The sequence below is a fragment of the Camelus dromedarius genome, chromosome 5, assembly GCF_036321535.1.
Source record: "Camelus dromedarius isolate mCamDro1 chromosome 5, mCamDro1.pat, whole genome shotgun sequence".
Taxonomy (NCBI): domain Eukaryota; kingdom Metazoa; phylum Chordata; class Mammalia; order Artiodactyla; family Camelidae; genus Camelus; species Camelus dromedarius.
The window spans coordinates 14,221,444-14,509,801 of NC_087440.1; the positions used below are offsets into that span (position 1 = coordinate 14,221,444).

Here is a 288,358-nt window from a genome sequence, read left to right on the forward strand (position 1 = left end):
GTGATAAAGTGTCAAGAACTATTATCCAAGATGTGGAAATGGGCAAAAGAAATGATTAGATGTCCTTTCAGTGGAGGGTTGAGCATTATCTGGAGGAACTTTAGGGATTATCTTATTCTATTTGATTGATCCACTATTGACTAAGTTATTTTAAAACTCTGTGAGAGTAGAAGTTAAATTATAGGATACTGATAGTAATGCAAATAATTTGTGTTCATAGCAATGAACTTTGTCAGGCAGAGAATACAAATCTCTGTAAGTCAAACTGAACTTGTTTGAACGTCTTACTGATTTCCTCTCTAATGAGTGAATTGTATAAAACCTTTGGTACTGTTAGCAGATGGAGGGACCCCTAAATTAGGAAGCCGACCAAAATGTGGGTCCTTGCCACTGGCTGTGAAAGAATTCACACAGCAGCGGCAGAGGGATGAAGTGAATAGATGCTTTATTGCTCAGAAGGGGAAATGAAAGGAAAGTGTTCGTGCGGAGAGCCATCAGCTAAGGTGACCGGTAGAGACAGCTCTCACCTGGGTTGGACCATGTGGATTTTTGTGGAAGGCTTCTACCATCAGGTCCTCCTTCCAGATGTAATGGAGGCAATCAGTTCTTGTATGAGCTTTTCAGTCCTTATATGGCCTTTTATGGTTGTTTAACTGTTGTGGAGCTGGTGGGTGTGTCATTTAGCATGCTAATCTCAAGATCCACTGGAAGTCACATCCTCCACCATCTTGTTTCTAACCAGTTTCTTCTCTGCAGCAGAGACTTAGATAAGAGTAATTGGTTTCTAGCCGAGGGAGGGACTGGGGTATGATCCTGGGGGCAATAGACTTGATAACAAAAAGGAAAGCTGCTTTTAACCAGAACGCCTGCAATCTGGTAGAACCAGCATCCACCCCCACACCCCCCACAAAGCCATCTCCAAAGATTTTGTTCAGCCATGAATATTTTAAAGGGAAATAGGGGAGTAATCTCAGTTAACCATTGAGATAGGTGATCAGAGTTGTTGCCATCCCCCAATGGCTTGGAGGCTTGCCCTAATCAGCTGCTTGAGCCTGCTCTTCTGTGATTTAAGGAGGCCTGGGAGACTTCAGCTTTTTTATAAACAAGAGGCAGGGGTTGGGGGGAGCATCCACAAGGTCATGCTCAGTGTCAGTACAATTTCATTTCATATCTGAATGAGAGTAGTGCTTTTAGCTCTTTGAAAAAGTATACTTTACTAGAAATAATATGATAAGTCCTATAATGGAGGCACAAAGATTAAGATTTTTGGGAACACAAGGTGGGATCAATTTATTTGCTGTCACTGGGGAGGGAAGATTTCACCGAGGAGGTGATTTTTAAGCTAGGGTTTGAAGAAAGAGTTGAATTGAGGTGAAATTGTAGCTGGGGTAGAAGAGAGAGGGAAGGAAAAACTACAGGCAAAACAATCTGTAGCTGTGGTGGGTCAGCTTAGGGATTGCTTTTGGTCCCCATTGCTTAAGAGGCATAAGCCTTAGAACTGATACAGGAAAAAAATGTGGGGCATGAGAGAAGGGCCATATCCCAGGTCCCAGGCGAGTCCCTGGGATGCGCCCCATCAAGTGAGGGTCGTTGGCTTCCCACAGGAAAGAATTCAAGAGCAAGCCACAGTTAAGTAAAAGCAGATTTATTCAAAGAGATGCACACTCCATAGACCGAGTGTAGGCCCTCTCAGAAGGCCAGAGAGGCCACAAGGCAGTGGGGGTGGGGGTTAAAGTAAAAGTAGATACATACTCCACAGACAGAGTGCAGGCTGTCACAGAAGGCAAGAGAAAGGCCGAGGAGATACACATTCCATAGGCAGAATGTGGGCCATCTTACTCAGAAGGTTGAGCAGAGGACTCAGAGCATGGGGTTGGCTTGGAAAAATGATATCAGCCATGAGGTGTGGGGTTGTTAGTTTTTATGGGCTTGGTAACTTCATATGCTAACTAGTGGGAGGATTATTCCAACTACTTTGGGGAAGGGGCTGGGAGTCCCAGGAAATAGGCCATCACCCACTTTTTACCTTTTATGGTCAGTCTTGAAACTGTCATGGCACCTGTCGGAGTACTATTTAGAAGCTATTATATTTCAATGAGTGTATATTAAAGCTCAAGGTCTACTGGGAGTTGAATCTTCCACCATCTTGGTGCTAATTGCTGTGGCCTTCTTTTAATGGCTGTGCCCTTCCCTCCTGTCTCAAGTTCATTTGATTCTCTAACTCAAGGATCAGATTAATTTATTCCCCCCTATTTAAAATTTTATTTTCTCAAGCACCATGCCAGTAAATCTAATTCATTTCTCCAGAGGCATAGAATGGTTTGTGTACTACTGAGCAGGCAACACCTAAGCTTTGGCAACTAATTTCAACTATTGTTCAGTCCTTCTCTCTTATCTCAGTGTCACTAGTCTCTATCCCCACAACCTCCATCTACCCCTCCCCACAGGATGGAGTATTTTGTTTTTGAGGCCTTGGGAAGATATGTGAGTTCTAAAATGTTTGTGATATTTTTACAAACTCAATTTACATAATGTACTCCCAATACAGTTAATAACTACTTGGCTTAATAAACATTTCTTGAGTTCCTACTGTGTTTCAGGCTTTAGGAATTAAAAAAAAAAAAAAGCTAAAAAGATAAGTTAGGATTAGACACAATTCTAACAGAGACAAAAAATAGTTGCTTAAACAAGACAGAAGTTTATTTCTCTCTCATGTAAAAACCCTAAGACTGGTAAGAGGGCTCCACAGTTGTCTGGGGCCCAGAGGAAAGCTTCCAACTCTCAACTCTGCCATCCCTGGGGTTGAGCCTCATCTTCATGTTCCAAGATGGAGCTCCAGCCATCACATCTATATTCCAGGGAAACAGAATAGAGGAAGGAAGGAGTAAGGCATAAAGTAAGGCATAAAGGAAAAAGCAAGGTCCTACTGTATAGCGTATGGAACTACATTCAATAGCTTATAACAGCCTATAATGAAAAAGAATATGAAAAATAATGTATATATATATATATATAACTGAACCACTATTCTGCACACCAGAAACTAGCACAACATTGCAAATCAACTATACTTCAATTAAAAAAAAAAGAATTAAAGGAGCTAAATAAAAGTTGAAGAGAATAAAGTCAGAAAATTTTTAATTGAAAAAAAAAAGGGTATGATATCTACCTTTTAAGGAAAATTTCCAGAAACTGCTGTACATCTCATCTTCAGCTAACATCTTATTTGTCAGAACTTAACCACGTGACCAAATAGCACGGTGGCTGGCTGGGAGATGTGGGCATTTATTTCCCAGCTAAAAACTGGAGATTCTAATGAGGAGAAAACAGATTATGGAGAAGGCACTCAGCAATTGCCATCAAGACACAGCCTCTGCCCTCTGGACAGATAAAGGAAGGGAACACCTGTAGGAGGAATGTATAACAAATGAGTAATTCACAATGGGCACAGCGCTACAGAGCTGGGAGCTTCTGAACTGAGTCTTTAAGGAAGAACAGAAATTAATCAGGCAGAGGGTGTGGTGGTGGTGGTGTGGTGATTGTGGTGAGGGAGTTTCTAGGTGGGGGAAGTAGCCAGCTTCCAGAGGCTTGAAAGATCAAAGGCATTACTAGGACTTCAGTGTGGTTGTAACATCTACGTAGAGGTCAGGAGTATCAAAAGATGAAATTGGAAAGATAAGCAGGGGTCAGTTCATATCATATCTGGTCTACTCTAAATAATTATTTAAATGACAAAATATTAAAAAAAATAGTTTCCACTTAAGCTCTCATTCAAGTGAGTTTATGAAACATTGATATTTAAGGAAACCAGTTATATTTGTAGAGCATCTTTTCACAGTACAATCATAAATATTGCCTGGGAAGAAATGAACCATTTGCTACAATTCCTCTAAGATAAGCAGTCTCAGATCCAAGCAATAAAAGAATCCAACAAGATCAAAACTTATCTTATTCACCTGCTTTTAATATTCATAAACATTCATTCCTGCCCTTCAAAAAAGTATTTAAAAATTGCCCTGTGTTTAATGCATCCATATTAGAGATAAAGAATTAAAGACATAAAGTATGAGTTAAATAGCTAAGATTCTGAGGCTTAGTCACTAAGAAGACAGTAATTTGATGCTGCCTGTAGCAGAGAAAGACATCAGAGCAAATGCATACATTTTCCTATCCTATAAGTGGTATTCTTAGTTCAAACAAAGCAAAAAACAACAAATCAGAGGCCATAGAGATGATCAGAGGTAGAGTTTGGGCCTGTGACAAAAACTGTTTGCAAAGATGGCTATGACATTTCCTCCTGTAACTCTTTGCAATGTGGCTGTTTTGTTCCATTGAAAGATGGAATTTATTTCGCTAGCTAGCCCTTGAATCTGTGCTGACCCTGTGACTTGTTTTGACCAAGGAAGATAGTAGAAGTAACTCTGTGTGTAACCTTCAAGACTAGAAGGTTACCCAATGGGTGCAGCTGCATGAGTGAGTCTAAGTGAAACCAGCGGAGGAACTCCCCACCCAATCCACAGAGCGTAAGAAATAATCATTGTTTTAAGCCACTCAGTTTCAGAGAGATTTGTTACACAACAATAGATAACTTAAATGGGATCATTTCCTTGCTACTTTTAGATTAAAATACATTACCACTATAGCTTGTGACTCAAAAGCAATGAAGACCTACTACATCAGTTTCAGGCTTAGTGTTAATTACTCTGCAAAATGGAATAAGGAGTCAGGACTTTCATTGCTATCAACAAAAGAAAATAGCAACTTAGAGTGTAAGACATCTGTAGGAAACCTGTGGCCTTCACAACCAGAGGAAACATTTAAAACCCCTCAAACAGATGAACTCACTTGGGAAATTCAGTATTTAAAATATATGGGGGGGGGAGGGTATAGCTCAGTGGTAGAGTGCATGCTTGGCATGTACAAGGTCCTGGGTTCAATCACCAGTACCTCCAGTACCTCCATTTAAAAAAAATAAATAAGTAAAAATAAGTAAATTAAATTAAATACCCCCCACCCCTCCAAAAAAGAAAAAAAAAATGTCTTCATGCCTCAAAATAAATAAATAAACAAAGCCTATGGATCGTTCTCCAATAAAGAACTGATAATAGATATATCTAAGAGCAGCATCATAACACTCTAGATTTGTGAGTAGAAATTTCAATTATCTCTGCAGGTAAGAATAAGAATGACACAAATGAAGCCCCTTAACATTGAAGATAACACTGAAGATAAAAATCCTTGAGTGCTATGATGTGGTAGTCAGGTTCCAAGAGGGCTCCCAGTGATTCTCATTTCCTAGTATTCACTCTCTTGGGAAATACTCTCCCACACTAAATCGTGGCTGGCCTGTGCATCTAATAAAATATGGTAGAAGTGATGGCGTGTGACTTCTGAGGCCAGGTTATAAAAGGCATTGCAGTTTCTACCTTGGTCTCTCTCTTGGAGCATTGGCTCTTGGGGAAGCCAGCTGCTATATTTTGCAGCACTAGGGAGAGGACCACGTAGTGAGAAACTGAGGCCTCCACCCAGCCACCTGGATCAATGTGTCAGCCACGAGAGGGTGCTGTCTTGGGAGCAGGTCCTTTAGTCTTAGGCCTTCAGATGACTGTGGCCATGGCTGACATTTTCCTTTTTAGATAGCTTAATTGAGGTTACAATTTACCATAAAATTCACTAATTCTAAATGTACAATTCAATGATTTCTAGTAACTTCACAGAGTTGCACAACCATGACCACAATTTAATTTTAGAATATTTTCATTATGCCAAAAGAAACCCCATGCCCATTAGCAGTTACTTCCCATTACACCACCTGCCTTGGGGCAACCACTAATCTATTTTCAATGTCTATAGATTTGCCTTTTCAGAAAACTTAATCTAAATGGAATCATGCAATATGTATTTGTGTGTGTGTGTGTGTGTAGCTTCTTTTTTCAGTATCTGGCTGACATTTTGAGACACTCAGAACCAGAACTTCCCAACTAAGCCATTATTGATTTCTTGATGTACACAAACTGTATATTTATTGTTGATCTTAGCTGCTAAGTTTTGGGGTAATTTGTATATGTACAATATTATGTATAGTAATAGGTAACTAGTACACAGGAGTACGTAATTACTTCTGGGAAACTAAGTACCTTAGACATCCAGTGTTCCATTAAACCCAACCACAAAGGTACAATATTTGTTACTAATAAAACATGTAGACTTCCAGTTATAAAATAAATAAGTCATGGATATGCAATATACTGCATAGTGACTACAGTTAACAATACTGTATTGCATATTTGAAGTTGCTAAGAGACTAGATCTTAAATTCTCATCACAAGAAAAAATTTTTTGTAACTATGTGAAGTCATAGATGTTAACTAGACTTATATGGTGTTGATTTTGTTACTGGGAAAAGGAAAATAAGAATTAGCTCAGTTCTTAGTCACCGAAAAAAAAGAATTTTTGATGAGAGACAAAAAGCATGATAGAGGCAAGATTTTTATTAGTGAAATAAAAAAATAGTGAAAGATAGTACACTCCTTAGAATGGGGAGTGAGCCAAACCAAGAGAGGAAAAATGGCGCCATTCCTTTGTTTTTCCTGTTTTTATATCCTGGTTTCCTGATTGATTGATTGATTGATTGATTGACAGATAGATAACTCAGATTCCCTGCGCTCTGGTTGATTGACAGCTCATGTTCCTTGTGTTCTAGATTGTCCCTTTCCCCGTCCTCTCCCCCTGCCCATTGCTTATTTCTATCTAAACTACCTAACAATTTTACAATATATATAAATATTGAATCATTATGTTGTACACCTGGAACTAATATGATGTTATATGTCAATTACACCTCAATCAAAAACAGAAACTTGTGGACATGAGAAGCTTTCCCTTACGGTTGCATTGGTATGCTTTGTTAATGATACAAAACTGATGCTTTTTCAATCTTTAAAAGAAAGGCATTTCCAGATCAGAAGAAAGAATCCCCATTTTATTTTTAGGTCCATGCAAAAAAAGTTGGATAAACAAGGAAGAAACGACTGTGGACAGTTAAAATGTGGTACAGCTGTCCGAGTGGGTGGGCTATAAAGGAAACTTGCTGTATTAGTCTGGAATGAGTTTTGGTTGATCAGACCAGACAATAAAAACCTTGGCTGTAATTCCAGAAGATGTAACTAGCCAGTTGCAACCTTGAGATGTCGCTTTATGGGTCATTTAAAGGATTCATGAGGGAAGAGAGGAACAGGTGGATGAAATCTTTACATTTCAAGTTGATACCAAAAGGAAGAAGGAAGAGGCCTCCAATTTGACACTTGTGTGAATGGGCCAAAACTTCATGGAATGTTGTAAAACGAGAGTCAGTTGTGAGATGGCTTAAATAATGCGGAATTAAAAATGCTCTTGACAATCTAAGTACAACTTTTTGTTTGATAATGGTTCTGACTCAGTTTCTAATGCAGTGAAAGTTGAAGATTAAGAGATTCACCTAAAATCCAGTAGTAGCAACGGTTTTTCAAGCTTTGAAACTTTAAATTTTGAGGGTGAAGATTAAGGTCTTTTTGACACTTAGAAACAGTGTTCATTTCTTGGTATACAGCTATTCACTAAAACACTAGCTCCTATAACACATACGCATTTTTTTCTGTTATTCAATGTGTATTAATCTTTAGTAAATATCTACCTTTACATGTGAACATGATGTTGGAATTTCTTGCAATCTATTAATTTGCTGTATGTTTTTTCCAGTTTTTACTGAAAGGTTTGTCTACATGTATTAAACCTTCTTGAAAAGGAATTTAAAAAATCTATTACATTTAACTGCTTGTTTTATACCAATATTTACTGATATATACTATATATAGGAATTATCTCAAATTTATTTGATACTGTGGCATTTTAATTGCTGGTACCAAGGTGCAGCACTGGTATTTGCCTTTATGGTACTTCATGCATATGGGGCTTCATTTTGTGTGTGTGTGAATTTTGTTGTCTGCTATCTTTTCACGATTTTTTTTAAAGCTATATGGTTTAGTAACTTTATTCACAGTTAGTACTATACAATTAAATATACAGAAACTGATTTCCCATAATCCAATATACTGTACATAGTATACTATATTAACATTAGCATGAATTATTTCCTTCCACAAAACCACTGAAAATCATTTAAACACTTTCACACACACACACAAATAAATACATGTATAGTGAAAGTTACTTTCGAATAATTTTTCTTAAAAAATTGGGTGCTCTTATTCACACTAAAATCTTGTATGTCAGTGCAAATAAAGTACTACGATTCGGGCACTGGGGACGCAGAGAAAATGAGATACCGATTCTGACTTGAAATAATCTAAGACTCTAGTAGAAGAAACAGACACAAACCAATTCTTAGATTGTTATGTGATAATGTGTGTTTCAGGAGGAAGAAGCTTCCCGGTGTTTGGGGATAGACAAGGAAGGTTTTACCAAGTAAGTGACTTTTAAACTAAATTGTGGCTGATGAGGTCAAAAAGGGGAAGGAGGGCACTCCAGACAGAGCAAAGAGCATGAACACGGAAGCTTAAAAGAACAAAGTATCCTCTGGAGACAGCAAATAGCTCCGTGGGGCAGGAACGTAGTGGGTGTGAGGGAACAGCCTGAGATAAAACAAGATAAGGCAGAAGCTGTAGGGAATGGAGATTTTAAGCAGAGGAATTTTTCCCTTAATAAGGTTTCTCAGTCTGCAGAGCTGTATGGATTGGAGAGCAAGGAGATGGAAGGCAGTCAAACCAGTTAGAAGAGTTTTAGGGTAATTATATGAGAAATGATGAGGTCTGAAACTAAGGGAAAGGGCAGCAGGAATAATGAAGGGCATGAATTAGGGACCTCAAAAAGAGACCTTTGGATGTGGAGAGATGGGGGGCAAAATTGGTTCTGCAGTTTCTAGTTTGGATGACTGAGGGGAACAGTCATGCCACCAAATGAAAATGAAAATGAAAATGCCCTAGGTCATTGGGAATTATCTTTTCCTCCTTCTTTTCACTGAACAGATTACCAAATGCTGTCAAGTCTTTGCCTCCAATCTTCCCCACCCTTCTAATTATCCTAAACTGGCCACAAAATCCTCTTCCTAAAGCAGCTCTGATTGTATACATACCTGCTCAGAAACATGTGAAGGATTCCCCACTGCAGCTAGAATGAAATCTAAGCTTTTTTAGTGGAATTTTCAAGACTCTACACGTACAGGCTAGCCACAGGCTACCTCTTGGATACTTTTCTCTCTTGTTAACTACCATTTCCCCATCATATATATTGCCAGCTTTTAAACATGAATCTAATCTGTGTTCCTTGAACACATCCTGTCATTTTACACTTCTAAGCCTTAGCTGAGGCTCTTCCTTCCTTCCTTTTTCTCTCTCTCTCCTTCCTTCCTTCCTTTGTCTCTTTTTTCCCCTGGTATAGGGTTTATTGATAAAGCAGAATTTCTTCAGGCTATTTTCCCTATTTGAATGCAGTGTTTCTTGTCCATCTCAGCCTGCCAAAATTCTACTCTGTTCATGTCAGCCTCTCCGTGACGCTTTACTCCTTCCCTTAGTCAAAAGTATTCTTCCTTTCCTGTCGTGCATAGACTTTTGTGTCTCAAACCTAACACTTTTGGCGTTCTGCCTGGTTTTGTTACTGGGAAAAGGAAAATAAAAATTACCTTGGTTCTTAGTCACCCGAAAAAAAGATTTTTGACGAGAGACAAAAAGCGTGATATAAGCAAGATTTTTATTAGTGAAATAAAAAAAGAAATAGTAAAAGATAGTACACTCCTGAGAATTGGGAGAGGGCCAGTCCAAGAGAGGAAAAATGGCACCGTTCCTTTGTTTTTCCTGTTTTTATATCCTGGTTTCCTGATTGATTGATTGATTGATTGATTGATTGACAACCCAGGTTCCCTGCGCTCTGGCTGATTGACAGCTCAGGTTCCTTGTGCTCTGGTTAATTGACCGCTCAGGTACCCTGTGTTCTGGAGTGTTCCTTTCCCCTTCATCTTCCCTTGCCCAGTGCTCATTTCTGTCTAAACTGCCTAACAGTTTTATAGATAGTCGTGTCTTGGTCCTTTCTACTTTCTTGCCCCAGTGACTCAGTCACACATAGTATAGGCTCAGAACCTCTTGATGAATTAACCTGAAGCAGGATTCTGATCCCTGTATCTAGCAGTCTGGAAAAATCAATCGATTATGTTAGAATCCATGCCATTACGCATTAAAAAAAAGTCTAGAGGAATCAACTCTTTCTAGGGGGCTCATTCGCTGTCTAGAACAACCATGACAAAAGGTGGGAACAAAATAATTTGCTGTCAGGGGAGTACTTCTCTGAACAGTTACAAGATGCCTTTCTTGTTTACGAAAAATAAAATTTTTGCGCTGTACTTTAAAAAAGCCCTAAAATTTTCCAAGGTGTAATCTCCCAGTGATGGGTGTCCTCCTGAGGTCAATGACATTGACCATCACGCAGTGTACTTGGGAATGGATTAGAAACTCAGCAAAACAGCCAGGCGGCGCGCCCCCACAGTGGGACAGCTGCATGGCCCCGAGCGGCCTCGCCCCGCCCCGCGGCCTCCCTCGCGCCGCCCCCAGCGGCCCCAGCCGGGAGGCTCCAAGGGAACTCCCGCACGTCTGCGCGCGCAATCGCGGGACGAGGGTCCGCGCGGCGCGCGCAATTGCCCTGGAAACCAGTGCGCGCGCACGCGCAAACGCCGGGAGGGGGAGAAGGACTGAGCTAAGGGCTTCACAGCGGGAGGAGGGGTTTACCCTTCTCTCCACAGACGCTCGCGTCTCCCTCGGGCGGAACGTCCCTTCCAGCACGCGCCCGGCTCGCGCGCTCCCCCGGCGCCCCTTCTCCCCCCGCCTCACACGCACCCTTGCCCTCCTCCCGCATTTCTGCGCCGGTGCAGCACGCTGTGGGATCATCCGGGCATTTCCTCAGCCGAGCGGCGGCGGCGGCGGTCGAGGAGCTCCCATGGCAGGGACGAGGCGGGGGGAAGGCGAGAGGGGGGCGAGGCCTTAAGCCGGAGCCGCTGCGGGGTGGGTCCCTAGGGAGGCGGAGCGGGAAGCGCTCAGGCGGCCGGAGAAGGGCCGGGCGCGCTGATTGTTGCGCCTCTCGCGCATTCCCCTGGCCAGCCCCGGCTCCGGAGATGCATCTGCATCAGGTCCTCACCGGGGCTGTCAACCCTGGAGACAACTGCTACTCCGTGGGCAGCGTCGGGGATGTCCCTTTCACGGTGAGCAGGTCCGGGAGCCCGAGAGGGAAAGACCGGGTCCCGACGCGGGGGCCGAGACCCCCTGTCCAGGGCCCACGCCTCTCCGGGAGGCTGCGAGCTGTTGGCGGGCCCCACCCGGGTCCCCTTTGCACCCCTATTTAGGGGGGCAGGCCGTGGGACTGTAAGTTCTCCGGCTCCTGGAGGAAATTACCCGTCAGGGGAAGGGATTAGGACTCCACCGCACTGTCCGCCCTCAGCAAACAGGCCCTGGAGGGTGACTGGATTGGAAGGTTCCTCTCCTAGAATGGCCCCGGGTCTGGTGGTGGAGGAAGATGGTTGCAGTCGCTGAAACCCCAGAGCGTCCGTTTCGCACCTGCTCTCGGCCTGGAGCGCAGAGACTAGGTCTTGTCTGGGAGCGTGGAGGCGATGCTGCGCCTGGCTCCCCCTGCCCGCTGTGTTAGCGAGGAGCCGCTGGAGCGTGTGGTGTTAAGCCTGACCCTCTATTTCCTGATATACAGAATCTTAATTCTAGCAAGAAAATAGAAAAATTCATTCTCTGCCCCCGAAAGATTTAGAATGGAGTGGTTAGAGTGACAGTGGCCTGGAGAGCTCTTATTTATCATGAGATCATAGTTTGGTAACCTCCCTAGATAATATTTTAATCCGTTTGCAAGGTAGACTGGTTCATTTGTTTTTAAGGTAAGACAGTGTGAAAATTTTATGACAGTGTTTTTCTGGCTTGTGCGACTAAAGTGTATGTAAACAGTAATGTGCTAGAACCTCTTTAAAATGTAGATAAAATAGCCATGTTTCTCAACGAGCTTGGATGGATGAGAATGGGGTATTGTTAGTATAGACAGTTCAAACCAAGCCCTAGAGCTTCTTTTACCCCTAGAAAGACTCGTGGATTAACATGAGTTCCATTTTTGTATAAATTTATACATGGTTCTCCTTAGAAGGAACTATAGACAATGAGACTTCGATTAAATGCACATTGCTATTGATAACTATTCTGCTTAATAAAATTGAAAATAGCATAATGATATGCTTTTTAGGCAAGGCAAACACTTTGATCTGATGTCTGCTTTCCAGCAGCGTGAATTTAAGGCTGCAGGAATAAGAAAAGCTCCTGCAAAACTGCAGAATCATTATGTAGCACAGTGCATTGTGGAACAGAATTTATCGTTGTGATACATTAGAAGTAACCCCGTATGGTTATTTTAATTGTAATTGTAATCAACTCGGCTTTGTACAATTCAGAATGAACTCTTTAAAAATATAATTTTCTTGACTTGTATTGTTAAACCTATCCCCTATCAGTGGTGTCATCTGTGTTTTGTGTACACGTGACCTAAAGATCCATATAGTGTTGACCTTGGACTTGAAGTGTGTAGACAATCTTAGGGTTATAGAGAGAAGAAATTTCCCTCTCCTGATTGTGTAGGTGGGGAGGAAGTTTCCCAGGGTTAGAAAAGCAAGCTTTCTCCATCAGGAAACAAATCTGTAATCTTGGTAATGGGGTATTCCCACTCTATCATGGTGGTAGTAGTTTTCTGTTTCCATCTAAACTGGGGTGGTGTCTCACTGTGGGCCTGGTATATAAAGCTTAACAGGTTCAGGTGCCCTCTGGAAAAAGCCAGTGCAAGAACTGTTATGCGGCACAGGTGTGGTTATGCTGTAGGCCACCCATTACCAGGTCGTTGGAATCATTTTCAAACCTTTCTCTACCTCCCTAGTTCAGCCTGTCAGCAAGTGTAACTGACTCTCTGCAGTGACTATTAGATTTACCCCTTTTCATGTCCTTAGTGACCACCTTATTGTAGAATCTTATTTGCATTACTTAATATTAAAAACTTCCAAACTGGTTTTCCTGACATCTCTGATCACTTCAGTTTATCCTCCACACAGCTGCTGGTATAATAATTTTCTTAAAATACCACTTCGCCATACCATTCTTGACTCAGGAATATATAGTTGTTCCTAATAGCTGTGTTACGAAATTTAAACTTGTCAGATATTCTTCTGCTATCTTTGATTTTATATTTGATTATATGTTCTCATTTTGGCCCCTCTGCTGTAGACATACTAATCTTATTCCAGCCTACATTGTTATGTTGCAACAAAAGAATCCTTGCTTTTTGTTTTCCCAAATATTGACTCAGAATTTACCTGGTTTAGGTCTGTCTGTGACACTGATTATTTAGGCTCTTGTCATTTACCAACCTGTGTTGTACACCATCTCATTTTAATTTCTTAGTTTTGAATGCACTGATCCAGTTATAATTTTGCCTTGAACTAGAAATGAACTTTTGGACTCTGTGAAGAACAGAGTTGCTTAAAAAAAAATGAGAGCAAGTTGTTTTCAAGTACTCAGGAATCAGCTAACAATTATTTGAATGCCTATGTTGGTATACTAAAAAAGAAGGAATTAGAAAAAAGTACAGCTTCTTTTTGTAGAGTGTGCTGTTCGATTTGTATAGCAATCAGATGAAAAACTTTAGTTCTGGGTCAGATGACTAAAACGGAGAACTGCCAGGACTGGAATGGAGGTCTTGTGACTTCTCCTCTGGTGGGCTTTTCTCTGTAGTGTTTCTTTCCTATCAGAGAGCCTGCTCTGAAGGATGTGTGTGGGAGGCCTTGAGGTGGCCACTGTAACTGTCTTGGAGCTAGCCAGTGATAACCTGAGGACCTTTCCAAAACAGGGCAGATCATTTATTTTAGAGTCTTTGAACATAGTTTTTGAAAAGGAATTGTTCTAAAAGAATTTTGAAGTGTTTATGACATTGTCATTGAAGCACAGTGTATTAAACATATTGCACTGTGTGGTGGGTGGTGGTGGTGTGATTGGCTGGGCTGTGAATGACTGTGCGTGATTATGTCACCAGGGCCTGATGTCTCCTGTGGTGATATGGTGGTGCAGTTTGGAGTGGACAATCTCAGTGATGCGTATACTTGTAGCGCTAGCATGTGGACTATGATGGTTTTCACTTGTATTTTGGCAGTTAGCAATTTTTAAAAATATTTGTGATTTTGTAAATAATAGCTGTACATACCACTTTTTGATGATTTTGTTCTTTTCAGTGTGAGAGCTAAGTTCTGGAAATACTGTTATTGTGCGATAAGTCAGGTCCCAGATAGTCCAAGGTTGATGATCTCCTACCTTGTAGGAGCTTTGTTGTACTTTATTTTGCCATTGAGACATTTCCAACTACCGTCTCATAGATAAGAGGACGTTTTAAGTCTTACTTCAACAGAGAGTATAAATTTCTCCTTTTTTATATTGTTTATTACTTTTTGAAAATAGTCCTTCATTTAAAATTTTTGCTTTTCTATAAGAATTAAAATATAAAATAATGATGGTACATGATTATTAATTAAAACTTTTTCACCTTTTGGCTTTAAGGGGTGCAGACTGTATTTTCAGGCATATAGGGGCCCTTGATGATATCCAACCTGATACAAATTCTACACATAGATAAAAGTTTACAGAAATTAGTAAGTCTTTTCCAGTCTCAGGGAACTTATACTGGCAGAGATTAAAAAATGATGTAGATAATTATAATGTAAGGCAAATGAAAGAGATGACACGTAGTTGGGGAGATAAAAAAAGATTTCATGGGAGATTGACACTTGGAAAAATAGAGGGGTATTAGGCATTTCTGAATGGTAAGAACAAAAAAAAACAAGGAATGGTGTGGTATAAAGGTTACATTATTGGGTGACTATCCCTTCACAAAAGTGATTAAAAAAAAAAACAGGACTTCTTTGTTAACTAGTGAATACCCTTAGAATGTTAAAATATAATCTGCAGACATTACCCACAGCTTTTTAGGAAAATAGATCAGTATTCTGACATTCTTGACTTTTGTTGTTGTTACTGTTTTTTCTAGTAATGAATAAAATGAATAAAAAAATTTATTTAAAAGTTAGAAGATAATGTTATATGATCTCTTTTTGTAGTATTTTGCTATATTTTAATTCCATAGTAGTAGAGTAACATGCCAGTCTTAGAATTATGGCAAAAGTGAACTTTGAAAATGATCAGCCTGTGTATATATTTAGCGAGTGTTTGTTGAACACATGGGTGTGTGAGGCTCCATGGAGATTTAAAAAAAAAACACCAACAAACCCAAAAAACCATAGTCCTGATTTCAGGAAGTTTAATTAAAGAATTGTAGGAACCTGGTGATCTCCTAGGAGAGTTAAGAGGTGTACTTAACCACAGCAGACCAGCTGTGTGGTACTATGAGCCACTTAAATTCTTGCGGGAATTCAAAAGAAGTGAGAGATCACTCTTGGCCCGGGGAACTGGGGAGTTGGACAGAAAAATGCTTCTGTGCTGGCTGGTTATCAGTAGGTGTAACAGCTTTACCTGTTGACAGCACGTGTTGAGAATAAAGGGAAAGACAGAAGCCAAGAACTTAGAATGGACGTGTATCCAGGAGAAACTAGCCCATTTATTCTTGGAGAGTAGCTTCTTGTTTGTTTAAATTGGTATCATTCAGAGTTTGTGGCCTTGTGTTTGGTGTCAGCTTATAGGTGAATATGAGGTTCTGTAAGTTTTTACTTAGGTCCCTGTGTAGATTGTTAATTAGCCTTCTTGCTTATGTGAAAAGACTCCTAGCAGCTACCCAGAAACTCTGGTACAGTCCCAAGTAAGGCCTTCCCAGAAATGGGAGGTCAGAGACTAACTACATATATGACTTTGGCTAAAACACTAAAACTTTTTTAGGTTTTTCATCTGTAAAGTGAAGTTCTTAAATTAGATTCTCTTTAAGTATTCAGACCTTGGGTGGCATTATATGGACTTCTCTAGAGATTTCCCAGGACCAAAAGAGAAAACGGACCAGAAACTTAAAGCGATTGTGGTGAAGTTGTAGGTCTGGAGTCTCTGTTTATACACCCCTCCACCTGTATGTACAAGACTGTTGGTCAGACTTTACAATCAGGGAGTCTGACCTCCTTTCTGGCTCAGGGATTAAGCCATGCAGAGCCTCTGTGAAGTAGTGGTTCTTCTCTGGGCTCACAGTTGAGGAGGAGGCTCTTACTTACGATGGTATTCTCAGCATCTGGTAGATGGTCCTGTCACAGTGCCGGTGGAGTGGGAGATGGGGTCAGAGCGGTGGTGGTCAGGGTTCTCCACCCCTAAGTAGATACACTCCTTTCTGTTCTTAGCGCTTTGGATATTTGAAAGATGGCTTGAGAAATAATAATCAGTATCTTTACTTGGATCGTGGCACATTTTTAGAACAAATCAGCGTTGCAGTATTTAATCATCAAGAAGAGCATAGGATGTTGGGCTACAACTGCAGTGGCGCAGTGGAAAAACAAGTCATGCCTGACCAATTTAATTTCCTTCTATGATGGAAAGCAAAGCCGTGTTTAAAGGGGGATAATAATAGAGAATATCTGTAATTCAGATTCAGTAAAGCTCTTCAGCCTGTGGGTTATTTTTTAAAACAAGTTTGGAAGCCAGATATTTTAATAGAAGTTTTAGGGTTCTTAATCTTTTTGAGTTTGGAGAACCCTTTTTCATTGTACTTTTGCTCTGGAACCCTGATTCCTGTTGTGGAAGGATAGGGCCTGTTTTTGAGGAAGCAGGTACAATCATACAGGTGGTACAATTGTGTTTTCTTTCTCCTGGAGATAGGTCATGTGAGCCTGGCACCTGATGTATGTAGGTGAAGCCAGTTGCGCTTGTTACACTCAGACCTTCTCATTCATGATCATGAAGGGCTCCTTTAGTGCAACCCCTTTCCTCCATCCTTGCCTAAAAATATGGTGAGCTCATAGCTCTTTGATAGAGAAGTCAGTCGGTAGAAAGGGGTCACTGAATAGAGCCGGACTCCACTGTACAGGATAATTTGGTGTGGTGATTTGAAAGGCATAGATAACATCCTCTTAGATTATCATTGGAGAGATGTTCCTTTAGGGCCATTCTAAAAACTGAGCCCTTTCAGGAATATAACATTTAATTTAATTCATACTAAGTCATGATGTTTTCCTCTTGTGACTTTGGAAGAAACCCAGGAAACCTGTGACTCTATGGGCATTACGCAAGGGGGCATAGATGGATCCCCTCTCCCCCTCAAAAAACATAAAAGTTTTGACTTAGACTCAGTTCAAAGACACACATACTTTATATGGTAGCTGTAGTTCAAGAACAAAATGCCAGCATTTTCCTGGTAGTAATGACTTTGGTTTTGTGATCTGCTAACAACTTCTTCATGTCTTCTCTGGCCTTGACTGTATCCACACTTGGGAGGATCTAATCAGAAGGAGATATTCAGATTATTGTCATGTACTCTAACCATAGAATCTTTTATGTGGATGAGTTGTCAGTGTTTCCAGCAAAGGCCAGTTCCTCCATTTATACCAGTGCTCTTAAACTGGGAGCGGTTTTGCTCCTTAGGGGACATTTGACAATGTCTGGAGACATTTGTGATTTTTACAAGGTTGTGGGGAAGGACTAGCCTCTAGTGGAGAGAGCCAGAGATCCTGATAAACGTCCTACAATGCTCAGGACTGCCCCCCACCATGAAGAAGAATTTTTCAGCCTAAAATGTCAGGACTGTTGCACTTATGAGAAACCCTAATTAATATCGTAGTTCCCATCCCCTCTTACCTACTTAAGGATGTTGCTCTAGCAGTTTCTTCTTTTCTCTCCTGTAAAAGTGCCTTTTCTTCCTTATTGAAATACTTTGTTCAGTTAGATCTCCTGGTCTTTGGTTTTCCTCTGTTTCCTTTAACCACTCTTCTTAAGCCTGATTCCAGATTCCTGATATCCAGCTGTTTCTTTGCAATCTCCCTTTTGAATGTTTATCTCGTAACATTTTCCTCCTCTAGCCTTCCCTAAAATCAGTAAGTGGCTACTTCACTTTTTTTTCCCCCTAGTTCTCTGCGAGTCTTCCACTCTTTTCCTTGTTAAATGTCCTGTATCTAATACTGGCAGTTTCTGCTCACTGTACGTACAGGATGCATCCAGAATCTGCCCACTTAGCACCTGTGCTGCTGCCACCCTGGTCCAGGGCACCATCATTTCTTTTCAGGATTGTGGTAGCTCTTAACAGGCCTCCCAGCTTTGTTTGCCTTTAGTCTCATCCTTCTTCAGTTTATTCTCAACATAGTAGGCAGAATGATCCTCTTAATATAAGTCAGATATTATTAGTCTTGTTCAGAACTTTCAAATGACTTCTTTTCACTTAGAAAAGACCCTTCAAGGCCCTTTACTGCTGTTTCTTTAGCACCTGGAACAAAAATTTGTTGGGTACAAAAAAGTACCCAAGAAATTAATAAATGGAAAAAGTGCTCAGTGTAATATACAACATTCTTATAATAAGTATAGTGACCACTTTATTTTATTATTATTATTTTTTTTAGTGACCACTTTATAACACCATTTTTTATAGTACCATTTGATATAGGTCAGTGGCATTAGGCCATATTTAGATAAATGAATTTTATAGAATGGGGGTAGGGAGAGCTGAGATAATATAATCCAGATAGAAAGTTTTGCTGGTCTGGTTTATCCAAGGGTATATATCAGTATATGGAGGGGAATTGATAGACTGTATGCCCATCAAGCAGTTCTCAGTTTTCCACAGTTGTGCTTCTGAAAGACTTTAATACATAAAAAATTAGAGACTAACCTAATATCTGGAGTGTTGTGATTCTGTATTTTAAGAGCTACATGTTTTAAAAACTAGCTGAGCTGGGCCTGGAATTGAAAATTGAGGAGCCTGATAAAGACATGATTGAGGTGGCTTCCCAACTTGGTGGTAAACTGAACTCAGCCAAAGGAGTATTCTTGGTTAGAAGCAAGATTTCCTTTAGAAAGTAACTTTAGGAATGTGCTAATATGTAGATAAATGGAACATTCAAACGTGGCTATCATTTTATGCTGGGAAAATTATAATCAAAAGCCAATTTGGCCATTAAAAACAGAAAGCAAATGGAAACTGTAAAGAACTCACTTTTTTGTTTTAAAAAATTATTAATATACTATCTGCATTGTGAAAAACTGTAATTCAGACAGTGTTGAAATACTGAAAGTAAAAAGGAGAGTAAAAAGGAAAGTTTCCGTTTCCCAGTAGAATTTTGGTTAGCCTAACTTGCTGGTTATCCTTGATTCAAAAAATATCTGTGCGCCTCGGCATTCTGCGTACTCTCTAAGGCAAACCAGCTATTCAGTCTGCACTGCTGTGCAAGAGGACTTGGTGTATGTTGTTATAAGCTATAAACTAGTTAAATTCCTATAAACTACCAAAGTGATAAGTTTGGTTGTAAAGTAATTGAACAGTAGCCCTACCTTCTGGCAGTATTTAGTAGTGTCAGTTGTATGGAGTTAATATAAAGAAACAAGACAATTTTTTTTGAAGATGTAGGATTAATATCTATCTTATATGTTAAACTGGTACGTGAAATGAGACGTTTTACAGTTTAGATCTGGTACAGGACTTTTAGATCTAGGAATTAAAGGATTTAATCAAAGCCACGTAGTGAAACCTGTGGCAGAATTAAGACTGGAACCAAAAAGCATATGGGATCTAATTAAACTTAAAAGCTTTTCACAAAAGAATTCATTGACAAAAATGAAATGACAGCCTATGGAATGGGAGAAAATATTTTCAAATGATATGACCTGTAAGGGAATAACTTGAAAAACAGCAAAAGAAAGATAAAATTATTTGTAATAGTACAATCTAGAGAACCCCTCTTACCATTTTGGGAAATTGATCAGAGATTTCATGTAGGAGGCTTATATTACTGATTTGAAAATGTGTCCATATTTTTTTCCTCCTTGAGTTTTGGGTAGTTATTTTTCTAAGAGTTTATTCTTCTATTGGGCAGGTGTTCAACTTTATTAGTATAAAATTGTTCACAGCAGTCTCTTACTGCCTTTTTAAGGTCTGCAGCATCTGTTGTAGTGTGTCTTTTATTACTGCCGTTGATTATTTGTGGCTTCTCTTTTTTTCCAATAAAGACTGATCAACCTAATTTTTTAAAATAACCTACTTCTAACTTTATTAGTTCTTTCTATTATATATTTATTTTCTATTTCGTTAACTCTTGTTCTTAATTTATTATTTTCTTCTTTGTTCATTATTTGGATTAACTTTGCTGTTTTCCTCCTAATTTGTTGAGATAAATGTTCAGCTCACTCTACTAACATACAATTAGAATGTAAGTTTTATGTTCTTAAGACTTTATCTGCATGCCACAAAGCTATTTTTTAAAATAACTGATAATTTAGAAATATGTTTCTAAATTTCCAAATATATGGAACTTTTCTAGTTATAATTCTGCTTACTAATTTCTAGCTTTGGTATATTGTGTCCAAACAACAGACAACATATACTTCTGATCTTTTTAAGTTTGTTTCTATTTCAATTGGTTAATTTATGTAAATGTTTCACGCATGTTTAAAAAAAGGATGTGCCTTGCATTTGTTACAGTGTTCTACATATGTCATTTAGGTCAAGTTTGTTAATCATCTTGTTTAAATCCTCTAAAATTCTCTGCTTTTCTGTATGCTTTTTCATTCTCTTACTGAGAGAGAAATATGTGTTAAAATCTGTGAGTATGGATTTATTCCTGTCTTTTTGTAGATTTGTCAATTATTGCTTTATTTGTGCTTAAAATTCTAAATGATTATATCCTCCTGGTGAATTGACCTGTTTATCATTGCAAAATAATCCTTTAAAAAACTTTATCTCTAGTAATGGTTTCTGTAGCCTACCTTACCTGATAAAATATAGTTTTATCAGCTTTCTTTTGGTTAGTAGTTTTGAAGTTTATTTTTTCCATCCTTTTATTTTCACTTTCTCTGGGTAGTTATGTTTCAGACCTGTGTCTTCTAAATATCCCATAGTTGGATTTTTAAAATTTAACCTGATAATTTTTGTGTAAACTAGAACTTTTAATTCATTTTTATTTAACGTAATTACTGGCATGCTTGTGTTTAAATTCACCATCTATTAGGTGCCTTTGTTCTTTGCTCTCTTTTTTTCGCCTTTCTTGCCTCTTTTGAAATGAATATTCTTTTTCATTCCATTTTCCCCTCTAGTAGTCCTAAAGTTATACACTCTGTTTCTGTCCTGGAAATTATAACATGCATTCTTAACTTACCATTTGATGTACCAACGTCTGATGAGGTTTTACATTCCTTCCAGACAGTGCAAGAACCGTGTGTGTTCGTTTTTACTCTCTTACTGCTTAAAATCTGTCGTCCTCTGTGATAAAGCTGTTTATATTTATAAACTCTTTAGGACATTATTATTATTTTACATCGTCATTGCTTATTTAGATTTACCTATGTATTTATTGTTACTCTGCCTGCCACTCCTTCTGGCATCCCTCACCTTCCAGTTGGATCATTTGCTTTCTTCCTGGAAAACCTCCTTTACAACTTCCTTTGGTGTGGATCTGTTGGTATTGTAATGTCATCTTTTGTTTGTCTGACATGTTTTTATTTGGTTTGATTCTTTAAAGACATTTTTGCTAGGTCGAGGATGGCAGTATTTTCTTTTGAGTATCTTGAGGCTATCAGCCCTCTGTCTTCTGGCCTCCTGTCTTTCTGTTGAGAAGTCAGCTGCCAGCGTGTTGCTTCTTTAGAAGTTGTATTTTCTTCTCTAGCTGCTTTTAAGATTTTTTTCTTTGTCTTTCTGGAGTTTTACTGAATTGTAACTATGTGTGCATATATTATATTATATTATAATATAATATAATATATAATATAATATAATATAATATAATATAATACAAAATATATATATATATATATATATATATATTTTCAATCCTGTTTGGGACTTTTGAGATTTTTTGAATCTGAATTGATGTATTTCATCAAATTTGGAGAATTTTCAGCTAATATCTCTTCAAATGATGTCTCTGCCCCATTGTCCTCATGAGACTAACATATTAAATATAAATGAGACACTTTATGTCTAAACACCTCTCTTCTGTATTTTTTTTTTTTTTTGTCCTTTTCAGCATTCAAGATGGTTTCTTCTAATCCATTTGCTAATCTTCAGTCATTTCTAATTTGCTTTATTGTACTTACTGCATTGGCTAGTACTAGATTTCTTTCTTGTTTTTTGTTTTGTATATGTCCATTATAAGCTTGAAGAAATGTCCTTCTATTCCTTTTTTGCTGAAATTTTTATCATGGAGACATCTTGAATATTGTCATTTTTTTTCCATTGATATGGTCACATGATTTTTATTTAGACTGTTAATATGATAGATTATATTGATTTTTGCAAAATGGATCAGCCTTGTATGGTTGATATAAACTCCACTTGGTTATGATGTGTATTATCTTTTTTACGTAGGGCCAGGTTTGATTTGCTAATGTTTTATTGAGCATATTTGCATCTATGTTCATTATTGACCTTATAGTTTTTTCACCTTGTATTGTTTTTGTTTGGTTTTGGTATCATTGTAATGCTGGTTTCATAAGATGAGTTTATAAGTATTCTTTCCTTTTCTGTTTTCTGTCAGGAACCATGTAGAATTGGTGTCATTTATTATGAGTTTTAGTAGGATTTGCCAGTTTCAGAAGGTATTTTTAATTGAAGTATAATTATTTAAAATATTGTATTAGTTTCAGACATACAGAATTTCAGAAAGTTTTTAACATCACATTCAATTTCTTTAATAGTAAAAGGACTGTTCAAATAATACATTTCATCTTGGATATGTTTTTGTAGTTTCTGGTTTTAGAGGAATTAGTCGTTTTCATCTATTTCATTGTTTTATTTATGTGTGTAAAATTATTTGTAGTATTTTATTATCCTTTTAATGTTTGCAAGATTAGTACTGACAGTCTCGCCTTTATTCTTCATATTGGTAGTTTTTGTCATCTTTTTTTTTTCTGTGTGCCTTTCTTGAGATTTATAAGTTTTATTGGTCTTTTACAGAGAACCAGATTTTTATTTCATTCCGATTATCTTTCTGTTTTCCTGTTGTCAGTTTCATTGATTTCTCCTTTTATCTTTATTATTTCCTGCCTCCTGCACACTTTGAATTTGTTTTGCTCTTTTTCTGATTGACTAAGATGGGCACTTAGATTACTGATCTGAGAGTGTTCACCCATGCTTCTCTGAACATTTTTGTACTAGCCTCTTTAACATCTTTGTGTATTAATTTCAGGATCTGTGACTATTGGCTGCCCTTCCCATGTGAGTTGAGATTTTCTTAGTTCTTTGTATGCTGAGTAGTCTTGCATTGTAACCTGGACTGTTTAAAATATTGTTATGAAACTGTAGTCTTGTGTAAATGCTATGGAGGATGTTGATAGTTTGTTTTAGCCGGCGGTTGACTTACTTGGGTTCAGGCCAGAAGTTCTCAGCAGCCTTCTATAGGTTGTAGTTTCAATGCCAGTTCTGTTTTCAAAGCCCTTGGCAGTGCTAGTTGGATATAACCTGTGTATGTGCCAGCCAGTGGCCAGAATAAGATGCTATAGACCTGGACAGTGGTCTCTCCTATAGCTCAGATCTGAGACCTGTTTATTCTGCTGCTTAAGGTATGATCCGTGCATGTGCTGCTCAGGAATGAGCCCAGGAGTTAATAAAAAAAAGTTTATTGTGTTGCTCTTATGAGTGCTTTCCTTTTTGTGATTTCTCTGTTACTTTCTAGTTTCCTAGGGCTCCCCTTGGTGGTTCTCTGAATGGAAAGTTGAGACTTTAGTTACCCTGCTCTGTACTTCCTGTGACTGTATCTGTGTTCAGTGCCACGTAGCAGCAGGACAGAGAAAGGAAAAAAAAAAAACCACAGGGGTTTTCCCTACTCTCTTGGGATCACAGCTTCTCATTTTGGAGCTGTGGGATTACTTGGGGGCTGGGATGTGAGGAAATGGAGAAAAGAAAAAAAAAAAGGATAAATGGGGAATTTTTTCTCTCTTCTTGAAAATTAGGAGTCTCTTTTCCTACTTCTTGAGTTTCTCCTGGAGCTTTCATTATTGCTTTTTGGTTTCGTTCTAACTTTAGTTAAATCCTCTGCTAGTACAGTGGATTTCAAATTCTATTCTTTCCTACCTCACCTGCTACCATTTACTTTTTGGAGTCCTTTGATAGCCATTCCATGCATTCTGTCCATGTTTTATGGCTGCATTCAGTGGGAGAGACGTAATATAATATCATTCTTACTCGGAACTGGAACTATGATACCGTTTTTCATACCATCAAAAAATACCAAGGACCAGCAATAAGTATAATAATGCATGTAGACGATTTCTGTGGGCAAAAGTGATAAAACTTTATGAAGAGACCTAAATAAAAGGAGATAAATACCATGTGTATGGACTGGAAGATTCACTACTGTGAAGATAGCAATTCTTTCCAAGCTCATTTATAGCTTTGATGTATTCCCAGCCAAAACTTTTAAGAGAATTTTGTGGAATTTGATGGAATGATGCTCGATTTTATGGAAATTGATAGGGCCAAGGATAAATAAGACAATCTTCAAGAGCAATAAGATGAGAGGACTATTTCTACCAGCTCAAGACTTAATAAGGTTGTAGTCATTAAGACAGTGTGGTGGTGACTGCCTAAGAGCAAATACGCCACTATAACAACACAGAGCACCAGAAACAGACTCACACATATACTGATGCTTGATTTACTTCTGACGATGTGGTAGCTTAGTATGGTTGATCTTTTCAATCAGTAGTGCTGGGACGTTTTCTTATTTATACAGGAAAGAAATGAAACTTGGCTTCTATCTCACACCATACACAAAAATGAGCTCTTGGTAGATTACAGATCCAGGTGTGAAAGATTGAACAATAAAGATTTTAGAAGGCAATGTAGAAAATATATTCATGATCTTTAGGTTGCAAAACATTTCTTAAACAAAACAACAAATATACCACAGGTATGGATTAATTTATATTGGATGATGTGAACCAGGTTTCTTATTATTGAAGAAAGGAGTTAAAAATACGGAAAGTAGGAAGGCTAGAATGCATTGTGTTGTGGATATAATCAGATTAGAGGCATCAGTGTGACCTCACATATATGTGTGTGTGAATCCATGTATGTACATATTATGTGTTTATATTATAATGTGTGTATCCATGTGTATATACATATTTAGAGAGTGAGAGAGCAATGGTATACAGGTACAGAGATGTATAGGCAAGATGTATGTCCTGGATGTCAGTGCTTCTAAGCCTTTCAGTAGAAAGTTGAAAGTGTATGTGGGTGTCTGCATATATACACATACCCACCTGCATGCGCGCACACACACACACACACACACAGGTATCTGTTTCTTGATCTGTCAGTGGAGAGGGCCTAGATGCAATTGTTACTCCAGTAGCAGAAACAGCTGGTGTCTAGATCTTGGTTTCTAAATACCATTCTCCACTGAAAGGAAACAGCATTCCATGGAAAAATAGCTGATTGTAGGCCTGGAATCTCTGGTGTTAGAAAGTAAGGAATTGTTCAAAGAATGATGAGAATGTCAAAAGAACACAGGAGCTAGGTCAAATGGTCCTACTGGCCAAATCTGGGACAATTTGAGTATGAAAATAAGTGATAGTAATGAATTATCATCCATTGAATGAGTTAAGAATCCATGATCTTAATAACATTAAAAGTATAAAGATAAATAAGGAAAATGCTTCCTTACAGAGAAAAGCAACTAATAAACAATGAAATGATGGAATTAGAAAATTACCATTTGGCAACCATCATAGTAACAACTGATTTAGGCAAGAATCATCCAATGGATGCTACAAGTAGTGGGTGAAAGTTTGATAACTAACAAGATGTTCATTTTGTTTCTTTGTTGATGGGTATTTGTTTTGGGTACACCTCTAAATTTTTTAAAAAATTGGCTTAGTGGAGTTTTGTGAGGGAGTGGATATAGGTGCATTTTGTTGTTTTTTTGTCTGTTATTTTTTAAAGGAGAATCTCAAGCCTTCTTTGCAAATTAAAAAAAAGAAAAAAGCTAAAACTTACCGTCCACCTCTTCCTTTCCCTCCTCTATCCTGGTGAAATGTAAACCCCACATGGCAGAGATCTTGTCTGTTTTCCATCACACTGTGCCCTGAGTGCCTGGTCCACGGTAACTGCTCAGTAGATGTTTGTTGACTTGAATCCCCAACAGTTATCGTGCTGTAAAGATTTGTTGAGAGTTAAATGAAACAGGTCAAGAAACAGATCACCTGAAGTAATGGGGAATTATAAGAATACAGAAGAGGTGTACAAGACACATCTTCCAAGAATCTTTTAAGTCACAGTACGACTGGGCCTCAGATAGCAGGAACCTGGACAGCTCTGGGGACCAGTTACTCTCTGTTGGGCTGTGTGGCTCTTATAGTCTCAGCCTCTCTCTGTGTTGGGTCCATTAAAACTGGCTTGTAAGGACCCCAGGGATTTCCCTGGCCTCTGTACATAAAATCCTTTTGGCTTCAGTGCCTATTACTACCTATTTTTTTTTTTTTTTTGGTAATTCTTAGTTGAATATCCAGAAAGTGGAATCTGACTCAGCTGACTTTAAAGCCAGGCCACATCATAGATTGCTGGCCAGCCTATAGCTTTTGGTATTAAAATTTCTTGGTCTTGGATGAAAAAATGCTCAGTATCACTAATTATCAGAGAAATGCAAATCAAAACTACAATGAGGTATCACCTCACCAGTCAGAATGTCATTCAAAAGTCTACAAATGACAAATGCTGGAGAGGCTGTGGAGAAAAGGGAACCCTCCTACACTGCTGGTGGAAATGCAGTTTGGTGCAGCCACTATGGAAAACAGTATGGAGATTCCTCCAAAGACTAGAAATAGACTTACCATATGACCCAGGAATCCAGCTCCTGGGCATATATCCAGAAGGAACCCAAGTTCAAAAAGACACCTGCACCCCAATGTTCATAGCAGCACTATTTACAATAGCCAAGACATGGAAACAGCCTAAATGTCCATCAACAGATGACTGGATAAAGAAGAGGTGGTATATTTATATAATGGAATACTATTCAGCCATAAAAACCGACAACATAACGCCATTTGCAGAAACATGGATGGCCCTGGAGAATGTAATTCTAAGTGAAGTAAGCCAGAAAGAGAAAGAAAAATACCATATGAGATCGCTCATATGTGGAATCTAAAAAACAAAACAAAACATAAATACAAAACAGAAACAGACTGACAGACATAGAATACAAACTTGTGGTTGCCAAGGGGGCGGGGTATGGGAAGGGACAGACTGGGATTTCAAAATGTAGAATAGATAAACAAGATTATACTGTATAGCACAGGAAAATATATACAAGATCTTATGGTAGCTCACAGCGAAAAAAAAGTAACAATGAATATATGTATGTTCGTGTATAACTGAAAAATTGTGCTCTACACTGGAATACACACAACATTGTAAAATGACTATAACTTCAATAAAAAATGTTAAAAAAATTGCTTGGTCTTGGGAATCAAGTGTCAAACCCTGGTCCAGTCAGATACATGCAGTGAGTATTGGTCATTTGGTCTGCCAAGGCTGCCCTTTCAGAAGTACTGTGGGTGGGACAGTTTTGCCTTGAAACGTCTGTGAGTCAGATGGACAACACTCTTGACATGAAAAAAGCATAATTTTTCTGTTACGGGATGTTTAGATTGTTTCCATTTTCAAAATTACTTTAATGCTGCAGTGAACATCTTGGTACTGGGTGTAATGTTTGCTTGTGTGTCTGAATGTTTTCTTAGGCTACAGTCCTAGAAATAGACATAATAAATCAAAAGACTTAAATCTTTTTAGAGTCTCTTAATTCATGCTACCACATTGTTTTCCAGGAAAGTCAGGTGGTTTTATGCTGCAATAGTGTATCAGAGTGACAGGTGTATCATGCTCTTGCTTATTGCTTTTTCCTATGGCTGTTTAAGGCTGAAAAAGTGCATTCGGCTATCCAGTGTGCCAAAGCCCTAGTCTCTCTAAGTGCGTATTCTGGGTCCCAAGGGATCATACTCTTTAGTTACTGTCTCTGTCATACATCCTTTTTTGCTGGCTTTCCATCCTAGCACCCTCATTGCTATTGCTGTAATATCATGGGCAACAGTTGCACCTGTTCCTTGAAGCTCTGCTTTGAATATCCTCAATCCTTGTACCAGTGTTAGTTTCAGCTGGGGCAAGGGACAGATGAACTGAAGTAAGAGCAAGGTTTGTTTCAGTATACACAAAGCACCATCAAGGAAGGGCGACTGGACTTGACAGTAGAACCGAAAAACTGGTAGAATCAAACTGCCTTCTCTTAGAGATTTTATATACTTGTTTTCTCATGAATTCTTTCTTATTTTTGGATGTCTGATCCAGTTGCTTCTCAAATTGGTGGTTTCAGTTTCAAGTTGCACGTGATTCTTACTGGCTGTCTTATTCCTGAACATGTATGACTTTCAGCTCAACTCTGCCCGCTAACTCTGGCTTTTTTGGCTTCAATTCCCCAGAGTAGACTTTGATTGGCGTAGCTCATCTTTTTCAGCTGGCTGTTAGCCGCTGGTCATTGTCTTGTACCATCCTTGCATCCTGTCAGCTGTGAGTAGGGGAATGTCAGAAGATACAGAACATTTAGCTAAGGTTCTGTGGAAAATAGCGCACACTGAATTATTCAATCTTTTTATCAGGACTTTGAGGCAAGTTTGTGTACACTTAACAGACTCACGGTTTAAAAGTTGAAAAGGGGTCTTAGAAGTGATCTAATCACAATGTTCATTTGACTGATGGAGGAAAGATCTGTATGTGGAGAGACTGATTTGCCCATTTGTTATAGTCAGTGTTAGCACCTCTGGATTCTCAGGAATATACTCTTTGCACCATATTGAAGGACTGGAAGTTTAATTACCATTTAATAGTTGAATAATATTATTTGGGAAAATTTTTTTTGAACACTATCAGGATCATTTCCTGCAAAGTATCAATGTTTAGGTTAAATAATTTCCTGGAAATGTCCAGTAGTTACAGTGAAAGTTGTCATAAACATTACATATTAATATTGCTACGTAACTTACTGTTAACTTTAAGGTTCTTTCAAATGGAAAATGTATTAAAAACAAATTAAGAAACAATTTGGGGTACTTATTTCTCTATTTCTAATAATTTAAGGTCCCCAAAATGTTCATTCTATTTCTTCAGAGATAGCCATTTTAAAAGAGAGTATTTTACTTCATTATTCTCTATGAGGCAAATTATTTTGTACTGTAAGTACTGGAGAGAACAAATTTGGGGCTGAAAGGTGACTCGGTTTTTATATGTGCAGGCCCCTCCATGGGGCTTATTTTTACCAGTGTTACTATTATGTCCTTTGTACATTTTTGATAACTAATACTTTAAATGGTTTATTCTTAGCACTGACATAAAATAGTTATTTATAAGAGAAGATGATTTTTGGTTTTCACTTCCATACCTACCTTTTAAGAATGCAGGCAAGCTGGAGATAGAGCTGGTTTTGTGGCGATTAATTAGAATAAGTTAATTAGTTATTGCATATTTTTCTTCTCAAGGTCTCATTTTCCTTTCAGTTGGTACTAGCATCAGTAAATTAAAAAAACGTGTTTATTCTTTATTCAGGGGTATAGAAATATGCTTAGTTTGGACTGCAGCTGTTTGTTTCTTTTAATCTTACTATTTAGAAGTTTTTGTAGCTCCATCTTGTTAGTAAATTATCAAAATTGGCAAGTTTTTTTGATTAATATTAAAAATAGCTATTGTATAAAGTTTCAATTTCAATTAAAGTTCTACTTCCAGATCATTTGCTTCTTTGGGGTTGTTAGGAAATTAAAACAAAACATCATTTTGTCTCTTACCACTTAATCCCACTTGCAGGATTTTCTTTAATTTTTTTCTTCTTCTCTGGCCATAGATTTTTGTTTTTACATATTATTAAGCTTTGTTTTACATCTCACTCAGCATACCACTCTCAGCTTTGCTTTTTTCTACTGTTACTTATAAGTAGTGTGTTAAGTTTGCATTTCCTGGTGTGAATTATTTCTAAGAAGTACAGTCCCTTTGGTTACCATTCAAGTAGTCATTAGTAGATTATTTCTGACATTGTTTCACCCATTATTGACATAGATTAGTTTTTTTATTCCAAGCTTTTTGCATAATATTTAGTTTCTTCCTTATTTATTTTGCTTGTTCAGCATTTTCGAATGAACTTTAGACTGTTAGAATGATTGAATCGTATCAGGAAAGTGTGTTCTTAGTCATGTGGAAAGAAGAGCTTCTTTTCAAATACTGCCCTCTCCCCCTTTTCTAACTGTTGTGTGGACCTGTATCTGAGTGACAGGAGGCTTATTCACTTTGGCTGGTGGTTGTGGTAGGCAGTAATTGATAATAGTAAGGGTCTGATTAGGTGGAAACTTGCAGACAGACAAATGAGGCTGATTGAATATGTTGCTGATAATAAGTGCTTTTATTTTGTAGACTTAAATTTCATTTTGAGAATTCTCATTAAGTCAAGAATGTGTATTTTTTATGCATAAATCTATAGTTTCCTGGTAATCCATAAATTAGGGTTTTAAAATAGTCCTTGGCCTATTATGATCTTCTTATAAAACTTTAAAAATTGGAATTATGTATTATATAAATATATTATCTCAAGTGAAAAATGTTATCCTTTCCTTAATATGTTTGTGCCTTTATATATCTTCAGTTCAGGCACTTTGTTTAAAAAAAAAAAAACTTGTTGGCTATGTATGACAAAGGGTGAGTTCTATAAAGAGCTCTTACAAATCGTTTAGAACATTAAGACTGAAGGCCCAGTTGAAAAATGGGCCAGTAACATGACTAGTCAGTTTGCAGAGGAAAAATATAAATAACTGATAAACATATGAAAAGATATTCCTAATAAAAATAAAAATTAAAACAAGGAGATGACAGGTGTTGTTGGATTAGAAAGATTAAAACATTTGGTAATGATCAGGATTAGTGATGAAATGGAGAAACAGGTACTTTTTATATACCTGGGGGTGTGATGTTTTTGAAGGGCAGTCTGAAGTAGTTATAAATTTTAGTCACTGACCCAGCAAATTATGTCTTAGAATTTGTCTTATGGGTATACTTGTATATAATATACATAATATTATATACACAAAGATCTTCATTGAAGCATTTTTTTTTTGTAGTAGTAAAAGACTGGAAACAACTGAAATTAACTGTGGCAGAGCCACAGAATGAAGTAATATGCAACTATTCAGACCAGTGAAATAATTCATTCTGTGGGGTTTGGAAAGTTTTCCAGATACATTGTTAATTAAGAGGAAAATAATTTGCAGAATTGTGTGTAACTTACTCCCTTTATGTACTAAAAGAAAGATTTATACGTAGATACACTTGTGTGTACACTAAACATTTCAGGAAGGGTTGGTAGGTAACTGTTAAGTGTTCCTTGGGAATGAGGGATGGTCAAGGCCAAGAAGGTGACTTAATTTTCCTATTTAGTTTTAAAATTTAGAAGTTATTTCCCTCTATAAAAAAAGAAAAATCTTGTCACTGAAAACATCAAAATTAAACATTTAAAATGATTTTATTTCACTTTAATGGATAAGTAGTATATGAGTTCTAGCTTAGTAAGGGACCCATTCAATAAGGAAACCTATTTGTCCATTTTAGAAGTTAATTTTTAATTCTGAGAGTGTCATAAGCATTTAGGATTTTAAGTGACTAAGATTCAAAGAGGGAAAGGGTGTTTTCTTGGGAAATTTTTGTTAATCTGTCCTTTGTTTTCTTGGTTTTAAGTTTTTTTCATAGGTTGACCTTGGCCTCTTAAGACTACTTCCTGAAGATAACTTGATCCAACAAAGTAACCATCAAAGCCCAGAGAACCCTGTATTCTCTTAACCTTTTTGTTTGTAGAACAGAGATCACAGCAGAAATGAAGAATTTAGATGAGTTTATGTAATTAATAAGAAAAACAAAAATTTAAGCAATAGAAAACAAAATGAGAGAAGATGGCCATTAGTGAAGTGTATGAAACGATTTGAATTTGCATCCCAGTGTTTATTTACCTTGTGATTTAGGATTGATTAAATCCTGTGAACTTCCATTTCCTTGTATTAAATGGGATGGATGAGTAACCAACTCTAGGATCATTGCAGTCTTGAAAAAAAGACCAGGGATATAGAATGCATAGTATATTAACTTGATACCCAGTAGGCGTTCAGTAAATGGCACCACTTTCTCATAATTATTTTTCTAACTCTTAGTGCACATGCCCTATATTTACATGAATCAAAACTCTCAGGGAGAGGTGGGAGTTTAACAGTAACACTACTGGTAGAGTATTCTTGTTAAATTAGACTACAACACCTTGTTATAAGATAAACCTCTCAACAGGCTTAGTACCTCTTAATTCATCAGTGCTTTACTTTTTTGAATTTAGACATATCTGTCAACAGTTGTCAATGATCTCAGACTCTTTCCCTGTAACTACGAGGATGTTAACATTTCCTGAGTACCTTCTGTTTTCTGCTCGTAACTTGTAGATGTCTCTGTCATGGCAGATGGTCATTTTAGTTGTGATTGGTTATTTACTTGGTTGTCTCCCCCATTAGACTCACTGGGGCTACATCTTGTGTTTTTGTATTCCCAGTTGCTAGCCCAGGCTTGGGGGCATCGTGCCCTGTTTTGTTTCTTTAATGAGTGATGTGTGCTAAACACTATGTAAATAGATTTTCTCTTTTGATTCTCACAATCATCCTAAGAGGTAAGTATTATTTCTTCCATTTTACCACAAGGAAATGCTCAGAGAGCTTAAATAACTTGCGTAAGATGACAGTATTGCAGAACCAACATGGAAAACCCTGCATGTGGTGATTCCCAACTAGATAAAGTTTATGCCCTTACCATCAGTCCACTTTGCTGAGATAATGCTGTAAAAGCACTTTGGAAATTGTGAAATGTTGTTCAAGGGTACAGTTTTTTTTTTGGTAGGGGGTAAGATTATTTTTGTTATTTCAATGAAAGATCAGTGTGATGACACAAACATTTCTTCAGTCAGTTCCCAATCAGTTTAGCCTTCTTGAATGCATAGCATAGTATGGCAAATCTGCCTTGTCTGTAAGAATATAAGTGGTTATTTCCTCCTGGATGTGATTTTTTTTCTCTATTTCCCTTGCTTAAAATTCTGTCTTTGTTTTTCTTTTGGTTGAAGATGGTTATGGTAGTTACGGCAGGATTCTGGTGACATTGGAAGTTTTAGTAACAAGTAAAAGTAGCGTCTGTCTTCCTCTCTGGTCTTTACTTTTAGTTCCCTCTTTCACTAGCAGCCATATGTGGACCTCACTGACTTGATGTCATCACATGTCAGCCCTGGCTATTGGATATCTGTTTTGTAGGACGTGACCATATTGCTTAAGGCTGTAGAAAAATAGTGGGGGGAAAACACCTCCTCATAAATTTTATATGTTGCTTTCTTTGGGAATTTTTCATTTGAGAATTACATTGTTAAGTTGTTTTGAGTATTTAATCATAAGTTGAGTTTGGCAGAAAAAGAAAAATGTCCCCATCCTCTGCCCATTAATGTTATCTTGAAATTCACAAAATTGCAAAACAGGAATAACATAAACCAAGAAGTGTGGTAATAGGAAGAAATATGTGGTTTTACTCAGTATAGTTATGTTGAACAAGGGAGTTTTCCAGGAACTTAATTTTGTGTTTCGTTTTCCATAAATGTCCAAGTATTTGCCACATTATATAAAATAAATTAGTTTATTGTTTATTTTATTTAACGTGTGTGCGTGTGTGAGAGAGAGAGAGGGAGGGGAGGGAGGGAGGGAGGGAGCGAGTGAGTACACGATCAAAAGCACTTGGGGTTGGTTTCCTCTCTTCCTCGTGCCTGGCAAGGTTGAGGGGAGAGGGCAGGCAGGCTTCATGATGGATTCACTTAGGCAGTTGAGTTACGTTTTAGTCTTTGCTTTAGTGCATGTAATTCTGCCTCGGGGGTTCATGTCCCAGCTCTTTAAGCCATGTGGAATTGTATTGGAAAATGCATCTGATTTCTCTCTTGATCTTCCTTAAGCTTGGTTTGAACCCTGGGAGCACCACTGCAGCCCTCAGTGCCTTATTACTTTCAGATGGAGGTTTTATTCTTTGGGGTTTAAGACGAGCTTCAGAGAGAAACTCTAAACAGATGGAGTCTGTAGTGTTGAAGACCTGGGAGGAAAAAAAACTCTTTTCCTGTTTCCAGTTGTTGAATGATAATGCTTGGGGTGCCGTCAGTCTTTTTTTTTTTTGATGTGATCTTTAATGTTTTATTTGGAAATTGGTATTTTTTAATATTTTTGCATTAACTTTTTGTAAAATGTGTCACAGTATGTTTTACAATGGCAGCAAAAACAAAGATAAACCAGTATTCGTTCACAAGGTACATATCTTACATATTGTAAAACTTTTCTTTTTAGGCATATGGATCAGGCTGTGATATTGTTATTCTGGCAAATGACTTTGAATGTGTGCAGATCATTCCTGGTGCTAAGCATGGAAACATCCAAGTCAGCTGTGTGGAGTGTTCTAACCAACATGGAAGAGTAAGAGATTTATTTACTTTATTAAATGTCATCTTTTAATGTGTTTAATAATCTCAGAATATTCTTATCCTTTTATACAAGGCTTACAATTTCTAATTAATATACCTTGCTTAGGTGGCTATTAATAGTAGGGGTAAAATAATATGTTTCTGTACAAATTGTAAAGAGCCATTAAGCTAATAATGTGATAACTAATTGTTCTGCATGTATATACTGTCTTGAAAGATCTGCCGGCTTCACAATCCGGTGCATACTGGTACTCTCTGACAGCTGATAACTTTAGCAGCTATTAAGCCAATAGCAGGGAAGAAAATTTATATCTTCCCTACCTAGCACATGTTATCTCTTCTAAATTATAATAACATCAAATTTTTATCAAGAAATGTAGCATGTTGTTAGTATCTAATATAATATTTGTCATATAACAGGTGCTTTGTAAGTTTCTGTTAATGAAACTGTTGTTTGAAGAATCTTAAAGTTCATTCATTCAGACTTTAAACAGAGGGTTTATTTTAAAATAATTCAAATTTCACACTATGTTTCTCATAATATACATTCAGATTTTGGTTATATGTAAATATGGCATATTTGCTGTGTATTCTAGCATTTCATTAAGGCTCATGTTGTGTAGCATATTGAATGTCTCCACGGGAATATAAAAGTGATGTTTTTCCTGTAATAATGTAAAGTCTTAGTGTTCTAGAAATTGTTCTTTACTAAATAATGCCATATTTTATCAAGACTATGTTAAATCAGAATATTCATGGTGATAAATAGTAATCTTGCAAATTTATGCCAAATAGTAAATTATGATTTTTTTTTTTACCATTTTTTTTTCATTTTTTTCTCACCGTTTCTACTGCTCTACCCTGCTGCCTGTATCAAGCTTGAATATTTGGGTGTGTCACTACATGACAGTCCAGTGATAAAACTGACATAGTATTGAAACATTGAATTTCCTGTTGTTTTCTGATACTATTTCTTGCTTTTCTGATTTTTTTCTCCCTAATTTTTTTCCCTAAGCATTGCTTACCCTTTAGAAAACACTGGGAGTGTCAAGTTCCTCTCATTAATTTTTCATTGCTCATCGCCCTCTGCCAAACAAGGTAGCTTTAAACCTGCCTAGAGTTGTCAGAGATGCATTTTAATAAATTATTTATGTACTGGTAATAATCACAATCAACAAATTTTCTGGGAGCAAAATTTTTTTTTTTTTAATATAGAAGACCTTGGTGTTTGTAACTATTTCTACATTTTCTTACCTGGTTGAAGGTAAAGAGGCCAAGATTGTGGAGGGGGGAAAAAAAGAAGCCAAGATTGTGAAAACTCTGATTCATTGTCTTTTACCACCGTCTTCATTTGTTTCCTTCATCAGCAGTCCTTTTGATGATTACTCTCACGTTTATGATTTTGTGTTAACCAGTTATAATTATTCATTCATTCATTGACATGTTGAATGTGATCAAACGTAACACTTTTTACCTAAGTGTGACCTCAGCCAGGCATTTAAAGTAGCTTCCCTCCTACCACTGTAGAGTAAAAGCTTTTTCTGGAAAAGAATATTAAATATTAAGTAACAAAGTCACTTTTTTTGCATCAGAGTGCCCTGCAATCACAACAGACCTTTCTGGCTGGCCTTAAAAGCACAGATACCTAATTTAGCTTAGTAAGTTAAACTGTAGGTCCAGAGGTGTCAGAAGGGATGGTTTTTGGTTTGTTCCTTATAGTTGATTCCCTCTTGCTAAGAGGAGGATAAACTGGGAACTGGCTTTCAAGGAGTTATTGGAAAGCAGGCTTGGTGGGTCCTAGGAGCTCCTACGGATTTATGCTTCTTCTCATTAAGTATGTGACGTGGAACAGAGTCCTTAGCTTAAGTCCACTGGAGATGCCTGCTTCAGCTCTTTTTTCCCCAATTGCAGTAGCTGTCTCTCTGGTTTCTCCTTAGTCTGTTTTCTCCATTCCTTCTTCTACATGGTTCTTGCAATTGTTATTTTTTGTTTGATGGTGTAGTTAATGTCATTTTATTTGATGTATTTTAAATACCTGTTACCCTTTGATGTCTTTCCGTACTTCTCATGGTTTTTTGTATTTTCACTGGATTATAAAGCTTCTGACAGATGTACCATTGAAATGCGTCTTTGTTAAGAAAGTGGTTTCTATATTAAAAAATGAAAATTTTATAGAAAAGGATGTTTTCTTTGAATAGATCGGCCTTGTATTTGATATGTAAAATAAAGCCTGCTGAATTTTTGATAACAGAGAAGAGATTTTCTTAAGTCCAGTACTTTTCCAGTTATATTTATGGAAGAGAATAAACCATGAGTACTGCATTGGGATTGTATTATATGTAATCAGTTTATACATTATTGTGAAAAAGAGGTTATCTTGATCTTCTCTTTTCCTAAATATTAATGCTTTGTTCACTCTTTTTTAGATTGCAGCTTCGTATGGTAATGCCGTTTGTATTTTTGAGCCCTTGGGCATAAATTCTCACAAGAGAAATTGTGTAAGTATTAAATGATTGTAGAATACTTTCAGGATTGACTTTAGAATCCAGTTGATGGCAATAAAGAGCTCCTTAGGAGCTGGTGCTGAAGGTGGTCTAAAGTATCGGTGTGAAGTTAGTCTGATGCTTTATGGTAAGATCTTGTACATTCACTAGGAATATACTCCTAGGCCTTTTAGAAACTCGGTTTTTTAGAATATTGCTAATTGAGATTCACCTTATTAATTGGGATCTACCTCAGTTGAACTATTATTTCTTATTTAGATTACTGGACTAGTCTCTTGTCTGATATCTGTCCCCCTTGCCTCTTTGTTCTCGACAGAGTAGATCATGAACCTCTGCTAAAAGCTCTGTAGTGGCTCCATATTCTCTCACATTTAAAGCCCCAAAGCCTTAGAATAGACTACAGCCTTTCTTCCCTCCAGCACCCATTTATTACTTCCCAGAGCTCATCTTCTATTTTTTAAAAAATTGAAGTGTAGTTGATTTATAGTGTTAGTTTCAGGTATACAGCAAAGCAATTCCATTATACATGTACATACATACATACATATTTTTCAGATTCCTTTCCATTATATGTTATTACAAGAAATTGAATACAGTTCCCTATGCTGTACAGCATGTCTTTCGTCTCCTACAATTTTTGTCCCCTCTGATGTTACTCCAGTCACACTGGCATTTTCACTGTCACTCTCCCACCTTAGGGCCTTTGCACTGGTTGTTCTTTTGTCTGGAATATTCTTTCTCTAGATAGCCTGAGGGCCAGCTCCTGCAGATCCTTAAAGTGCTTGCTCAGTAATACCTTGTCAATGGATCTATCTTGACTGCCCTTTTAAAAATTGCCATTTGTTGCAAATATTAACTATTGTATATAAAGTAAACAACAGGTTTCTTCTGTATAGCACGGGGAACTATATTCAGTATCTTATAGTAACCTATAGTGAAAAAGAATATGAAAATGAATATATGTATGTATATGTATGACTGAACTATTGTATTTGCTGAATGAAGTTCAGAGCTTAGGTAAATTCACTTACCAGCTAAGTAGTCTAATGTATCACACTGAGAACCATCCAGATTCATTCTAGGTGCTGAATTATATTTTATCTTACTTAATATTCAAAAAATCTTATACGGCTAGAATTATTAACCCCTTTAAAAATTACTACATGCATTAGAACTCCACATCACAAATAGTTAAAACTGCCAATTTCCCATCTTGACATATTTATCAGTAATTTAAAAAACTGTATTTAAATGCGTTAAACAAGTGGTTTTGATATTTTTTATTAAACATATTTGAATATTTCTTCTTACGTTACCCCCCAAAGTACAAATTATATCATAGTATTTCCCGTATTATGAAATGGATATCAAATTTTAGAGTACTTAAGCATCACCCAGAGTACATGTTAAAAATTCGGATTCCAGGCCTCCCCAAATTTCTGCTGTGTAATTAGCCCACAGATTACACTCTGAGAAACACTAAAAGAAAGAATATTAGGGATATTTCTAGTTTTAGGATTGATTCAATTATTACTTTAAAATAGGTCTGTTGAGCAATATTTAAAATATAATTGTGGCTTGTTTGGTCAGCAGTGGTAGTGTTTAAAACATAACATTTTCCCTGATTAAAAAATATAAAATTATTTTTGGATACTGAAATTCAGGTTTTGCCTGAATTTCTAAAATTTAAAATTCTACCCTCAGATAGTTATGGAATTTTGAATAAATTATTTAATTATTAGATATTTAAAAATACAATGAGAGAAGGAATTGCCATTTATTAAATTAACCAAGCAGTTAATGAATAACTTGCCTATAAAAAGCCTTCAGATGGCTTTATGTTGCATTATACTTTCACGAAAAAACATTTTATGTTTACTGCAAAGAAATAGCTAAACTTTTTTTTACATAGATACTGTATTTCATGGCAAATGCCTTTGACTTTTAAATTTTAAATCTTCTGTCTACCTTTTAGAATGAAAATAGTAAAAAAAAAAAAAAGGATGGAAATTATTCAAATGAAATATAGGTCAAGTTTGTGGATTTTATATATTATATAGTTCAAATTTGTTGACTTTTTAGAAGGTATATCTAGTTTTATTTTAGATATTGACTCCATAGGATTACGATAATTTGCACTTATTTCTGATGCGTGTTTATTCTGTTCTTACTAACATTTATCAAGTACCTGCGTACCACTCATTACAACACTGAAGACACAAAGCTCATTGTGGCATAATTCCTGCCTTGAAAAGTTGGAGTGTAATCGGAGAGTCAGCATACAAACAAATAATTCAATGTGACCAGTGTTTTACTGGTCAAATGTATGTAAAAAGTGCTCTAAGTATTGCCAGGATGTCAGAAAAGGCTGCACTGCAGAGGTGATGATTTAGTTCGATCTTGATATAACCATAGGAGTTTGCAGGCAGAGAAGAGAGGAAAGGATACCCTAAATGTAAGAACGTTTTTATATTTTGCAGAAGGAAGCCTGAGAGGCAAGCTTTGTTTGGGCATGGCACCTAGCTTGATATGGTAGAATAGTAAGTGGAACTGTTGGAAATGGTTTTAAAAACAGTATTTTGAAAATAATAGTGAAATACTTACCTTTTTGATTCGGATCATAAAGACTTAAGTTGAAGAAAATGACGACATGGTAGTTAGTGTTTGTATTTTTTTCTTTCTCCTTATATGTTTCAGCAACTCAAGTGTCAGTGGCTTAAAACTGGGCAGTTCTTTTTGAGTTCCGTGACATACAATTTGGCATGGGACCCTCAAGGTATTTAGTACTTATTTTTAGAAATTACAAAAAAAGTAAATATTTGCTTTAAGTGTATGATTACAATGTGATATAGTCTTCCACAATATGAAAATGATCAATAGTATTTTCTTTTGGCTAGTCAATGAGTGTACTTTCTTCCTTTTTTGTATACACTGCTTTGTACAGTGCCTAATTTACTATTAGTTCTGTTTTTTTCCCTCTTGCTTTTGAATGTTTTATTCCAAGAAACTGATGATTTGTTTCTTTAGTTAATGTGCTATGCTTTACTCTTAGTGTATTTATTAAGAAACAAAATCAGAGATAAAACAAGACCACAAAAACCCTGTCTTCTTTTGTTATTCATAAATTTCAGGAAATTATTCTTTGATATTGAAAGATCAGAAACCTCTAATGGTAATGGCTGTTGTCCCTTTTGACACTCACAATTAATGAGGGTAGTTTTAATATTCAAGTAGAACAACAGATTTCATTCATCTTTAGTTTTGTCTTCTATCCTGAGAATATTCTGTTGTTGTATATATCAGAGTTTTGGGGGTATGGTTTTGTTATTCTACTTTTACTGTAAATAATATTTTTTTAAAAAAGGTTTTCGTGATACACAGTAGCTCTTTGCTGGTGGGCTTTTCTTTTTTTGTTCTCAATTTTCCCTCAAGTTTTCTTGTCTAGTGGGTTCTTAGAGCTTTTAAATGGATAGACTGTTAAGTGTTTTTCATAGACAATATTGCTTATTTTTCACAGAATAGTTTATAGGCCTAAATAGAAGCCCACATATGCATTCATTTCTCTAGATAATCCTTGCTTATTCATCAGAACATTCTTTAATTTTCAGATAACAGATTGTTGACAGCAACTGATTCTATTCAGTTGTGGGCTCCTCCAGGAGGTGACATTCTGGAAGAAGAGGAAGAAATTGATAATAAAATTCTTCCTGTTTTAAATGATTGGAAGTGCATCTGGCAGTGCAAGTTAGTGTCTAACTCTGTTGTTATGTTCATTGACTTAAAAAGAAAAACTTCCTAAAATATGTTCCCTTTCATAATGATCTTTATTTTTTGATGGTACCATTGCGTTTAGAAGCCTAGAAAGTAGAGTTTTTCTAAGTGAAACCCATTATAATACCATCCTTTAATCAGTGCTCCAGTTGATTGTTTAACAAAAAGGGGACAAAAATATTTTCATAGTAATAACCTCAGGACTTAGGCTGATAAGGTTGCCACGTAGGAATTATTCATTAGTGCATGAGATATGGATGGCGATAGGGAGAGGGAGGATGTGGTGAAAGTTGCCAGCCACTCTAGCAAGTGGAAAGATGGCTGTACTATTAACAATATGGATTATGTGAAGGGGACCAGCTAGCCAGGGAAGATGATGAGCTCAGTTTTTGAAACGTTGCATTAGGATGTGGGTGGGGCATGTAGATGGGGATATCATTTATGCATGTTAATTGTATTCTTCTTGGGATCCCCAAAGTGAACTTTGGATTTGTTGTAATGAATTCATTTATATTTTCAGGGAGGTGAAATACTTATTTTTAGAGAGTTGAAAACACTCTTGTTTTGATGATATGAAAATCTTATTTTGACTGTTTATATAGACAGCATTCCAGACTTTAAAAATGCTAACAGTTTAACTCTGTCTTTATAGAACCTCAGTATCTGTACATCTGATGGAATGGTCCCCTGATGGTGAATATTTTGCTACCGCTGGAAAGGTAAACGACCAAACAAAACATAAACAGAAGAAGCAAAACAATTAAAAAGGTTTCTTGTTCATTCTCATTTTCAGTGTTCTCATCTGTCAGTTGGGAAAATCCTACATTACGAAGCTGGCCTGAGGAGTAGTGATAGTATTTGTAAAAGATCTGGTATCTTCTCCATGGATAGTTGGCACCTGGGAAATAATGGCTATTTTTGTTTTTATTTGACTTTTTCAAAAACTTATGATTTTTAAAAATTAACTTAAAAAAACCCCCAGCATATATACATACTATAAAAAGTAAAATAGTACTACTAGATTCACAGTGAAAAGAAGCTCTTACTTCTTCCCACTCTAATTCCTGTGTCCTGGAGGCAGTTGCTCATAAAATTGCATACTTTGGTGTTTCTTTCCCTATTGAATAATTTGTTTATGTTCCCATTGATTTTTTTTTCCCCTTTCAGTTTTATGTGTCATCTCTGGCCTTGGTGCCATGGTGGCTGAGACATCAGTTCTCTAGCTGATGTCCCCACCACACCTCCGCTTGGCACGTACACATAGTCACTTCCCTCCCTCCTGCCTTTCTGATATAGGTATCTCATAATGTTTGGGTAAGTCAGTATTTAATTGTTCACATTATTAAAAGTGTGAAAAATAATTCTTCGTGGAAGAATTACTTTGGTGTTAGTTTGTTTTGTTATTTGCTCAGTTTTCTCTGTACCTCATCCATCCCCTGTACCTCTGACAGTCTTTGAATCTTGTCACAGTATGAGCCCACGCAGGAGTTATCCTGGAAATGTGGGTTCTCTTTGCTCCAGTCTGGCTTTGTTGTTCTCCAAGTCTTAAATAGTAGAGCTGTCATTTTAGGATTTTCTTTTACCAACCTTGGGAGAGTCTCTTTGCCTCTCTCCTTTGCTAACTTTCCTTTTTCTTAGCATCATTTATCTTCTTTCCTTGTTTTGATGGAGATATCCTCTAGTAGTTTTCTGCAAAAAGAAGAATTGAAAAAAAAATTTTTTTGAGGTCCTTTAGGTCTGAACAATTCTTTCTTCTATCATGCTTGATTTGATTGGGCATCGAATGGGTTGAAAATAAGTTTCCTTGAGGATTTTTAAAGTCATGGTTCCATTGCCTTCTAGCTTCCACTGTTGCTGTTTCAGAGGTATAGTGCCAGTATGACCATGCTCCCCCAGCTCCAGCTTATGGAGGTTTAAAAAACTTCCCTTTATCACTGGTGTTTTGACATCTCAAGATGTCGTGATATGGGTCAGTTATCTATAATTATTTTAGTATATATCTCTAACGGATAATTTTTTTATGCAAGCAGTTTGGTGGGTTCAATCTGAAAACTCGTGTCCTTCAGTTCAGGGAGATTATTTTATATTATTTCTTTTGTGTTATTTCCTTCCCTTAGTGTTCTCTTTTCTCTCTTTCTGGATCCCCCTTTATTCAGATGTGGATCCTTCTGTACCGGTCCTCTAATTTACTTTTATCCCCCCATCTCATTTTCTATCTCTTCATTTTTCGCTTTAAATTCCAGGGGATTTTTCAGCTTTAACTTTGAAATAATTTTTCCATGCTATCACATTTTTCATTTTTGAGAGTTTTTTTTTCACTCTATGAATGTTCCTTTTCAAATTATAAAATATTTCTTAAGAATAAAAAAAGTAAAACTTACATATAAGATATAATAATTAAACAAGTGTACAAGTACCCAGTACCCAACTGAGACCAAGGGCATAAAACTAATAGGTTCCTTATCTTCCTCTTGCATCTCCTCATTCCCTTCCCACTCAGGCAGTTGGAATCTTGAATTTTATTTCATTCTGTTGCTTTAAAAAAAAAAAAATAGTTTCACATGTATAAATTCCCAAATAATATGTTTATTTTTGAATAGTTTTGAACTTATAACAATGATACCATATAGTTATTGAAATATAGCTTCAAGATATTAAAAAGTAAATTTGTGATAATATCATTTATGTACTTTTTTGGTAATACAGTAAGTAACAAAAATTACATTTAAAAATCACAAGTTAAAATTTAATTGTATTTAGTTGTTGGATGTGGAATTAAAACTTCCATGTTATCCTTTACGAGGCAAAGATAGGTTTTCCAAGAACATCAGAATTCACCCAGAGCTCTTTGAGTTAATCTTCAGTTGTAGAACACTCAACTGTTTTGTGGTTGAATGAGTACTTGGCACAGAGGTAGTTGCTCAACAGCTGATGACATTATAGACAGGAAGACTGCACAACATTATACGCAGAAAGACTGCAATCGTTTGCAGTTTAGTAGTAAACTAATAACCAACAATTTCAAAGTAGTGAGGAGTGCAAAAAATGTTTGGAGGTATCTGCAGCAGCTGTCTTGTAATATTAAAACATCTTTGATTTGTTAGAGACAAAGTTGTAAGTACTGCTAATATCACTTGGGTGTGTTGGTATGTGCAAGATATTCATAACTGAAATTCAGCATTTCCTTCAGTTAGCAGTTATGAAAATAGAGAAGTAATTGTTTTCCCCAACTCAAGTTCATGGTAACTCTGGGTCTTGGCTTTCTTGGTTTCTCAAGAGGCAGACCCCCAGACAAGGATTCACGTACACGTAATTAATATGGGGAGTGATCATAAAGAAATATCCTGGATTTGAGGCAGGTCAGTGAAGGTGCTTAAAAAAGGGTACATTATCATGCAGGTGGTGAACAAGCTTAAATCTTTGGGTAACTCTGGGAGCTAGCGCTCCTCACAACATGGTGTTCCTCATACGTGTTCTTTACACACATCACACGGACACACACCTTGGTTGAGGGCTGCTGAGGGAAGAGCATTAATTCTCTGTACTTATGAACAGTTCCTGGAAAGCTCAGGTGAAGATAGGTAAATGCTGTCTGTTGGAACTGGCTCACTAAACTGCTAAGGCATGAGAAGATACAGTTGATGTATCAAAAATACTTTTTCTATCTTGTATTCTATCCACAGGCACCTTGGGTCAGAATACTTCAGAACTTCTAGTTTAGAGTCTGGACATTTTATCTTTTGTCTTCTACATTTAGGGTCTAAAATTTTTGTGGAATAATTTTTAGGTATGGTTTGAGGAAGAGGTCAGGTTTCATTTTTTCTGTGTGGATATCCAGCTGTCCAGCATAGTTCGTTGGAAAGCCTTTTCTTTCTCCATTGCTCAGTATTGCCACTTTTGTCAAAATTGAATGTCTGTACTAGTGTGGATCTTTTTCTGGGTTCTTTTCTCTAGTCCATTGGTCTTTCCTTGTGCCAATGCCACCTTAGTTGTTAGAACTTTTAAATTATCTTGATATCTGGTAGAGCAAGTCCTGCCTTTTTGGTTTTCTTTTTTCAGATTATCGTGACTATTTTTGGCCCGTTGTATTTCCATATATATTTTAGAATGAGCGTGATAAATTTTACAAAACAAACAAAAAACCTCCTGTGATTTTGATTGGTATTTCGTTTATTCCATAGGTCTGTTTTGGGAGAATTGACGTCTTTACAATTGAGTCTTCCCATCTGTGAACATGACATAACCCTTCATTTATTTTAGATCTTTTTATTTCTCTCAGTAATGTTTTATAATTTTCTACATAGAGGTCCTAAATATGTTAGATTCATGCCTCGGTATTTGGTATATTTGATGTTGTTATAAATGCTATCATTATATAACTTTCATTTTATAATTGTTACTGGTATATAGAAAGGTAATTAATTTTTGTATTTTGGGTTTATACCTAGCAATCTTAATAAATTCATTAATTCTAACAAGTCCTCTGTAGACCCTGTCAGATTTTCTGTGTGCATAATTCAGTTATTTGTGAATAACGACAGTTTTATTTCATCTTTTCTAAGTCTTAAGTGTTTTATATCTTTTTCTTTTTTTTACTGAAGTATTTAGGGCCTCTATTATAGTACTGAATAAAGGTGGTGAGAGTAGGTATCCTTTTCTTGTTCCCAATCTCAAAAGGATACCCTTCATTGTGTCACCATTCAATATATTTACTGTAGATGTTTACTGTAGATACTGTTTTTCAGATAAAGGAAGTTTCCTTATTTGTAGATTGCTAGAATTTTATTTTTAATCACAAATGATGTTAGATCTTAGCAAATACTTTTTCTGCATCTAAGGATATTATCATTATTTTCTTATTTTTTCAAATTTATTTTATTGTTAGTGGAGGTGCTGGGGATTGAACCCAGGACCTCGGGCATGCTAAGCATGCACTCTACCACTAAGCTATACCCTCCCCCTGTTTTCTCTCTTAATAAAATGAAATAAATGGACGTATTTTCAGGTGTTAAATAAACTTTGTGTTTCTGGAATAATCCCAACTTCACTGTAATGTGATATCCCTGCTGGATTTGCTTTGCTAATATTTTGTTTCAGATTTATGTGATCTATGTGTTAGAGTGAGATTTGGAAATAATTTTTCCTTTTTTGTGTAGGCATACCTAGTTTTATTGTGCTTTGCAGGTCCCTTTTTTTTTTTTTCCTTCAAATTGAAGGTTTGTGACAACCCTGTATTGTCAGATGATGGTTAGCATTTTTTAGCAATAAAGTATTTTTAAGTTAAAGTATGTACATTTTTTGAAGATGTAATGCAATTACTGCACACTTAATAGACTACTTAATTATAGTGTAAATGTAACTTTTATATGTGCTGGGAAACCAAAAAATTCGTGCAACTCCCTTTATTGCAATAGTATTTGTTTTAGTGCAGTGTCTGGAACTGAACCCCAGTATCTCTGAGGTATGCCTGTAATGTCCTTGACAGATTCTGATATCAAAGTCATGCTGGCCTCATAAAATGGGGTTAGAAAGTTCTCTTTATCTACTCTGTAGAAGGAGTTTGTGCAAAATCAGTGCGGTTTTCTTCTTAAATATTTGCTAGTGAAGCTATCTGGACCAGGAGTTTTCTTTGTAGAATTCAATTTTTAAAATAGTTGGAGGGCTATTTAGATTTATTTCTTTTTTATGTCAGGTTTGATTAGTTATATTTATCTAGAATTTGCCAGTTTTATCTAAATTTTCAAATTTATTGATATAAAGTTGTGCGAAACATGTTATCTTTTTAATGTCTATAATTCACATGTGATGATTTTTTTTCATTTTTGATATTGATTGTGCTTCCTCTCTTTTTTTCTTGATTCATCGCACTAAGGGTCAATGAATTTTATAAATCTTTTCAGAAAACTGACTTTTGGTTTTGTATATCTGTTCTTTTATTAATTTCTGTTTGGTTGTTCTGGTTTTTTTTTTCTCCCCAAAACTTTTTGAGATGAATGTTCAGCCTTTTTTTAAGTATATATATGTTTAACACTAGATTTTCCTCTGAGCTTAGCTTTATCCCACAAGTTTCTTTCATTTCATGACTTTTGATATGTATTATTTTCATTATTATTCTAAATATAATTTTTTCTAATTTTTATTGTGATTCATTCTTTGATCCATGGATTGTCCAGAGAATGGATTAGAGTCACATTCAGTTATTGTGGGGTGGAGGTAGATGGTGCAGAAGTATTTTATTGGTGGTGACAACTTTTATTTTACATTACTAAGTAGAATTTACAAGTAATTTGTGGTTAGAAGAATAACTACTGGTACCGTAATGACAGTGACTACTAATTGGTGAGAGTTATGTACCAGAAAGTGTGCCTTCAAAAAGCCTATGGGGCAAGCGCTACTCTCTCCTTGTACAGAAGGGGAAACTGCAGCTTGAGAACTTCATGGAAACAGAGACAGGCAGAAGGCGGAGCTGGGATTTTAACATAGGTGTTTTGGATTTCAAAGCACCATAGTCAGCTGGCTTTGTATTTCATTGAGAAAGTATTTGTTGCAAGTGTGTCTCGGGAGTGCTTTGAGGCTTGGGTAAGTATGCATTCTTCCAGAAAAGGTTTATGTAACTTGTACCAGGCACTTGGAGGCACACCCTACTCTAAGTAAATTCTCAGCTTGGAAGTAGTCCACACAGTGTACACTTGGGTCTCATGAGGCCCATTTTGTGGTTACAAATACCCAGCAGAGACCTCTTTCTGTACTTAAAGTCCAGGTGCAGATGGAATCTTCCTTATCATATCCCTTTCCAGAGAGGACTTTTTCTTGATTTCACCCTTTCATTTAAGGATAGTCCATAGGTCTTTTCTTTTGGTAGTATGCAGGTACCTCTGGTTTGACTTACGTTGTGTGCGCACTGCGTTGTCTCTGTGTAGCTGCTGTATGTAAAACTGAAGCTCTGTGCCACTGGATGTTGGTGAATTCCCTTATGACAGTCTGCACTCCCATGCTAGCATTTGTTTACTGTGGATTCTTGCCTAAGAAAATAGGTACTCAGAAGAGAACTTTGATAAGCTGCCACCACCCACCTGTATCTATCCATCCCCCTCCGTTGGAGCCTGTATGTTCTGCCTTCCCTTGTGTTGCCATGGATGCACTGTCCACTCTTATGCGGGACCAATTCCTTCACTTGTGGACGTGATGGCACTTGTCCTTGCTTACCTGGCTCATTATTACAGTCATACCCTCTCTTACTTAGTTTCTCCTTCTCCCTTTGGGTATCCTACTAGCATATGTTGTGAATTGAATATTTGTGTCCCCCTCCCAAATTCATATGTTGAAGCCCTAACCCCCACCCCCCAAGTGATGATATTTGGAGATGGGGCCTTTTGGAGGTAATTAAGGTTAGATAAGTTCATGAGGGTGACCCTCACAATAGGAATAGTACCCTTAGAAGAAAGATTCCACCAGAGAGCTTGCTGTCTGTCCCCCACATGAAGACATGGAAAGAAGGTGGTTGTCTTCCAGGAAGAGAGCTGTCACCAGAACCCAACCATGCTGACACCCTAATCTGAGACTTCCAGCCTCCAGAACTGGGAGATAATACATTTCTTTATTAAGCAACCCAGTCCAGGATACTTTGTTACGGCAGCGTGAGCTGACTCATACAGCATAGCATACCAGACGTGTGGTAATCGGTCCCTCTCTTAAACAAACAACGATAACAAAAAGTATCTCTTGACCTTCCCTCTCAGCTTCTGTTAATTTCTTTGCCCTCCTTAGAGCATCTTGAAAGGGTTGCTTGTTAGTTGTTGTCTCCAAGTTTTCCTCCTTGTTTTCTATTGCACTGTTGTTCTCTTTACCTAGAAAACTCCTTCCCCCAGAGACCCGTGTGGCTTTTCCCCTTGAGGGTCACTGTCTCAGTGAGGCTCTCCCTAAGCACCCCTTTTAAAATTGCATCTCACCTCCCACTGTACTTTCTGTTCCCTTCACCTGCCTGAATTTCACTCCTAACACTATGTCTAGGAGTCTGTATTAGTTTTCTATTATTGCATAACAAGTTACCTCAAACTTAGGAGCTTAAAACCACACATTGATTACCTCAGCTTCCGTGGGCTAGGTGCCTGGAGATGGCTTAGCCGTGTACTGTGATGAGGGACTCTGAAGGCTGCAATAAAGGTGTCACCGGGGCAGAATTCTTACCTGGAGGCTTGGCTGGGGCAGAATCATCTTCCGAGCTCACTTGGGTTATTGGCAGAATTTATGTCTCTCTAGCTGTATGACAGGGCTTGTAGCTGACTTCTCTCATATATATATTCTTAATGTTTCTGATTGTCTCCCTTTACTTACCTAGTGTGTGATGCTTGCCTCTGCTGTGTGTCACAACTGGCTAAAACCTTGAGAGCATTTTAGGATATATGGTCTCTTGACAAGGTCACTTGGTGCTTTAAAAACTATTAATGGGCTATGTCAGATGATCATTACTCATTGTCTGAATATCTTCTTATCTGAACTCTCATCCCTGATGAATCTGAAAGATACATTTGTGCTTGAGACAAAAGTAAGTAGTAAGTCTAAAAGCACGTCCTCTAAAATGAGAGATTTTAAGCTCCTCAGAGGTGATTTGTATGCGTATTCCATAATGCCAGTATCTTCTTTCTCTGAATTTTTATTGTACACAGTCTTAACAATTGATTATTGAGTATTTTTAATATTTTATTAGTCACATTTTCTTAAGATTTCAATGTTCAATTTAACTAGGAGCCAAATGTTTCAGATACCACATCTAATTAAGAGCCTTTTGATAAAAAGAACAGAAACTATCTTTGTAATGTTGGCTCCCTCTTCCCTCCAATCTGTTCTGCTGCTGTTAATAAAGCCAAGTTTGACTTGATGAAACAGATGGTAACTGTGATCTGCCACTAGAAAGCATTTTCTACCGCCTCTGCTACACATGGCAGAATTTTGGTTCAGATGTTTTGGGTTTTGGGGACTCAAATCCAACTACCTTCAGGATTTTTAATATTATACTTCATTGAGCACTTTTGTGGTAAGATCTGTTTTTAGTAAGTGTGGTAAATTAAGAGTATTTTCACTTTTTATTTGAGCTTAAAGTAGGGTCTTACTTATTAAAGAGCCCTTTGTCCCCACAAGACATACTTGATTAAATCTTCAGCTCAAGAATTTTTTTTTCTGGTTTGCTTGCTAGATGTTTATCTCGTTTATTTTTATGAATTTTGTTTTACTAAACTTTGTTTTTACATTATTCTAATCACTATGAATAAATTTAGTTTATAAAGTTTGTATCTGAACACTGTAACAGTTGGTTATTTTGTAAAATTTGAAAGTTACTTAAAATAGTTTTGTTTTTTCCAAGAACATTTTTCTTTAATAGAAGATTACCTTTTTTGAGTAAAACATTGAGCTTTCTAAGGGCTAGGATGAGAAAAATTTGTGAGAGTGATTGTGGCAGGAAGGGAAGGAGCAGATTACAGACTGTTCTCAGAAACTTTTCATCCCCTTCTTGAGAGCGAGTCTGTTCCTAGATTCAGTGTTTCAGTTATTTAAGGATTGGCTTATTGACCTTTATTCCCCCTTTAATATGGAAATAACTTTTTAAACATGATATGTATTTATTGTTAAGAGAAACATGCAGAGAAAATGAAAATCCCCCGGCAGATAGCCCTCCCTCTTTCACCCCTGCAAAGTCACTGCTCTCATTTAATATATATTCTTTTAGACTTTTCTATGCCTTTGTAAACCACACAGAAGTGTGTGTGTGTGTACATACATATTGTTTAAGGTGATTTCTTCACTTACTGTATCATAGATAGATAGGTTAATATGCATACATCTATTCTTTTTAAAGGTGACATAATTTTCCATCATATGAATGGATATGTGCCATAATTTAACCAGACAACTATCAATGAACATTTAGTGGCTCTAATTTTTTTCTACTACTATTAAAAATGAATATCCTTGTACATAAATCTTGCCCTGTTATTTTTTTATAATTAACTTTATATGGTGTAATTATATGTAATTAACATAAAATAAAATTGTTTAAAAAATGTTCAGGTCAGTGAATTTTGACAAACTTAGAGACCTGTGTAATCATCACCACCATCAAGTTACAGGACAGTTCTGTCATCTCATAGGGTTTTGTTTTACCTCTTTCCAGTTAATCCTCACTCCCATCCCTAGTTCCAGGTAGTAAATAGCTGCTCTGCTGTTACCACTGTTGATTAGACTTGTCTTCGCTGGGGTTTCATGTAAATGAAATTGTATAGTACGTACTCTTTTGTGTCTGAATTCTTGCACTTGGCACGGTGTTTTGTGATTCATCCATTTTGTGTGCATCAATAATTTGTTCTTTTTATTTCCGAGTTGAATTCCATTTTATATTCCATATATATTCCATTCCATGATATAGTATATGAATGTATTATAATTTGTTTAGCCATTCACCTGTTGATGGATATTTAGGTTAGTTGGAGTTTTAAGCTAAAATGAACAAATATATCATGACCATTCATTTGCAAGTCTTTCTGTAAACATTTCTTTTTATTTCTTATGGGTAAAAAATACCTAGGAGTGGAATTAGTGGGTCACATGGTACTTTACAAAAAAGTACCAAACCCTTTCCAAAGTTGTACCATTTTGCATGCCCACTAGTAATTGAATAGTTTCAGTTGCTCCACTTTCCTGCCAACATTTGGTATTGTCAGCCTTTTTAATATTAGTCATTCTAATAGTTGTGTAATTGTGTCTTATTGTGGTTTTAATATGTATTTCCCTGATGTCTAACAATATTGAGCACATGCTTATTGTATACTTTTGTTGATAGAGTTTATTTGTCCTTTGCTCATTAAAAAAATTGGATTGGTTTTCTCGTTATTATAGAGTTGTAAGAGTTCTTTTCATATTCTAGCAAAATTGAGAGATAAATGTGTTGTAGATATTTTCTCCCAGCCTGTGACTTGCCTTTACATTTTTTTGGATGTCTTTTGATGTTCAGAAGTTTTTAATTTTGAAGAAGTCCAACTTAGCAATTATTTTTTTTTTATTGGTTTGTGCTTTTGGGTCCTAGATATAAGAAATCTTTGTCTACCCAGAAGTCACAAAGATACTTTACTGTGTTTTCTTTTAGAAGTTTTATAGTTTTGACGTTTACACTTTGAGATTTTTTTTTTAATTTGAAGTCAGTTTTTTCTCAAAGGGATATCAAGATATTACAGTGGCATTTCTTAAAAAGGCAGTCCATTCTCCATTGAATTTCTTAGACAGCTTTGTTGAAAATCAATTATCCGTACATTTGTGGATCTGTTCCTGGTCTCTATTTTGTTCTGTTAATAAATATGCTAATAATGTATCTTGGTTATTGTAGCCTTTTAGTTAATTTTGAAATCAGGTAGTGGGAATCACCTGACTTTGTCCTCTTCTTTTAAAATATTTTTGGTGGTGTCAGCCTTGATTTCCACACAGATATTGTCAGTTTCTACAAAAAACTTTCTGTGATTTTGATTGTGTTTACATTGTATCTCTAGAGGTCAGTTTGGGAAGAATTATACATCAGTTACTTTTGGTCTTCTGATCTATAAATGTTTTTATTTAGGTTTTCTTTCCCTTAGCAGTGTTTGTTATCTTCCTAATGTAAAAGATACTTAAGGAAATTATATTTCCAATTGTTGCTAACATATAGAAATAGAGTTGATTTTTGAATTTTGATCCTTAGTTTTATGACCTTGCTTGTCAGCTCTAGCAGCCTTTTTTGGTAGGTTTCTTAGGATTTTGTAAATAAAGACAGTTTTACTTCTTCCTTTCTAATCTGTATGCCTTTTGTTTTTTTCTCTTACCCAATATTTTGCAAGTACCAGGACTAGTACAGTGTTGAGTAGAGTCGATGAGAGCAGTGATTCTTGTATTGCTCCCAGTTTTATGGGAAAAGCATTGTCTTTCACCATTACACATGATGTGATTAGTAGGTTTATTGTAGATTGATTTGATCATGTTGAGTATGTCCCTTCTATTTGTCCTATTCCCTGTTCCCATGCTGAGAGTGTTTTTCTCCTTATGAATTAGTGTTTACTTTTGTCAAATGCTTTTTCGGTATATAAAGAGATAATTATGTAAGAATTCTTTTTCATTCTGTTAATATGATAAAATATGATGATTGATTTTTGCAGTGTCAAACCTGCTTTTCTTTGCTAGGATAAACTCCACTTGGTCATGATTTTTTTTTAATATACTGCTGGATTAGGTTTGCTACTAATTTATTAAAGATATTTGAATCTTTGTTCATGAAAGAGATTCATGCACAGTTTTCTTATGTCTTTGGTTGTAGTATCTGGGTAATAATACTGCCCTTTACAACGAGTCCTTTCCCTCAGTTTTCTGAAATAATTTGTGAAGGATTGGTGCTATTTCTTCCCTAGATGTTTGGTAAAATTCATCAGGAAAGCCATCTGGGCCTAGCATTTTAGTTGTTTTAGGGTTTTGTTTTTTGGTAAGAAGATTTCAGATTGTGAATTCAGCATCTTTAATAGATGTACAGCTATTGAGGTTTTATATTTCTTCCTTTGTCAATTTTTGGGAAATTTTTTTTCAAGGAATTTAACTGAAATTGTTGAATTTATTATGATAAAATTGTTCTTAATATTCCCTTGTTGTTGTTATAATATTTGCAGGATCTGTAGTCCCCTCTTTCATTCTTTTTTCAAAAATTTCATTTTATTGAGTTAGTCAATTTACAATGTTGTGTCAATTTCCTGTGTAGAGCACAATTTTTCCGTTATATATGAACATACATGTATTCATTGTCACATTCTTTTTCACCGTGAGCTACCACAAGATCTTGTATACATTTCCCTGTGCTATACAGTATAATCTTGTTTATCTATTCTATATATATCTGTCAGTATCTACAGATTTCGAACCCCCAGTCTGTCCCTTCCAACCCTCCTCCCCCCTGGCAACCACAAGTTTGTATTTTATGTCTATGAGTCTGTTTCTGTTTTGTATTTATGTTCACTTGTCTTTTTCTTTTCTTTTTTTAAGATTCCACATATGAGCGATCTCATATGGTATTTTTCTTTCTCTTTCTGGCTTACTTCACTTAGAATTACATTCTCCAGGGCCATCCATGTTTCTGCAAATGGCGTTATGTTGTCGGTTTTTATGGCTGAATAGTATTCCATTATATAAATATACCACCTCTTCTTTATCCAGTCATCTGTTGATGGACATTTAGGCTGTTTCCATGTCTTGGCTGTTGTAAATAGTGCTGCTATGAACATTGGGGTGCAGGTGTCTTTTTGAAGTAGGGTTCCTTCTGGATATATGCCCAGGAGCTGGATTCCTGGGTCATATGGTAAGTCTATTCCTGGTCTTTGGAGGAATCTCCATACTGTTTTCCACAGTGGCTGCACCAAACTGCATTTCCACCAGCAGTGTAGGAGGGTTCCCTTTTCTCCACAGCCTCTCCAGCATTTGTCATTTGTAGACTTTTGAATGATGGCCATTCTGACTGGTGTGAGGTGATACCTCTTTGTCCCTCTTTCATTCTTGATAATGGTAATTTGTGTTTTCTCTCCAAATACTTTTGATTACTCTATATAGATTATGAATTTTATTAATGTCTTCAAAAATAGCTTTTGGATTTATTGATTTCTTTATATTTTTTGTATTTTATTTCATTGGTTTTTATTCCTACATCTCTTTAATGTGGGGTCACTTTGCTCTTTTACTGATGCTTCAGGTAGAAGCTTAAACCATTGATTGAGACCTTTTCTGACGTGAGCATTTAAAGCTATACATTTCCTTCTAAGCACTAATGTAGCTGCAACTCCCAAATTTTGATGTTTTGCTTTCGTTTTCATTCAGTTCAAATCAAATTTGAAGTGTTTTGTTTAGTTTACAAATATTTGGGAATTTTCTTGCTGTCTTTCTTGTCTGTTTCCTGGTTTAATTTTGTGTGATTTTAGACAGTAACAGATGAAAGTGATGGGGCTGGTTCATTTGAGGTGGAGGCTTGTGGAAATGCGGGAAGGGGCTGGATTGCTCCCTGCGTGTGGAAGCTCTCTGACTTCCATTTATGACTTGCAGAGGCTCTGAGGTACCTCCAGGGTTTTTATAGTACATAGTCTGAAACTACTGCCATAGTTTGTGGAGTAAATTTGGTTAGGTGAAAATGATGCTCAGGTGAGCAAAGTACTTGGAGGAAAGGAACTAGTGCATTGTTTAGTGGTTGTCTCAGAATCGGAACTTAAAGAGATTTCCTGTGTAAGTCAGATGCCCAAGTGAGACCTTAATGGAAACATACATTATGCAGTATAGTTTGAACATGAGCACTAAGATGGAAAAAAACAAGTCTGTCTAGTCCAGGTGAAAATATTTGGACTTATACACATTTTTCAGGAATACGTAATTTCATTGTTTCTTAAGAGATTAAGATTTTTACATAAATGGTATCATTTTACTATTTTCCTTTGTGTACTTTTCACCTTTGAAGATGAAGCATTATAAAGGAGATAGTTTCTTTAAATAAGATAAAATTATTCAGACCTTTAACAAAATTCTTAGAACTAAATAAAGTGATAAAGTCAGTGCCTGTTGTTATATCTGTAAATATCTTAAGTGGTCATAGAGGTGGTTCCTGAAAACTGCCTAAATGCCTTCTCATCATGTTAGAAGTAGGGATCAGAAAACTTTGGCCCATGAGCCAAGGATGGTTTTTACTTTTTAAAGAGTTAAAAGAAAAAAAAAAAACCAAGAAGAATCTCTGTCACAGGCTTTGTGGTCCACAAAGCCTTACTTACTTGGCCCTTTACAGAAGTTTGCTGGTTCCTGACTTAGAGTAAGGAGCAATTCATATCGAAAAAGGATTTGTTTCATCCTTTCAGATCTCTTCAAAAAGGAGAAGATGATAATAATGACTGATAACATGGCTTCTTCCTGTCCTTTCTTATTTCATCCAAGCTGGCATCTGGTTTCAGAGCTACCCTTGTTTATTGAAGTGGGGGAATTTGGCATCGATCTCTATTTGAAAACCAACATGATGTAGAGAATATTGTTAATGGACACATTGTCCACTTATTTCTAAAGAATAGTATTATTTAGAGTAATAAGCATCATTTTAGATTTGGTTTTGTACCAAATCTAATATACCAAATCTATATATAGGTCACCTGTTAGTTTTTGTATATAGCTTTATTTTTAAAGCTTCTTCAGACTACTTAAATTTTGAATTGTGTGTGTACAAATTAATTTTATGTTGACCTATGTATTTTTGCAGGATGATTGTCTTTTGAAAGTATGGTATCCTATGACTGGTTGGAAGTCTTCAATTATACCTCAGGATCATCATGAAGTGAAAAGGAGACAGGCATCTACCCAGTTTTCCTTTGTTTATTTGGCACATCCCCGGGCTGTGACGGGTTTTTCATGGCGTAAAACTAGCAAGTATATGCCCAGGTTAGACAACTGTGTCATGTAACTTCAGTTGGTATAGTTATATGTTTATAAAAATAATGAAAACAAAGGTTCTTTTAATTGACATGGTGGCAGTTTAGAGCACAGGTTCTGGGTGTCAGTTGCCTGAATTCAAATCCTGCTGTTGTTCAGACGTAGAAAATAAACTATGGTTACCAATGGGGAAAAGACAGGGGAGGGATAAATTAGGAGTTTGAGATGAACAGATACAAACTACTATATATAAAATAGATAAAAAACAAGGACCTACTGTATAGCACAGGGAACTATATTTAATTTCTTATTTAATAATATATAATGGAAAAGAATCTGAAAAGAAAAAACATGTATAACTGAATTGCTTTGCTATACATCTGAAACTAACATAAATCAACTACACTTCAATAAAAAATAAAATTAAAAACAAAAAAACAAATTCTGCTGTTACAAGCTTTGTGAGCATTTTAAAAATTAAAAAAAAAATTTATTCATGTATTTAAGTATATTTTGAGCTCTTTTCATGTTTTGAGCACTGAGGATATGGCAGCAAACAAGATAAATAGATCTTTTGTTCTCATGCAGTTTTTAATGCTAGGGATAGATGCTAACAGATGTCTTTTTTTTTTTTTTTCGGTGTGTGAACTTTTGATTAAATTTCTTAAGCTCTCTATGCCTCTGTAGAATGAGGTAGTACCAGCATGTACCTCAGAGAGCCATATGAGACTGAAGTGTGTGGGTACGTGTGAATGCTTATACGGGCCTTTGCGTATCCCAGGCAGCGTTAGCTGGCGTTGTCAGTCGTAGCAGCAGCAGTGGATTCTAGGAAGGAAGCGTTTGTAAGGCACAGGAAAGCACACATTGAGGGAAAATAAACCATAGCAATAAACTGTCAGGAATACATATGGTGGGAAAGCGTATCAGATACAGTGAATAAATTAGCCAGATTTTTCTTATCGGGGCTATCAACAGAAACTTCTCAGAGAATTTATTACTGTAACTTTTTCCTCGTAGCGTCTCTGAAAAATGTTTAGAAGATTAAGCAAACTACAAAGAAGGCCATACAGATGGTTCCGGTATTACATATACAGTTCTAAAAATGCTTCTTGGAACTCTGTTCATTCTTGATGGAGGATTACTTCATCTGTTAAATATATCTGAGCACTGTTTACCCCTAATGGGAAATATAGCACATATTATAGAGGTGCTTGGTAAATAACTTGGGGAATTTATCCATTTTTGGAATCTAAAAGATTACTGTAACAATCTGCTTATTTGCGTCTATTGAAAACATTTGCAAAATACTACCTGTGAGTCAGACTCTATGTAAGTATTTTTTAATGGGAGATTTTCCCATAGTTAGCAGTTAAATCACTTCAGCGGCTTGATGCTGTGATATTTTTACTTAATGGAAATTGATTTACAGTTTGAAGTTATATTCTCCATACAGTTTTATTATGAATATGCTCACTTGTTTACCTATTTGTAACTATTTATAAGGAGGATCAAGCAAAATGCTGCAGCTCTTGCCATAAGCCACCTAGTTTAATTACATTTAATGATCTTTTATTATGGTCATTCTGCACTTTGCAATGACTAGGTTTTCTTTAGCTGTTTAGTTTGTTTTGCTTAAAAGGTACCAATCCTCCAGAGCCTTGTTCTCAAGCAGCACATGTGTAACCTGGCATTAATTTCTGTTTCCTTTGTCAGGACCGTTTCCTAGTTTTTGTGATGTCCCCAGCAGTACTGTGTGTGCTTTCAGGCTCTTTGATGGACCACTCTTTCTCCACAGCGTAATTTCTAAAGCAGTTGGAAGCATACTCTACTGTCATTTAGTTTAGCTGTTCAAGGCATAATTCTAATGAATTAAAGTGAGTGTTAAGGGACTGTTAAGTTGTTCTTATTTTATGGTAATTGATTGCACCCTGTATCCAGCCTGCTACCTTGCAGGTCTGAGCAGGTAATAAATGGGGGTTGGTGAGAGTGAAATAATCAGTGGAAATCCATTATCATTATTGGAAAATTAACTACACATAGATCATACTGTTAGTTTTGCACTAATTAATCTTTATGCATGAAGAACTAAGTATTAGTAGCCTTTAATTAATTGATAGCATTGAGCCTCATAGTAACTTTTGTTTGTTTCTCTTTGTTGTTAGAGGGTCTGTCTGTAATGTGTTATTGACTTCATGCCATGATGGTGTCTGCCGGCTCTGGGCAGAAACCTTATTACCGGAAGACTGTCTTCTGGGTGAGCAGATTTGTGAGACTACCACTTCCAGCGTTGCCAGCAATCTTGCTCATGCTGGAAGGCACAAAGACAGAATACAACACGCTCTTGAGGTACTGTTATTTAAAATCGTAGATGAATTTTGAAGATAATGTGAATCTGGTGGGAATTCGTAAGCTAAGATGCAGATAGTGCACATGGTACACATAATGATGAAATTAATAGCAAAGAATTCTTACTTATTTTATGCCACGTAGAAGCCATATACAGATAGTAATGATTTCAGATTTGTAGTTAGGTAAATAATATAAATTTAATTCTTTCGTTTTGCATGTCAAATGTGAAAATCTCTAGAAGTAAGCATCTTTGATTAGTAAAAACATGTAAAAGTTCTTGAAATTGGTTGTAATTAAAAATATTTTGTTTTTCAATTAAAAAAATTTGCTTTTGTTTCATAAGGATTAAATTTTATTTTTGTTTTACTTAAAATGACTATCAAATGATCCTTAGGGATAAAGATATTGTTAAGATAGTAAATGAACTTATTAAAATTAAAAATTTAACACAATTATATATTTTGAAAGTGAAATAATTTTTCCAACTTTTAAATACAAAATATATGAAATAAAAGTGCTTTCTAAGAAATCAGATTATTTATGATACAGTAGGAACTGTTGTGTCCATTATGATTAGGGAATAAAATGAGATAAACACATTATTGAAAATTATCAGAGATTTATTATAATAAACGTAGGTTACTAATTTTCTTGATTTTTCATGTGACTTTTTATTACACGAAGAATATGATTATTCTAAGTTAGTCTAGGAAAGAGAAAAAAATGTGAAATTTATAAACCAACTGTTCCAGTTTGTGTGTGTATATGTTCTTTGTCTTTATTTGAATGATTGAGATCATTTTATACAGTAATGTTTTATAACTGGTTTTTTATACTTGATGTGTTACAAACATCTGTCTACATTACTAATTATACTTTTACATTGTACATTTACATTGACACTTTAATGATTGTATAGCCAAAATGGCTTTGCAGTTTTAGCAAGCAGAAATATTTTTGGGTTTGTGATAGGCCAAGGGTGTGGTCCTTAAAGGTTTCATATAAAGTAGTTCTGCTCTGATACTGTCTGTGATTGGGCATTATTTATAAATTTTTTCAACATTTAAAGCATAAATGGAATTAAAACCAGAAGTCAGAACAGTTTTGTTTTGCTATTGATTGAAATTTAGTGGGATAAAGTATTTAATTTACTAGATGTTTCCAATCATTTGTATATACTTGTGTAACATATTTTACCTTTAAATTACATGAGTTTTTGGAGACTAAGGGCTTTTAGATGTCTTTTTATCCTCCATGTTACCTAATATATTGCTTTTCAAGTATTAAATTGAATTACTAACTGCTACATAAAATAAAAGCCAAAATGTAACTAAAGATGTAATCAGTGATTTGATACACTTTTGCTACTTTTAATAATGTTATTAATAATGTTAAAATTGTTTTTAATAGAAAAATCCTAATTATCTGACTTATGAACTATTTTTCTTTCTAATGTCCTTTCCTACAAAACTCCTAACTATAAGGTCTGTATAATTCTGTATGTGCTTAAGTTATACACTTTGTTCCTAGAGAAAATAACCAGCCAATATTATACCAGCCTTGCTAAACTAATTAAAAATAATGATTAATGTCAAAGATGGAGTGAGAATAATTTGAGACGTATAATCAGAGAAATAAGCAACTCCAGAGCAAGGAGACCAGAGGCAGAGGACACACCGTAGAGCTGATACTGTTTTCCACATGAAAAGGGATAAGGGCTGTGGAAATTGAAAGGAAGGACCAGATGTTTCACTTCAGTGCAGAAAGAACTGAGAGGATGCTACGTTTAACTTAACTGAATGTGAAGAACAAAGGAAAAGAATGAGATACTATTATAAAGCATGGTTTTGGGGGTGGGTTAGGTGACAGAGTAAGGAAATGTGGTGAAGGTGGGGTTACAGTGTGCAGAAAAGGTCGTGCTGAGAGTGACATGGCCTCATGTCCAGATAGTTCAGATGATTCAGTATGCCAGTGGAGAATTTTTATCACAGAGACGTGTCTCAATTTAAGCAAATCCCATAGGTCAACACTTACGTGAGGTCATTCCTGGCTGCTCTTATCTGAGTAGATACCCCTTGTCATTGTATATTTTTGTACTCTCTTTTTATCTTTATAATAGAGGTCATATGTTAGATTATTTTAGTTGACTGTTTAGCTCTAGGTGAAAAATTTGGGGAGAAATATTACTCTTCCTGGTAGGAAGATATGGATTCCTTTTTTTTTTTTAATTTTAAGTTTTATGACTAGTAAGTTTCATCTCAGTTCCGGGATATCCTGAAAAAACTAGACTTTGGACTGCTAATTTTAGTAGGGGTTTCTGTAGATAATATTAATAAGTATTTTTGAGCAACTGCTGCCTTGAACTATAATTTACAAGACCAATGGAGAATACATTCAAAATTGTTCTATTGTAGTTAAAATTTACTTTAAGATGGTCAGGTTTTACAGAGAGGAAACTTGTAGAATCCTTAGTAACTGAAAGTACTTTGATTGGCATTTATTAGACTTTCCAGACTTGGGAGTTAGTAATTATTTTTCTGTTTTAGACAATACACCATTTGAAAAATCTAAGAAAAGGGCAAAGGAGGTCTTCTGTTCTTGTAACTCACGCTGAATTAACGCCTGACCAGATGGCAACACATGAAGTTCAGAGACACATTTCCCACCACGCAAATGCTCTGTGTCATTTTCACATTGCAGCAAGCATCAATCCTGCCACAGGTAAAGGATAGTAGTTTTATTTCTTGTAAATATGCTGAAATAAGATAAGTAAATAGAAAAGTGGGACAACTTTTATACCCTGTTTTTAATTTTATGTCAGTACGCCATGTTTCCTTTTAAAATACTCCTTATTTGCAATAGGAATATAATATAAGGTACCTTTTCTTAAATCGAGAATATGATTCTCAGGGGATAACTGCAAATAAGTTTTTTCAGCAGCATTGTTTATCCAGCGTACAGCAAGGTTTCTAAGTAAATTAAAACTGAGAAACTCTAATTTACTGAGAATGAATGAAACTGAGAACGAACACAAGTGGTGGCAGCCTGGTTAATTTGGGTGATTTTCCTCCTTTTTATATTTTCACTATTATTCTTTCTTCTCAGCTCTTCTTCATGACTTTAAGTGTATTTTTGCATAGTTGCTCTCATATTTCAGCATATCTTATTCTCTACTCCCATAGACTTTCTTGTCCCACACCTAGGAAAAGACACTTTTTCTTACTAACCTTGATACTTTCTTTTTGCTCTTTTCTACCCATGTGGTTGAAAAGTATTTTGAGGCAGGTTCAGTGTTGGCAAAAGCATATTCAAAAGCTTTTATTTAAGGTCATTGTTTAAAAAAAAAAACATTGTTTTCTTTCTACATGAAAAACACTTGAGAAGACCTGTAAGTTTCATATCACATTGCTGGTAGAACTATATTTATATAAAGTTATACTCATTTTTATTTTGAAATGGAAGTCTTTTGCTTCAGGGTGCAGAGGATTTTATTTTATTTGTTTTTTATTTTTTTTTAATTGAAATATAGTCAGTTTACAATGTGTCAATTCCTGGTGTACAGCACAATTTTTCAGTCTTGCATGAATATACATACATTCATTTTCTTATTCTTTTTCACCATGAGCTACTACAAGGTACTGAATATCCTTCCCTGTGCTATGCAGTATAAACTTATTTATCTGTTTTACACATCCCAGACAGTACTGCAAATCTCGAACTCCCTGTTTATCCCTTCCCACCCCCTTCCCCGGATTTTATTTTTCAATGTTTATTTATATAAAGGTGATATTCAGTAAATACAGTTCCAAAAGAGTGACCTTTCGATGCTTTCCCCCATTGAGCAGTGGCCCTGTCAGATATGTGCTGTCCACTGTGGTAGCCACTAACCACATACAGCTCTTTGAGCACTTGAAATGTGGTTAGTCCAAACTGAGATATACTGTAAAATACACACTGGATTGCTAACACTTTGAAACAATAAAACAATGTAAGGTCTTTATGAATAATTTTCTTTAATATTGATTACATCTGGAAATGATATTTTGCATTTATTGGGTCAAATAAAATATGTTGTTATAATTAAGTTTACCTGTTTCTTTTTCCCTCTTATAGTGTGGCTAGTAGAATAAAAATTACGTATTTGTCTTGCATTTGTTTGCATTATATTTCTATTGAATAGCACTGTTCTAGCTGATTAAATGTTACTTTGATTGTATTAGTTTTCTGATCTAACATCTTAATTATATTCCAGGATTGTCTTTATAACATTACTTGTTTTCAAAATGGTGGTGATTTTAGATTTTTATAAACTTTTAACCTTTTTAAAGAACCTCATCTTGAGTTATTGACTGTGATGAAGACCTAACTTCAAACAAAATGTAGTTAGTAGTAGTATGCAGTAAATTCAATAAATGTTAGAAACCTTGGCTTTTTAACTGTATACACTATCCTGATCAAATGGAATAGGATCACAGGACTGTCCCCTGTGGATACGCATTCTGACTGATCATTTGAGTCTGAGTACTGGTTATATCCTGTAGCCATTGGGCCTTGTCTTCCAGCATCTTTAAAAACCTCACCATTTAACCACTTTTAACATCTTCACCCTAACTTACCTTCATATTATTTAAAAAATTATTTTGTACAAATATTTAATATCATGCATTTGTAGGTATGATATATAAATACGACATTTAGGTTGATCAAATTGATTGCAAATGCAAATAATTTTGCAGGACTCTTCTCCACTTTTTTTTCAGGAAAGCTTTTTGAATCCTGCAGTAAAGCCAAAGCTTTAGTACAGCGAATACCATATACCCTTTACCCAGATTCACCAGTTGTTAACCTCTTGTCATGTTTGCTCTTTTTCCTCTCTTCTGCCTCTATATATATGTCTTTACTCCTTCCTCCCCTATTTTTGGCTGAGCCGTTTGAAAGTAAAGTTCTGCCAGCATTTTCCTTTACCCTCTGAATATTCTATGACATTTCCAAAATATCTCAAAATGTGTCTTCTAATAAAAAGAGTATTTGCCTTTGTAACCTCAGTACTGTTACTGCATGCAGGGAATGTAGAAAAAATAATTTCATCTAATATATTATAGTTCATTTTAAAATATAGATTATTTTTATTTTTAAAATTTATTTTATTTTTTACTCTTCCATTAAGTTTATTTAAAATTTTTTTTTAAATTGAGATATAGTCAGTTTACAATGTTGTGTCAATTTCTGGTGTACAGCACAATTCTTCAGTCATGCATGAATATATATATATTCATTTTCTCATTCTTTTTCACCACGAGCTACCACAAGGTATTGAATGTATTTCCCTGTGCTATACAGTATAAACTTGTTTATCTATTTTATACATACCAGTCAGTATCTGCAAATCTCAAACTCCCAGTCTATCCCTTCTCACCCTCCTCCCCCCTGGCAACCACAGGTCTGTATTCTATGTCTGTGAGTCAGTTTCTGTTTTATATATAAGTTCATTTGTCTTTTTTTTTTTTTTTTTTAAGATTTCACATATGAGTGATGTCTAAGGTGTTTTTCTTTCTCTTTCTAGCTTACTTCACTAAGAATGACATTGTCCAGGGCCATCCATGTTGCTGCAAATGGCGTTATTTTATCATAAAATTTTTTTTAAATTGAAGTGTAGTCAGTAACATGTTGAGTGGGGTGTACAGCACCATGTTTCAGTCATACATATACATACGTATATTTGTTTTCATATAGATTCTTATTAAAATGCATTTGTTATTTCTTTAAACTGCATTAATTGAAAATAGTCTCTTTGTCCCTCAGTTGTTAAAAAAGGTCAGTCTCAAAAAGGCTATCTTGTGTTTATCTTGTAGGATGTCTTGCAGGCTGAGTATCTGTCCATGATAAGATTTTGGTTAAACATTTTTAACAAGAATATTTCATAGGTATGTAAGGGATGTGTCTTACAAGATTGTTAATTTACAGATCCTATTTTATATGATTTGTTTTTTCTATCAGAAAACCAGGACTGTCATCCAGGAACTGGAGAGAGAACAACTTGAAACTTTATTTAACATTGATACTTATTAGTAAAGCACTCCTAGAATATCCTATGCATTTCATCTTTAGATTTTCACTTCTTTTTGCAGAGGACTCATTTTCCCTTTCTATTGAATGTATTATTTATAATTTGATTTGGGATTAAGGAGGTATATTTTTGAATTACACTGTTTTACATGAACTGGTCTATAGCATGCATTTCAGTTACCCCAAATGGAGAAAAAACACTATAAATTTGCGTGCCTTCCTATGTTCTTCCTTGAGATGATTTTCTCCCAACTTTTTAGGAAAATTTAAAACATTCATAAAAGTTGGATGAATGGTACAGTTAACACTCATTTCATTCACTTTGAGGCAACAATTGCTAACATTTTGCCAGTTGCTATATTCTCTCTGTATAGACACATATGTATGTGTGTATGTGAGTGAAATTTTTCCTTAATCTTTTCAAAGTAAATTACACACATCATGGCACATCACCCTTACATAGTTAATGAGCATCTCCTGAGAATAAAGGAATTCTCTTATGTAATCACAATACATTATCATACCTAAGAAAATTAGAAATAATCTCATAATCTCTAATATTCAGTTCATATTTAAATTTCAGTTATCTCAAAAATTTCTTGTATAGTTGCATTTCTGTTTTATATTTCTCTTCCCTCATCGCCAAACCAGGATTCAATAAAGGTTTGTGCATTTGGTGTATTTGGTTTTTAAATTAGTAATTTAATTCCATATAGGTCTGTGTCATTAGTTTTTAATATTTACATTTACCATTAAATTCAGTTAAAAGTTTTACAAATTCTGCTAGAGTTACATTGACTTTTTGTTTAGCATGTTTCCTGTGTCATGGAATTAGTCTTTATAAGCACTTATAATATTTTAAGACATTAAAAATTGATACTGAATCCTTTTTTTTTTTTTATTCCACAGATATTCCAAATGTCTTGGTTGGCACTGTATTTAACATTGATGATGGAAATGGGGGCTTTGTAGTTCACTGGTTAAACAACAAAGAATTTCATTTTACATCATCTATTGAAATATTTATGCAGCAATTAAGGAAACTTTCTGAAAAGCAGATAGATCATGAAAGCGATGAAGGAGATAGAGAAGATGAGGAACATTCACAGGAGGAAAGAGAGAGGGGCTTACATATGAAACTGGACCATGGTTAGTGTCCTGTGTTCAGATTTTTCTTTTTTTCTGGTTGGCAACTTTTTGTGATACCACTTTTGGTTTGTAATCTTCCCTTCCTTCTCACTTTTCCATTGATTCCATAGGTGTTTACTGACCACTGCTATAGACCATCTGTGATTTAACTCTCTCTGCTTTGTTATATTGCTTTGAGTAATGTATTACTTTGGAAGCCATGGTTTTTTTTTTTTTTGAAGGGGGGGTGGGTGGCCAAGTTTTGCTAATAATGATAATAATAATGATAGTGTGAATGAAATTTTTATTCATCTAAAATGAAGAAATATAGTAATTTTCAGTTCAGACCAGAAAAGTTTCCTTCCTTTTTTTTTTCCTGGCCATAAGTAGGAAAAGGAATTTATGATCTCTAAAGTTATATGCTATTTATGGATAGTCTAGTATGTAAAATAATTTTATAGTATTACTAGTATGTACTGATAAGTTTATTTTCTGATTTAGAATTATCCCTGGATAGAGAATCTGAGGCAGGTACAGGATCATCGGAACATGAAGATGGAGAAAGAGAGGGAAGTCCTAGAACCTGTTCACGTCCTAGTGTGCCAATGCCTCTGCCTACAGTCCTGCTTGACCGGAAGATCGAAATGCTGCTAACAGAATGGAATAAGAACCCTGACATGCTTTTCACCATACACCCTGTGGATGGTACCTTCCTAGTGTGGCATGTAAAGTACTTGGATGAATATAATCCTGGAATATTTAGACAAGTCCAGGTATATTTTACTGAAGCAGTTTTCAACATTTCTTAAAAAAAAGAGAGATGCTATTCAGATTTAGTAGGTTTTCAGAAATACTCAATGATTTTGTTTTTGATAAGCAACTGTGAAGAGAACAACTTACTACCAATGAGGAGCAATGATCACAAATTTTACAAACTTGATTAATTAAAAGTAAAATGAATTTGACTTTGAAATGTGATACTGAATATTTGAATATATGTGTATTAGCTTTTTTTCTGGAAATTCATAATATTTTGAATAAATTTAAGAAACTACCCTAAAATGTGACTGAGAATGAGTCCCCTTCTCCCCAGTTTTATTAATTAAATCTAGCTATCTTTATGTGTTATCTTTCTGAAAGATATTTATTTAGATCTGTGGTTGTAGTCATTTAGATGTTATCAGCAAGGCACTTGAAACTTTATTTCTTCAGTCTTCTGGGCTAAGAATAGAGATATGATATTACATAAATAGAGGAAAGGGATTAGACCATAATGAGGTTGAAAATATTTTTGGCTTGAAAGCTGAAGTTTGACATTTTGAAAATAGAAGTATTTTTGGAAGACTCTTGAGAGGAGGCAGACTACTTACACTGAATCATATAACTGTGTTTTTCAGGTTTCTTTTTCTTCTCGGATTCCTGTTGCATTTCCATCTGGTGACGCAAGCTCTCTTAGTAAAAATATCATGATGTATGCCTGTATAAATGCTACGAAAGAATCTCACCACACCCTGTTACACCAAGATACGATGCCTGTGTGCAGTCCTCAGGGATCACAGCCACACTCTAGATCACACAGCACACATATGAACATTTTAGCTCCCACAGTGATGATGGTCTCGAAACACATAGATGGCTCTTTAAATCAGTGGGCAGTCACTTTTGCTGATAAGTCTGCCTTTACCACTGTTCTAACTGTTTCTCACAAATTTAGATACTGTGGTCATCGATTTCACCTTAATGACTTGGCATGTCATTCAGTTTTACCACTGTTATTGACATCATCTCATCATAATGCTCTGTTGACTCCTGAATCAGGTTGTCAGTGGGAACCAGACAGTAAATTAAATAGGTTAATGGATCCTGGAAGACACATGAAAGTTTCCTCGAAACAACCTCTTAGAAATGCAGCCACACGCACATTTCATGACCCGAATGCCATCTACAGTGAGCTCATCCTGTGGCGCGTGGACCCGATAGGACCTTTGTCATACACTGGAGGAGTATCAGAGTTGGCACGAATTAACTCTTTACATACTTCAGCCTTCTCTAATGTTGCTTGGCTTCCAACTCTTATTCCCAGTTACTGTCTAGGTAAGTGCTCGTTTTAATAGTGAAATTTAATAGAAGCTTCAAAACTGTTACGTATATACAAAATGCTGTCTGTTTGTCATTATCAGGAGGATTCTTAATAAGTATTCAGAATGTAGGCACCAGACTGATTGATGTCTAGAGTTTCTAGAAATTTTTTTTAATCTTCCTTCTCATAACCTATTTTCTATTGAAATTTTTCTTAATAATTTTGTATCTATTGTATCTGTTTAGTTATGATTCTGAACCATGGTTATGCCTAAAAGGAGAAGTGTGACTGTTTTTTCTCATACTTCAGGCAGTGCTAATAATGAACTATATATCATAATACAAAGGGTTTGCTTTCTCAGGCACATACTGCAATTCTGCAAGCGCTTGCTTTGTTGCTTCTGATGGCAAAAATCTGAGACTCTACCAAGCTGTGGTAGATGCAAGGAAATTATTGGATGAACTGTCAGATCCAGAATCTTCAGTAAGTATTTGCTTATCTTTATTAATATACCTTAAGCTAATAAGGAATTCTCTTTTGACTTTGTTTAGGACTTTTATTTGTTATTTGGTGTTTAGGGAATGAGCATCTGTCCTGGGCTCTGTATGACAAGTTTGTTCTTAATTTATGTTTCAAGGCCACGGATCAAAATTACAGTCTATACATCACACATGCACACATTTTACATTTAAAAAAGGATTAAGATTTTTTTTCTGAAATATGATTTTTTTCTTGGCTTTTTTTACTCTCTAATTTGGTTCTTTTTCTTTGTTCAAGAAAGGTTTTAAGGCAGCTTTACCAAACTTTGTGTTTAGGTTGTAGAATTTGAAGTTTTCTGAACTTGATTTACTATTTTAAAAAATCCTCTGGTCAGAATATGTTGTCAGTGGCTGGCATCATTCTCATTCTGGTAGTTCTATATTTGAACTGGAAGTCGTGTATATCAGTTGGTACTCAGATTTGAATAGTGAATTTTCCATTATCTGTAAAAACATGCCTTTTCATAAAATAACTGTTCTAATAAAAATGCTTCCAATATTGAAAATCAGAGACTCTTTTTGAATGTCACATGCCCCTAGATGTGTAGGGAATACAGTGTTTGCTGCTAAGGAGATTTTAATTTAGTTGAGGAGAGAAATTAATAATAAAAGTTTAAATAACACTTTGCCACAGAAGGGGTGTCTTAAGGTGGTGTGTAATTAATTGCCAAATATTATTTCATAATTCAGAGGAGAGAGAGAAAGATGAGATTAGGGTAGGCATAGATGTCTTTATTAAGGACAGTATTTGAGTTCATTTTTGATGGATGGATAAGATTTAGAAAGACACATTCTTAGCCTTTGAGGAATGAGAGAATGGCCTGAAAGTATGGATACAGGAAAGTACATGTATAAATAAAGTTTGTTCCAGAAACAGTGAGAAACCTAATTGGAGCGGAGCCACAGATGTGGCACAGTGAAAGTCTAGAAAAGTAGCGTCTTACAGCTATAGAGTTGGAAGATACTTTGACGGCCACTGAGTCTAACCAGCCGTCTGATGCTTTGTTTCTCTCTGCTGTGTTCCTGCCAGTTTGTCATCTGGCCTCCAAGGAGGGAAACTCAACTCTAGATGCGGCCCATTCTGTCTTTGAATTACCCTTACTATTACATTGACATTAAATTTGTAATCCTTAAATTCCTGCTTGCTAGCCCTAGTTGTATGTAGACTAAGTCTAGTATTTCTTACACGTGAGATCATCTCAGGTATCTGAAGATACCTATCTTGTAACCCCGAAACTTTTTTGCTCAGGCCAAACCTGCTGCTTCTCTGTGCATACATTTATCTGTTTTATATTTGACCCTGGATACCCTTCCAAGCAGTTTTCAGTTTGCTTACACACTGGGCATTGTAGGATCACTAGAATGTAGCGGTGCTATGGCCTCTCTCAGTAGATAGTATTGTGCTTTGGTAGTCACACCAAGTTCTTTTATGTAATTGATTCATATTGAGCTGACTTTCAGTTCAATATCACGTCTCTCTCTTTTTTTTTTTTTTCCAGTAAGCCATCGTGTATTTGTGGATTTGAGTTTGGGACCCAAATGTAGACTTATTTCTCTATTACGTTTCACCTTGCTAGGCTCCACTCACCAGTACATCCTTTCAGTATCTTTTTGAGTCCAGATTCTGTTATTTGTGTTATTGCTTTATGACTTATCTCACCAGCCTATTTGATGAATGTTGTTTCTACATCTTCGTCTAAGTCAATTATAAAAATGTTTAACTGGACTGGACTGAAAAAAGAGCGTAGCAGTATACATTTGAAATCCTTCTCCATTTTTATTGTCTGGAATATTTCTCCAGCTTATCCCAAGGATATGCATGAGGCAGCTTGTTGTGTACTTTGCTGAAATAAAAAACACCCTGTCTGCCAAATCGTCTGCAGTCAAAAAAGGAAACCAAATTTGTATGAGGCGATTGTTTTAATGTATAATAGGTTGAATGTATGTACCCTGACGTCTCTTGATGACTAAAATGTTGTACTAAACAGGCATCAGGCTCTTTATTTTGGCTTGCAGAAATATATTGTCTTCCTTTTTTGAAAATTGGAACATTTGCCTGCTTATAGTCTTTTGGCTGTGGCAGTCCCCATGATTTCTCAGAGCATCCTGTGTGGTTCATTGATCTCATTGGCAAATTTTTTCAATAACCTGGGCATTCGTTTTCCAGAAAATATAAATTCATTTAGAGCCGTTAAACACATCCTTGGAATTTAAAAATTTATCTTGGTCTTTTGTTCCCCCCTTACCAATTTTTTTTTCTTGAACTTTCCATTTTCATTTTTTTTCAAGTTAAAAAGTAATACTCATTGATGTGCCTCAGTTGTTGAGGTGCTTCTATGTTGGATGCATATATGTTTATATCTTCTTGAATTGTTCCCTCGATCATTATGTAGTATCCTTCTTTGTCTCTTGCAACAGTCTTTGTTTTAAAGTCTGTTTTGTCTGAAAGAAGTATTGCTACTCCAGTTTTCTTTTGATTTCCATTTCTATCCCCCCACTCTCAGTTTCTGTGTGTCTGTATATCTGAAGTAAGTCTCTGTAGGCAGCAAATATACGGGTCCTGTTTTTGTATCCATTCAGCCAGATTATCTTTTGGTTGGAGCATTAAATTATTGAAATGTATGTTCTTATTGCCATTTTGTTAATTGTTTTAGATTTGTTTTGTAGGTCTTTTTTTTTTTTTTTTAACTTTTTCTTCTTTTGTTCTCATGTGATTTGGTGACTTATCTTCAGTGCCATGTTTGGATTCCTTTTTCTCTTTTGTGTGTACATCTATTATATATTTTTGGTTTGCGGTTACTGTGAGGTTTTGGTATAGCAGTCTCTCTATATATATACATACATGATTGCTTTAAGTTGCTGATCTCTTAATTTCAAATGCATTTTTAAATACCCTGCATTTATACTCTCCTCCCTTCACAATTACTGTTTTTGATACTGTATTTTACATTTAATTATTTTGTATATCCTTAACTGCTCATCATGGATACAGATGATTTTATTCCTTTTGGTTTTAACCTCTCTGCTAGCTTTGTGTGTGGATGATTTCCTACCTTTACTGTGTGTTTGCCTTTACCAGTGAGCTTTTCCATTTCATAATTTTCTTGTTTCTAGTTGTGGCCTTTTCTTTTCCACCTAGAGAAGTTCCTTTAGCATTTGTTTGTAAAGCTGTTTGGGTGGTGCTGAATTCTTTTAGCTTTTGCTCATCTGTGAAGCTTTTGATTTCTCCATCTAATCTGAGTGAGAGCTTTGCTGGGTAGAGTATTCTTGGTTGTAAGTTTTTCTCTTGTATCACTTCAAGTATATCATGCCACTCCCTGCTAGCCTGCAGAGTTTTTGTTGAAAAAAATCAGCTGATAGCCTTACGGGAGTTCCCTTGTATGTTATTTTTTGCTCTTTGTTGCTTTCAATAATCTTCGTTTATCTTTATTTTTGTCATTTTCATTACAGTGTGTCTTGATGCTTTCCTTTTTGAGTTCATCTTGTATGGAACTCTTCGCACTTCCTGGAGTTGGGTGCGTGTTTTCTTTCCCACACTAGGGACGTTTTCAGCTATGACTTCTTCAAATATTTTCTTGGGCCCTTTCTCCCTCTCCTCTCCTGGGACCCCTATAATGCACATATCAGTACATTTGATGTTGTCTCGGAGATCTCTTAAACCGTCCTCATTTCTTTTCATTTTTTTTTCTTTTTTTGTTCAGCACCAGTGATTTCTTCTACTGTGTCTTCCAGCTCACTCATCTGTGCTTCTGCCTCATTTTGTCTGCTATTGATTCCTCCTAGTGTATTTTTCATTTCAGTTGTTGTATTCTTTGATTCTGCTTCGTTGTTCTTCATATTTTCTAATTCTTTGTTAAAACTTCTAACTTCTCACCCTGGGCATCCATTCTTCTCCTGAGTTCTTTGATCATCTTTATGCTCATTACTGTGAACTCTTTCTTGGGTAGATTGTCTGCATGGGCCTTAGTTCTTCTTCTGGGGTGTTATCTTGTTCTTTTGCCTGAAATATATTCCTCTCTTGCTTCATTTTGTACCTATGTGGTAGGTACATTTCTCAACCTCTGTTTGAGATGCCCTGTGCATTCCAGCAGTGCACTCCCCTCTCACCAACCAAGTGCCAGGGCCAGCTGGTTCCAGGGTAGTGTTTGCCTGGCCTGTGTTTGTGGACTCAGTCTGCAGGACTGTAGTTTTCCTGCTTCTGGTGTCTGTCCTCTGGTGGTTGAGGCTGGTCTAGAGGCTTGTGCAGGCTTCCTGGCTGGAGGGGCCAGTGCTTGTCCATTGGTGGGTCGAGCTGGGTCTCAGCCTTCTGGTGGCCAGGGCTGTGTCTAGGGGCATGTCTAGAGGCAGCTCTGGGTTCAGAAAATTTTTAGGCAGCCTGTCTGCTGATGAGTGTTGCTGTGTCCCTGCCCAGTTTGTTATTTGGCCTGAGACGTCCCAGCACTGTGCCTATAGGCTGTTGGGTCAGCCTCCCAGAGATCTTACACAGATGAATGCTCCGTGATATGTCCGCCCCCAGTGTCTATGTCACAGGGTGAGCCACAGCTGCCCCCTGCTGCCCCAGGAGGCCCTCTAAGACTAACAGGTAGGTCTGGTCCATCCTCCTGTCAAATGACTGCTTTTGCCCTTGGTCCTGGTGTATGTGAGATTTTATGTGTGCCTTTTAAGAGTGAAGTTTCTATTCAGCCACTTTAGTGTTCTGAAAGAAAATTAACCATTAAAAAATGCATAAAAACATGTCTGCATAGTTTTACTTTTGCCTCAGACTCCAGTATGGCTCATCAAGACACTGTTGGAGGCTTTATTTAAAATTTTGATACTTTGTTCATTTTTTTTGCATTAATTTTTATTTATCTCAGTTATTGAGTTTACTCCCTTAAAATCGGAGGTGAAGTTGAGTGGGATCCTGTAGGGTTGAAGAAGGCATTTGGTACATTTGTTAGTTACAGTGCTGGCAGAAGGGTCGGGGCAGGGGAGGCAAATCCTTAACTGAAATAGGTATTTCTGTGACGGGATCTCAACCTTGCTGTGTAGTGGAAGCTCCTAAGGAACTTGTAAACCGCCTGATGATCAGATTGTACCTCAGACCAGTGTCTGCAAGTGGGGCCTAGGTCTCAGTAACGGTCAGAGCTCCCTAGGTAGCTAGCTCAGTGTGCACCCGAGGCTGAGACCCGCTGACCTACAGCAGTGCTACTTAAACTTCAGCATGCGTATGAACCATCTGGAGATCTTGTTAAAATGCAGATGTGGTAGCTTTGGGGTCTGAAAGTCTGCATTTCTAAAAAGCTATTGGCTGCTGGTCCAGTGACCACACATTAAGTAGCAAAGATTCATGGTGTGTTAGAGAAATTCCAGTGTTTTAACCTCATCAACTGTAGACCACAGTTGAGTCCAGATATCACTGGACAAATGCAGCAGACTGTTGGCATCACTTCTGAGCTAACATTTTAAATCTGGATTCTTGGGTGAATGTACCCATACCAATAAATTGACCCCTACCCAAGCATATATTTTGTCCTCCTGTCTTATACCCTAGAATCTATTCCCATGCATGCTCCCTAGAAATGTGCTGTGTGAGTTAGGAAGGTCCTACAACTATGGTGTATATGCTGCTTTCCCATAGCCAGCTTTGTACGTACAGCCTAGGCTAAGCTGGGATCTTACTCCTGTTAGTGACCTGCAGGCAGTAAGAAGTAGTGGAGGTGGTGCTGAGGAGAACCGGCATCTCCTTGTGAGGTCACTGATTCAGGGCAAGTTACTGAAAGGTTTTTATGCAAGAGAAGGCTGCTTGAAAGGAGGCAGAAGGAAGACTGCCTTTTTCAGCAGGAAGGTTTGAGGGTTTTGAGATCCATAGTTAGGATTACATCCTCACCCCAAGACACAGAGTCCCACTTCTTCTCAGCCATTGCCTTTGCGTTTGATCTGGCAAGATTGTACTTTTAAATGGCATTGCAGATCTGCAAACCATACACATAGGTGTTGGGCCAGGCCCTCAGCCAGATGTATCATGGAGCATTAAGGTTGCTAAATGAAGACTTACTAAAAGAACTAGATGCTATGAAGTTATATACTTTACATAAACACTATAGTTTTTCTGCTTAGTTAATTTTAAAAATGAGAATCCAAATGAGTATAGGAAGTTGAAGTATTTGATTGTATGAATGGCCACAGTCAATAAATGAACATTTCGAAGGGTCTTTAATGTTCAAGATGCTGTGTCGTATTGACTGTAGATTCATATATTGTTGATAATTAACATTTTGGTTTTTTTTTATTTACAGAAACTTATTGGAGAAGTATTTAATATTGTGAGCCAACAGTCTACTGCTCGACCTGGCTGCATTATTGAACTTGATGCAATAACCAACCAAGTAAAAGCATGCTTGTGAATTGGTGATATTAGTGTACATTATCCCAGAGTGTTTTGTATGCATACGTTACACAGTTGAACCTTGAACAATGTGAGCGTTAGGGTAGCTGACCCTTCACCCTGTAGAAAATCCACATATAACTTGCTGTCGGCCCTCCATATCCTCAGTTCTGCATCTGCAGCAGATTTGACTAACTGCAGATTGTGTGGTACTGTAGTATTTACTATTGGAAAAAAATTCCCATGTAAGTTTAGGACATGTGCAGCTCAAACTTGTGTTTTTCAGGGGTCAACTGTATTTCATCCTGAGAATAATTCTCTTGTTTGATACTGAATAGCCGGCTTCTCTTGATTTCCTTCATGAAAATCTGCATTGATTTACGAATCCTTCTTCTCCAGTTGAATAGTGTCTGTAGCCTCCTTTCCTCTTAAAGGGTCATTTAATTCAGCCAGGGAAGCCATGAAGGAAAGTGTAGTTCAGCTTCAGAGAGGCTTGGTTTGTGGTTTCTCTTTTTATATTATTACTCATTTTTCCTCAGTAGATGGTGACTTCCGCTTTAGAGTGTTTGCCTTGTTAGACTGAGGATTAGATATTTTTATGATACCCATTAAGATGAAGATGGAGGTAGGCTCCGAGTAAGCATTTGCTTTCTAACCTCAAGGCTTTTTGTGTAGGCAGTGTTCTTCCCTCAGCTCCTACCCGGGAAAGGAGGGGAACCCTTTTCTCTATAGGGAGTTTGTAAATCACATTCTAGCCCTCAGAGTATCTGTTTCTTCAGGATCCTATTTACGGACTGAATGGGATAGAAGTAATATATTCTTTCCAAACATGAAAAAAGGTTACTTTGGTGAGGAAGTTACCGACTGTTTTCAAACAAGGAAACGAAGAAAGAGCTTACTATATTTAAAAAGAAGTATTGAGTTACATCATTATTTTTCCATGATGCCTTGCACATTCTGTTGGGGAAAATGTAATTTCCAGCAATGTAGAGAAATTGCCACAACAGCTTTTGGCAACAGAAATGTGGCTGCTAGACTGAAATTACTGTTGCCTCTTAGGAAATCCTTAACCTGTCATTTCCCTTTTCTACTCCACAGGGATGTGGAGAAGGGTGAAGTTGCTTCATTCCTATAAATGTCTTACTTTTTAACGGACTAGGTGTTAAGTTCATTTCCCCACAGTAGCCCCTTCAAGACTCTTTACCATGGGATCTTATTACAGACCACTCTCACCTAGCATTTTGCTTTTTACTTCATACTTACTGGAGATTTTTCCCCCTTCCTTTTATGTCTGTCTGTAGCACAAGGGCTGGCAATCTGCAGGCACTGATAGATGGCTTAGGCTCATACATTACAAAGTTTAAAACCTGATTTTAAGTTTGTTTCCAGTGTGCTGTATGATTTCTGTATCCATGAAGGCATCACCCTTCCCTTTTGTTTATTCTTTTCCCCTGGAGGGGAGGTGACCTTTTATGTATAAATGTGAAGTTTTTTTTAATGTTTCTATATAGAAAGACATAAAAATACCCTGTAACTTTCATAAAAAATTTGTGGGTCAGCCTAACTTTATAGTCCTTTTATTTCCTTCTACTATGTAAGGTTGGTGATTTGCTTTATTCTCTAAGATTATAGCCTATAGCCCATCCATTCAGAGCCAGGATAGTCATAGCTGCTTCCCTTCCCTGAAATCTGTGGGGCAGCCATCTAATTGTCTTGATACGCTTCCATAATACATATACGCACGTATATTCTTTTTCAGGTTCTTTTCTATTATAGGTATTCAAAATAAGCTTTTGTTTGGATTTTGCCTTTCCCTGAATTTCAGTTGACTTTTGTGATTCTGAGTAGCCATTTGTGATTATCCTTACTATTCTTCTCTGTGTGGTCCAAAAAAAACATGGTCATGTAGCATCAGCTGACTGATGTTTCATCCATTCTTTCAGACATCCTCATTACTAAATGTAAATACATTTCTCCAGAGATGTGTAATTCCCACCGGCTGTTTTGGGATCTTTCATAATTCCCACTAGGAGGACTTACTGAAGTACTTTAAGGACTTTTCTGGGTTTTTTTTTTTTTTTTTTTTTTGGTTCTCAGGTGGAATTAGAGAAACTAAAGGAGGCTATTGTGTGCTTTATGTTGTCAGCATGACTCTCTAGTCAATCATGAGACCTCTTATTTTTGAACTCAAAATGGTGGCATAGATGACTTAATTTGTTTTTTGTAGGTTTTTTTTTTTTTTGAGACGCAAACATGTTGATTTGTTTTTATTAGAGCTTCACAATTCTGTTACTGGCTGTAGCATCTCTGAAAGTAATTTTTCTAACGATATTTTTCTGTTGCCTTTTCTGCTCTAATTAGTCATTCTATAGAGAACAGAAATTGTTAGATTTATTTCTTCTACATTAGGGTTCTTGTGGAGGTAATGGGTGGAAGATACGGAATTTCAAAGATAAAACTTTACTTTTTTCATATTTGTAGTGTGGCTCAAATACACAGTTGCTTCACGTATTTCAAGAAGACTTCATCATAGGATATAAACCACATAAGGAAGAGGTGGAGAAAAAGGAAGCAGAAATATTTTTTCAGCCATCACAAGGTACTTTTAAAAAAAGAGCCTTGAGTTTGATACCTTAATCTAAAAAAAAAAACCCTCCAAACTTTCATTGAGTATCGATCTTTATATCAAAATTCATCATTCTTCATGGTTTTTTGGCAGATACACCTGTTAGTCTGTCAGAATTGCTTTTTTGTAGGTGAAGAACACGTTTGGGTAAAAGTTACCTGTTGAAAGGCAGTTTCACTTGTGACATATACCCTTTTGCCAAGAAATATTATCTGTGAATTAGTGTAACTGTTAAAAAAATTAACTTTGGTTGTTCAGCTCTACAGTTAAATTATTTTGATTTGATTCCCTGTGGTATCTTAAGTAAACCAATTAATTTTAGTGTAAGTTTTAAAAATTTCCCAGTAAGTTGATAAACACTGTTGATGAATAGAGGATGTAAGATGTTATATTGTGTGCTATACCAGGACCCTCAGGTTTGCTCGCTGTGTTTATCAACTTACTGGGAAATTATAATTAGAAATTATAACCTTGTAATTATGAAACTTTCATGTTCTATTTGAAATGAAATTTAAAAATAGAACAACACACTGAGTAGAATACACTCTATTTGAAGGCAGGAAAGACAGGTCCTACTTTAAGAATTCATTTTCTATGGTGATCCATTTTTAGTTTACGAAGGGTTTCCGTATACCCTGACTCATTTGGTTATTGATTGTAAGTATCTAGAAGGACATGATTAATGTTCCTGGTATAGCTTTAATCACAGAATTATATACACACATTTAAGGAAGGTATTTCTGCTGAATTTTATATAATTAGTTTCCTTTTGTTTAGTGGAAAAATGAGAGTGAGTGCCTTTCTTCTAAGCCTCATGGCTTAGCTCAAACATCTTTTGACCCCTCATACTAGTGATTTTTTTCCCTTTCATGTGTCTTTCTTCATTTATTAGAACTTTTCTTCTTTCTAAGTTATTCATTTGTCATGTTCAGTTTTATTTCACTGTCACTACAGCATAACTACTTTATAGATTTAAAATGTGCATTTTTTGTAGTATTTCACCTTTATTTGGGTTAAACTTTTTTATATGCTTTCCAACAAACCTAGCTACCAGTTATCATGCTATTTCTAACAGGAAATACATGCCAGCCTACCAGAAAACAATGCTTATATAAGGTTGGTATTTTAAAGTAATATTTTAAATTGAAAGACTTACATTAAAAATTTTTTTAATTTACCTCTTCTGATATTTCTTTATGTCACTGTGAAACCTGGACAAAAGATTTCCCAATGCCTTTCTTGGTTTTCTTTTAGTTTTTGTGCAGAGTTTCCTGATATTCTTGATTTTATAACTGTTTTTTAGATTTGATATGTATATTTCTCCTCTTCCCCCCCTGCTGTATTTTGTACTTTCTAAGTTTTCATTAAAAATGAATTATTCTTTTAATTAAGAAAAATGCCAACTATAGACAGAAGTACAGTGCATGGTCGAATGAACCTCCCTGTGCCCATAGCTTACATGATTTTAAGATTTTGTCACAGTTCCTTTACCTACCCTGTTTTCTTTTCTTTTCCTTTTCTCCTGAAATATTTTAAAGCAAACCCAGCCATCGTGTTTCACTGCTGTATACTTGTATATGCATTTCTAAACATGACTTTCTTACATGTGTTCTATTAACACGTGGCTAAAACAACAAAATTCCTCAGAATTGTGTAATAACTAGTCCATATTTACTTAATTCATTTGTCTCAAAAAATGTCAGGGTTATTTATTTGCCATCAATTTGTTTGGAATAAAATCCACACATTGTGTTTCATTTTTTAAGACTCTTTTAAGCTAAAGTAATCCCCATGTATACTCTTATCTTGCCATTGACTTGTTTTAGAGAAAGTTATTTTACAGGAGTTTGTCTGACCAGTTACTTGTGACATCATTTACAATTTTTCCTGAAAAGTGGAAGTTGGCTTTTAAGACTTGATTAGATCCAGGTTCAACTTCCTAGGTGATGCTGTGTCTGTCATAGAAGGACGTGAGAAAGAACATAATGTTAGGATGTCTCATTTTTAGTGATGCTAAGATTCAGAACATTCGGTTAGAAGAGGGGGAGGATATAGCTCAGTGGTAAGAGTGCATGCCTAGCATGCACAAGGTCCTGGGTCCAATCCCCAGTATCTCCATTTAAGTAAATAGATAAGTAGATAAACCTAAATTCCTCCCCTGAAAAAAAAACCCAAAAAGGCAATCAGAACATTCAGGTAGTGACTCCAATGTGAAATTTGCTAGCAATCTGTTATCTCATTTTCTTCCTTTCATATTGTTGCTGTTCATTCAGTTATTTCGTTAGTGATTGCAAAATTACAGTTTTCTAATTTTATCAGTTCTCATTTATTTATTGGCTAGAAAGCGTTTGTAAAGAAAAGCTTTCCCTTCTCAACTGGAGCTATTTGGCTGTTTTGAAATAGAATTATTTTTAGAAAAGTCAGGGTAAGTGCTTAGTTCTTTTTCTTCAATTGACAATTTCAGAGGAAGGAGTTTGTGTCCAAGTTACTGCCAGTGGTTACTGATGAATTTATAATTTTTGTTTGTCTTTCTTTTTATTTTGAGTTTTTAAAAAACTCTTTACTGAAGAGTAATATACATACAAAGACGTACTCATCGCTCATGGATTTTTATGTGCTTAGTGTATTTCAGTCAGTTTGCAGTCTTGATTTCAAGGCTCACATTGTCCTTCCAAGTTGATCCTGAGTCTTTGACACAACCTCATTGTTCTTGAAAGTTTACTTTCTTTCAGGCACAGCAGGATTTCCCAGACTTCTATTGTAGTCTTCGCAAGATTGGAGTCCGAACTATTCCTTTTCATGGAGCATGATATTTAGAGGCCACCATTTGAATTCTAGCAGTGCTCATTGCCAATGAGTTATCATTACGAGTTTTCAGTTTTTTTCTCTTTTCAAATATTTGTTTATTGAATGAAAGATTCTTTAAATTCTGTAATGCTTTATAATTTTCAAAAGTTTCACACACATGATTTCATATAATCTATGGGTTTTCATTTTTAAAGAAAGTTTTTATTGTCCTGTGTCAATCTCATTTTCATATATGAAAAATGCAGTTGTTGGCAGAGAAAATTATGTCCACGAATAATATCTTTTCATTAAAAAAAGTGTGAAATTTCTAAAAAGTCCTGTACCACTACAGATGGCCCTCCACCCATGACTTTCAATTTTTTTTTTTAAATGCTACTTTCATGTAAGAAGATCAGGATATATGTTTACTTCATTCCTTCCATTTAATTGCCAATTTTCCAAGGAGTCAGTGCCCTAGTTACTTTGAGGGGCACTTTCTTTCTCTTTTCTTTCTCTTCCTTTTTCTCCTTCTTTCTCTTCTTCTGTTCCTTCTTGTCCTTCCTTTCCTTTCTTTCTGATGTGCCCTCTCTCTTCTGGTATTTTTATGAACTCATGGTTTTCATGTAGTCATTATGTTTTAATAAATTGTATTCCTTTTTATTCTTTGATGTTCTGATGGTCCCATCTTTATCAAAAGATATCCCTTCAAGTTGGCTTTCATACTTTGGACATAGCCCCATTAGTTTTTGATAGTTTGGCAGAAAAATTATATAAAATTGCTTCTGAACACCTTCCCTCTTCCTCCCCCCTTTTATACTTATCAAGAGATTTTTTTTAAAAAAAGTCTTTCTTTTAACCCTATGGAAACACGTTAACTTAAATATCCTTTTCCTTTGACACTAGGATATCGCCCACCACCGTTTTCAGAAAAGTTCTTTCTAGTAGTAATTGAGAAGGACAGCAATAATTGCTCTATTCTCCATATGTGGCACCTTCATCTTAAATCCGTACAGGCATGTTTAGGTGAGTAATTGTATTGCAATTTTAGACAGAGATAATGTGAAATAAATTTATTTTACGGGATATGCTTTAGGTCGGTTAATTCTCTAGAATGAAGGTCCAGTAAACTGTAAGTTGAGTTGCTGAATTGAAGTATGTATATGCCAAACTTTTAATTACAGGGTCATAAATCATTAATGAAACAGGTTAATCTAAAAGCAAACCAGTGAATAGGCACATTAGACATATTGAAAAAAATTTGATTTATTTTAATTACTATTTAATATTAATGCCTATTATGACTCTGTTCTAGATACTGTGTCTCTATAAATCAGTTTTTCCCATAGAATTAATACTGTACTTTTTTGTTGGTTAATAACACACTGCCAACTTACACTGTGTACATTAGCTGTAGAATGACTAAAAGAAGCAGATTTGCTGTTTAGAAAAATGTGATTGAACATCTGAAGTTCATAAGCAGTACTATTTCTGTAAAATATTAGGAAATGCAACAGTGATAAAAAAAATCTTTTTCACCCTCGGCTTCTGCTGTACACATTCATACTATATACGTTCTTAGCAAATTAGAAAATCTGTAGTATGAAGTACAGAAATTGATTATGAATCTTTCTTTTTAAAACAATCTTTTACTTTCTTTCACTTTCCTATTTAAATGAAGAACTGTGTGGACTGCCATATCAAACAAAATCTGCTTTAAACTGGTTAACCCTAGATATTTGAAAGTTTTGAAAATATTTTATTATTTCTGATTATGTAATTTAAATGATTTTATACACATTAAGCATTTAATACAGAGAAATAATAATACATATGTTTTTTGTTCCCTTTGTAATTCACATTAGCACATAATTGTGTAAACAGCAGTTCTAACTGGGTCGTGAACTGGCATTAAAAAGGCCAAATGATTTGATAGAACCTTTACCTGTGCCTAGTTGAGCATAATTTTCTTGTGGTAGGGGAATCTAAAAACATTTTCAAAGCTTGTGGAGTTAATTCTTGACATTACATGTTGTTTCACAGAAATGCAAGAGTAGAGGGACCTAAAACCACCTTGTCAGGAAGATAAGTTTTTTTATTGCGATAACATTGGTTTATAACACTATGTACATTTCAGCGTGTACAGCTTTCTAATTTGACTTCTGAATGCACTGTAGTATGCTTACCACCGAAAGTCCAGTTTCCATCTGTCACCATAGAGTTGACCCCCTCTTACCTATTTTGTCCTCTCCTCATCACCTTTCCCCTCTGGTAACCACCAGTCTGTTTTCCGTATCTGTGTGTGTGTTTTGTTTTGTTTGTTTATTTAATACTTTTTAAAAATATTTCACATATGAGTGAAATCATACAGTATTTATCTTTGTCCATCTGACTAACTTCACTTGGCAAAATACACTCAAGAAAGAGAATTCTTAACGCATCAGAGAATATAGTATTTTCTGGAGTTGGGCGCAGAGCCTGGAATGGTTCTGGAGAGATTAGTAGAGGGTAGTAACAGATCCTTGTGTTAGGACAGGATTCATGTGATGCCTTCTGTCCCCCTGCTTATGAAGGAAGTAGCCCGCTGCTGTTCACCTCAGTCTGGGCCAGTGTAGAGTTGGTTGCTTGCTGTGTTTGTGGCAGCAGTAAAAGGTCACAAACAGTAAGGTTATAAGAGGCAGACAAATCATGTACTGTCTTTAGCTATGACAGAAAGCATCTGTCTTTTGGTTCTAACACGTGCAGCAGATTTAACATGGTGTGCATTGCCATTAAAGCTGATACTTGAATTTAGCAGTGTGTTGAAAATGCTGGCAAAGGGTGCAGTGATAGGTTTATGTTTAAATGGAGAAGCAACATCTGGAGTGCCTTCTAGGTACCAGGCACTGAGATCAGTACTTAATATATATGAGATAGTTATTATTCAATGTTTACTAATGGAATAATATTAAGTAACTTGACCAAATCCCACATCTAGTTTGTCTCAGACTAAGCTTCAAAAATCAGGTCTTCTGGCTCTGAAGCCTTTACTTATATTTTCTCTCCTGCTCTTTCTTTCTCTGCATGAGATTTATACGTTAGAAAATTGCCTGGTTACAGAAAGAGGAATGATATAGTTCATTTTGCAGATGAGGAAATAGCCAGAGGTGGTGAAGTGCCCTGCCTAAGGAAGCACATCTAGTTAGTTTTAGAGCCAGGAGTATTATTTCTGTCTTCTGACTGGTTACAGTGTAGTCTTTACTCCATTTTATGAAAAATGTTTTTATATTTCTTGCTGAGTGGTCTGCCACTATAAAACAGATCGACATACTTAGCATCCACTAGAAGCAAAAGGAGATTGGTTATCATCTCTCGGGATTCTGGTGCTTCTTGTGTTGTACAGAGCAATAAGTCATCGTCCTTGCCCTTCAGGAGTTCATAGTCTAATGTGGAGGGGTGGGGAGATGGACATACAAATACGTAAGTGTAATAAGAAGTATCCTTCACGTGTAGCAGAGGTGCAGATAACTAAATCTGCTTAGAGATTTACACTCCACCCTAATGTGAAAGCTGGAAGCTCTTTGGACAGAAGATCAAGGTCAATATGCCTTACAAAGCCATTCAACTAATACTATCTTAAATTTGCGTGGAACTTTAATTTTTTTGTATATGTTCTTAAAATCTTGTTTATTATCTTGTTTCAACACTTGATATTTAAGAGGCTGGTATTTTAGTATTGTCTTTGCCACTGGCTAATTATATGACCTTAGGAAAATCATTAAACTCTCCAAGTTTAAATTTCTTCATCTATTAAGTGAGGTAGTGTCTTGTATCTTGTTGTTAATCTTATTTCTCATCAGAGTTTGATTTATGACCCATCTCTTTCAGAAACACCTGGGCTGCTTATTAATGCAGATTTCTGGGATCTATCCCAAAACAGCTGAGTCAGTGTTTCTGTGATTAGGCCGGAGAATCTTCATGGTATTAACAAGTTCCTCAAGCTTTTAATGGTTTTTAAAGGTTGAGAACACTGGACGAGATAACTTGTTTTTTTTCCCTAGCTCTTTCATGCTGTGATTCTTCAGTGACAATATCCCTGTGATGGAATTGGGTATGCTCAGAAAGAGTAAAATAGTTAAAAAAAAAAAAGTCTATCAAGGTAACTGAGCAAAAGTTTGAAAAGTGACTTTGTCTCCAGAGTACTTTTAAGAGACCATGTTTCTTTTTTTTTAAAAATATATTTTTATTGAAGTATAGTCAGTTTACAATGTTGTGTGAGACCATTTTTTTTTTGAAGACCATGTTTCTTAAATGCTAACAAAATGTTATTCTAGCTCATGTACATGGTGATGATAGTAATGTATTTCATAATTTATTTTCAAAGCTAAAACTTCAGAAGGTGTTTCGTCAGAGAGCCTACTTTTAGTCCCTGGACAGAAGAATGTAGACTCTTCTCCAGAAACCTCTCCTAGTGTGAGCCCCATGCCACATTCTTCATCAATTGCCAACCTTCAGACTGCTAGTAAGCTGATTCTGAGCTCTAGACTGGTGTATAGCCGACCTCTTGATCTCCCAGTAGGAGTAGAAGTAATAAGAGCAACACCTTCAGCAGGTAAGGGAGCTCAGAACAGCCTCCAGTGGGCAAAATGGATGAACTCTGCTGAAATGTGCTCTAGGTTGACACTGAAATAAAGGTTTATTTTCTACTAATGATGCATCTCTTTAGAAACACGTGTTTATTAGAAATAATTTCCTGTAATAAATGTAATCAGCTGGACAGCAAATGGTGTAAGTGTTTTAACGTGAGGTTTCTTGCCTGCACTATGATTTCCTATAAATAGGACTCCTATAATAGTAAAATTGCAAGGAATGAATGTGTTCATTTGTGAATTATTGAAGCTTTTTTTTTGAATTAAGGCTTTTCATCCACATTTTGCTATTATTAAATATGTTTTAACAAGAGTTGATAGATACTTTGCGGGGCAAATGTAGGGTACAAGATGATAGTTTGGTTAGCCTAGAATGATACTGACTTTAACAAGGTGGGTAAAGTAGTTCGGAGTGCAGGACTGGCAGCTCTGTTTAAAATGATATGTCACTTATGGAATTGTAATCAGGGAATTCATAGAATAGTGTTTTTGAGGAAGTGAAATTGGAAGTTCAAGACTGTTCTAATTACTGGTGAATTTTGAGTATGAGGTTCTCTTCCCCATCCCTGAGACAGGTGTAGAGTCAGAGTTGGAAAGATCACTTCATGTGTTTACTCCGGACTTTTGTGGGAAGTGCAGAAGGAGGTCAGTTTTTGAGTCGTTCAAAGCATTTGGGAAGTTTAGGATATCCTCAGATAGATTTCTTGGAGTTAATAATGATAAATTACTTTTTGCAGGGACTTTATAAAATGCTTTCAAATGTCTTATTTGACAGTGACCCTCCAAGGAAAGTAGTAACGAGATCCTTACTATTGGGGTGGAACAGGCTCAGGTGTTAGGTGGCCTTACCACAGTTAGGAAGGTATGGATGGACTACAACTTGAACCCAGGCCTTCTGCTCCCAATCTTAATCACTATAACCCATCACGTTACAGTCGACAGTAGATGGACAGTGTTAATCTTTGGCCGTCAGGAATAAATGTGAAGTTTCTGGTTCAGTGTGAGGAGAGCATTAATTAAACTTGGTTTAAAAAAAAAAGGTGAGATCTTGTGTCTCTTTAGCTGACTGAAAGCTTTTGTGGAAAGGGTAGGTCTGGGGTTTGGATGATTTTGAGGGCTGGTTAGGGGCATTTGAAGGGCAAATTGTAATGACTGCTTAAGCATTTATTATGAAAATGATAAAAGATGTAGAATGAAAGTCCAGTGAGGCACGTGTGGTGAGGGCATTAAATAAATTACAGCAGATAACAGATTTATTGATTAAGGGTTGACTTTTCTCTGCTTTTGAGTTTTATTTTAATGAAATATTTGCCTCATTTAAACTTAATTATCTGTTTAAACAAGTACTTTTTAATTAAAAACAATTTTAAAATTAAATTTAGAGTGGAATGTTTAATTAAAAGAACAAACTGATTATTATTGCATGTTTTGATTTCACCAGTGGGCTTATTCATGACTTCTACCGATGCCTTGGCCAGTGGACATTTAGTTCACTAATGTAGGACACTAGTTAAGGGGTGCACTGCAGAGTTGTGAAGAAGCTCATAGTGACTTTGGGGTGATCACATTCTAGATTTTGGTTATTAGCCTGTTATTTTGTGGTTCTATTATTCTGACTATCTGCTTTTTCTTTTTTAAGGTCACCTAAGTTCCTCTTCAATTTATCCAGTGTGCCTTGCACCTTATTTAGTGGTTACAACTTGTTCTGACAATAAAGTACGCTTCTGGAAATGTAGTATGGAAACCAGCCTACAATGTAAAAGTGACGAGAAGGAAAGCTATCATTGGAGGAGATGGCCCTTGATGAATGATGAAGGGGAAGATAATAGCAGTACAGTGAACATTGTGGGAAGACCAGTTGCTGTTAGCTGTTCATACACGGGTCGCCTTGCAGTGGCTTACAAACAGCCTGTCCACCAAAATGGTTTTGTTTCTAAAGAATTTTCCATGCATGTTTGCATATTTGAATGTGAATCTACAGGAGGGTCAGAATGGGCTTTAGAACAAACAATTCATCTTGATGATTTGGTCAAAGTTGGGAGTGTGCTTGATTCGAGGGTTAGTGTCGACAGTAACCTCTTTGTGTACAGCAAATCAGATGCACTTTTGAGCAAAGACAGATACCTTATTCCAAATATCAAACATTTAGTACATTTGGACTGGGTGTCAAAAGAGGATGGCTCCCACATTCTCACAGTGGGGGTTGGTGCTAATATCTTCATGTACGGGCGGCTTTCAGGGATTGTGACTGATCAAGTCAATAGTAAGGATGGAGTAGCTGTCATTACTTTACCACTAGGTGGTAGTATCAAGCAGGGAGTTAGGTCAAGATGGGTTCTTCTGAGATCTATAGACTTAGTGTCTTCTGTTGATGGTACACCTTCCCTGCCTGTTTCTCTCTCCTGGGTAAGAGATGGGATATTAGTGGTAGGAATGGATTGTGAAATGCACGTATATGCACAGTGGAAGCATGCTGTCAAATTTGGAGACATTGAAGCTGATAGTCCTGAAGCAGAGGAGACAGCAATACAAGATCATTCTGCCTTTAAATCTAATATGTTGTCAAGGAAAAGTATTGTTGAAGGAACAGCTATTTCTGATGATGTTTTTTGTTCACCAACTGTAATTCAAGATGGTGGCTTATTCGAGGCTGCACATGTCCTCTCCCCTACTCTCCCACAGTATCATCCAACCCAGCTGTTAGAATTGATGGATTTAGGGAAAGTTCGCAGGGCTAAAGCTATTCTCTCTCATTTAGTAAAATGTATTGCAGGTGAAGTTGCAATAGTTAGAGATGCTGATGCTGGAGAAGGAACTAAGCGACATCTTTCTCGAACCATTAGTGTGAGCGGCAGTACAGCAAAGGATACAGTTACCATAGGGAAAGATGGCACTCGAGATTATACCGAGATAGATTCTATTCCTCCACTACCATTATATGCATTGCTTGCTGCCGATCAAGACACAACCTACAGAATTTCAGAAGAAAGTACAAAAATACCTCAGAGCTTTGAAGATCATACCGAAAGTCAACCGGAGGATCAGTATTCAGAGCTGTTCCAAATCCAGGACATAACAACGGATGATATCGATTTAGAGCCAGAAAAGAGAGAAAACAAATCGAAAGTAATAAATCTTTCTCAGTATGGACCAGCTTACTTTGGCCAAGAACACGCGAGGGTACTTTCGAGTCATCTTATGCACTCAAGTCTACCAGGCCTCACCCGTTTGGAGCAGATGTTCCTTGTAGCTTTAGCTGATACAGTGGCGACCACCAGTACTGAGCTTGATGAAAACAGAGATAAGACTTACTCAGGTAAATGACCTCAGTGAGAGCTTACAGAGTTATCGTTAATAGAACTGTTTGTAATGTCTATATAATGACCCACATATTAAACTGCAGTCTTTCCTTTAACCTTGTGGGGAAATGGCCTCTCTAGTAGCCAGTTACTATTACATGTTGTGACTGGTTGTGAAAGAAAAGGCGATGGGGGTAGGCTGTGACTTGTAGTGTGCCTTTGTGTGTTTGTGATGTGATGTGTCTGTGTGCCTCCTCACGTGACTTTGTACACTGAAACCTTCGTGTGATTTTGGATATATAGTCTTTTTTTTTTCCCCCCATATTGATTCCTGTGGTTTATTTTTATTTTACTTAAGATGGTGATGGCCCATTTGTTAATTTTACTATTGACCCATGAGGCTTTTAAGGACCCCGTGGACTCAACTTGTTCATCTTCCCATTTCTAGTTATAAATGACTTTTTATAATTGCCTAATTTTCTCCAAAAGTTCTCTTGAGAAAGAGGTTTTCATGCATTTTAATATAATGTGGGTCTTGCTTAATACATTCTGTAACCAGAAAAAATTTGGCTGCCTCCTGAAATTAGATTCCATTCTTTTTTATGCAGAGAGTTGAAGGTAATGGTGTCGATGCTAAATGATGGCATTAGCTAAGGAAACGAAAGGTGACTGAGCACTCATTCATTCAGTAAATATTGTGGAGCAGTGAACGGGTGCTCTGTGCCAAGTGCTTTATGTACTTTATCATATTTAATTATTATAACAACCCTCTAGTAGATAGCTATTATTACGCTTAATTTTATAGGTGAAGACACTGATCCTTAGGGAGATAAAGTGACATATAAGATCACACAGGTAGTAAGTGGCAGAACTGGGGTTCCTATGTGGATAAATCATTGCCTCCAAGCCTTTGTACTCTTTTAATTATTTCACAAGATTCCAAGCTACCTGGAATGTATTTCTTCACATAAGTTTATGTCCTTATAATATAGCTCCAAAATTTTCTCTTCCATAGGTCACAATAACTAGTGACCTTTAGAGGGTTTTGCCTTTAACTTATTTTTCAAGCATGTTAATTAAAAAAAAAATTAGAATCATTATGACATTGTGTGCTATAGAGCAAGATTCTCCCCCCAATAGCCTTAAGCCTTTATTGCAAACTTTATATATATTAGAGTTTTTACCCTTGGACATTAGGTATGCCACATTCTGTGAAAAATAGTTTAAATTTTCTGATACAAAGCTGTATCCTTGATGAGGCAGTAGAAAAATGGCTCATCCTGGTTACAGTGAACTTTCGTGAGGTAGATCGGGGGGAATGAATGTCTCCATCTCACAGGTGGGAAACTGAAGCTCAGAGATTAAATAGTTGCACACCTCAGTAAATGCATTCTCAGTAAATGGATTCTTCCATTTGTTCAGTTGAGACAGCTTAGAGATATTCCTGATTCTGCCTTCTCTCATGCCCCATCTCCAGTGCATTGACAGATGCTGTCGGTTCTACCATGTCGCAGATCCAATCATTTCTCATCACCTCCCCTGTTACCACTCTGGTCCAAGTCGCTGTCACACCCTGCCTAGTTATTGGCAAAGTCTCCTGAACTGTTTCATTCCTGTTACCTCAGTCTGTTCTTGACAGAGGAATCCGTGATTATTTTAAAACAAGATCACATTAAGTCTCTCCTCTGCTCAGCATACACTGGTGGCTTCCCATTTTACTTTAGAGCAAAAGCCAGATCCTTAAGTGATCCACAGGGCCCTGCGTGATCTGAGTTTACTTCTGCTCTATTGCATTGGCTTCGTTGCTGTCCCACAAACACACTGGGCGCATTCCTGTCGCAGTGTCTTTGCACGTACTGTTTCCTGTGCACAAAAGGCTCTTCTTCCAGAGCCTCATTCCCTTCCCTCCTCAAATTTCATCTTACTGAAAGTTCTTTCCTGGCCACACTATATAAAATGGAAGCCTCTTACTCCAGCACCCCCTTTCTCTCAATCCTGCTTTATTTCTCTCCATACGTAGCATTAATTTCCCCTAGACACTTTATTTCTTTGTTTCTTGTCTGTCTCTGTCTCCTGAGATGTAAGCGCCCCAAGAGTAAGGACTTTGCTCTATTCCCTGCCGAATCCCCAGTACCTGAATTACACCTGCGGTGTAGCAGGTGCTTAGCTTGTTGAATGAATAAATGAACGAGTGGACTGACAAATATGCTAATGGGAAATAGAGCTGGAACTTGAACTTTGACAGTTTAAAACATTTTATTTTCTTCCAGAAAATATTTGATTCAATACCCTGAGTATTTCCTAAGTGGCAGTTACTGGGCTAGGTGTTGTTAGTACTTTTCCGTTGCTTTTATCCAGCAGCGGCTATAATTTTGAGTAAACTTGCCACACTTTCATACCTCTGCTCAACGTTTGAATAAGAGTAAATTTGTGGAATCAAGGTTATAGTTGAACCTTAACTTGGTAACACTAGCCTGGGGAATCCCATTTCAAATCTTTGATAGTGCTGTATTTCAGTTGGGCTAACCAACCTAGAAAATATTACCTGTTTAATTATATAATACATAATTTTATTTTAGTTATGTAATTCCTGTCTTTAAATCTCATCTGAATTTGCATGGGAAATATTTTTTAAAATTACACCTAACTTACTATCGTTAATGTATTTTTTATTGCATTTCAGGATTTCTTCCCTATTCCTTTATTAAGAATAGCTCTAAGTACTATTGTTACCTGTACTAATAGGTAATTATATTTTTCCCAGTCATTTTTCATTTGGCAGTTTTAGTATTTACATGTGATTTTTGTAGAGGTATTTTTAAATAAAGATATTGAAGTGTTCACAACAGAAGACACTCAAAAATATCTTACATACTTTGTGTAAATTATTATTGCTGAGTTGAATGTTTATTTTCTAACTTTTTATCGCTTTGTGACGTGTTGCATTCCTCTTTCCTTAAGCACATTTTCTCTTTACTTTGCAGGAAGAGACACATTGGACGAGTGTGGTTTACGGTACTTACTAGCGATGCGCTTGCACACGTGCCTTTTGACATCGCTGCCTCCTTTGTACCGAGTACAGCTACTTCATCAAGGTATGGTGTGAGCCTTTGTGCAGCTTTTATTTCTTACTGAAGTGGTTGGTGTGTCTGTATTTGTGTGTCAGCGTTAGGTATGTTGTTCTATGCGTACCTGGTGGTAGCCTTAAGATCTCCCTGTCGCATAGTAGTACCCACTTACATTTTTCCTATATGTCATTCAGCTCTGTTTGTCTCAATTTCTCAGGCTTTACTCACTAAAGTCATAGTAGTTTAGGAGTAAACTCAGTACAGTTGAGGTTGTAACCCATAGTGGCCCTGAATTTCTGTGACGTCTTTTTTAAAACTTATGTAAATTTGGCCCTGTGCATTACTGTGTTTGTTTTTAACAGAAGCATTATGTTCCAAATTACTTACTCATAAGTAAAGCTGATGTTTCAGGACTGTCTGCCGTATGGTCCCCCAGTGGACTGGCATACCTCTAGCACACTGCCACGAACCCTGATTTGAGATATATAGCTTTACATCAGCCCCCTAACTTATAGGTTAAAAAATCAAAACTATATTATGATTTATTCTAGTTCTGTGAAATATGTCCTGGGTAATTTGATAGGGATTGCATTAAATCTGTAGATTGCCTTGGGCAGTGTGACCATTTTAACAATATTGATTCTTCCAATCCAAGAGCATGGAATATCTTTCCATTTTTTAAAGTCTTCTTTAATTTCCTTCATCAATGGTTTATAGTTTTCTGTGTATAATTCTTTCACCTCCTTGGTTAGATTTATTCCCAGATATTTTATTACTTTGGGTGCTATTTTAAAGGGGATTGTTTCTTTACTTTCTTTTTCGGTTGATTTATCGTTAGTGTAAAGAAATGCAACTGATTTTTGAACATTAATTTTGTAACCTGCTACCTTGCTGAATTCTTCAATCAGCTCTAGTAGCTTTTGTGTGGACCTTTTAGGGTTTTCTATATATAGTAACATGTCATCTCATCTTCGACAAAGGAGGCAAGAATATACAATGGAATAAAGACAGTCTCTTCAGCAAATGGTGTTGGGAAAACTGGACAGCAGCATGTAAAACAATGAAGCTAGAACACTCCCTTACACCATATACAAAAATCAACTCAAAATGGATTAAAGACTTAAACATAAGACAAGATACAATAAACCTCCTAGAGGAAAACATAGGCAAAACATTATCTGACATACATTTCAAAAATTTTCTCCTAGAAGAAATAAAAGCAAGAATAAACAAATGGGACCTAATGAAACTTACAAGCTTCTGCACAGCAAAGGAAACCATAAGTAAAACAAAACGACAACCTACGGAATGGGAGAAAATTTTTGCAAGTGAAACCGACAAAGGCTTGATCTCCAGAATATATAAGCAGCTCATACGACTCAATAAGAAAAAAATAAACAACCCAATCCAAAAATGGGCAGAAGACCTAAACAAGCAGTTCTCCAAGGAAGACATACAAATGATCAAAAAGCACATGAAAAAATGCTCAATATCACTAATTATCAGAGAAATGCAAATCAGAACTACAATGAGGTATCACCTCACACCAGTCAGAATGGCCGTCATTCAAAAATCCACAAGTGACAAATGCTGGAGAGGCTGTGGAGAAAGGGGAACCCTCCTACACTGCTGGTGGGAATGCAGTTTGGTGCAGCCACTATGGAAAATAGTGTGGAGATTCCTCAAAAGACTAGGAATAGACTTACTGTATGACCCAGGAATCCCACTCCTGGGCTTGTATCCAGAAGGAACCCTACTTCAAAAAGACACCTGCACCCCAATGTTCATAGCAGCACTATTTACAATAGCCAAAACATGGAAACAACCTAAATGTCCATCAACAGGTGACCGGATAAAGAAGATGTGGTATATTTATACAGTGGAATACTACTCAGCCATAAAAACCAACAACATAATGCCATTTGCAGCAACATGGATGCTCCTGGAGAATGTCATTCTAAGTGAAGTAAGCCAGAAAGAGAAAGAAAAATACCATCCTATGAGATCGCTCATATTTGGAATCTAAAAAACAAAAACAAAAACAAACAAACAAACAAACAAAAACAAAGCATAAATACAGGACAGAAATAGACTCAGACAGAGAATACAGACTTGTGGTTGCCAGGGGGGTGGAGGGTGGGAAGGGATAGACTGGGATTTCAAAATTGTAGAATAGATAAACAAGATTACACTGTATAGCACAGGGAAATATACACAAAATGTTATGATAACTCACAGACAAAAAAATGTGACAATGAGTGTGTATATGTCCATGAATGACTGAAAAATTGTGCTGAACACTGGAATTTGACACAACATTGTAAAATGATTATAAATCAATAAAAAATGTTAAAAAAAATCAAAACTATAGTGTTTAAAGTGACCTGTCTAGGAGGGGAGTGTACAGCTCAGTGGTAGAATATGTGCTTAGCATGCACGAGGTCCTGGGTTCAATCCTCAGTGCCTCCATTAAATAAATAAATAAACCTAATTACCCTCCCCCTTCCCTAAAAAAAGAACAAAAAATTTTTTTTTAAAAAGTGACCTACCCAAGATATATGGCTGTTTATTAATAGAGTTGGAATTAGAATCCCAGTCCAGTGCAGCTTTTACTGGGCTGTGTTCCTTTTGAAACCAGCATCCTGGACACAGCCCCACAAAATATGCTTTAGTGTTGTAGGGTATACAGTACTGGGCTTCATAGTTTATTATTCTTACGCATAGCACTTACCCTTTACCCTCAATAACTGCTCCACTATATATAGAAAACCCTAAAAAGTCCACACAAAAACTACTAGCACTAATCAAAGAATTCAGCAAGGTAGCAGGTTACAAGATTAACGTTCAAAAATCAGTTGCATTTCTTTACACTAATGAGGAATCAACAGAAAAAGAAAGTAAAGAAACAATCCCCTTTAAAATAGCACCCAAAGTAATAAAATGCCTAGGAATAAATCTAACCAAGGAGGTGAAAGACTTATACATGGAAAAATATAAACCATTGATGAAGGAAATTAAGAAGACTTTAAAAAAATGAAAAGATATTCTATGCTCCTGGATTGGAAGAATCAATATTGTTAAAATGGTCACACTGCCCACGGCAATCTACAGATTTATTTTAATCCCTATCAAATTACCCAGGACACATTTCACAGAACTAGAACAAACCATAATAAAATGTGTATGGAACCACAGAAGACCTAGAATTGCCAAAGCATTACTGAAGAAAAAGAAAGAGGCTGGAGGAATAATTCTCCCAGACTTCAGACAATACTATAGAGCTACAGTCATCAAGACAGCATGCTATTGGTACAAAAACAGACATATAGACCAATGGAACAGAATAGAGAGCCCAGAAATGAACCCACAAACTTTTGGTCAACTAATCTTTGACAAAGGAGGCAAGAATACACAATGGAATAAAGACAGTCTCTTCAGCAAATGCTGTTGGGAAAACTGGACAGCAGCATGTAAATCAATGAAGCTAGAACACTCCCGTACACCATACATAAAAGTAAACTCAAAATGGATCAAAGACTTAAACATAAGACAAGAGACAATAAACCTCCTAGAGGAGAACAGGCAAAACATTATCTCACATACATCTCAAAAATGTTCTAGGGCAATCTGCCCAAGCAATAGAAATAAAAGCAAGAATAAACAAATGGGACTTCATTAAACTTAGAAGGTTTTGCACAGCAAAGGAAACCATAAGTAAAACAAAACGACAACGTACGGAATGGGAGAAAATTTTTGCAAACGATGAAACCGACAAAGGCTTGTTCTTTGAAAATATGATTCTAAACTGCTGTCTACTATTCTGTCATGTTTTTAAACTATATTTCGTCTAACCAGTCCTTTATTTTTTCTAAAAATATAACTTTTGCTGAGATTTTTTTCCCATTTGAATTGTCATTGTTAATGAATGACTTTATAACCTTGCATATAAAAATGTTTATATATCTGATTATTTCCTCCTATTAATTTTCTAGTAGTGAAATTACTGAATCAAAGGGCTTGAGAATTCTTAACTCTTAAGAGAGTAAAATTTTTTTATTGAAGTATAGTTTACAGTGTTGTCAATTTCTGGTGTATAGCACAATGTTTCAGTCACATATTCATACATATATTCATTTTCATATTCTTTTTCATTATTGGTTACTATAAGATATTGAATACAGTTCCCTGTGCTATACAGAAACTTGTTTATGTATTTTATATATACTAGTAAGTATCGGTAAATCTTGAATCCTGAGTTTATCCCTTCCTACCTCCTTCCCCGCCTGGTAACTGTAAGTTTGTTTTCTATGTCTGTGAGTCTGTTTCTATTTTGTAAATAAGTTCACTTGTGTCTTTTTTTTTTTTTTTTTTTTTTTTTTTTTAGATTCCACATATAAGTAATATCATATGGTATTTTTCTTTCTCTTTCTGGCTTCACTTAGAATGACGATCTCCAGGTCCATCTATGTTGCAGCAAATGGCATTATTTTGTTCTTTTTATGGCTGAGTAGTATTCCATATCTTTTTTATCCAGTCATCTGTGGATGGACATTTAGGTTGTTTCCATGTCTTGGCTATTGCAAATAGTGCTGCTATGAACATTGGAGTACATGTATCTTGAAAATTCTTAACTCTTGATAAGTGTTGCTACCTTCAGAAAGACTGCTCATTTACATTCCCAAAACCAAAAAAGTTTGATGATGCCAAAACTCAACTCACTGTTTTAAATGATCTGTGCCTTTTGGAAAAGGTTAAAAATGGTATCTTAAAGTTCTTTCAAATTTTAGATTTAAATGATGGTCAGATGGTACTGAATCACTTAATGACAATTGTCTACATTGTCTAGGGAGGTCCAAAACACCTCAAATTTATAAACTTTGTCTAATTCCATTTTCCCTATGATATAGTTAAAACACTGGAGCTGAGGAAAGTGACTGGTCTTGTAGGTGATGGTCCTGGGAACATTTTTTAGGGAAAAACTTAAGTAGCTAGCATATAGATAGACAAGCTGAGAAGAGCAGAGATTGATTACAAACAATAGTCTGCCGTTGGAAGGCAAGTAAAAATAAATGCCTGTTGGTGCCCCTATTTTTTTTTCTTCTTCCTAATGCCTTTTCACCTCTAATAGTTAGGTTTACAAATATTCGCTGCTCTCTTAATCTTCTTTCTTAACTGCATTCCCCTGACAGGCCTGTCTGTTTTTTTGTTTCCTTTTAATCACGCCAAAAATTAATCAGTCAAATTTCATAACACAACATTGTAAGTCAACTATACTTCAATTAAAAAATTTCACTTGTATGGCTGAAACATTGTGCTGTACACCAGAAATTGACACAACATTGTAAACTAACTATACTTCAGTTTAAAAAAATTCATTTAAGGGTTTAGAATATAATATATTTTATATTGTTATTTTATAATAAAAATTTCATATCAGCAAAAGTGCATTTTGCATTGCCATGTAATAGCAATTTCTAAAGCAAAGCATCAGTTTTTTTGTAATTATTTCAAGTAGCAGTTTTTTCTTAAATCAGAGACTTAAATAGTGAGAAAATGAATCTACTTTTTAGATTCTGAAAAAATACAAATTGATGTTATTAAATTTTTTCCATTTTCCCCCTAAATTTATAGTGACAGTTAAGACATGTTGCATCGATTTTGTGATAAGATTTCAAACACATTGTATATAAATGTTAGCAATGGGGAATTTAAAAGATTTAAGATTATTATTCAAAATGGTTGTAATAGTTTTTTATACTTTCTAAAGGAACTGTTGGGAAGCAGTAATTGTTAGAAAAGTTTTAAACTATATGGGAAATCTATATAGTAGTTGTTAATGAAAAAAATCACATGTGGTAATATTGATGTTCTTATAGCACTGAGAGTCCTGTGTTGTAATGTGACTGTCAGAACATTGGCCTCAGACATTTCTTTGTTTCCAAAAGGTTCATTTAGATGGTTACTTCAGCTAGCCTGGCTTCTGTCCTGGGATGCGCTGGGTTCTTCCCAGCAGCATTCCCACTGTCTGACATCACTCCACGTGGTTCACTTCTCTTATGTTTCCTCTTCACCTGCTCCAAGTGGAGTAAAGTGTTGTCAGTGGTTCAACTATGGACAAACTTATGGAGAGTGTTGCTGAACCCCATTTTGTTGCCTCTAAATACAGTGTAGATCTCTGTCAGTCTTTTACCGTGACAAGAAAGAGTTTGCCATATACCAAAAAGAGTTTTAAAGTCTTTTTAACCAAGGCACTGAAGGTAGAGGGAACTCTCAAGTTTAGAGCTTGCTTTGAAGTGATATGAAGCTCTTTGGCCAGAGCAGTGTCCAGTACTGAAGCACATGGTCTGCAAGCAAGTGGCACTGTCAAACAGCACCCACGTACACAGGCCAAGATATTTGAACTGGACCGGAGCTTTCACTGTTGATAAGTTTGGTGTGTGTACATACATATGAGTGGCTCGATACTCAAATATCTTTCTTTCTAATGATTTAGTTTCAGTGTGTCTGTTTTTGTGGGGGGAAAAGGAAAATACATTTGGGAAAAAGATATTTTGGATTTGTGTATCCTTATAATGGTCTTGTATTTAGAATCTTATACTATGAAATCCTGAATGATGAAATTCTTTCATCATTTTTTTTTCTGCTTGAAAATTTTTTGCTGAATGAATAAATATGTGACTATGTGAAAAAATTTTTTTATTAGTTCTGAAGCTTATTATTTTGTATTTCTTATTTAGGTGTATCTACTTGTCATTTTGCCTGGGCTTTTCATTCTGAGGCCGAAGAAGAGCTGATTAATATGATTCCAGCAATTCAGAGAGGGGACCCTCAGTGGTCTGAGTTAAGAGCTATGGGGATAGGATGGTGGGTCAGGAATATTAACACTCTTAGAAGATGCATCGAAAAGGTAACTTTAAGTCATTGGATTTTGAAGTTTTTAAAAAAGTCTTTTCTTAAAGTATAGAAGATACTGTCTTCCAGGAAACCTGTAGTGGGGGGGTTAGTATGTACATCCTGAAGTCTTGAGAATTTCTTAAATACAAATTTTTGGAGATTTCAAAAACTTGACTTTTATCAGACATCCATGCAGTATATTAATTGTCTGTTGCCATATATGCTGAGTGTATAATGTTTCTAGAATAGCAATGTTTTCTGCTACTAGTTGAGGTGTGTCCTAGTTTACAAAAATATAAACATCTGAATTTAGAAAGTTGACATAAGTTCTTGTCATCTACATACACGACATAGAAAAAGCATTCTTTTTATATAAAAGATTCTCTGCATGGCTAGGTTAATAAATAGCAAACTTCCTTTGCATATTTAAAATACCATTCAATAAAAAAATTATGATTTGTGTGCACTTGAAGAAAACATCTATGACAGCAAGTGAAACATGCAATACATTTTAAGTTGGATTTTTGGAGTTAGTTTTCTGGCAGAGTCCCTTTAGAAAAAAAAAATTTTAGTAGACGCTGAATATTCTTTCAGTGTTTCAGAAACTAATTGTTACTGAACAGCTTTTGTATAGCAGGTTTGGTGCTAATTGCTTTTCATAAATTATTTCATATAATCTTTTCATAAGCCACATGTTACCATCTCTGTTTTAACCTGATGGAACTAAGACTCGGAGAGGTTAGGTAACCAGCCCAAACTCCCATCATTTAAAAGTGTTAGATTTAGTCTGTGCCCTTTCTACTCTGCATGGTTAGGAACGTGGAATTGTCATTCGTTGTTTACTTTTAGGAGTCCATTGAAATTCCCAGAAATACGATTAGTGAAACTACACTGACGGATACCATTGTAGAGTATGAATTCATTTCCCTCAGGATGAAGTTACTCCCCTGCAACAGCAGTTCTCAAATTTTAGGGTCAGAAGAATCACCTGGCAAATGTGTTAAAAACACATATCCCTCAGCCCACTCCCAGAGGTTTTCATTTCGTAGGTTGGGGATGTTAGGGCTGTGGCATCTTCATCTTCATTAGCATCCTGTGATTCTGGGGTTCATGGTCCTCAGATCACAGTTTGAAAGGTGAGTGTGGGAGTATCGTTTTCCTGCTACATGTAAGGCAGCCAGCATTTCCCTTCTCCAAAGAAGCACAGATATAAGAAGGGATTTGTCCTCACACCAATCAAAAATGTAGTTTCTAGGGTGTAGGGAAAGTTAATTGTTAATAGCAAATAAATAGCATAGTATCTACATTAAATTTTTTTTTATATCCCAAAGCAGTGGGAAAAGAGGACATATTTTATCAGAAATGTTTGGGTGTTGCCTACAAAGTCTCTAGTTTCTTGTCAACAATGTGTTTGTATCATTATAATTGAGTATTTCTGATATATACATATGATGTATTTCCACAAGTAATTTATCTCTTAAAATTGAATCAAAATGACATGTAAAAAAAATTCCCCTTGAGATATATATTATAAATGATTAACTAAAGATGAATAAAAATTCCTGTAAAAATTATTAAATGTTGAGATACTAAGTTAAATGATCAAAGGCAGAGAAAATACTAAAAAAGGGAAGAGAAATAAGGGAGCATTGAGAGTGAAACATTTTCGTGATTTAATTTTTAGCTACCTGTCCTCCTCTCTCCCATGCCTTGGAAGCTTCCTGCTCCACCATAAGCCAGGGAGCTAAAAAAATGTCGATTATTTTTTATTGTTATGCCTCTCAACTTAGTGATTTGTAGTGGTTATCTCAGTATCTTTGAGAAATATATGGTCTGTCTGGTACTGTGTTCAAAACAATATGGTTACGTACAGTAATGTTACGGGCTTAATAATTTTTCAGCTTACACTGAGTTGATTGATTCTGTATAAATTCAGCAACTTTGGTCATATGGCACAAAGGAAGTTATGAGTTACGATACATGGAGAACCCTGTACTCATTAAGACCTTTTCTCATGAAATTTCTAAGAACTAAAATTTGAAAGCCCTTCCAATAACAGCACTCCAGCCTTCTTTATTTTAATTATGTGCCAGAAAGAGTGTGTCAATCCTTCAGAATTGTCAGAACTTGATTGAAAAATGCCATAAAAGTATGTTTTAAACAAAATTATGTTTTTTAAAAAAAACTAGAACATTTGTTTTTTCTCTGTAGTTTTAAAAATGTGTGTGTGCACGCATGTGTATAATAGATATTTATTCACAGATGTCATATCAGTATTAGTTGAGGGAGCCTTAACTTGTGAAATCACATATACCTACCACAGAAGTCTCAGTTTAACCTTTACAGAACATTAAGAAATGTAATATGCTTAATTTTCGAGATAAAGTTCTCATTCATTAAATATTCTGTATTCTTTATTTAGTTTCCTATGTTAGGCAGTTTTATTACTACCTGGGTTCTACTCCCTTTTGCACCCCTTACTATGGGACCTTAGGCAATTCAGTTAACGTCTCTGTGCCTTAGTTGCCTCAAATGGGGATAAGGGTACCTCATGGATTGTGGTGATTCAATAAGATGAATAAAAGGTACTTAGACTGGTGCCTGTTCGTGGTAAGTAGTCAATAAATACTAGTTGCTGTTATTATTTTTATTATAATTACTGGTATGCAAAGGGTTGTCTCTGGAGCATGTATTATAAGCTACTGGAGACTGTGGAGTAGGGTCAACTCTCCCCATCTTCATAGTTTCCGTCAGCCATGGCAGTAGCAGGGACGTATTAATTGTGGTGATTCTTTTATCAAATAGTTAATTTAATATAATTTTTAATTTACCATGTAGGTCGCCAAAGCTGCTTTTCAAAGGAACAATGATGCCTTGGATGCTGCATTGTTCTACCTTTCAATGAAGAAGAAAGCCGTAGTGTGGGGTCTGTTCAGGTAAACTGTCTCAACACCTAATATGATTTAATGGAGTGAAGATTGTGCTGTGACTTAGAAACGTAATGCTTTTGAAAGTGTTTAGAAATATGAGCTTGATCAAATCAGTTTCCTTTTTTGTGCTTTGGTTTCTTTATCTGTCAAAAAATAGGCACCGTATCGTTTCAGCTTAACCTAAAGAGTGGGATATTGTTGAAAATAAGTTGATAAAAGCACTTTGGAAAGTAAAAAACGCTCTTGCTTCCTATCTTTGTATACATGAGATATTTTGTGTTTTCTCCTTATTAGAAGAAGTGAAGCTTGATAACCAATACCTATCACTAAAGTTATTATTGTTCTTTTAATGGGTGTTTGAGGTTTTTATTTTCTATTTTCCTGTATTCTGTAAAGGATTCAAAATATTTTAAATTTGGTTTAACCACTGATGTGTGTGCTCTGGTTCCCAGGTCCCAGCATGATGAGAAAATGACAACATTTTTCAGCCACAACTTTAATGAAGATCGATGGCGTAAAGCCGCTTTGAAAAATGCCTTCTCTTTACTTGGGAAACAACGCTTTGAACAGTCTGCTGCTTTTTTCTTGTTAGCTGGTTCCCTGAAAGATGCCATTGAGGTATAAATAAGAAAACATGCTATGAAGTGCTTATAAGAGCTTGAAATCCTGGAAAGGTTGAAGAGGAGATTATAATTTTTTGTCATATGTTTGTAAGGATTAAGACTAGAGAATAACTGCAGAGGTTACTGAATTTAAGTAGTTGCACTGTGATAAATTAAGTTATAAATAAATTCGAGTGAAAAATGTAAATGAAAAATTTTATATAGAGAATTTTGCATTTCAAGATAAGCATACACATTTCAAGTATAAATGTATGAAAAAATGGCAAAAATGGTTTATAAATATTTTCTTCCTGGTCAAGTTGTAATTCTGAACTATTTATATACGACCTCTATATCTGGTGTAGGCAGGCAAGTGTGATATCTTGTATCACAGATAATGAACTGAAATTGCATTTTGTGCTGTTTTGTAATGTAGTTGTCTTAGATGTTGGAAAACGAATGTGAAGAGGTAAAACTCTGCATTTTTTTGATATAATTCTGGTAGCTGATTAAGAGAGTAATTACAAATATTTCTGTTTATTTATGAGATCTTCTTTTTAGGATGCTTACAATAAGCAATCCAAATAGGTGGAGGGAAAATAGAATTGGAAATGATACATGATAGAAGAAATAGGAACCATCCAAACAAATGAAAGTACTTTATGTTTAGAATTAGTCATATTTTCAAAATTACATCAGGTGTGTGATTTTTTTAAAATAACAAATGTTTATAATCTTGAAATGGAAAGTTTAGCCTAGAAGATACTCAGGCAAAGAAGAGAAATGTTGCTTGACTGAGAGATGCTCATATTGCCTGAATGACCTCAAATTCTCAAGATGAGTTGTTACACGAGAATATAAACGCAGAGAGTAAAAATAGAGTATGTGGCTTTATGTCTTAAGTTATTTGTTATGTAAATAGAAGATTATTTTACAGTAGTAATAATTATGTTTATATGGAAATGTATCTGGCAATTAAGAGGAACTGATATATGAATTCAAATGTTCTAAGTGGTATTTACTTTAAAAAGTAAATGTTATTAATTTAAATTGATCTAAGTCTGAGATGGTGTTGATAGACTTTGTTTTATGCTTATTTTATAAATGATCTTTCTAGGCTGGAAGCTAAGAAGTTGTAGTTCCTTAATCTTCTTGCTATTCCTCATCTCCTGTCAAGCAGTCATTTAATTACCGTTCACTGCCTCAACCTCTGGACCTCTTCCCTCCACTGTGAGAATATAAATGGTAGATAGTTTAAGGATATCAGTGAGACATTTCATATTTCTAAATAAATAAATATTTCTTCATATTTAAACTTACAGGTATGTCTTGAAAAAATGGAAGATATACAGCTAGCTATGGTTATTGCCCGTTTATATGAATCTGATTTTGAGACTTCATCCACTTATATATCCATCCTCAATCAGAAGATTTTGGGTTGCCAAAAGGATGGCTCAGGGTTTGATTACAGGCGGTTACATCCTGATCCCTTCCTGCGTAGTCTTGCCTACTGGGTAATGAAAGATTATACCCGAGCGTTGGACACGTTGTTGGAACAAACACCAAAGGAGGATGATGAACATCAAGGTAGGACATTTTGTGGGTTTCTCTTTATCTTTTTAAAAAGAAGACAGTTTCTAAACTGATGTTCACTTAGATAACACACACACACACACACACACACACACACACACTCAGACACACACAAAACCAGTCACCACCAGATTCACTTTTCAACTTTGAGAAATCAGTATCAAAATTTCTTGTGTGGCCGAAGGTTTAGTCACTTCTTATTTGTAATTTAATCTAGCATTTTTGTTATCGGACTTTGAGTAGTACTAAAGACTTCACACACGTTTTTACTGTCACAGCTGTGTATCAAGATGTATAAAGTTACCATGCTATTTAATGTCATAGATGTTTAACTGAAGCATATAGGATGTTTCCACATTATTCAGCTCTTTCCATGTATCATATAGCCAGTTTTTTTAAAAAAAGTATTAATTTTGGCTGTTCCACATACTGGTTTAGCGTATGTTCCTGCAAAAACTTTATTCTTGTGTGGCAAACCTTCTCTACTCTTAGTTATACCAGATAATTTAGATTTTAAAAATAATTTGGAGGATATCTATCAGCATTGTTTGTAGTAATTTAAAATATGGTACATTCTAAGTATTCATCAATAAAATAGTTAAATAAATGATAATACATCCATACTATAGGAACAGTTTGCCATTGAAAAGTGAGGCAGGTTGATGTGTCAATATGTGGTGTATTATTACGTGGAAAAAGTAAGATACAGAACAGTAATGATTCCTTTTGCGTTTTGTGTATACGTGTGGCTCAGATCTACACGTGTGTGCACACATACTGTGTCTGGCCTCCTGCTCCCTCTGTTGCTTTCTGGAACAAATCACAGGAAGGTAAATACTGGCACTGGTTACGTTTTGGGAATAGGAGTGGGGAGATAAAAGCTTTCACTTTTCATTTTGTACTTTCTGTAGTTGTAATTTTCTAGCCTTACATTTTTATTATATCTTACTTTTAAATGCTAAAAGAGCTTACGTGAATAAAGGGGCTCAATTTTTATTTTCTTCTTTAAAAAGAAGAAATACAATATTTTAATACAGAAGTCCCCCCTTATCCACAGGGATTATGTTCCAAGACCCCCAGTGGATGACTGAAGCCGTGGATAGTACCAAACCCTATATATACTATGTTTTTTTATATACACATACACCAGTGATAAAGTTTAATTTGAGAATTAGGCACAGTAAAAGATTAGCAATGATGACTAATAATAAAATAAAATAGAACATTTATAACAATGTATTATAATAAAAGATATGTGACTGTGGTCTCTCTCACTCAGGAGCTTATGGTACCAATTTAATGCCTTTTCCATCTTAACTAAGCAGTTACCAAGCACTGTGTCCATAACTTTTGCAGTTTGAGGTGTGATAGCAAAACTAACATCAATTTCTTTTTCCTTCTTCATAATTTCGTGAATAGGAGATCCGTTCTGACCATAGGTCTTAGCTTACGAATTTTTTTCTTATTGAGAATTTTCACCTTTTCACTTAAAGGAAGTCCTTTATGGCTCCTCTTCGGCAGAGCTGAGTTGCCAGCATCACTACTCTTAGATGTGAGGACCATTATTAAGTAAAATAAGGCTGACTTGAACACAAGCACTGCAGTACTGTGACAGTGCGTGGGATGCCTCTGGACAAAGGATGATTCCCATCCCAGACAGGATGGAGCAGGACAGTGTAGGGTTTCATCATGCTATTCAGAACCACTCACTATTAATTTTTAGAATTCTTATTTATTTACATTTATTTATGTATTCATTCATTTATTCATTCATTCATTTTTATTTTTAAATTGGAATTTAAAACTTATGGATTGTTTATTTCTGAAATTCTCCATTTAATACTTTTGGACCTCAGTAGACCTCAGATAACTGAAACCACAGAAGGTGAAACTGCAGATAAGGAGGGACTGCTATAAATATTTTTATATTATTTTAAGGAAAAAAAATAAAACCTTTAGAAGAAAAACAGGTATCTGAGTTACCCAGGTAATTCTGATAAAATGTGCATGTTTTTGTAAGAAGGAAGATTAGCTTTATTTCTTTATGTTTTCCAGGGTAACTTAAAAGCTTGCTATTGGGGAAATTTCATAAAAGAGTGAATAGTATAATGAAAGTCTGTGGGTCTGTCATCCAGTTTCAATAGTTATCAACTCATAACCAACCTCGTGTCGTATATATTCCCATCCTTTCCACCCCCTCCCATTCTCAATCCTGTATGGATTTATTTTGAAGCAAACCCAGCACATCATTTCATCTGTAAATATTGCAACATGTATCTCTAAAAAATAAGGACTATTTTAAAAACATAATGCATACCATTGTTACAACACACAGCAAATTTTTTTTCAAAATTTTATTAATAATCAAATACTCAGTGTTCAGATTTCCCTGGTTGTCTCATAAAATCGTATACAGTTGAATTGTTTGAATCAAGATCCAAATGATACAATACAAATATATTGTAATATGTCTATTTTGATCCGTGTTTAGTTTACGTACCAACCCCACCACCCCAATTCATTTATTAAAGAAATCAGAATGTCCTGTAGTTTCTTGAATTTTGGATTTTGCTGGTTGTGTCCCTGTTGTTCCGTTACTCGGAATCCTAGTAGTATGTATAGTAAAGGGAATACACATGTTTGATTCTTCCTCTTTATTTACCAGTTTTCAAAATAATAGCTTGGTTTCCTAGCATCCTACAAAGGTGACCAACTAACTTTTATTTTTTTCAAGATTGTTTTGAATTCACAGATTCAGATGGATTTATGTTCTAATCCATTGCAGTTTATTATTATGGATGCTCAGATTATCTCCACTTTAACCAGTGGGAGCCTCTTCAAGTTCTTGAATGTTTTTGACATTATTCTTTGATAATTTCTTTAGAGACCACAGCCTGGGCACAGGGATCCTCGTTGCTACAGGTTTGGTCATCGTTTCTAGGCTGTTTCAGTGAATGGAGCTAGGACATTTTTTTTTCCCCCTGAGATACATGTTTTGACATTGAAATTTCTAATTCAAATACAGAGTGTAGGGCTCTTTCTCCTGAAATTTCAAATTTATGTTTTATAATGAAAAGCTTGGATTCCTATGACATCAACATAATTCTATGCTATTTTTTGTATATATAATTGTTTCAGAATAATGATGCAGATATTTTTCATAACATGGTTACTGAGAACAGTTTAACCTTTTTTTGACTGATACTCAGTCAAATTACTTATTTTAAAGTCACTTCATAGTTCCCCTGTGTGATTTTCCTACCAACTTGATACAAAGAATCATTTGTTTAATTTTGCTTTTGCTTTTCTGTGAATTTTTAAAAATTAACTTTCTTTTAAAATGATACAAAATGTTGACATCGTTTTGAAATATACATAAAATCAAGGTATTTTCAGAGAAATCTAGCCTCTTTTCTGATCTCTCTACCCTATTTTCCCCCCTTTTTAGGGAACCAATTAAAAAAAATTGTGTGTTCTCCTTCCATTTAAAAGATATGAGAGAGTGAGAGAATGTGTGTGTGTGTGTATATATTCCCTCTTCACTTTCTTAGATGAAAGGTAGTTTACTATATATACTTTTTTGCACCTTATCTTACTTTATATATTCTGGATATTACTCCATAGCATAATAGAGGGAAATTCTTTTTATTTCAGATGTATTACGTGGATGTACACAGTTTAACTAGTCCTGGGTTAATATTTAAGTATCCTTTATTTTGAGGAAACGCCAACGCACTTTATTCTTTTGTACAAATTAATTTATAAGTACAAATTAACAATACCTTGTGGTTGTATCTGTTTGATTTCTGTAGTTACCGTCAAATCTTGTAACCCAGTGGTTTTTAGTTTCTACAACTACCTTCGAACTCATCCTTTGCTTATTCGGAGAAACCTTGCTTCCCCGGAAGGAACTTTGGCAACTGTAGGTCTCAAAACGGAGAAGAACTTTGTGGATAAAATTAACCTCATAGAAAGAAAATTATTCTTTACCACAGCAAATGCTCATTTTAAAGTTGGATGCCCTGTTTTAGCCTTGGAAGTACTCTCCAAAATTCCCAAAGTTACCAAAGTATCTGCCTTACCTTCAAAAAATGATCAGCCTGACTTTGTTTCTAAGAAGACGGGTGACATACCTTCAGAATCAAAACCTCTGAGGGATGGCGATACGAGTTCTGGCATTGATTGGTCAGATGTAACCCCATCACAGTTTGACTGGAGTCAGCCGGTAGTAAAAGTTGATGAGGAACCTCTTCGTCTTGACTGGGGTGAAGAGCATGATAGTGCCTTAGAAGAAGAAGACGAAGATGCTGCCGGTTTAGTAATGAAAAGTGTGGATGCCAGGGAGAAAGGCAGACCAGAAAGTCTGAAAGCCTCAGACCCTGATGTGTTACCAACTCCTCAGGAGGAGGATTGTCTTGAAGGGGATGCTGAAGTTGATGTGATTGCTGAACAGCTAAAATTCAGAGCTTGTCTGAAGATCCTTATGACTGAGCTAAGAACACTGGCTACAGGTTATGAAGTAGATGGAGGGAAGCTCAGATTTCAACTCTATAACTGGCTTGAAAAGGAAATTGCTGCCTTGCATGAGATTTGTAATCATGAGTCAGTTATTAAAGAATATGCCAGTAAAGCGTATTCCAAAGTCGAAAGTGATCTCCTGGGTCAGCAAGAGATAGTGGACAAACCAGATATCGGTTCCTACGAACGGCACCAGATAGAAAGACGGAGACTGCAGGCTAAACGAGAGCATGCGGAAAGACGGAAGTTGTGGTTGCAGAAGAACCAAGATCTCTTGCGGGTGTTCCTTAGTTACTGCAGCCTTCATGGAGCCCAGGGCGGTGGCCTGGCCTCAGTAAGGATGGAACTCAAGTTTTTGCTACAAGAATCACAGCAGGTATGAACTTCACTTTTGTTTACAGTCTTGGTTATTTTATTACAGTAACTCTTTCATCATTTATAGCTATAAAGCTCTTTTTACTAGTTAGTCTTAATATGGTCAGCTCCTCTTTTCATAGGAGGCCATGTTTACACTCTGCTTGGGTCTTTTTTGATTGAAATTCTGGTAATTAGGAGGAGCCCAAAAGCCTGAGTGCATAGCTGTCAAACATCTTGACATCTGCAACCAGCATAGTACCTGGTACACAGAGAATGTTTGTAGGATGAACGAACAAGAACATCAACATACTGCTTTTATTCAGATATTTACTGCCAGTATTTTAATCATGTAGCTGTTCATTGCTTTTTTTGTCCTTCATTTTAAGTGCTTTGAAAAAAAACAATCTATCACTCACAGGAAACGACAGTGAAGCAGCTCCAGTCTCCGCTGCCCCTGCCTACCACCCTGCCTCTGCTTTCAGCAAGTATTGCTGCCACGAAAACGGTCATCGCTAATCCTGTGTTGTACTTAAATAACCACATCCATGATATACTTTATACCATTGTTCAGATGAAAACACCACCTCATCCCAGTACTGAAGATGTGAAGGTAACGTGCAGTGTGTGGTCATTTGGTATTGTAGACGCTGAGAAGGTAAATACGTTCTGCTTGTCTTCCCCGTTGAACTTAGAAGAAACATTTTAAAGTACTCTTATTTGCTACCTTCTCAGTCTGATCAGTTCAAGACTACTTGTCCAGTGACTGTAGTTTGAAAGTAATCATTCTTGAGATTCTGCCATTTACAACAATGTGGATGGACCTAGGGAGTATTATGCTTAGTGAAGTAAGTCAGACAGAAAGATAAATGCTTTATGTTATTACTTATATGTGGAATCTTAAAAATAAAACTAACATGTAACAGACTCACAGATGCGGAGAACAAACTAGTGGTTTACCAGTGGGAAGAAAGAGGAAAGGGAGGAGGGGCAAGATCAGGGTATGGAATTAAGAGATGCATACTTCCAAGTATAAAATAGATAAACAATAAGGATACATTTTATAGCACAGGGAAATATAGCCACTATTTTGTAATAACTTTCAAGGGAATATAATCTATAAAAATATTGAATCACTATGCTGTATATCTGAAACTAACATAATATAAATCAATAATACTTCAATTAAAAAAGAAAAATAAGCATTTTTCTTACTTCTGGAAAAGTTATTGTCTTCCTTTAAGGTAGGCAAATACTTTTTTTTTTAACATTTTTTATTGATTTATAATAATTTTACAATGTTGTGTCAAATTCCAGTGTAGAGCACAATTTTTCAGTTATACATGAATATACATATATTCATTGTTACTTTTTTTTCGCTGTGAGCTACCATAAGATCTTGTATATATTTCCCTGTGTTATACAGCATAATCTTGTTTATCTATTCTACGTTTTGAAATCCCAGTCTATCCCTTCCCATCCCCTGCCCCCTTGGCAACTGCAAGTTTGTATTCTATGTCTATCAGTCTGTTTCTGTTTTCTGTTTATGTTTTTTTTTGTTTTTTTTTTTAGATTCCACATATGAGTGATCTCATATGGTATTTTTCTTTCTCTTTCTGGCTTACTTCACTTAGAATGACATTCTCCAGGAACATCCATGTTGCTGCAAATGGCGTTATGTTGTCGGTTTTTATGGCTGAGTAGTATTCCATTATATAAATATACCACAGCTTCTTTATCCAGTTATCTGTTGATGGACATTTAAGCTGTTTCCATGTCAGCACTACTGGAAATAGTGCTGCTATGAACATTGGGGTGCAGGTGTCATTTTGAAGTAGGGTTCCTTCTGGATATATGCCCAGGAGCGGAATTCCTGGGTCATGTGGTAAGTCTATTCCTAGTCTTTTGAGGAGTCTCCATACTGTTTTCCACAGTGGCTGTATCAAACTGCATTCCCACCAGCAGTATAGGAGGGTTCCCTTTTCTTCACAGCCTCTCCAGCATTTGTCATTTGTGGATTTTTGAATGATGGCCATTCTGACTGGTGTGAGGTGATACCTCATTGTCGTTTTGATTTGCACTTTCTGATAATTAGTGATATTGAACATTTTTTCATGTGCCTATTGATCATTTGCATTTCTTCCTTGGAGAATTGCTTGTTTAGGTCTACTGCCCATTTTTGGATTGGGTTGTTTATTTTTTTCTTATTGAGTCGTATGAGCTGCTTATATATTCTGGAGATCAAGCCTTTGTCGGTTTCACTTGCAAAAATTTTCTCCCATTCCGTAGGTTGTCGTTTTGTTTTACTTAAGATTTCCTTTGCTGTGCAGAAGCTTGTAAGTTTCATTAGGTCCCATTTGTTTATTCTTGCTTTTATTTCTATTGCTTGAGTAGACTGTCCTAGGAGAACATTTTTGAGATGCATATCAGGTAATGTTTTGCCTATATTTTCTTCTAGGAGGTTTATTGTATCTTGTCTTATGTTTAAGTCTTTGATCCATTTTGAGTTTATTTTTGTGTATGGTGTAAGGGAGTGTTCTAGCTCCATTGATTTACATGCTGCTGTCCAGTTTTCCCAACACCATTTGCTGAAAAGAGCAAATACTGTTTTTGGTAATGAAATTAACTTTTTAGACAGTATTCTAAAGCCAAATATTCCTCTGGATTCTCCATTCCACTTAAATGAATCATTAAGTAGAAGTATTTATAACTATTTGTTTATATGGCAAGATACTGTGAAAATATGTTTGGGGCATATCTTTTAGAGAGCCGTGATTGATCAGAAATAGCTCCGGAGAAAGTACCCTCGTTACTGTTTCCCCGATGATTGTGTTTTGTTGCAGGCTGTGCAGTCGGTTTGGGGCCATTAGAGTTTTGGCAGAGTTACTGCCCCACATTAAAACTATATCCTGCTTCGGACATTGTGCTGTGCACCAGAAACTGACACATTGTAACTGACCGTACTTCAATTAAAACAATTTGGCCCCAGACAAAACAACAACAAAACTATATCCTATGCTGGAAACAGTGGGTAGATTCTAAGGATCGCGAGGGAGTGTGACGGGATCTGGAGAGTTGATCAGACTTCCCTACATGTATCTGTGCTATGCTTTTTCTAATTCCAGTGGCTGATGTCATTTCAGATCCCCAACAGTTTTATTTTTTTCTTTCTTTGGCTTGAAAGACACATTCGATTTCTGGTAGTACATTCTTCTGAAGGACCCAAGATTTACTGGTCACATCAGTCTATTAGAGCATAGCATGAATGAACCTGTGTCAGTATTTTAGCAGAGATTACTTAAATTATTTGATAGGTGGATATGGAAATGCAGAAAATGCACTAAATGCATGTAAGCTGTAAGTAATTTAAAAGTCATCCCAGCAATTTGGACAAGCTTTCAAAAAGTATGAAACTATTTCTAAGATCCCTTCACATTTTAAAAGTTTATGAGTCTCAAAATGTTGATTCAGTATGGCATTTTAGGATGATTTTTATATTATAGTGATAATTTTTAAACTTTCTGAATTTAAAATTCTAAGACCACGCTACTTCTAAGTACTAAGTAGATTATTTGCTTTCTGGAAAATTAACCATTTTACACAGTGATCGATACATTTTCTAAATATTTAATTCACTCGTATTGATAAGAGCAAGTCTTTATTTTCATCAAGAGGAATTTCATAAGAGTTTAATAAAAGCTCTGAAAATTCTATGCTTATTTTGGTTCTGTTTTTTTTTGAGTATTCATATTTAAGCTAGCCATTAGCGGGCCAGGACAGTCCCCGCACTGTGAACGTTGGCACTTTACTCAGGGCCTGCTGAACGGCAGGCTCACAGTAATAAATATTTGATAAAGATATGTGTGAATCAGTTAGCTTTTTTGTGGGCATGCATATTAAACTGAGTGAGTGTTATTTTAGAAGTTTTAAGGTAGCGTTAGTCTCACAGAGGATCTAGTCTTATTTATGGTATTACTAGTTTTTTGAGTATTTTCCAATTTTTAAGATATTACTGTTATGTAGGGATATTAGTACACAATGTAATTGTGGCTGTTTTGGTTTTAGGTGCACACACTTCATTCACTTGCAGCATCTCTTTCTGCGTCAATTTACCAAGCACTATGTGACAGTCACAGCTACAGGTAAAAAAAAAAAAAAAAAAAAAAAAGAAATCACCCCAAATAGTATTAATACAGCAAAAACATTAAACTGTTCCAGAGTTATTTTAAGGTTCTGTTTCCTAGGGACTGAAAAGTCCTGAAATACGACTGCCATGTATACTTTAATAGATGAGAATGAGAAATAAAATAATTCTTTGTTTAGTTAGGCTATCACCTAGTAATAACAGAGACATATAGAAATGACAAATCGTAAAGAAAAATGATCATCCCCATGTTTTTTGTTTTTAAGAAAAGAGGTGTTCACTATCCAAAATAATTTATAATAGTGAAGCTTTCTAATTTTTCTTCCCCCTTAGGAACTATTCCTTTTAGCATCAGATTCTGTTTGGTTTTCAGTTGAAAGAGGAAAAACTTTTGAAAAATGACAAAGTACATTCCTAATACTGAATTATTAAAATCAGGTTTACTTACCCACTTCTGTGTAATATAAAAGTCTCAAGAAGTGATACCAGTTGGAAGTAATGTTTTGAATTTTTATAAATGTCTAATCACCTTCATTAATGTATACTTTGCATTTTAATGACTGGGGCAGTTTAAGTAGTAAGAAATTGAATCAGAGACGTGACCTAGATTTAAATGAATTATATTAGTAAATGAAAAGTTTGTAACATAAATAGAATCACATTAAATTTATATTAAACATACGTCTAGATTTTCTTCTTGTAAATTCAGCAACCTCTTGTGGGAAGATTTATTACTGAATAAGGAATTACTCTCTCAAAGTGGCCTGTACTCTGACGTTAGCCTAGTAAGGTCATGCATGTAACTAACTCCAAAAACTTGGAAATGTAAATTAGAAAAAAAAAAAGAGCTTATTTAGTTGACTGTGGTCATCTTAATGATCAAAGACAACTTGTTTGATGTCAGTCACTGGTTAAAATGGTGCCAAATGAGAATCCAGATGAATTTTGTTGAAATGTTTATTTTCTGGGTCTTTGGCTGTGATGAACTCTTCAGGGAGTCAGCTCTACTTTCTGCTTTTGTATTTCCCTCACTCCATAAAGATAAGGAAAGTAAATATTTAGGCACATTTTGGCTTTAGGATTAGGTATTTCTAAAATCGGATTTTTCGGATTTTTAGTTCATATTTTAATCCCATGTTAAGCTTGCACAACTTTGCACAACTAAGAAATGCCACAAAATAATACCCTGAAATTTTCTGTCTGATACATCCTAGTACCAGCAGAAGTCTCCTTATGGCAGACTTTTTTTTTTTAAATAATAGTGAATATAGACAAGGTTTTCAAGTATTACAGCATCTGGAAAAGACTTTAGAGACTAAGTGTCATGCCCAAGTAGAAAATCTGGTATTTTGTTTTAAAAAACTATCAATAAATATTTATAACTAATTTATTAAAGAACTTTCTGAAATAACTTTTTATTAGGATAGTGAATTCAGTTTTAAGCATTTTGTTTTCACTACAGTCATCTAAAATAAATAAAATAAATGCGTAGAAAGTACGACTGCTTATTACCTCTGTCGGGATGATACGTAACTGAACCTTAATTGTTTTAGCAGTCAAACAGAAGGAAACCAGTTTACAGGAATGGCTTATCAAGGACTTCTTTTAAGTGATCGTCGAAGACTGAGGACAGAAAGCATTGAAGAACACGCAACACCAAATTCCTCTCCTGCTCAATGGCCTGGTGAGAATTTAAGGTTTTTTTTTTTTTTTTTTTAAACCTTCTGTTTGTCCACTCCTTTTTAAACAGCTACTGACTGATTTCTTGATTATTGTTGTTTGTGAATTTGGTGAATACGTTTTTATTTGTTTGTTTTTGATGATGTTTTCTGCTACAGATTAGGATTTCTTACGTACTATAATGTTGTCTAAAGATCCAGAAAGTTAAGGCTTCAAAAACCAGCTGTGTTGACCAGCATAAAAAAACAGGGTTTAAACATCCTTCACAAGGGTGAGCACGTTGTCTTCCTTAACCTTAGACTTTCTGAATTAGAGTCTTAGAGAGCCAGTCTCACAGGGATTCCTCTCCCAGGTGTGTCAGGACGCAGTTATTCTCAAGAGCGTCGGTGTATGTCAGGTAGGAGTGACCACGGCGTGGCCCTTCGGTCCTGGTGCCTGCCAGTTCTCCCCTTCCTCCGGGTAGCTCTTCCTCATTCTCCACATCATTACTTCAGACCTTCTTCACTCTCTTACTAGCCTTTCCTGGTCCGCTACGTCCTTTAATTCTTACTCCGAGGTTACATGTTAATGGTCATCGTGAAGAGGGGCAGTGGAGGAAGTGACAGGCTCAAATAAAATTCATTTGTGCATCAGCTTCTCAAAACATAATTGTTTCTGTTTTAACTTCCTATTGAAATAATTTCACTTACAGAAGTTTCAAAAATGGTACAAAGAAAAAAAAATCAACAACAACAACAACAAAATGGTACACAGAATTTGTGTGTAACCTTCCCCCAGACTCCCCAAACGTTGACATTTTATCATTCAGTTTTCATCTCTCTCTCGCTTAGCGTGTCTGTGTGTATATTGTATCCTTTTTTCTGAAGTAGTTGAGGGTAAGTTGCAGATAGGATGCAACTTTACATTTTAATATATCAGTTTGTCTTTTCCAAAACAGACATTCTCTTACATAACCATAGCAGTTACCAAATTCAGCATCTTAATATTGATACGATCCTGTTCTCTCATCTATAGATTTTTTGAAAATTTCACCTGTTGTCCCGCTATTGTCTTCCGTGTAACATTTACTTGTGTTGTGTCTTGTGTCTCCTCTAATACGTAGTCCTTCTTTCTGTGTCTCTCATGACTGTGACACTTGTCAAGAGCACTAGCCAGTTATTTTTCAGAATGTCCCTTCAGTTGGGTTTTTCTGATGTCCTCTTAGCGTTAGGTTCAGGTTTTGTACTCTTAGGGACACCACAGTAGAGGCTTCGCGCTCTCTCACTGTGAAGTGTCAGGAGGCACATGACGCCACTGGGTCCCATTACTGGTGCCGCTGGCTTTGATCACTTGGGACAGTAGTTTCTGCCAGATTTTTCCTTTGTAAAGTTGCTTTCTTTCCCTTTGCAATTAATGAGTATCTTTTGAAGAGAATGCTTGACACTGTGTGAAATACAATACTTTTACCCCCTAATTTTAGCATCCAGTGATGACGTGGCCTGAATCAGATGTGACTGTGGGGGTTACTAGACGGTGGTTTCCTATCATTCCTTCTACTTCCTAGCTGAAGTTGTCTCGGGAAGAGCATTCTCTTCTCCCCCTTTCATTTATTTACTCATTTCTTTATTATATCAGTACACCTCAGTGAATTCTTACTTTATTCTATGGGCTATAAAGCATTCTGTCATGTATTTTGTTGCTCAAATATATACACACACATATACATACGTATATATATACAAACACACATACATATATATATTTTTCGTATAATATATAGATACATAATTTTGCTTAAATTGCAAACTTGGGTTTTTTTCCTTCGGAGTGTTATGCTGACAGACTTCTTGTTCTATACCCTTACAGGTGTGAGTTCACTTATTAACCTCCTCAGTTCAGCCCAAGATGAAGACCAGCCAAAACTGAACATTTTGTTGTGTGAAGCTGTTGTTGCCGTGTACTTAAGTTTGCTAATACACGCTCTTGCCACCAATTCCTCCAATGAATTGTTTCGACTTGCAGCCCACCCATTAAACAATCGAATGTGGGCTGCTGTTTTTGGAGGAGGTGTGAAACTTGTAGTGAAACCTCAGAGACAATCAGAAAGTGTTTCGGGTAAGGTGAATTTGATAATAATGTATGTAAATGTAAATAGTTTCCAGTGTTAAAGTTTTTTTTAATGTTTTAAGAATTTTTATTTTGAAAATCAGTGATATTTAAAGTATAAACACTCTTGTTAGGATAGTAAGTAATTAAATTCATGTTACAATAAAAATACAGTTTAACATTTTTTGATAAACCAGGACAAATTTGAGGAGGATAAAAAAGAAAAAAGGAAAGGTGAAGGTAAGTGAGGAGACCGTGTTAAGGAGTGAGGTCCTGGAAAAGGATAGTTTTCAATTAGAGAAGGAAGGTTTAAATAGACCCTCACAATCATCACAGAGCATCCCAGCAGCTGGCTTCTGATTAAGTTTGTGGTCTTGGACAAGAAGGCTGTTCCAATCACGCACATGGTTTTTTTTATTCCTTTTTCTTTCCTTTTTTTTTCCTTATGGACTAGAGTATATTTTTTAGCCCACTTTTTAAGATGGTAGGATGATAAGATGAAGACTGATGGCATAGGGAAGTTTCCCACTGTGGTGCTGCAACACGGAAGTGATCTTCATTCATCTTTAGAAGTGGCCTGATTACAGATGAGGGGTCAGTGGCACAGAGGGTTTAATTGGCACAGGTTCTAACCTGTGTCCTCACTGCCCACGAGGGAATCAAATGAATAGGTTCCCACGTAAGTCAGAGTGAGGGAGGCGATCTCACCAACCCCCACTGCTTCCACTCCCATTCCATGTGGGTGGCTCTTAATCTTCATCTTCCTACCTGGTTGTAGTGCACTATAAATTTGAAAGTCATCCCCCACCCCTGGCCAATCACTTCTTTTCTCTTCCTGAGTTTTCTGTTATTTTTTCGCAGTAATTCATCTATCAAGTCATGATGCTTAAACCTCTGGGTACCCATTCAGGGTTGCATCCACTTACACCTACTGTATGCCAGGCAGTGTTCTGGGCTTTGAGGATATGGGAGTGAACACAACAGACAAATTAACAAATAATATTCCAGGTGTGATAAGAACTACGATAAAAATAAAACAGAGTGAATGGAAAGAGAATGATGAGGGAAAGGGGAAGGGAACAACTAGTTAGGGTGATCAGAAGACACATTTCTGATTAAGTAGCATTTGAGCAGAGTCCTAGGGAAGTCAGGATCAGATCGTGCACTGGGGCCAGAGCATTTCAGGCAGATGGAGCAGGGAGTGCAAAGGGCGTGAGGCAGGACTGAGTCTGACCCTTTCCAGGAACTACAGTGGAGGCCAGAATGGCCATTGTAAGCCAGGGTAGTGTGGGCAGAGAGGAGGCAAGGGAAGTAACTGGGGGCAAGGCCAGCTAGGGATTCATGGATCGTGTAAAAACTGTCACTGTTGCTCTAAAGAAAGATAGGAAACCACTAGAGGGTTTTAAGCAGAGGAATGATAGAATCTGATTTAGGTTTTCAAAAGCCCCACTGTAGCACTGTGTGGAGAACAGACCATGTGAAAGAGGAAAAGTAGGGTCCCCGTGTGGGAGGCTCTTGAAATAGCCCACTTAAAAGATCTTGTGGGTTACCATCAAGAATGAATGGGTAGACTGCCCTAGGAGAATGTTGCTAAGATTTATGACACATTGTAATTGACTGTACTTCAATTAAAAGAAAATGAACAAAATGTGGTATAAACATACAATGGAGTGTACTTCAGCTATAAAAAGGAATGAAGTGCTAACACATGCTATAACCAGCATGCACCTCAAAACTACGCAGAGTGAAAGAAGCCAGACCCATTTATGTGAAGTGTTGAGGGTAAGTCCACCCACAGGGACAGGCAGCATATTGGAGGTTGCCGCGGGTTAGAGGGAGGAAGGACCGGGGAGTGACTGCTTTGTGGGGTTGGGGTTTCCTTTGGGGCAGTGAGGATGCTGTGGAGCTGGATTGCAGGTGGTGGTCGCACAACAATGTGAATGTACCAAATGCCGCTGAGTTGTACAGTTTAAAAATGGTTAATGTTATGTAAATTTCACCTCAATTAAAAAAAGATACAAGTGTTTTAGCCTAGGGTGTTAGTGATGGACAGAGTAAAAAGTGGTCACACCCATCAAAGAGAAGTTGAGATAGAATTACTATTTTTTATGATGGGGAGTCTCAGGAGAGGACCAGGTTGACTTCTCTCTGGCTCTCCCATAGCCAGTGTTTGCAGAATCCTTTTGGTATTTCTTTTATGTATTTCTTGTATCTAACTCTTCCTCTCTGTCTTTACCACCCACCATACTAGTTGAGGCTCTTATGTCAGATCGTCCCACCTTCCTCTCTAATTGATCGTGCAAACGATACCTCATCATGTGACTAGTTCAAGACACTTGCATGGCAGTTGCTCTCAGGATAAGCTCCCAGCTTCCTATCCACAGGCTAGTCCCAGCCTGACTCCAGACTGTGGTTGTTACTCCCCTCCCTGAAGCCTGTCTAGCAAAAGCAGTTTACTCCTCATTTCACCAAACCTTTGGTCATTTATTTCTGACGTCCCTTCCTCGTTTCGCAGTGAGCTTCTGCTTTTCTTTTAAGGCATGCTTTATACCCCACATGTTTACTCAGTGAATCTTTCTTGAACAACATAGCCAGAAATAATCACTCAGGCACTCTCTTAATTACTTACTGAGTATACCATTTATTTAATACGTTGTATATAGAATTACTTTGATCTGTATTCTATCTAACATATAGGCTGCTTCATTGCATATTATTCTTTTATGCTCTATTTGCATCTCTGCCGTGATTGCTGGAAAACTGATGCAGTAACTGAAAAGTTTAGATGGACAGATGTAAGTAAGACTGAAGTCTAAACATGGCAAGAGTAGGGAGAAAAGAAAGCTTAACTTTTTGAATTAATAATGGAAAAATAAATGTGAGTTTTTTTCCTGCCTTCACTCAGCACCTCCTGTTCCTTCTGAAGACATCGATAAACACCGCAGGAGGTTTAACATGCGGATGCTGGTACCTGGAAGGCCTGTAAAGGATGCTACCCCACCACCAGTGCCTGCAGAAAGGCCATCTTACAAAGAAAAATTTATTCCTCCAGAACTTAGTATGTGGGATTATTTTGTTGCAAAGGTAAGGGGGGTGAGGAATGGAGGCTTTATGTGTGTTTTATCAACTCTTGTGTTCATATCACCTGGGTACGATGGGGCAGCTTCTGGGTCGGATCACCATAGTTTAGACATTTAATCTCTCGAGTTCAGAGACTGCATAGTCATTCAGGAATGACCAGATACTTGATATGGATGAGACAAATTAAAATCATATGGGGCTTAGGTATAAACCAGAAGTCAGTTTATTAACATGTAATCAGCATCATCCTTTTCTAGGCACCAGAATACTTGTATTTACCATCTAGGTTCCCATCTTCTGATTGTCAGTGGTTCCCTTGGCCAGCATGGAACCAGAGTGGAAGGAGATGGATGGACATTTGAGTTTCACCAGACCATGAACAGTTTTGTGAGGCCCCATGATGTATCTGTTTCTCCAAAGCAGAGAAGACTCTGCAGATCAGAGCACTCATGAAGACTCGATCGGTCACGGTCCTGCTTCACCCCGTGCTGGGTGTGTGCTTTACTGCGCTTTGTTCTTTTAAGCTCATCACCTCCTATCGATAGGTTTCCCTCTTTACATGTGTTCACACTGTTGTCACCTTGCTATGTGTAAGGGAATACATGTCCCGTCACGCCTCCTCCCATTTAAAATTTGTGTGAGAGCACATCTTAGAGTTCTTCTGGTGCTGGTCTCTCTCTGTTTTTGGTCAGCTAAGCTGATCTTTAAAAAGTCTTTCAAGGTGAGTTTTGAAGGTTGATTTTTGTTACCTAAAAAGTTTGGTCAGGCTCGTGGTTCTCAAAGTGTGGCCCCAGAACTACCAGTGCCAGCGTCACCTGGGAGCTTGTGAGAAATGCGAGTTCTGGAGTCGCACCTCAGACCCACCAATTCAGAGACCCTGGGAGGGGGAGCAACAGTCTGTGTTTTAGCAAGCCCCCCAGGTGACTCCGATATATGCTGAAGTTTGAGGGCCTCTGAGTTAGGCAAATATGAGTGCAGATTTCTGGGTTTACACTCTGTCAGGATTCTACTTTATACTTCCCGTGATGATTCTGGCTTACTCCGTGAGGCTACTGATTGGGTCATGTATAATTGTATTTAGCTAATCAACCAGGGAATTAATAAAGTACTCTTAAAAATATATCAGCAGTACCCTCTTCCACCTTTCTAATTTGAAAATTTTCTTTCTCATGAAATCTCATTGCATCATTAATGTGAATGATAACATTTGCGATGATAATGTACCAGCTTCATTTTTTTTTTAAAAAAATGTTTCTTCCTGATTAATACAAAGTTTTGTAAATTTGAAAGAGGCAAAAACGTATGAAGAAGGAAAATAGCACTCATCTACCCAAAGGTAACTGTTAGCACTTGGGCAAATGTGATTCTTTTATCCTCAGATTTTTAAAAAATACATAATTGGACTCGTATATTTGATTTTTTCAGTTGACATTACAAGATAAATTATTTATCACACCATTAACAATGTATCATAGCTGTCAAAAAAACCTTTATTATGGAAATTCAAACATACACAGAAGTGCAGATAATAGCACATGAATCCTCATCTAGCTTCAAAAATTATCAGCTCAGTGACAGTCTTATTTCATTTATAGTTTTTCCCACTCCACAGATTGTTCGGAAGCAAACCCAAATATTATGAAATTTCATTAATAAGTATTTCACTATTTTTTTTTAAAGAAGGATTTTGAACAGAAACACTTTCTCTCTCATGTACACACACACTACATATATACACACACACAATATTCCTTAATATCAAGTATCCAGAGCATTCACATTTTCCCCAATTATATGTTAAATATTTTTGAACAACTGGTTTGTTAAATTAGGATCCAAAATAAGATAGATAGATAGATATCCCCTAAGTTTCTTTTAATCTATGGGTTCCACCTTCATCTCACTTTGTTGAATTCACCCTCTATTTGCCCCTAAATTTGTCCTTTAAAATGGCTCGGTGGCTTTTGCTGATGGCATCCCCATGTTTTGTTCTGAACATGTTCCTCTGATTCCTGTTTTTCTGTAAAGTGAAAGTTCAGCTTAGAGGCTTTATTGAGTTCCGTTCTGACTGGACAGAAGGGGAGTGCAGGGCTGCCACACTGGTGGTTTTGTGTATTTCCACCAGGAGGCACTCTTCCTGTGATCTTGGTTGATGATCTTTGCCTAAATACCATTATTTTAACGGGAATTTAAAAATTGTGATAACAGTATCCTCACATTTATTCTTCATTTATTTGCTGGAATACTTTCCGTCATCAGCCTGTTTGGTTACCCTGAAGTACATTTCGAAAGGGAAAGACAAAATGAATAAATTCTTTGCTTTTTGTACCAGTTCTCAAAGTGATGAGTTGATTGTCTAACATCCTTCAGAGGAGGCCAGTGAGTTTTGTTTTGTTACTAGTTTTGTTATGATCTTATGGATTTAAACATATTTTATGTGTTTTAATCCACGGCAGTAATTCTTATGGATGCTCAGATGATCCCATGTTTGCCAATGAGAGCCTTTTTCAGTTGGCTCCTGAATCTTTTTAAGAGCTATTCCAGTAATCTTTGAGTTTCTTTTCTTTCTAGTTTGAGTTATTCTAGGCTAATCTTGCACACTTCCTGCCCGCACTGGGAACAACCATTCCTCCAAAGAACCTGGTTCCTTTTTGTGGGGAATGATAATTAGAAACCATAAGTGGGTATTTGGGTTTGTCACTGTTTCTAGGTACATATCATTTCTAATGACCAAATGACTATTCAGTTTGATGAATGTACTATGGTTTACATAACTGTTTGCCTATCAGGTATTTGCTGTATAAATTTTTTTATTTTTATCAATAATGCTGAGGTTAATATCTTTTTAGATAAGCCTGTTCACATTCTGATTATTTCATTAAGAAGTGTTGGGTCAAAGGCTTTTGATAACTATCTCCAGATTACTGTCCAGGTTACTGATCAATACTCTCTTGAGAATAGTGAGTGTACATCTGACTTTTACGCTAATTAAGTCTTTCTTTTTCATTTTTGTTAAGTTGATAGATTAAATAATTTTTATTTCCTATTAGTGACATAAAAAATGTTAATGAACTTACTGCCATTAGGTTTTCTGTTTTAAGAATTGACTTTCATGTTCTTAACTTAATTATTGGAATTTTAATATTTTTCCTTACTTTTAATGAACTCTGTGTTAAGGATATCAGCAGTTTGTCTTCTTTGTTTTTTGAATTTGAGATGAGCTCTTTAATCCTGTTTCAAGCATTCTCAGGTAACAAAGATGAAATCTGCATCCTTTAGAAGCAGTTTATCTTACTTGTGGTGCTTTTTCCAGTTTGTTATATGCCTTTTAATTTTATGATGTTTTTGACACACAGAAGTTCAGGAAAGTTTATTTAGTCATGCCTGTCCATACTTTTAAAAAATGATTTGTTACATTGTTTTTAAGCAGAGAAAGTCCTTTCCATTAATATTTACTTCTATTTCCTCCTCCTCCTTTGTTTACTCCTGCTGTTTCTCCTCCTTCTTTTAAACTTGTAACTCTAAGTTTTACCTCTCTTGTTTACGTAGAATACAGTGAGGGGCAGGCTTCGTTGCCCTCTTTATCGTCTGTCCCCACACATGTACTATCTGTCCTTTCCTCCCAACGATGGATGACGTTATTATCTTTGTCATATATTAATTTCTTATTTGTATACTGTTCTTGGCCTACGTTTTTCCACTGATTAATTGCTAGACTGCACTTCTTTTAATTATTTATTTTAATATCTACTAAGAAATGGTGTCTTTCACTTTTAAAAGATTTCTCAGCTAATCTTACCTGTTTTTTCCTTCCCTGTGAACTTTATACTCATTATCAAGTTTAAAAAAAAGATTTTTACTGTAATTACTTAAAACCCATAAATTAAAGATTCAGTTTTTACATGTTTCAGTCTCCTTATTTATGCTTTTGGAAGGATTTATAATTTCCTTCTCTATAGCTCTTACAGTTTTCATAAAGTTTTTCCTTTAACATATTTTTCAGTGCACCTTTTTTCTCTAGACTTTTTGAACTAATTATTGCCAATATATAAGGAATATAAGTCTTATAATATAAGGAATATGTAAGGAATATAAGTCATATAATATATAAGACTTGATTTTTAAAAAATACTTGTGTTGTATCTAGCTACTCAATTATTTTGTTGACTCAGAGTTTTAGTGTGTTTCCTTGACTTTTCTAGGTCTAGTATCATTTTTTGAAAGAAAATTTTTATGTAGGATGACACCATTTGAAATATTCAGTGTTAAGTTGGTACAGAAATTAACCCCATTATACATTTAAAAATAACTGTGTGTTTTACTGCAGCCATTTCTCCCCTTGTCTGAGAGCGGTGTTATATATGATTCGGATGAAAGCATTCATAGCGATGAGGAAGAAGATGATGCTTTTTTTTCAGATACTCAGATACAGGAGCACCAAGACCCAAACTCCTACAGGTAAATAAGGCTTTTCTCCTTTTCTTTTTGCCTTTTATTTTGTAGAAAATCCTGATACTACTAGTTTTAAGTAACATTATCATCATGAATTTACACAAGACCTGACTTAAGTTTTCAGGTTAGGAATTCTGTACCTTTGCGGTAAATTCTTAGATAGTAGAGTATTTCTTTCACATTCAGTTTCAAAGACTAGCTGGCACAAACATTTTTAGTGGGAAAAATACATAATTTATTGAGGTGCTATTAGGGTTCCATGTGACTTTGTGGTAAGCCTCTCTTCATTAGGTAATTTTCAGATATTGCAAGTGTAACATTGTTGCATGTCTTTTATTTTCAGAGACTACACAGGTACGATTTTCTAATGTAAGTTGCTGGAGGAAAACAGCTTTTCTTCTGGTTGGGAGATGGGGCTAGGCCGTTGACAGAGATCATCACTATGCTTCTCTCATGACTTTATTTTTCAATTAAGGAGAATTTTTTTTTTGTCCCTTTTTGAACAGCTGGGCTCTTCTACATTTGGCAGTGGTTAAGCTAGCACTGCACAATGTCAGGAATTTCTTTCCCATTGCTGGATTGGAATTCTCTGGTAAGTTTGGAATTTGAAAATTAATGTTATTAAATACATCAAATTATCTTCAAGTTTCTCATTATAAAATCCATACAAAGAAACATTGGGTACTAAAAAAGAAAATACCGCATTGGTGATGTTATGAAGTCTAGTTTATTTTAGGCTCTAGTCTGTGGTTTTCATTCATCTGGCAAGAATCACTGTCTACCTAGAAGGCTGGAAAAAAAAAAAAAGGCAGGGAACCAGCCTGGAGAAGCTAGACATTTTCTCAGCTCATTTTAGAGAGGTGGTCTTCTGTTTTGTTCAAAGCATTGGGAATCCAAATGGTGTTAGATTAACATTTTCAGATTTATTTATATTTTTGGAAATTCTGGCTCTAATCGTTTGGATTTTGTAAATAAATGGTGATGGTCATTTATAATCAAAATAAAATGTCGTGTTCTCTTCCATTGTAGAGTTGCCTGTAACATCACCATTAGGTATTGCTGTGATTAAAAACTTGGAGAATTGGGAACAGATTTTGCAAGAGAAAATGGATCAGTTTGAAGGTCCCCCTCCCAACTACATCAACACATATCCAGCTGACCTTTCAGTAGGGGCTGGACCAGCTATTCTTCGAAATAAAGCGATGCTAGAACCTGAAAATACTCCATTCAAGTACGAATGCTCCTTTAACGCTGATAGGACTGTAGCTTGGTTTAACTTTTCTGGAAGACAGTTTGGCAAAGTAATATGCCAACAGCATTCAAAACATAACTTTGAACTTGTAGTCCTGTTTTTAGCAGTATATGCTAAGGAAAACATCAGAAATCTGGATAGAAAATTATTTTTCCCGTATTACCTGTATTTTGATAGACATATTAATTTTATCATCAGGAAAAAAAACCTTTATTGTATTTCTATCATCAGTTTAAGAACTCTTGTAGAAATGTTTTGGGATAATAATCTACATATGCAAACACGGTGCTACTGACCTCTTGTCAGTAATTTAGTACTAAACACATTAGGGTTTTTATTGATGTTTTTAACCTTCTACCTGTCTGGCCATAATTAAGAGTATTGCTCATACCCTTGAAAGAGCAAGGCTTTTTATTTTTACCCTGTTAGACTGTTAAAAATGAACTGTGTGACTTTATATTCACTGGTGATATGTTGTAACCAACAGAGCCAACATAAAGTATAATTTAAAAAGAGAATAGGAGCTTCATTCGACTCTAAGCCCAACCTGTGCATTCAAAGAACTTGTAATTAGAGAATTAATTGCTAGATGAAGGAATGATTTTTTAGAACTAAAAATTGGAAGTGAAATAAACTATGAAATTTTGTTGAGCTTAAGGCTGCATCTTCTTTGCAGTAATGGAGGTTTTAAAAAAAATCTGCAAATAATGAGACATTTTCTATAGACTAAGATAGTATGATATGTTAATTTTTTTTTTTTTTTTAAACCAGATCCCGGGATTCCTCTGCACTTCCAGTCAAACGACTTTGGCATTTCCTTGTAAAACAAGAAGTCCTTCAAGAGACATTTATTAGATATATTTTCACTAAGAAAAGAAAGCAGAGTGAGGTATTTAAAAAAAATCTATCTTGTAATTTTTTTTAACTTTTTTTATTGAGTTATAGTCATTTTACAATTTTGTGTCAAATCCAGTATCTTGTAATCTTTGTTTAGTTTTCATGAACATTTCTAATGAAGCCAGTGCTTGATTTATTTGAAATTTACTTTTGGTTAGAACTTACTATCTTTCATACATCATAGGTAATAATTTACCAAACTACAAAGAACTTTTTGTTAATGGAGGTACTGGGTATTGAACCCAGGTCCTTGTGCATGCTAAGCATGTGTTCTACCGCTGAGCTATACCCTCCCCTTGATAATTTTTTTAAGATAAAAACTTATAGTTTTTATTTCATAACAGTGAAACAACATAGGTCCCTTGATAAATCCTGTATAATCAAGTAAAGTGGGTACCTCCTTTATCGTATTTGCCATTGGGCTTTTACATGTAATAAGATTGTGATGGATGGTTTGGGGAATTTAATGTATAAACGAGTATACTCTATGTTACGATTCTCTAAATATCGTTTAATTGAAAATACAGCATAAACCTTTGAAAACATTTTTATTTATTTAGCATTTAGAAACGGACAGGATAAACTGTAGGAGCACCAAATTCAGGATAATTTTGTGAGAGAGATTAAATTACAGAAATACCAAATACAAGGTGAAGGAAGTTTGCTTTTACACAGTAAGGAAGAGATTCTACATTGCGTGGTGGTTTTTAAGCTAAATATGTTAGCGATGTAATGCCACACAGGGTTCAAGAAGAATCAGAAATTTGGGAGAGAGTCACTTTAGAACTTAAAATGATCTCTTCGTTGTAAAATGAGGGGTGCACAGATCTAGACCGTTTTAGTCCATTTGGCTGTTTAATGAGGTAGCGGGCAGCTTGGAGAGTGATCAGGGTAGTGTCAGATGTGATTACAAATTTGGCAAGAAAATCTATGAGCAAACAAAAATGAATTCTATTTCACTTAGGAAAGTGAAAACTGAGAGGGACGGTCTACACGGCTGTTTCCCCAGGCAGAACACGGGACTGCTTCTCAAATTCCCCCCACGCCTAGGGCAGCAGAACCTCCTGGCTCGTTCTCTTCGCTAGTCACCCGCCTGCCTGGATGGGCATTGTGGTCAGTCCCTGCGAACAGCCATTTGTTTTTTCTGAGGATTTAAAAATTAGAAGAAATTAGAGGAATGAACTTTAGGGATTCTTTTGTGTCTTATAAGCTTTTTTGATAACAAGAGATCTTGATGGTATTGAAATGATTGATGTAGGGTTTCCTAGGGGAGTCATAGAGCCAAACTCATTTCCTCTTTCATCTAATCCATTCTTTGCTGCTTTTCCTATAGTGCTGCTGAGCCCAAATCCCATAAAATAAGACACAGAAATCTAAGAAATAGATTTAAAATAAAAGATACTTGCTCAGTGAGAGCTGTTAACTCAGAGAGAGCCAGTTCATTGAAGGATCAATTTTCTGAGTGTTAGGTCTTCAAATTATTAAACATAGTGATTTCTTGAAAATAGGCTTTAATTATTCATAAGGTTTATAGCAGTTTTGCTTCATTGGATCATCAGAGCCTCCGAGTGCTGGGGGAAGCCAGGTCTAGGTTGCATGGACCCTCAGGCTGTTGTCTTGCCCTCCAGGATCTGCTCTTTCCTTCCTGGCTTCCCTCTTCCTTTAAGCCTCTGCCCTGTTCTGCCCCTTCTCTCCCCTATTGATGCCCCTTCCTTGATCGCTGTGCTCTGGGATCAGCAGCACAAGCTGTGTGTTCTCTTTTTCTGCCAGCAGAGGCTCTCCATGCACAGGCAAGTGGGACAGATAAACTGAACATTTCTTAAAATGCTCTGTTAAGCATTGGTTGGCTCTAGGGAAGGGAAGCAGTGGCTGGGAGTTTGGATGGAAGGAAGAATTTTTACCATGTATTCTTTTGTAGCTTGAGAGTTTTAAATCGTTGAATGAGATTAGTATCTTGTTCAGGCCATCCCATAGAACTTTCTGTGATAATGGAAATAGTCACCAGCCACATGTGGTTATTGAGCACTTGCAATGTGGCTAGTGTGACTGAGGGACTGAATTTTTTATTTTGTTTAAATAGCCACACGTGGTTATCAGCTACTGTATTGAATAGAACAGATCTCCTGATAAAAGGTTTACATGTAGGAAAAAAAATTATGAAAAAAAATGTTAAAGCTGGTAAGACAAAATAAAAATTGGTCACTTAGTTCAAAAATACGCAAAATTTAAAAAAACTGCTCAGCCAATACGAGTGTTTTATCTTTTTAAATTATTAAATAAGATATTGATGATCAACAAATTTGGTAAATTCAGTGAATTGATCAATTAGTAAAATTGGCCAAATTCTAAGAATGCTAAAACGTTGGCTAATTTTTAAAAATTACTTAATAAAAATGAAATTCTGAGAAATGCTGAAATTTTAGATATGTTCATAAGAAGGTGCTTTCACTCATTGAATGTGTTAGAGAAGAACAGTCCACAAAACAGGTTTTTGCGAAGAGGACAAATGTGGCAGACTTCGCCACCGGTGGTTTAGGGCAAGTGGTTCTTTGGCAGCGTGGCTCCTGCCGAGCGGGGCCGTGCACAGCCCTTCACCGTCCGCCGCAGGCTGTCGCTGACCGCGTGGAGCACTGGGCCCTTTTGGCTGAAAGAGGAGCAGGCATTTCAGGAGGTGTTAGGAGGAATGTATTGCTCTGATCAAACCTTCAGAGGCTTCCACAGCAGAGCAAAAACACTACTTCTGATCGTAGCCATCCCCATTGGCCCTGCCATCAACCGGGAGCAAGTTATTTGTGAGCGTTCTTTGCTGTGCCGCATGTCGTCAAACACTGACTTACACGGAGAAAAATCGTACGATTATATGTAGTTAGTGGTTGACGTGACTCCTAACCCCTGAATCTCTCTGCACGGATATATTCCTTGTAAGTAAGAGTGAAAAATCATCAGTGCTTCCAATCTGTGTTCAGAAAAAAGTAAGTTTTTTTTAATTTAAAATAAACCCTCATTGGGGAAGAATCTATGTAGGATGCATCTGCTCGTACACGTAGGTTTTATTTTTTGAGATGACAGTTTAAGTTAGAGCTTTAAGTCGCATAACGGATATACAAATACTGAATTTTTATTTTGAAATTGCTTTTATGTATGTAACAGTCATGCTACTTTTGCTTGTTTTGCTTTGTGTTGTGTTTTATCCGATGACATCACATTTAACTTAGTTTAATTTCTTTCTTGATTTTGTGCTTTTAGATTCATTTTTAAGGCTTGCAAATTCATTTTTGCCGTCTTTAAGTGATGCAGCGACAGTTTCAGTTTGAAAATTTTCATTCTTTTTGTGATTTCGTTTCATGCATGTGTTTTGTGTTTGTGACGGTGTGGTGTTACTTAGTCTATAGAAGAACATGTGGAGCAGGTCAAACAAAACTGCGTAGCAGAAGATTGCCACGTCAAGGTAGTGTTCCGCGCTCCTCTGTCCAGCTCATTCTCTAAGGTTCAAGGAGCTAACCCCTCAGCTCTGATACTAACCAGCCCTGCCCTGCTGGCTCACCAGTCAGAGTGCTCGCTGCCCGCACACACCTCAGTGGCACAGGGTAGGAGATGCTCTGCCGTGTCCGGCTTGATCTTTCTTGCCGTTGGGCCTTCTCCTTGCTTCCTGTTCCATCCTCACTTCTGCCCCTTGCCCCCATCTGTTCTTAAACATGATCCTCATCTTTCCTTCCTGTCCCCTTTGACTCGAAGCGTTATTACTTCCTCTCATCAGTCTCCTCCATTCCTAACTGTTCTTCTGTCCAACTTCTTACTCCCATCTCATCACCCTTATTTAAAAATGTTCACTTTCTTATGTGACCCCTTTGTCTTTCTATGTTTTTTTCCTCTAGTCTGTGCCTCCTAATCTGTACACCTTCTTACTGCAGTATCTTTGCACTTTTGGAAGAGATAAAAGAGACACATGCCTGTTACAAATACTAGTGAAAATTATGCTAGCTATCTTTTGTGACAGCTACTCAGTCTCCTGTAATAAACATGGAAATATTTATAATTGGGGTGAATACAGGGCATCGGAGAATTTAAACTAATTCCAAAGCTAATTTTCAACACACTAAATTTACTGGGACTTTTTTTCTTGCTGCTGCTGCTGCTACATTTTCTTCTTGTCCTTCCTTTAAATTTTGTGGGATGCTCTTATCTCTATACAGAGCCGTGCTGCGGCATCTACAGCCTCTGACAAATGTCTTGCAGGTCGAAGCGGATCTGGGCTATCCGGGTGGAAAGGCGAAAATCATCCATAAGGAATCGGATATGATCATGGCGTTTTCTGTTAATAAGGTGAAATCTTTAGTCATTATAAAGAATGTGATACTTTGTTTTAGTGAAATTGCTTAAATTATTGACTCTGCCTTTGCTTTACAGGCAAACTGTAACGAAATTGTTTTGGCTTCAACACATGATGTACAAGAACTCGATGTAACTTCTCTCCTGGCCTGTCAGTCATATATATGGATTGGGGAGGAATATGACAGAGAATCCAAAAGGTTTGTTTGCCTTCTGTCATCAATTTTAAATGTAGTTTTCTTCAAAAAGGACCAATTAAATGGATATGCACGTGATTTGAATGACCTTGAAAAGTGTACGTATCTCTGTCTTCATTTGGTAAGGACACAGACATAACTGGTTGAGCTGCCAAGAAAAGGCGCTGCTTACATCAGTGAACAGGTTACTCGTACTTCTTCTGTTAGACCCTGAACTGTTCGGAGTGTTTGAGTCAGAACTCAACATCCAAGCCTAATGCTAACAACTGCCACTTTGACATTTAACCTCAAAGAAATGTCAGAGGTTACACAATATCCAGTAAGTTCGGCAGATCTGGATAATCAGACTGAAAGGCAGAACACACCAATATATAAATTACGCTGATTGACGAGTCCTGTTTACTGAGTAATTTTCAGTGTTTCTTCTTGATTAGCTCCTTATAAAGCATACCTTTTTTACAGATAAAAATGTAGACAACTTTACTTTTCAGTAAAACTGTGGACACCACACCAAGAATGCAGTAACACTTTTCTGTTTTGGGATTTCTCCTCCATGCCTGCCCCACCTCTTGCTTTTCTCCAGACTCTTAGACACTTTCTGTGCTGGGAATGGTGCCATGATAGGCTCTTTCATTGTTCTGTTGAGTTTTCTATCTTGTTAGTATATAATATAACTAGGCTCACTGTCATACTTCAGAGTACATGTAACCATGTAATATAAAATAAAAATTACTTTAACATTTTTGTGATAATTAGTACCTTACTTTAAGAAATCCTAAAACTCAAATTTCTTTAAAATGTATGAATTTCATTCATGGGATATCTGTACTTGAAGGGAACATAGAATCTTTTTCTATATAGGATAAGAAGGAAATCTGTTAAATACTTTAAAACAAACATTTGTTCCAACTTGTGCAGCAGTAAAGTTCCCCTGAACATTATTTTTGCCCAAAGGGGAAAAAGTTAACCAGTATGAAAATTCGCTGTGATTAGGACTTGTAACTAAGTTTTTCTCATGGATATTTATTCTTTTTTTTTTAATAAGGACTGTCCTTTGGGTACATAAAAAGCTCTGTAATTGAAATACGTGTTGAGAAAATGGAATTGTCACAGTAACACACGACTGTTTTCCACAGTTCAGATGATATCGATTACCGTGGTTCCACTACAACTCTTTATCAGCCCAGCGTGGCGTCGGCAAGCCAGGTGCATCCGCCTTCCTCTCTGCCGTGGCTGGGCAGTGGGCAGACCAGCACCGGAGCCAGTGTGGTATGTGATTTACTGTTAGGTTTGGTTTCTGGATGTGGACTTGCTCAAACGTAAGTTCAAATCACTGTGACCTAGAAATGGTGCTGATGATGAGGGGCAGCGTCATGGTGACAGCTGGCATGCGGGGAGTTTCTGGGTGTCGGGTGCGTGCTTTTCTCACACTCCGAGGTGGTAGGTGCTGTCGTCACCCCCATCATCATTTTATAGATGAGCAAAGTGAGAGGCACAAAGTGGTGAAGCAGAGATGGAGGGGAATTGGCGCCTGCTAGAAGAGTTTGAAGCGTGCGCCAGTAACGTCGTCAGTTACTGCAGTCAGGGGTCCCCTTCCTGTGTTCTGCGCTGAAGAATCTGGAGGTGTTCCTGTGTGTCCTCCGGGAGGGGCACTAGGGGGAGAGGTCCCTTTGTCACTAGATGAAGCGGCTGGGCCTCCTCACAGTCCACACAGGCCAGGGCCGCACCAGAAAGTGACCCTGCTCCCGCAGCCTGTTCAGACCGGTGTCATGTGTTAAGTGGGTCTGAAAATCCCCAAGAGGGTTTATTTCAGTAATAAACCAGTTGTAAGAGAAGAAATGTTCTGAGAATTAGAGTTGGCCTGAAGCATACCCTTCCTCGTCTCTTCTGTGGTGCACAGTATAAATTCATTTTTTGTCTTCTCTTAAAGCTTATGAAAAGGAATCTACATAATGTTAAGAGAATGACCTCACACCCCGTCCATCAGTACTGTAAGTATTTTATTTATGATCCAGGGATTGTAAGTGGCCTCTGTCACTCTGAAGTTGGCTTATAGAATGGGAAGTATTGGAATTCGTTCTTTATCTTTCTTATTTTCTGCTGTTCCTTTTGTCTCAGATCTTACAGGTGCTCAGGACGGCAGCGTACGCATGTTTGAATGGACACGACCTCAGCAACTTGTCTGTTTCCGCCAGGCCGGCAATGCAAGAGTTACCAGGTTATATTTTAATTCACAAGGCAACAAGGTTAGTTCCTGGGAGTTGCTGCTAAATTCCTCTGAACATAATGGTGGATATTTATGAGTAAAACTACATCTAAAAACAAATTCAGTCACTCCGGATTTAAGCAGAGCAGGCAGTTTGATAGTGTTTGTATAGCCCCTTGGCTCCCAATAAAAGTGTAAATCCACAGAATTTTCTGTGAATTAATCATCCACTTACAGATTCTCAATACACTGGGAGGGTAAAGAACCCTGTTTCTGTTGGGTGTGGTGACGGTGCCTGTGCACACAGTCAGGCACCTCAGAGAAACCCTCGGTTTCTTACTAAGTTCCTCTAGAGAAGTTTAGAGGAAAACAATGAGATAGGCGTAGAAAAGCATTTTAAAAGTGGCAGGATATTTATACTACATGGATTTTCTTGAGAATAGCAGTTATCGTCAGAATGTTAAGTGCGGACTGAGTGACTCCTTTTCAGAAATGATTTTTACCTTTGATGTGAAGATCAGAGGCTGTGTTTAATATTTACACCATTCTTACAGTGTGGTGTTGCAGATGGAGAGGGTTTTCTGAGTATCTGGCAAGTAAACCAAACTGCATCAAATCCTAAACCTTACATGGTAAGTATCACTCAGCATTCCCAGAGCACGCCCAGAGGCTGCCTTGTTTGTGAGTCCACTGGTGGGTCTGTTGGGGAAGGGCCCGTTCTGCCCAGCGGCCACAGCCCAGCGGCCACAGCCCAGCACCTGCCGTTGCCCTAGTTTTAGACTGAACTGACTGAAAAGTAAAAACCTTTGCCCTTTTACAGCTTGAAGGGTGACCATTATATTTGAAACATTTTAGGAGCTTTCCCTATGTGTGGTCCTACTTAGGATATGTTTTTGTTACACTTTTATCTGTTTTGGAAACTTTTTTTTTTTTTTTCCATTGAGGTATAGTCAGTTTACAGTGAGTGTCAATTTCTGGTGTACAGCACAATGTTTCTGTCATACGTGTACACAGGCATATTCCTTTTCACTATAGGTTACTGGAAGACTCTTAACTTCTTAATGATAGAGTTTAATAGTGGTTCATTTTACGTACTGTATTAAATACCAACAGATTCCATGTTGCCAGTTTGCTGCAGAATGTTGCCTACTAGACCACAAAACAACCAATCGCAGGAGTCCACTTCATTCATTCATGCAAATCATGTTAAAATACGTGGTGATGCGGACAAGCACATCTGTGCTTGGTAGGGTTGGGACACATGGAGGGGGCAGAAGGTGGTGCTGTTCTGTGCAGAACTTCCGATCTTAATTTTCTTTTCTAGACTGTGTACGTGTTCTTAATTATGCATATGACACCAGATATTTCTCTTAAATTAGTACACTATAGACTGGATCATAAAGTTTTTACAGAAATGGAAATAATCTTCAACGTGTCCTTTTGCCTTCAGCCATATCTATACCATGATAATTCCAAACAGAAAAATGTCTATTTTATTGTAAACTGCCTGACATCCTCCTTCTGGGTCCTCACCTCCAAATTTCTATTCATCCTGATCCCAGAGGGAAAGTCATGCCTGTCCCAGTAGGTGACTCCCCATAGTGCTGGAGCATCCTCAGGTGCTGTTCTGGGCAGCCTTAAACCTGTGGATTGTCTGCTGGACCGCTTTTGACCTTGTTTTTTTAATTGCTCTTCACCTGGGATGAGGGCAGGGCGCACAGAGGTGGTAAGGAAGCTGGTGGATACTTGTATTTTAGATGACAAAGTTAATTTGACTGGAGTCCTTCACGTCTAAGACTAGATGGGCAAGTATGAGCATTTCCTCTTCGGGTAGTGGTTGAATATTATGATTTAATATTATTTAAAGCTTATTAAATATATTTTAGATAATTAGCAGAAAAGTTGTCTGAGCCCTTAATAGAACTAAATTGCTTGGTTAAGTTCCTGTACTTGATATTTTATTCCTTTGTTACATAATCTAAAAAACATAACCTTTCATTCCATGTTTTTACCAAATCTTCTATTTTTAAAAAATTGTTGGGTATTAGCCAAATAATACACAGATGATAGCTAATACTCTTACCACTTATTCTTTATTCTAGATTTGTAAAAAAGTGCTCTTTGCTCATGCATGGAGTATATGAGTGGCAGAGCTGTGTGTGTACTCTACCACATTTTGCTGGACTTTGAGCTAACATGAGCTGTACTTTGTTTCCGTAGAGTTGGCAGTGCCACACTAAAGCCACGAGTGACTTTGCATTTGTTACCTCTTCAAGTCTAGTTGCCACATCTGGACAGTCCAATGACAACAGGTAGGTTGACAGAAGCAAAAAAGAAATAAGCATATTTTAGGCAGAAAGGTATTCTTGCTCAATGGAGTGGATTTCTGTTTGGTCGAGGTTTTCCACGGCAGGAATACAAAAACTTTGTTACGTAATTCTTCAAGAGTTTTCCTTACCAAAAAGACCAAAATTCCTCCTAATGTAATCTATTAATAAGCATGTGGAATTTTTATGTTAAAGGTATTTTTTATTGCTGTCAATACTGTCAGGTTTTGAGCATCATGCTCAACATTTTCTTTGCCTCACCTTGTTTCCTTGGCAACACGTGCCCATGAGCAACGCCCCTCATTTCCCTGCAGTGGTTGCCGCGGGGGTAGAGAAGCACCTCTTCTACTCAGGAAATCGTGTCTCGCTGGAGTGGTCATGGAAGAGGCACGGCTGGGGGATGAGGTGGGGCAGAGTCAGGTGGGCTCATGCGAGACACAAGCGTGTAGTTTGAAAAGGATAAACTTCTGGGAAGAGATACATCCCTGTCCCAGCATCTACCTTCATCCTAGTTGAGAATCACTGCTCTATAAATGTGAGTGAACAAACAGATGTGAGACTGAGTAAGTAAAGATACTGGAGGTGACAAGTGTACCCCTAGTGATGACTTAGCACAGTTGTTTATGATGTATTTCTGTTGCTATTTATTAGAAATGTATGCCTCTGGGACACGTTAATATCCCCTGGAAACAGCCTCATTCATGGTAAGTGAGTTAAATCTGCAATTTTCAGTGCACTGTGACAGAATGCTTTCCTGGAGTTACTTAAACCAGTAAATCCAGTGAATGCTTTTTCACGGGTTAAAAATGGAGAAATACTTAGAATGAATACAATTCTAAGAGTTAACTAGAATATCTGGCCACCTTGCTGAGGTGAGTATGTATGGTCATAGGAATCGGGCTAGCTGGAATGACCTTGGTGTTGTCTCCTATGCAGAAAACATCGTGTGGAGAGTGGGGCTACTAACAGGGCTGTGTAACGAATTAGGTGCAAAGTATTTTTTTTTTAGTTGAGTTACAGTTGGTTTACAATGTGTCAATTCCTGGTGTACAGCACAATTTTTCAGTCATATATGAATGTACATATATTCCTTTTCCCTGTGAGCTACTACAAGATCTTGTATATATTTCCCTGTGCTATACAGTATAATCTTGTTTATCTATTCTACATATACCTGTCAGTATCTACAAATCTCGAACTTCCAGTCTTTCCCTTCCCACCTACGTCATCCCTTGGCAACCACAAGTTTGTATTCTGTCTGTGAGTCTGTTTCTGTTTTATATTTAAGTTCATTTGTCATTTTTTTTTAAGATTCCACGTATGAGTGATATATGGTATTTTTCTTTCTCTTTCTGGCTTATTTCACTTAGAATGACATTCTCCAGGGACATCCATGTTGCTGTAAATGGCATTATGTTGTCATTTTTATGGCTGAATAGTATTCCATTATATAAATATACCACAACTTCTTTATCCAGTCATCTGTCGATGGACATTTAGGCTACTTCTGTGTCTTGGCTACTGTAAATAGTGCTGCTATGAACATTGGGGTGCAGGTGTCTTTATGATGTAGGGTTCCTTCTGGATCTATGCCCAGGAGTGGGATTGCTGGATCATATGGTAAGTCTATTTTTAATTAATAGGCTTTTTTAGAGCAGTTTCAGGTTCATAGCAGAATTGAGCAGAAAATACAGAGTTCCCACATAGCCCTCCCCACCCACACATACATACTCCCCTACCCTCAACATCCCTCCTCACTGTGGCATATTTGGTATAGTCAGTGAACCAACATGAGCACATTATTATCAACCAAAATCCATAGTTTACATTAGGGTTCACTCTTGATGATGTACATTCTGTGGGTTTTGACAAATGCGTAGTGACACATAGCCACCACTATAGTATCATAGAGAATAATTTCATTGCCTAAAAACCCCTTGTGCTCCATCTACTCATTCCTCCCTCCCTCCCTCTCCCCAAACCCCTGGAAACCATGATGTTTTTATTGTTTCTGTAGCTGTGCCTTTTCCAGAATGTCATTTGTTTGGAATTGTATGGTCTGTAGCCTTTTCAGACGGCTTCTTTCATTTAGTAATATGTCTTCCATGTCTCTCATGGCTTGATAGCTCATTTCTTTTCTTTTCCTTTTTTTTTTTTTTTACTGCACGTATATTTTAAAATTTACATATATGTACTGTTCATTGTTTCTAAGAAGGTTTAGAACTTTAGCTTTTTAAACTCACATAGTTATCAAAGGAATAAAGCCAACCACAAAATAAGAATTAATTCAGAAAGATTCATACACCCTGCTATTAACAGCAACATTATTTACAATTGCCAAGATATAGAAACATCCTAAGTGCACATCAGTAGTTGAAATAGATAAACAAGATGCAGTATACATATATGTAATGGAATACAACTCACCTATAAAAAAGAAGGATATTTTGCCATTTGCAGCCCCTCATTCACTTTTTTTTTCCACCTCAAAAACCAGAATTTTATAACTAGCAGAGACATTTCCATTTCATCAAAAACAACAAAATACCTAGAAATAAACTTAACCAAGGAGGTTACCTATCCTCCGAAAACCGACATGACACAAAGAAATGGAAAGATTTCTTGTACTCTTGGACCGGAAGAATCAACACTATCAATGTGGCAACACTCCCCAAAGCAATACACAGATCCAACACAAACCCCATCAAAATACTCACAATATTCCTCACAGAACTAGAACAAACAATTCCAAAATTTATAAGGGACCACAAAAGACCCAAAACAGCCAAAGCAATCTTTCATAGGTCTCTTTCCCCCCTCCCCCCCTTCTTCTTTTTTTTTCTCTTTTCTTATGGTTTGATGACTAGAGAAGGTCCCTTAACATTTGTTGCAAAGCTGGCTTGGTGGTGCTGAAATCTTTTAGCTTTTGTTTATCTGTGAAGCTTTTGATTTCTCCATTAAGTCTGAACGAGAGCCTTGCTGGATAGAGTATCCTTGGTTATAAGTTTCCCCCATCATCACTTTACATACATCGTGCCACTCCCTTCTGGCCTGTAGAGTTTGTGCTGAAAAATCAGCTGATAATCCTGTGGGAGTTCCCTTGTATATTATTTGTTGCTTTTCTCTTGGTAATTTTAATATTTTCTCCTTTTCCTTAATTTTTGTCAGTTTGATGACTATGTGCCTTGGTGTGTTCCTCTTTGGGTTGATTCTGTGTGGTACTCTCTGCACTTTCAGGACTTGGGTGACTGTTTCTTTCCCAAGTTGGGGAAGTTTTCAGTGATTATCTCTCCAAAATTTTTCTCAGATTCTTTCTCTCTTCTCTTTCTGGGATGCCTGTAATGTGAATATTAGTGCACTTCATGTTGTCCCAGAGTTCTCTTAAACTATCCTCATTCCTTTTTATTCTTTTTTCTTTTTTCTGTTCTGAAGTAGTGATTTCCACTAATCTATTTTCTAGCTCACTGATCTGTTTTTCTGCCTCATTTAGTCTATTCTTGGTTCCTTCTAGTGTGTTACTCATTTCAGTGATTTTATTCTTCAACTCTGGGTATTCTTTGTATTTTCTAACTCTTGGCTAAAAACTTCACTCTGTGCATCTGTACTCCTCTCGAGTTCTCTGAACATCTTGGCCATCATTTCTTTAAACTATTTCTCAGACAGGGAGTCTATCTGAGAAAGGCAATCTCCTCATCACTTACTTCTGGGATTTTATCTTGTGCCTTGGCCTGGGAGATATTCCTTTGCTGCCTTGTATTGTCTATCTCTTTTTATTTTTAGGTTAAGTTAGTTATGTTTCTTGACCCTGGAGAGGTGGCCTCTATGGGAGACATCCTATGCATCCCAGCAGTTGTCACCCAAGGGCGAGGGTCCAGCCTGTCCCAGTGGAGAGTCTGGCCAGTTATGTGGATTCCTTCCACAGGCTTTGGGGTTATTGTTTTCTTGTTTCTAGTATCTGCCCCTGCTGGATGAGGCTGGACTAGAGGCTTATGCAGGTTTCTTGGCAGGAGGAGCCAGTGCCTGCGCACCGCTGGGTGAGGCTTGGTCCTGGACCTCTGGTGGGTAGGGCTGTGTCTAGAGGGCTTTGTGGCTTAGGAAGTCTGCTGATGGGTGGGGCTGTGTTCCCACCCTGTATGTTGTTTGGCCTGAGGCTTCCCTCCAGGCTGTTGGGTGGGGCTAGGTCTTGGTGCTAATGGTCCATTTAAGATGTCAGCCTCCAGGAAAGCTCATGGAGATGAACACTCCTGAATGTCTGCCACTAGCTTTTAGGTCCCCAGGGTGAGCCGCAGCTGTCCCCCACGTCCCCAGGAAACCAGCAGGCAGGTCTGGCCCAGTTTCCTATGAAATCACTGCTGGTGCACATAAGTTTCTGTGTACGCTTCTCAAGCAAATGGAGTCTGTTTCCCCCAATCCCGTGGGGCTCCTCAGAGCCAAGCAGCCCTGGCCTTCAAAACCAGATGTCCTGGGGTCTCCTCCTTCCCACAGTGTTGGAACCTTGGGCTGGGGAGCCTGACGTGGGGCTCAGACCTTTCACTCCTATGGAAGGGCCCCTGCAACTAAACTATTCTTCAGCTTGTGGGTCGCCCACCCTAGGGGTATGGGGCCCAATTATTATCGTGAGCACGCCCGTCCTACCTTCTGGCTGTGGTTCCCTCTTTATGTTTCCAGTTGCAGAAGATCTTTTCTGCTAGGTCTAGTCTTTTTTTTTGATGGTTATCTCGCAGTCAGTTGTGGTTTTGTTGTATTTGCGAGGAGAGGTGAGCTCGTGGTCCTACCACTCTGCCATCTTGACTGGAAATCAGGTGCAAAGTATTTATTGAGCTCAATAGAAATAAGATCATTATTTTACCTAATTAAACCTAACCATAAAGTAAAAGTTAACCATATGAGTTAAAAATATGAACAATTCCATTTAAATACTATTCCTTTTAAGACAGTGTTTTCTAGATTGCTGTCCTAAAGACCACTCTTCCACATAATGCTTCCAAGAGTGCTCGAAGCACCAGTGAGGTTTGGTTAAACACAGCCAGGTGGACAGTTTTGGGGGAGAGGATGAGGGGTGGATTTCTCAGTCTTTTATTAGGCTGATGTACATTTTTAAAGATGTAGTTATTCACCAAAAAAATGGAATTTTGCAATTAAATTGGGAAATAATTATTAACATCTCTTGAAGATTTGATTTGCCACATACTAGTTTAAGGCTTTAATCATATTAGAATGAGTCCTGGGAAGGGTAACTCCTTAACTTGCAGCTGGTCATTTTCACGAGTGTAGCTGAGTTTGTTACCTAGTGGAGAAATTCTGATGAGGCTTTGTGTGTGGGCAGGACCTGAGAGAGGGCATCCATGAGGAGAGGGTGTCACTGAGCACCTTACGCTCCACTTTCACATCTATATACTTCTTAAGAGGCAGTAGGACTTAGTTTGGACTTAAACTTCCTATATGTTTTCATTTTGAGATTGTGGGTAAGAACTTTTTTCTGTCATCGTTTGCTATGTTTCAAAATACTTTGATCATATGGTTATAGAACTTAGAAGGGAAAATGTGACAGTAATTTCTGTATCATTTAAATGTGCATTTAAATGTTACCAGAATTGCCAAAACAGACAGTGGGAAAAGCTCTTGACTTTTTTTTTTTTTTTTTAACAGCGAGCTTTACTATTTTCTTCTTTTTTAAAGTTTATTTTTCTTAAGTTTAGTTTTATTTACTTACTTCATGGATGTGCTGAGCATGTGCTGTAGCACTGAGCTGTGCCCTCCTCACTCTTGATGCTTTTCTTCCTCAGGTTTCACCTGCCATGATCACGGTGCCACGGTACTTCAGTACGCGCCCAAACAGCAGCTCCTCATATCTGGAGGTAGGAAAGGATTTGTCTGCATTTTTGACATCAGGCAGAGACAGCTAATTCACACGTTCCAGGCCCACGACTCCGCTGTTAAGGCGCTGGCTCTGGACCCCTGTGAGGAATACTTCACCACGGGCTCCGCAGAAGGCAACATAAAGGTGAGTCAGCGCAAGAGGTGGGACTGTGCTAAGTGTTGTCTCCATCTGCTGTCGAGGCAGGTGGCAGAGGGGTGGGAAACCAAACCAAAACCTCCCCACACTCCTGGGAGTGAGGGCGTGAAATGAGGCCGGGTGGGGACATTGAATGCCTCACGACACTGTTCCTCCCTTACTTCCCTGTGGTTCTTTCTGAACTGTTAGGGGCTAGAAAACGTGATAGTCAAACTCAGCATACTCTCAGGTCATTAAAAAGTGTTAAGGAACACTGTTGTGAGTAAGTGCATAAGTTTAATTAATGCATAGATTTTTTGGGGTGACATTAGTTTGGCTCCACACAACCTCCCCCCCATCCCTCCAGTAGCTGACTGTATAGTTGAGGTGAGGTCCCCAGGGAAGTGAGGTGGCTCTGGTCTTTTAATTAAATACAAGCGAGGCCCTGGGGCAATATAAATGAGAGATGGGGTATATAGGGTTGATACGAAACAAGAGGATGTGAGGAGAGGAATTTGAGCGAAGGGACAGTAACGTCTAAGCAGTAAATGAATCATGTAAATGGTACTATTTCCAGTTGGGAAAGAGGCAGTGGGTGGGAAAGGTGGCTTTAATGAGATCAGTTGGTCCAGGGGAACAGACATGAAGGCCATGCTTTTACTTCTAATCTCTTTCCCTCTCTTTTTAATGGCTTACACTTTTTGTTTTCATTTTTTTCTTTAAACTAGGTTTGGAGATTGACAGGCCATGGCTTAATTCATTCATTTAAAAATGAACATGCTAAACAGTCCATATTCAGAAACCTTGGGGCTGGAGTCATGCAGATTGACATCACCCAGGGCAACCGGATCTTCTCCTGTGGGGCAGACGGGACGCTGAAAACGAGGGTCTTGCCCAGTGCTTTTAACATCCCTCATAGAATTCTTGACATTCTATAGACTTAAAGGTTGGGGCTTTATTTTTATAAACATTTCAATTAAAAAACACACTGTAGAATCTATTAGGCATTTCTGCTTTCCAAGCAGCTGTTAACAGATTGAAAACAATACAGAGAATCTCTGTGTAGAATCTGGACCTGATGCAAGCTGAGTGTTGCCTATACAGGTCGTTAGAATGACTGTGCATGTACCATTTATCATGCTGACGTAAATAAAACAAAGCCTAGTATCGTATGAAGGGAGTTATCCTTTACAGCATTTAGCAAACCTGATTCAGAAAACACTGCGGTTAGAAGTTAGCGTAATAGTAAGTTATAATAATGAGAAGGACCTTTATACCAAATTAAGGAAGAAAGTGTTGCTTGATTCAGGTTTTTCCTCCCATTCTTACCGCTGGCTGAAGCATGCCCGCCGTCTCCGTTGTTGAGGGAAGGATGGTGATCAGGAGCTGGAAGCTCTGGGCCACCAGAAACACACGCTAAGCTTTGGAGCAGCGCGCAGTGACTAGTTCTCTGCCCTGAGAAGTCGTGCCGTTCTTTCCTGCTGAACATTTTTCCCGTTAGTGTTTATACTGAGCTAGTACTGTAACTTGCAACTGAGTGCAGATTTAAATGCAACGTTTTCCTCACCGTTTGCACATTCACATTTTTTGGACTGCTCGTTTTTCTATTTAAATATTTGCCTTCATGTTAGGAATGTAATATGTGGACATGACATATTTGTAGTTAACCAAAACATACCCAGTTAGTACTTCTTTTCTTAGTCCAGTTTAGTACTTCTTTTGACGTATTCAAGGTTAAACACCAACATTTTAAGGCTATGTTGGAACTACACGAATAGAGCATTTCATATCCTAATTAAGATGAATGTTAGGCTTTTTGTGGCCAGTTCATAGTTGATTGAGATTGGTGATATTATTTATTACCACAGCCTATTGTACAAACTATGCAGTTAAATATTATTTGCTTGAAAAATATTAGCCAATGTTATCATATTTTGATGTATGTCCTTGGTTTTGACCAAAAATACGTTCTTGAAATATTGAAACCAATGTCTGTGTGTTTAAATGTTTACCAGCAAATTGTCTCATCATGTTAATGAGAATGTTTCCTGCCTGTGTGGTAAATAGTAAAATATAATGGCATAAAAGCACCTTTCTCTGAAGGCAGTGTAATGTTTTGGGCTGTGAAATACTTATGTAAAAGAAAAATAAATGTTATTTGTTAGAGTTTTACCTCAGTTTGGTCTGGCATTCTTTGTAACATTTTTAACAGCTGAGATAATTTTGATAAAATGCTTGACAATTAGAGAGTTTTTAAGCTATAAGATAGTTCATTCATTTCCAATATTGTCCAGGTACTGTCTGTATCAGAAGCCATTCTAGGAAATGGGATACAGCAGTGACCAGAGTACATGCAGTGTTGGGATTTAGTTGGGCAAGAACTAACCTTACTGTGCCTTTTTGTTTACTGAAACAAGTGTGGATTTTGGTACTAGCACTGGTGAAGAAGCTGGGAATGGTGCTTATGTGAAGTGGTGAGGGAAGGAGGAGGAGAGAGGATGCCTGAATACACAGCGGTACACCTCTGGCAAAAATTATCAACATGTACATACACTTATCACAGTTCTGTATACAGGAACCTGTGTATGTTGCATTGTCTGTATTAAACAGTACCTGCTGATTCAGTCAGACTCTGCAAGATAATAGACTTAAAAAAATTTTCAGTATAGTTGATTTACAGTATTGTGTTAGTTTCAGGTGTACAGCCAAGTTATTAATTTATATGTATATATTTTCTGTCTGGAAGATCTGTCCATTGATGTCAGTGGGGTGTTGCAGTCTCCTACTATTATTATATTCCCATCAGTTTCTTTATGTCTGTTACTATTTGTTTTATACATTTAGGTGCTCCTATACTGGGTGTATATATGTTAATGAGTATAACATCTTCATGTATTGATCCCTGTATCATTATATTGTTTCCTTTGTCTTTATGGCTTTCATTGTATTAACGTCTACTTTGTGTGATATGAGTATTGCTATCCTTGCTTGCTTTTTATTTCTATTTGCATGAAATATGTCATCCCCTCAGTTTCAATCTATGTGTGTCTTTAGCCCTAAAGTGGGTCCTTTGTAGGCAGCTTTTTGTAGGCTCTTGTTTTATTACCCATTCTGCCACTTTGTTTTTTGACTGGAACATTTAGTCCATTGACATTTAAAGTAATTATTAGTAAGTATGTATTTATTACCATTTTAAACCTCGTTTACCAGTTGATTTTGTAGTTCTTTGTTCCCTTCTTATTTTGGTTTTTTTCTTGTGTGGTTTGATGATTTCATATTGATTTATATGCTTCAGTTCCTTCTTTTTGCTTTTTGTGAACCTGTTTTATGTTTTTGATTTGTGGTTACCCTGGTTTTCAAGTGTATTAACCCATAACTATATCTAGTTGCTTTAGGCTTGAGTCACGTAAGTTCAAACATATTCTAAAAGATATAAAATTTTACTACAAAGCTACAGTAATCAAAAGTGTAGTATTGGCACAAAAACAGACATATGGATCAATGGAACAGAATAGAGAGCCCAGAAATAAACCCACAGACCTACAGTCAATTCATCTTTGACAAAGGAGGCAAGAATATACAATGGGGAAAAGAGAGTCTCTTCAAGTGGTGTTGGAAAAGCTGGACAGCAGCATGTAAATCAGTGAAGTTAGAACACTCCCTCACATCATATACAAAAATAAACTCAGAATGGCTTTAAAACTTAAATCTAAGACAAGACACTTTAAACCTCCTAGAAGAAAACATAGGCAAACATTCTCTGACATAAATCTTAGCAGTGTTCTCCTAGGGCAGTTTACCCAGGCAATGGAAATAAAAACAAAATTAACAAATGAGACTTAATCAAACTTAAAAGCTTTTGTACAGCAAAGGAAACCATAAGCAAAACAAAACAACAACCTATGATAGGAAAAAACATTTGCAAATGATGCGACTGACAAAGGTTTAATTTCCAGAATATATAAATAGCTCATACAACTTAAAAAAACAAACACAATCCAAAAATGGGCAGAAGACCTAAGCAAATAATTCTCCAATGAAGACATACAAATGATCATTAGGCACATGAAAAAGTGCTCAATATCACTAAGTATCAGAGAAATGCAAGTCAAAACTACAATGAGGCATCACCTCACACCAGTCAGTATGGCCATCATTATAAAGTCTACAAATGATAAATGCTGGAGAGGCTGTGGAGAAAAGGGAACCCTCCTACACTACTGGTGATAATTTAATTTGGTGCAGCCATTATGGAAAACAGTATGGAGAGTCCTCAAAAAACTAAAAATAAACTTAGCATATGACCCAGCAATCCCACTCCTGGGCATATATCCAGAGAAAAATAAAATTCAGAAGACACAAGCACCCCAGTGTTCAAAGCAGCACTATTTACAACAGCCAAAACATGGAAACAGCCTAAATGTCCATCGACAGATGGCTGGATAAAGGAGTTGTGGTATGTTTATACAATCAAATACTACTCAGCCACAAAAAAGAATAAAATGATGTCATTTGCTGCAACATGAATGGACCTAGAGATCATCATTCTATGTGAAATAAGCCAGAAAGAGAAAGAAAAATGCCATATGATATCACTTATATGTGGAATCTAAAAAAGGGGGCACAAATGAACTTACCTACAAAAAGAAATAGACTCAGACATAGAGAACAAACTTATGGTTACCAAGGGTAATAGGAGTGGGAAGGGGTAAATTGAAAACGTGAAATTTGCATCTCTTGGGGAGTGATGGGAATGTTAGCTATCTTGATTGTGGTAGTGGTTTCATGGGTATATACATCCATCAAAATTCATCAAATTGTATATCTGAAGTAGTGTAGTTTACTGTTCAGGAACCATATCACAATAAAGGTGTTTAAAATTAATAAATAAACCTAATTACCTCCCCCCTAAAAATATAAGTAAAAATAAAAAACAATTTTAATCCCTATTTTACAGGTTAAAAAAAGTTGAGACTTAGAGAAATTTAAAAATGTAACTCAGTAGTGTAAGTATTCAAATTTATTTTGACTTCAGTCTTCCCACCCACTTATCCCTACATTATGTTGTAAGCATTGACCTTCAGATATCTAAATCCTGTACACAGCTTCCCATGAAGTCCATCAGAAATATATCCTGGGCATATATTTATTCAGTAGATCTTTGGACGCCATGGTGGATTCTTTAACTTAAGCTATATATACACACATTTTGCTCTAAAGTAAGGGACGTCAGAATATGCACACTGACATGAAGAGCTAGAGGAAATAAGCTTGTGAGAGACTTTATTATCCCAATCCCTAGAGCAAAACTGTCCCAACTTACTCATCTAGGACAGGATACTTTAAGCCTAAATGATCCGAAAGAGTGCTTTCAAATGCGGGGTCGGGGGAGAAGACTTCCTCCATCAGCAAGTCTTCCTAAAGCAGCAAGTCTCTAGATTAACCCTCTTACTTAAAATAACTGGGGAAAAAAAAGCCAAAATATATAAACAGTGGTTCAGGACATTGGCTATCAGGCATTGAAGGACAGTGATCCCTGAGAGGGAAGCGTTATTATTATCCCAACTTACCACCTGAGCATCTGACTTCCACGCATTCTGAATCTAGGTGCTGGCTGAGATTCTCTCCTTTGGGACAATGATGGGTCTTTGCACACTCTCAACTAGTGGGAGCTGCTTAAAATAAAATAGGCTGCTTGGACGATCATAATGGTTTGCGTGACAACTAAGAGCTAGGCAAGACTGAAGCATAAGTTTCACCTCCTACCCAAGGCTACTACTTCAAGAACAGAAGAAGTGGCTGCTTTACCTAATGCATAGAAACCAACACAGAAAGTGAAGCAAAATGAAGAAACAGGAATATATTCCAAATGAAAGAACAAGATAAAAACTTAAGAAAAAGTCCCTAATGAAATGTAGATAAGTGGTTTATCTGATAAACAGTTCAAAGTAACAGTTATAAATATGCTCACTGAACTTGGGAGAAGAATGGATGAACACAGTGAGAACTTTGAAGACAACATTTTTTAAAGTACCAAATAGAAATCACAGAGCTGAAGAATACGATAATTGACTTTAAAAATGCACAAGAGGGGTTCAATAGCAGATTATATGAAGCAAAAGAAAGGATCAATGAACTCAATCACATAGCAATGGAACTCAGAGCAAAAAAGAAAAATGGAAAAAAAAAGTTAAAATGGCTTAAGGAACTTATGGGACAACATCAAGCAGACCAACATTTGCATTATGGAGGTTCCAAGAAAAGATAAAGGGGGAAGAAACCCTATTTGAAGAAATAATGGCTGAAAGCTTTCCAAACCTGAAGAAGGAAACATATCCAGGTCCAAGAAGCCTAGAAGGTTCTAAATTAGATGACTCCAAGGAGGGCCACAAGACATACTATAATTAAAATGTCAAAAGCTAAAGAAAAGGAGAGAATCTTAAAAACAGCAATAGAAGAAACTTTGTATAAAAGGGAACTCCCATAGTACTAGGAGCTGATTTTTCAGCAGAAATTCTGCAGGCCTTCAGGGAGTGGCAGAATATATTCAAAGTTCTGAAGGAAATAACTCTTCTGGGTAGAGTATTCTTGATTGCAAGTTATCATTCAGAATTAAAGGAGAAATAGAGTTGCAGATAAGCAAAAGCTAACGGAGCTCATCACCACAGACTCGCCTTACAAGAAATGTTGAAAGGACTTCTTTAAGGTAAAAGAAAATGGTGCTAATTAGTAACAGGAAACCCTATCAAAGTATAAGTCTTACTGATAAAGGTTAATACATAGTGAAATTTAGAATATAGTAATATCATAAAAGTAGTGAATTAATTTTATAAAGCTTGTATGAAGGTTAAAAGTAGTTAAAGTGACTAAAATAATTAGTTAAGGGATACAAAGGTAAAAAATATAAAATGTGACATCAAAAACATAAAATGATGGAGGAGAGTAAAAAATCTAGAGCTTTAGAATACACTCAAATTTAAGTTGCTATCAATGTAAAATAGACCATTATAAATGTAAGTTGTTATATGTAAGCCTCATTGTAACCACAAAGCAAAAACCCATAGTAAATACACAATAGAGAAAGGCACCTATACGTACCACTACAGAATTCATCAAGCACAAAGAAAAAGCACAAAAGAAATGTACACAGGAAATACAAAATGGCCAGAAAACAATGAACAAAATGACAGTAAGTACCTACCTATCAATAATTACTTTATATGTAAATGGCCTATAGTCTCCAATCAGAAGACACAGAGTGACTGAAGGAATATAAAACCCAAATCCATGTATATGTTGCCTTTCAGAGACTCATTTTAGATGTAAGGACACACACAGACAGAAACTGAAGGGATGGAAAAAGATACTCTATGCAAATGGAAACTAAAAGAAACCTAGGATAGCTCTACAAAACAGACTTTAAAATAACGCTGTAATAAGAGACAAAGAAGACCACTGCATAATGATAAAGAAGGCAGTTCAACAAGAGGATGTAACATTTGTACCTAGCTATAGTACTTAAATATAGAAAGCAAATATTAACAGACCAAAAGGAAGAAAAAGATAGCAATACTATAATAGTAGGGGACTTTAATATCCTACTTACATCAATGGATAGATCATCTAGGTAGAAAATCAAGAAGGAAACATTAACCTTAAAACAAGTTAAACCAGATGGACTTACACATATAAATGGAAAAATCCACCCAAAAGCAATAGAATGTACATTTTTCTCAAGTGCACATGGAATATTCTCCAGGAGAGACCATATGTTAGGCTACAAAACAAATCTTAACAAATTTAAGACGATTAAAAACATATGAAACATCTTTTGACCACAATGGTATAAACTAGAAACTAACTATAGAAGAAAACTGGAAAATTTACAAATACGCGGAGATAAAACAACATGCTACTTAAACAGGTCAACAACAACAAAATACCTTGAGACAAATAATGAAAATAAAACCTACCAAAACTTAAAGAGATTCAGCAAATGCAGTTCCAAGAGGGAATCTTATAGCAATAAATGCCTACATTAAGAAACAAAAAAAAGTCCAACAAACAACTTAACTTTTCCCTTTAAAGAAGTAGAAAAAGAGAAACAAATGTAAGTAGAAGAAAAATAAATTTAGTAGAAGAAATAATAGAGGGGGAAATAGATGAAATAGAGACTAAAAAGACAATAGAGAAGATCAATGAAACTAGAAGTTGGCTCTTTCAAAAGATAAAATTAAAAAACCTTTAGCTAGACTCACCAGAAAAAAAAAAAACCCTCAGAATCAGAACTAAAAAAGAAGTTACAATGGTACCACAGAAATACAAAGGATCAAACGAGACTACTATGAACAGTTATTATGTTGAAAATTGGACAGCCTAGAAGAAATGGAGAAATTCCTAGAAATATTCAATCTACAAAGACTGAATTATGATGTAACAGGGAATATGAACAGACCAATTACTAGTAAGGGAATTGAATCAGTTATCAAAAATCTCACAACAAACCAAAGTCCATGGCCAGATGGCTTCTCTGGTATTCTACCATACATTAAAAGAAGAATGAATACCAATCCTTCTCAAACTCTTCCAAAACACAGGAGGAAGGAACTCTCACAGACTAATTTTATGAGGCCAGCATTATTACCCTGATACCAAAATCAGATAAAGATGCATCAGAAAAAGAAATTTACAAGTCAATATGCCTAACGAACATCTTTGCAAAAATCCTCAACAAAATGTTAGCAAATTGAATTCTAAAGGATCAAGTGGGATCTGTTCCAGGAACACAAGGATTGTTCAACATCCGCAAATCAGTCAACGTGATGTACCACATTGACAAAATTAAGGATAAAAACCATATGATCATCAACAGATGCAGAAAAAGCATTTGACAAAATTCAACATTCATGTATGATAAAAACTCTCAACAAAGTGGGTGTGGAGGAGAGGTACCTCAACATAATAAGGGCCATATATGACAAGCCCACAGCTAACACCATACTGAAAGGTGAAAAGCTGAAAACTTTTCCTCTAAGATCAGAAACAGGACAAGGATGCCCACTCTCAGCACTTTTATTCAACACAGTAATAGAAATCCTAGCCAGAGAAATCAGGCAAGAAGAAATAAAAGGCATTCAAATTGGAAAGAAAGAAGTAAAACTCTCTGTACTTGCAGATAATATAAGTATGTACAGAAAACTCTTAACAACTCCACCAAAAAACTTAAAACTAATAAATGAATTCAGTAAAGTTGCAGGATATAAAATCAACACACAGAAATCTGTTGTGATTTTATATAATAACCAATTATCAGAAAAATTAAGAAAATCTCATTTTCAATTGCATAAAAAAATAAAATACCTATGAATAAATTTAATCAAGGGGGTGAAAAATCTGTATACTGAAAACTATTAAGACATTGATGAAAGAAACTGAAAATACAAATACATGGAAAGACAGTCCAAGTTCTTGGATTAGAAGAATCAATGCTGTTAAAATGTCCATCCTACACAAAGTAACCTATTGATTCAATGCAATTCCTATCAAAATTCCAACTGGCATTTCCCACAGAAATAGAACGAATAATTCTAAAATTTACCTGGAACCATAGAAAAGCCTTCATATCCAAAGCAATCCTGAGGGAGAAGAATGTAGCTGGAGGCATCACACTTCCTGATTTCAAAACTATTACAAAACTATAGTAACAAAAAACAGTAAGGTATTGGCATAATACAAACACATAGTGTAATGGAACAAAATGGAAAGCCCAGAGATAAACCCACCCACATATGGTCAAATAATTTACAGCAAAGGAGCCAAGTAAAGACAGTGGAGAAAAAACAGTCTCTTCATAAATGGTTTTTCAAAAACTGGACCGCTCTTACACCATACACAAAAATTGACTCAAAATGGATTAAAGACTTCAATGTAAGACCTGAAATCATGAAACGCCTAGAAGAAAACTTAGGTGGTAAGCTCCTTGACATCAGTCTTGGCAATGATTTTTTGGATTTGACAATAAAAGAAAGGCAATGAAAGGAAAAACAAACAAGTGGGATTACATCAAACTAAAAAGCTTCTGCACAGCAAAGGAAACTATCAACAAAACGAAAAGGCAACCTATTGAATGGGAGAAAATATTTCAAATAATATATCTGATAGTGGGTTAGTATCCTAAATATAAATATCTCAATAGCAAGTACACACATATATTTATCTCAATAGCAAAAAAAAAAAATCAATCTGATTAAAAATGGGCTGAGTAGACATTAAAAGTGGGCTGAGTAGTTCTGAGTAGACATTTTTCCAAAGAAGACAATAGAGATGGCCAATAGGTACAGGAAAAGATGCTGAACATCAGGGAAATGCAAAACTACAATGAGATATCACTTCATACTTCTCAGAATGGTTATTAAAAAAAAAAAAACAAAAAAACCAAGAGATAAGTGTCAGTGAGAATGTGGAACAAGAACAATTGTGCACTATAAATTGATGTGACCATTATCAAAAACAGTATAGAGGTTTCTCAAAAAATTAAAAATAGAACTACCTACAATATGACCCAGCAATTCTACTTCTGGGTATTTATCTTAAGAAATAAAAACACTAACTCAAGATTTCCAGTCAAGATGATGGAATGGTAGGACCACGAGCTTGCCTCTCCTCGTGACTACAAGGAACCACAACTGAATGCTAAGCAACCATTGAAAAAAGACTGGAACCTATCAAAAAAGATCTTCGCAACTGGAAACAAAGAGGGAACCACAACAGGATGGTAGGAGGGGCATGCTCACGATATAATTGGGGCCCATACCTCCTGGGGTGGACAACCCACAAGCTGAAGATTTGTTAAGTCGCAGAGGCCCTCCCACAGGAGTGAGAGCTCTAAGCTCCACATCAGGCTCCCCAGTTGAGGTTCTGGCATTAGGAAGAGGAGACCCTGGGATAACTGATTTTGAAGGCCAGTGGGGCTTGGCTCTGGGAGCCACACAGGACTGGGGGAAACGGAGACTCCATTCGCTTGGGCAGCATACGTGGAAACCCACGTGCACCAGGTCCAAGGGCAGAAGCAGTGATTTCATAGGAACCTGGGCCAGACCTGCCTGCTGGTTTTGGAGGGTCTCCTGGGGACATGGGGGACAGCTGCGGCTCACCCTGGGGACCTAAAAGCTAGTGGCGGACATTCAGGAGTGTTCATCTCCATGAGCTTTCCTGGAGGCTGACATCTTAAATGGACCATTAGCACCAAGACCTAGCCCCACCCAACAGCCTGGAGGGAAGCCTCAGGCCAAACAACATACAGGGTGGGAACACAGCCACACCCGTCATCAGACTTCCTAAGCCACAAAGGCCTCTAGACACAGCCCTACCCACCAGAGGTCCAGGACCAAGCCTCACCCAGCGGTGCGCAGGCACTGGCTCCTCCTGCCAAGAAACCTGCATAAGCCTCTAGTCCAGCCTCATCCAGCAGGGGCAGATACTAGAAACAAGAAAACAATAACCCCAAAGCCTGTGGAAGGAGTCCACAAACAACCTAGAAAGATAGATGATATGAGGTGGCAAAGGAATATCTCCCAGGCCAAGGCACAAGATAAAATCCCAGAAGAAGAAATAAGTGATGAGGAGACAGGGAATCTATCTGAGAAAGAGTTTAAAGTAATGATGGCAAAGATGTTTAGAGAACTCAAGAGGAGTATAGATGCACAGAGCAAAGTTTTTCGCAAGGAGTTGGAAAATATAAATACACAGAGTTGAAGCATAAAATCACTGAAATGAACAATACACTAGAAGGAACCACGAATAGACTAAATGAGGCAGAAAAACAGATCAGTGAGCTAGAAAATAGATTAGTGGAAATCACTACTTCAGAACAGAAAAAAGAAAAAAGAATAAAAAGGAATGAGGATAGTTTAAGAGAACTCTGGGACAACATGAAGTGCACTAATATTCACATTACAGGGGTCCCAGAAAGAGAAGAGAGAAAGAACCTGAGAAAAATTTTGGAGAGATAATCACTGAAAACTCCCCCAACGTGGGAAGGGAAACAGTCACCCAAGTCCAGGAAGCAGAGAGAGTACCACACAGAATCAGCCCAAAGAGGAACACACCGAGGCACATAGTCATCAAATTGACAAAAATTAAGGAAAAGGAGAAAATATTAAAATTACCAAGAGAAAAGCAACAAATAATATACAAGGGAACTCCCATAGGGTTATCAGCTGATTTTTCAGCACACTCTACAGGCCAGAAGAGAGTGGCACGATGTATTTAAAGTGATGAAAGGGGGAAACTTACAACCAAGAATACTCTATCCAGCAAGGCTCTTGTTCAAACTTGATAGAGAAATCAAAAACTTCACAGATAAACAAAAGCTAAAAGATTTCAGCACCACCAAACCAGCTTTGCAACAAATGTTGAGGACCTTCTCTAGTCCTCAAACCATAAGAAAAGAGAACAAAAAGAAGAAAAAGAAGGGAAAAAAAGAGAGAGAGCCCTACAAAAGATTGCTGTGACTGTTTGGGGTCTTTTGTGGTTCCTTATAATAAATTTTGGAATTGTTTGTTCTAGTTCTGTGAGGAATATTGTGAGTATTTTGATGGGGTTTGTGTTGGATCTGTGTATTGCTTTGGGGAGTGTTGCCACATTGATAGTGTTGATTCTTCCGGTCCAAGAGTACAAGAAATCTTTCCATTTCTTTGTGTCATTTCGGTTTTCGGAGGATAGGTAACCTCCTTGGTTAAGTTTGTTTCTAGGTATTTTGTTGTTTTTAATGTAATGGAAATCTCTGCCAGTTATAAAATTCTGGTTTTTGAAGTGAAAAAAGAAAAAGTGAATTAAGGGCTTCAAATGGCAAAATATCCTTTTTATGGGTGAGTTGTATTTCATTCCATTATATATATATATTATATATATACACACACACGCACATATATAATCACATACACACACATACATACATATACATATATATATATATATATACACACACACACACACATACACACACACACACACACATGCTGTATCTTCATTATCTACTCAAATATTGATGTGCACTTAGGATGCTTCCATATCTTGACAATTGTAAATGTTGCTGTTAATAGGGAATATGTATATTTCTGAATTAATTCTTATTTTGTGGTTGGCTTTATTCCTTTGATAACTATGTAAGTTTAGAAAGCTAAAGCTCTAAACCTTCTTTGAAACAATGAACAGTACACATATGTAACTTAAAAAAATATGTGCAGTAAGAAAATAATGATCTATCAAGCCATGAAAGACATAGAAGAAACTTAAAAGACATATTACCAAGTGAAAGAAGCCAGTCTGAAAAGGCTACGAACTGTACGATTCCAACTAAATGACATTCTGGAAAAGGCACAGCTACAGAAACAATAAAATGATCATGGTTTCCAGGGGTTTGGGGAGAGGGAGGGAGGGAGGAATGAATAGATGGAGCACAAGGGGTTTTTAGACAATGAAATTATTCTCTATGATACTATAGTGGTGGCTACATGTCACTACGCATTTGTCAAAACCCACAGAATGTACATCATCAAGAATGAACCCTAATGTAAACTATGGACTTCGGTTGATAATAATGTGCTCATGTTGGTTCATCGATTGTACCAAATATGCCACACTGAGGAGGGATGTTGAGAGGAGTATGTATGTGTGGGTGGGGAGGGCAATGTGTGAACTCTCTGTATTTTCTGCTCAATTCTGTTTTGAACCTGAAACCACTCTGAAAGAATAAAGTCTATTAAAAAAAAAAAAAGAACCTGCAAAAAGGGAAGGAAGGAAGGAAGGAAGGAAGGAAGGAAGAAAGGAAGAAAGGAAGAAAGAAAGAAACACTAACTCAAAAAGATTTATAAAGCTGTATATTCAATACAGCATTATTTACATTAGCCAAGATGTGGAAACCACCTACATATCCATTGATGGACGAATGGATAAGGAAAATGTGAGATACATACACACACAACAGAATATTGGTTAGCCATAAGAAGAATGAAATCCTATCATTTTTGACAACATGGGTGGACCTCAGGGGCATTAATGCTAAGTGAAATGAGTCACATATAAATGCAAGTATGCTCTCTGAAAGTGGAATCTAAAAGAGCCAAACTCATAGATACAGAGAACTGATTGGTAGCTTTCAGAGGCGAGGGTTGGAGGTGGAGGGAATAAAAGGAGGTGATGAAAGGGTACAAACTTCCAGTTACAAAATAAGTCCTGGGGATGTAATGAACAACATGCTGAGTATAGTTATCAATGTTGTATTGCATAGTGGTAAGCTTAAAACTTCTCATCACAGGAAAAAAAATTTTAGCTATGTGAGGTGATAGATGTTAGCTAAACTTATTGTGATAATTATTTTGCATGTGTATACTCATTATGTTGTACACCTAAAACTAATTTATTGTTACATATCAGTTATATATAAATAAAACTGGAGGGAAAAAACCACCAACAGATTGCCTGCTCTTCCCCTCAAAATATGAAATAAAGACTTAAATATGCAAAAGGCAAAAGAATTTGTTACCAGCAGATCCATAGTATAAGAAATGTGGATTTCTGGTCAAGATGGCAGAGTAGCAGGACCATGAGCTTGCCTCTCCTCACAACTACAACAAAAATACAACTGACTGCTACACAACCATTTAAAAAAAGAAAAAGAATGGAACCTAGCAAAAAAGATCCTCTTCACCTGGAAACATAATGAGGGAACCACAGCAGGATGCTAGGAGGGGCATGCTCACGATATAATCAGGCCCCATACCCCCAGGGTGGGAGACCCACAAGCTGAAGAATAATTAAGTTGCAGAGGCCCTCCCACAGGAGTGAGAGTTCTGAGTCCCATGTCAGGCTCCCTAGCCCGTGGCCCCAGCATTGGGAGGAGGAGACCCCAGGACATCTGGTTTTGAAGGCCAGCAGGGCTTACTTAGCTCCAGGAGCCCCATGGGACTAGGGGAAACAGAGACTTCATTCTCTTGGCAAGTGTACACAGAATCTTGAGTGCATCAGGTCCAAGGGCAAAGGCAGTGATTTCATAGGAACCTGGGCCAGACCTGCCTCCTGGTTTTGGAAGTTCTCCTGGGGAGGTAGGGGTTGGCTGTGGCTCATCCTGGGGACATAAAAACTGGTGGTGGAAATTCACAGAGTGTTCATGAGCTTTCCTGGAGGTTGACATCTTGCTTGGGTATTAGCAACAACACCTAGCTCCACTCAACAGCCCATAGGCGTAAGTGCTATGAAGCCTCAGGCCAAAAAAACATACTGGGTGAGAATGCAGCCCCACCCATCAGCAGACTTCCTAAGACACAAACACCCCTAGATGTGGCCCTACCCACCAGAGGGCCAGGACAAAACTCTACTTAGCAGTGGGCAGGCACCATCTCCTCCTGCCAAGAAACCTGCATAAGCCTCTAGTCTAGCCTCACCGACCAGGAATACCAGAAATAAGAAAACAACCGTCCCAAAGGTTGTGCAAGGAATCTGCAAACCTGGGCCAGATGCTACCCTGGGACTTGCTGGACCTTTGCCCTAGAGTGACAAGAGAGGAGTGTACTGCTGGGACACATCGCCCCTCAACCCCTCCAAGGTTGAGAAACATAGCTAACATACCTAAAAATACAAATTGAAAGTTAGACAATATGAGGTGGCAGAGGAATATCTTCCAGGCCAAGGCACAAGATAAAATCCCAGAAGAAGAAATAAGTGATGAGGAGACAAGGAATCTATCTGAGAAAGGCAATCTATCTGAGGAGTTTGCCATCATTATTGTAAAAATGTTCAGAGAACTCAAGAGGAGTATAGATACACACAGTTTTTGGCAAGGAGTTGGAAAATATAAAGAATACCTAAACAGAGTTGAAGAATACAATTACTGAAATGAGTAACGCAGTAGGAAATGGACAACACTTTAGAAGGAACCAAGAATAGACTAAATGGGGCAGAAGAATGGATCAGTGAGCTAGAAGAGAGATTGGTGGAAATCACTAGTGCACAACAGAGAAAAGAATTAAAAGAAGTGAGGAATATTATTCCATTGTATAAATACACCACATCGTCTTTATCCAGACATCTGTTGATGGACATTTAGGCTGTTTCCATGTCTTGGCTATTTACTGAAAATTGTGCTCTACACTGGAATTTGATACAACATTGTAAAATGATTATAATTCAATAAAAAAAAAGTTAAAAAAAAAAAAAGAAGTGAGGATAGTTTAAGATAATTCTGGGACAACATGAAATGCACTACTATTTTCATTATAGGGGTCCCAGAAAGAGAAGAAAGGACCTGAGAAAATGTTTGAAGAGATAATAGCTAAAAACTTTCCTAACTTGGGAAAGGAAACAGGAAGCGCAGAGAGTTCTACATAGGATCAACCCAAAGAGGAACACACCGAGGCACATAATAATCAAGTTGACAAAAAATTAATAAGGAGAAAATATTAAAGTCAATATAAGAAAATCAACAAATAACATACAAAGAAACTCTTGTAAGGTTATCAGCCTATTTTTCAGAAGAAATTCTACAGGCCAGAAGGGAGTGGCATGATATATTTAAAGTGATGAAAAGGGAAAACTTACAGCCAAGAATACTCTATCCAGCAAGGCTCATTCAGATCCCTGATGGAGAAATCAAAAGCTTCACAGATTGAATAATAATTAAAAAAAGCTAAAAGATTTCAGCACCACTAAAGCACTTTACAACAAAATATTAAAGGAATTTCTCTAGGTAAAAAAAAACAGTAGGCCACAACTAGAAACAAGAAAAGTAACCATGAGGGGAGGAGGGTACAAATGCAGAGTATCTAAAATGTATTTGAAGTTAAGATATCAGCAACTTAAAACAATCATGTGTATGTGTATATATACATATATATATATATAGACTTCTATACTAAAACCTCATGGTAACCACAAGCCGATGTAACTCTACAGTCATCAAACCACAAGAAAAAGAGAACATAAGGAAAAAAGAGAAAAGAGACCTATGTAACAGACCCCAAAGAATTAACAAAATGGCAATAAGAACATATTTATTGATAATTACCTTAAATTTAAATGGATTAAACGCTCCAACCAAAAGACATAGACTGACTGAACGGATACAAAAACAAGACCCACATATATGCTGTCTATAGGAGACCCACTTCAGAGCTAGAGACAATGCAGGCTGAAAGAGAGGGGATGGAAAAAACATTCCATGTAAATGGAAGCCAAAAGAAAGCTGGACCAGCAATACTTGTATCAGACAAAACAAATCTTACAATATAAAGACTGTTACAAGAGACAAAGAAGGACACTGCATAGTGCTCAAGAGATCAATCCAAGAAGAGGATATAACAACTGCAAATACATCTGCACCCAACCTAGGAGCACCTCAATAAGTAAGGCAATTGTTAACAGACATAAAAGGAGAAATGGACAATAATACAGTACTAGTGGGGGACCTGAACACCCCACTTACATCAGTGGAAAGATCACCAGACAGAAAATCAATAAGGAAATACAGGCCCTAAATGACACATTACACCAGATGGATTTGATATCTATAAAGCATTCCATCTGAAAGCAACAGAATACACACTCTTCTCAAGTGCAGATGGAACATTCTCTAGAATCAATCGCATGCTGGCCCACAAAGCATGTCATAGTAAATCTAAGAAAACTGGAATTGCACCAAGCATCTTTTCTGGCCACAACGCTATGAGGTTGGAGATTTGCAGATACTGATATATACAGAATCAATAAACAAGTTCATGCTGTACAGCATGGGGAACTATATCCAATATCTTATAGTAACTTATGGTGAAAAATATATGTATGTTCATGTATGATTGAAACATTATGCTGTAAACCAGAAGCTGACACAACATTGTAAACTGACTATACTTCAATATAAATATATACATACATACACACACATACACAACAGAAAAAGAAATCAACTACAAGAAAAAAGAACTGCAAACACGTGGAGGCTAAACAATATGATACTAAACAATCAATGGATCACTGAAGAAATCAAAGAGGAAATCAAAAAATACTTTGAGACAAATGAAAATGAAAACACAATGATCCAAAGCCTCTGGGACACAGAAAAAGCAGTTCTCAGAGTGGAGTTTATAGTGATACAAACCTACCTCCAGAAACAAGAAAAGTTGCAAACAAACAACCTAACCTTACACCTAAAGCAGCTGGAGAAAGAAGAAGAAACAAAACCCATTAGTAGAAGAAAAGAAATCATAAAGATCAGAGCAGAAATAAATGAAATACAGACTAGAAAAACAATAGAAAAGATCAGTGAAACTAATAGCTGGTTCTTTGAAAAGATAAACAAAATTGATACACTTTTAGTCAGACTCATCAAGGAAAAAAAGGGGAGAGGACCCAAATTAATAAAATCAGAAATGAAAAAGGAGAAGTTACAATACCACAAAAATACAAGGGATCATAAGAGGCTACTATGAACAACTATATTCCAACAAAAAGGACAACCTAGAAGAAATGAACAATTTCTTAGAAAGGTACAATTTGCCAAGACCGAACCAGGAAGAAACAGACAAGGTGAATAGACTGATTACCACTACTAAAATTGAATCAGTAATTTAAAAACTCCCAACAAAAAAAAGTCAAGGATCAGATGTCTTCACAGGAAAATTCTACCCTTTAGAGAAGAGTTAACAACATATCCTTCTGAAACTGTTCCAAACAACTGCAGAGGAAAGAACTCATTCTATGACGCCATCATCACCCTGATACCGAAATCAAAGATACCACAAAAAGACAAAACAAGCGGCCAATATCACTTATGAATATAAATGCAAAAATCCTCAACAGAATACTAGCAAATCAATTCCAACAATGCATTAAAATGATCATACACTATGATTAAGTGAGATTTATCCCAGGAATGCAAGGACTTTTCAATATCCACAAATCAATGTGATACATCACATTAACAAACTGAAGAATAAAATCAGATGATCATCTCAATAGATGCAGAAAAAGCTTTTGATAAAAAACATCCATTTATGATAAAACCTCTCCAGAAAGTGGGCATAGAGGGAACGTACCTCAACATAATAAAGGCCATATATGACAAGCCCACAGCTAACATCATACGCAACAGTGAAAAGCTGACAGCATTTCCTCCAAGATCAGGAAGAAGACAAAGATGCCCACTCTAGCCACTTTTATTCAACATAGTTTCTGGAAAGTTCTAGCCATAGTAGTCAGAGAATAAAAACAAATAAAGGGAATCCAAATCGGAAAAGAAGTAAAACTGTCACTGCTTGCAGATGACATGATGCTATACACAGAAAACTCTATAAAGAAGCAACGGAAAACTACTAGAGCTCATCAATGCATTTGGTAAAGTTGCAGGATACAAAATTAACATACAGAAATCTGTTGCATTTCTATACACCAACAACTAAATAGCAGAAAAAGAAATTAAGGCAACAATACCATTTACCATCGCACCAGAAAGAATAAAATACCTAGGAATAGGCGTTCCGGTCAAGATTGTAGGAGAGAATAACCTTCGTTTTGTTGGAGGGTTACAGGGACACCATGACGTAGCCCACGGGGATGGCTGCAAGAACAAAGAATGCCTGCAGCAGGAAGATTGCAACAATCTACCACACCCCCTCCCTTTTTTTTTTTTTTTCATGTGTGTAAAAGGCGCCTGTGTTCTGACTATAGCAGGATGGTTCTCCAAGACATTAGTCTGCCATCCTCTCAGTCTGCCGGCTTTCCAAATAAAGTCGCTATCCCCTGCCTCAATACCTCATCTCCCGATTTATTGGCCTGTCGTGCGGCGAGCAGAATGAGTTTGGACTCGGCAACAATTTTGGCAAAGCCAGCCAGGAGCCTTGCTGCTCATGGCCAGCCAGCCCTGTTTGGGGAGTTTCCGGGTCAGGCTCTAGCAGCTGCCAGGACTACTTGTCCTGAGGATCTTCCCCTCAAAATTCCCTGAAGCGGCACCAGCTACCCCAGCGCTTGGCAGTTGGAGCAAGGAATCGACATCTGGGGGCCGATGGGCTCCATCCAGTAGGGTAAGTTGCTCTGGTGTGTACAGCCAGGAATTTTTTCCCTCTGCATTTGGGCTTTTTCTCTGGAATAAGCACTTTGTTTCAGTGGGGCACCCTGGTGGTGAGAGGAAATAGTTGTTGGACTTTTACTCGATTTGGAACCAGTTCATTTGTTTCTTTGGATGCTAGCATTTGTGTGTTGTTTGTGTTTTGTTTGTCTTGTATTCTTGCCTTAAAAAAAAAAAAGATGGGGAACGTTTCAACTATCCCTAAAGAAGGTTCTTTGAGGCACATTTTGAATAAGTGGTCTGATTACATACAGCTATGAATCCATGCCTAAGGGAAAGATGGCTTCAGTTTTGTGTTTTGTCATGTTGTACTTTGTGATTTTGGTATTGGGGTTTGTTGGCGCCTTCTGTGTCTTATTGTTCTTAAACTTACAGATATGGGAAATACTCCATCTGTCCCTAAGGAAAGCCCTTTGGGGGCGTGTCTCAAAAAAATGGGAAAATATAGCTGTGAGCCTGTGACTAAGAAAAAGGTGGCATTTTTACTGTAATACTGCTTGAGTGGTGTACACTCTAGGCTCTGGGGAACACTGGCCTGGAAATTACTAAACCATTCTCCAGCTAGAACTGTTTTGCCAGAGAAAAGGTAAACAGGAAAAAAATACCATATATACAAGCCTTTACAAAATCCCATAATGAGGAAGGTAATGACTGACAGGGCCTGGGGCTCTTAGCCATTTTAAAGACCCCTATAACAACTGCCACCCAAGACTGACAGTATGGCCTCAACTAGTAGACTTTGTAACTTCTAAACTTCTGTCCCAGTGCCAATGACTCAACTGCTGTTATGACCTCTGGAATGCAAAGTTTGAAAAAGGGAGTAATTTGGAAACAAATAGAAATCTTAAATGTCTTCCGTAGAAGTTACTAAAAATGTTTAGCTATCTAGTCAGGCAACTTTGATTTATTCCATCTGCCAAAAACCCAATTTGAATCCAACCTCTTGTAACTGATGAGTCTCACATTGTGGTATCCAATTCATAGCTAAAAGTTTAAAATGGGAACTATGAGGTCTCTGTGTCTGTACATACCTATATGTGTGTTGTAGGTATGTGGCATTGCCAACATTTATTGGTAGAAGAGCTATATTTAATTGACTTAATGAAAAGTACATGCTTATTTAAACACTCAGAAATATAAAAGAAACTTGCCAGAATGAAAGTCGGGTTCAAGTGATTTAAAAAAATATTCAGTACTGAATCAATACCTGGTATTTGAATCTAGCTTAAGCCTATTGGTTTAATTAATATAGACGTGTATCAAGATTCATTAATGTTAAGCATAAAACTTCTACTGTACTTAGGTTTAATAGAAGTCCTATAAGACATTGTCATATCTGTTACAAATCTGTCAGCAAGAAAAACAACTTGGAATAACAGTCTTGTAAGTAACTTAAATGCAAATGATAAAGAGCTTTTGGGTAAACTTTTAAGGAATGATTATTTCAGGAATGTTCACTCAAATGATCTCCCTAGATATTTGGTAACTTAAAATTTTAGAGTTGTGCTAAATTAAGTGATAGAAGTTTATTAAATAGCTAGGTCATTTTCAGATAAAATAAGATATTGAAACATTATTTGTTGAATATTGACTTCCTCTTACAGAGAAAATAAAGATACTTAGAAATAAATACTAATAGATGTTTGGTACCATCCTGAAATATTCTCTACTGCTAAGGGAAACATCTCAGTGTGCTAGGAATGTAAGATGAATGTTTTCAGTGAAAGAAGGTATAAGAAATGGAATTATATCTTGTTAATAGAAAAAGAGTGACTTTTTCCTAAAGCTGGTTGCTTCTGAATGGAAAAGAAAATAAGGGACAAAATAATACAGATAGAGAAAATTGTGCAATGTTTGTGAAAGAGAAACCCTGAGAGAAGAGTTTTATACATGGTCTGGCTAAGTTTAAAATAAATTTAGTTGATTAAATCTTAAAAGGACGCTGGTACAAGATGACTAGATTTGGTTCTCTTTCTTTCTGTTGAGAGAACAAAGTTATCTTAAAATGTTAATCTGCTTTTGGTAACAGATTATAAAGTATCTTTTACCCATTAAGTGATCTATTCTGTATTTACCCTTGAAATATTTTTACTGTTAATGAATAAGTAAGTACTGTTTCATAGTGACCTATACTTTTATCTGACCAAGTGTTTTGAAACTTTTTAACAAGCTCCCCAAATATCAAATTTTAATCAGAATTCTTTTGACCTCCAGTTAAGTCTGGGATGCTTTATAGGGCCCCTGAAACATCCCAAAGAGAGATTTTAAACTAATAAATTTCATTTGGTGTGTTAAACAACATGGGAAGTACTGTCAAATGAATAATAAATCTTCCTAGGTTATATTATATGAGAAAATATTATTAATATAGATATTCTAGAAATTACATGGAATCCCTAAAAATCTGGTATGTCTGAAATGTTACCAGTCATGATTCTGGTTATTGTGATCAGGTCTCTTTATTGATTACCGTGTAACTAGGTGCTCAACCATGCTTTTAAGTCTTTTGTCATTTATAGACAGTTATTGTTTTATTCTGATGCTTTTGCAGAATGCTTTCTCTTCAAAGAGATTTACTGGTTTCTAATTTCAAACTATAGCACTGAGCTAAACTGGGTAAGAAATTTTAAAAGTCTGATGGAAACTCTGATTTCATAAAACTTAACCAAAAAAAAAAAAAAGGATTAGTTATATGGGACTGAGCAGACTGATGAATATGGTTATAATTTTTGGTTTTGTCTGAAATATTATTGGCTTTTAATCTGTGTTCACCAGATATAAAGATGTCCTCCTTCTCAAGCTAATTATGACTTATAGCAGTTTGGTAAATTATATCTTTGTAAGTACCTAATGAAAGTTCTTGGCTTAAGTTCTCACTTATGACCTTACTAATATTGCTAACTATATTATTTGTATTTTGCCTGTTTTACAAAATTGTTGTTTCTTGCATTACCAGTTGTGTGACTGAGCCTCTGATAAAATAATGACTAGGTAACTTAAAACAGTAGACCAGATACATACTTCTGTATGAGACCAATTATTGTAACAGTGCAACTCTAGATATGGGAAAAAAAGCAACAAGAGGGAATATTCTCCTGGACCGTAACAGACTAGTAAGACAGGTGGTTCAGAGACTTTTCACTACTGTTAACAAGGCCTAGTCCCATAATAGCACATTGAGTGGCCTATCAATAAAAATCCTTGCCTGACCTAGGAATAAGCATTCCTAGCACCTTGAGACAAATGGTCATGCCGAACCATGGTCAAATTTATGATCATGAGGGCACTCGCCACCTGCCTCTACAAGGATTGGATCACGTTGGCACTTGCCATCTACCTCTGCTTGGATTAAATCACGAGCCGCTGCAGTCGCTGACCTCCAAAACACCCTAAAGGAGTTCAGGGTGGAGATCAGGAATGAGGTGCTCTGTGCTCTGGGAAAATTGGCTGAAAAGGCCTTCAGACAGATGTTTTCAGGAAAAGATTTTATGAGTCCAAGTTCTTGCATCTCCTCATATCTAGAAAAGCACTAAAATCATTAATGATAACATCTGCTTTGGCCATTAAGGAGAAAAATGCATTTGAAAATCAAAATGGAATAACTGTAGTTCAGACATACAAGGTAAAACTAGGTAACCAATGTAGATGTGATTTCAGACAAGTTTCTGTATTGCTGAGAACTTGAGTTTTCTGAGTGGTGTCAAAATTAGAATGCACCAGCCATTCTCAAAGCAGTGTCTGCTGGCAACTTATAGCTACAACCTTATGGGTTTAAGTTCTCCTCTTGTAGTTACTGAGTTTCTAGATTCATACTGCCTGTTGTACTTTCACACAAGATAAGTCTGGGAACGTCATAGTTGCCCTGGAGGACATAAAACAACAAATACATAATGTAGGGGATTCAGATGCGTATGTGTGAAAAATTATAATCCAAGTTAACACCTGGTTTTCTGGTCTCTTTTCATGGATACCCCAAGGTCTCAAATCCATTCTTATGGGAATTCTACAGTTTCTGTTATCACTTCTGTTAACAGCAGTTGGTATATATCTAATATTTAGATTGTTTTCCATTGTCTAATGTGCAGGAAACGAGCAGCTAAGGCTCCTTCTAAATCCCCAGCCACATGGCAAGATCACGTTGGCTAATTCCATTTCAAGGGCCCCAAACAATGCCCCTTTCAGCAGGAACACAATGCGCATCTCCCTATTTCCATAGAAATGGAATGAGAGAAACTGACGGGTGGGGGGGGTTTGAAGGAGGATTAATAAAATGGCTGCACTTAGGCTAACAGATTGCTTATTCTTATGCTTGCCCTTAAAATGGTCGACTGATCAGTTGCTATTCACAGCTCCAAGCCCACTGTTAAAACTAAAGCTATTGATCTTATTGTTTCTACTTTATTCCAGTAACCAAATGCTATGATCATGCTTGGTCTATGAGTCAATCTCCAGGGAGAAGGTCACAGGATTTTAACCTTACAAAATAGCCTGAATTACCAAGAAGACCACACCTTGGGTGCTTGTAAGATAAAGAGATGGAAAGAGTGACAGCCACTAACCTCTACAGAACTGGTCGCCTGGAGGCATCATGATGCCATTTTAAGTCTTCTGATGAGCTAAATAACACAAGAATCTAGTGTAATTATGGTACAGTGGAAAAAAATTAACATTAATAGATATGTATGGGGAACTGGAACCAAAACTCCAAGTTCAACAAAGTACCAAGGAGTTTTATCAGGATCAAATAGTTGTAAATAAAGAGAGAGAGAGATTATACTACTGACTAAAGATGCCCAGGAATGTTTCCTGACCAAGGCTGATCAATTCCATTCTATAATCACCCCTCAAGCCCCTTTTCAGAGTGGTCATCGCCCCTTTTCCCACAAGATTGTGGAATGGACACTGACAGTGGGGAATTGTAGAAGAGATTAACCTTCATTTTGTTGGAGGCTTACAGGGACACCATGACCTAGCCCACGGGGATGGCTGCAAGAAGATTGCAACAATCTACCACACCCCCTCCCTTTTTTTTTTTTTTTTTTTTTTTGCATAAAAGGAGGCTGTATTTTGACTATAGCAGGATGGTTCTCCAAGACATTAGTCTGCCATCCTCTCAGTCTGCCAGCTTTCTGAATAAAGTCACTATTCCTTGCCCCAACACCTTGTCTCCCAATTTATTGGCCTGTCGTGTGGTGAGCAGCTTGCCTCTCCATAGGACTACAATGAAACCACAACTGAATGCTAAACAACCATTGAAAAAACCTAGCAAAAAAGATCTTCTGCAACTGGAAACATAAAGAGGGAACCACAGCAGGACGGTAGGAGGGCTGTGCTCGTGATATAATTGGGGTGGGCGACATACAAGCTGAAGAATAGTTAAGCTGCAAACGCCCTCCCACAGGAGTGAGAGCTCTGAGCCCCACGTCAGGCTCCCCAGCCTGGAGTTCCAACATTAAGAGGAGGAGACCCTAGGATATCTGGCTTTAAAGGCCAGGGGGGCTTGGCTCTGGGAGCCACATAGGGCTGGGGGAAATGGAGACTCCATTTGCTTGGGAAGCACACATGGAAACTCATGTGCACCAGGTCCAAGGGCTGAGGCAGTAATTTCATAGGAACCTGGGCCAGACTTGCCTGACAGATTTGGAGGGACTCTTGGGGACATAGGGGATGGCTGCGGCTCACTCAGGAGACATAAAAGCTGGTGGCAGACATTCTGGGCATATTAAATCTACATGAGCTTTCCTGAGGGCTGACATCTTGATTGGATCACTAGCACCAAGACCTAGCCCCACCCAGCCTGTAGGGAAGCCTCAGGCCAAACAACATACAGGGTGGGAACACAGCCCCACCCATCAGCAGACTTCCTAAGCCACAAAGGCCTCTAGACACAGCCCTACCCACTCGAGGTCCAGGACCAATCCTCACCCAGCAGTGGGCAGGCACTAGCTCCTCCTGCCAGGAAACCTGCAAAAGCCTCTAGTCCAGCCTCATCCAGCAGGGGCAGATAGTAGAAATAAGACAACAATAACCCCGGCTTTTTCACTCCCTCCTCTTTGGAGATGGCTTGAACTCTGTCTATGGAATGTGTACCTACTTTTACTTTAACCTGAGCACCCAATTCCCACACCTCTTTCCTTGCCTTTCACCTTATGCAGTATGTATCTCTCTAAATAAATCTACCTTTACGCAAAAAAAAAAAAAAAAAAAAAAAAAGAAAGAAAGAAAAAGAAAAGGAAACAATGATCCCAAAGCCTATGAAAGGAATCCACAAACACACAGATGATATGAGGTGGCAAAGAAACATCTCCCAGGCCAAGGCACAAGATAAAATCCCAGAAGAAGAAATAAGTGATGAGGAGATTGCCTTTCTCAGATAGATTCCCTGTCTGAGAAATAGTTTAAAGAAATGATGGCCAAGATGTTTAGAGAACTCAAGAGGAGTACAGATGCACAGAGTGAAGTTTTTAGCCAAGAGTTGGAAAATACAAAGAATACCCAGAGTTGAAGAATAAAATCACTGAAATGAGTAACACACTAGAAGGAACCAAGAATAGACTAAATGAGGCAGAAGAATGGATCAGATCAGAAGACAGATTAGTGGAAATCACTACTTCAGAATAGGAAAAAGAAAAAAAATTAAAAGGAATGATAGTTTAAGAGAACTCTAGGACAACATGAAGTGCTCTAATATTCGCATTATAGGGGTCTCAGAAAGAGAAGAGAGGGAGAAAGGACCTGAGAAAATTTTTGGAGAGATAATCACTGAAAACTTGCCCAACTTGGGAAAGGAAACAGTCACTGAAGTCCTGGAAGCACAGAGAGTACCACACAGAATCAACCCAAAGAGAAACACACCAAGGCATATAGTCATCAAATTGACAACAATTAAAGATAAGGAGATATGAAAATCAGCAAGAGAAAAGCAACAAATAATATACAAGGGAACTCCCACAGGATTATCAGCTGATTTTTCAGCACAAACTCTACAGACCAGAAGGGAGTGGCACGATGTATGTAAAGTGATGATGGGGGAAACTTACAACCAAGAATACTCTATCCAGCAAGGCTCTCGTTCAGACTTGATGGAGATATCAGAAGCCTCACATGTAAACAAAACTAAAAGATTTCAGCACCACCAAACCAGCTTTACAACAAATGTTAAGGGACCTTCTCTAGTCATCAAACCATAAGAAAAGAGAACAAAAAGAAGAAAGAGGGGGAAAAAAAAAAAGAGCCCTACAAAAGATTGCTTTGGCTGTTCAGGGTCTTTTGTAGTTCCTTATAAATTTTGGAATTGTCTGTTTTAGTTCTGTGAGGAATGTCGTGGGTATTTTGATGGGGTTTGTGTTGGATCTGTGGTTTGCTTTGGGGAGTGTGGCCATTTTGATAGTGTTGATTCTTCTAATCCCAAGAGCACAAGAAATCTTTCCATTTCTTTGTGTCATTTCAGCTTTCAGAGGATAGGTAACCTCCTTGGTTAAGTTTGTTTCTAGGTATTTTGTTGTTTTTGATGAAATGGAAATGCTCCGCCAGTTATAAAATAAATTTTGAAATAAATCACAGCAATTTGTTTTTTAAACCAGCTCCTAGAGTAATGGAAATAAAAATAAACAAATGGGTTCTAATTAAACTTAAAAGCTCTTGCACAGCTAAGTATACTATCAAGCTTGTAGATTACTGGAAAATCAACAACATACAGAATGGGAGAAAACATCTGCAAATGAAGCAAATGACAAGGGACTAATTTCCAAAATATATAAATAGTTCATACACCTTATTAAAAAAAAAAAAAAAAAAAAAAACCCAAGCAACCCAATCAAAAAGTGGGCGGAAGACCTAAATAGACATCTCTTCAAAGATATACAGATGGGCAACAAGCACATGAAAAGATGCTCAACTTCACTAATGGTTAGAGAAATGCAAATCAAACCTACAATGAGATCACCTCACACCAGTCAGAATGTCCATCATTAAAAAGTCCACAAATGATAAATGCTGGAGAGGGTGTGGAGAAAAAGGAACCCTCTTACACTGTTGGTGGGAATGTAAATTGATGTAGCCACTATGGAAAATAGTATGGAGATTCCTCAAAAAACTAAAAATAAACTTAGCATATGATCCAGCAATCCCACTCCTGGGCATATATCCAGAGAAAAATATAATTCAAAAAGACACAAGCACCCCAGTGTTCAAAGCAGCACTATTTACAACAGTAAAACATGGAAACAACCTAAATGTCCATCAACAGATGACTGGATAAAGGAGTTGTGGTATATTTATACAATGAAATACTACTCGGCCATAAAAAAAGAATAAAATGATGCCATTTGCAGCAACATGGATGGACCTGAAGAATGTCATTTTAAGTGAAGTAAGCCAGAAAGAGAAAGAAAAATGGCATATGATATTCACTTTTATGTGGAATCTAAAAAAAAAAAAAAAAAGGACACAAATGAACTTATCTACAAAACAGAAAGACTCACAGACGTATAGAACAAACTTATGATTAACAGGGGATAAAGGGGGAGGGAAGGGATAAATTGAGAATGTGAAATTTGCATCTCTTGGGGACTGATGAGACTGTTAGCTATTTTGTTTGTGGTGGTGGTTTCATGGGTGTATACATCCATCAAAATTCACCAAATTGTACATCTGAAATATGTGTAGTTTACTGTACAGGAATCATACCACAATAAAGGTATAAAAAAAAGAAATGTGAAAGGACTGTCGAGAAAGTCAGTCCTTCAAGCCAAAAGAAAACGATACCATCAGCTGGAGGTCTGGTTTGACACAAAGCAGTGACGAGCACGAGTAGCGGTAACTATAGAGGTAAATTATACAAAGACTTTTCCTTCGCTATTTAAATCTCTTTAAAAGACAATTGATTACTTGAAGCAAAAATAATCTAAACATTTCTAGTTTTACAGTTATGTGCTGGTAAAATATATGACAACAATACCAAAAAGGCCCAAAGAGGAGAATGGAAGTATATTGCCATAAAGTTCTTACACTATGTGTAAAATAGTGTGTTGTTTGAAGGTAGACTGTGATAGAGTTACACACTGTAAACTTTAAAGTAAAATAACACAACAAAAAGTTGTAACTAATAGGCCAAGGAAGGAAATAAGGTGAAATTACAAAAACATTTTCATCAGCCCAAAAGACAGAAAAAGAGAAAAAAGGGAACAGAGGACAAATGAGACAGCAACAAGATGGTAGGTTTTAACCAACCATGTAATTACATTAGATGTAAATATCTGAATCAAAGATCAACAAACCTTTTCTTAAAGGGCCAGAGAGGAAATACTTTACCTTTGCCAAGTTATACTCTCTGTTGCAACTCCTTAACTCTGCTGCAACAGCACAAGAGCAGCCACAGTCAACACACAAGCAAGCGGCCGTGGCTGTTCTCCAATAAAACATTATTTACAAAAACAGGCAGCCCAATCAGCCAGTGTACTAGTCCCTTGTTTAAATACCTCAATTCAAAGGCAGGAATGATCAGATTGGGGAAAAAAGCAAGACCTAAATACATGCTGCCTACAAAAAAATTTATTTTAATTAATTAGTTAATTAATTGGGGGGGTCATTTGGTCTATTTATTATTTTTTTAAATGGAGGTACTGGCGATTGAACCCAGCACCTCTTGCATGCTAAGCATGTGCTCTACCACTTGAGCTATACCCTCCCTCCAAAAATGTATTTTAAGATGATACCCATAGATTAAAAGTAAAAGAGTGGGAAAAAATATATCATGCTAATATGAACTAAAAGAAAGCAGGAGGGCATATGTTGCTATCAGCCAGAGTACATTCTAGAGCAAAAGGAGGGTAGGGTACGGAGAAAGAGAGTAAGCAAACACAAAGACGGCTGTGTCTTCTGCCAAATGGACCAGGTTGCCAAAACGTATCTCACTGCTAGACTCCTAGGAATGAGACCAACCAAATAAGACAAAACAGAAAAGGACTCGCTGAACCTCCTTCACGTGTGCGCCTTTAGCCCTTGCTGCTGCAGTAGAAAGGCCGAAGGAGCTAGAAAGAATGGCAGACTCCTAGGCTTCTTTCTGAGAGGCAGGAAAGACTAGTTACTAATGGTGCGGGCGCTGCTGTCAGATTTCCTGAATTTGAATCCTAGTTTCACCCTTTACAAGCTGAGTGATAGTTTGGGTGAGTTTCTGAATCTCTTTTAATCTGAAAGGTGGGGGTAAAAAGATTTGTACCTTATGGGCTTCCCATGAAGATTACATGTGAAGCACTTAGCACAGCACCTGGCACATAGTAAGCACTCAATAAATGTGAAATGTGATGATGCCACTGATGTGTCCACCACTGCAGTGTTCCTTCTCCAGGCTTTGGAGAAAATGAAGAAAAGCACTGAACCCTGTCTGTGCAACAATCTTAAGCTGACACAATGACCCCCATCCTCCAGAAGCAGCCAGTAAAATCTTCTTATACATGAGAAAAACTTGGGGTAGCATGACTTAACCCAGGTGAATAGCAAAACACTCAATTTTCCAACTTCATTTCTCTTTTACTTTCACTCTAGGACACACAACACTTCTGACACCAGATGTGTCAGACCAGTTTTCTCCCACTAAGCAATTCTTGGCTATTAGTCGGTGTCTTAAAATTCAACTCAACTCTGACACTATCCATCTGAAGACAGCATCAGATCCCACAGGCTAAGGGCTCAGTCCCACAAGACTGTCCCTGCTTCAAATGCCAATTGCAAGTCCAGGTTGTCACCCATGCTTCTGACCGACTGTAGATCAGAAGTTTCAACAATTTCCTTCTTGGTTTCAATTAATTTGCTATAGCATCACACAGAACTCAGAGAAACATTTTACTTTGCTAGGTCGCTGGTTAATTATAAAAGGATGTAAGCCAGGAACAACCAGGTGGAAGAGATGCACACGACAAGGTATGGGAAAAGGGCATGGAGCTTCTATGCCCTCTCGGAGGGCACCGCTCTCCCCACATTGCCACGTGTTTACCAACCCAGAAGCTCTCCAAACTCTGTCCTTTTGGGGTTTTATGGATACTTCATTATATAGGTACGATTGATTAAAAATCATTGGATGCAGGTGATTGATTCAGCCTCTAGCCCCTCTCCCCTCCCTGGCGGTTGGAGTGGGACTGAAAGTTCCAACCCTCTAACTGTGGCTGGCAACCAGCCCCCATGCTAACATTACCTATGGGCTTTCCAGAAGTCACTTCATGAACAGCCAAAGACACTTCTTTTGGCTCTCATCACAGGAATTCTAAGGGTTCTAGGAGGTCTGTGCCAGAAAAGGAGACAAAGACCTATATATTTCTTATCATAACTCACAAGATCACACCAGGGTGCAGCAAACCGGCCTGTAGGTAGAATCCAGCCCACACCTGTTTTTGTGCAGTCTGCAAACTAAGAATAGTTTTTACATTTTTAAGTAGTTAAAAAAAAACATTTTGTGACACATGAAAATGACAAAATTCAAACTTTAGCATCCCTAGATAAAGTTCTATTGACATTCAGCCCTGCTTACTCAACTGGTGATTATTTCAGCCACAAAAGCAGAGTTCAGTAGCTGAAACAAAAACCATGGGGCCCACAAAGCCTAAAATATTTATTATCAGGCCTTTCGCAGAAAAAAACTTGCCAACAAGCTTGATTTAACTCGTCTTTGAATATCCCCTTTATTTCTAGATGACCACAAGCTACACAAACCACAACTTGGAAACAGTCAACCCAGTTATCACCACCCCATAATCAAACCCCCATCCTTTCCCTGACCAGGTCCTCACCTTGGGATAGCGATCTTCTGCTGGGAGTTCAACCTTCTTTGGAACTTGCAAAACGCTTCTTTGGAGCTGGTCTTCAAGTCCGGGGTCCATCTCAGCTTTCTCCGTCCTTCTCCTGCTGGAGTTGAGAGCTGTATGCTGCTAAGGAGGCCCTGGGCGTTCCCAAATAGCTTTCAGTTGGCCATTAATTGCTCTCAGCTTTTTATTATCGTTTTCGAAAGAGTCAATCAAGCTTAGCCATAGCCACCTGATTTCCTTTTAGTCCCTGATTATCCTTCTCGCCCCTATTTCTCCTTAATTCTCCAACACCTAATGTGTAACATTAGCTGATGTGTTCCTTTCCACTGCCATCCCATCCCAGTTTACCCCCAGTGGAACACCAGGTTGGGTTCCACTGGAAGCAAACTCTGAGATGGTGTTTAGCCAGCAGGAGGCCGTTAAAGAGCACTCTTAGGATCAATACTTTTAAAAGGGAGGAGAAGGAAGCAGGAGCGCAGAAGGAAAAATCAGTTGTGATATGGGCCCAGTGACAGACGTGGCTGAGCCATGGGGGTGTCTGGCACTAGAATGGCCCTGCAGGGTAGCTCCAAGTTGGGCTGTATTGTCCAGGCTTTATACTCACCCTGATCCGTCCATTGATGAGGGAGTGCGTTCCTGGTAAAACAGATCTCGCTGGACGAGGCAGTTCCTGAAAGGGCTGACAGCTGATGGCGAAATGGACTAGCACCCCCAGCACCAGGGCAGAAAGTTCTGGAAAGGTTCTATCTGGTGTTGACCTTTTATAATCCTGGGATTGGGTATGTGGCCTCTTGGCAAATAAGTTTGGGACACTGACAATGACAGATTGCTAGACACAAGAATTTACCAATTTTAGAATTCATTTTTTGGATTTTAGGAACTAGTTTTAACTGCCACTTTTCAAGTAGCTCAGTTTTGGGGGCTGATCATGGCAGATGGTTTGGAGGGAAAAGTAGTGAGACAGGTTAATTTCTTATTTTAAATTTTACAGTGAATGTCTGTAAGGCTGGGTGTGTTAACGTCCCAGGCAAGGTCTGAACGGTTCAGTTAAAGGGGCAAGACTATTTTCTTCGTGGACTTCTACTTTTTTTTTTTTTTTTTTGCTTTATATTATTTTAATGACAAAAGTCATCAGCAATGCATGCCTGGGCCTCCCACGAACAGAGACACTTCTAGGGAAGGTTATAAAGACTCTATAGGTCAAGGCAGCAGGTCCTTGAACTGTTTTTTCATTATATTGAGGGGCAGTTTTATTGTAAATTTGTTGTATGACTAAGGGACCATTTTTTTTGGTGATGTGAAGTATTAACTACCTGCTCCAACAGACCAGTACATAGAAACTGCTGACGCTGCGCCCCACTCATTGCTGCAGGTTTTTTGTTTTGTTTTGTTTTTTGCAGCATTTGAATAAGGCCATAAGAATAACTGGGTCACTCTGGCTCCTTGTAGGGATGAATTATAAAAGTAGCAATTACAATTTATCAAGAATCATATAATTTTTAGAGCATTTCTTATTTCACATAGAAAAATTAAAGGAGGTAAGTAATACCACTGTTCACATTTTACAGATGAACCTGAGGCTGAGGGATTGAAACTTACCCAAATTCACACAAATCCAATTTTAAAAATCTGTTCATTATTTTTAGCCCAAAATGTCATGACCTTTTTAGTTGTCATTCCTATGCCAATAAATTAGCAAATTTTCATTGCATTACGTCTATAAGTATCTAGTTTTCGTTACTAGTTTTACATTTTTCATGTTTTCCTATAGAGAAAACATAGTCCATATCAATGACTTTTCCAGTATTCATCTGGAGCTAGCCAACTGAGAGTCTGAACAGAGGAGCAACAAATATTCTACCACAGTATTGGTTTGGGGCTGTTATTTTTCCTTTGAAATGTTACACATAAATTAACAACAGGTAAAAATAACAGTACACTTGTTTCAGCATGTGATTGTGTTCAGCAATGATTATCTTTATTGACTAATTAACATTAAATTACAACCCCAAAAGAGACATTCACCATGATTCATTTGTTCAGAATAGTTCAGAATCAGGGGAGGGTATAGCTCAGTGGTAGAGGACATGCTTAGCATGCATGAGGTCCTGGGTTCACTCCCTGGAAACTCCTCCGAAAAAAAAAAAAGTTCAGAGTCTGTGGTTACAAACTGGAAATTATGGCTTTTAATGGTGTGATATGCCAGCTCACAGCAGCTGGATGAAAACTAGAAAGCCCTATCATGACCTTCTCCTTCAGGTGTTTTGCTATCAGACAGTCACAGCCAAAATGTAGCATGTGCAGTTGGAAAATGATACCTGGTTCTTCAAGAATTTTGGTGTCTCGTTTGATTTTTCACCTTGCCATGTTGGAAGGTAGTAAGACCGCGGAGGTGCCTAAGATCAGAACTCCTCATTTTAAATCCTCCCTACCCCCAGACCTCTTTCTCTGTCATAACACCTGTGCTTAGTGATACGCTGAGACCGTAATCACCCACATGGCTTCAGCAGGACACATGATCAGTTTCAAAGAAAATGCTTTGAAATAGGGTCCACTCACCTCTGAGGCTGGAAGGGGTGGTTTTATTTACTTTCTGGTGGGAAGCTATCTACTTTAGAGAAGAGTTAGAGAATTATCTGGTTTGATTCTAACATCAAAAGTGCAGATATTTGGAAAGTGCCTCTAAGTAACTTTGGTTATAAGTGATAATGTAAACTGCTAAAATGATATCTTGACTTAAAAACATTAGGTGGTATATTCTAATTAGCAGTGAGCACAAATCTTTTTTTAATCAAGCACTGTTTGCAGGAAAGAATGAGTAAAATCTTAATTCTTTTCACTTAGTAAAGAAATTTTTTCAACCATATTTGGAAATTACTAATTTTTGTTTGTTGGTCAAACTCAGTTGTCCTTATATTACTCTGCCATAGCAAAACAAAACAAAGAAAAATTCCAGTATGAGTTTCTCTAATAGTAAGTGTAAGGTTCCTTAATAATTAAGGGAGCCAAGATAGCTCAAATATTAAGAACTGAGGTTTCTAAAGCTTTTTTTCTAAAAGCAATATGGGCTAATTCAATAACTAACTTCTTTTGGTTGCTACCATATATACAATTACTGTTGTATGTATTCCTATTACCACTATCACTATGAAATTATACTCATATTCAGGTCCCCTGGGTCCAGAAACAGCAATGCGTATTTTTAAATACTTTTAAAAGAAGACTAACTAGCATTCATTAGACACATTGATCTCAAACATGAAATTCTATTTTACTTTGTTACAAAGCATGAATCTGAAAAGACTATTTTTTAAAAGCTGTGATGACAATGACATAACCAATCTAATTAAAAAGTTGGGGGGCAAAGTTTCAAATACTCATGATTTTGAGAACACAACAATAAATTCCCTAATAGCTGCCTAGGTTTATTCAGGGGGTGGGGAGATTTAAATATTTAAATCTGTATATCCTTTACGTTTAAAATGCTTCTATTAATAAAGTATAAAACCAGGACTCACGGCCACTGAGAATCAACTTGGCCCCAGTGGGACAGCTTCAGAAGCTCTCCCCCACACATACAGTACTCAGTGAGGGTGGACAGCTGACAAATCCGCCAGTGGAGAGCAGTAGTCCCACACTGTAATACACAACCAAATGCCCGTGACTGTGTTGAATAAAACTTGATTTACAAAAACAGGCAATGGGCTGGCTTTGGCCCGAGGGCCACAGTTTGCTCCTCCATGTTCTGTACAGATGGTGCCTCTCTGAAAACGGCAAAGCACTTCTCAAAGTTCTCGCCAGAGTAATGCCCACTCACAGTCTACAGGGTACTCTTGACAGCAGGTCCGGAGCCATGGCGGAAGAAGCCCGCGAGACCTGAGGGGTTGCTCTTGACGACCCACAGCTGCCAATCAGCATGATCAGAAATTGAGAGGAGCCTGGAAGGGCCTGTTCTATTTTGCTGGGAAGCACAAGCATCTAGCTGTTGTCGGTTTTTGCTAATCTAGGAGTGATAATCAGGAGCTGAGGATAATGGCCATTCTGGCGCTGAGGTGGCCTGTGCAGATGCAGAGAAACAGAATAAATTAGGGATAATAAGGGACCTCAATAGCCTTAAAGGGCCAGCGCAGCTTCCAAGGCACTAAATGTTAAGTCAGCACTAAGGAATTCATTACTCAAGCAATCGGAATGATCAACTCAGCCTGTGGCTAAAAGCCAGGAAAAACCAAACAGATTAAAAGTTGGGAGAGCAGCAACAGCTAAGAATCACAGGATTCCCTCCAGGTAGCGGAGAACTTACCCAATCATCTTAGCCAGCCATTTCATATTAACAGTGGGGGAAACAAGACCCAGAGAGGGAGAGAGCACTTGCTCAGCTAGTTTATGAAAGAATCACCCAATCTCAGCCATTTTGATTTCCAATCTGTTATTTTCCCCTACAGATCTGAATTTAAAGGAGGGGGTGGTCACTAATCACATAAACACCCATGTCATGACATTATGACAAGTAAGTTACCTGGCTATTCTTAAAGGCAAGTTTCCTGTTGGGGTATAAATGGTGCCAGAGAACATCTGAAATTTACTGAAGGGAAGAGAATGTATCCCATCACTGGTTTAATGTAGCTGACAAAAACTGTACGGGATAAAGCATTAAATGGCCATCTTCCCACGAGTATAAATGCTGGTCTCTCATATTGTATGATAACATGGCAAGAACAGACTGGGAAGTTCTTAAATTGAAATTGGCATTGATCTGTTTCCCTCCTAACAAATCAAAAGCAAATGTTATCCTCATATCTTTGGTGTCCGTGACATAGAGGATCCCTTGGGCAATGAAGGCATTGCCGGCCTTGGATTTGGGGTACGTGGTGTTGACGTGCTGCACCACAGAGAAGGTCCTCTCGTCCAGCTGTGCTACAAGGATGCTCGAGCCATCCACGCTGGAAGCATAGATAATCCAAAGGCCCTTTTCATCTACAGCTAAATTGAAGTATGTCTTGGAATTTGCAAAGAGGTATTTTCGATCAAAATATAAGGCGTTTTCAAGCTTCAGAGTTTGGGATGTTTCTTTGCCAAATTCAAATCTGAAATGTGTAAAAAAGTAGGTGTGAGTCACCATTTTCGTGGATAAGGGTGGTTCTTCAGGCTCCTCCATTATATTGGGGTGGGGCCTGGGAGTCTGCATTTCTAGTGGGTTCCCAGGTCACGCCCATTCTCCTGGTCCTGCTCCAGTGCTATGGGCAGCAGGGGTGTAAAGGACGGTGACTACATCTAAGTGCGACCTCAGTAAAATTCCTTATCCTTCTGAATCCTCAGGTGTTTGCTGACCTCCTGAAATGCCCTCTCAAAGCTTCAAGGGGCCTTAAAAGGAGGAACTAGTCCACTGCTTTCATTTTATGAATGAGAAAAGACATGACTGGCCCAGGAATACAGAGAAGTGGCAGAGCCAGAGTTTAAACTCAGGCTTCTGACCTCCAAGTTTGGGGGTTCTTCCTTTACTCTAAGCTGGAGTTTTCAGACAAAAATTTCACAACAGTCTCCATGAAGGAAGCCAGGAGCTGAGAAGCAAAGTAGCTAAGTCATGGCTGTAAAGTCATTTGTCTTGTCTGGTAAGTGACTGGATCAATGAAGCGATGGCATGGGACCCCATGGCCCTCAGCCCCCCTGAGGCTATCTGATTTGGCAGACTCCAAATTTAGATGGATTACCAAAGTGGATTCTGAGTCCATTGCAGGAATGAAAATTCAGGGACTTGGGAGAAGAAAAGCACTAGAGGGCGCCATTGAGACACAGAAGAAACGCAAAGGGTGTGAAGCAGCAGGAATGCACCGGAGCGTAATGAACCCTTAAGAAACTCTGAAGCAAGCTGGAAAAGAACCTAAAGAAGAGTGAGGGCTAGAGACAGCCCCGCTCGCCCATCTCAGCTCTCGGGGTTCTCCTTACTCCGAATGCCCGGGATTCAGGACTCCCATTGAGTCCCTTTCCGGTCCTGGCACCTCCAGCTACATTCCTGGATAAGGCTTGTCTCTCCCAGCAAAACAGGGTCTAATTCTAGGCTGCCTCTCCTTCTCCTCCAGCCTTTGGCCTGGGCTGGAGTAGAGCCCCGGCCCGGGTCTCCTAACCAGTGCCTCATGCAAGCTTAGTGTCATTAGAGGCCACTCTTTCTTAGGGTGGCCAATCCTCCTCTGGGGCTCATTCAGCCCTGAACTCCCCTCCCAGCACCCCATGTAACAGCAGGCCTAGATAAAGATAAGCTGGGAGGCTTACTTCTCTCTGGCTCTGGCTACTCTTGGGTCCAGACCAGCCATAAATGCAGATATGGGGTCACTCGGCATGGCCTGTGGTCCAGCAAACCCTGACTGCCCTTGGGCTGTGTGCCAGGCCCTGGGGACAGAAAGTTGGTGGAACCACAGTCCCTTCCGCTAAGTAACCGAAGGGTAACTAAAACGCCACACAGCAGGTGCCGGCTGGGATGCATGGGAAGGTGCTGCGGGGCAGGGAGGAGGGCGGCTGGGACCCTGAGTGACTCACCTCACGATGGTGTTGGAGCCTCCTTTGTGGTAGTAGAGAGAGTTGTTGTGGACCGTGTGCCCGCAGCCGTGGAAATAATACGGGAGGTGGATGAGTGTGTAACTGCCGTTCAGCAGTGAGGGCTGGTCTTCGAATTCCTTCACCCTGATGCCTGCAGGAAGGAAGCCAGGGAGAGGCAATCAGAGCTTGGCAGTGAGTCAGGTGAGGAAGGTAAAAGGAGGGAAGTTGAGAGTGAGATGTCCTGTAAGGGTCCTTGCTTCAAGAGTCCCAAACTCCCAAACTCAAAGGTCAATTCTCTTCTATGTATTCCTGAACTGTCCTTTGAACATCGTAGCCACGGAGTTGGTTTTGCTCCTCCCAGGAAAACAGTATCACCCCCTCCCATAGAATTTTCTCTCAAACTGACCTAGGCAGAAATCAGGAAGAGCAAACACTGGGCATTTGTGCCGGCACCTCCTGCCCCCCATGGCAGCCATGCTGACTCACCAACTTCCTTTTTCCTTTTGAGCCACAGAATCCTCAGCTGGTCACCTGGGCAGTTACCACTCGCTGACAAGTGAGCCTTGATGAAGCCCCGTATACCAGTTACTGCTCTGACCAGTGGGTACGGCTTGGCCTCTCCTGGAATGGGGCCACTGCTCCCACTGTGGGCAATCCCTGACCACCTCCCTCTGGGGCAGCATGACTAGGCTTGTGCTCTGATGCAGCAGACCTGCCAGATGGCCCTTACCCCCTCCCCTGGGCTATCTCCCCACAGACATCTGAGACAGCTGCTTAAAGTACTCCCCTTAAAGGGAAAAGATAGCCCATGCAAAAAGAAGGGGCCTCTGACATTTCTTCCAGATCATGGTTTTGGGGTTTATGAAGCCATCAGTCGTAACGCTCTTTTGTTTCCTTCTGGATACTTTGCCAAAAATTGGATAAGCCACACAGAGGGGTGCCCTGGTCATGTCCCTGTCACCTGAACTGCAAGGCTTGTCACCAGTGTGCTCAACTGAGATAAGTATTCCGCCTACTCATTCGGGCTTTCTAAAATGAAGAGCAATTCTGTTACGTCCATTAGCAGGGATTTCAGACACACAAGGGGGATAAGCTTGAAGGGAGGTAACAGATGGAAGACACAATGACAACACAGATAGGGGTCATCTGCCAAGTGAAAGCACCTGAAAAATGTTCAGTCACCCAGATCCGTTCATCACTCTTGATAGCAGACTCTCTGATCCAAGTCCCAAAGGTCTCTTTAACTTTTAACACCTGTGTTGGATTTCCAATGGACTTGATCGTGGATTCTACTGGAAGAAGAGAACGTTCCTCACCCACCAATTATGACTTAAAGGAATGTGGTTTCTGAATTTCAAAACAGGACGCTTTGTCTCTGTACCTGCTTGTGGGTGTTCACTGACTTTCTCACCAGCTTTTCCAACCAAGGAATCATCGTTAGGTATCGCACACGTCTCACCTAAGAAACAACAGTCATCAGAGCAAATGCAGCTGGCACAGTGAGACTTGTCTAACTTCATAAACTGGTGCTTTCCCCCACCTCACTCCAGACTCCAGGCCCAGGAGCATCCCTTACAATAGGGATGTAAGTTGTTGCTTTTAAGCAACATCACACACTCTCAGTTTCTTCCCCCTGCTTGGTGAATTCCCAGAAAGAGTTCCATGACCACAGCTGCTAAGGTAGTACGACCTAAAGAGGATGTCAGTCAAAGGAAAAAGTTGCCGGGGTCAGCCATCCAAGTCCTCAGCAACCTGGGGGAAAGAGAGGCTTACGGGCACGTTCCTGGCCTCTCTGAGCAGATGGGATCACCAGCACAGTTTGTATTTTTTCTGGAGAGATTTTCACTTTCAGGGAAACTGACAGGGAGAAGTGAGGGAGCAGCCTCATGATGGGGTGGTCCACTGGAGCAGAATCTCAGAGAAGGAGCCTAGAGGCAGCCAGGCCCAGAGATGTTTGAGCCCCTCCCTGCCATTTCCCACCTGTCTCTCTGCTTGAAGGCCTGTGGGACCCAGGTCGTTGAGGGCTGCCTGATTCCCTGCTGGCTTGAGGCTAGACCTGAGTTAGAATTCACCCGCCTTGGCTTGTCACCATTCTCCTCAGTGTTTAGTTCAGACCTTTGGTGGAGAGGTGGCTTGGGGTGGCAGAAGCAGGACAGGAGACAGAAAGGAGGAACATGGCCAGTGAGAGGGGGTGGGCTGGCTCGGGGGGAAGGACCCCCCTCCTGGGGATCGGGCTTTCTGGGAAAGGTGAGGCCCACTTCCCTGGACAAATTCTGAGGGTTTCAAATCACCTTGCAGTTGCTAGATAAAAAGAAGCATCTCCACGGTCACTAGGGAAACTCCCAGAACAAACTAGAAGGGTTTCTTTATCAGTACGATAAGGGAGAAGGACCCTCCGGTGCCTCTAATCTTGTAGCTGGACGAGCCTGTGTCTCTGAAGTCCTCCATCGCCCGAAGAGGTCTGTTAGATCCCCCATGTGCAACACTGCTGCCCTGAGTTTCACCTGGAGTTTCCACTAGGGGCTTGGGGTTCACACAAGAAAGGAACAGAGAGACCCTCCTGTTCTGAGGAAAAGATCCTCATTAATTTGTGTTCTGCTTCTAAAGCTGTGGAGGCAGGAGGGGAGGTTGAAGAAATGGACTCTGAGCAGGAGAGAGGCCAAGTCCAGATGCAGGATGCCTGGCAACGAGGACTCATTTCTAGGAGGCAGCGTGGAAGACACTGGCCTCTCATTTAAAGCAGTTTTCACAACTCTGGGGCCCGACCTCTGCAGACCAGCCTCAGCGGACAGGCTAGGCGGAGGAGAGCACCTCTCCAGCCCCCCGCAGTCTCGTTCACTGGCGGAAAGAGCCTCTGGCAAACTAGAATTCTGCCAAAGTGGGATCAGACCTCCCCTTCTCTCAGGCCCAGGCCCCGCTCACAGTCTGGGGAGCTGAACCGAGGGCTGATGCAAATGGAGGGGGGCGCTGAACCCAGAGAAGGAGCAGCTCCCCTGTGATTTAATGTCCTGCTGGGCAGGATGATAGTCACGCTCTATTTACTGGGAGTGGGGTAGGGGGGCGATACCTTTGAAAGCTCAGATTTACCCATTCTGACAGCTGAGTGTGTGCCCCCAAAATGTCTTCCAGAAAGGACAGTGCAACAAACAGAACTAAAGATTGTTTAGGAAAGTGGCAGTGAAATCCACAGCAACTGAGAAAGAAACTCTAGTCAGGACCCTATTCTCTGATGCGGGAAGAAAGGCATCAAGCTGTGTCTTCTCACGGCCTAAGTTAGGTGAACAAGTCCCTGGCCACCACTGTGGGGAGAAGTTCCAGTTTCCCATTAATATGGCCCTTGATTTCCAGTTAGCTTTCAACACTGTGGCCACCTGCCCTCGGCTGGCTTATTCTCAAAGTGTGAATTTCCATCTCCGGAAAAAGAAGATGCCCTAAGCAGGGACTTTACAGGCAGGCAGACCTGGGTTTGAATCCTAGCTCTTGTCACTCATCCACTAAGTGACCCCATTGGGCAGGCTGTGTAGCTCCCTGGGGTTTCAGCTTTGATCCGGTAAATTGGTAACAATGTGACTCCTATGTTATAGGACTGTTGTAGAATTAAATGAACTAAGCACTTAGCGCTGCGCCTGAAACACTGTTAGCACTCAGATGTTAGTGGTGGGGATGGTGGTACTGGGGTGTGTGTGTGGGAGTTAGCCAATCCAGTGCCCCCGGTGCCTCTGTCTCCCTGGCATCCCTCCAGGGATGGTGGACCTGGCAAGGAAGAGTGACTGGTGGTAAGTAAGACAGATGGGGAAGGCTGGGAGGCCCCATTCTAAACCTGCCACCAGTCCTCATCCCCAGGCTGACTGCTTGGGCCTCCCAGGAGTGTGTGTCAAAGGGAACACTCGCTCCAGGCAAAATCTCCTTCTATTTAAAAAAATATCTGGTGGTGAAGCCAGAGAGTTTGGGATCATTAACTGAAGAGGTGGGTCCCCGGGGCAGGGGTGGGTGACCTGGGCACTGGCCGTTGAACATGTTTGGTTGCCGAAGGCCTTTGGATCTTCTGCTTCCAGGGGGCCCTGGGGGACCTGGAGGGCCTGGGGGCCCAGGTGGGCCTGGTGGGCCAGGTGGGCCTTGATCACCTTTGGCGCCTGGAGAAAGAGAGAGAGAAGAAGGGAAGGGGGAATTGATTAAAGAGCTACAAGCAGAGATGGGTTTCACACAAGGTGGGGGAGAGGCCAGCGATCACCCCCAGGGAATCGCTGAGTCCCCTTCCCAAGCTCGCTGTCCTCGCGCTCAGAGGGAGGGCCCATAGTGGGGCTCGAGTTCCAACCACGGGCCAGGATCTGTGGGAGGGACTTTCCACATCTCCTCCCCAGCATTCCTCCCGACCACTCTGTGAGATAGTGTGAGTAGCCCCTCAATGACCCGAGTCTCAGGGGGTCCAGTGCTTTGCCCCAAGTCACCGGTGGAGTGGAGCCTGTCCCATGTTGGTAGAGCTCAATGCTGACTGCTTACCAGAATCCTCCAAGGAGCTCAGATACAATTCTAATGCTTGGGTCCCACCCCACATCAGTTAGATCGAAATGTGGGGGGAAGCCAGTCATCTGTATTTTTTAAAGCCTCCTAAGATGCTTGCAGGTGTGAGAAGCACTGCTCTGCGGAGCAGAAGAAATCAGGGGCTCCCGTCCAGCTTTGTGACCTTGGGCAGGCAGCTTAACCCTCTGAGTCTGTTTCTTCATTTCCAGATGAAGGCTCATACTCCCTGTCCTGCCCTGTGAGACTCCGCTTGGCTCATCGGTGTGAGTGCTCTGACAGTTGAACTCCCTACACATCAGCAGGTGGAATCCCTTCACACCTCTAGCTTCAGGTGGCTGGTGTGGGGGCAGCCCTTTGCAGGGGCCACTGGTTCCGGAAACTTTCATAAAGATGCTGCTAGGCTGGGATGTTCGACCCTTTGGTTCTACCCTCCCTTCCTGGGATGACTGGTGATCTAAGATCTCTTTATCTGTCTCTTCTCAGCTGCACCAAACAAGCCTTTTAGTCACTTTAGAATGCGCAAGCAGGGCTCACAGAGGCTAGGGGTGGGTCGAAGCCCACGCCGGAAGGGGCAGAGATCTCTAGGCAGGGCAGACACAATCCAGCCCTCCTATTCCTTCTCTGCTTTCCAGCCAGGGGACACACTCAGCTCTGGCCTGGCCTCTGCAATGGGTGTTCACTCCGAGATGTCGCTTTCCTGAATGGTTTGTGGTCACCCTCACGTGTTTGGTGGTCTGGGGGAGTGTGGTGTTCTGGATGTGTAGAATTCTCCCATAACTAAGTATAACATGATCTTATATTTTCAGAGCATAGTCACATAAATGTGATCTTGTCAAAACACTTCTTAAATTGTATGTATTTTGCACAGCAGCGTTCCTGCTTGTGGAACAAAGGATGCTAAACCTAATTTGATCTTTCCTTGCTGCTTTGGTCTTAGCACAGTGCCTGGCAAATAGGAGGCACTCAATTTTGGATGGCTGGAGGGGCAACTGATTCAGGGTCATTATTCTGAGCATCCATCATCCTAGCTTTCTGAGGACAGATGTCATGTCTTACTCATTTCTATATTCCTATTTCCAGCTACTGGCAAAGCCCCTAATTCATAAATGGTGTCCTCTGATATTCAAAAACTGCTTATTGAATAAATTAATAGGATAGTAACATTTTTATGATATAAATGGTCTCCAAGGCACTATGCTTTTAGAATTCTTCTGCCTCTTCCTCCTCCATAGCTATCAGCCAGCATCTACTCTCTCCACCATGTAATTGTCTTTCTGAGGTATGCTGAGCCCCCACCTCCTCCCCCATAGACACCAACTATCTGCTTTTAACCTGGGCTGGAAACCAGAAAAAGAAGATCAGCAACCATATCTGCCTCAATTCCATGTCAAAAGTTTTAGGATAAGGGCCTGAGGGTGACCCTACCTCGACGGAAGAAAATGCCTGTGCTTTCTGTCTGCTGTCCTCGGAGGGATCTGAAATTGCTTGCTTACTTGTCCTTTTCTATATTGTGCTGGATTTAATAGCTCTTTGGAAAAAGGAAGCTTCCTTCATCCTAATTCCATCCAACCATGACACTTAGACCTTAGAACTATCTAAGCTACTTTTGCTTAGATATCAGATTTGGTCTCGCCAACATCGGGGTTACATGCAGTTTTCTCCTTGTTGCAAGCACAGAACTCTAAAACATGTGGCGAAACCGATGGGCACAGAAGGCAGACAAGCAGAGAAGACATGGAGGAGCCTTTGTACTAAAAACCGGAGCCATTTCTGGGCGAATTCACCCTGGGACAGAGCCCGAGCAGCAGCCCCTTACCTGTGGTGAGCACATCGTTGGATACGTCCCCTTTGTCCCCTTTGTCCCCCTTCTGCCCTGCTGGTCCCTCGTTTCCAGGCATGCCCAGCTCACCAGGGTCTCCCTTTTCCCCTGGAGTTCCTGTGGCTCCAGGTGGCCCTGAGGGAAAAAAGACTTATTAGCTTGTTGTGCAGGGAATTCTGGATCTCTACTTTCTCATATTGTACTTCGTAAAGGTGGAGCAAATTCAGAAACCAAATCCATCACACTTCATAACCGTTTTAGGCCAGCAGTGTGGTATAAATTCATGAAAGAATAGTCATTCTAGGTGGTTCTGTTGAATTTGTTTAGAGACATCTGGCTGGGCCAACAGGTTGAAAGAGGAGTCAACCATGAGAGGGCCAATCACGGCAAGAGCAGAGACAAGGTAAGGCCTTAGCAGAGTCTGCGCCCCGCCCCGCCCCCACCCTGCAGGGAGCGGGGGTCGTCCCGCACTGTGAGGCTGGGTGTGATCACCTGTGTCATTTGGTGTATTCCTCACAACATATTGGAGCAGTAGGCTGGTCAGTTACCCTTATTCTCATTTTACAGAAGTTGGAACTAAGGCCTAGAGGGGCTACAACCAGTGCTGCTAAGTGAGCAGCACACATCTTAATTCCATCTCCCAGACCCTTTTCTCTGACATTTCAAGGCAAAATACTTTTAATCAAAATAGCAAAACAGGTGAAGTTGCTTTAGGACAAGCATTACATTACGAGGGATGGTGCTGGTGTGAACCAAACGTAATGAATGAAATGTGTCTCTGCTCAGAGGAGGCACCCCTATGGGAGCTGCAGTCCTGCCACCAGACACAGTGAGGAAGAGGCCAGATCTACGCAGTGACTCATCTCAGCTTGGGCTAAGGGCAGAACAGCGTTCTGATCCCTGGGAGAAAGGAAGCAAACTATGTGCACAACGTGACTGCCGGGGCTCACTGCTGGCAGGCAGTTTCCAGACAGCAGCACAGGGTAGGGGAACACAAACAAAGCCCAGCAATTTCGCTGAGGTGAGGAGACAAAAACTAGAGTTTGGGGAGGCAGAGGTGGCTGGAGTTCGTGAGACAGGATACGGGAGAGGAGGTAGTTGTGTAGAAGGAGCGCTGGCGGACTTGAGAGAGGCTTCCTTGAGTCTTTGGCTGAGCAGTCGTCTCTGCAGGGAGAAATGCTACACGGCAGGGAAAAGGATGAACAGAGAGCCGTTTGTTGCTCAGCTCTCAGAGCTTGCACAGGGCGGGGATCTCATTCCCACCGGTCAAGGCAGAGTGCTCTCAGAATGTGGTGAGGTGTGGGAGAGAGTCCTTGGAAAGTCCTGTCTCAGGAGTGAGGCTGTATTAGCCCAAGAGTCCAGGCTGCTGTGGAGCCATTGCAACAAAGCTTAGAAGTAAGCTTCAGAAGGACTGAGATGAGCAGTAGCTAGTTTAACTGCCTACCAGAATAGTCCCAAATTTGAATCAGCTAGTCAATGTAATGCAGCCTATGAACAGTTTAAGAAAGAAAAAAACCCACATGATCATCTTGATGGATGCAGAAAAGACATTTGATAAATTTCAACACTTATTCTTAAGGAAAATTCTCATCAACCTAGGAACAGACGGAAACTGCCTCAATCTGAAAAGGGGCTTCTATGAAAATACCTACAGCTAACGTCATTCTTAATGACAGAAGGCTAAACGCTTTCCCCCTAAGATCAGGAATAAGACAAGGGTACATACTCTCGTCACTTTTTTTTGACTACACTGTACTGAAGGTCTTAGCCACTGCTATGAAGCGAAGGAAAAAGAAACAAAGGCAAACAGATAGGAAAGAATGAATTGAAATCGTCTTCATTTGCAGATGACATGGGCAGTTTATGAAGAACATCTATAAAAAAGCTACTAGAACTCGTGAGCACCTAGGGACACGGTGGCCCTGAGGCGGAAAGTGATTGCCTAATATTGTGCAAAGGTCTTGCCAGATATGGGTCAGTTAACAAGATACCCTATTGTGGGGGCCATTTGCTCATTTTGACAAGAGCCTCCTGGAGATATTGCTCAATAGAGAGATTGTTCAAAGTGGTAGAGATTTCAGGCAACAAGGAAGAGCCAGAGGCGTGTTTTAGGGCAAAACTTTACTTCCTCTCAACCTCCATAGACCAAGAGGGCTCAGGGTCCATTGATTTTTCTAATTATCCTGCCAGTCCCATGCCCCTTCTTTCAGGTTCGAGCTAAGGTACAGCTGAGAGACTGCCCATTCACCCCTCTCCCCTGCCCCATCAGCATGGCCCATCCCCATTTTCAAATTGTCATCCTTCTGGCACCGCAACTGTCCTCCCTTCAGCTTTAAAACAAAATTTGAACCCCAGCCCAAACTTCCTACCAGCCCCACAGGGTTCCAATGTAACTGTCCCAAGAGAATCACAGACGTCTTGGTTGGAAGGCACCTTAGAGGTCGTTTAGATTAACCTCCCATCCAGCACTGAAAGCCTCTCTCCACCACCCAATTGGCTCTTCTCAAGCTCCTTCAGCAACGGGAAGTTTATTATATCACAGCACACCACAGAGGCTGCCGGAACACTCTGCACGGTCATCAAAGGCAATTACTCCCTAAAACATACACCTGGAGCGCTTAGCACCTGTCCTCTACGCCAAGGGAGTGACACATATTCAGAATGGATTCTGCTCTTCCATATTCAAGGGACCCTACACAGACTATCCCAGGGAAGACAGCAGTGTAGGAAAGAATCTTAAAGTGCTGATCACTGTTAGAAAATGTAGGGAACAAAGAAACGTTTGCTAGGTTTTAGCCAACTGTTAAAAAAATAAAAAATTTCAGCAAAAACCATGCAGTTCAACTGCTGATGGAGGTCAGAGGCCCTGGGTTCCCTGCCTCTTCCAGGGGTGACCTTGGGCGTGTTGCGCTGATGGAGTAGCTGGGGACACGTGGACAAGGATGTGAGGAAGAACAGTGGAACCCCTCCACGGTGGGTGCTGGCTCTGCCGTGAATCCAGTCACACAGGGGCAGAGTGCCTCTCAGGTGGGGCAAGGCTCATGACAGCACTGCAGTCCTGTCGCCGTGGGTCCTCCCCGCCCACAGTCATCAGGACACCTTGCTGGAAAGTGGTTCACTCACTGAAGGAGAGCCCTTCATCAGGGACCTCTGCATGAGAGGACATTCTTTTGTCAGTGTTTTAAATAGGCAATCTGGTGCATTATCTGAAGGACACAAAAGACGAGGACGTTGCCATGGAGTCCAGCCAGCACAAGGCACCAAGTATAACTGAGCCCTTCTAAAGGTGTCGCATGACCCACATTCAGCAATGCTCAGGGAAACGGTACCTGCTAGTTACTTCAGGGTTTTCTTTTTCAGGCATTTACTCTAGTTACAAAGAGCCTTTCCACATCATCATTTGATTCCCCTTCTCTCCTTTTATCCCTTTCTCTTATGCCTTTTTTTCTCCCTTCAAAAAGGCCAGGTGTGAAATTGGAAAACGTTCATTCTGTAATGCAGCCGCTATACTGCAGCCCGCAAAGGGGCAGGATGCAGAGCTCAAGACACTGAGGACTTTTGCTGACGGATGTATTTTAACTCTCAGCTGTGTGTGCACGCTCATTTTCCAGCTTTTATTAAGAAAGGGTGGGGGACGTTTAGTCTCCCTGCAGTCTTTGCTATCTTCGACAAAGTTTTTCCTCATCTTGGTTGGCCAGGCACTGGCTGCTATGCATCAGAAGTACACCCCCACCTCATCAAAATCAGCATCAGAGGACCCGAGTGTGGCACCTTCCATGTCGTCCTGACTCGGCCGTGCACGGTGTGCCCGGTACCCTGGCATGATTCGTCCCATGATTCCTGGCCGGCCTGGAGTCAGCACATTCTGCCCGAGAAGAAAGGCCAGATTCTGCTCACCAGGCTCGTGCACTTGATGTGGCTCTCTTCTGTTTCCCTTCTCCAGTGGCGCCCACTCCAAACAGGCCATTTTCCCAGCTTTCAAGTTTGGGGTTGTGTGATTAGCTGGGGTCAACGCCGTCATCTTCACTGCAGGAGGTGAGGGAGGACATCGTATTTTTGGCAGGGCCATCTGTCACTGACTGAGGTGGAGGAAAGGGAGCCGGAGGGTGTTGCACAAAACCCAGGTCTGGGATGAATCAGGAGGAGGGTATTTATTTCTGTTTTTATGGGGACTCGATTTTTAGAGAAGACACTGAAGCATTAACTCTTCAGTGAGAAAGCGAGAGGCAGATGGAGAGAAAGAAACTGCTCCATTTTGGGGTGCAGAATGTCAAACTTCGTGAGCTGCTAGTTGCACAATTGACATTTCAAGTCTACTTTAGGTCCAGTTTTTCTCTCCAAATCTAAGTTGGTGTTTTCCAATAAATGTAGGCATTTCCACTCAGATTTCCTTCCCCATTCTTAGAACAACAAAACAGTAATATCTAACACTAATATAGCACTTGCTCTATTCTAAGTGCTTTATCTTTATACTAATTAATCTTCCTAAGGACACTATGCGGTCAATACTATTATTGCTCCCATTTTACAGATAAGGTAACTGTGGCACAGAGTGATTAAGTAACAGCTGGTAAGTGGAAGAGCCAGGAACAAAACCAAGCTTTCAGGCTCTTGCTCTGTGCTGCTCCACGCTTGCTCTTAGCATTCCTAAGGTCAGAAACTGAAGGCTGTCTTGATATTTCAGTCTCCTGTTGGTCTAGAGCACTACACTCTGATTTCATCAGGTTACTCTTCTCAAGAGCCCGTGGTGGCTCCTGCAGACTGAGAGCTGAAGGCCCTGGCCCCACCCCAGCCTTGCCTGGGTCCCCTGGGGTACCCAGGACCAGCCTCACTGGCAGTTCCTCTGGGCGTGGCCTTTCTGTCCTCCCCTTCTCTCTGCTTACTTCCAAGAGGCTGAATCCACGTCTCTCCCTTGTCCTCTACACCTGGCTCTATTGTACAACCCATTCTCTACACAGGGTCCTATATGTTCACTATCTGCACAGGAAAGTCCAGATTTTTCTTCTGGCAGCATCCCCTGCCATGTAGGATAAAGCATCTTCATATTGGAACAACCAGTTATTGACTCATGCTGTGTATAAACCACATCTTCTCTTTCAACTGGACTATAAACCCCTATAGATGGAAACTATATTCTATTTTTGTCATTCATTCATTCATTCTTCATTCACCCATTATTTACTGAGTCTCAGCTGGGGCTGGCTGGGAGCTGTGCCAAACAACTGGATATACAAGACCTAGTCTCTCCCTCACAGACAAACCCTACAGCAGGCTTGTTAAAAACTGGAAACTATGTTAGAGGGGTTGGAACCCCATCTCCTCAGCGGGCAGATGAGGAGACCAAGTCCAGTGATGGAGTGACCTGCCCAGGGCCTCAGAGCCAGTCCGGGCTTGAGGCAGGTACTCCCAGAAGTCCTTTTGCATCTCCCGTCTGCCTCGGGAGCAGGGACGGTTCTGTCTGCCTGGCAGGTCATCACTCATTGAACTGTGAGTTTTCACACGTGTCGTGTGGGCCTTCTGAAGGGCTGTCGCCCTCCCCCACTCCGGAAAGACTCAGCGTCGGGCTCAGCAGCATCCTTCGACAAGTAACAGCATCACTCTCCAGGCCCAGGTTTCCTGCCCTCTCCTGCTGTGTGGCACCTCCAGGAACATGGCTCTCACAGCTCAGGCCCAGACCCCTCAAGTCGGGGAGTTTAGTGTAGTCATGTTTAAGAGCAGGAGTCCAGGAGTCAGACCTGACCCAAGTCCCATTAGCTTTTGGATGTTGGACAAGTTGTTTCCATTAGTTTACAGTGTCTTGATTGCCCTCCTGTGCTGGGTGTTCCAGGCTCGGGAGGTCGGGACTAAGCAAGACAGACATGGCCAGGTTCTCACTGACCTCACGTTCTCCCTAGGGAGTCAGACCATCAATACATCAAGAAACAACCCACGGAGAAAATTTCAGGGAAGGATATATGTTTTGGAAGGGAACGGGGAATGTGACAGAGTCAATGAGGCCGGGTCACAGAGGTCAGGGATGATCTGGAAGAAGAGGTGATATATGAGCTGCGATCAGCACCATGGGAAGAACGAGTCACAGGAAGGGAAGAAGTACAGCAGTGCAAAGGCCCCGGGGCCAGGGTGGGCCTGTCCTATCTGGGAAGCAGAAAGATAAGGCTTCTTCATCTGGAAAAAATACGTTAACAAAAATATCCATCTCCTTAAGGTTGCTGTGAAGACTAAGTGAGGGTCAGTGCAGGAGAGGAATTGGCAGATGCCCAACAGTAAATGTCAGCTTTTACTGTTTTGTTCAGAGGCTCACTGCTAGAGGGCACAGTCCGGCCTAACCGAGTCCTGTCCCTTCTCTCCCTTTTTGGAAACAGCACTGGTTGTTCCCTCTTTCTGGAATGTGCTCCCACTCCTCCCCTCTCCCACCCCTGCCTGGAAAACCGCTAATGATCCCAGAACTCTCAGCTGAAACATCGGCCCATCCTTCTCCATGGCCACCACCCTGGCCCAGCAGGTCACATCCTGTGCGAGACCCTGCGGCTGACAGGGAGGCCCAAACCACTAACCTGAAGGCTCTGGAAGGGCCTGGCCCCGGCCTCCCGCCTCGCCTCGTCGCGCTCCGGCCCCCACTGCACTGGCCTGGCCTTTACAGGCGTGCTCTCTCCACCCGGGCCACCCTCTGCCTCACCCTCACCCTTCAGGTCTGACCCCAGACGTCACCTGCCAACCCTCCCTCTCTGCACAACACCTCAAACACCCTGTTCTCTCCTTTGAACCTGTGTCTCACTTTGTGATGACAGGTGTGTGACTGCTATTTATGTCAGCCTCCCCATCAAAGACGGGAAGTTCCAGGACAGGGGCTGCATCCATTTTGTTTCCCCGCTAGCACTTTGGAACCTGCCCAGTAAATGCTGCCGAACGTTCCCACACTCTCCTGGTGTTCCTCCGGCTGCTCAGTCTGTCCTTGGCCTCCTTTGCTGGCTCATCCCCTTCTACTTGGTCACCATATGCTGTCAATTCTCAGGGCTCGGCCCAGGCTCTCCTCTCCTGGTGGCTCGCTCCCCAGTGGACCACGCCCTGGCCCAAAAGCCCATTGCCTCGGGTGACGCCCTGTGTACACCTCCAGCCCTGGGGTCTCCTCCCACTACAGACCTGCATCTCCAAAGCCCCCTGACATCTCCTCCTGGACATCTAAAGGCATCTCAAGCTCAGCCCATCCCATGCTGAGACATGACTGTCTCCCTGGAACTAAGTCTGTCTGGGGCTCCCCACTTCAGGGACAAGCAGTCAGGCAGGACAAAGACCTTGGAGTCAGTCTTGGTGCTTCCCTCCCCCTCGTCCTTATATCTGCTTCCCACCAGGGACTGCTGATTCACCCCAAAATGGCACTCAGCTCCATCGGCCTTTCCACAACCCCGCCTGCCATCCCTTTCGCCTGCACATTTGGTAGCTTCTGAACTGTCTCCTGTCTCCACTTGTGTGCCGGCTCCAGTGTGTCCTCCATGCAGCAGCCGCAGAAACCCCTCTGTGGCTTCTTACTGCTCTCACTCATTTCCCCTCTGTGGCCCTGCCAGCTCTGGTCCATCCTCCCATTCCCGGCAATTACACTGATTGCTGGGTGGGATGGGAACCCATCCTGGGCTCAGGAAGGAGGCAGGGGAGGGAAAGCACAGCCCTGGGGCTTTGGCAGGGTGACAGAGACAGCACAGGCCTTGCTCTGGAGTCTCATGGTCCAGGCTAGAATCTGAGCTGGCCCACGGCTGAGCAGGGCTTCCAACAACCTATCCAGAGAGCCAGGCTTTTCAAATAACCTTTGCCTTTATACATCTAGGATGGTAGCTGGTCTTCCCCTTCCCCACTGGGGCCTGGCTGGGACACTTGGTGACTCAAGTTCTGTTCTCAACCTTAGTGGAGGCTTCTTGTTCTAATGTTGCTGATCCCAGGAGGCCCCTTCACTGGGAGATGGCTACAGGAGGGTCTGTGTCTTTGCCACAGCTCCTGTGGGATCTCCAGGAAGTGAAGGATTTGGCCAGCCTTTACCCATAAACAGAATCCGGCACCTTCCCATTCCTCCGCGGCTGTCTCCTGCTTCAGGCCTCCTCCCTTCCCTCCTGCAGCCTCCCTCAGCACAGCTGCCAGGGCCAACCTCAGTTCTTAAAATGCCCAGGGCCAACCTGGTTTGGCCTTGTTGCTGCTCTGGTCTCAGCTTGGCCACAATCACGTCTCAGCCTCTCTGTCCATCGTCCTGGCTTCACCGTTGCCCCTCAGCTTCCGCTGGCACACAGACTCCTCTGGAACCCTCTCGTTGGGCGCACCCCTGCTCCAGGTGTTTGGTCAAAGGTGCCTTCTTAGGCAGCCTCACCTGGCCTCCCAATCTCCAGGCGCTCCCCAGCCCCACACCCTTCTCAGCCCCTCCCCTCACTCTGGTTTTTCTCTTTAGCACTTAGCACCGTGTAACTAACGGTCAGTATATTCTGCTTACATACCTTGTTTATTGTCAATCTGCCCAGACTAGAATGTCAGCCTCACGAAGGCAGAGACTGTGTTAGCTCTTTCATTTCTGGATCTCTACCATCTAGCATGGTACCTGCCACATGAATATGTCTTACAGAAATAAATGAGCTTTTCTTTTTTGTATTCCCTGGCTTGTGTGCTGCCTGCTAAGTACATCTCCTCGCAGCCAGGGGTCTGTCTCAAACCTCTTTGGAAACCATCCCTTTCTCACTTGCCCCACGCCTAGTGCTGCGTGGTTGTCCCCTTCCCCTATAGTTGGCCCTCGTCATACTCATTACTGAATCCTCAGGACTGGATCACATTTCTGGCATCTTTTGGGGTAAACCAAGTGTCTGCATGCTGATGGCCATCGTTATTTGATGCTGGTGTTCATTTATAATTATAATTATTATCCAACATGTGAGGGTCCATCCTGCTCCACAATTCAGGCTATAATTGCTGGCTTTCTGGGGACTGAGCTGACATGGGCCGTGTGGGACCATTTTCACAGAGGCTGTCCCTGGGAACACAGGCATGTAGGCTTCTGCCAAGTGGCAGAGCCCCTCAACAATTTTCTTTCTCTCCACTGGCTCTCACTTAAATTGTTTATGGGAATAAGAGCCGAGATGCTGGAAGGGGTTACTGTGTTGTCTGGAAGAGTGTTCTAGTACTACTTTTAGCCTGGGGCCTGCCAGATGAGTTGGGGCAACAGAAATAAGAGGTTCAAAGTAAACAAGACGGTGGGTGGCGCCTCCACCTTCTGCAGTGGCTAAGAGCTGGGCCTCCCTTGAAGTCTCCTGAGGGGTCTCTACCCCTGCTTTTGAGCCTCCGCTGTGCCACGCACCAGCTCTCTTCAGGTGACTCTGCCTGGCCTTCTCCATGGACTCCCCAGGACTGGTGCTCAGAGCCCCTCAGAACTCACCCCACTCCAGCCCCCAGCTGCCTGCCAGGCCCTGCGTGAGCCCCTGCCTCTCACTGCTCTCTGACACAACCGATATCTTGGCGCTTCCAAGCCTTTGCTTGGGTGGTGACAATGCCACTGCTTATAGCAGGGGACAGAAAGTCCCTTGGACATGCCAGCCACATCTCTGTAATTGTCCTGTGGCCCCTGGACAGGAGACCTTGACTGCATGACCTGAGCCAGCCTCGGGGAGGCCTGGATGCTGCCTCTCTCCTCCAATCATTCTAGCTATTCCACCAGCCAGCAAACCCTAGGGTCAACATCAGCCAACTGATCTTCAAACACAACAATTTGCTGGGCAGGACGAGTTAGTGAGAGGGCAGGGCAGGAAGTCACCCTTGAAAGACTTGGGGCATCAGCACATACAGCCATCACAGCCCAGGCAGTGCTCCTCCCCGGGGATGCCCACTCCTGCCCCTCCATCTCTCTGTCTGCGTCAGAGCAAGCAGAGAAGCAGACATCAGTTCCCAGGCAGACTGCTTCTCTAGGTGGATATAAACCTTCATCAGGGTGGGATCACAGAGAAGGCCTTTGCCACCCCAGAACACAGCAGCTTCCAGGCCAGAGTTAGCCAGCTCTGCGTGCCCAGACGCTGTGCTGTCCCCACTGTACTGGCTCTGGCTCATCCAAAAGGCCATCATGGATATGTATGGACAATATGCTGTACACCAGAGATTGACACATTCTAGCCAACTATAGTTCAATTAAAAAAAAATGGAGACAAAAAACAAGGCAATTAATTAGAAGACTGTCAAAATACCCATTTTTCCTCTTTTTCCATTTGCTCCTTTTTCGCCTTTTGGGCCCTGGGGACCAGGCAGTCCATCTGATCCATTGTATCCTGGTAACCCACCAGTTCCTGGAGGTCCTATATCAAAATATGGGAAACGGGAAAATTTCAAAAATATTCACTGAAGTGAATGTGATTTCGTTTAGCCAGTGATACTGGACAAGCATTGATGCCTTTTCGAGGACTTCTGCTTCTTCCTTTCCTTCTCCACCTTCCCTACCCTCTCCGGAAGCAGTGACAGGTGGGGAATGGTGGTGGCAGATTCTCAAGTGGGAGAGGATGGGAGAGCTGGTTACGGGGGTAGAGAGAAGGAGGGGGTCATGGTCATAGTGAAGGCCACCTCCAGACTCCTCCCCCTCCTCCCTCAGTCCCTTCTGAGAAATCCTGCAGAGCCAGCCACCCATATCCTCCCCATGAATCAGGAAAATCCAATCCACGGGCTCTTACCTGGTGGGCCAGGTGGTCCTACAACAGAAAAAAAAAAAAAATTAATGGTAAACCACAGATGGAAGAAAATGAAGCCAGCATCACAATCCCCAAAACAAAGAGCACCTTCCCATCTTAAAATGTGCTAATCATCCACGGGCCCTACGGAACCGCCCTGTGCCTTTTATTTAGAACTCAGCATATTTGCCCAAAGATCCTTAAAAACAATTCAGCAAAGAACTATTTGCCAATCAAAACCACTTTTGCTTAAGTTCCAATGGACCAAGAATAATTTCTAAATGGCTTCAGTATAGATTCACAAATCAGCCATCTTTCAAGCAATCAACAGATTTAAATGAGGTTTGGTGACGTTGCAGGCAGGCCCTAGTGCAGCTCTGGCACAGGTAAGTGGCAGCAGATGGAAGTGCTGTCTTTGCAGGACTGAGAGCTGGCTGTCCTGAGAGCAGTCCCAGGTGCTCTTATCCAGCCAATTTGTCGTCTCGAGGCTGCCCAGGGGACATATAAGCAGAATCTGGTTCCCTGGATCTCTATTTTGTTGCATGAAATAGCCTGAGAAATTTGAGATCAGGTAACAGATACCTCTCTTAGTGTATAATTACCCAAGGATCTAAGGGGTTCAGATGCATCATTTACACATAAGCTAACAAAACAGTTTTACTTCTACAGATAGAGTCTTTGTGTCAATTATCCTATTTAAGCACTCAGACGAGTCAGTGAAGTTGTAACATGAGCCACTGGGGGTCTTTTGTTTCTCCAGACCACATGTAACAACCACCAACATTGGAGTGGGAAGGTCTTTCTAAAAATCCAAGCTTGTGACTTTTCAGAAAACCACCATTTACTGAGCACTTACTATGTGCACCCAAATCTACCAACAAGTAGACATCTATGTCTTTATGTTTGTTGTGTTTACAACCTATCTGGGGCAGATAGATACTTTGAAACCACAATGAGATAAGGAGGGAGGAGCTGAGAAGCAAACCCCTACAGGGATACCGGGGAAATCTGGGCCCACACAGTCTGTCTGTGGCTCTGAAGACACCACGGGCCTGAGACGGCTGAGAGGCAAGGCTGGGCATCTCACACAGATGTAGAAGTAAAACTGTTTTGTTAGCTTATGTGTAAATGATTCATCTGAACCCCTTAGATCCTTAGGTAATTATACACTAAGAGAGGTATCTGTTACCTGATCTCAAATTTCTCAGCTGGAGCAGAGGTACAGGGTGGGAGCCCGCATGATTCAGGGTGAAAGAAAGGAGGAGACGGGCCAAGCTGGAGCGTGTAGAGATGAGGTGGAAGTACTTGGCAGAGGGTATGAGGCAGCAGCACTTGAAGGCCAAGTGGAGAGGTGTAGACAGTGTCTGCGAGGCAGAGAGGAGCGACAGTACAGAACGTTAAGCAGGAGGTTGACACTAAGTCAGTGTGATTTGAGATGATCTCTGTAGATGGAAAATGGAACTAGGTAATGAGATGGGAGGGAGAGAGAGAGAAAGGGGTGCAGGGAGAAAATACCCAGAGGATCTCTTGCAGTTAAAGTTTGGGACAAGGTTGTGGATAAAAGTGGTTGGTGACAGTAGAGCTAGAAATTCAAGAGGTATTTCAGCAGAAGAATGGGCAGGACTCCATGACTGGATAGGAGGCAAAAGAGGAGTCCTCTCAAATGACTGGGAGCCTGGATACCGATAAAACTATTTGACAAATACGAAGCCTTTTGGAAGAATAAGTGCTGGAAAGTATGCTTTCAATACATACAGTCCTACCTTGGGCAAAAAGATTTGCTGAAAACGGCACACGTTTTCTAGGGTCAGTGTAGCCTACAGTCAATGTGGTCAGTTTACCACCAGATGGCGCATGTTTGCCTGGGTCCAATAACCATTTCCAGGCAGTGAGGTTATTGGAGAGAGGTCCTGGCTGGAGCTGTATGCTTAGGACACATTAGTCATGGCCAAGGTTGTCACTATGATGAAGTGTTTAGACTAGGGTTTCCTGACATTAACCTGAGGTCCACTGACACCCCATGGCTACAGTTCTTAGTTATCTGAATCCACAGAATCAACTAGAATTCTTGTGAAAATGCAGATACCTGGGCCCCATCTGAAGATTGATTCAGTTTGGATTCAGAGTGAGGCCCAGCAACCTGCATTTTTACCAAGCACCACAGGTGACTGGGATGCAGATGGTCCCAGGTACCCCCAACTCAAACGGAAAATTTTCGGGGAGAAGAATCACTCAGCATCAGTAAGCTGGTCCTGTAAGGGGTTTCTGACCCTAGAAAGCTTGGGAGCTACTAGCCTTGAGGTGAGAGTGAAATGTCTGAGCCAAATTTAGGGATGTAGAGAGGGGGACACACCCCAGCTGGAGGGAGGCAGGTGATGGAAGAAGCACCAGGAAAGAAAGAGTGATCAGAAGGCGGAGGAGGGAATTCAGCAGGTCCCATACCCTGAAGCTCACTGTGAAGAGAATTTCAGAAGAGAAAGAACGGCAGTTTCAACGAGCTCATGAGCAGGGCGCTACCGTGATGGGGGACCTCTGTCCCAGTGTGCCCGGGATGCCAGTGGCGCTGCCCAAGGCCTTTACACCTGGAAGAAGCCCCCAGTATGCATCATTATCATGAAGTCAAATGTCAAATAATGTGCGCCAACTGGCCATTTAGAAAACTGTCTTTCAGGACGTTTTTTCCACTCCTGAGCCTTCTCCCCTTCTGGAATCACAGACCCTCTGGGAACACACGCGGGCAGCCGCGTTCACGTTAACACTGCGCAGGGCTGTTTCCTGTGCCTGCTACCAGTGCACTTCTACACGGCCCACGCTAGAAGGGGCTCCTGCTTGGGTGCAAATGCTCTGCGGTGGTTGTCTGGAAGTTCTTGGCCGTTTTACCTTTGAATTCGTGTTTTGTAAGTGGAATCCAACGGGACAGTGGGGCATGCCCCAGAGGCTCTGAGGCCTGGTTCATACGTGGTCCCGCCTCCTACCGCGCCCCCGCCTCCCCAGGATGGCTTTCCCCCTGCCTGCCCCTGTGATCCCTGCCCCTGTGATCCCTTCCACGCTGGCAGGGCCCAGGCACAAGTGCAGGGAGGGCTAGGGCTGGGTGTGTGCACTGCATTCCTGAGTCACAGGGTGGCTGAGACCCCCGGGCCTGTGAGGGGCAAGACAGGAAGTACAAGCATCATAGTTACGGGGAATGATAAAAAATGTAAATCTCTTTTCCTGACTTCAAGGGCAGACACTGGCCAGTGGGTAACGCTACAGGCCTCTAGAAAACCTGACCCTCGACTCCTCCTGCCACAGCCATTCCAAATCACAGGAGAAGATGCGTTATCTCTAATCTCCTTTTAGTAGCCCCTCTTTTACCCTGGGATGGTGTCAGAACTGGTGTTGCCTGACCCAAGTTACCTGCTTAGCCCAATAATGACCACAGGGGAAACAGCTACACATTTCCTAAGTTTTTGCTGGAAGAGGGGAAAAAAAAAAAAAAGAAGCCAAAAAATCCAGTCTGGTTCTGCTACCATAGAAAGAGCTAGTAAAAGATGAAACTTCATAAACCTGATACCACCAGGCCTGGAGCACCTCTGAGGTCTGTATCCTGATTTTCTTCTGCGCCTACTCTCAGCAAGGACTCCCTGGGGCTTGGATTCATGTCAGCCACAGCTTCAGGGCTAGACAGGAGCTCTGGTCAAAGTGGGTGTGGAACTCCCTTTCCCTTGGGAGGCAGGCATGCCTGGCGCTCCTTAAGGGACCACCTGGGAGGATCTGAGCTCTCACACCCACAGCCTGAATCCACCTACCCTAAACAACCAGCTAGTCTGCTCAGTGAGGCCAGTCGAGTGAAAACATCATCAGCTGCACGAGCTGCTCCTGAGAATGGCCTGTCCATCTGTTTACCAAGGGTGGCACGGGCTGTACCTTTGGGGTCTCGGTTCCCACCCTTTGTATGCTGGTACACCCTCTGCAACCACCCCTGCTGCCAGCTATTCTGCCAGTCCTAGGGCACCTGACGTGGAAAGGTATCTGTCTTTCCTTACATGACCCCATTAAGCTGCAGCTTTGGTCCAATCTCATTTATTTGGTGCACGTCAACTTTGGATTATGGTCATGCAACCTTAAGAAAGAGTAGGCATGGCAAATAGGTTTTATTTCAAGTGCCAGTTCTAATCAATTAGTACAACTTTTTGCAACACTAGAAAAGAATGACCTGAGACCTGAGGCCATGCTCGGCAGTAACTGTGATCCATTACTAATGCCTGCCTGGGTGTAGGATAAGGAGTGCTATCAGGGGGCTGGAGTGACTTGGCTGCCAGGAGAATGGGCACTGCGGATTGGAAGCACCTCTGTCCCAACAAGCAGTTTAGCAATATGATGGTTTAGAGATTTTCCAACAAGCCTGTATGTGGAGGCCACTAGAAGTGAAGAATTACCAAAGAAGCTGCCTTCTTCAAGATACCTGCTCTTCCAGAAGATGCCTCTGGGGTCCCAAGGCCATCTGGGCTCAGGGGTAAGATGTATCCAGAAAACCATGTTGTTTGACAAATTCTGCACTAGCAAAACCCCCTAACTCCTCTAGCTAGTGAACTGCCCCCACTATTCACCTGAGATGTCACAGGCTGCACAAAATGACACAGCATCTATCCTTGTCCCCATAACAGCCACACCCAAGTCCTGGAAAAGGAACCAGAATAGGGTTTCATGGTCACATCTGGACTAGCCTCAAGTCACAAACACCTGCCTTTTCAAAGATGAATCCAGTGTAAAGCTAGATCTTGTTCTCAGACCTCAAGCCCAGGGTCTGCCCTGGAAACCCTTCCTGAGGGCATTTTCTGGGGGCTCTGGACCCAGGCGCTCTGCTCCTCCCACTAAAGTTGCCCAGTTCAGTCCTGGGTCCTGTGCTCCCCACCCCCAATCTCGGCAGTCTGGTCTATTCCAAGGCACCACCTCGCTTTGCAACTTGTACTTTTCACATCTAAGTTTTAATTGAAGAGCTTTCTGTGTAAAAGGAGGCCCAATTTCAAACTGGCATGAAAGAAGAAGGTGCTGGCTTTTGAAAAGCATTCTGAGGTGCCAAAGAATAACCTCCTCAACTCGTCTCCAGCACAGATGCGATCCCGCCAATCTTCCCTAAGTGCTCTCAATGGCTCCAGCCCGCATTCACTGAACAGCACTGCTCTCATTCTATCGCTATAAAAATAAAAAAGGAAGAGGTTTTTCCTGTGCCTCTCAAAAGGGCTTTTGTGCCTGTAATTCCATCCATTTGAGCATTTCTCCAGCGCTCATTACTGTCACACATGGGAACGCTGAAAAAGGACTTCCAGAGATGGAAGAAAAGTGCTTATTAAGCCACAAGGATTTCAGAATAAAGGACCAAGCTGTTCAGAAGGTATTTAATTTTATGTGAGGGCCAAAGTGTGACTTAAGTAATTCAATTAGCATTTTCCAAGAAGCCACAGGATTACAGCTTTTCTCTCTGAGGCTAAACTAAATGAACAAGAGTCAGACTTGGACTTGGGGTTCCTCTGGGAAGCATCTTTCTTACCAGTCCATCATCCCCATTAACCACCTACATAAATCACAGGTTTAGTCACTCAGCCAACTCACACAGACTTCCTAATGCATGGCAGGTAAGGAGAGGTACTGGGGAGAATAATCCAGAAGAGGTTTCTTATAACTCCGTGTGCACTGTGCACAGTTTCTCAGCCTCCACCAGTGTAGCTCTGTGAAGTGACTGGGGCCTCCCCAGAGCCTGGGGTCATAGACTGAGGAGACCCAATAAAAGCTTCAGATGGCTTCAAAGTCTTGTGGTTATCTTTAAAGTCCGTGAGAGCTGTGCATTTACTTCATAATAGATTTTTTTCTTTTTTTAGTTAAAGTAGAGTTGACGTACAATATTATATTAGTTTCAGGCGTACTACATAGTGCTTCAACACTTATATACATTACAAATTGGTCACCATGGTAAGTCTAGTAACCATCTGTCACCATATAAAGTTACTGCAATAATACTATATTCCCTGTGCTGAACATTACATCCCTATGACTTATGTATTTTATAACTGGAAGTTTGCACCCCTTAATCTCCCTCATGTATTTCACTTATCCCCCAACCCCTCTCCCCTCTGGCAACCACCCATTTGGTCTCTGTATCCATAATCCTGTTTGTTTTGTTATGTTTGTTCATTTGTTTTGTTTTTTGGATTCCACATATAAGTGAAATAGAATATTTGTCTTTCTCTGTCAGACTTATTTCAGTTAGCATTATACCCTCTAGGTCCATCCATGTTGTCATAAATGGCAAGATTTCATTCTTTTTAAGGGATGAATAGTACTCCATTATACTCTATTGTGTGTGTGTGTGTGTATCTTCTTTATCCATTCATCTATCGATGGGCATTTAGGTTGCTTCCATATTTTGGCTGCTGTAATAATGCTGCAATGAACATAGGGGTGCATATATTACTTTCTAATTAGTTTTTTATTTTTTTCAAATAAATACCCAGAAGTGGAATTTCTGGACCATATAGTAGTTCTATTTTTAACTTTTTGAGGAACCTACATACTGTTTTCCACAGTGGCTGCACCAATTTACATTCCCACCAACAGTACGCATGAGGCTTCCCTTTTCTCTATCTTTTTGACACACGTTTTTAGTTGTCTTTTTGATAATAGCCATTCTGACAGAGGAGTGAGGTGATCTCACTGTGGTTTTGATTTGCATTTCCCTGACAATTAGTGATGTTGAGCATCTTTTCATGTGTATGTTGGTCACCTGTATGTCTTCCTTGGAAAAATGTCCTCTGCCCATTTTTTTAATTGAATTGTTTGTTTTTTGAGTTGAGTTGAGTTCTTTATATATTTTGCATATTAACCCCTTATCAAATATATCATTGGCAAATATCTTCTCCCATTTGTTTGGTTGCCTTTTTGTTCAGTTTCCTTCATTGTGCAAAAGCTTTAAAAAGCTTGATGTAGTCCCATTTGTTTATTTTTGCTTTTGTTGCCCTTGCCTGTGAAGACAGAGCTAAAAAAAATATTGCTAAGACTGATGTCATAGAGTATACTGCCTGTGTTTTCTTTTAGGAGTTTTATGGATTCAGGTCTTATATTTAAGTCATTAATCCATCTTGAGTTTATTTTTGCATATAGTGTAAGAAAGTGGTCCTGTTTGGATCCTGTGTGTGGGGCTGTCCAGCTTCCCCAACATCATTTATTTAAGAGACTGTCTTTTCTCCACTTCTGTTCTTGGCTCCTGTCAAAAATTAATTGCCTGTGTAAGCATGAGTTTATTTCCAGCCTCTCTATTCTGTTCCATGGATCTATGTCATCTGTTTCTGTGCCAGAACCCTACAGTTTTGATTACTGTATCTTTGTAATATAGTTTCAAATCACAGAGTCCTTTGCTCTTCTTTCTTAAGATTGTTTTGCTATTTGGGGTTATTTGTGGTTCCATGCAAATTTTAGGATTATTTGTTTCAGTTCTGTGAAAAATGCCATTGGCATTTTGATAGGGATTACATTGACTCTGTAGATTGCCTTGGGTAGTATGGTCATTTTATTTATTCTTTCAATCCATGAGTACAGTGTATCTTTCGATCCGTTTGTGTCATCTTCAGTTTCTTTCATCAGTGTCTTGTAGTTTTCCAGCTATAGATCTTTTACCTCCTTAGTTAGAGGTTCATATATAACAATTTATGTAAATAGCAGTCTATTTTAAGTTGAAGGTCACTTAAGTTTGAGTGCATTCTAAAAGTACTACAGTTTTATGTCTCCTCCCTTCATTTTATGTTTCTGACGTCACATTTTACATCTTTTTATTTGTGTATCACTTAATTAGACATAATTTTTTTTTTACTACTTCTTCCTTTTAACCTTAATACTATCTTTATAGGTGGTTGATCCTCTACCTTTCCTATGTGTTTGCCTTTACCAATGATTTTTTTTTCATAACTTTCTAATTTCTAGTTATGGCCTTTTCTTTTTCATTTGAAGAAGTCCCTTTGAATACAGTAATAGTAGGAGACTTTAACACACTACTAACATCATTGGATGGATCTTCCAGACAGAAAATCAGTAAGGCAGTGGAGTTGCTAAATGACACAATAGAACAGTTAGACTTAATTGATATTTTGAGGACATTACATCCCAAAACACCAAAACATACATTCTCTTCAAGTGCGCATTGAGCTAATTATCAGAGAAATGCAAATCAAACCTACAATGAGGTATCACCTCACACCAGTCAGAATGCCCATCGTTAAAAAGTCCACAAATGATAAATGCTGGAGAGGGTGTGGAGAAAAGGGAACCCTCCTACATTGTTGGTGGGAACGTAGTTTGGTGCAGCCATTATGGAAAACAGTATGGAGATTCCTTAAAGAACTGAAAACAGTCTTACCTTATTATCCAGCAATCCCACTTCTGGGCATATATCTGGAAAAAACCCCAATGTTCATAGCAGCACTATTTACAATAGCCAAGACATGGAAGCAATCTAAATGTCCATCAACAAATGACTGGATAGAGATGTGATACACACACACACACACACACTGGAATACTACTCAGCCATAAAAAAGAATAAAATAATGCCATTTTCAGCAACATAGATGGAACTGGAGATCATCATACTAAGTGAAATAAGCCAGAAAGGGAAAGAAAAATACCATGTGATATCACTTATATGTGGAATCTTAAAAACAGAACTTATTTACAAAACAGAGATAGACTCACAGACATTGAAAACAAACTTATGGTTACCAGGGGGGGAAGGGGAGGGTGGAGGGATAAATTGGGAGTCTGAGATTTGTAGATACTATATATAAAATAGATGAACAATAAGGTCCTACTATATAGCACAGGAATCTATATTCAGTATCTTACAAAATCCTACAATGAAAAAGAATATGAAAAGGAATATATATGTGTGTGTGTATAACTGAATCACTATGCTGTACACCAGAAATTAATACAACAATATAAACTGACTATACTTCAATAAAAAAATAATAATAAAGACCCTTTAACATTTCTTATAAGGCCTGTCCAGTGGTAATGAACTCCTTTAAAAGCTTTTGCTTGTCTGGGAAACTCTACATCTCCTTCAATTCTGAGTGATAACCTTGCTGGGTAAACTATTTTTGGTTGTAATTTTTTTCCTTGTAGTATTTACAATATATGGTGCAACTCCCTTCTGGCTTGCAAAGTTTCTGCTGAAAAATCATCTGATAATCTCGTGGGGGTTCCCTTGTACATAACTAATTTTTTCTTGATGCTTTTAAGATTCTCTCTCTATCTTTAACTTTTGACATTTTAACTATAACGTCTCTTGTTGTGGGCCTCTTTGGGTTTATCTTTTGGGGGCATCTCTCTGCTTCCTGGACTTGGATGTCTGTTTCCTTTGCCCAGTTAGGGAAGTTTCCAGGCATTATTTCTTTACGTGGGTTTTCTGTCCCTTTCTCTCTCTTCTTACTCTTCTGGGACACCTGTAATGCAAATGTTAGTGCACTTGACCCAGAGGTCCCTTAAACTATCTCATTTTTTAAAAATTCCTTTTTCTTTTTGCTGCTCTGATTAGGTGATTTCCACTACCCTGTCTTCCAGATCACTGATCTGTTCTGCATCCTCTAATCTGCTGTTGATTCCCTCCAGTGTATTTTTCATTTCAGTTATTGTATTCTTCAGTTCTGATTAGTTCTTTTTTATATTTTTTCTCTTTGTTGAAGTTCTCACTAAGTTAATCCATTGTTCTCTGGAGTCAGTGGACATGTTTATACTTTGAACTTTTTATCTTGTTAATTGCTTATTTCTCTTTAATTTAGTTCCTTTTCTGATGTTTTGTCTTTTTTTTTCCATTTGGAAGATATTCCTTTGTCTCTTCATTTTGCCTCTCTGTGTTTGTTTCTATGTATTAGGTATGTCAGCTACATCTCCTGGTCTTGAAAGAGTGGAAGGTATCCTGTGGGGCTCAGTGCTACAATCCACTCCCAGTCACCAGAGCCAGATGCCCCAGGGGAATCCCGTGTAGGCTGTGTCCACCCTCCTGTTGTGGTTGGGCCATGACCACTGCAGGCATATTGGTGGGTGGGGCTGGCCCCCTGGAGTGGGAGCCACTTTGGAGGGGCCTGATGGAGTGGTCCTCAGGGTGGGGCACACAGTGTTAGTAAGGCTGATGGAGAGTGATGGAAATGGTGCCTGCCATTGCCGAGCCAGCTAGGTGGGGAGTGAAGATGAAATGCTATCTGTCAGCACTTCCATCCCTAGAGAAAGATCCTCACATCCCTGCTCCTCCAGCAAACGCCCTAAAATGAGTCAATGAGTCTCCTTCTCAGATGACTAAGCACTTTTCAAGCTCTGCCTCTGTGCTGGGAGTCAGAGCTAGGGAGTTTGTGTGCAAGCCCTTCAGGAGCTGAGTCTTGGTTTCCCATAGCCCTCCGGCTCAGCTGGATGTCAGCTCCACTGGTTTTCAAAGCCAGGTGTCATGTGGGCTCAGCTTCCCTGTGCAGGTACCCCAGGCGAGAGGCCTGATGTGGGGCTCGGGCCCCTCGCTCCTCTGGGGGGACCCCTGCAGTTGTGACATCCCTCCTGCTTCTGGGTTGCTGCACTGGGGGTGTAGGTTCTGACTCAGCTGTGTCTCTGCCCCTCCTACCCGTCTCAATGTGTCCTTTTCTTTATATCCTTAGTTGTAGAAAATCTGCTCTGCTAGTCCTCATGCCATTCTTAGACATAGTCTTTCTACAGGTAGTTGTAGTTTTGGTGTGTCCGTGGGAAGAAGTGAGCTCAGGCTTTTTGTACTCTGCCATTTTGATCTGAGCCTCTCCATAATAGACGTTTAATGCAAAAATAATTTCCCTCTGCTTCCTCGGAATGTTACACCCCCTCCAAAGAGGCAGGAAATGCAGTGTCTGGAATCAGGCACCGCAGGCCCAATCTTGGGCTGGGTTAGTGCCTGGTGGGAGTGGAGGGGTGGGGCAATGAATTGGGTGATTGGCCTCCGTTCAAGGGAGCATGCATTTCTAATTACCTAAGACCTAGTTACTCTCCATGGCCATACTACTATGACAATACTGAAAATATTATTTTTCATAATTATATTAGAGTTGATTTTCAGTCCTATTAAAAACATCTGGTAACAGTAAACCAATGTGTATGTTTATAACCTAAAGTGTTCATAGGTGTTTATTGTGTCCCTAGCCCTTTGGCCAGTACCCGTGTTCCCCCTGTGAGCTTCTGAAGGCAGGAGGCAGGCGTCCCTCCCTGCAGATGGGAATCAGGTCTCTGGTATAACCACATCAAAACCACTCCCCTCTTCCTCGCCCCCTCTCCCCCATCAACCATTTCAGATCCCAAAGCTTGAGGTGCCTCAAGGTTAATTCCCTCCTTCCTATTTGCTCAGGATTCATTGAGTGGAGTAGGGTAGAGTGTGACCAGCCTTCAGTCCCACCCAGCACAGCAGGCACCACACAGAGCACTTCTCATAAAAAATGTCTTCTTGACTAATGAGGAGTTTGCGTCTAGAGCTTCCCATTCAAGCTCTATGCAGGATGTAGGGAAAGAATTACTTCTGGTAAGAGATCCCTACTACTTAGCAAGGCCTGCCTGCCTGCCTTCCTTCCTTCCTTCCTGCCTGCCTGCATTCCTTCCTTCCTTCCCTTCTTCCTTTCTTATCCCTTTTAAAAAACTAATGGGAATAAGGAAAACAGCTATGGCCTCAGTTCAAGGGAGCACATATTTCTAATTACCCAAGACCTGGTTATTTTTTATGGCTCTATTTCTATAGCAATGCTGAAAATATTATTTTTCATAATTACATTACAATTGATTTTCAGCCCATTAGAAACAGCTGGTAAAAGTAAATCAACATGTATTTTTACAATCTAAAGTGTTCCTAGGTGTTTATTTTGTCCCTGATCCCTTGGCCAGCCCACGTGTTTCCCGTGTGAGCTGCTTGCGGCCAGCGCGGGGCCAGCTTACCTGTCAGGCAGATACCCCTGGTGCTGTTGCACAGGTCCACCATCACTCGGATCTGCGGGGAGAGAGGGCGGTTAACAGCAGTGCAGGAGGTAGTGGACCCTGAAACTTCCCCTTTACAGCAATTATAAAAGCAACTGTAAAAGTTCACAGAATGACTTCTGGAGAATATGCAGAAGTCTGAGGAAAAGTTAACCTAAAACTGAAAAGAAACCTTTAAAAGAGCTATTCTTTTAATATAAACAATACATCTATCAACATCATCAACAGAATCTCCTCGATTTTTATCAAACTCTGAGAAGGCAGAGGATGGGGAAGGAATCACCAAGCCCAAATCCAAGCCAGCACCCCAAGTCTGAAGGGCTTAATCTCTGTGTCTGAATAAGGAGGGCTGGTGAACTTAGTGCTTAGAAGCAAGCACTTACAAGCTGGGTGAGTACAAGTGAAGTCCTAAACCATTCAACCCTTTGGTTTCCTCTGAAAATGTAGATGATCTAAGTACCTGCCCTTGAGGGCTGAGGCAGCACCACGCCTGGCATGTGGAAACTGCCTCTAGTCAGTGATTCTCAAGCCACATGGACACTGCCTACTCACGCTGGATGACACCTGCGGTGGACGGTCACTGCATCGTGGTACCAGCCGGACACCTGGTTCCCACACACCAGTCTACACTCCTTCCCCCACCCATTCTCCACGCTGCTCCTAATGAGCGTCACAAAACCCAAATCTGATCGGGTCAGCCCTGATTCAAACACTTTTCTGATTCTTTGCTGCTCTAAAGGTAGAGCAAAATTCCTCCTTCTCTGGAAGATGTACATCTTAGGATTGTTGTGAAGCGTAAGTTATTATATGTGAAGTTCTTAGAACAATGTCTGGCATTTAGGAAGGGCACACAAAAGTGTTTCCTATTTCGTGGAAGAGGTAGAGAGTGTGGATAGAAGCTTGAGTCCTAAAGTCAAACTGCTGGTGTTCAAATCATGGCTTTGCCATGCACAAGCAGTGTGACCTTGGGGAAATTACTTAACTTCTCTGCTGTAGTCTCCTTGTCTGTAAATGGAGCTAATAGTACCAGTCTTACTTATAGCATGGCTATGTGGATTAAACGAGCAAAAATATGAAATACACTTATAACTGGGCCTGGCATCTGATAAGGACACTCTTTTATGCTACTGTTTTGATGGCTCCTTGAATAGGCCAGAAATGACTTAGCTAATCTACCCAAGAACTTTCAGTTTACAGACAGTGCTATTTTTAAACCCAAATAATGTGGCATTTCAAAACTGTGGGAAGAAAACTTATTAGTTGAGAAATGAAGTTGAGACAACTGGATGGACATCCAGGGAAAAACCAAAAAGCTGGGTTCCTACTTCACTCCTTACACTAAAAAAATTAATTAAGCAACACTGATCAAAAATTTAAAAGTTAAAAACAAACCAGTGAAAATACTGAAGGAAACTGTGGGGAAAATATTTATAATGGCTCTAGAGTAGGAAAGACATTTCTAAGAAAGAAACAACCCCTATACTGTATACGGAAAGAATGTGATAAATTCTAATAATTAAAAATTTCTGCAAGAGGTAAAATACTACAGGCAACAACAAAGGAGAAACACAAACTTAGAAAAATAATTGCAAAGGGCTTGTATATAAAGAGCTGTTACAAAGCAAAGGAACAAAAAACCAAAAGGAAAATGGGCAATGGACTCAAACAGGAAGTTTGGAGGAAAAAAAAAAAAAAAAGAGTGCCTTATCTTCATTTATTGTTAAAAAAAGTAAATCAAATCATGAAATATTACTTTTAGCTCTTAGGTTTGTAAATAAAAAGAATAACAGCACATTTCACCAGGGTGTCAGGAAAGTAGCGCTCTCGTGTCTGTTGATAGAAGGGTAGAAAGATAGGGTTTCTTTGGAGGCCATTTTGACAATATTTACTAAAGTCTAAATGGATCTATGTTTTGTTCCATCTGTTACACTTTGAGATTTATTCTCCAGAAACACTCATACATGTGTGAGAAGATTAAGTACAAAGATGGTTGCTACAGAAATGTGGGTAAGAACACAAACTAGAAACAACCTAAATATTTTTCAGCGAGGTCTTGTTAGATAAAATGTAGCGTGTCCATACAATGAAATAGCACAAAAAAGACTAAATTTAAATCCATAAAGCTGATATTCCACGATAAATGAAAAAAATTACCATGGACAGAGCAGCATGTGTAACGTGCTTTCATTTATATAAAAAAGTAGTGGACACCAAAATGCTTCTATATGCTTCTCTCTGGCTGCTTTCAAGATTCTCTGTCTTTCTAGACTATTTCTGGAGAGAAACCTGAAAAACCTCAAATGGGGGGAGTGGAGAACCAGGGTGGGAAGGAGCTGTACTAAGCATGATATGCCCTTTTGTTTTATTCAAAATTTCCACTGATTACTCTCTCAATTCAGCTCTTTTCAGTAAGAATATGTTTTGATTGGAAGGGAAAATTGTTTTGTCTTCTACCTAGGTTTATTGTTTGCCAGGAGATCCAGAGTACTGTATTCACTTTTTGTCAGGTTTATCAGCAGGTACTTATTGACCGCTTTAGAAATTTATTCTGAAATGTATCCTACATACCACCAAAGTATGAAACGTGTGTCAACAGTCTAAAGATGAATAATACAATGAACACGTATAGTATAAACCACCTCCAGCTAAACAAGTGCCTTGAAACATCCCAGGTGCTTGGAACATCGTCCCTGTAATTCAGCCTCCCCTCCCAGACCCAACGGCTCCCCGAGCTGAAGTATACTGGGCAGCGGGACTCTCCCTTTTGTACAGATAAGGACAGAGAGGCTTAGCCAGGTGATGTCACTCACTCAAGGTCACACAGCTTGCTCACTGCAGAGCCAGGCTCAACTCCAGGTTTCCTGATTCCAGGTCTACTGCACCTTCTATTATGGCTCTGATGGTTATCTTAACATAACCAGACAGAAGAAATTTTGATTCACTGCTTTTAGTCACTTTCATAAATGAATGTAATCAGCTGCACTACGCAATTTATCGTCGTAAAAAAAAAAAGTATAATTGTCCACTGAGAGGACCATTAAAGACTTCACAATGCTTCATTTGTTGCCTGGAGGAATCACGGCAGAAGTAGTTGGAAACAACAGAAGCATCAATAGGGAAAATTAACCTTTCTCTTTTACACTCAGCACTGGTCTGGGGTTGGCACAGCTTCTGTGAAAAATGATGAAGAGGGAGTTCTCCCTTCCTGACCTTTTGGCTTCATTTATATGCAAATGTCAATTTAGACATTTACCAGTAAACTGTGTTCATCTTCACTCAGGAATATTCTCTTCACAAACTTGGGCTAAGTTAGATTGTATCATAGTATGAAGAAGTGTGGCCATAAGAAAATCAGAAACTTTTTTTTTCTTCTGGTAATAGTAATAAAGAGTTTGGATGAAAATAAGAAAATTCAAAATCGAAAGTCACAGAATCTCGCTTGTCAAATTCTGGAGTCACATTTGGCATAAAGGACTTCCTAAATTCTGATTTAAGATTTGAAAACGGTGAAGTTGGAAGAGGCCTTAGAGCTCATTGTCCTGGGGGTGTCAGGAGGACCCACCCAGGAAGTGGCCCTGTCCCTCTAGAGGCCACCTCCCACCACTCTCCCCACCTCTCGGCTCCAGTCACACCGGCCGTCATCACGGGTCTTTGCCATGCCTTGTATGCTGTGCCCACATCTCCACTAAGGCCTCAGCTCAAATGTTACTTCATCAGGAAGGCTTTCCTTGACTCCCCATCTGAAAGTAGCCCTAGCAGCCACACCCCATAACCTCACCTGGCCTTTTGTCTTTGCAGAACTTTTATGTTGCTTATGTAAGCATTTGTTTATTACTTGCCCCTGCTCCCCAAAGTATAGAAGCGTTTTGAGAGCACAAGAACTTGCTGTTTTGTCTGTATCCCCTCCACGTGCATAGAGCAGTGCCTGGGTCCAGACCTAGAACTTTTCCACTGGGGAGACAGGGTTCAAGTAGGAAAGTACGTCAGTGGTCTCCAGGGAGGGCCTGCCTTGAGAAAAGGCGACAACGAATTGCTAACCTGGGTCTGAGATGTGAGAATCCAGTGGTGTTGAGAAGATGGCGGGTGAGGTGCAGGATAAGGTCCATAGTGGCGGTAGGAGGTCCCTCCCAACCCAGCCACACTGGGACACAAGGAGGACACATTCTGTGGAAACAACAGCGGCCACCCTGGATGTTAACATGAAGAACTGAGAGCGTGGGCTTAGCGCACCCCTGTCAGCACGTTGCTGAGGAGATGGAGTCATCTTCCCCAAAGAAACACTGTGGGGCATCAGGGGCATCTCCAGTGAGAAGACTGATGCAGCAATGCTCAAGGACAGATCACACTGCATGGGGGCTTGTTTCCAGCCTTGACAGTGCACGGCGGTGATGGGAGAGAAGACAGTCAGAATGCGTCCCATTAGTGGCCTGACCAGACCTTCCAGTTTTCTCTCGGGACTAGCATAACTCATGGAGCTTCGGCAATTCATGGACAAGGAAGGGATCCCTAGAGAAGAATAATAAACCTCTTGCTAATCTGGCATCAGATGGCTTGAGCTGGCTTTAATTCAAACTGAAAATAGGTGGGACATAATTTGGCAACCTCTAAGAGAAAGAAATGCCGGGAATTGGAAAACTGACTTGTAGGAAGATTATACAAGGATATCTGGACAAGACTGCTCTTTGCAGTATTGTTTGAAATGGTAAAAGCATGCAAACAACCTAAATGTTCATCAGTTAGGCACTTGTTAAGCAAATGAAAAAGAGTGAGGTAGACCTATGTGTATCAATCTGGAAGGACGGCCTTGGCAGACTGTTAAGTTGTTACGGAAACGACAGGCCAGTCAAGAAACAAGCACCACTCGGAGGGTTGGAGTACTCAGATGTATTACGCCGGCGGGCTCAGAGGGGCTTCTGCTCCGAAGCTCTGAGCACCTCCAAGACGTGCTCATGAGGTTTTATAGGTTAAAGTACAAGCTTGGGGTATTCGGCCAATAGGCATGGAACAGATTTAGCAGCATTATCATCACAAAAGTGGAGGCGGGGAGGCAGCAAACCAACATTCCAAAGCCAGATATGTATCTTTGAAAACACAGCTGCCTTGCAAAAAGACATGAACAGCAAACCAACACTAATTAACCTAGACTTACAAGTTAGTCTAGCTGAACTCAGATCAGTATTCCAATACTTAGATTTGTGAGTTATCTTGTTAGACCAGCCCAGCCTCTCCTTTACATTCCTAGACCTGTGAGTTATCTTGTTAGACCAGCCCAGCTTTTCCTTCACAAAGTGATAAAAGCAAGATACAGCCCAAGCCACATAACACAATATAACTTTTTGGTTGACAAAGAATATCTAGATATGTCTGAACAAGCACAGAGAAAAATTGGGAGGGTCAGGAACCAATTTACTGAGATTTTTTTCTCTTGGAGACTGAGGCTAGGAGATAAAAAGTGGATTTTTCACTTCTTGGTTTATATCATTTTAAAAGATATGTTGGGATTATGGGCGATTTTACTTTCCTGTGTTTTTAGCAAGTCAAAGAGACAGAAGAGAGTGTGCAAGCATTATGCGACTCCAAAAAATGGGTCTAATGACCCAGCTTTCCCTGGGAACCCAAATAACTGTTGCTTCTAGACAAATGAACATAGAATGAACTAGAATAGTCATCTAGTCTGGTGATTTTCAAATTATTCATTAGTCAATTATAAGATTTTTCTTTTGCCAAACCCCCAAATATAAAACAAATAAAATGGAGCTTCTCTGGGTTTGTGGTGGGGTTGTTACTTATCCGTAAAATGAGGGGCTGGACCAGATGATTTCAAACTCTGCTCCCATGGGCGGGGGAGGAGGGGGGGGGGCGGAGGTGGGAAGGGACACCCAGAGACCTAGAGTCAGGGGAGGAGGGGTGAGAAAGCTGAGGTCCAGAGAAAGCAAGTGAAGCAGCTGGCCCGGTCTCCCCCAAATGGCTTCAAGAGCTGAACCCTATTTTCCCCCATATCTACTTTTTCATACTGCTTAGGCTTTGCAAAAGGAGTTGTCTGAAATTCAATAGGAAATGCAAATTTTGGCCTTAGTTTACTCTGAATATGAATAAGAGATTAGCTTTTTACTAGTTGAATATGCGTCAATTGCAAGAAATCTCTTCTGTGCCAAAGTGAAAGGCTTAATCAAAAGTGTTTCGTCTTCATCAGAATGAATAGAGCTAAATGCGATAGGCTGCCACCGCTCACCAGAACACAAAACCTCAGGTGGTTGGCTGGCCACCCTCTTTAGCTCCCTTCCTCTCACCTTTACTCTCAGGACTGATTCATGAAAAAGTAAGAGAGCCAACCTGCCAGTCATCAGCAACTTGCTAAAATAATGTGTCCTGTCATGGCTTCTCTAAAGTTCCCCAACTACAGGTTCTGGTTTGCTGGGGGGAACACTTTAAATTCCAAGCCATCTTTCAGATTTGACCTATTCTGTAACTTAAATTCCATTTTTCTTAGACAACTGAATACCCTTAATGACTCTCCATAATTACGCAAATTGATGTTATTATGTGCATGCAAATGATTCTTTAGAAACTGCTCCAGGGAGATGAAAATTAGCCTGTGATTGACTTGAGATTCCTCGGACTGAAGAGACAGGGCTTTGAATGTGGTGGCCCAGCTGCTAGAAGGTTAGCCCACAGGTGTTGGAGGACTCCCTCCTGGGGTCTGAAGCTGGGGTCAGCTACCCTGGACTCATCCCTGTGAAAGGCAGGAATTCACACTGGGATCAAGATGTGGTGATGACCATCTGCAATCCCCCACAGGAAGGTGGGCTGTGCCTTGTGTGGGGATGAAATCCTGGGGCACAGCCTTCTTCCTACAGCCCCACAGGAAGATCAGCCAAAGGTCCAGGCATTTGTCAGCACAGATGAGGAAAACCCAGGCCATCCAGCATCAATGGCCTGGGGGCTGAGTGCTCCTGTCAGTTCATCCTGTCTGGGATCCTGAGAGCCCAGATAAATCCACCTTCCCCAAAGACCTCCATGTGACCGACTGCCCCTTTACAGCCCAGCAGCATCACCACGTGGCTGCCTGTTGGCACATTCTTTCACGCATCACTCTGGCTCCTCACCCAGGTGCGCTCTTATGGTGGGGACTGTTTCATCCTTTCCCTGTACGCCCCGTTTAATCATCTGGTCCCTTCCCCAGCATTAGTGTGGCATTGAGCACATAGTAGATACTCAATAAATACTTCATTACTGATTACTCACTCAACTGGGAGGGCAATGTGCTCTTCAACCAAAGACACTATTCCTTTTTGAGCAGCAGTTTATGGGAAACTGAACATCTAGTACATGGTTCCCTCCTTCTCTCTGTGCCTACTTGCTTAGGATAACTTTGTTTTGGCAAATACTCCACTAATCCCTAGAAAAACAGGGGCATGGAGATGCTGGGGTTATCCTATTAGGGTCCCTGAGATATGACTGTCCACCCCCACCCACATCGACATCACTGCAAAACCAGAAATCATTGATGTGCCCCTGGTCTGGAGGGAATACTGCATACCTTTCACACTGTCTTGAGCAGAGGCACCTACATGAGCTCTGCACCCAGGGCTGGTTAGGGCTGGGTCAGCCAGGCAGAGGCTGGGGTGCTGAATGAAAAGGCATCTCAAACATCAGTGAAAATGCACTGCCTTGGGGAAAACGTGCTATCACCAGCCCCTGCTGCTCTGCTAAAAGGAACAGGATAGGGCAGAGCCAGCCTGCCCTCTGAGGAGCAGGGTCTCAGACGACTTGTCCCTAAGGCATGGATTTTGCTGAGTAGGTTCTGAATTGCTGGAGACAGTGCAGCTTCCCATTGCCCTCCTTCTCACCCTGCCTCAGTCATTGCCCAGATTCTCTAATAAAATGCTGGACAAATAACTAACAAGTCATGGTTTGGAGTCCACCCACAGCCGTGGCCAGCCCTCTTGCATGCGAAGGCTGGGGAGTCACAGATGTTGAAGCAGCTCAGCTTGGGCTCAGGCCTCCTCAACAACCCCAGTTGGAAGGAGCAGTTCCAGCAAACGTCCTCACCCGATGTCTCTGGCAAAATAACTTTCAGCTGGAATCTGGGGTGGGGAACAGTCCAATGTGACATTCACTCACACTGGGGACACCCCAAAAATGCACAGGGCTGAAAGGTGTGGTGTGAAGAGCATGGATTTTGGAGGCAGACACGGCTAGGTCTGACCTAAGTGTCAATTCCTTCACTCACTGGCTCTGTGACCTCGAACAGGATGCTTTACTTCTCTAAGCCTCAGTGACCTGTCTGTAAATTGGGAATAATAATGATGATAATAATAGTGGCCACTTCATAAGAACCTTTTTGACATACATAACTAAAACTCTTAGCATAGTCCCTGGCAAGTTTTAGGTTCTCAATAAATGTTATAATCATTATTAACGGAAAAATACTGCAACATATGTAATATACAAAAAGCAAATAACTATCCTACATAAGGGGTATTTGTAAATTAGTAAGGAAAAGATTTTAAAGTCCTAATTAAAAATGAGCTAAAACATGAATGAACAAATCTCACACAATGAGAAAATTTCAAATCACCAATAAACGAATGAAAAAAATTCATCCTCACCATAATCAAACAGCTGCACCCCTTCCATGGTGTGAAATGAATGAATGAAATGAAATGAAATGTACACGGAATGGGAGTAAGAGCAGAAGAAAGATTAGTCAATTTGAAGACACAGCAATAGAAACTAGCCAAAATGAAGCATATGGAGAAAAAAGACTTAAAACGCAAACAGATCATCAGTGAGCCATGGAACAAATTTAAATGGCCCAATCTATGTGTAATTAGAATCCTTGGCTGGCAGGGTGGGCAGAAAAATATTTGAAGAAATAACAGCAGAAAAATTTCCCAATTTTAATGAGAACTATTAACTCGCATTTCCAACAAGCTCAACAAAACACAAGCAAAAGAAACATGAAGAAAAGGACAAAACTGCTTAAAATATGCAGTGAAGGGTAAATCTTAGGGGCGGCCAGAGGAAGAAAAGACACAATCCATAGAGAGGAATAAGACTGAGAACAGCAGGCTTCTCATTGCAAACAAGCAAGTGAGAAGATAGTGGGGTGACCTGTTTCAAGTACTGGAAAGAAAACATTTTCAACTGTATATGCAAAATAATTTTTAAGAATGAAAGCAAAGACTTTTCAGACATTTTCATGACTACCTATATTATTTATGCTCCAGCTAAAATGAACCACCTGCTGTTCAAGAGCTTCCTTACCTTCCCTCTCCTTCTGAAGTCCTGCCCAGCTCAGCTCAGATGATACCTCTTTCTTGAAACCGTTCCTGATTGCCCAAGTGAGATGTTATTCTTACTTCTCTTAGGATCCTGTTATCCCTTGCTTTGTGTCATAAGTGTTTGAGGATTTGTCATTTTCCTCTCACTAGCCTATACATTCCTTGGGGACTCCTTTCTTATTTTTCCCTATAACCCAAAGATTGCACCCACACTGCCCAGATCAGGCACTTAACCATTTGTTATACTGACTTACATTTTACTTAGTCACTAAAAAATTTCTTTTAAACTTCTTTCCAAGATATTTCTAACTGATTTAGAAGTACTTATTTATTCATTAGCAAATACTCGATAAGTCAAGTCCTGTGTTTATAAAGGTAAGACAAACACTCTAGGTGCAAAAAGCTTGCAATATGATTCATTTTATTTGGTTGTTTATAAAACACCTTTAAATAAAATAATCTGGATTTAGGGAGGAGCAGACAGACTCTTGGTTTGAGCCTCTCTGTGTTCAGGTAGTAAGTATTGTCATGCTCAGCATCTCCACTATTTCCTGGGTACATCTCTAACCGGGACCCCTCCAGACTCTGGTATGCAGCTGCCTCTTTGACCTTCGTCGCTTGGACATCTAATGGAAATCTCAGGGTTAACATGCCCACAATGGAACTCCTGATATTCCCCTTAAATTTGTTCCATCTGCAGTTCTTCTATCTCAATTAATGGCAATTCTATCTTTCCACTGCTTGGCCACAACCCTTGAAGTCATTTAACTCTTTATTTCCCCCCCTCATACCTCATATTCAAGCTGTCAGCAAATTCCTTCAGCCTGGCTGTCAGACATATACGGACACTCTCCACTTATCCTCTCTACTGCTACCACCCTGGCCTCAGACCCTGTCTTCTTTCCCCTGGATTATTGCAACAGCTAAATAAATGGCCTCCCTGCTACCACTGTCCACCCTCCCCACACACAGTCTAGTCTCATCACAGTGATTCTTCGAAAAGGTAGGTTGGGTCATATCACTCCATTGCCTAGAATCCTCCAAAGACTCCCCAAAAAGGTCAGTGTCCTTACAACAGCCTGCAAGGCCTTACATGAAATGGTCCTCTTGTCCCTCCTTCCCCCAGTTATCTCTCTGACCTCCTTCTTTCTGCCCTCTCCCACTTGTTCTGCTCTAGTCTTCTTGCTGTTCTGTGAGCTCTCTGGACACTCTCCCACTCAGGATCTTTGCACTTTCTGTTCCCTCTGCCTGAAAGCCCTTCCTAAGAGATCCACATGGCTCACTCCCTCACCTCCTTCAAGTTTTTGCTCAAATATCACCTTCTCAGTGAGGGCTTCCCCACCCACAGGACTTCCAATTTCATCTTCCTCTTCCTGCTCCCTAATCCTCAACCCTGTCTCATTGTTCTCCATGGCACTTATCACATTCTAATACTGTAGATGATTTATTTACTTTGGTTCTTGCCTGCCCCCTCCCTCCAAACATAAACTCCAAGAGGATGGGGATTTGTGCGGTTTGTTCATACTGTTTCTTGTGCATCCACAGTAGTGCGTGGGACATAGTAGGTGCTCAGTCATGACATGCTGAATGAATGAATGAATGAATGAACCTCTGACGGGTAGAGAAGGCCTGTAAATCAGTCTCACCAGTCCCTGACACTAACTCCTATTTGATGGATAGCATGAATTTCCAGGGAGGACTTTAAAAACTACTCTAGGACCCACCTCCAAAACTGTTAGTATGGCAAGAAACTAGATTCAGAAACTGGAAGATACCTCAGTCTATATTTGTCCTTGTGGAGTTGTGGATGCATTAGTAAGTGAAGAGGTTATCAGCTGAAAAAAAACACACAACCTAAAAATTGAGGATTATTCCGTGGATTTACTGAGGACTTAAGCCTAGGATATAGCCTCTCAGATAGCTCTGAAGGACTGTTCTAAAGAGGTAAGGGAGGAGCCAGTATATACAGGAGTTTTTGCAAAAACAAACGAACAAACAAACAAACAAAACCCAGGTAGTCAAACATCAAAAGATTATTGCTAATTCAAGAAAAACCAGACATCTCAAGATAATGAATTTAGTGCTTTTCTATGTGTGGGAAGATGCAAAAGTCCTTTGATATACACCTTAACCATAGGGTCAGTATCCTGTTTTTCTCCATCCTGAATCCCCTCAGGGTGCACTGTTGGGCTTGATGCTGCAACATCCTTTGTTTACTGATACGGCAGGTGACAGTCCTTGTCCACAAGTTATTCATCAAATACCTCACTGCAAGGAGCCGTAAGATATATTTACACAGATAAAGTGACTAAAGGTGACAAATTAGAGACCAAAACTGTACACAAACAAAGTTTTAGTTGTGTGATACAGACAATAAGTGCTAATAAGTGTAGAAGAGGTTAGGGGTGCAAGCGATGAGTGTTTTGAAGCGAGCTAAGAGTCACTTGTCTCCCCCAGGCCTCTAATGGAGTTTTCTGAAGCAGGAGTACTGAGGGAATAATCTTTCAGAACAGTTAATAACAATATTTTGTGCTCATATTGTTCCCTTCAACAAGCATCTTCAGATAACTTTTTATTTTTATCTAAGCACTCTTCAGCTTATAGTCAGAAAAGTATACATAAACCATAGCTAAGTAACTTGTCCATTGTTGGGCTAATAGACAAAGAATTAGTCCATTATCCCAAACTCTGCCCTTTGGCATTCTTTGTACATAGCAAAAACATTTGTGAACATATTTTGTCAACCTACTCCCTGCTCAGCCCCCTCCTCCCTCTGCACAGGGAACAGCTTCAAGTGGTTGGCCAGAAAATATCTGGAGGAGGACCTTGGGGTGAGATGCTCAACCACAAAACAACAACTGATGCCTATTAGCATCAGAACACGGCTGGATGGGACTGATGGTTTGACAAACATGCTATGCTATGGGTTCAAAAAGATTTGGTCAGTGAAAGAATGAATGCATGAGTTCACAACGGACATGAATAAAAATAAAAATATTTGCAAATTATGTTTAGTATGATTAACTTCCCTAAATCCAATATCCAAATGTGTGTGTGTGTGTGTGTGTGTGTGTGTGTGTGTGTGTGTGTGTGTGTGTGTATGATCCATGAACCAGAAAAATGACTATCTGGGAAACATTCTTTCTAGAGGTCTGTGTATTTCCCTGATCACACAAGATTCTAAATGTTGGAGTATTCCTAGAATCTGTCCTTTCTTTGGCAAGTTTTATTGATTTAATCTTTTTTGTTAATTACAAGGCTTCACTATTCCCTGAGGTACAGAAAGGAGGGATTTGAAAAATACTAAATATCAGTAACAACAAGCTAAGACATATTGAGTCCAGGCACCATGCTAAAGACTTCACATGGATTATTGAGTTGAATCCTTATGTTGACAACTAAGATAGATACTGCCATCATTGCCTTTTTACGGATGAGGAAACTGAGACACAGAGAGGTTGAGTGACCCGTTAAAGGTCACACAGCTAATTGGGGAATGAGGAGTAAACATAGTGTGATTCCAGTGCTCATTATAAAGGCTTTGGGGTCTGCCTTTTACTTTTTAGACTTGTAAAGACCTCTTTCATGGGGAAGATAGATTTCTTGGAAGCAGGAAATTCCCTGATTTCCCTTTCCCAGAATACTCTTTCATTCCTTGGTTTTCCTCCCTCTTTTTCCTCTCTTTTCATTTTGCATTCAGTCTCAAAGCAAATTCAACATCCTCACTTCTAAACTAACCCACTTTAGTGTTTCCTCAACTCTGCCCATGATGCCACCATCCTTCTGAGTAGTAGGTGGATCTGGATCAGGTGGCCCTTTTCTCTTTCTTGTATCCAATTAGTTACCAAGTTCAATTCATTCTTATTTCTTGGTATTTCTAGGATATATATCTTCTTCCCCATTTCTGATGCCACCACCTTAGCCAGACAGAATCGTTTCTTGCCTGAACTAATACAGTAACTTCCTAACTTTCTTCTTGTCTCTGTCTCTCTCCTCTGCAGTCTCTGCTGCATTGCACCACCAGACCCATCCTATAAAACCACTTTCTTTATGACTGAACCCTGGAAAAGGGTCTAAATTTCTCCAAATTGCCCATCAGATTCATTCTCAACTTCTCAAAAGTGGAAATTCTAGTCTATCTCTAACCTAGCCAACCCTAGTTCCCTTTCCACGGCCCAAACTCCCCAGTGCAGGAAGCTTCTTGCTCTTCCAGTCTTGTACCATGCTTGTTCCAGCCCCTAGACATTGGCTTAAGTTACGACCTGCACTTGGAATGATTTGCCCTCCTTGCCTGCTCAGATCTCACCAACTCTGCATCACCCACTCCAAGGTCTGTCACCTCCATGAAACCTTTCTTTATCACTTTAGTAAGGATCAATTTTCTCTCTTCTCACTGTAAAGGATTTTTCTCTAAAGGTGTCCCTGTTCAGAGGGATTGACTCCATGGGTCCTCAAGTGTTGCCTAGAGGGAGAGGACATTTTCCATCTTTGAGTGAAAAGAATTCCAGACTCCAATACTAATCCACTAAGGTACTGAAAAACCGGGGGATAATTCTGCAGTTGCTAGTTGATCACTTTAGTTTGGGTACAGTTATCCACATCGCATTTCCAAGTACTTCACAGTTTTCACATACAGCCCAGGCAGGGTCTCCAACGTTCCCAGCACTTTGATGAGTGCAAGAAACTTTCTGAGTGGCAGGATTGAAGGGGTTACTCTATCTATTGCATTCAGAATAAATTTTGCAAATAGCATTTTAAATGATCTTTAGTTGGCCTTGTTGTTTTAACTCTACCTTTCAGTAAAGAAAATTATGTCTTGAACTTTAGTTAAACTAGGAGTAAATTACATCTACTTAAAATACCGAGCTGTTAAAACCAAAATTGCTACATAAAAAGAGCAACTGATGGGCTGAAAAATGCTCCCTTTGTATCAGAATCACAACCTAAAAGCTTCCGCTTGTTTTACACCACATGGCCTTTAGTCTGTAGATAAAATGAATGTAAATTAAGCTTGAATGTCAACTAGATTAAGCCAAGGATTTTTTTGGTAGGGGGAAGGGAAGGAGAGTTTGAGGAATGTAGAGGAAAAATGTCTTTTTTTCTTCCTCCCGGATAAGTATGTTTTATCAGATCTAAAGACTGTCTTGATGGTTGACACATAGGTACCCACACCCTGGAGAACCTGAGACCCCTAGGAAGTAAACTGCTCTCTCTTCTTAAAAGTTTTTTGCTCTTTCACTCTTTTTTTTTTTTTTTCCTACCTTCCACTCACATTTTTTCAGTTTTCTAAATGAAAGTATTCAAAACTTCTTCTAGGACTGCCACCAGTAGGAATCAAGAGAAGTGAAAAACAGCTACGCCAGTCAGAAAGTGGGTGAAGATGACTCTCTCTTAGTGGGTGTCATCAGTGGCCATGAAGAAGGGGTGAGGTCCCAGGAAAGCCAGAATTGCTGAAGAAGCCCTGTGGTCATATCAAGGCTAATTTTGTTTTGTTTTCAATGACAAGATGATTTAGGTTGGTGTGATGCCAATCTAGGCTCCAAGAGGCCAAATATTACCCTTAAACAGCAGCTGATAAAAGCATGTATGAACAGACAACTTGGCGTTCTGAAGGAACTGAGATAGTAACCCAGAAACAAGATGCTGAGAGCATGGGGCAAGGAGGGCTAATGATAAAGTAACAGTGATCAATTTCTGTAACAGCAACAATGAACACTTACTGGAATCCTGAATATACCAGGTGCTGTACTTTACCTATATCACTCCTCTTAAGCCTCTTAACAACCCTGAGGGATGCATACTGTGATCTCAACCTTACAGAGGAGGAAACTCAGGCTTGGACAAGTTAAAAGACTTGCCCAAAGTCACCCAGCTACCAAGAGATGGCCCCAGGATGTGAATCCATCTGACTCCTGGGTCCATACCACTCATCAGCACAACATACCTCAGGGAAGTATCAAGGAGAGAGAAATAAAGGAGAGAGAATTTGGCTGGGAACTTAACCATGAAGAAGGAATTCCAGGTCACTCAACTTAAGGGCAGACACACAATGGCTGAAGGTAGGAGCAGAACCACGTGGAGGTGAGCCTGGGCCAGTCAAAGAGAGACTGTAAGACAAGGGCACCAGGGAAGATGAACAGCCCCTCGGCACTGGGAGACCCATGAACTGAGTTGTTTTGGACCTCACCCAGAAAAGGTCCTCCACCCAAGGATCTCTCAGCCTGTGGTCTAGTAGGCAGTGGTGCAGAATGACAGGCAGATCTGGGGGGTTCTGCTGTCTCCCCAGAGTGGAGTGGTACTTTTCCAGGGGGGCACATGGTTTTGAGTTCCAAAGGGAAGTATCCATTTTATCCCTGGCATATGGCAGTGAAGGCTGAAAGAAAGGCAGGGAAAAGCAGATAAAGATGAGACTGGACAATGAGAAGGTCCATCCTGTTCAGACTGCAAAGGCTCAGCAGACTTGTCTCACTGCCCTCATCTCTGCTGCTTTGGCTAAAAAGAGACTAGGAGCTTTCTGATAGCTCCAGGATCTGAGAGCAGGTCCAGACAGTTTAATGCCATTCATGTGGTCAACACAATTTCCTTGTTCTCATGGGTCCAGATGCTCAGTCTTGAACCACTTGTTTCTTACAGAAGTACTTAGAGAATCATGACAACTGTACATCTACACTGAATGTTTCATTTGCATGTTTACAAAATATGTGTCAGTGAAGAAAGTGTCTGAAGGGTGTAGCTAAGGGGCCACCTCTCTCTGGTCTTCCTCACATACCATTGTGACTCGACACACACGTTAGGTATATGGGTGTGTTCCCAGTACCAACACCAGATGCAGTCTCAGCAGAGATGTGGCTTCAAGTTCTCTCTTCATTATACCTGGAAATGACTTCTGACATGCAGACTAACCCCACAGAGTCAGGTGTGACATCCCAAGTGCCCACAAGCACATGCTGCTACGAGGAAGGTATGGAAACCCACCTCCCAGGCTCTGCATGGGGGTTTATTACTTTGGCTGCCCTGTCTTTTTTTGTTCTGCTGTATCAAACCTCTGAACTCTCAGCAAGGCCCACTCCATACTGCAGGACCTGATGGGGTGTAAGTCTCTTCCCTTCAGCTGAAGAGAACAGACGGAATGTGAAACAAGACCTAGATGTGGGGATAAATGGGGAGTTAAAAGCTGTCCCAACACTGACTTCTCTTGACTTAGGAAGTCAGCCCAGAAGGAACAATGCTTGAAGGCCCGCTCAGCTCTACAGCCTCCCTCCAGGGTGAAACTACATTCTCAGGTCAACTCTGCCCTGGACCCTGCCTCCTTGGGGGAGGTCTTAAACCCCAGGGTTAATCTAACGCTAGAACAATGCTAATTTAGTGCCTGGGCTCTCCAAAGGAACAACCCCTAGTATTCCCTCCGTTCTCATGGGTCACTGTCTAAATGAGGGGCCAGCCAGCTTTTTCTGTAAAGGACAAGACAAAATATTTTAGGCTTTGTGAGCCATATGGTCTCCGTTACAGCTACTCACTTCTGTGGTTGCCATGTGAAAGCAGCCAGAGACAACACATGAACAAGTGGGAATGGTTGTGTTCTAATAAACTTAATTTATGGTTACTGAAACTTGAATTTCTTATAATGTTCACATGTCATTAAACATTATTCTTCTTGTGGCTTTCCCCCTAACCATTTATAAATGTAAAAAACTGCCATGTCATGAGCTACACAAAACGAGTAGCAGGCTTGATTTGAACTTAGGCCACATTTTGTTGACCCCTGGTCTAAATCCTCAGCTTTTACATGATGGAAGTGACCCAGTCCAAGGGGTGGGAAAGGCTGGTGATCCCGGTCAGAGCCCATTTAGGGCCTTCAAGGAAATACAGCATCCATGCAAACAGGAGCTGTGACTACAAGTAACGTGATTTTTGTCCCCTGTAAGCAAGGTAATGTATAGATCCATACAAGTGCCTCGCAGCAGTCATCATGACATCAGCTCTGTTTGCTACAGCACATTATTGCTTAACATAACTGGAATCTCCTCGAGAAGGACCCTCAGAATCGGAGCACATGCTTCTGAAAAGCCACAGTGACAGCAAATCTCCAGCCATGGAAGGTGGAGTTGGATGTTTAGAAACAGCCAAAAACAAACAAAATGAAACCCAAACCAAACCAACAGCAGAAGACCATCTCCACTTAACCAACATTGATAACAATGGCACAAATAATACTGTCTTTTCAGAATTGGCTGGGAAAATCAGCGGGGCGGGGTTGTGGTAGAACTAAGTAAAGCTATTTTTGGTTCGAAACCACTCATGATTATGAGAAGCTTGCTGCAAACTAAGCTTGGAAGTCCTAGCGTGGCCTCTCATAATGTGAGTGTTGTTTGGCCAACACACTGTTAGCCAATTAAAAAGCATTTTGGCGGAATTTTTGTCAATACTTAAAAGCCAAGAAATTTCACATAAAAAGTCAGGTTTTTTTTTACTTCTCTTGACAAAATCAAACAATCAGGCACAGGGTTCTCGTTCTTGTGCAGCAACCATCAGCAAAAGCCTCCCCTTCAGAAAGAACGCACGAACCTCAGGCTGGCACAGTCCCGCCTGTGCCCTACGGCCCCCTAGCCTGGTGGCAGCTGCCATGTAACCTTGTGCTTATGGCCTTTCCATACAATAAGAGTAACGCAATCACATGGTTCAAAAGTCAAAATAAGATACAAAGCTATGCAGGGAAAGGCTAATTTCCACCTTATACCCACCCTCCCTAAGTAAGCACTTTTGTTAGTTTCACTTATTTTTTTCCCCCTTCTTCCTTATGCAAGGTAATACAATGTATGTTTTTCTGTGACTCGTTTTTATCACTTAAAATATATCCTGGGGATTGTTCTAACAGCCATACATAAAGAATTCACTCATTCTTGTTTTATCTGGTATCTTAGTGGGTGTGTAGGTCAGTTTACCTAACTAGTCCTGTACTGATGGACATGGGTTGTTAATAGTCTTTTGCTTTTACAAACACTCTGCAATGAATGACTATATGTGCATATGTCATTTCATAGGTGATACAGTCTGTTATGCAGGACAAATTCCCACAAAAGAGATTACTGGGTCAGAGGGTAAATGTAGTGGTAGTCTTTCAGGGCATTCCCAAATTGCCTTAAATTTAGGTTGTACCATTTTGTACTCCAAACAGCAATGCAAGAGTGTGTCTATTTCCCTCCAGCTTCTGCAACAGGATGTTGTCAAACTTTCAAAGTTTTGTCATTCTGACAGGTGAAAATTATTTCAGAGCAGTTGCAATTTGCATTTTTAAACCAAGGGTTCTTCTCCTACATGTTTAAGAAAAATTTGTAATTTTTTCCCTGAGAACTCTCCATTCCATATTCCTGTCAGATTCCTATTTCTGTTGCAGATTTCCCTATTAAATTTTTTTTTAAATCAACTACTAGGAGTGCTATATATATTCAGAAGATTAGCCCTTTACCTATGACATGAGCTGCAATTATTTCTTTGCAGTTTGTCATTTATCTTTTGCCTTTATTTATGGTATGTTTGTTTTTTGTTATTTGCCATGCAGAAGTTTTGCTGTGGTTCTGTGGGTTTTTAAAATGTGGTTAAATTCACTTATTTATTGTTTGCAACTGGCTTTTGAGTTAGAGTTTAAAAGAAAGGTATTCCCCATTTCAAGATTAAAAATGAATTTACTCGTATTTTCTTCTAGCAGTTTTAGAGTTTCACTTTTTAAATGTAAATCTTCAATCCATGTAGAGCGTGTTAAGATGCACATGGTGAGAAGTAAAACTTTCTTCCTACCGGGTGCTCAACCCGAGATCTCAGGCAGTAGGCTAAAGCTACCAGGACGTCCGTAAGGGTGAGACTTGAAGAATGAGATGAGAGAGCGCAGCTGATGGGAGAAGGAGTGAGAAGAAGGGTGGGGAGGGAGTGGAGACTAAAAAGAAGCAGCATCACCTGCAGGAGCTCCTGGCAGATGGGTTTCCACTAGTGGTCTAATTCAGCGGTACCTGGGCTTTCTTTTGTTAACTTTTCTCTAAAGTACCCACTTACACTGAAAGATTTAATGTGTTTGGCTGTACCAAACTAACTGTACTTAAGTAATAATTAGTTATGTTGCCCTTTTAACAAAATTTCAGCTGCCAACCAGTTTCTGGTCAGAATGTGCTAACCAGAATTACCATGCTGAGTTGATGTACTTTCAGCCAAAAGCACAGAACTTTGAAGTATTGGTTGGCTTGAAAAGGCTCATCTTTGGTAAATGAGCCATTTTGGAAGACTTTTTGAAATGCTGAAATTAGTCTGAATATAGCAGTGTAACCACTGCTCTAGAATAGTGCAATTCAAAGTGGTTCTCAGACCAGTAACACTGATGTCAGTGCGAGCTTGTTACGAATGCAGAATCTCAGGCCCCAACTTAGACCTTCTGAATCAGAATCTGCATGCCTTCCTGATGACGGTCAGCTTCAAGTGGGGTTGAGTTGGGGATAATCTACAAATGCTTCTCAGCCTGATGAATGTAATGTTTCTGCTCTTTGACCTGCAACAGAGCAGGTGGTGGTAGTTAAATCTAGCTTTCAGATTGACACAGAAATGAGCCTCTGTTGCGTTCTCTTGAGTTAGTTACTGAACAGGTTGCAATTTGGATACACAAGCCTCTACTGTAAAAGCAGGATTAAAAATATAAAACATTGTTGCTCAGATGCATCCCTCTTGGAGGGCTTCAAAACCCCCTCAACATGCGTGGTGGAGAGCCAAGAGAATGAGTGAATTCCCCTAAGATTTCTACATTTTACATAAGTCTTTTTGAAATTTTAGCTTGGGCTCAGATTTTTAAATCATAACGTGGATAAAAAATGAATCCAGGGATGAAAAATGTGATCTTTCTCAAAATATGTGTTTGAAATGTGTAGTACTTCCACGTAGTTTCAAAAGCACTTCAGCTCGTGTAAGATAGTTAAAAGCTTCTATGGTAACAGGATTAGTGGATTTATCTTCCAGAACCTAGGATCCTGAAGTATACGGCTCACACTTGACTAGAGGTGATGGAACTGAAATCTTTGTAATTTTAAAGTGAAATAAGTCCATGGTGGTTGTAATGGATAATGAAATGGAATAGGCAACTATAATGTGATGTAAATGTAATTGTTTAGATAGTTACTGAGTTAAAATCAGCAAAAGCAGAGAAAGTCAAAACTAGAAAAAAGATTTTTGAGCCTTTGCTTTGAAGACGTCCTTTAGAGCAGTGTTTCTTAAATTTTTGGGGGTGGGGGGAGTACAATGGAGTTCCTTTGAAAATCTATTGAAAAGCTATGGACTCTCCCCAGACGCACATGCCTGTGAGAAAATACATTGACATTTTCTAGAGTTACACAGACTTCTTGGAGCCGGAAGGAAGAACCTCAGCTTTGACACTGCACTTCAAGAAAATTGCTCTATGCTGATTTCTCCCATTTGTAACCGGTTTAGATTCGAGTAACTTCCTCCGCAAAAAAAAATCCGGGGATTGTTAAAATTAGGGCTGACTGTCTTTACTTACACCGAAACTTTAGGTCGGCAGTCTCCTGGGGCTGGGCTGAGGCCATATGAAAAGCCAGACTACTAGATTATGCCAGGGAAAGAGTCCGTTTACTGAAGAAGCCTGTGCTCTTTCAGCAATGTTACCTCTGTGTTCTTAGGGGGCCCCTACCAATCGCACAGAGACCAGGGATCGCTGTGGCTCCTGTCACACCAGGAGGTGAAAACTTGTGTCCAAAGTTAGGAAGCAGGCTCTTAAAAAACACTGCCTACTCCCCTCATTTATCTGCAGATGAACGACGTCAGAGGTGGAAGACTTACCCCTTCACCCCTCCCCCACTTAGCAGATGAAGAAACTGACCCTAGAGGGCTAAGGTGCTTGCCAAGGTGACCTCCCCAGCTGGACTCATACCCAGGGCCTCTCCCCATGGCACCTCGCCGTCTGGCGAGGGAAGGAGTGGACGTTCGGGGCTCTCTCCCTGCACTGTCGGCTGCCCATCCTGGCGGGGGCGCCACAGGGAGTCCAGCCCCCGCCTACCGGCACCATGGAGTAGGTCATCATCATCAGCATGTCGTGGCTCTCGGCGCGGATGTGCTGCGAGGGCTCCCCGCGGTGGCTACGCTTGTTGCGCGCGGCGCTCCCGGGGTCCGGGGGTGGCGCGGGCGCTCGACGCGGTGCGCGACTCAACTCCGCAAGGAAGGCGCTCAGGGCGCTGTCCTCGCGCTGCTCCCGGCCCCGCTGCGCCTCCAGCGTCCTCAGCGCCACGCTCAGCTCGCGCCACTGGCACAGCGCGAACACCGTGCCCGCAGCATTGAGCGCCGAGAGCAGCGCCACGGCAGCCAGGGCTCCGCGCATCCCCCAGCCCGCGCCCCGGGGGCCTCGCTCCCCGTCTCGTGCCATGTTCTCTCTGCACACCTCGGGTCGGGTAGGGCTCGGCCGCCTCCCGCCCGGGGAAGCCTTTATACGCCGTGGGCAAGCCGTGGGCTGGTGGCAGCGCCGTGAGTCACGCCGCCCTTTGGCCTGACTGGCAGGGCGGGTTGGGGACAGTAGTGGTGGCGCCTGAGCAGCCCGGAGGGACAGGCGGGCGGAGAGGGGGAGCGAAGCAAGTGGCGACAGCCCGCGGAGGAGGGGCGGGCAGGGCTCACGCTCCCAGTGCCCGGCCAAGCATACCAGCAAACCGGCTTCTCGCTCCATTCCCATCCCCCACCTCCCGCCTTGCCCGTGGGCATTGCTGTGGCCCAGACGAGCAGAACAAGGGTCAGCAGACTGAGGGGGAGAGCAGGAATTCTCAGGGCCTGAGAAGTGGCTGGATTCCACCCCTTCCTCCCCCGACACTGCCCTCTCTGGAGAAAAGGATCAGCATGCCCAGATGCCAAGGCGTGTGCCCACTGTCCCTGGGAGGTTTGCTCTGGGCTGGGTCCCAGGCTGCCTATCATTCCTCCTTGCAGTCACAAGGCCTTATGTGGCCACTGAAGACCCCACTCGATCTTTCCCAGGCAGGTGGACAGAGAAAGGGAAACAGCTGGCATTGGAGGATTAAAGGAGCCATCCATCAGAATCAGAAAAACCCAGCCCTGCCTGGCAAGCATCTATGAAGGGAAATTTTTTAGGATGTGACAGGCCAAGAACTCTTCCATGAGATCCATATCTGGAAGGCAGCAGAGTGATGAGAAAAATAAAACTCCAGAGTGGACATCAGGAGACCTGGTTCTAACCCTATCCTGTTGCTACAAGCTGGGGGGGGGGGGGGGGGGGGCTCTGAGCATGTCCCAGGACCACTCTGGACTGATTCTGAGGTGCTTTCTGGCTGAAGGGTTGGAACTCTGGCCAGGCCCCTTCTGGACCTTACTTAGCCTGTCTTACTGGAGGGGGCATTTGCCTCACACCTCCTGGCTACCCCTTCACACCCCCTCCTTTTTTGCATATGCTTGCTGTGCCTCAAGGACCACTGTTCCAATGCAGAGTCACTTCTCAGTCTCCTCAGAGGATCTCTTCACTCCCTATCTTTCTCAGCTTTCTCTGTGATGGCTCTGCCTTCCTGGGGCCCCAGGGAAGTGGTGTGGGAAGATCCAACTAGAAGCCAGGATTTCGTTTCCACATCCCATGATCTCAAAGGAGGAGGTGGCTCCCTGCCATTGAGCCAGCTGGAGCTGTCAGGGTTCTATGTCAATGTCTGGATTCCTGACTTTTAATTGGGATATTGACCAATTTGCATATTCTTAAAAGAGCACCCAGGATGAGGAATCAAGAAAGCATGAAGGTCCAAGTGGTTTATGAAGGACCTCAACTATGGGGACATGATATCTGGGAGGGGATGGAGGTGACCCAGACAATGTCATCTAGTTCCTCCCAACTATAACTTACTATGACCTATTGAAGAATTGCCATATATCCTCACGTCTTTTCAGCTAGGCTTAGGATGCCAACTGTCAGGCTTAAGACTGATGGGGAGAAGCTACAGAGAGAGAAAAGTTGGAGGTCAGCCCCAGTAAGATCTTCATTTAATTCACTAAAATTTACTGAACAGTTGGGCAGAGTAATGGGTGTTGGAGGTACAGAAATGAACAAGACAAGAAGCTTGTGGTTTGAGCGGTTGGAGTTCAATGGAGCTTCCTGAGCTTCTCTTTATCCTAATATTCATTACAGTTATTATTGCCTGACCTCCTGCCACCAATGCCCACCATTAACAACAGAGTCTCCAGCTCCTGAGGGAAGGGGTCACATCTTGTGTAGCCCTGTCTCTCTCAACATCTAGCACAGTCCCTGGCTTGAAATAGCCACTCAGTAATTACTTGTTGAATGAGCGAATGAACAGATTAATGAAGGAAAGGCTGCTTAGTGAGGGCATGTCTGTGTGAAACGATGTGTGCGTAGTGGTGGTAGGGCTTCAGAATGCAACTCTGCTTATGCTGCAGAACTGGCCCCATCTTCCCTGGAAGGCTGCCTGTCCAGTGGTCAGGAGAGTGAGTGGAACCTGATACACACCTCTCCATTCCCTCTGGTTCAAAGCCCACAGCCAGTAGAAGGAGCGAAGTTCCAGTTCCTCTTGGAACCAGCCAGGCTTTATCTGACAACCTCAGGCCAGGATGCTGCCCCTCTTGGGATACAGGACTCAAAAGGCTGTGGTATGCACAGTGCGCTGGATGGGTGGAGTGCTTGAGATACTGCCCTGAGGCCAAGAGAGGGGCAGAAAGAGGGCAAAGGAAAAGCCAGATTTCCTTCCACTTGACTCTTTTTGTAATTCCCTCTCCAAGTCTTTCTGTGTAAGAATATGGTATTTTACAAGGAACAAGAAGGGTGGGGCATGTTGCTATGGTGTACAAGGCAGTTATCTTCACCCATTCTCCTTCATCCCCAAACAGCTGTATCCAAGAGGCTGGCTTTGCTCTGTTCTCTGTCTCCTTTCTCCTCTGTCCTCTCTTGATAACCTCTCCTATACATCTGCCTTTCTCTTTCTCTGGTCTGTCTCAGAGTTGCCCCTGTTTAAGGTCTAGCTCTGAGCCCTCTTCTTCATCAAGCCTTGCCTTCCATGCCAGCCTCAAGCTTTCTCACTCCCTGAAGTCTGCAAGCCCCAGGGACTAGGAGGTAATGAGCAAGGCCTTTGGAATCAGATGGACCTAAGCCTGAAACTACTTTTTAACTATGTGACTGGGTACATTACCCAACTTCTCAGAGGAGACTGACTGATCAAATACATGTAAAGCACTTCACATATAGCAAAGGTTCAATGGACTTCAGTGCAATTGGCTATGGGCTGTCTCAACGTGCTGACACTCATACACTACTGTGCCCTGTGCTGTTGACCAGCTTCTTAGTTCTTCCAGATCTTAGTTCTTTAGTTGAGTTATAGTATGCTTAAGGAAGAGACCTCTCTTCACTGTGTCCCTCACAGCAGGGGCTTGTGCCAAATAGGAATATTTGATTAATTGATTGTTGATGTTTTTTTCAGGAATAGAACTTTGTGTGGGTGGTAAACATGGCCTCTCGTCTGAATACAGTGGCTTTGAATACAGTTGGTTATGTGGGGCCCTTCAATCTCTGGCTTCCTAAGCCTCCTGAGACTTTTTGAGAGGCAGATACATCTATGTAGGCTGTCCTGCCTAGGATTCTCTGGATGAGCTGGTACATTCTACTTACTATTAGATAATAAAGTTAGCTATTAATCTGGCCTGTTTTTTTGACATAGGGAGCTCAAGATACAGTGTGGGGTAGAGGGTATAGCTCAAGTGGTAGCAAGGTCCTGGGTTTAATCCTCAGTATCTCCTCTAAAAATAAATAAACCTAATTACCTCCTCCCTTCCCACCACCAAAACTTTTTTTAAATAATTAATAATACAATAATAAATAAAGTATTTTTAAAAAGATACAATGAGGACATAGGGAGATATCTGAGTTTTCTTTTCTGGAGGCCAAAGAAGCCAAGAACAGCATGTGCTATCTTCACAATGAAAGGTAGGTTTTTCCATTAAAAGGCAGATGCTTCATCTCCAAAGGTTAAATAGAATGGTCCTTAAAAAATGATTCCAGCTGGTTAACTTTAGGGCCCTGGAGAATAAAATCTAATTCAAGAATATACTCCAACTTTAACTCCATGGCATTTCCACCTGATTGTGAAGTGAATAATTTTCATTTACTCTAAGGCCTGGCACTTGGGTATTTTGGTCCAAAGGTTGGCAGCTATGCTGTGACTTTTGATGATGCTTTGCTGCCTCTCCACCCCTGCCCTTCCCCTTTGCCACTGGTTAGGGAGAAAGTTTCTCTAATAATTGCCAGCACGTACATCTGCCCAACTGCCTCCGGGTTTAACTCCCCATTTCTACATTTTAACTCCAAGAAACTTCAAGTCACCTGACCAAAATTAGAAATTCTCTCATTTTCCTTGCATCCATCCATCCATCCATCCATCCATCCATTTATCCATTTATTCAACAGACTGGGTGCTTACTATCTGCCAGGAACTGTGTGACGGGCTAGGAATAAGATGGAGAGCAAAACCAGACACCATTCCTGCCTTCCTGAAGCCTACAGTCTAAGTCAGGAGACAGAGATTAACTAAGTAGTCACAGATGTGAGGGTATAATTCGAAATGAGACAATGAGATAGGCCCCTAAAAAAAGAAAAAAAAAAAAAAAAGAATGTGATTCTGTGAGACTATATCACTGAGGAACCTGTCCTAGATATGGAGTGTGGGATCAGGCAAGGCTTCCCAGAGGAACTGCTGGTGCTTGAGTTGGAATCTGAAGATGAGTAGTCATTAACTAGGTGACAGTGTGGGTGGAGAACTGCAGGCAGAGGGGACAGCAAGTGTGAGGCCCTATGGCAGGACGTACCATGGTTAATTTGAGGAACCAGAAGAAGGCAAGTGTGGCTGCAGCATAGAAAGGACTGTAAGAAAGGAGGGAAGGGAGTGAAATGAGACTGGAGACCCAGACTCTGTGGATGGGACCTCATAGGGCTGGGGTCTTTACTGTAAGAGGAATGGGAAGCCAGTGAGCATTTTAAGTATGTGTGTGTGTGTCCACGCATGCACACTCAAGTTGGGTTGGTGGACGACAGATGATAATTTTCATTTTCAAAGATTACCTTTTATTGCAGGATTTGCAGTGGCTCCTGTCACTACAGAAATTGTATATGATCTTTGACCTCCACCAGGCTAAATCTCAGCCTTTAGACCCACCTTTCCAAATGAAATAAGAAAATACTGAGTTCTAGAAAAATGCCACTTTCTCTTTCACTGCCCATTTAAAGGGAGTTGAAAAATAGACTCGTGACCAACATTTAGATGATCTGGCTAATCTTGACACCAGCTTGGGTTTTTGTATAATAGCCGACAGATACTTGTATTTTCTGAGAAGTCAGCCTTTGGTGCTTCAGGCTGAGAGACCAAACCAGGTTATCTCTAGGGCTGAGAATAAGACTAGATGATATTGCTTTCCTTATGAGATTTTGGTCTAAATTGAGCAGGTAGCAACAGAGTTCCGCCTATCATAGTTATAATTTCTCAGATCTTTCAGCACCCTAATCCAGCAGACATGGAGCTGTCTGAGGTTGTACAGAAATGCGATTTCAAATTTCCCCTCTACCTTTGCTGTGCTTTCTTTGTCTCCTTTGTTTGCTGTAAACATACCCCTCCCTACCCGACCCTATCCTGCCCTTTTTAGTACATAGTAGCCAACTGTCACAGGTTGGGCTGCCTGGGAAAGATGCTGAGATGGAATTTGAAGTGCAAGATATTGATCAGGGATCAGCACCTGTGAAGGACAGAGAGAGGAAGCAGGATTGGGCAGAAGAAGAGGTTCAACTCAGTGTGGTCCTGCCAAGCCTGGGCCCTCCCACTGGGAAGCTCTGGACTGAGTATTGCCAATCAGTGTCCCAGGTCAGGCCAGAATGACTGGGCTTTCGCCCTACTCTCTCTTAGTCATGGGGCAGATGCGGGCTGCCCCAGGGAGCGTGTGGCCTTGGGCCAGGCAGCTCTTGAAGCCAAGGCACACCTTGACCTCACTCCCTGCAGTAAGTCCTTCCTTGACGCGGGCACGTCTCCATGTCTACTACATCAACCAGCTGATTAGTGTCAGAGACAGGTCTGCAAATTCCAGCAGTAGACTTTAAATTATAACCTTGTCAGACTGTAGAGAGGTCTTTTTTTTTTTTCACCTGTGTTATGGCCTTTCAGTAAATAAAAAAGTGATTGTTTTGAAAAGCTGAAGGAAAATATGAAGAGAAGCTCCACAAGTGGTTTTGAAATGGCTAACTCCATCGAAGTAAGTTAATACTGCAAAGCCCCACTTAAGAAACTTGAACCGCTGTTTTGGAAAGGATAAAACAAAGCTTTACATGTGCAGAGCACTTTGGTTTTCAAAGTATTTCCTCATGTCATTTGAGCTCCATAATAAGCCTGTGAAGTCAGCAGGGTAAGTCTTACAACCCTTTCACAGATGGAAGAGTGAGGCTCAGGTAGGGTAAGGGACTTATCCAAGATCATCCTGTTGAATCCTCCCCAGCACTTATTCTTATCAAATGTGGGAGACTTCTTGGCCCATATCTTGGGCTAATCAGGAATGCTCAAGATGATGGACAGAAAGTGGAAAAATAAGGCAGGGAAAGGATTCAGTTTGATGAAATGGAAAAGGGCTTAGAGCGGCACTTGGCTCCAAGGCTTAAAAACAAAGGCGGGGCAAGCACTGAATGCTAGAATGTGTGAGCTTCACAAGGGAGAGGAAGCCAGTCCCAAGTCTAGCATTTTATGGAGGGTTCACAGAGAGCAATGATGTCAGAGGATGATTTCCTGGAGACTACGTAGCGGAACCGTCATCTCTGCATCTCAGAGATGAATAGCGAACCTGAAAGGAAGGTGAACTAGGGATCTGAGAGCCCAAGACCTTTCATTCCTGGAGTCAGAAGCCAAAGTGACAAGCAAAACTAAATATGCTTCATCTCTCCAGAGGCTAAGTGGGAGGGACCAAAAGGGATTCCTGCCAATATCAAGTCTGGAGAAGATGGCGCTCCATCTGCAGAGCCAGGGAACTGAAGCCAGTCACTGGAGGACTGCCCCCAGTCAGGGGGAGTGCAGGTCAGACTACAGACCCTGACTGAGATGATTTCTTCTTCTTCTTTTTTTGTTTTTTTTAAATGTGCATAGCTGTGATATTGGGCTGTATCTCTCCTATCCCTTTCTTTTTTTCCTCTTTTTTTCTTTCTTTTTTTCCCACAATCTAACAAAACAATTAGGAATGAATTATTCTTGTGTGTCACTTTATCTTCTTTCTTTTTAAAACATTTTATTTTATTGTGGTAAAAACACTTAACGTGAGATCTACTTATATTACTTTTTTTTAAAAGTATGAGATACAGTATTGTTGACTATTAGTACAGTGTTGTACAGCAGACCTCTAGGTTGTATTCTTCTTGCTTAACGAAAATATTATGTCTTTTGATTAGTAGCTTTCCATGCCCTCTTCCTCCCAGGCCCTGGCTTCCATTCCACTCTTTGATTCTATGAATTTGACTATTTTAGATACCTCACATAAGTGAAATCATACAGTATTTATCTTCCATGACCGCCTTTTTTTCACTTAGCATAATGTCCTCAAGTTTCATCCATGTTGTCTCATATTGCAGAATTTCTTTCTCTTTTAAGGCTGTATGATGTTCCATTGTATGCATATAACACGTTTTCTTTATCCATTCATTTGTTGATGGACATTTAGGTTGTTTCCACATCTTAGCTATTGTGAATAGTGCTACAGTGAACATGGGAGTACAGAAAACTCCTTGAGATCCTGATTTTAATTCTTCGGATAAATACCCAAAAGTGGGATTGCTGGATCATTTGACAGTTCTATTTTTAACTTTTTGAGGAAACTTCATACTGTTTCTCATGTAAGCCGAACCATTTTACAGTCCTACCAACAGTGTACAAAAGGTTCAATTTTCTCAACATCCTACCATCACTGTTGAATTTTGGTTTCTTGTAATAGCCATTCTATCTAGTGTGAAGTAGTATCTCATTATGGTTTAGATTTGTATTTTCATGATGATTAGTGAAGAGCATTTTTTCATATCCCTATTGGCCATATACAACAAAGGTTGACCATTTGTATGTATTCTTTGGAGAAATATCTATTCAAGTCCTTCCTTAGTCCATTTCTTTAATTGGATTATTATTTTTTGTGCTATTGAGTTGTAGGAGTTCCTTATATATTTTGCAGATTAACCACTTATCAGATATATGTTTGCAAATCTTTTCTCCCATGCCATATGTTGCCTTTTACTATGCTGTTTCCTCTGCTGTGCAGAGATGCTTTTTAGTTTGATGCAGCCTTGCCTGTCTATTTTTGTTTCTGTTGCCTGTGCTTTTTGTGTTAGATCCATGAAACCATTACCAAGACCAATGTTATGAAGATTTTCCACTATGTTTTATTCTAGGAGTTACAGTTCCAGGTCTTACGTTTAAGTCTTTAATCCATTTTGAGCTGATTTTTGTATAGAGTATAGGCTAACGGTCCAATTTCATTCTTATTTATATTCATACCCAGTTTTCTCAGCACCATGTATTGAAGAGACTATTTTTTTCCCGTTGTGTATTCTCAGCACCCTTGTCAAAGACCAGTTGATTATGTATGCATGAATTTTTTTCTGGGTTCTCTATTCTGATCCATGTCTATATGTCTGTTTTTATGCCAGTCCTATACTCTTTTGATTACTATAGCCTTGTAATATATGTTGAAATATATGGAGGAAATGTGATGCCTCCAGCTTTGTTCCTATTTCTCTAGATTGATTTGGTTATTCATGTCTTTTGTTGGTTCATATGAATTTTAGAATTATTTTTCCTATTTCTGCAAAAATTGCCATTGGGATTTTGATAGGGATTTGATAGGGATGGAATCTGTAGACGACTTTGGGTAGTATGGACATTTTAACAATATTAAGTGTTCTAATCCATGGCCACAAATTGTCTTTCCATTCGTGTATATGTATATTTTCTTTGATTTCTTTCACCAGTGTTTTGTAGTTTTCAGTATAGAAGTCTTTTTACTTTTTTAGTTAAATTTATTCATAAGTATTTTATTCTTTTGGGTGCTATTGTGAAGGGACTTTTTCTAATTTCTTTTTCAGATAGTTTGTTGTTAGTGTATAGAAACACAACTGATTTTTGTATATTGATTTTGTATCTTGTAACTTTACTGACTTGTTTATTGGTTCTAACAGTTTTTATAGAATCTTTAGGGTCTTCCATTTATAAGATCATGTTGTCTGTAAACAGGACAATTTTACTTCTTTCTTTCTAATTTGGATGCCTTTTATTTCTTTTCTTACTTATTTGCTCTGGCTAGGACTTCCAGTACTATGTCGAGTAAAAGTGATGAAAGTAGGCATCCTTGCTTTATTCCTGATCTTAGAGGAAAAGCTTCAGTTCTTCATCACTGAGCATGATGTTAGCTGTAGGCATCTTATATATGGTCTTTGTTATGCTGAGGTACTTTTATGCTATTCCTAATTTGTTGAGAGGTTTTATCATAAAAGAATGTTAAATGTGTCAAACATTTTTTGGCATCTATTGCAACAATCATGAGATTTTTGTCCTTTATTCTGTTAATGTGGTTGATCACATTAATTGATTTTCATACGTTGAAACATCTTTGCAACCCAGAGATAAATTTCACTAGGTCACAGTGTATGAATCTTTTAATGTGCTGTTGGATTCAGTTTGCTAGAATTTTTTGTTGAGAACTTTTGCATGTATATTTACCAGAGATATTGGCCTGCAGTTTTTTGTTTTTGTTTTTTGTGGTCTTTGGCTGCCTTTAGTATCAGGGTAATGCTGGCCTTATACATTTAGTATGGAAGTGTTCCTTTCTTTTCAATCTTTTTGAAGAGTTTGAGAAAGACTGGCATTAATACTACTTTAAATGTTTGACAGAATTACCAGTAAAGTTATCTGGTCCTAGGCTTTTCTTTGTTGGGAGGTTTTTGATTATTAATTCAATCTCTATACTAGTTGCAGGTCTGTTCATATTTTCTATATCCTCATGATTCAGTCTTGGTAGATTGTATGTTTATGGAAACTTACAATTTCTTCTAGGTCATCCAATTTGCTGGTGTACGATTGTTTGCATCTTTTATGATGAGTCTTATTATGAATCTTTTATGATCCTTTTACTTCTATGGCTTGGTGGTAATGTCTCCTCTTTCATTATTATTTTTAATTATTTGAGTCTTCTTCCTTTTTTTCCTTAGTCTAGCTAAGGTTTATCAATTTTATCTTTTCAAAGAAACAACTTTCAGTTTCATTTTTTTTCCTATTGATTTATATATCCCATTTATTTCTTTCTAATCTTTGTTATTTTCATTCTTTTGCTAACTTTGGCTTTCGTTTGTTCTGTCTTTTTCTTGAGGTGTAAAGTTAGGTTGTTTATTTGAGATCTTTCCTCATTTTTAGTGTAGGCATTTATTTCAATAAACTTCCCTCTTAGTACTGCTTTTGCATATGTTTTGATATGTTGTGTTTTTGGTTTTGTTGGTCTTGAGGTATTTTTCTAATTTCAGTTTTGATTTCTTTTTTGTGCTAATTGTTGTTCAAGAGTGTGTTGTTTAATCTGCACACATTTGTGAATTTTCCAGTTTTCCTTCTGGTACTGAATTGAAGTTTCATTCCATTGTGGTCAGAAAAGATAACTGGTATGATTTCAATCTGAAATTTGTTAAGACTTGTTTTGTGAGCTAGTAAGTGGTCTACTCTGGAGAAAGTTCCATGTGTACTTGAGAAGAATGTGTGTTCTGCTGCTGTTGGGCAGAACGTTCTGTATCTGTTAGGTTCATTTTGTCTATAGTGTTGTTCACGCCCCAAGTTTTCTTATCAATCTTCTGTCTGAATGTCTTATCCATTATTGAAAGTGGGGTATTGAAATAGTCTACTAATTATTCTATTGCTGTCTATTTCTTCCTTCAGTTCTGTTGATGTTTACTTGTATGTTGAAGTGCTCTGATGTTGGGTGCATATATATGTATATATATTCTTATATCTTTCTGGTAGAATGACCCTTTTATCTTCATATAAAATCCTTCTTTGTCTCTTGTAACACTTTTTGCCTTAAAGTTTATTTTGTCTGATATTAAGCATAGCCACCTCTGCTCTCTTTTGGTTACCATTTGTATGAAATATCTTTTTCAACCTCTTTACTTTCACATTATTATGTATGTCCTTAAATCTAAGCTCAGTTTCTTGTAGAATGCATATAGTTGGTCTTGTTTTCTTATTCATCTAGCTATTCTATGTCTTTTGATTGAGGAGTTAATCCATTTACGTTTAAAGTAATTATTTGTAGGGAAGGATTTACTATGGCCATTTTGTTAAGTGTTTTCTTTTGTCCATCTCTTCCTCTCTTGCTCTCTTACTTTGTATTTTGTTAATTTTTTTTTTTTTTTGTATTGATATGCCTTGATTCCTTTTTCCTTTTCTTTTGTATAACTTCTTTAGGTATTTTTTGTGTCTCTGGTTACCTTGGGACTTACATGAAACATCTCATAGTTATAAGTCTGTTTTTAAGCTGATAACTTAAATTCAATCACATACAGAAACTCTACACTTAAACTTCTCCTGCTCCCCAAACTTGTTACTCTTGTCACAATGTCTATTCATATTGTGTATCTTTTAACATATTTTTAGTTATACTTATTTTCAATACTTTTGTCTTTTAACATCTATGTGAGGATTAAAAATGATTTACCCACCACCATTCCAGTAATACAGAATTCTGTATTTGCATAGATATTTACCTTTACCAAAATGTTCATACTTTCTTATGCTATTATGTTGCTATTTAGTGTGCTTTTTATTTCAACTTGTAGAACTCCCCTTTAGCATTTCTTGTGAGGTGGTCTAGTGGTGATGAACTCCCCCAGCTTTTGTTTGTCTGGAAATTCTTTATCTTCCCTTCATTTTTGAAGGACAGTTTTCTCAGCTGCAGCATTTTTGGTTGGCAGTTTTTCCTCTGAGCACTTTGAATATATCATACCATCCCTTCTGGCCTGCAATGTTTCTGTTGAGAAATCACCAATTGTTTTACGGTAGCTCCCTTGTATGTGACAAGTTGCTTTTCTCTTGCTGCTTTCAAAATTCTCTCTGTCTTTGATTTTTGACAATTTGATTATAATATGTTTCAGTGTGGATTTTTTTGTGGTTCATCTTATTTGGTGTTCTTTGGGCTTCTTAGGTCTGCATGTCCATTTTGTTCCCCATATTTGAGAAGTGTTCAGCCATTATTTCTTTGAATAAGCTTTCTTGTCCTCTCTTTTCTCTTTCTGGGATTCTCACAATAAATATGTTGGTCTACTCCATAATGTCCCACAAGTCCCTAAAGCTGTCTACACTCTTTTTCATTCTTTCTTATTCTTTCTGCCCCACTGACTGAATTATTTTCAATGACTTGTCTTTGAGTTCACTGATCCTTGCTTCTGTTTAATCTAGTCAGTTGTTGAACTCTAGTAAATTTTTCAGTTTTGTTATTATGTTCTTCAGCTCCATGATTTCTGTTTGGTCCTTTTTTATATTTTCTCTTTGTTGAAATTATCATTTTGTTCATTCATGGTTCTCTTGACCCCAGTGAGCATCTTTATGACAGTTATTTTGAATTCTCTGTCATGTAGATCATGTAACTCCATTTCATTAGGGTAGTTTTCTGAAGATTTATCTTGTTTTTTTGTTCAGCACATCTTCGCCTGATTTTTTATTTTCCTTGACTCTCTGTGTTAGTGTCTGTACATTCAACAAAGCAGCCCCCTCTCCCAGTCTTCACAGATTGGCCTTGTACAGGAGAAGACCCCCACCAATCAGCCTGGTTAGCTATTCTGAAGACCTCTCAGTCTTTCATGCTAACCCAACCCACTTCCTTTGTTTTTTGCAGTCCCCAGGGTCACTGGACACTCTTTCCAACTTTTCCCATCCTCAGGGAGAATCTAGGAACTGTTTTTCTCTTTTTTAATAATCTACTTGATCTGTGCTGAACCATGAAAGAGTCACTGTGGTGACTCCCAGCCCAAACTTCTGTCTCTGTTCTCACTAGCCCCAAGGTGGATAGATTTTGCCAGGTCATATCAGCATTCCAAGACAAGCAAGGCAGAAGTCAGTCCTTTAAGGACACCCCCCACACACAAAGTAGTGGTGTTGGAAGCCTGAGTCAACCCTCTCCCTTGCCAAGAAGAAGCAGGCAGCAATGGTTTTTGTCTGTTCACTCTGTGCTGAGTAGAGGGGAAAAGCCATAGTATTTACCAGTTCACACTGCTGTCTCTGTTCTCCCCTATGTGGCTAGACTGTGTTAGACCCATCAGAGCTCCAAGACTGGCAGGACAGAGCTAGTTCTTTGGGAAGCCCCCTCAGAAAAGTTGGGGTACTGGACAAGTGAAACAACTCTTTTCTTCCCTGGGAGAAACTGGGAGCTTGGGTTACTCTTCTTGATCATCGGAGCTGTGCTGGGGGTAACACTTTTGGCAAAAGGGTGTCCTGACTTCCCCTATTAGGTTCAGCAAGTCTGACTTAATGTTTGCCCTGGGTGCATGAGACGTTTAGTTGGTTTCTGGATTTCTCACTGAGGGCATTTTCCCATGAATCGTTGCCGAATTGGTATGTTTGTAGAGAGAAGGAGGGCCCAGGTCTTTCTACTCTGCCAGCTTGCTGCTATCACTTTGAGATGACTTACCGAATGGAATTATGCTGCTTTCTTAAAGCTAGGTGTGTAAGCATCTGATCTCTAAACTGCCTCTTCTTCTATGATCATAAGAAGTCACCAGTTTCTGGCTCTAGTAGGTATCTTGGCTACAGGATCTGGCTGGATGACAGGGAGAGGAATCGTACGGGTGCACTGAGTTTATATTATCTCTATTCCTGAGACTAGGAGATGTGAGAAAACTGGGAAATGAGAGTCTTCCTCCTGGGGCCTTGATAAGGGGACTAATACCCACCACTTGCGGGTCTACTCCCTGTTAAGGCACCCTAGTGGCTGGCACTAAGCCCAGGGAGCAGACAAAGGAGAATACTACCATAATATCTAAGGCGTCCAGCAATACACTTAGAAGTGGTCTGCATGAAACCAAGCCAAGAGAGAACAGTGTTAACTTTAAAACTAATAAGATTAGGATGTAAATCTGATTGCAGTAGAGCACAAAAAGACTTTCTGAAACCAGAGCATAAGATCTGCAGACAAATTAAGTAGATGGAAAAGAAGTAGTACTTAAATAACAGGAAGTAAAATTACAAGCTAAATAAAAGGTCTGAGTCTGCTGATTGGAAGGTTTCAGCAAGTTCTGGGCAAGACAAATGAGTCATGGCTTGGTAAATTCCTGAAGTCTAAGGATAAAAAAGAAAATCTTATAATCTTCCAGAAAGAAAGTACAAGTTACTTACAGAGAAAAAAGTGTCATGGGGGCATCAACTTTCTCTTCTATAACACTTGAAGCAGAGAAGACTGAAATGAATTATGTGAAGATTACCAGAAAAAAAATACTGTGTACCAAGAATTCTGTAGCAAGATCTTACTCCCCTGTTAGAGTGATAGAAATATATTTGAGGATATGCAAGGATTCAGAGGACATGTTATTCACATTTTTCATCAGAGAAAAAGATGTTAAGAAAAGCTCTAACCAAACAACGAATGAATCAGCTTAAAGTCTTCAGGATGGGGGAAGGATGAAAAGGAAAAAAAATAGTGATGAGCAAGGATCTGTACGATGTATAATTAGTTACATTTGGATGGATAATCACAGACCATTTAGGAATGTGTAATAGTAGTGCTCAAAATAGAAGAGACATATTTCAAGGGGAAATGTTAATAATAGCCTGGAACTAAAAGTACTAAAGAAGAAAGAGGGGAAGTAGAAGTTTTCCACAGGTCTCATGTTGCTGTGTGAGAGTGGGAAGTGAAAGCATTCTAAAGATTTCATCCTGCAGAGGAGGAACAACAGGAGAATAGAGAATCTGGAGGAAATAGTTGGACACTTCATATAACGAAAGGAAAGTATGGGTCCGACTATGTGTGACAAAAAAGAGGAAGCAGCTGGTAGAAGAGCAGAGCTCCCAAATTAACAAGGAAAATAAAAGAACTGAATACCAACTTGAGCTAACTAATCAGTACAAAGGAAATGGGGGGAGGGATGAAATAAGTAATAAACATTGGGTTAAAAAAATAAAAGAACAAGTCACTGATAACTTGCTTGCTAAATACAAGGAATACTTCTCAGCTAAAAGTCAGTCTTGTTTGATCTCTCTGCAACCTTCGGTGCTCTTCATCACTCCCTCCTCCTTGACACTCCTTCCTCCCTTGGCTTCCAAGACATTACTTTCCTATAGTTTTCCTCTCGTTTCTCTGACCATCCCTTCTCAGCCTCCTTCACCTGCTCTTCAACCTCTTTTCACTTCGATTGCCAGTATTCTCTTAGGTTTTGCCTTACAGCCTCTCTCTGTAGACTCTCTCATGGTGGTTTCACTGACTTACAGAGCTTCTGGCCACCACTTACCATGGATGACTCCCAAACTGTGTCTGTAGCCGAGGCCTCTCTTCTGAGCTCTTGACCCACAGGGCCAACTACCAATGGTGTGGCTCCACGTGGATGCCCACAGGGACTTCAAACTCAACACATCCAAACTTTCCCCAAGTCTTCTGCTCCTGTATTCCCTAAAAACAAAACAAAAACTCTTATCAAGTTGATGGAAGGAAGTACCATATCATTTTATTTTTTATTGTTTTATTAGTAATAGCCAGATTTTTTTCACATTGATCGTGTGTGTGTGTGTGTGTCTACAAATCCTTTATCCACTTGATATTCTTTATATTCCTTCCTTTCTCCCTGCCCTGTGCCTTAATTTGGGTTCCCATCACACCTCAACCAGATTATGCAGCACCTTCCCTAATGCTGCTCCTGCTTCCAGTTAACTAATTTATACACCTAAATTGATTCTTCACTGGAAGTGATAGGTTTATGACACAAATCTGATCACGTCACTTCCTTGCTTAAAATATCTTAATGGCTTCCTATTATGTTCAGAGTGAAAACCAGGCTTGCTGGCATTACTCACACAGGGCCCTCCATGATCTGACCCCTGCCTATTCTCTCCGGCCTTCTTCTCACGTTATGTTCCTTCTTCTAGCTTCCGGGAGGCACTCGCTCCTTCCCTGCTCCATGCCATTGCAGTGTGCATCTCTATGCCTCTTGTGCCATTCTTCCCCTCTCTATCTGCCTAACTTAAATCCATTCTTAAAAATTATGCTAAGTGAAATAAGTCCGAGAGAGAAAGACAAGTACCATATGATATCACTTGTATGTGGAATCTACAAAACAAAACAACAAACATTATAAAACATAAACAGACTCATAGATATGGAGAACAAACTAGTGGTTGTCAGAGGGGAGAGGGTGAAGGAATGGGCAAAATAGGTAAAGGAGATAAAGAGCTACAGTCTCACAGTTATAAAGCCAGTCATCGGGTTGTAACATACAGCATAGGGAACACAGTCCACAGTACTGTAATGACTTGTATGGTGATAGATGGGAACTACACTCATAATGGTGATCATCTTGTAATGTAGGAAAATACTCAATCACTATGTTTTACACCTGAAAGTAACATAATTTTGCACGTCAACTCTACTTCATTAAAAAAAACCCTCACTTCTGGTATTGCCTTTGGGGATCCTTCCTCACCCCTGATGCACCTCCTTGAGAGAGCAGGCTGCCCTAACTATGTGCTCCCTCTGCAACTGTGTTTACCTATCCTGGTGTACATCCCATCATTTTATAATTGCCTTTCTATCTTGCCAGTTGTGAGCTCCTTAAGTGCAGGTCTACATCTTGCTCATCACTATATTCTCAGAACTTAATGCGTGCCTGGCATGCAGGAGACATTCAGTACATCTTTGAATGGGTGAGTGAATGCCTGATAAAATGAAATACGTTTGCTACAGTTCCTTTCTGGGGCCCCTTTCCTGACCACACGACTCACTCACTGAAGGGGAAGTAATCACAGTTTCAGACTGTCATCCCTTCTGTCCAGTTTCTCAAGGGAGCATCCTCTCCCTTGAGAAACTTTCTCCATCTCAGGTGGTGTTTGAAGGGGGTTCTCTAAATCTGCTTACCTTGTAAAATGCTCCTGCCTTTGGCCCTGGCCTTTTTGACCTGCCTGTTACATTTCTTGGGGAGTACTACTAACGCACACATCTTCCCCAAAAGGTCCTCCCTGTTTTACAAGAAGCTTCAAGCCTGAATGTCCAAGCAGATGCTGAAAAGGGGCCAAAGTCCTAGGGGCCAATCAATTTTAAAAGTTGCCTTCTTGGGACCCGCTCCCCTTCCTGTTTGCCACTGCCTAGTTCATGTTGAGTCTGGGGTGGGGTCTTGTGTGCTAGAGCTGGAGCCTCCTGATCCAGTGCTTCAGGTGGTTTTAGGTGGACTAAGGGCTATGATGGAATGAGGACCAGAAGGCCGGAGGCTGGCCAGGCAAGGACATAGCTTAGACTTGTGTGGGAGTGTGTTAGGGCTCTTCAGAGATGTATACATAGAAAAGTATAGATAACATATAGAAATAGTCTGTGTATACACACACATACAGATTTATTGTAAGGAGCTGACTCACATGATTATGGAGGCTGGCAGATGTGCAGGGTGTTGGCAAGCTGGAGACCCAGGAGACCTGATGGTGTGGTGCCAGTCTGAATGCTGGCAGGCCCAAGACTCAGGAAGAGCCAGTGTTTCAGTTTGAGACCTAAGGCAGGAAAAAGCCAGTTCCCCAGTTTGAAGGCAGTCAGGCAGGAGGAATCCTCTCTTCCTTAAGGGAGGGTCAGAATTTTGCTCTGTCATTCAGGCCTTTAACTGATTGGACGAGACCTATCCACATTAGGGAGAGCAATCTGCTTTACCCAGCCTACTGGTTTAAATGTTAATCTCATCCAAAAACACACTCATAGAAATGCCCAGAATAATGTTTGACCAGGTGGCTGGGCACCCTATGACCCAGTCAAGCTGACACATAAAATTAACCATCACAGAAAGCAGCAGAGTGAGCAGATGACCCCTACCTCCAGCTGTTGGAAGACCCCCACACCCCCACCGCACATACACACACCCCTGCCCTCTATCTTAGGCTTCCCAGAGAGGGTGGTTCCACCTCCTAAGAGGTGTTTTGGGAAATTCTGGAAGCATTTGTCACAATGATGTAGTGTGGGTGCTACTGGCACTCAGTGGACACAGGCAGAAATGTCACATGTTCTACAGTAGTCAGTACAAGACAGTCCTTGTGGGGACTTCCAAACATCCCACTGGATGTTCACATCTGTGAAAATCCTGTTCATAATTATCTTGGTCTAGGATCCAACTCTATTTTATATAAAAATGCAAAGGACTTTTTGCAGTTTTAACATACACTGCATTCTTCAAGAGGGCAAAATTGAGTGAAGGTGGTACATTTTGTTCAGAACTTTACTGAGGGTTGTGCACCATTCTGGAAAATCATATTATGAATGGCAATGCCAAGCACAGTAGGTGAGTGGCCCTTAAAACACATGTGAATCTGTGAGCACTCGCACCTATTGCATCTATGATCTTTCTGCATGTAGGTGCAGACATCTAACTACTCATTAGCTCTTCCATTGTAATTGTGTACACATTTTTTCAAGTATTGACATACTTATTATTTTACTATAAAATTGCTTTTCTTTCTTCCTGGATTACAATGAAGCGAGTACATTATTTTGAATTTTTTTGAAATTATAGATCTTGGGAAATTTTGTGTGTAGGCAGACTGTATTATCTGTGGTTTTCATTTGAGCGTAACAGAGGGACAGTTACAAATGATTTGTTATGAGAAAGAGCACTGGGTCTAATGTGGCTGAGATCCATTACTGCAAGTGAACCAGTGTCTCTGAAGAAATGCTTCTCTGTCAGTCTCAAGCCCATGTACAGTGGGGCCTGTGTACAGTGAGAAAACTGGGTCCCCAATAACTTTCTTCCACTTTGGGGTAACTTCAGAAATTAACTAATCCCTAGGAAAACGGTTGATGTGTCCTATTCCTTAGTGTCACTGAGATATTTCTTTCTTTAACTAAGGGATGGAAGGATCAAGAGGCTCCCTGCTTAGTTCCTCCCGGGAGCTTATAGGTTCTGCCTCTTCCATGAAGGTTGCCTGAATAGGCTCCACTTCAAAGAACCTCTCTCTCCCCTCCCCTGATATGCCTACACTTGCTCCATCTGAACTTCTTTTCATGAGTTCATTTCCTATTTCCTCAAATGGACTGTAAGTTCCTAAAGGGGAGAGATGGATGTGTCCTATGTCCTAAGGTGCTCGTTAAGAATGTCGAATGAATGAATGAATGAGTGAGTGAATGAATAGATGCATCATGTGGAAGGAATACTGGATAGCTCTACTAACTTAATCCCGGTGTCTGAAAATCAAATAGAAGGAGCTGTTTTGTTCTTTCTAACCAGCCAGCTCACCAGCTAAACCCCTGGTGGTGCCTTGGGCTTTAATCAGAATTTAATTAGCTCTGGCACCTGATTCTGGAAGGAATGGAGACTAGCAATGAGCCCAAGCAGGAGAGATCTGGGCTGTCACCAGCGTGACATATGGCACCATGTATCACCCGCCAGCTTCCTTTAGGGCTGGACTAAGTCCTACGTTACTTTACTTCTAAATGTTAGGAGTGTTTATTCTTTCAAGATGCCAGATAATTAAGACCTTTTATTGACTACCTGGAACCAAACATCTGAGCCACTTTCAGATGATTAGGGTTGAATACAAAGTAGCTGGAGATGTAGTGGGGTACAGGGAACACAGCTCTGGATTTGGATTTAAAAGACTGGCTTGATCCCTGACTTTTCCACAAGCTAGCTGCATGGCCACGGACAAGGCGGTTCATATTTTCAGGTTAAAAGTCTGTAAGTCAATGAACGGCAATAAACAACTACTTAAAGGAATTACATAGTGATACATTGGCAGAGGTATGAACCTTAAGCTAAAGATGCTTAAGCTTTAAAGCCCCTCATTACACTGGCCCTTCCCAAGGCCCCGTGCCTCATTTTGTCAGATGATATTATCACCCTAGACCTGGGTCTCCTATTAAGACTTCTTCCAGGTTCAGTATTCTGTATTTATGGCCAATGGGCTTGAGGACGGGCTACAACTCTATCTTGTTTTACAACTTACTATTTTTGAGTTTGAAAGACAATACTATGTCATATGTACATTGTTCCTTTCTTTAGATACTTTGCATACCTTTAGATAATTCTGATTTTAAAAAAAAACTGAGTGAAAGCCTAGGTCCTGGAATGTATAATATTTAAACTTGAGCCACTTTGTACATTTTATTGTAATTGAGAATTGTCCCAGCAATAATTCTTTTACTGTGAGATCCATGTCATGTTCCTATTAGTTTTGCCATAGTCTCATTCCTTGTTCTCCAGGAGTTCTGGATATTTGACTTAAATACTGCAGATGCACTTCTCTTCCTTCATTTTCCTAGAAGAGCTTTGCCTCTGGTCTCTTGGAAGCCGTGGCTGGGAGGTTCTAGGTAAATTATGGATTGGGCTGACAGTGCTCAGTAAAACAGGTCCTTGCTCCATAGCAACCTGACTTGGACAACTACCCTAATCAAACCGGGAGAATTTGGGGGCACTCAGGAATTCTTCTAATTACTTGTTGGATAAGAATGAGAGACAAGCTCCATGGTTTAGTGTCATACTGTTAGCCTAAGAGGATGGAGCAGAGAAAGCAGATGGTGGAGGAGGTGAATATCTTTAGGGTAAAAGTTCTTACAAGGGAAACTTTCTTCCCAGTCTCCTGTCTTTACAACCTCTGTACCCTGCCAGCCATAAGCACCCACAGGGCATCTGTCCTCAGCCTGCTGTTCAGAACCACTATAAGGGCCTTGCCCTGGAGCAGCCTGGTTTGGGCACCCACCCCAATCAAACTGGGACAGTTTATCTGGACTCAGGAATTCTCTCAATTACTTTGTTTTTCTCGTTACTGGTATTTTATTCCCTTTTGTGGGAAGAAGAGAAAGAACTGTTTTATTTCTCTGTTTATTCTTCCTGGTCATTTTCACCAAAAAATGAGGCTGCATCTCCACTTCTGACTTCAATTTGTGACAAAGACAAGCCCTGGCGTTTTGTTACTGTTTGCTTATGACCTTTGTTTTCCCAATCACTGTCTCCTCAGAATTATGACCCACTATGATCTGTATGGCTGACAATAAAAACTCCAGATCAGGGGACAGCTGTAATGGATTTCCAGTTAACATTTACTCGGCCTATCTGAAATTTGCATTTTCTATGTATGCTTTTTCTCATTTAATTTCCTTTTGTTTGTTTGTTAGTTGGATTTAAATCAGTGTTTAGTTTTAAAACAGCTTTGAATTTGCCTTTTCTCTTTTTAGCTCATAATTACCTTTTTGTTTCTATTATTTTACTTCGGTTTCATTCTCAACCAGCAGTGAGCTGGATTGGGAGAAGGTTCTGCCCAGCTCTGATCAGTGTGTGACCCTGTCACCCAGCATGCACTACTTAATTTCAGACTAGGGTTTATTTAAACATGATGGTCCCTCTCTTTACAAGATTCATGTCCTAGGAATTGGCTTTGTTTTATTCACTCATTTCTGTGAGCATTTTTAGAACGATTTTCAAACATAAATGGGAGCACATTGTCATCATACGAGCCTAGTGGTAACCAGAAACAGCTAAAATAATTGCCAGCATAGTGTTTATGATTTTATCAATATTGATTGTTGGAGAAGACAAGAAATGTTTACATTTAAATAAGGAGAGTTCCCATTGTGTTGGGGACTGGAGGGCTGACCTCTGACTGAGGAGAATGTAGGAATAGCCCCACTGCATGGGCTGCCTGATTTTAAAATAGCACCAAGCTTGTCATTGTGCTGCCCAGTCTTTGAGGGGGCTGAAAGATGCTGTGGATAGTGTCATAGGGGCTATATTTTTCTGTAGGTTTAAAAAAAAGCAAAACCCTCACGTCCCCTAGTTTTATCCACTACAGACCCTCCTCCCTTCCACACTGCACGCCAGTCTCTTGCTGTTCCGTTACAGTGTCAGAAACCCTGACCATGGTGAAATTCAGCCTGTGGGTTTCAGAGATTTGGAGTGTTTTCTTAGTTGGTGGGATGGGGTAGGAATCCACACACAGACACACAGACACAAACACACACACACACACACACACACACACACACACACACAAACATTCGGAATCCCTGCAGTGATTAGGCAGTGGGGAGAGGATGAAGGGTGGGGAAGGCTGGAAGTGAAAACATGAGCATCTTTCTCTCCCTCCTGCATCTTCTCTGCAGGGCTTCTGAGTGGTGGAGCTAAGATACAGCTGACTTAGAGAGGGGCTGCTTCCAGACGATCTGCGGGGGCGGTGGGGGGGTGGGGGGTGGACATGCCAGTCAGTGCTGAACTTTAGTTTTCAAGCACTTTCACATGATCTCGTAGCGGTGGGTCAGACGCTCCAGAGCCACTTTATAGTCATAAAAATCAGATTTCAGAATGCTTAAATAAATTTCCCAAGAGCACACAGTTTTTAAAGACAGAATAGAGCCAAACCCAAATCCAAAAATTTGGCGTTGGAAGGCTCCCATGCAACAAAACATCTCCCTCTCTTGGTTCATCTTTGATGCCTCAAGTTCCACTCTTTAAAGTTAATTTCTGTGGAAATGTTATGGCTTTCTTCTCCTATGGGACATCTGGATTTTCATTCTTGAGGAAGCATTAAGCCTGAGTGTGAGTTAGTCAGTTGGCTCCATCCTACCTGAGTGTAGCCCCTACAGAAGGAGCCTCTCAGCAGGCAGGGGAGGAGAGGCCTGGAGAAGGCAAGGTATGGCGGGCCACCCAAGGGCCTGGACTCTTGGGGCAGTTGGGGTATGGAGAGGGGTCCAGAGAAAGCGGTCCAGGAGGTCACTGGAAGAGCAAGCTTGGGAGGGGCGCAGAAGGTCAATTTCCTTCCTTTTACTGGGTCAGCTAAGACCTGTCCAGGGAGCTTGTGGTTCCAGGAGGGATTTGGTACAGAAGAAAACACTGAATTCCTTGGAGCTATTACTGAGACTTGAAAGTCTCAAACCTCTGTGTAAGCAGCTGTTTAGGAACAGCTGGGCCAGAAGCAGGCTGTGTTCCCTGCAGACCTATAATTCTAGGAACTGCATTGTATCTTAATGGGATCACTGGTTCTGGACCCACGGAACTGAAAGGGGCTGCAGAGCAGGAGGGGAAGTTAGGGGTACTGTCATTAGGGGCTTGCCGAAGGCCAGACGGTGAGTTGCAATCAAATGTACTTGCAAAACCCTGATGAGGGAGTTTGGGGAGGGAAGGTGGAAAACATCTTGTCAAGAATTAGATTACGACAAATTCTCCTCAGAGACTTCTCTACTCTTCCAGAAATTTAAAAACGTGACAAATGATGGGAGTCTAGGATACATTTTAAAGCGATTCAGTGGTATTACTGACCTTTGAGTATCGCCCGTTTGTTTTTCCTGTTTGGGTGGTGAACAGCAGCAGCAGCAACAAACTCTTATATCAAACTTCTTTCTAACCGCCAAAGCAGTTCCCTTCTGCAAGTACACTAAACTAAACAAGGGAGGCATTTAAAGTAGCTCTCTATATTAATTTTCCCTTTGTGCCTCCAGACCAGGTAAGGGGTTTCACAGCTCATGGAAAGGCTTCACCTGTTCTCAGCAAGAGATCAGGGGAAGAACACCGGGCCTGGCAATAAGGCCACCTTCCTCTGAAGAGGCCAGAGCCTGTGCAACTCATGGATGAGCACCCCCCACCCACCCAAGCAAGGAGGCGGGAAGGTGCTTGCGGCTCCCCACTCAGTCCACCTCATGTCCAGGAAGCAGCCCCAGCAGCCAGAGATGGGAGGGCCCCAAGGATGGGGGTGGGGGCTACCTTCCCGCTTCCCACCTCTCACACGCCGAGGAGCGTGCTCCCTGAGTGGGCTGCTGCTCGCAGGAACTTCGTGTGTCAGGTCTCTTTTCTAAACAGCATTTCTTTCCATATAGTTCACAGGCTTTTGGGGGCCATAGAGACCTTTAGGAATTGCCAGGGTCCACAAACAGAGCCTCTGGGAATGTCCATCTGTCTTTCCCACTCACTTGGCCCCTGACCATGCGCTATTTTGTGCTGGACCGTTGCTTATGCGTGTCTCTGAGTTCTTCCCTTAGCCAGATGACGAGCCTCTTCAGGACAGTGCTGTTGAATCCCCTGTGCTTTGCCGAGTGCTTTCTCGGCCCAGGGCTGGGGTGAAGGCAGGAACTCCACAGATGCTTGGCAAACACAGTTGTATTGGGGGTAGTCAGGCAGCAGGGGCCAGAGGTAGGGCTTCCTTGGTCCCCCTCTGCCTGGAGTGTGGCTTTTTTTTTTTTTTTTTTTAATTTTAAAAGTCATGTTTACTGAAGCAGAATTTACATCCAATAAAACTGACCCCAAAATTTGACAAATGCAATCACCACCATAATCAAAGTGTGGAAGAGTTCTTCAAAACTCCCCCAAGCCCTTTGCAATAAACTCCTCCTTGACCCTTAGGGATCCAATGATCTCTTTTCTGTCAAAGGGGTCAAATTTAACCATTAGAATTATCTATTGCAGAAAAAATTGTAAGTACATAAAACCAAGTTTTTAGAAGGATACCTTGGAACATATAATTTTTAAAATAGTCAAAAGAATGGGATTTAAAATCAAAGTGGTTGACAAAGTTGTCTTAAGATAGCTGTAGATTATCAGTCTAGTTGCTGTATCAAGCTTCAGGCAGGGGCTGGTTGGCAGAAAAACTATTTTAAATAATAGAATTGAATTCTATAGAATCTCCCTATGAGGCAGATATATGTTCTTACAGATATTCGGCACTTTCTCAAAAGTTCACGCCAGCAACCACTGTGAAAAGGATAATGAAAGCAAAAATCTCTATTCTGTATATATCAACTGTCACATGTTCAAACACACCTTATATTCTTGAAAAACTTCTTTCTTTCAGGCACCAGGCCTGAAGTTTGTCAGCATCTTGAACTGGGCTGAGCCCAGTCAGGCACCTCGGCAGAAAGGGCAGAGTGTGCTCTTGACAGCTGATTTGCTCCCGGCACGCAGCAGTGATGGGGGGAGGGGGGGCTATGGGCTGGGCCATCGCACAGTGGGGAAATGGCACTGGACAGGGGGGATCGAGGCTTGGACTTAAGGCCCTCCAGTGCTTAGTCACTTGAGTCTCCGTGTCCGTAAAAGGGGAAGACAGTGTCTCACTCCTAGCATTGTGAAGATTAAGAGTAAACATGCGTGAAAAAATGGGTAACGTATGATTGTTGCTTTGTGGCCTAGAAAGGATTTCTCATCCCTGATCTCGTTTGAACCTCACAGTAGGGCAGGCATTATTATCATTTCCATTTTACGGATGAAAAACCTGAGGTTCAGAGAGTGTTGACCTATTAGATCACACAACTATTAAGAGGTAAACTGGGTCTGGAACCTAGCCTGATTTTGGCCAACATCTTTTGTTGTCTGTCTAGAAGGACAGCTAGTACGTGTATGGTGTGGTACAGGATTTCAAAATCCTTTTGTGCCCACCGGCTGCTTATTCTTCCTAGGAGGATGTATAAATGCAATGTACTGCTGTATATGAAACACTTAGGGCATGATTTTTATGAAACTGCTATAGCCAATGAAGCAATGAGCCTTTAGTAATGCTCCATCCACTTAAATTGCCATCACTTATTGGTGACAATGGTGGGTTATGAGGATTGTGTAAAAACTGTTTGTAAGAATGTCTACAAGGTGTAACGAATAGCTCTGGTGAGATATTCTGACATGCTACAATGCGTGAAAGTCTTTGTGGGAACTGCGTGTGCTTCTGCATCTGACAGGATCTGCTTGTATCTTCAGAAAACTTGGTTATGAGTAAATTTATATTACTCTTTCATGTCTGATTTTAGATACTTTGAGTGGTGCATCTGAGAATAGGAATGTTGATTACAGTGTTTATAAGGAAATGGATGAATATTCTATTAGCCATTAAAAACTAATAGCCTTAGGCTAAGCCTCATATATCTAGTTATAATAAAATAAGGTGAACATATTCCATCTTCAGTCTGATTAGGGGAGAGGGTGTGGGGGTGAGAATCTTAGGCTGAGCTCGGAAAGAAACAGAGACTGGCCAAAGGGAAGGGAGGTTGTGCAAGACAAGAACAGGGTGGACTGGTGATGGCCCAGGGCAAAGCCTGGCAAAGTGCCTGGCCCCTTGTATTTGGGCAATGAATGCAGAGGGACCAAGGTCCACCCATCACCTTTAGCTCTGCAGGCTACATCTCAGGGTGCTTCCTCTGAAATTTCCAGAAGAAAACCAGTATAGTCAGCTTAGGGGAATATGTGGTTCATTTTGGAACACTGGACATACCACATTACTGGAAAGATACACACTAGATGACCAGCAAAATGAAACTCAACTTTCTAAATGCTGGCAATGATAGGAGATTCAGTTCCAATGACCAGTTGTTTATTGAATGAATGTCAGTGCAAATCAGAACAAATGCATTCTAACCATGACAGCCACAGAAAGGACACAAAGAACAGAGCGTCCCTGATCCCATGAAACAACTCACTGGAATCTATGACCTCTAGAACCTACAATGGGAGGACTCTGATATCCCTGCCCCATGACCAGCCAAAATTAAGAGTCTTGGGAGGCCTTAGGTCACAGAGGTCCAGGCATCCGTGGGTCCGCTCTCTCCACAGGAGATCCCTCACCTGCATGGGGTCATGTGCAGAGCATGGGTGATGTGATTCCTGGATGAGATGCTGGCTCCTGACTGCAGGTGGAATGAGCAGGGTTTGAATCTGGCAGGAGACCCTTGGCACCGGTCAACCCATCAAACGAGGTAAGTCCTTGGAGACTGAGCAGCAATAGGAAACTGTTCCTTGGTTTGGCAGGGAATGGGAAGATGTTAGAATGTGAGTATTAGAACAGGTCTACGGAAATGAACAAACGTGGCCTTTTACCTTAACTTTTCCATGAACTGAGCAACTTTGGCTTCATTTCTCTGATCCTCTGTTTCTTCATCTTCATCTGTAAAATAGGGATAGGTATTATAACTTTGTTACGCTGTTGAGGTCAGTAAACTAGATGATGTGCATAGAGCATCCAGCACTGTGCCTGACCCTTGGGTACCTACTACATAGCAAGGAGCACCCTGGCCACTGCAGTCTCAGGGGGGTGGCTAAGTAGGGGGCCCAGGAAGGGTCCTCCAACTTAAAGGTAGGGCTGGATCCTAGACTTCTGGTAATTCCCAAAGCTTCTTCTCAGAAGTTTGGGGGCAACTGGAAGGGTGCCCTGTCCAGTTCCCCGACTGTATCAGAGTGTAAAACCACCATTCCTACTCTTTCTGCCTCAGATTCTTTCAAAAGCAGAACAGAAGTGCGGGATGACACTGGACCAAGTGTTAAGAGAATTGAGATTGGCTCTGTCACTCTCTGGCTGGGCAACCTTGGACAAGTCCTGTAACCTAGGCATGGACTTCTTCATTTGCAAATTGGGGCAAGGTTGTCTGCTCTGTTTGTCCGTCACAAGATCAAATCCAACCTCATTAACGTGGTATTCAAACCCTTTTCATCATAGTCCCTGGCCTCATCTCCCATAATTCCCTCATGGCTCTGCCAAGCCAAACCTTTCTTAGCCTTTCCTTCAGACCCAGATAGAACCTTCCTATCCAGGTCTTGTGTGTCTAAATCTTATATACCTTTGAATCCCCTACAGCATTTAGCACAAGGTCTTGTATAAAGTAGATGACTATTTTATCAATTAGGATTAGGTTTGTTTATTTGTGACAGGAAAATGAAAGTAATAGTACTTTAAACAAGACAGAAATTATTTGTTTCTCATGGCAAAGAGGTCCGACAGAAGTGGCCCAGGGCTGGGATGGTGGCTCCAGGTATCAGGGACCCACACTCCTTCTGTCTTGCTGCCCTACCATTCTTAGCACATCACCTCATGGTCCACGATGGCTGCCAAGCTCCAGACATCTTATTCTCATTCAGCTAGCAGGAAGGAGAGGAGAAAGAGTGCCAAAAGTGTCTTCTCTCCCTTTAGGGAGGCTTCCTGGGTGCTACACGTGACTTCTGCTCATATCTTATTGGCTAGAACTTAGTCACATGGTCATTCCAGCTGTAAGGGAGGCTGGGGAATAGTTTTTAACTGAGCATTTTGCAATTTCTGATGATTAATAGGGAATAAGAGGGGAAGGGATACTGACATACCTATATGGTTGCCTCTGCCACAGTTATCAAAAGAAAAAAAATTACGAAAACTCACTACCAAATTTAAAGCCTCATATAATGGATGGGATTATGATTACAAAACACTTACATTGTTTGAAGTGGTACAGGTGTCCTGATCTTTAGGTTGGAAACAGCTTGATTCTTCTTCACCTCTGGTGGTAATGTCGTAACATGTTTTCTCATAGAATGATAACTCATAGCTGTAAGTGAAGACACATTATTGGCCCTTCCCCCTTACCACATTTTACCAATGAGGAAACTGAACTCCAGAGAAGCTAAGTGATTTGCCCATCATCCCATATCTGACTAATGAAGGAGCAGGACTAGAAGTGAGTTTCTGGACACTTATCAAGGCCTCTTCTGCTCCTCCTCGAGGAACAGCCCATTCAGGTTCCAGAGGCCTTGAATTCTGTGAACCTCCCAGTCTTGGCTGGGGACCCCTGTAGGCAGATATAGGTCACTGTGTTATCAGCCGTATTCTTGCTAGTGTGCAGTTCAAAAAGCCTTCAGTCTGGAGAGAGGGAAACATCAAGAAATAGGGGAGCATGCTATTTAAATAACAGGACTATTTTACTCACAGTAAATAATGACCTCCTTTCCTTTGTATCTAGAACGCATAGGGTCCTGAGCGAGATTCTAAAAGAGCAGCATAAGAAATGGTTGCTGTCCTTGAAGATTCGGATGTACAAATTCATTCTTCTTTTCCTTCATTCATTATAAAATTATTTCTTGAGAGTCTACTAAAGGTAGACACTGGGCCCAGCACTGGTGATAGAACAGTAAACTGTGCAGGCATGGCTCCTGCTCTGAAACTGCTCATCACCTAGTGGAGGACAGAGACCAGTAAAACAGGCAATTACAAAATGGGATAAAAGTGCCATGATGTGGGGGGGACAAGGTACTCCAGGTATGTCACCTGGACTGGGATGTTGGGGGAAGGGTTGAGGCTTAGTGGGTGAGATAACACTGAAGTGGAGACCTGAAGACTGGGGGTGTGCAGGCCAAGGGAGTGCTGTGCGTGGGCATGGAGAGTGGGAAGGAAGACTGTCCCAGACAGAATATCCAAAGGAGTGTGTGAGGAGCTGAGAGGGCTTCATCATGACCAGGGTGGGACAGGCCTCAGTGTCAGTGGTGGGGAATGTTGAGAAATGTGACTGCAAAAGTGGGCAGGGACCAGTAAATGAAGGAGTTTGAAAGGCCTGTTGGAGAGTTTATATTTTATCTCAAGGCCAGTAGGGTAAAGTGCTTGAGGCAGATCTGTATTGTAGAAAGAGTCCTCTAGCCTCAGAGTGGAGAATGGATTGGAGGGGCAGGTTCAGATGCAGGGAGCCATGTAGGAGGCTGTTGCAGTGATGGTGGCCTGAACTAGAAAATGGCCAAGAAGTAGAGAGAAGCTGATGGATTTGAGATATTTCTGAGTGGCACAACCAACAGTCTTTGGTGACTAGTTGGAAGTAAGAAACTAGAAAGACAGAGGAAACTAACATTCATAATCAAAAAAAGGTAAAATAACAAAGAGAGATGCTAACAAACAAAGCCATGGAATCAGAGCTATCTAGAAAGAAAATGCTGGCATGACCATAGGTTTTAAGGAAGGGGTAACTGTCATGGGCTAGAAAGGTGTTAGAGGGCTTCCTGGAAGCGTTGGGACTGGTGCTGGGCCTTGTGTATGGGTAAGACTTTGGTGAATGGAGAGGACATTCCAGGCTGAACAATAAAGCACGTAGGAGTACTGAGGCAGAGCATGGAGTGGTTTTAGCCAGTGGTTTGGTTGTGGTTTTCCTGGGAGAGCCAAAAACAGCTGGTTCTCCAGTGGATGCAATTAAAACTTTTAATGAAGGGAGGGACTGGGGAGATAAATCTCATTGCTCTTTCAGAGTGGTATAGAGTTCTTCATGTATCCCAAGGCCACTTGTGTTGGAACCTCAAGGGGTCTATGGACCACTAGACATCTCAGCATGACCAAAACCTGAGATCCCAGCTTCCACCAGGAAAAAGACAAAAGGTCCTCCTTCCCCCAAAGGATTGCTTATGCTTGTAGGTCTTTTGCAGTGACTCAGGTCCCTCTGATGAGAGCTGTTGTCCCAGGGTGTTGCTTCACTAGTTCTAGGCCCCTGCAGAACCCTGCCTGGCCACCTGCATTGTGAGTGAGGCCTGTGGACCCATTAGTAAGACTTCTTGAGCCCCAAACTGTGGTAGACACAGCTGCAAAAATTGGGTGTGTGGAGTAGCCTCTCCGGCCCTTGGGTGGGTGGGGGGGGCAAGTCTCCTTCCAGGAGCCATGTGCTGTCTGAGCACTCTGCCCCCACTTCTGGGTACTGGTCCCAGCTGATGGCACCCTGGTCCCACCTTCTCTGGCTCAAATCCCACTGGTGTTCCTACGTTGGTCTCCAGTCTCTGACACTGGCTTTGATTTAAGGGCTGCTGCAACCTTCCCAGGGACCCCTTTTTAGGGGCATTTGGCCCCGACAGCAACCTCTAAGGTAAATCATTATAACCGCTAATTGATCAGTAGCACCAGTTAAGGATCCACAGTGCACTGGAGCTGTGCTGGGCTCTTTACACCATCATTTCTAGTGTTCGCAACCCTCTCGCCAAGCATGTTATTCCATTTTACCAAAGAAGAAACTGAGGAAGATTAAATGACTATCCAAGACCAACAAGCCAAACTGTCCACTGTTCTACACATCCTGTATGTGAGTCAGGGAGATAATGATGATTTCAGCAGGCATCATGCTAGGCACTTTGCAGATGTTACATTTTATCTTCACAAAGAGGATACTACCTCAAAAAGAGGGAATTACCATTCCCTTTTTACAAATGAGAACACTGAGACTCAGAGAGATTAAGTACTTGTCCCAAGGTCACAGAGTCAGGAAGTGGCAGAGGTGGGACCCAGACCTAAGTCAGTCTGACAGCAAAGCCTCCTCTCTCCACCTTTCTAGGTACCTAAGCCAGGTGAGGGTCAAACCTCCTTTCCCAAACCAAGGCTCCAATGCCCAGGTAGGAAAGTGCAGTGATTCAGGGAAATAGTCATAGTGCTATCACGTGTCCCTGTCCTTTCCAAAGTTACTCTTGTGTAAGCCTTTAGCAGTTTTTATAGAGGAAAGAACTAGGTCCAGAGATGAGCAAGGGCTTTACATGGCACCATTCTACCCCTCTATTTTCACAGTCTTTTCTGCCCACTTCATGCCACATGGACATGGTTCCTGGGGTTTGGGCCCACGGCCCCAGCTTATGTGATGCCTACACTCTGTTCCCTTTACCCTCCAGATTCCTGTTCCAAGGCCAAAACTGCTCAGCTTTGATTCAGGTTGAATGAGTCATTAAGGGTAAAACAAAGAAGAGAAGGCCTATTCCTTTGCCAGATGAAATGAATCCACCCACCTTTTGACTTCTTTTTGTTCTGAAATGATGACAGTATGCAATGACTCAGAATTATCACACTCAAAGAGACTACTTTGTATTTTTCTTGAAAATGAAGGGACAGTGTGTGAATAAATGAGCTGAAAATGGCTCTTGCAGGGAGGAAAAGATGACCTGTGGGCACATCAATGCAGTGTGGAGGCTGAATGAATGTTCAGGCATGGGAGGGGACAGTAATTCCCTGATGGAGAGCAGAGCCGAGTGGAAGCAGACATGGGGGCCATGCAGCAAAGCCCTTCAAGGTCTCTCAGTGGTAAAACCTGAAGAAACCACCACCAATCCCCAAGCCTACTTGACTTGAGGGCGAGCACATTCACAGGTGGCTGGAGGGAGGGGAGGGAAGACATTTTCAAAAGAGTCATCAAATGGAGGGTGTGGGGATAGAGAACTTTCTGTGTCTGAGACCAGAGAGCCTCCCCAGCCAAGCAGCCTGGCTAGGGGCAGATGAGGGAACGGGAAAGGGCCAGAGCGTCTCGGAGCCAACTCTCAACACTGTGTTCCTCTTGGGAGGAATGAGCCGAGAGGATCTAATCTACTACAGCCTGCCTCCTAAAGTGGGGTAAACTGGCCCTGTGCCCAGTAGCTGCAGCTCACAGCTTGGCTTTGGCATTGCCCAGGGCCTCTGGTTCTTGGTGGTGGGAAAAGAGGACGGAATTGGATGCCAGAACAGTTGGTGCTTTCTCCAGTTCAGTGCTGGATGGTCTGGGGTAAAATTCTCAACCTCTCTTAGACTTTTCTCTGAGCAAACAGGAGGTGATTGCTCCCACCTCCCTCAGAGGATGGTGGTTGGGAGGATGAAACAAGAACTGCTCTGTTAACTGTAAGATGCTATACAAATGGTAGTTATTGTGTTTACAGACATAGGGGAATTCATGCCTTCCAACAGACTTGACATCACACTAGGAATGTGAGGCAATGGGGGCATTCCATTCCATTCTTTATCATCTGAAAAATATGATGAAACTGGAAATACATTTATTGGGAGTGAAAGTTTTCTGCAGAGCTTCCTTTCCTTTGCAATGAATCCCAGGTTTCCCTTAGCGCTTGAAGAGCTCTGTAGGAAACTGCTGGGGAAAGCTGACCTCCATTCTGGTAGCTATGAGACTCCATTTTTGGTTCTGTTCTGTGAGCTTCCCCATTTCAGTCACTTGCACCATTACAAAAGGTGATGAGACTCTTGGCAGGAAAATGGTCTCTTGTTTCATAGCATTAGGCTTTAATAAATGTTGTAATTTTTAAATAGAAAAACTATACTTAGGAATGGATAATGGGTGATATCTTAGAGCTGGAAGGCAAGTTAGAAGACCATGCAGATCAACCCTGAGATTCTCCAGATGAAGAACTGAGGCCTAGGCAGGGGAATAGTTTTCACTGGGTCTCACACTTGACTCAGTGAGCCAGGATTAATCTCCAGGTGTCTGACTCATGTTCATGTGCTCCTCCCTCACCCGAGGGTCAGAAACAGATGTCTTCAGGGTCCAGGCAGGTGAGGAGGAGGCCACTGCTGGGTAAGATGAGAGGAAGGAGTGGGATATTCAGTTCAGTTTTCTTTGAGTTCATTCTATTTGGTATTTACAGAGCCTACTACTTGAGTCCATAAATTTATGTTTTTCACCAAATTTGGGAAATCTTTAACTATTAGCTTTTCCAATTTTTTTATACCAATCTTTTTCTCTTCTCCAATGACATGAATGTCAGACCATCTGATATCATTCCCACAAATCCCTAAGGCTCTATTCATTATTTTTCAAACATTGTCTCTCTGTTCCTCAGATTGGATAATTTCTATTAATCTTTCAGTCTACCGACTCTTCTGTCATTTGCATTCTGCTATTAAGCGCATTTGGTGAATTTTTTATTTCAGATATTGTACATCTCAATTCTAAAATTTCCATTTGGCTCTCTTTTTTTTTAAAGTAGTTTTTTGTTTCTTTACTGAGTTCTATCTTTCCATTCATTTCAAGATTGTTTACCTTTACATAATGAAGGACGGTTATAATAGCTGCTTCAAAAATCTTTTTTTCCAGCAGTTCCAACATTGTCTTGTCTTTTCCCTTGATAATTGGTCAGATTTTTCTGCTTCTTATCATGTTAGGTAATTTTAGATTATAACCTGGACATTTGGTATGATATGTTATGAGACTCGGTCCTGCTGAAATCAGAGCCTGTTGATTTTTTGTTTTGTTTAAGCGTGCAAACAAACCAGTGAAGTTCAGACTGCAAGTTCTGTCTCACCTTCTGTAGGTAGTACTTTCACCGTCAGTTCAGCTTTCAAAGTCTTTGCTGTGCTGTGTGGGTATGTTTGTGCCATGTATACCTTGTAGGCAAGCCCAGGACTTGTGTTAATTCATACATGGAATCCCATTTTCCCACTCTTTTGTGTGCAAGAATTCCTTCACATTCTTTAGCTCCCAGGGGCCCCTTTTCTTGGTCTTCTGCCTAGAAAGATGGGGATCGTTCTCATAGTTGTAGCCACTGATGATGTCACAGTTTTATGCCACTGGTCCTTCCCTCAGGACCTGACAAGAGGTTTTTAAAAAAAAGAGGATTACCCTCGTAGTTTTTACATAACAGGGTTATGTGTGAACTTTTCTGAGTTCTTCTATCCAGAGGTACAGGTTTTCTCTCAGCGATTTTAGGCACCTGAGCTGCTAGCATGGTGGTGGCAGTGCAGTTTTAGGGATGCATCTAGCCTTGAGGATGAGCTAAGAGAAAAAAAGAACAGGATTTTCTCCACATTCTCTTGGCTTGCAGGGTCTCCTTTTCCAGGTCATTTGGCCAGAAAAATGGGCTGTTTTTTTGGAGTTGTTGCTGTCTATGACTGCTATACAGTTTCATGACTCTGTACAGAAGTCATGGACAGGTCACAACCGGGATAAAAATTCCAGGAAACTTGCTGCTACCATATTGATCATACTTCATGTTTTCATTTCTCTCCCCAGTCTTCCTCCTTTTATTTACTTTTCAGAGTCCTCAGTTAATTGCTTTTGTTTTGTTTTATTTTGTTTGTTGTTCAGAGTGTTTAGTTGTAATCCGTGGGAGAGACAGAATGCAATATACCTCCTCCATTTGGTTGGAACCAGAAGTCCAGCAACACACTTGGAATCCTTTTCTTTTGGTTGGTACTCCCCTGAGTCTTACTAGCAGGAGTCCACTGATAGAACACGTATCCAGGAATCTGATATTCCCTGGTCTGGTGTTACCAGGTCCCAGAACTCTATGACTCCAAGTCTGCTGCCTTATTTGCATAGATCTTTGATATAAATGTTCACTCAGCAACAATATATTGCATGCCCCTATGTGCTTTATCCTGGAGATACAAAAATGGCTAAAACATGGTCCCTGTCCTCAAGGAGCTCACAGTCCATTACAATAACAGGAATTTGGACTAGAAATTTAGGAAAGACCCAAGCTTGAAATCTTTCTCAGGGTCTCCTGTGCACACCAAACCACAACACATTGCCAGAGAGCATTTCCCAGCCTTGTTCTGAGGCTTTGCCTTTCTAGAAAACATCTTTAATTGCCTCTCTCCTCTGAGGGGGAAACAACCACAAAACACTTCTACCAAACTGTATAAAAAGTACGACTTTTAATTTTGTGAACTCTACAACATGCCAAGATTATTCTGAATAACAATCTTTTTGCCTACTATAGTCGTAGAGAACATCGTCTGGTTTGGGGTTAATCAGAACTCAAAAGGGAAATGAAGACATTTAAAAGCATCCAGAGTAGCACTTGAAGTGGAAAAGCGATAGAATCTGGTATTAAAAAAATAAGAGTAGGAGAATCTGAGGCCATCTGCCAAGGAGATAAATCTTCATAAGGAAGGTGAACTATCTCCTTCAGTTGACCTCGGCTACCATTTCTCTTTGAAAGCACTTACCATCTCTTTCTACATCAAAGAAAGGCTGGAATGTTGATTCTGGGAAAGGAGATAAAAAGGAGGCAGAAGAATAGGATCGGTCATTTAACTAGCACAAGTAGGTGCCATATATCAGCAAGGCTGTGCTGTGCATCAATTATCTTGCCATCCTCACCACAATCCAGCAAGCCTTTGTGATAAGCTTTGTGACTCCTAGATGGTAGACAAGGAGACTAAGACTTAGTGGGTGACATGATTTTCTCGAAGTCTGAACAGCAAAACATGCACTAAAACCAGGTCTCCTGAGTGTGGGTTCTCTTTTCTCCACTGCACCAGCATCTAAGATTTTGGGTTCTGAATATGTTACCATTTCACACTTAGTGGTCTGACAAGTGGATCATTCTGAGGAGAATTTTGGGGAAAAGAGACCCTGCTCCTGACAGTGGGATCTGGGGGTTCACAAGAGAGGAAGAAGTCCACTAGGAAGCCAGAGCCCAGGCTCTCAGACCTAGATCTCCTTGGAGCATAATTCAAGCAAGTGTTAACCCCCCCATCTTAAAAAAAAAATTCAGAAACTGACCCTAAGACAAAGGAAGAAAAGCTAAGGAAATGGAGGGATCATTTTCTAAGACACTTTCCTCTGACCAGAAGGGTGATTTGAGGATAGAGGACTGATGGCTTGGTGGGGACCAGAAGCAGCAGAGTAGTGGGGTCACTCCTCCCCTCCAAGTTCCCCCCAAGCCTCAGTGCTGGCCCTGGCTCAGAGGGGAGCTGGGAGCTTTGAGGTGGAAGGCTTCCCTCCTTCCTAAGTGGTCAGTGAAGGACAGCTTCTCCTCTTGCTCCAGGAGGGTTGGGGGAACTTGCATGTTTCATTTCAGACCAGACAGGGATTCTCCTTGTCAGTCTCCCTTCTGGCTCCTTTTCTCTCACCATCTCATGCCCTCTTTCTAATTTAATAGGAAGGAGCAAGGAAATGACCACTGACTGAGCCCCAGCTGTACTAGGCACCAGGCTAAGCACTTTACATTCTGCTAGTTTCTAGCAGAGGACCTGGTATACTGTAGGTACTCAATAGATAATTAGCTCTTACTCTGAGTGTCTCCATCTTCTTCATTTCACTGGAATCCAGGTACAAGGCAGTGGGTAACTGCACAGTTTGATGATTGCTGAAGAGTGGAGGCAGCAATGATGTCAAATGGCAGGGGTGAAAATGAGACTAGCATTAAGGCTAATTACACATATTTCTCAAGGAGGAAACTGAAGCAACCCAGAATCTGGCAGCTTAGCAGGGAGCCAAGTAAGAAGATATGTGGAAGCCTGTGGAACCTTAGGGCTTGAGCAGTGTTTCTTTGCATCAATTTGCACCCACAGAGCATCTTTAAAAGTTGGCTCACACTTGCCCCAGAGCAAGCAGCCATTCACACCATTACAATGCTCTGTTCCAGATGTGACTAATTTTTAATCTCTGAAGTTCTCAATTAGTCATGAGCTAACTCTGTAAAAATGTTACAGTGAGCCCACATATGATTATATTTCTCTGCAAAGAGAAAGGAAGGTTGCCTGAGACCACTTGTCCCCACCAAACAGACAGAGTCCCAGCCAAAACCTTTGAAGGCTTATGACGTCAACAGATTCCCTAGAGAGGCACCACATCCTTTTGATTATTTTGTGTATTATATTTTGAATGCCATCTCTTCCTCTCCTTACCTCTGCCTTGGCTGGGTCCTCATCACTTTCACCATAAAATCCCAATAGGTTCCCTACCACCAATCCAGACAAACACAACCAACCATGGATCTTCATAAAACATTTGCTTTTGCTAGGTCCAAAAGACCTTAATGGCTTTCCATTGCATATAGGAAAGATCTAGACTCAGTAATCAAAACCTTCCATAGCTGCTTGCTTTTCCAAATATCTCTGCTTCCTGCTGTGAATTCCACCTTCGACACAACTAGTTTATTTATTGCTACACAAATATGCCTAGATCCCTCCAATCTTCCTGCATTTTTCCTGCCCCATACCAGCCCTCCCCTTTTCAGTCCTCATCACTGATGAGAGATTGCCCTTCCTTCAAAGATAGGCTCAAGGCTGGTCACCTGGTCTCTAGGCAATTTCCTCTCCTCTGCAATTACACCTTTGTCTGGACTCCTCACACCACATACAATCATCCTGTATTGTTATGCCTGTAATTTGTTTCCAGGTGTGGAGGTGACAGCAGCACTGTGCCATACTTTTCTCACAAAATGGGCACTTAAAATTCTATTGCACAATCTACTAGAACTTTGAAATTTCATATGAAGATAACTTTTTAACTAAAAATGTTTTATTGTTCTTATAGGAGACTTAGGACCCTTGAGATGGTAGAAGAGAAAGAGATGGAGGGTTGTCTTTTTAAAGCTATTTATCCTTCCTGTGCATATTATATAACCTTTAATTATTTCCAATATAAAGGAAATAGTCCCTCTGAAACCTTTAAAATGATTCAAACATTGAAGTGATTCACCAGTTCAAAAGAAACTGGTGTGACCCTTTCCAAATTTTTTTAAAAAGAAGAAGAAAGAAAAACCAAATACTGGCTCTTCTGGAAAAATTAACTGGCTGTGCTTTTATTTTTTCAATATTCTGAAAGAATTGAAAATTCACCACAAAATGGGAGAGCTTGTTTTTGTGCCTTTGGTAGCAAGCAAACAACATGAAAGAAAGTTCTAGGAAACAACTAAATTTCAGGGAATAAGCTTTCCGAGTTTTATGGGACCAAAGTGAAGTATTTGCCTTTGACTGAAACCCAGGGTGCAGATCTCACCTCTGGATTTCCTTCTGTACACCAATCTCTTGTTGGGCAGGAGAACTCACAGACCTGCAGCCAGCACCACTCACCTGAGCAAGACATGAATTTAATCCCTACCCTAAGGTGGGAATCCTTAAGAGGAGTGCAAGTCTTCTCTGTTTCATTGCATACTTCAGCATCTCTCACAGAATGACTCTCTTGCTTCCAAGCTTCTCACAGGACCCCAGATCTTACATCCTTCTCCGTCCTCAACATTTGCACCCTCCTTACCAACTGTATTAGTTTTCTATTCCTATGTAATAAACTACCACGAACTCAGTGGCTTAAAACAACATAAATTTATCTCATGTGACTCTTGAGTCCACGTATGGGTTAGCTGCGTCCTCTGCTCAGACTGAAATCAATGTGTTGGCTGGGGATGCAGTCTCATCTGAGGCTTAGGGTTCTCTTCCAAGCTCACTGCTTGTTAGCAAAATTCAGTTCCAGTTCCTAGAGGCCACCTGCTGTTTCTTGTCTGTGGTCCTCTCTACAACACAGTAGATTGTTTCTGAAAGCCAACAGAAGAGCATCTCTGCTGCTTTGAAAACATTCTGACTTCTGGGAAGGCCTGGACTCTTTCAAAGGATTCAGTTGATTAGTTCAGGCCCACCTAGAATGATCTTCCTTGTAATTAACTGACAGTCTACTGATTAGGGTCATTGATTTCGTTTACAAGATCCCTTCTGTTAAATAAATCACAAGAGTGAAATTACATCATATTCATAAGTCCTGCTCATTCTCCAGGGGTGAGGGATTATATGTGCATGTGCACCAGGGGGCTGGAATCTTGGGGACCACCTACCACGTCCATCTTCCTCATGTACTAGGTCCATGGGCTCAGTCTTGCATTTAACATTTCAGCAGAAAAGGTCCCAGATAACTCTATCATTCCCGGGCCTTTCTCTCCATGTGGCCCCATGGCTTTCCTCTCTGGCTCCTCACACCCCAGCTCCTCTCTCATAGTCCCCTCTCCAGTGTGCCTGGTGAATCAATGCATGTGTCCCCTCCTGTGGCTGAATTTGGTTTTGAGCCAATCCTAACCATGTGTTTTCTCTATTCTTCCCTGCTAGCTGAGTTTTTCCTAGTCATATGACATAGATCATGCCCTTATAATTCTACTCTAAGGAATCTTCCAAAATCACATTTTCTTATAACGCATTAAGGAGCTGATATTCATGGGTGATGTTCTATATTGAAAGGAAGAGAAGCAGCCATGTGGGAGGGCAGCAAACTATTTTGAAATGCAATCCTAAAGCTTACCTTGTAGAGTTTATGCTCATAAATCTTTCAAAAAATAAATTTCAGCCTTGACTATTAAGCTGAAAATTTTTTCTTAAAAGAGATACAGATGTATTTTCATGTCACTCAGAACTTCATGGCTTACAGGGAGTCTCTTAGAAGACATTCTAAAAGTGATAACTCCAATCATGTCCAATATACTTTTCTTCCTTCAAAACAAAATTAACTATCAAAGTAATATTTGGAAAATGCAAAAAATATAAAGAAAATAAACATTCCTCATAATCTCACTGTCCACTGAAAACCACTGTTAACAAGAGTTGGGTTCAAAAAACATTGAGAGAGAGTTTTATTCATGGAAAGGACTACTGTCTCCCTTTAAGATTTTGCAGCAATTAGCTTAGTGATAGTGGGTGGAGGAGAGGCACAAATCACGTCAAGGTGATTTTATTTGACAAGATTTACTGCCTGGCTGGCAGTTAAAGGGAGATGAACAGGGAGAAAGCAATGGTTTCCACAATACCCCTGAGACAAGGGATGCAAATCCAGCACCAGGGAGAGGGCCAAGTGGGAACTTCAACTCAACATTGATTGAGCCCTCAGTATATCTCCCAAACCCAAACCCAGAAAAATAATAACGATGTTAATTTCTGAAATTACTAACTAAAGACAATGTCAATATTTATTTTAAACAAGGCTGCCTTTAAGAGCACACTTCAGGTTTCTAATGACCTCCTTCTCTAACTTATATTTTCTTCCCTGGCCTTATATTTCCAGACTTTGCTGCTGCAGTTGGTGAGCTTAGAAGGGCTGGAAGCTCTGCTCCTCCTACTATATCGTCACACTCCCCAAACTTTTCCATTTGGACACCCCGCTGCATCCTGCATCTGCCCTTTCCCTCATATCTGCTGCTTTGCAAGATCCATTCTCACCTGTGACCTTAGGCCTCACCTCTCCATTCTCAGCCTGGGACCTTCAGGGGACATTTCTTCTTAATAACCCACCAGCACCCAAAACCGCAACTCAAAGTTGAATTCATCATCATGTCTCCCTTCAACGTGGCTCCTCTCTCCCCTCCTACTGCCTCCTGCCATCTAACCAACTCCCCTTGTCAGTCTTCTAGAAGGGCCCTCTCTCTAGTCATTGGCCATTCTCTGTGCACACAAAACCTGGTTTCCACCACCAGGTAGGCAGATGCTTTAAAAAGTCTTTCTTTCAGAAACTCTGCCTAACAAAATCCATCTACATGTCCTACTTAGCACCTCCAAGCACTCACGTGTTTAGGGTGGGCTCTGTGTGTTTTTACGTTTGTGTTGTTTATGTTTTTGATTTATTAGTGACAATAATAAGAATGGTTACTATTTAGTTAAGGGCTACTATTGCCAGGACATGTATCTTTTTAAAGGGGGCACAGGCATAAAGAGAAGGAAAGTAGCTCAGAATACTAAGGGGCTATATGATTGAAGGGTTGTCAAGAAACAGCCCTCTCAACCCCCTCAATTCCTCTCTCCCCAGCCTGTCATATTTAAATCCTCTAACATGAGTACATGTCACTGGGGAGTGAAGGCTTGCACCCTTACCTTCTTCACCCCTCCCTGTACCTCCCTCCCCAACCCCAATTCAGTGCAAAGACTTCTGGGAGCAGCAACATTCTAAGCTGTTAACAGCTGAAGCCTTCCCAGTGGATTCTATCCTGCATGACAGTTGGCTAAAGACTGAAAGAGAGAGGTCCTTTAGCAATGGGTTGGGAGTGAGAAGGGGAAGAAAGGGGATTGACTAGCCCTAGGAAGAGGTAGACTCCAGGCCTAAGTTTCTCCCAGCCTACTGGCAAAGCACACTGGGCCATGGTTTGAGCCTCACTCCTTCCTTAGCCCTTTCTGCATGCCTGGGAGGGGTTTACTGAGCTCAGCCCTGCAGGGGACCCAGAGATGAATCAGACATGGATCTTGCCCTCAAGGAGCTGACTGTCCAATGGTAGAAAGTCCCAAGTACCATAGCAAAGGCAATTCCAAGGGTCATGGGGATTTAGAAGAGAGAAAGATGCAGGCTGGATATCCAGTATCCAGGAAGGCCTACCAGAGGAGGTCGCATTTGAGCTGGACCTAGGAGGATGAGAGGGAACTTTCCACAGGCAGAGATTGGAGGTGGTGCTAGTTATGGGGACGGATACCGTCAGTCCAAGACTGTGACCTGTAGGGGGGATACAGCTGGAGAAAGGTGAGAAAGAGGCCAAGGAACTCTGGGCATATTCTCTAGTAAGAGGAAACCAAGGATGACTCTTGGCCTGCTTTAACATTTTGTCCAATATCACCCAGATGAAAATAGGCTATTTTTTATAGAGAGTAATGATTAAAAGTTGAGAACTCAGGGCTGGAATGACAAATGCCCTCTAAGGGTGGTTAGGCTGACACTCAACCCCATTATTCTATGAGTCTGTGATTTGGAAGGGGAGACAGTGATGCACTTTTGGTCCTATGCAAGGTCACTCCACCAATGATTGCCCTCAAGTGAGCAATGATGCTTCACAGTGGAAAGGGAGATGGGACCTCAAAGAGTGAATATGCTCAGGACTGTGCACTTGAATTTGTGAGAGTGTCAGGTCCATGTTTAGTTCATGTCTGCCAGCAGACAAAGTATGGGCACATGTTTTGAAGAGTCTGTAGGCAGACAGACGTGAGGAAGAAGAGGACTGGAGCTGAACATGGGGTGGGGAGGAGAAGGAAATGATTTGCTTGATGTGAACAAAAGAAATGGTCAAGAAGAGGCAACAGGATAATACAAAGACAAAAGTGGGGGACATACTTAAGAAGTTTACACTTTAAATATTGAATCCAGTTCCCCATTTCCCCTTTGTTGCTGTTTCGGAATTGTAGCTCAACCGTTTTGTGGAGATTGTAGAAAGGATCTTGTGAAAATTTTTCTCTGGCAGAGAAATCATTACCCAAATCTTACTCTTAAAAATATTTGTATGACTTTCAAGAACAATTTTTGCTTAATCTTTGGTGGCATCACACCCTTTGGACTTCTGATTTTAAACCCAAACATAACCAGTATTTCCCCAGGATTCTAGTCATTCCTGATGGGATGAATTTAGCCAGCAGTAACCCTAGCCTTGGAAAGACACAGTAACCCATGATTCTTTATGGAAAAAAAACTCGCAGATAAATCGGGTCTAGTCAATCAAAGGATGAATAGCAGAAGACAGGCCTGAGAGAGCGGTAGCATGTCTTGGATGGCCAGAAGGAAGAAAGGAAGGAAGGAAGGAAGGCAGGCAGGCAGGCAGGCAGGCAGGCATGGTCAGTCAGCCAGAGTAGGGTCAGCATGCAGGCCTCTGGCCCTGACCCTGAGAATCCTCAGGAGTGGGAAAGGGACACTCATTCTCTGCTTGACCTTTTATATCCCTAGCTCAGCGAGAGGAGCCTTGGCCGAGGTGAATTCTGCCTCTGGTCTACTCAAGACCAGAAAGGCTAAACTGATCTAATTTGGAAAAGAAGCTTTTTGCCCTCACAGGTGTATGCTCAATGTCTGCCCTTATGGGGCAAGAATTACCATAGAATACTGCAGAGACAGGCAAACCATAAGGGGCAATGTGGCCAAGTGCAGGGTGAGAGACTACCTTTGGGGATTTCCCCACATCAGTATTCTTTCAGCCTCTGAACTCAATCTCAGTATTTCCAGTGTCTGCCTTGTAGGTTGCCTCCAAAGTATAGTTTTCCAATGCCTGTTCCAAGCCCAAGCAAAGTCCCTCTTTAACCCTTAATGTGACAGCTCCTTTTGGATCTCATTTCTTTTCTGACACCCACCCCTACCTCCCCCTGGTCCGACTGTGTTATCTTCCTTGGGGAGGTGATTTCTTTTCTTAGCTTTCTGTTCACTTCTCTTTGCCTCTTCCCCCTCTTGCTGTTTCTTTGATCACACTTTGTTGGCCTTTAATCCTATTGGTGTCCTATTCAGTTTGTTCCCTACTATTGTTTTCTGTTTCTCGGGGTGATGGTTTTCTTAAAGGGAATGTCCTTCTTATTATATTTTTATTGCACTAACTGATCATTTGATACACTAAAAAGGTGCAGAAGAGGGGTGTAATTTGGAGGAAAGGCTGTTCCTTGTAGGGGTGAAAAGCAGCAGGAGCTGGTTCCCAGTGTAGGGCTAGAGCTAGAGGAGGAGCTGGTGGTGGTCCTGCTCGGACTCCGCAGGCCTCTGGCACAGGAAGTTCTAGAGCTCCAGGCCTGGCAGGTATGGTGAGAGCAGGCCCTTTAGGGTCTTATTCCTCAAACTCTCTGCCTTGACTATTGGCAGGGGAGCAAGGGGTCAGTTTCACTCAATGCTGTCACAAGTGACTCAAACCTCTTTCTATTGCCCCCTGGAGATGACTTTGAAAAGCACCAAAGTGATTTCTAGACAGTTTTACCTCTAATTGACAAATTAATAGGCTCCTTGCAATCCTTCTTGTTAGCTGCAGTTTGGGGTAGACATAGAGCACTCAGTAACTTATGTAGAAAAATGTTGGAAGATCCCAAACATTTGTTGGAACGATTCCAGAGAAGCCTTAGACAAGGAGTAAGTTGAATTGAGATCATGGTGTTGCCTTTTAAGGACTCTTGAGGGGTCACTTCCCCCTCAAAATCCTCTCTCTGCGTTTCTGTGAAGAAAAGGGTCTAAAGAGTATTACTTAAACTGGGTTCAGGACTCCTGGTGCCTTAGGGCTCCCAGTGGGCTGGCTGACCAACTGGAGGAGCGCATTTGTGGCAGTATGGTCTGTCCTGCCCCATTGGCTGCCTCTCCACTCTCCCTGCTGCTCAGATTGGCTCTGCGTTCTCCTGCCTTCACACAGAGACAGCTGCAGAAATGACGGCCCTCCCAGCTCCATTTCTCTGTCCAGTGAAATCCCCTCTCCCCTGGCTCAGTTCAAAAGTCACCACCTCCATAGAACTTTACATGAGTGTCCTGTTGGAAGTCAACGTTCCCTCCCCTGGGCTCCCGGACCATTTGGTTGGGCGCCACCCTAAACTCTAAAAGCTGAGGAGCATGTTAGTGAAGGTCTTGTCTCTCCTGAGAGGCCATAAACTACAAGTGAAAGGAAGACTGCCGAGCCCCAAAGTCAGGACAAGCCAGAAAGGCAGCACTTGTTGGCCATTACACTCCTACAGAGGGGCTTCTCACTGCTCTCTCTCTGGGTGGGGAGGTGCCCCAAAGGGCTCCTCATGGCCTTGCCATTCCAAAGGCACAGTCAGGTCTGCAGATGGAGGATGTGAGTAGCTGTGGCAAGGCAACCCTGACCACATGGCCCATCTTTTCCAGGCTCCAGCTGACCTGATCAAAGGCCACATTGGGAACAGCTCTGTCTTAAGAGCCACTAAGAGCTGTGGAGGCAGGAGTAGGGGAGGAAAGACAAATATCAAAATTCTTGTATAATCCTGGATAGCAACTGGCCGACTAGGGGATGAGAATGGGTGACAGAGCCTTTCACTTTTGGGGTCAGCAGCATGTCTGGCTGCAGGGCGAGGTGGCCAGAACATCTGTTAGCTGGGCAGCAGTTCCTGTGAATGAATCGACTTTGTTTTGTTGAGGGTGGGGATGAGTGTGTGTTTATTTGCTCAACAGAAAGCCGTGTAAACCAGGGATCAAAAGGAAGCCCTGGCGATGGCAAGAAGCCCAGGCACCACCAGACAGAAGATAACACCCATAATGGAAAGGAGTCCATGGAGGGCATGGGAGGAAGGATCCTCTGTTTTGGTAGAAGGCCGCTCGCCTATGTGTGGAGCTTTCTGAGAAGGATAGATTGAGGGAGCCAGAAATGCCCATGTTGGTTCCAAGAAACCTGCCCAGAGCTGGCAGGTGGGGGCCTGGCTCCCACCACCTCCCTTCCCAGCTCCTGCTAACCGTGTGAGCAAGCTCACATCTGCAGTCAGCTCAGGCCTCATTGTCTACTTTGAAGAAAAGCAGTGATCCATTATCCCAGGGGTGATTCTCTGCCCCAGATCCAGCTCCTTTGCTCACTTCCCCCAGCCCCACTGGCTCTTTCTCAGCAACAGCTAAAGTGGGACAATGAGCATTCGCAGTTGAGCAATTTTTGAGTCAGCCAACTACTAATGGTAAGAGTTCCTGAGAAAGCAAGGATTCGGGGTTTCAGGAGCAAATATTACACAAGATTGATAGGCATGGAAGGGAACATTCTGAACCAGTGTTTGAGAAAGAACTCCCTTGGGTTTTGTCATAGAAATGGCAGAGCTGGAAGAGTCCTTAGAAACCATCTATTCCATCTTTCCCCACCCTAGGCAACTGCTTCCCTCCTGCAGATAAGAAAGTAAAGTGGGTGGAAGTTAGAGATGAGATACTTAGTACCAGGAGCTGAGCTGGGGCGAGAAGCCAAGACTTCCTGATTCCTACACGAATGCTCTTTCCACAAAGAATCTGTTTCTGGGTTCCTTTATGTTAATTTCCATGATACACATGCTCACAACGTATCTCCAACTAAACTTAACCATATTACCATGCACCATGAAATGGTTACATCATTACCCAAGGGCAAAAATGGTAGTGAGATGTCAGTCTAACTTGTCAAACTTGCCATTGTGACAGCTAAAATATTAACTGATTACACTTAATTTTTCGTGGCATGGGCTCAATAAAACTTTATTCTACAAAATCTAAAAAAGTGAACTAAATAAGCCAAAATATGAAGTAACTTGAATGGCATTTAAGCATAAAGTCTCAGCTTACAGTTAGCGGACAGATGACCTTATTATATCAGCTGGGGCAGAGCCCAAATCAGCAAGGAAGGACCATTGGGCTCTACACGACCCCGAACAGTAGCTGTGCCCCAGCTGGCGGGTCCTCCCTGGCTCTTAACCCTAGTGTCCTCTGTAGCTGCTGCTTTGCTCTCCAGGGTCGGGTATATGACAAGGGGCAGGGAGCTGGATTTGGAAGGTCCTCTCTCTGCCTCTAACTCATTCTTCAAGGCCCAGCTCAAATATCTTCTCTGTGAAGCTTTCCTGGGTCTTCCCCCATTGCTCAGAGTGGCCTAAATCCTCCTCCGTTCTAATGTTCCTGTGGCACCATGTCCACAATGGCCCGTATAGCCACAGTAGGAGGTGACTCTGCTAGGTCTCTGCCAGCCCTGGAGGTGTTCTTGTTTGCAATTCCTGATCTTTCAGCCTACTATGAGAATTTTTATGCCAATCAGTAGAATCAGAACTCTCAGCCAGTTTGGTTCATGAGAGGCAAGATGCCACTCATGGGGGTGGGCACTGGGTAGGAAAGTCGGGGAGGGAGCAGGGCAATGGGGGCGTTTGCAGGAAAGCCTTGTTGAAATCGTGGAGGCTGAGGTGGACTACGGACTGAACCCTGGGCCGCGTTAGGAGAGAAGCCCCTCTGGGAGGGGGTGGGGGCTGCAGCAGCAGCAGCAGCTCTGAGTCACACAATTAGGAAGGCATCATGCATTTGGGGCAAACAGCCGTTGTCACAAAGGAGAAAACGGCGCTCTACTCCACATACCACCTGACAGGCCTCGTATGTTGGGCCGAGGCTGATGTTGTTTGGCTTGAGTCTCGCCTGTTGGGAAAGGGGGTTGCCATAATTCTGAGCTAGGAACAGGCGGAGATGGTAGAGGGCCGGCTGGGGGTCTGGAGACTGGGCCTCTCTCTTGTCTTGGCTCTGTCGCTAGTGAATTGTGTGACCGTGGGCAAATGTGCTCCCTTAAAAAGGGTCTCAGGCAGAATAATCCAGACTAGATGACAAGACAAACTCTAAAGTTCCCTCCAGGTCTAAAGTTCTGGGGTCCCAGGGCTGCATGAGCCCTGTCCCTACTACATACCTGTTCAAGGGTGTCTCCGCAGTGGGTGTGCACAAGAGCTGTCGCTCGATCCTTTTGGAAGTAGTTGCATTGAAAAGACTGGACTTCCTGCTCATCTCCAAGGTGGGCCCTGCAGGAAACAATTCACGGTGCAACTGGTGCATGGGCATGCAGTGGTAAATCCTGGCCAGAGAGACCAAGCCCAAAACATCTTTCCTCGTGTGCTCTGAAATACTTCATGTAAAATAACTGTACTGTATTTTAGAGGTATATAAACATAAGGTTGAGAACAATTATTCCTAAGAATTTATTTTACAAACAGAAGTATGAAAAATAAAGGGTGGTGGTGGCAGAGGGGGTACCCACAAGGAACAGTATTTTTTTCTTTGGCTGTATAAAGACATTGAGGGGAAAACCCAAACTCTGAGCTACTATCATTGTTTCACGTTCAGCAAAGAACATTTTAGTAACAAAAAAAGTGAAGATTATAATCTCAGCATAAAGGAAAGTCCTTTACATTGAATTTAGCTCTATGAGAAAACAACCTCATTGTCCGTACTGCAGTGAGAAGTTTACCAGAGAAGGACACCGGTCCATGGAATGACCCTGGGGATCACCAGCTGAGAGGTGACAGTGTCCTTTGATGGTCAATGGCTCCACATCACTGCTCATTTGCTGTTTCCACTGACCAGCCCATATTACAAAGAAGTGACTGAGGTCTCCATCCCGTCACCCCGGGTTGCCATCTTAACTTGGGACAGGGAGATTCACAGAAGAGTATCAAATCTACAGCCGTTCTTTTCTATTTCCTCCCTCGGAGAAGAATGTACTTTCCCTCTACTACTCGGATTCTTTCTCTCGAGGCTTCTTTTGTCATAGCTGCTGCCCAGAGGGTTGCCACTAAAACAAAACCCCAGCATCCACTCCCTCCCCAGCCTATCCGACATAGATGCCCCCAGCTTTAATCCGCCCACCTAGCTGCTCTGGAAATGTGTGGTCTTTGTCTTGCCCCACCTCCACCCTTACCCCCAGCTCAGCCCCTCTCTCCTCCCTACCAGCCAGCTCCTGCCTTGCCTCTTTGGAAATAATTGAAAAATCAAGAAGCAACTTCCTGAAACCCGGGGGCCTTTCCTTAGTTGTCCTCAAACTCAACTGGTCTGTGATCTTTAAAACACTTCCCTGCTCCTGGAAACGTGCTTCCGCCTGCCTTGTTTTCACTGTGTCCCTTCTCTCTTTTCTCACTCTTCTCTCCACTCCCCAAACTTCTCTGCTGCCAGAACTTTGTGATTGACGTACGGGCCAGCTTTCCCAAAGCCAGCCTGAATGTGACATGACAGCCCTGACTCAGCTGGCTGGCAATCCATGTAATCTTCCCAGGAAATGAGAAGATGTGGAGACTGCACTGGTCATGTCCCTCGGGAAGGAGGGAGCATCAGTCTTTCTGAGTTTGGACTTGGTTTATCTGTTCTTATTTTACAGATTCTCACCTAACCCCAGGTCTCTACACCCAACATGAGTGCCTTCCTGAGAGCCTCCTAGGCATGATGTACTCTGCTTCCTGCTTTTGACAGCAGGGATGCTAATGCAACATGGCCTCTGCCTTTATGGGGCTCCCCAGCTCACGAAGGGAAATTGGTGTTTCAGTTACCTGGAGGCAAGGCAATTGGCAGGAACTCCATGAGAGAGGGGCAGTAGGTCAGGGAAATGTCAAGGGAGATCCCTGAGGGATCTGAGAGAACAGAGAGAAAGACGGCCAGAGTGAAGCTCGTCTGGACTTCTGTGTAACACTTTGGCTAACGTTTCACTTGTCCTTCTGAATCACCCTGGCATTATCAACAAAGAAAAATATGCAATCCTTCCTGGAGTAAAAAGCGTTTAGTAGTGCTTCACAAAAAATTCTATTGTAAATATTGTGTCCTACCTCAAAATAATTTTTTTTAAAAGAACGTTGTTAATTCACTGGAAGCCCACTCAGCCACTGAAGAATTTAGGGTATTCAGCTGGAGAGCTTTGTAATGAACAAGTAGCTCAATTATTCTAGTTTCATTATACAATGTGTCAGACATTCTTTGGCATCAAGGAATTAAAGCACATTTTCTCTGGTAAATGGCAGAAGACATATCCTGCATAAGTGGTTCTTGACTAAATGTAGCTCCATTTTAAAAATAAGGGTTTCCATATGATTTAACCTCTTACAGTCTGGCCTCAGCTGGCTCATGAAAGAGGAGGGTGACAGCTCAGACTTGCTAATTTTGTGTTGAAAATAATTTGCACAAATTCTGTATTGACACTATTTTGAAGCAGGCACCGAACACAGGCTTGTTCCCACAACTCAGCAGATCATCTTGGCCCTTTCCTCTATTTTATCCAGTGCTCCCCCAGAAGCCCACCTTTCTCCCCAAGCCCACTGTGGCCCGTGGAGCACTCTGCCCCAGCAATCTCAGCCTCTCTCTAGGCTGGGCAGAGAGTCAGAGTCTGGTCACTGGGGACTAGGCTAGAGGGCCCTCATCAGGAAGGAGTTCCTTCTCTTGAGGAGAGAGCTGCTCTCCACTCATGCAGAAGGACCCCAACCTCCTCCCAACCTAAGTGTATAAGCAAGCCCCCACTAGCCTACACTCCTTTGTGCAATTTAGAAAAAGGTGTCCCATCTGGGTGGACACAAAACTCGGCAAGGAAGCAGGAGCTGGATTTCATGCTCATGCGGCCCCTGCACCTGTGGCCCTAACTGAAGGGGCCTTTCCCCGTTGGCTTTTAACACTGTTCCTCTGGACAGCCCCTTTCCCAATTCAAAGGCTGAAGAAAGGGGGAATGTCAAGGAACAGACTAAATCTGCAGAAGTTGGATATGATTGGCCAGTTTTGAAAATGCTCAAAACTTTCTATAGATTTTTGGATCTACAAGGCCCCATGCCAGTTTGATCCATTCCTGCTGCTGTGTGCAGCGAAAGGCTGGGTGAGGTGATCGCCAAGAATCTAGCAGCATATTACAGATTTATTCCTTTAAAGCCAGTGATGGTTGCAAAGTTACTCCCACCAGGGAGTTGGGGTTGAAAGGGAGGTATTATAAAACTGTTGCTACTACAGTATGGTCTGTCTGGGACCAATAAATAATCTGGTTGAGGATCATTTCTCTCTTTGAGCATCACAGGGAATACAAATTGAGTGATTAAGTCTGTGCAATCCTGGTCCGAAGAAGGATCTTCCACCCCTACCCAACCTTTTCCAGTTCTTTCCTCTTTTACTGCCAAATTTCTTGAAAGAAGAGTCCACATTTGCTGCTGTTAAGCTCCCCTGCCCGCCATCTGACTGAGTCTGACTGATGAGAGAGCACTAGTGCGTTCCTAACTGCTAAAGCTTCTGGCCTTTTCTTGTGGGTTTTTTTCCCCCAATCTATTTGTCAGTATAAAGTGTTCTAAGCTGATGGCTTCTCTTTCCTGTTTTCACACTGCCTTCCTTGGACTCCAGTTGAATGACCCTCTCCTGGTTTTCATTCTACTCTTATGGCTTCTTTTCTGCTTCTTCATTAAGTTCGTAAGCTGAGGGTGTCCCTCAGGGTTCTAGTCGGAGCTTTCTTTCCCGATCTCCATTTCTTTGTCGAAGATTTGATGTATCCTGGAGTTTCCATTATAATGTCCACGTGACTGATGTTCAGATTGGTTTCTTCTGGTCCTGATCTATTTTCAGATTTCCATGCCAACATTTCTAACTGCTGACTGAACTGCCATCTGTCCTTCCAGAGCCTGGACATGTTCAAAGTTGTTATCTTCCTCCTCTGATTTGTTGCTGTTTCTTACTTCTCTAGAGAAACTGCAGTGCAAAAAGGGCAAGGACTTGGGGTCACGCCCCTAGGCTGGAATTCTGGCCTGTGCTCTTTGAGCCAAGGTCCTTTTTTCTCGTGTTCCATGAATGCCACCAATGCTCATTCACAATAAGCACTTGCTAAATGTTGGTCCCTTTGCCCATTTCTTATTAGCATGAACATTTCCCCTCTAACGTGGCCTTGCCTCATTCTCAGGTGGTTCCTGGGAAACTGAGTGGGAATCTCAAGAAAACAGAAACTCTGAGGAGCCAGGAGATTGTGGGCCAGCCAGGGAAGACAGCATTCAAAAGATGGTTTTGCAATTGTCTGGTTGTTTAATGTAATAATGTACTTTTCCTTCCTCTACACTTTCCAAATCCATGTCAGTTCTTCTGAACCATCTCTCACATTGGTCCCCTCCTTTCCAGCCTTTCACTGCACACAAGTTATCTGGGTCCATGTAACCAGTCTCTCTGCCTTCAGGTTCTGCCTACACAATCCACGCTGCCCACCACCACTGCCTGAAGCACAGTTCTGATCATATGGATTCCCTGCTTAAGCACCTGCAGTGCCTCCACCCCTATTCCATACCTTCACTTTTAAGGTCTTAAATAATCTGCTTCCAACCTAGTTTTCTGTCGAACTTAGGCTGGCTCAGTCATAAGGCATGATGGGACCAAAGTGACACAGAATCTGTCATCTGGTGGGGAGGGTAGCCAGCGTTCTACCCAATTTTATCGAATCTAGAGCTTGGGGGCAATGCTTTTGGGTCTTTGCAATGCTCAAAGTGAAGTGGGGGCTTCACCTGCACCTAGGTGCTGTGCTCTTGCCCTCAGGGCAGGGGCATGGCAAGTCCTGGGCAAGGGAGCAAACCTGTGCTCCAGGCTAGAAGTCAAGGCAGTGCAAGAGGACCAGAGGAAAATCCAGAGAGTCTCAGGAAATGGAGGCAAAATTCCAACCTCTACGGGCAGAGCAACATGACAGCGGATGAGAAGGGAAGAAAATAGTGCTGTGAACCTGGGCTTAAGGCAGCAAGATTAATTCTGGACTCTAGAGACAGAACCTCAGCAGTTTATCTTTCTGTTCCCTGGCTTTAGACAAGAATCTTGCTTGGTTAATTGGTTTTACACTTTTCATACATCTTACTAGACCTGCCTCCTTCCATAGAAAGTAGGTGGGTCCTATGAAAGTCACTTGACCAGTCAGAATCCTCACAGCTGAGACAGAAGACTAGTTTTGTCATAAACCTCCATCTTAGGTATTGAGCAGGATGTTCAGCCAGTCCACAGAAAATCTTTTTTTCAACTCTCCTGGAGATTTAGGTATAATAAGGGACTCTTATCCTTGTCATTTAGCCAAAATACTTTAAAGAATTGAAACTCCCTCTGGATCAGAAACATTAAATGAATAGTCCACTACGTGCTAAGAATTTAGCTGCCCACCACCACCGCGGTCCACGAATACTCCTAGCAGCCTCGATGCAACCATCCCATAGATCCCATCCTGGATTTATTATTCTTATTACTAATAGCTAGTATTTACTGAGTGCTTACTATGTGCCAGGCATTGTGCAAAGAGAAACACATTGCCTCATTCCCAGGCAGTTCCTGGGAAACTGAGCAGGAATGTGAAATACATAGAAGCTCTGAGGAGTTAGGGGAATGTGGGCTCATGCAGGCTGGGACCTGCCAGGGAAGATGGCCTTCAAAAGGTGGGTCTTTAACTTAACTTCAGTTTCACATCTGCTGTCCACCTTCCACTCACTCAGTGGTGGGCCTGAAGTTAGGTAGTGGGCCAGGGGCATGGTGGAGGAATGTGCGGGCTATTTATGCTTGATTTCACAGCCTTTGCTGGGTCTGGTAGCAGGAGCATTGTATAGGATATTGGGGCACTGGAAGAGAGCCTCTCCCAAACTTCTCCAGCTCCCAAGGGTTAATGCTAAATTCTTTCAGTGGGGCAAGGTTTTATTCCTTGATTCACTGGAAAAAGGCTTAAAGTGCAAATAGCTCTAGAGTAGGTGCCAGGGTTACCCTCCATTTACAAGAAGAGATGAATGACTCAGGAAAGCTTTCTGGCAAGGGCTGGGGAGAGGATGACCAGGGATCCTGAGTGTCTGAGGGGAGTGTAGAGGAAAGGGGGCACAGTGGGCAGCTGAGCGCTCTGCAGGTAAACCTGCCATGTGAGCATGGCAGAAGGCCCCAAAGCACCCACCCAAATAAAAGGTGGGAGGGTGGTTTGCAGCCTCAACTGGGCAGGAACCAAGGATGATGACAAGCAGAGCCAAGTTCATGTCCCTGTTGATGAGAGCAGGACTCTTGGCATATGAAACCTGGGGCAAAAGTCAGGTGTAGGGTCTCCTGAGAGGCTCCATGCCCAGAACTGGGCCGGGATAGCAGCGGCCCAGTCACCTACTCATCTAGGGGCCCCCTTTCCCCAGATTCACGATTTGAGAAGGAATTCTTTTAAAATGTTTTTGGAAATAGGTATAAAGTATAACAAAGCTTTTAAAATGTAAGGATTTGTATATTTAGTAATGCACAAAGTAAATTACCTCCACTGAAATGAGTAAAACACCATGGAAAGTGGGACTGTCCCCAGACAGTTCAGCATATCTCATCAGAGACCTGAACCCCCACCCCTCCTTCCACGAAGAATGTAACTAACCCCAAACCCTAGTTCTAAAGCAATAAACTCATTTCAGAACAACCCCTCCCTGCTTAGTTGACAGGGCAAGAAGCTAGAGTCAAGTGTGTGTGTGTGTGTGTGTGTGTGTGTGTGTGTGTGTGTGTGTGTGTGTGTGTGTGTGTGTGTAGGGGGTGGGGGTGACCACCATATTGCAGATCCCTTTGTTGTGTTCAAGGTTGCCAAGAAAGGCTGGGAGATGGCAGGGCCCTCTTACTAGCTGTGACCATATGCTAAGTGGTGCGCTGGCTGGGAGGGGAGGACACAGGGCACAGCAATCCCCTGTCTTGATTTAAACAACTGGTCAGTACCAGGGGTTCAGGAAATGAAGGTGGGAGCGTCCCATCAGAGGGGCAAAGCAGAAACCAGACTGAGGGCAGAGAGGAGGCTGTCACCATTGAGAATAGTCTGAGTTTAATAGGGAATGGGCTGTTGGGCCAAAGATTCAGATCAGGGCTTCTGTTTCCAGGAAGGAAGGGGGATGGAGGGTGAGAGGAGAGTAAGTGCAGAGGAGCAAGACGGGGGGTAAGTGAATGCTGTCTCTGTAGGGGCCACAGGAGCGTGCACAGGGTAAGGAGGTGCAGCTGGAGAGCTTACTGGACAGCTCACCCAGAACAAGGAAAGGGGATCAGAGATGAACCCCATACCCAGCAGTGAAGCCTGAGGTGCAAGAGTCCAGGTTTCAGCAGAGGAATCCCAAGGAGTACGAGATGGTAGAGAATCTTGACTTGAGTAGCAACTGTGGAAAGTTGGGGGTCAGCTCCAGGGCACCAAAGCCCAAACTAGACAACTGGGAGTGGGAAGCCAGTTGGTACCACACTTTGGACAGTGGGAGAGCTGTGGCTGCTTGAATAAGAATCCCTGTATCAAGACATGACAGGTCTGGGAATGCGGCAGGATTGAGAGCTCAGGCAGCTCCGCTGTCAGGATGCGAGGACACCCAGGGAAGGTAGCGGATGGGGACTTAAGGCAAAGGGTAAACAGTTTCATTCTTTCAAAACTCACTGCCCAACTATTGAGGGCTACAGGCATCAGGACTCTAGGGACAGGAATATGAGTAAGACATGGTCCTTACTCTTGAGAAGTTCATGAACTTTTAAGGGAGATAGGCTAAGGAAAAACAGAGACTCCAGAGCCTTGAGATGATTTGTCAAATCCATGGTGCTTCTAAATCAGTATATGAAAACAGATTTTTATTACTACATTTTACTCCAATAATACTCTTTAGCACGTGTATATATATATATCTATCTCAAATCTAGTCACCCATGGATCATTTCACTGAGGCACTGAACTTAACATTGCACCTTCAATTCATGCCCCACCTCCAAGATGCACACAGCCAGAGTTTCCTATCAGTTGCCAATAAAATCGGTTGGCGACCTGGACTTACTTTGGGTTGGATGTCCAGAAGGTGGTGCTTTTGTTTCCTTTCAGTTTTAGCCCTGCATCATTGAGGAGAATCAGGAGTCAGCTTAATAATCACTTTGGGGGTTTTAACTGACCCTTTGGAGGAGGGGTGCCATTTGAGAGCAGGGTGGAGACCTGCTGGGGCAGACCTGCTGGGGCACTTACTCTCCTCTCACCCTCCATCCCCCTTCCTTCCTGGAAACAGAAGCCCTGATCTGAATCTTTGGCCCAACAGCCCATTCCCTATTAAACTCAGACTATTCTCAATGGTGACAGCCTCCTCTCTGCCCTCAGTCTGGTTTCTGCTTTGCCCCTCTGATGGGACGCTCCCACCTTCAGAGTTAGGGCAGAGGTGTTTGGGCCGAGGAGAGGAGGAGGAGTCTGCGGGGGCAGCTGTGGGAACTGGGACCTTCTGCAGAGCCGCGGTACCAAAGTCTGAGCCACAGCTGCCCAAGAACCTGAGAAGGCTCACAACACCCTCACGGAAGCAGCATTATAAAAAGCCCTAAGTTGAAGTGGGCTCAAGTTCCTGGTTGCTTCAAAACTGACCTTCCCTGATTTGCACCAAGGTTCACATTGCTTTAGCAGCGCCTCTTGGAAACAATCATGTTAAGCTCACGGCAGCTGTTAGCCACTCTCTCTTGGCTTAAAAGGCTGGGTTCTTTCCTTAAACATTGTAATTCTCTATATTTTGATTAGGGTTGGTCTAGGGGACTGGGAAAAACAGGAGAGGCAAGTAAGGAAAGACTGATCCAATTTTCTAGCTCATTCCTAGAGGTATTTTTTGTTCGGAGTGAGTGTCATCTAGATGATTTATGTGTAGGAGGAACATGTGGTGGCAAAACCCCACTCATGTTGTCCCTGTGCTCTATCAATGCCGCCCCACGGATGAACATGATAGGGAGGATGAACTGAAAGCTTTTTCTGCTGGAGCCAGCCTTAGCAAGACTGGAGCAGCACCTTCTGTCCCTTCTAAAGGCTAGAGGTGTATTCTGAATCTGCCACTGCTTACCTCCTTCAAGATGTCACGGGTGTGAAGTGTCGACCTCTTGCATGTAGGCCAGTGTATCTCCTGTGCGTGGATTCCTTGCCTTTCATTTCCTTCTGGGTGATTTTTATCAACCCTTCCACTGGATGCCTGCTCCATGCTTACAGATCAACAAACCTCCTGCAGGATGAAAATAAGTTGGGAAGCCCTGAATGGGGAGGAGGGGATGGTGCCAGGAGCACATACAGCAGGAGAACATTTGTTCTTTTGAGGTTTCCCTTTAAGCTATTGAAGGACTGGTGCCCTTACACAGTGGGCTTTGGACATGCCTGGCGGCTAAGGCACACTTACACTTGGCTTCGAAATGCTATGTGCAGAGTGAAATAAAGAAGTACTTTGTACCCTGCTGGTTGAAGATTGTGGTTCAGACAGGAATCAATCTTAAAGGCAGGGAGAAAACCCAACAAAACATGCCTGAAGACAGAGCAGTTTAGTTTAGTGCTTTTTGACCTTGATCTTAGCCCACCGCATTTCAAGATGTGTGTCTGTCCCAGCAGTGGTGTATACAGACAAGGTGGGAGGGAGGGTGCTTACCTACAGATGAGAGGTGGCTTGAAGAGATGTACAGGTAGAGGAGGGAGACAGGAATAGATGGACTCAGGGGTGAGTCAGACAAGAGAAAGAGGAGAATAGAGACTAGTTTTGACTTGTAAGAATTTTGCTCAGTTTAACTGTACTTTGCTAAAAATATTGTTGGTTTATAATTGTGTTGCAATTAGTAATTATCTCCCATTTTTCTCTTGAGGATTAGGAGATTCCAGAGTTAGTAGGTTACTGTGGAATTTTTTCAGTGTGGACAGTAATGTACGCACCTTGTGAGGTTCAAGAGGACACTTGGCTTTGGTTTGCTTCTACATTTCCCCCACCACAGCATATCCTTCTCTTGTTTCCCATCCCTCTCCCCATCCTTTGCTCACTCAGAAAACTACTCAACAGATGGGTACAATGAATGCCTGAATGTTGTCAGAGGCAGTGACCAGAGGTAAATTACCAGCTGTGAAGAGGGTCAACTAGGGCCAGACAATCTATGAGAAGAACATCATGGTTCTTTCTCTAAGAAAAGCAGTGAAATTGGACTGTGTGGTGCTGTTTATTAGGCTCTGCTCTTTCGTTATGTTAATTATCACACAAATTGTAGTCCAAGAGCTCGCTGCCTTGAATGTCTGGTAACTTACAAGAAGAGTTGGACACATGTGCCTGCTCTGGAGCCCAGGGGTAGTTGGTGGGCTCTTCATTGTGGTCTTCAACATGTCAGAGCAAGGTGTCTTGGAGGGCTTCCTGGAAGGGGGATGCTGTAGCTCTCCCAATGGCAGGCTGGCTGCCAGAGTGTTGGTGTGACCAGAGCATTGGGACAGTGGTATGGGCGGAAGCCATATTTTCTGTGCCAGGGTGGAGAGGGAGAGGGAGGGGAGAGAAGGGGTGTTCTAGCAAGGCAGGTACATTACCTGAATAGTTGGATCAGGCCCATCATTGGTGCTGGGTCCAAGGGCAAATCTTTCCTGAGCACCCAAGTAATACACTTGTCTGGCCTTGCTCTTTAGGTAATTATTGGAGAACTGGTGGGCGTGCCCCCACAAGTTCTGGGATACAATCTGGATGCGGAGCAAGGTGTTTAGAGGAATTTTTGCTGAGTAGCGCTGTGATGATGTGCTGAAAACGGGAGGATGAAATGTGATGTCTTAAGGCCTTTATCACTGCAAGGAGGCGGCGAGACCAGGAGGAGTTGTGATCAGGGAAGGCAGCTATAAGCACAAGTCCTAAGGTCTGCTCATTATTGACCCAGCCCTCCGTATCTCAGGTCTTAGCATGCCAGAAATCTCTGTGGATTGTGACAAAATTTTTAAGTCCAGAGAGGCAATCAGCCCAAGGGCAAGCTTGGTTGCAGTACCCCTGGCCAGGATGAGCAGCTGTCCCCAGGAGAGCAGACCCTCTGACCCTTCACCTCACAACTCCCAAAGTTGCCCTGAAGTTCAGCTGGAGGTGGTTGTGCTTTGCTGCTCTCCACTGCCCAAACCCTACTCTTTAATATCAGCTGCTGGGCTGGGTTGCTGGAGGTGACTTTTCCAGGGCAGACCCTCCTCTGGTGCCCTCTGGTGCCCTGGCTTCTAAGAGTAGCTTTCTGACCAGCACAATGGCACCCAGCAAGGTAAAACTGCTAGGAAAAAGCAGTCTTGCATGGTAGCAGTCAAGCTTCTACTAGCTGCTCTAGGCTACATGCAGAAGTCCTTCTAGAGAGGACCTCAAACACTTGAAGCAATCTCCATTC

General features: G+C 40.1%; 2 protein-coding genes and 1 long non-coding RNA gene across 11 annotated transcripts; 1 reads left to right on the forward strand and 2 right to left on the reverse strand.

Annotated features, from left to right (window-relative positions):
• The first annotated feature begins 10,787 nt into the window (after positions 1-10,787).
• Positions 10,788-143,120, forward strand: DMXL2 (Dmx like 2). 9 transcript variants are annotated; one of them, XM_031453059.2, is made up of 44 exons: positions 10,788-11,242; positions 34,620-34,745; positions 37,180-37,251; positions 39,955-40,033; positions 40,866-41,001; positions 41,681-41,747; positions 56,309-56,487; positions 58,641-58,824; positions 61,374-61,548; positions 65,803-66,042; positions 66,523-66,794; positions 67,419-68,115; positions 68,463-68,584; positions 74,919-75,008; positions 77,489-77,606; positions 81,324-81,443; positions 84,781-85,008; positions 86,685-88,361; positions 91,329-91,439; positions 98,150-98,319; positions 101,145-101,242; positions 101,689-101,854; positions 103,161-103,425; positions 107,244-108,325; positions 108,725-108,916; positions 112,369-112,445; positions 114,001-114,131; positions 115,973-116,221; positions 119,118-119,296; positions 123,621-123,751; positions 124,252-124,337; positions 124,775-124,976; positions 125,769-125,886; positions 129,280-129,342; positions 130,131-130,217; positions 130,302-130,423; positions 131,557-131,689; positions 132,351-132,411; positions 132,539-132,666; positions 133,181-133,258; positions 134,847-134,938; positions 135,605-135,657; positions 140,740-140,957; positions 141,677-143,120. In XM_031453059.2, the coding sequence occupies exons 1-44, from the start codon at positions 11,156-11,158 to the stop codon at positions 141,884-141,886; spliced, it is 9,171 nt and encodes a 3,056-aa protein (XP_031308919.1). In that variant the 5' UTR covers positions 10,788-11,155; the 3' UTR covers positions 141,887-143,120. The 9 variants fall into 9 exon arrangements, with proteins under 9 accessions (XP_031308919.1, XP_031308920.1, XP_031308921.1 ...); XM_031453060.2 differs by having other exon boundaries at positions 114,004-114,131; XM_031453061.2 differs by lacking the exon at positions 129,280-129,342.
• On the reverse strand, positions 139,584-142,346 carry LOC116153433 (uncharacterized). Its single transcript, XR_004137161.2, has 3 exons — positions 142,278-142,346; positions 140,667-140,805; positions 139,584-139,744 (listed from the first exon to the last, which is right to left on the reverse strand). It is a non-coding gene; the product is annotated as an uncharacterized LOC116153433 (long non-coding RNA).
• A 33,733-nt stretch (positions 143,121-176,853) lies between the features above and the next one.
• Positions 176,854-230,283, reverse strand: GLDN (gliomedin). The gene is made up of 10 exons (XM_010977179.3): positions 229,746-230,283; positions 208,371-208,422; positions 196,413-196,430; positions 195,936-196,043; positions 185,731-185,868; positions 183,389-183,526; positions 180,775-180,852; positions 180,557-180,682; positions 179,394-179,544; positions 176,854-177,946 (listed from the first exon to the last, which is right to left on the reverse strand). The coding sequence occupies exons 1-10, from the start codon at positions 230,106-230,108 to the stop codon at positions 177,469-177,471; spliced, it is 1,650 nt and encodes a 549-aa protein (XP_010975481.3). The 5' UTR covers positions 230,109-230,283; the 3' UTR covers positions 176,854-177,468.
• Between the last annotated feature and the right edge of the window lie 58,075 nt (positions 230,284-288,358).

What these genes read in the sequence shown, in the direction of transcription:
- GLDN (XM_010977179.3), bottom strand. Translation starts at nt 230,108, where the DNA reads ATGGCACGAGACGGGGAGCGAGGCCCCCGGGGCGCGGGCTGGGGGATG. An exon ending in TGACCTACTCCATGGTGCCG is followed by an intron (nt 208,423 to 229,745) that starts GTAGGCGGGGGC and finishes CTCTCCCCGCAG; the next exon opens with ATCCGAGTGATGGTGGACCT. An exon ending in CAGTGAACACCCACAAGCAG is followed by an intron (nt 180,683 to 180,774) that starts GTACAGAGACAA and finishes TTCTTCCAGTAG; the next exon opens with AATCCACGATCAAGTCCATT.
- DMXL2 (XM_031453059.2), top strand. Translation starts at nt 11,156, where the DNA reads ATGCATCTGCATCAGGTCCTCACCGGGGCTGTCAACCCTGGAGACAAC. An exon ending in TCGGGGATGTCCCTTTCACG is followed by an intron (nt 11,243 to 34,619) that starts GTGAGCAGGTCC and finishes TTTTCTTTTTAG; the next exon opens with GCATATGGATCAGGCTGTGA. An exon ending in CCGCAGAAGGCAACATAAAG is followed by an intron (nt 140,958 to 141,676) that starts GTGAGTCAGCGC and finishes TCTTTAAACTAG; the next exon opens with GTTTGGAGATTGACAGGCCA.